The following is a 285,723-nucleotide window of genomic DNA, read 5'->3' as shown; positions in this document are numbered from 1 at the left end:
ATTAAATTAAATCACACAAGTCAGCAGTCCAAATACAATTATTTTAAGTGTCTTTTGTCTAACAGTATCACTTACAGGCCTGTATCGGTCACTTTAATACGTACACTTGTTCAAATGCTCATTAATGCAAATATCTAATCAGCCAATCACATGGCAGCAACTCAGTGCATTCAGGCACCTGCTGAGGTTCAAAGTGAGCATCAGAATGGGGAAGAAAGGTGTTTGAAATGACTTTGAATGTGGCATGGTGGTTTCAGAAACTGCTAATCTGCTGGGATTTTCCCACACAGTCATCTCTACGGTCTACAGAGTGGACCAAAAAAAAAAATAGCCCATGAGCGGCAGTTCTCTGGGGGAAAGCGCTGTTGACTGCTTTGAGCTGATGGGAAGGCAACAGTAACTCAAAAAAAAAAAACACTTGTTTGGCGAGGGAATGCACAACAGGTCGTATCCTGGATCCAAAGCATGGATCCATCCTCCCTTAGAGCAACAGTTCCGGCTGCTGGTGGTGCTATAATAACCTGGGGAATTACTTTTGGCACAAGTTGGACCCCTTAGTACAAATGCGTATTTTTTAAACACCGCAGTGGGCCTGAGTATTGCTGCTGACCATGTTCATCCCTTTATGACTATAGTGGAATCATTTTCTGATGGCTGCTTCCAGCAAGTTAACGCACCATGTCCCAAAGCTGACGATCACTGCACTCAGATGGTCTCCACAGTCACAAGATCCCAATCCAACAGAGCACTTTTGGGATGTGGTGTAACAGGAGATTCTCACTGTGAAATACTGTCAGTTTTGCAGCATTTGTCTGAATCTGAGCAGAGAGTATAGCCCAGTACACTAGAGAATTCATCCTGCTGCTTCTATCAGCAGTCACATCACTAATAAACACTAGTGACCCGGTTCCACTGGCAGCCACACATGCCTGTACCACAACACTGCCTCCACCATGTTTGACAGATGATGCACTATGCTTCAGATCTCAAACTGTTTCTCATCATTCTGGTACAAGTTCAACTTAGTTTCATCACTGGTTGCAGACTGAATATTTCCATAACTGCAGGCTCTTCTAAATGTTTTCTGGCTAAGTCTAATTTGACCTTGAGTGTACCCAGTGGTTTGCAGCTTGTTGGAAACCCTCTGTATTTACTCATGAAGGCGTCCCTTGATTGGAGACTTCAACAGTTCCTGCTTCCTCAAGAGTGTTCTTGACTTGGTTGGATGTTGTGAAACTGCTTTTCTTAACCTTGGAAATAACTGTCAGTGTGCACTTTGTCTTCTGTGGTCTTTCACCTGTTTAGGTGCTGCTGAGTAGACCGGTGCATTCATGTTTTCTAAGAACATTTCAGATGTTTCACTCCCAAAGTTTCTCCTCGCTCTCCGGTTCTTCGACCTAATGATGGTCTTCCTCACCTGCACGACATGTCTTTGGACCAAATCTACTTCTGACAATGTCTTCTTCATTTGTCATGAAATAATAAGGGAACAGGTCCATATGTTAAACTGTATGGGCAAAAAAAATGACAAATACAAACATGAATCAAAAAAGTTTTTAGTATTCCTTAAATTCACTGAGATTTACACTGATATGGAATACACTGAAACTCCATAACTGTGCATATGCAGTGTTTTTGTAATATTTGGCAAAGACTGACAATCAAAATATTGTAAATTACTTCAAAAGGAAAACTTAGAGTCTATCGGCGCTCTGAAACATTCTTGGAACGAGCTTTTTATTTTTCAGAACAGATCTGGACATCGGTTGTTTTTCAACAGCCTTCAATAAAAATATTCTGCATCAATATTGAACACCAACACATCAAAGCAGCAACCTACATGTCCATCACGCAGTAGAACTTAAAAGGCAATAAATTAGTGACTCAAGTCTTAAATATAGCTGTAAACGCTGCTCCAAGAACACAGAAAGATGACAGTTTGTGGGACATTACAACATTAGCCCGCACGGCTTTTTCCTGTCTTTGTCTCTTTGATCGTCGTCCTGCAGAAGTCCTCCTTCCTGAAACTGTGTCAATATTCAATATTATCCTGCTAGAAATGACTGAAGGAAACTCTGACAGTCATATTTCTTTCTGTGAAGCATTTAGAATTAGAAAACATTAGATTACATGTAGAAAAGTAACTTTCCCTAAAAATGTTCTTTTAGGCAGCTCAGGCCATGCAATTTAAGTACAGATATGTGGGCATGTTGTTAATCACCTCCTTAAAACCAGCTTATTTTTCTGACATTTGACAGAATCGCAGCTTATGGTGCAAAACAAAATCTTGGTAGCATTTAGTGTTCTCAGCTGCTGCGTTACCACACAGCAACCAGGCTTCACACCGGGGTTTACAGGCTCTGGGAAAGATTTACAGAGATTACAAATAAAAAAAGTCAGACTCAACACAAAGATGATTATTGTTTTGTCTTTGGGAATGACGCTTTTGGGGCCACAAGTTGTTTTATGTTGCAGTGGGTGCACTACCTTAAGTGGCCACTAGGACAAATTCAAAGAAAGGCGGAACAGCAGCAGCGTATGCGGCTCTCGTGGCTGTGGCGTGGCTGTACTGTTACGGCCTCTATAAAGATAAATGCCATGTGTTGTACCGGCTTTTCAAGTGCTTCACGCAGTGGACAGAAAACACGAAAAGACTAACCAAAATCCTGCCGGGACACTCATCCTGAAGCAAGGGTTTAGTTTGGACTTCACACAGGATTCAAACCCTACTGTCCTGGATGAAAAGCCCTCTGTACAACCCCGTAAGCCACCACATCTGAATTCCTACTCAGGCTTTTGACTTTATTGCCCTGAAAGGACTGATCTGTTAGCTTTTCTAAAGCCCAGAGGAGGTGCTGGAGTCTAGATCCCTCCTTTAAGTAAGAGCAGGAACACAAGTGTTTGGGGGTTTTGGACACACTTCATCCTAGCTGGCTTCTCCTTCTGCGAGGCCTCGATTAAACACGAGGAGGCCTCACAGACGGGTTTCCAGAACAATGTTAAATACAGTTGGAGGTAAACAAAAATCTGCATCTGAAAACAAACCATGCGCCCTCCTAAAACACTGCACTCGGTAAAACACACAGCACCAATCAAGTTTCCTGTTCCAGTCCATCTTCAGTGAGGATCCCTCTTCTTCACCACCGCGGGCCGTCGTCCAACCGCAGCGCAGCTTCTGATTGATTAACACTGCAGCCTTAGGGAGGTTTAGCGCCCTGTTGGCTGCTGGAAAGTGACAAATTGATATGGAGATAAAACACGAGCATAACTGGGTGAGAAGTAAGAGTGGAGGTGTTCAAATCCCTCACCACCCAGAAGTAGAGGACCCTCTTCCATAAAGTCTTGCAGTCCTCAGTTAATTATGGCACAAAAGGAAAAAAAAAAAAAAAATTATCCCACAAAGTCTAAAGAGTTTTGTTTGATTTTTCTTCCTGTGATTTGATACCACATTCAAGGATGAGTTACAGCTATCCAGCATGTCCAGGTGTGACTCCAGCTGTGGGAAGGCAACCACTTCCCTTCCTGCTGCTCAGCATCAGTTGTTGTGACAACAGGAGTAGAAATAAGAGTCCTTCTTCTGGCCCAAGTCGACACCCGTTTCCTCTGCTAAGAGACAGGAAGTGGACTTTAGATTAGTGTGAGATGAGTTTCATGAGACAGCCACATTGCAAAGCTAACCAATTAACAGCTCTAGCTTTAAATTTGATGCAAAAAGACTAATACTGGTCTTTTTATCCAAGCTTCTGCAAGAAAGATAATAGATATATTTCTCTGTGTCTGATCTATTATAGGTCAGACATTGTTAACATTTAACATTTACCATTTTAATATGGTGTTCCTCAGGGATTGCATCTGGGCCCGGTGATATTTTCTAAATGTGTATAAGCGGCCACTCCATCTCACTTATGTCAGCATTAATTTCCACTTTCATACTTTTGATAAACAGCTCTTAAAAAGGCCAAAATGTGATCAAAATCAATAAAACCTAAATTTTTGTCTTTTTTTTTTTTTAAATCATACAATAATAAACAGGTTCAATCAACTGGAATGCCACATTGTTATTGTATTCACATAAACAAAGGTTAAGTTAAAAACAAAATGCTTTTAATAAGTTTGAACTGAGGAAGAACAGCAAAAAAAAAAAGCAAACCAACTTTACACAATAATCAACTGATCACTTCTGTCTTCCACCATCCCTATCTGAGGCCCAGATCAATGAGTACTTAAAATTATACATTTACCAAACAACAGACCTTTGGAACAAAAATATAAACCAGTTTCTTTCAAGCATGGTTTTTTTTTTTTTTTTAGTGCTCTGACATGGGGAGGACCTCAACACTGAGCTCACATTTTACACAGGAACACCTTTTTAATAGTTCTATTAATGTTTATCATATATACACTGTTTCCTTTATCTATAACAGATATTCTAAAAGGGTTTTCTTTCATTTTGTGCAAAAGAAGCCTCAACATATTGGAATATATGGCTTCTGATGAAGGTTAAGCATACAAAGAGAAGCCATACAAACAAGAAGGAGGTGTATGTGAATGAAACGCTCACCTGTCATATACTGGAAAGCAGCACTGTTGTAATCCTCAGCAACTTTCTGGAACAACTCATCTGGAAAGCAGAGGAAGAATGAGGCCTGTCAGTTTCCATTACTTCATATTTGTTGTGACCTAACAAAAACAGGCCCAGTCACATTCCTAAAACCTGGTTTACAGCACGCAACAAGCTGGTATCAGAGTAAGCGGGCTGATAAGAGATGCTCCAAACCAGCATCCTCTGAGAGGAGACACCGCTCTTATTCTCGTTAGACTTTAGTCATCAAGTTTCACGAGTAAATGTCAGTTTCAGCAATGCCATGGCACTGTAATACTGGTCAAAGTGCAACAATTAATTATCAGTGGAAATAAATCAATCTGCTTTTTCTTTAGGAAAGCCAGAAAACTTTCTCTGTTTTAGCTTCTTAGATTAAATATTTTCTGTTGTCAGAAAGCAAACTAAATATGTCTCGGCTCTGACTAATTAGAAAACTTCATGATGCACTGCTGAGGTCTTCAGCAATCACCCTCTTGCATTCTTCCTTCTGCTTCCTGTTTTTGTGAAGACATCAGTATCTTGCGTGTCTCAGTTTGACTCTTGTCTCACACTTTCATGCACAGAAAAGCTGCCAAGGAGCAACAATTTTTGTACTATTGAAATGTTTGCAATCAAAAAAAAAAAACCAAACAAACTGCACTTTCATTTGCATATACAACACTGCTGAGTACAGATTTAAACCAAAGCTGAGTGGGCATCTACAGCAGCTTCTATATCGGACACCTGGCTCTTATCCAGCTGTTAAAGTAATGACTTTTCATCATACAGACTGCAGACTGCATCCAGAGCTGGGAAACCATTGAAGAGTGTAAGAAAGGTGTTTATTTGTTCACTGTCAGGCTGAATGAGGGACAGATTTTAGGGACACATTAAAGACTTATAATCATTTTCTTTCTTCATTTAGAAATTCTTTGTTTTGCTTCTAATGTTTCATGGACAGATCTGTGAGTCCCCTCACTTATTGATTTATTAAAGTATTTTTATTTTCTCTGGGACTGATTACAGCTGAGTGATCAATTCAAAACAGTCCGCTGTAGATCTGAACCCTTTTCTAGGAGGATCTAATGACACAGACTGGTTCACACATGAGTCAAACAAGTAAAAAAGGCTCCAAACTCTGCATGCTGATGCACTTATTTCAGATTCTTTAAGGAATGAATCTTCCAATTACAGCGATCATCATCCTATCTGAACTGATGTTTAAAGAGGCCTTTTTCTTTTATCTGCCATGTTGTGTTCTGACCGTCCTTTAAACGTCCTGCACGTCTACGTGCTTAAAGAAAACATACCCACATTTTTTTAATGCTACAGCTCACTTCCTCACTAAACGAACCATGAATGAACGAGGCCGCGATCAGAGCCAACGGCCCGTGTTAATGAACTCACCTACGTTACTTCCTGTTTTACTGGAGGTCTCAAAGTGCTGCGCACCGATCTCTGTGAATATTAACCAGAACAGTCAGTTTAGACATCAGTCAGGCTGAGGCAAAAACTTGTGCAAGTGGAGAGAAAACGTGTTTGTGTTGCAACTAAGGCTGATCACACAAGAAGCAGGCAGAGGTTAGAGATTTCTTAACAACATCCTCGGTACTCAAATCTTTCCCCCAGTTTCAAACATGACTGTGCACGCGGAAAATCCCGTTTCTAAGGTTAAATTATTAATTCTGTCGACACGTCTGACTGGTCTCTTAAAGCTGCCTCACATGCAAACGCACAAGACAAAAAAAAGAACATTTAAAGGAACCCTGAACACACATCAGGTCTCAATGGGGGGAAAAAAATCCTGGTGGATATCTACGCTGATATGGACGGGGTGATGTGTGAGGAATGAAAGGATGCTGCATCGGTTGATGGAAATGAAACTTATCAACCTACAGAGGCTGAATTCAAAGACACCCTGAAAAATCAGTGAAAAAAATAATGCAGCAGGCTAGTTTGTTTTGCTGAAATGTAATTACAGCCATTAAAATTGGTACTCAGTAGTTTGTATGGCCCCCACGTGTTTGTATGCATGCCTGACAACGTCGGGGCTCCTAATGAGATGATGGATGGTGTCCTGGAGGATCTCCTCCTAGATCTGGACCAGGGCATCACTGAGCTCCTGGACAGTCTGAGGTATAACATAATATCCAGCAGAGGTGTTCTGCTGGATTTAGCTCAGATGAGTGTGGGGGCCAGTCAAAAATATCAATCCCTTTATCCTCCAGGCACTGCCTGCACACTGTCACCACATGAGGAACCCAGGACCCACTGTAAGGTCTGACAGTCGATCCAAGGATTTCATCCTGATACCTGATGGCAGCTAGGGTGCAGTTGCCTAGCCTGTAGAGGTCTGTGTGTCCCTCCATGACTCTTTCACGTCTGTCACATGTGCTCAGGGTGAACCTGCTCTTGTCTGTAAAAAACAGAAGCCAGTGGTGGACCTGCCAGTTCTGGTTTTCTATGGCAAATGCCAATCAGGCCCCACGGTGCTGGGCAGTGAGCACAACACCCACTACAGGAAGTCTGGCCCTCAGGCCACCCTCATGAAGTCTGTGTCTGATTGTTTGGTCAGAGACTTTCACACCAGTGGCTGCTGGAGGTCATTTTGTAGCTCTGGCCGTGCTCATCCTGTTCCTCCTTGCACAGAGGAGCAGATACAGGTCCTGCTGATGGGTTCAGGACCTTCTACAGTCCTGTCCAGCTCTCCTAGAGTAACTGCCAGTGTGAATCTCTGTGCTGGGAGACACAGTGGCAGTGGTGCAGTGGGTAGGCGCTCGTCTTGCAGCCGGAAGGTTGCAGGTTCGAGCCCCTGTCCCTGCACTGTGTCCTTGGGCAAAACACTTAAACCACATTGCCTAACGGTCTGGATCATTTCACAATGACAATGAGTTGAATCTAACATCTAACAAAACCTTCTGGCACGTATTCGATGTGCCATCCTGGAGGAGTTGGACTACCTGTGCAGCCTCTGTAGGGTTCAGGTATCACCTCATGATACCAGCAGTGACACTGACCAAATGCACAACTAGTGAAAAAATAATCAGAAAAGATGAGGAGGGAAAAAAAAAATATGAGTGGCCTTCACCTGTGAAACCATTCCTGTTCTGGGGGGTTGCTGCCCCTCTAGCAGCTGAAACTGATTAACTGTTAATTCAAGTTCAACTGACTTGATGCTGTACTCTGATTAAAAAGTCTTCCTTGCATTGAGCAGTGTATATACGGTTAACCATACTGCTGCCAAGAAGAACTGTTAATTCACTTCTTGCTCAACTATAAAGAAAATATTTTATCATGTAATCGTTTCTGCATGTCAACACTCCCACAGGCCGACTGCACTCACCCTCAGCAAAGTCCTGAGCGTCGTGGTAGTCGATTTTGCGCAGACTCCGGTCTTCTTGGATCAGGTCGTTCTTGGTGCCACACAGGTAGATCTTACAGTGCTGCAATACACAACACACACCAGAATAAGACACAATGACCCTGATAGACATGAGACAAAGTACAGGAATCCTGCTCACTGACAGCTGACCATGTATGCACTCCTCAACTGTACAGCCACGGATCGTCAACATTTATCTAGACAACAAAAACAGCTCATATGCTGCACGTCAAACAACCACAGTTATCTTCCACAAGGTTGAGGACTGAACCTTCATAACTTCTGGTGTAGACCGAAGCCTGCTAGCATCAAATATCAGCTCCATCAAACTGGCTCTTATGTGATTAGATATTGCCTACTTTAAATCTAACGCACTTTCAGCTGCTGCCTTATTTCCTGGTCGCCACAGTGGGTGGATCTGCATGCTTGACCTGACAGAGATTTTAAATGCCTGAGCCTCTTCCTGAAGCAACCCCTCACATTTATCCGGACTCGGGGTCGGCACTAGGAATGAGCAAGCTTGTTTCCAGTGTCTTTGCTGCACTGATTTCATTATCAACATCATGTGTGATCATGTGGGTCAAAATGGTGATCTTGAACGAAATGTCAGCACAGAGTGACACTGTGATTATATCAGCAAACCTAACAGGCAGCTAAAGCCACCGAAGATTGAGGTAAAGATAATTTGAGGATTGTGCTGTGAACTGCATGTGCTTCAGTGCCATTAACCTTCAGACTGGTAAACTTCAAACAAAAGGTTTTTCATGTAACTGCTGGGTTTGTGTGAAGGACTGAAATTCAGGTCAAAATGAGACAGCTCCACATTTTTTTAATTCAGTGCATCGTTATCATAAATGACTGTGATTACTGACGCAGAGGAAACTGGAACGACTGACTCAGTAGATGAAAAGTGAAAAGTTTCTGAAGATAAGAGCTTATGTCACTGGTAATTACGCTGAACAGTTCAATCGCCTAGCATAGCGATAGCATCATAATATAGTTTTATTGTATAAACGTTATATAAACACATTTTGCTCAGTTTATGTTCAGTTTAAAAACTGCATTAAGATGGCATCATTTAACTGTCTTTAACTGTGACTGACCTTTAAGAAACCATCTTACCTCCTCGCAGTTTTGCAGCTCTTTGACCCAGAAACGAGCTCGCTGGAAGCTGCTGCTGTCAGTCAGATCTGAGAGCAAAACAGAAACACCGTGTTTAGTCGACAGGAGCAGTCTCTGTGTGACTCTGTGTACACAGACTTCAGTATTTGGCATCTTCCTCTAGATACACACATACAAGCACAATTCTCCACACAGGGCAGGCAAGTCCAATCCGCAACCAACCTGCCAGCTATTATTATATAGGCCATGAAATATGCTGACAGAATAAACCTGCAAGCAAACAAACCAGAACATTAAGCTTGGAGGTGAAACACAATCTAATGAAAGGCGGTGGAAGTTAAGGAAGAAAGATGTCAAACTAAACATCACAGCAGTGTGACTAATCCGCTGGGAAATGCCGCCGACTATTTTTACAAAGTTCCTCAATGTGGAGCAAAGAAACTGATCTGAAGGCAGTTCAGGGCTGGACAGTGGCTCTTTAGCTAGAGGTCAGCACCACACCAACTAGTTTGCTTCTCAACATAAATGCCTTCACACTCCAGCCGGGACTACTTCATGCTGGCTTTTGGAAATTTTGTAATAATGGCATTAATACACTGAAAGACTTATTTACTGATAATACGTTACTGTCGTCCGAATAAATGAGTGAGAAATGTGGTATCCCTACAGAGGATTTTTTTTCACTATTTATAAGACATCATGCATGCACAGCACAAGTTAATTGGTAACCCTGAAATATCTCCTCTCGAGAAACAGCTAAAGATAACTGTTCGATCATCCTCTGCAGGCTGTGCCACCTGTGGTTGTATGGAGATATGCTCAATCAGAGCAACACAGTTCAAGAGTTTACACAGAATGCATCTCTCTCCAAACTGCAGACAGTTTCAGCCCCAGTCTTTCACCAACATGCCTGAAATCCAAGAGAAAAACTGGCACCCTGACTCACTGTCTTTGGTCATGTCATAAGCTGCACAGATACTGGTCTGAAGCATCATCAGAAATGGAAAACATGTTAGATTTGAATATGCAGATCTTACTTTAGGTCTCCCAGCTGCATCCCAATTAGAAATAGGAGACTGTACTGTATTCTTGATTATGCTGCGAGGAAGACGAACCAGGTGCTAAAGGCTGGCACAGAGTGCTGTTTGATCCGGTGCCATAAGAACATCTTACATGCATTTCACATTCAAAGTCAGACCAATTTTATAAAATTTGGGAACTTTATTTGAACTACCTGAAGCCTGATACTTCGGAAGGTCCTGATGGACAGCTGATATCGTTTTATTGTTTTAATTTGTGGTGCTGTATGTGAGAAACCAGACCGACGAGTTCTGTTTGTGGTTTGTTTAAAAGTGTCTGTAGAGTTCTGAATGGATCCATTCATATACGTATTTTCTGCCAAATCACAAGACCGATTTTTTCAGAATAGCTGAGGTCAAACCTTTCAGCTCCGGCAGCTACAGATGTTATTCCTGCAGTAAAACTATTCCCAATTGGGAAAAACTAATTTAGACTGGAGAAGATTTAAAGTTGTCTCAATAACTTCCACATCTGCATCTGTGGAAGATTACAATACAGATTAATGTTACTCCAACTCCCAACTTTACCTGGATTGATACTTTATTAGGTTGGTTTTCATTATCAGTCAAAGCATCTTCATCATTCTTGTTTTGTTCAACCAAAAGTCCAAATCCTGAAGGTATTTGGTTTAAAATGATAGAAAGCAGAAAATCCTCACATTATTCCTTTTTTTCCCCCACTCAGTGTTGCAGCTCTACACCTGACATAACAGCAGAGGTCTGAGTCTGCCGAACATCATCACCAGGTCGATTCAGTCGTTTCTACTGGCTGTTTTAGAGCGCAGTGAAGGGCGGGAGGTCTCACTTCTGAAATGGAAACCGCTGCCTTGAGTGAGCTGTGGTAGCGCTGAGCAGAACTGGTACTAAAGCTGGTGGGGTGGCTTTAGTTCCACTTGGCTATTAAGAGAATTTTACATGAACTGTAACCTGACTGTGACTGAAAGTGTCTCCCCCAACAAGCCAACACCATCCACTGATCCACTGTATAAACTCACGTGTCGTGAGTCTCAGCGACACGGTGCCAATTTGCACGCTGACCCCTGATACTGATGCTCAGAGTTGCTTAACAACAGGTTCAGCACGCGGTGAAGCTGTTCATTTAGAAACGCCTCCAGGCGCTGTTTCCCATTCATTGTAAAAGTGCAGATTTACCATAGCAGACGATGGCAGCTCGGGCTCCTCTGTAGTAGATTCTGCTCATGGCTTCATAACGCTCGGATCCAGCTGTATCCTGAGTGGGAGACAGAAGAGAAGAGATGAACTAAACGGAGCCATATGATATGATAAGAGCACTTTCATTAATTATTTGCATCCTCCCACACACACACTATCATTCCTGCAGAGCTTCTACATTCATACAGTGAAACAATTTGTTGAGCATCTGGATTTTTTTCACAGAGTTCTTCTCACCAGCACTAATTAATGCCACCTTTTAATCAACTAATTTAAAAATACAGTTAAATACATTAATAATGAGTACATGTTGGTGAAAGGAAAATTCAGAACTATCAACCTTCAGTTAGGTGGTATTATTTTATTAAAGGTATAACTGTACTGTTAATTTGGTGATTTCCTGATCAGTTTGGCTGACGCTGCACAAAAACTACATGAAAAATGTTGGAGCTTTTAATTTGAAAAAGATACAGAAGCTTTTATTGTGTTGGAGAAGTTTTGGGTTGGATGCAGGACAGCTTATGGGCATTAGCAAACTCTGTTTTAATGGGCTGCTCCATTTATTCCAATAAGTTTGATTGGCTTTGCTCTTACTCATGGCTATTTTCTGCTCTTTAAACAGAGGGGATTTAAAAAAAAAAAAAGCCGGTTCTGTTTTACAGGCCAAAAGAAAAACGTCCAGTAAATTTTAATTTTTGTGAACCTTTCATCAGCTCATTAAACTGCTAGAAAAGGATTAAATGGGAAGTAACTGACTATCACCACACATTTCAGGTAGCCTCTAACTCACCCATATTCCGAGGGTAATCACTTTCTCTCCCACCTGGATTGGTTTGGCAACAAAAGCGGCACCGATAGTCTGTTAGAAAGAGAAAAGCAGTGGTGTTAGACGCCACACATATACGGCATAACTGCTTTCACCCACGTTAGACTGAGAGCCGTGAGATGACATATACATTTCTTTTCTTTTTTAAAGCTTTTCTCAATTTCTCAAGTGCAGGCAACATCTGACATGAAAATCAATCTCATTACGTCACACTGAAGGATGTCTCGATTCCCAAAATGCATCTGGAGAACAGAGGAGAGGAAGAGAGGAGGCTTGCTGGAGGAGTTTTAATCGAGGATGCACAGGTTTTTGTTTTTTTAGGTGTTTTTACTCACTGAGGCTGGCACCCTCAGTGAATATATATTTAGGGAAATTAAACAGTATTTACAGATTTTCTAGAAAAATGCTTAAACATGCACTTTAAAGTGGTTTTTGTAACAGTCAGGTCTGCAGTGCCTCATTTTCTTCTTTATCTTTTAATCGGTTGTTGTTTCCGTTTGTAGATTTTAACCATGTTGTTAGTGTTTGTGTTTTTGGAGACCTGGGAGGCTAACAGGTTTACCTCAACCAGAAAGCACTTTGGGTTCATTCCTACTGTTTTAAATGAGCTATAAAAATCAAAGAGACTTGACTTGTATCAAACAGGTGTGGCACGCAGCTGGAATAAACACAACAGTGGGGAAAAGACTCAGCTGTTTAAGATGATTAACCACATGATCAAACTTTCTGCCCTTCATAGAAATGTTGCATTGAGCATTTTAAAGTGGCTCAAAATATAAAACAGATTATAAAATACAGTTGGGCTTTAACAAAACCACTTATGATGCAGCTTTAAAATAAGACTCAAAGGTGAGGTGCTTTATAAATAAAGTTTATTATTATGTTATTATTAACATGAAAGATAGTACTAGCTTGCAGAAAAACACTGCTGCATCCCTGCTTTCTGTCAGAGCTTTTATCCATTAACATGATCACAGACTTGAGCCTCTGTTATCACAGCCTCCCTGGGGCTAAACTTAAAACTAAAGCCCTTCATGGGCCGGCATGGAAAATTGAAGCAGAGCAGCTGACACTCACATTCTGGTACGGGCCAACCAAGAAGCGATGGTGAACATATCTCTCCACGAGACTCGTCTTCCCCACGCTCTCCTTTCCCAGCATCACCACTTTGACATCCACACGCATCGCACTCATAGCGGCGGCGGCGTCTGAAGCCAGAGGAGAGACCACGACACAGCAAGCGAGGGAGGAGGGGAAGATGATTTACAGGGCAGCTGATGGAAAAGACAAAATACATGAGTTGGAAACTGAACTATATAAATCATGCACTGGAAACAATGAGAAACACATACTTCAGTAACCCTACAGTTATTTCACAGACAGTCACACCATCACTTTGTTAAGATTTGTTTCTCAGTTTTTCAAAGATGAAAGTGAAACAAAACTGTAGCATCAAGGCCCGTCCTTCAAAATCCTCCATAAACCAGGACTATGATAATAAAAAAAAAAGGTACAATCATGGCCTTAAGTTCTAGTTTAACCGATCAGCACAAAACATTTCACAAATTATGTCTTTTAAAAATATTTCGTTAAAAAAAAAAAAGACTACTGTATTCGTCATCAGAGTAATGGATTAGTGAATTAATTATTTCCACTATGTATACCCACTGTATTACTTAAAGATACTGCATTTAAAACACAATAAAAGTCTTACTGGGCGTGTTTTTATTCCGAAGATTAGAGTTTGCGTAAATTTATATTTTTTAGTCTCTCTCTCTCTAAATTCTACTTCATCTTAATTTAAAAAATAAAAAATAAAAAGTGAGGTTTTACTAACTTAGACGAAGCTAGAAATGGCCCAGTTAGCTCACTGAGTCAAAACACAGCCCAGCATTATCTTTACTCCTCGGAGCTTCAGAGCCGTGCTAGCCTCCGTACGAAAACACCGAGAACTCACCTGGTAGCTAGCTTGACTCAACAAATCTCCGTCAGCATCAGATCTTCTCCGAGCAGGAGCCCAAACCGGGGCTGAAACCCGTCTATCAAAGCCGTTTTAAAGTGGAAACAGTAGCCGTCGGCTCGCTCTTCATCTCTGCACCAGCCTCGCAGAGCCGGGTGGTGTTTGTAGTGGGGGTGCTGGCGCTTAGCTCGGTCAACGTTAGTGCTGTTACTGTTGCGCAATGAGTGAAATCACAAAAACCCTTCAGTTAGCTGCACGTGTTACCGGAACACACGGGGACCGACTGGCATGATTCCTGGTTAACAGGAGTTCAATCCTGTGAGCGCAGGTCCGCGTTAGTGTCGCTGCGAGGAACGCGGAGCTCCGTAACGTCTGGAAACAAACCTCCAGCTGAGCTTTGTTTGTTTGGGTGGGAACCAAAGAGCCCCGAGAGGCGGTTTCCAGGAGGAGGAAGTGACCGAGTTTCATGACACAATCAACGGATGCTGTAAGCGACTAACCGCACTGTGCAACCACAGATTTTTTTTTTTTAATTTAGTTAGTTTTAAAAAAAAAAGACTTAGACTTAGAAGTAAATTAAAATTTCTGAAAATGTACATTAAAATGTACATTATAATAATTTTTTAAAAATAAATTTTAAAATTAGCTATCCATCCATCCAACCCAATTTAGGAGACAGCTGTCACAGGGTAAAAAATATTAAATTAAACTGATAAATATAATTATCACAAGCACTGATTACTGAATAGGCCCACCAGGCTTTCATATATTGATTGTTTAACCTAATTTAGAAACCACAAATAAAATTGAAAAAAAAACTGTACTGTGTCATTTTGCATCTCTGTATTTGTTTTATGTGTGTTGTGTTTAATTAGTTTGTGTTTGTGGTTATATTATATAACTTTGTTGGTGTGTGTGTGTGTGTGTGTGGGGGGGGGGGGGGGGGGGGGGGGTCATCATCCCAACACTGCGATTGAATACCTAGACCCAAGAACAACTGGTATGAAGACTACTGAGTGTCAGGACCACTATCTTGGCTGAAACAACAAAGATCCATGAGTGCATCAGTAAGATGGCCACAAATGATCAGGTGCTTGGTGAATAACTCAGCAGAGTTCCAATGAAGAAGAGGAGGAAGAACAGGAAACATCATGGAAGGACAGGCACCTGCATGGCATGTACCACCAGCAGATAGAAGAAGTGGCTGATAGCACAGAGGCACTAATCATGGGAGCACAGGAACAAGCTCTGAGCACAAGATAGAGGTTGGGGTCTACCACACAAGGCAAGACCCGAGGTGCAGGCTGTGCAGAGATGCCTCTGAGACAATCCGGCACATAACAGCAGGGTGCAAGATGCTAGCAAGCAGAGCATATATGGCACGCCATAACCAAGTGGCCAGCATAGTATACAGGAACATCTGTGCCAAGTATGACCTGGAAGTCCTGAGGTCAAAATGGGATACGCCCTGAAGGGTGGTTGAGAATGACCAAGCTAAGATCCTGTGGGACTTCCAGATACAGATGGACAAATGGGTGATGTCCAGTAACCAACTGGACATAGTAGTGGTGGACAAGCAGAGCAAGAACGCCGTAGTGATAGATGTAGCAATACCAAGCAACAGCAACATCAAGAAGAAGGAACATGAGAAGTTTGATAAATACCAAGGGCTGAGAGAAGAGCTAGAGAGGATGTGGAAGGTGAAGGTAACAGTGGTCCCAGTGGTAATCACAACACTCAGGGCAGTGACCCCCAAAACTGAGAGAGTGGCTCCTGCAGATTCCAGGAACCACATCCAAGATCTCTGTCCAGAAGAGCCAAGAGGACTGGGAACAGCTAAGAGGACCTGAGCTTGAATGACAAAGAAAGATGGAATTTATTGGACTGGATGATTGAAGACTGAATAAACACGACATATTGACAGTTTAACAATTTATTCATGTAACAATCAGGGAAAAGAAGAACCATCTACAGCATGCCATCTCCACCTCATGTTGGTCAGCAGCTCGGTCACACGCTGCTGTGGGATTGCATCCTGTTCTTCAACCAGAAATAATCTAATAGTCCAATAAACAACACCAAACAAGAGTCACTGAATAAGCTGTTTGGCACTGGCTGAGTGTGGGTGCAACCCACATACTCAACTCTGCTGCTCAATCCACAAATGCTTTCCTTTGGTTCTTTGTTTCTCTTTAATAAAAAACATAGATAGATAGATAGATAGATAGATAGATAGATAGATAGATAGATAGATAGATAGATAGATAGATAGATAGATAGATAGATAGATAGATAGATAGATAGATAGATAGAGAGTTTTACATTTTTTAATTGAAGAAAAAAAGAACCAAATTATTTCCTGTTGTGGATATAATGTGGAATTGATTAACATATGAATTATGTTAATCAATTCCACAACAGAATAATTTAAGTTGTCCATTTAAAAGACTATGAGGAATGTCAAATTGTACAGTTTCATTTAAGTTCATAGCTATTTTTTTTCTGTATTTATAAGTTGTTTTTTTTTTGTTTTTTTCCTAAGAACAGGACAGATGTTCTAAAGTTCCACCTTAAATCTGAATCTTATGAAACAGTTGGGAAGAATTGGTACAGGTTGGATGATAAAAAACTGAACATATACACTTGGCACATGACCAGGAAATCCCTAATTTAATTTAATTTAATTTAATATTTGTTTCTTTATGCCTCATTAGGGGACCGAAATATGGCAAACAAAACATTCAACATACAGCCACAAATATTCAAATTGCCCACAAAGGAATTAAAATGCATTTGCATAATTTTGCATCTTTTTATGTGCTGTTTTGTTTTATTTGTTTGTGGTTGTATTACATAAGTGTTTTTTGTTTTTGTTTTTATCTTTTTGTGGTGGTTTCATTGTTGTTTTTGGCGCTTTTTGGACATTTTGAGCCTCCAGGGAAAAAGTACGGTCTCTATGGAGGCAGTTAGAAGACGGTGATTGGTCCACACCGCAAAGCGTGAGGGTGGGGGAGAACGGTGATTGGTTCAGGAGTCATGAGCGCTGGCTCTGTCCAAGTAGACTGAGGTCTGACACCGCCAATCCCACCAGCACAAACGGTTCAGGGAAAGAGACGACAACATGGCCGAAGCAGAGAGCAGCGAGTTAACTTCTGGTGGAATTTTTCGGGAGATCTTTACTTCCCCGCTGAATCTGACCCTCCTCAGCCTCTGCTTGTTCCTTTTGTACAAAATCTTCCGTGGGGACAAACCGTCGGAGCTCAGCGAGGCGGAGAAACCGCTGCCCAAACTGAAGAAGAGAGATTTTACGCTGGCGGAGCTGAAGCCCTATGACGGAGTGCAGAACCCCCGGATCCTCATGGCCATCAACGGAAAAGTGTTCGACGTGACCAGAGGGAAGAAGTTTTACGGACCAGGTATGGCTCGCACGGGTTATGATCTCGTACTACGAGCAAAACTAACGGCAGACAGCGCGAAGCGGTCGTTAATGTCGTTAACGTCACCAAATCTAAACAACTGTTGCTGCCTGACACAACTTTTAGCAGACTTGTGTCCCTGGGAGCTGGCGCCACACCCCCTTTAGCTGTTTAACCGAGATCCCGTTTCATAACACAGGCTGCGGTGGCCTTGGGCCCAGAGATCGTCTATGAAGAAGATGAGTTCTCCTTAGGAAAAAAAAAAGTCTGGAACCGCGCAATGTTTCGAACCAGGAGAGTGATCCAGCTGTCTCTACCTGATGCTTCCTTTGTCCAGAGGACAAAGCTGTTATGGGTTGAAAGCTGGAGTAGTAATCATTCAAGGTTTTATATGAGCCCTAGGAGCATATACATATACAAGTAATATATTAAAAGCACAACAGTATACTAATGGATGGAGGTATATTCTGGGGTCAAAATGTTGGGGCGTTCAGAGCCTGGCACAAAGAAGAGGGTCTCTGATTGGTCTGAATATGCTATTGATATGTAGGTAATATCTTTAAAGATGTTTTTTTTTTTTTTTTTTAAAGCTTTAAATTAATGCTACTTTAGTGACTGTTTTCTTTTTAAATGTACTTTTTGTGGTTACCCTATGCAGAATTTATCTAATGCTGCTTTCCCATTAGTACCTGACTCGGCTTGTTTTTAGGGTTTTCCATTAGGTGCTAGTACCCATTCAGCTGCGGTTCTAGGCACACCCAACCAAGCTGTAAATGTGAAGTCAACAGAATGCATGCCACTGATTGGCCAGTCAGTGATGTCACTAGACAAGTCATGAGAGTGACTCTTTCACAAGAAACAAACCCACTGTTTTTGGCAAAGAGGGACATGGCTCCACACAAACCAACACTGACATATTTGCGTTCAGCGGCTGATGGCAGAATCCAGAGGAAGCTAGATGGCGCGACCATTTGTGTGTCGTTATGCAGTTGATATTACTGGACTTTCTGGCCACCTTGCTGAGGTGGTACTCAATTGTAATGGAAAACAAACTAAACCCAGTTGAGTTGAGTCAGAGTACGCTCAAGCTGAGTAGGTACTAGTGGAAAAGAGCAGGGTTCTAACTAGCGGTTGATTGCCTGGCGCTGCCCCTGGCAGAGGTACTGTCATGCCGGGCTGAGAATTTCAGCTGTTAGCTACTGGAACGTATCGCTGTCGTCACAGTTTGGCACGGCCATTAGCACTACCAAGACGTACACGTCCCCCAAATGTGTGCTGCTGTTTAATATTCAATATTTCTTTTTAAGTACCTCATGTCTTCAAGAGCCTTTGCCTTCTGCCAGGCCGACATTGTAATTAGGAATGTACTCTTGTATAAATAAGCGTTACCTCGACTCACTGCACCATCTTATGGTACAAAATAGTATTACACCAAAGTACAGCCTGGCTCTAGTTCAGTTTCAGTTGATATCTCATCAATATGACACATGCTTTGGACACAGTGGAGCAGTTGTTTCTGATGATAACATTACAGAAAATGTTCCAGTCACCACAGGAACAATGTGTAACTGTACTTTGGACAGGGAGGATGTAATGGAACAGCACTGATATGCTTTAGCTTTACATCCCAAATAAAAGCATGTAACGTCATTTCAAAAGCAGATTTTAATTAAAGTTTGGGGCAGTCAAAAAAAACAAAATAAAAAATGAACCAGAGGCAAGTAAATAAATTAAAAGCTGATCATCTGAGTATTTAATCAGTGTTGATCAGTGATTTTTCTCTGACTTTTCACATGTCTGGAAACAGATGCCGAGTGAGAGCTCTCTGTTTTTCGCTGATCTCAGACTGTAACCTCTGTTGCCTGTAACCTCTGGACAACATGATCCTTATCTGTCATGCAAACTTTCTTACTGCACTGCACACTCTGTCCCACAGCCTGCATTCCTCACTTTGTCATTTCAGGAGTTTGGCTCAGTAATTTTAATATTTGGCCTCAAGCTGAAAAAAGTCTTTTGGCAGCTCTCGGGGCTCTTTCAGGCTTTACAGATCAGAGTTTAGGAGCAGCTATTGGTTGTTGTTCGATGGACATAAAGCAAAAGGCTGGTTAGCTCTCTCTATATATATATTGATAGTTTTGTTTATATTTTTTAATAGATCCAAACTGAGGCAGTTCACTCACTTCACAAATATACAAAAAGCCCCATTAATTTCCTTAACACAGCCGAACACTTCCAGTTTTAAATATAAGCGAAAAACTGCATTTATAACACAGAATAAAGCAGTTTTATAATAATAAGTTTTATAATATTGAGGTCTGTGTCACTTAATGCACATCAGAAGTGTCCAGAGCATCAGCTGTTTTCTTAAGAGAAGAGAAAGTTGTGAACGGAGCTGTGATGTTGGTCTTGGGTCGGTATACGGGATAAGACAGCATTAGGTTTTTCCCCAGTCAGGGTCAGCTCAGTGCTTGTGCAGTTGGAGCAGGGTGTAGCATTAGGAGGGCTCCTCTTTATTTTCTAATGGCTCGCCCATTAAAGGTTCCCAGGCTGGGAAGTATGGTGACCCCTCACTATAAAAAAAACACCGCCATGGACACGAACTATAACTTTAATAATGTTTAGATAACCGCTGGTTGATCAGATCTGTGTTGGTTTGTGCTTTTATTAAAAATATAACCTTATTTTAAATGACTTTATTTTATATCTGGTTCATCCTCAGGGTAAAAGCTCACAGTATTTGTGTGTGCATAATCACCTCATTGTGCGTTTCGTCACCTTGCAGAGGGAGCGTACGGAGTATTTGCAGGCAGGGATGCATCCAGAGGTCTGGCAACCTTCTGCCTGGATAAGGAGGCCCTGAAAGATGAACACGACGACCTGTCGGACCTGAACTCCATGCAGCAGGAGAGCCTTTCTGAGTGGGAGTCTCAGTTCACCAGTGAGTGGAAGATGCAGCACACTGTCAGGTTTTTAGGGCCAAAATGATCACAGATATGAAAAAAAGACAAAACATTTTACGTCTGTATGGCTCTTACTTTAAGCAATATTTAAAGTTCTTGTATATTTTATAAATTACTGTAGCTGTATGTCCAGCGGTTTGATTGGCCCGTTTTTGTTTTTTGCATTTTTGGCCACAGCGGCTTTTTGTGACAGTGGAGAGAGACAGGAAATGGGTGAAAGATACAGGGGAGGGGCGCGAGCCCGCGCCGCCCACACTGCAATGCAGCGTGTGTATGTGGTCGCCCGCTTCACCACTAAGCCACCCAGGCCCGTTTTTTTTGTCCAGTGGTGGCGTTCCCACCAGTCGTGTGTTCCTATGAAGCAAACTGGCTGAAGCAAGCGTTCACTCAGATATATATTTTTTCCTTGCTGTCAGTAGCCTGTTCTTAAATTAAAATAAGAACTACAGAAACATCTGTTATCTGGCTATTTCCATGAATTTATCAAGATGGACAGATCAATCTATAATCTGTCCTGTACATAACAGGAAGCTGGTGTGGTGTTTGGTCGTAGACTAAGATTTTGAATGTTGCAGGGTCAGTGTGTGCATGATTACAGCTGGATCAGAGGAGACAGCCCAGATATGGACTCAATGCCTTCAATGAATGCCACTGACTGCATGACCTAAAACAAACTTGCATTGATAATTGTGTTTGATTTGATCAAAAAATGAGCAAAAGACTGAATTGAGACAGCTCTGTCTGATGGCCACTTTACACCGAAGGATCGAGGCGGCCTTGGTGGAAGGTCACATGAATAAATTCCAGGAATGTGAGAGAGCTGCGGGTCACAGCATGAAGACCTCGGCTGCTTTCCCTTCGTTTCTTTTTAAATGTGTTTTTTGTTCTCCGTTTCAGTGAAGTACGACTACGTCGGCAAGCTTCTGAAGCCGGGAGAGGAGCCGACAGAGTACACCGACGATGAGGAAGGAAAAGACAAAAAGGCGGACTAAAACGTGAAACAGCGTGACCACAAGGGGCTAAAGATGCCTTAATGTATATTGGTAATTTAACAACCCTCCACCTCTTGTTCGTCTCCTACTACGTTTGGACCAATCTCAGCTGGTATACACTGACTGAATTCAGTTCATCTTTATTAATCTCATCTGAAGGCATTAATGGTTAGAAATGCAGTGTTCTAATGTAGAGTTGTCTAATTGTTGTTAGTGTAATTTCTCAGACACTGATCCCAGCGTTTGCTCGAGCTCCTGGCGGTTATGTGCGCCGAAGAAGGTGATCGCCCCATCTGACTGGTTCTCAGATTACCTGCAGTTTTACAGAAGGATCTCAGGAAGCAATTTTTAGTTAAAAAATTCAGAAAAATATACTCGAGGTCTGAAGCCGGATGGCCGATCGCAGAGAATTCTGGTATTTCTGAGTCTTATTCTCATCGTGGTGTGATTTATTTTTTTTGTGTGTGCGCGTTTTCTAAATAAGATTCCATTGTACAGCACACTTGCACAGATTTGATCTCTTTTTTTAAACAGCTGTCTGTTTTAGGCTAACAAGCAGTCAGTTTTTTACTGATGCATAACAAATATGTTGTTTTTTTGAGCTATCAAATCACATCTGAAATTTACTTTGGTTTTAATGTCAGTGCGCATCATTCCCCATCTTCAGCCTCTTTGTCTCTTTGTGTTCATGCCCCCCCACCACCACCATCATTCCTGCTACTTGGGGAAAGCTACTCGTTTTAGCTTAAAGGAGTCGTATTATGTTCATTTCCAGCTTCATATTTTCGTTCTTGGTTTCTACTAAAGTGCTTTTGCACCGTTCTTAATTCAAAGTGAGCCCTGTTTGAAACAAGCTGTTTTGGCTCCTCCCCCCTTTTTTCCTGATTGGCTGCCCCTCAAACAGCAGGTAGGCATGGTTTTTGTGCTTACTTTCAGAGACGACCATATTGGGGACTTCCCCTCTCTATGACATCACATGGAGCCAAAATGAAACTGAGCAGTCTAAAGTCCCAGCTTTTGGCTCACATGTTTTAATATGAACGTCCGTCATCGTAAGCATACATTAATCACAGAAATTGAAAAGAATAGTAGGGCCTCCTGCAGACAGGGCCTAAAAGGAGGCAGTCTACACACTGATGGTGTCACTGTTCTGTGTCCACTACATTGTTCAGTTATGTTCAAGCAAAAACTTGTCTGTTGTCACTTTAAGCATCAGTTTAAGCACCCTTTTCTTCACAAACTCCGTTTTAATTTTCACCTCAGGCCTTTTGTACCGATGATCTCTGCAGACAGCTGTGCCTGTGCTCAAACAGAGGATGATGATGATACTCCTGCTTAGTCCTAACATGAAAACAAAAAAGTGAGTTCCCCTCAACTGACCACCTCACCTATGTCCTTCAGCGACGTGTAGCTGGGAAAATATTCATAATATGAAGGTAAAAATTTTGTATGGCATCATTAAATAAACTGAAGCTGTACAAAAAAAAAAAAAAATAGCTAATGCTTTCCAGATTTGATGGCTCTTATGTGTGTGGCTCCATGGTCTAGTGGTTTACACAGTTAACTAACAAGTGAAAGACCCCCGGTTTGTATTTGGGGTTGCGTCAGGAAGGGCATCTGCTGTTTAATACTCCGAGTGACAATCCAGGTTACCGCATCCACTGATGTGAGAGGCCGTCGTCCTCTCTCTGCGGTCTCCCGCAATCATCCTAAAAATCAGCTGAGAGAATAACAGTTAAACATGGATTCAGTCTGTAAAAAAAAGCATTCGCTGCTTTTCATTCTTTTGGGTTTTCGGCCTGTAAAACAAGTAAATGTGTAAAAACCTTGTATTGATGAACGATGTCACCATGGTGCTGCTTTAAATGAACAAACACTAGAAGTTATTTACCCCCCTCGATTTATTTAAGCACTAAATCCAGGACGGCAGAGAGACCAAAACACGCCTCAGATCACCAGCGTTCAGCCTCTGTTTCACTGGGTTTTGGTATCAGCAGCAGACTGACGGTTAAATTCTGGTTATGCCTAAGAAACATTTCAAGCCTGCAGATGTGAGTTCATTTGTAACTCATGAGTTGTTTTTCTGACTAGAAACATATGCTGTCTTCTCTATAACGTCCATGTAAACCAAAACCAGCGGATTCAATATGATGACATTTTTGGTATGCATGTATATAATACTCATCGCACAGTCATACTGCTATAATCCTTAAATGATGTTTTGATTGAATAAAAAAACTATAATATGAAGACTTGACAATCTTTTATTGTTTTATATCTGTATCTACATTATTATTGGCTGTGTTGTGGATCAGAACATTACAGGAATAATCGGCTCTGTTAATGCGAGTGATGAGAAGCAGAAATGACTTTATACTGTAATCTCTTCATTGGATTACTTTAAATAAGCATTTTTAGCACCTTCTATGAATTATTATCAGTGGAAAAAATATGGTGCATTTGCATTTTGTTGGGTTTTAAAAGCAAAACAAAAACGTGTCTGCGGGAGCATGAATCTCTCCTTTTACTATACTAAAATATTTAAAGCAGGTGGAGATTTCAGGGGGATCCAGATGACACTCGAAACTCGCATGTCTGGTTTTTGTGGCTGATATGATCACACAGCATGCACGCAGGCTGTGCTGTTACCTCAGAAGCTGCCCGTCCTCCAGAGTTTTTTCTTTATTTACAGCCTGCCTCTTGTTTTCAGTCAGCCATGACTGCAGAGCATGCCCACAGAGATATGACCGGGCCCCTTGGGCCCCACCACCAGTGCCAGTGAGATCATGGAGAGAGTCAGTGGAGGGATTCAGCTTAGCTTTACATTTACTTAAGTATTTTGCTGCAGTAGTTTTAATGTGCCTGTATTTTAGATAGGTGTTATTATAAGTACACAGTGGCCACTTTATTAGGTGCACTTGCTAGTAACATACTGGGGTTGGGGTAACTTTTGATTACCGGGTTGGTTAATTGTTCATGGCATAGATTCAACAAGGTGCTGGAACCATTCCTCCCAGACAGTTTTGTCAGCTGTGCATCCATGATGAGAATCTCCTGTTCCAGCACATCCCAAAGGTGCTCTGTTGGATTCAGGTCTGGTGACTGTGGAGACCCAAAGATGTGAGCTTTGAGACATGGTGTGTGTTATCCTGCTGGAAGCAGCTATCAGAAGATGGGTACACTGTGGAACTGTAACCCTACCATTTGAATGTCACAGCAGAAATCGAGCCTCATCAGACCAGGCAATGTTTTTCCAATCCTCTGTTGTCCATTTTTGGGGATCCTGTGTGAAGTGTAGCCTCTATTTCCTGGGACACATATAGTTTTTTCTTTTTCGGACCATTCTCTGTGATAGTTGTGTGGGAAAATCTCAGGAGATCAATGTTTTCTGCATCGGTTTTCTAAACTGTATTAACTTCTGACAAATATTCAGATTTTAGAAATGCCTCTGGCTGACATGTACAGGGTTTACACAAAATGCAGTTACACCTGTTTGAATGTGCAGAAAGCTCAGAACCATAGCACAGATATACATCTGAGCTATTAAAATTGTATGGAATTTGTGAAAAGGTGACAAACACTCAAAGAGTGAACTCATGTCTAAAAACAGGAAGAGGACAGAAGAGTAAAGCATGCCTATGAGGATTGATAATATTAAATGAGAAAACATGAGAATATCTGCCTTATATTCCGTATGATTTCATTCACTTCACATTTATAGTTCAACAAAGAATGTGATTTTCTACACGTGTGAAATCCTTAAAATGTTGAGGTTCAGTTGTACCAAGTATTAAATGCATAGTTTAGTTGGAATATTACTTTCTAACCTTCTTCAGTCTATTGTATTTGGTTAGTATTATTGTTTTTGACCATAAAAAGAGTGTGTCAGAAGTGGGATTCGAACCCACGCCTCCATTCGGAGACCAGAAGTCCCGTTGCTACGGAAGGAGCTTATCCTTGAGTCTGGCGCCTTAGACCACTCGGCCATCCTGACACGGTGCTCACAATCATCGTCAGCATAGTTTTTAACCTCACGTTTCGTATCACATTAACGTGATTCTGCGGTCATGTGTATCGTTGTATTTATTTATTTGTTTTAGCAACGTTCAGCTAACAGTTATGTGTATTTTCATCTGTACTTCAGCTTAAAGGGCGAGTTTATCTTCTACGTTCACGTTTAACGTTCATGTTTTGTCTGCGCATGCTCATGTTGGTAGTCATAGTCATGGTGTATTCAGGGACTGGGACAGAGTGGGGAAAATCTCATGAATTTTATATTAAGTGGTTATCCGTTTATTTTGCGCAACTGTGCTTGCATTCAGCGGCATTCAGCCAACAGACATAATAGTGGAGTATGGAAACTGAAAAATATCATTGCGTTTAGAACTTGTTAGAGCTAGCTATTTGCTGGTGGAACTACTTGACTATTGGCGCTGAACGCGGCACAACTTCCGCTCTGCCTACGTGCGGCGGCCATATTACACTTCCGCACTTCAAGGGTATCTGAAGACGCAAGGCAAGGCAACATGTACCGGTTTGCTAAAGCTGCAGTGAACATCAGCGGTAAGAAAGCAGTTATTTTTATATAAACTCGTCTTAAATGATTTTATTCATGGTCTAGTAAGCTGTTTAACACCTGTCGGCCGGGAGTTTGGAGTTTGGAGTTTGTCGGGTCGGTGACCGCGGTCAGCGTGCCCACAGGCTAACCCTAGCACCCCTAAAAGAGGCGCACATTATCTTAAAGCGCAATTAAATATCCAAAATTATTTCTAGTAAGTGAGAGTAGTTATTGCGTTTTGAAGCAGCCGTTTTAATGCGTTCGTTTTTCAATCGGCATGTCCTTGTCCGACCTTCTGACCTGCATAACTCGAAGACGCGACAGGCTAATACCCATAATGCTCCTTTCTATATCGAGTATTTGTGTACTCGATAAAGGTAAGTTTTTCGAAGTACCCTGTTGTACCCATGTGATAGGACTGTGAGATACTGCAAAGGCCACTGCAGAGTCTATTTGTCCTTGCAAGTGAGGCGAGCAGAAAGCAAAACTGTGGGAGTGTTGAGTTTAACAATCCACGAGAAAAATAATACAGCGAGTAAAACCCATAAATATTTGAGACGAGCAGTATTTACATACAGATTTCAGCATGCCTCAGTTTCTATTTTAAATACCAGCTTTAACGGTGTGAGTAGCCTTGGTCTTTCCGTCCACAGTTTTGAGTCCTGTGTTTATTAGAGCTGCAGCTATTTTTTTTCTAATGTGATATCTTCACTATTTTCTCAGTTAATTGTTTCCTCTCTAAGATACCTGGGGGAAAATGCCTGGTATTTGCCACAGACCAGTGTCGCAACAAAACACATACATATTAAGTTATTTATTTTTAATTTTTTTTTTTATAAAAGAGTGTAAGAAAGGGTCATTGTCACGAGATATTGGACAAGAAGAGGCTATGTTGTATAAATGCTTTAGATCAATCGATCAAGATTCTTTATTTGTGTCCCTTGGGAGAAAAAGGTACCACTGCACAGTAAAACAGAGCAACAACACCACTAAAATCCAATAAAACAACACAAAGTTTACATGGACAATAAAACCATAAATATAATAAAACAATATACAATTTATAATTAAAAAAAACTATGCAACTAGCCATTAGGGGTGTGCAATATTGACAAAAAATAATATCTCTATTTTCTGTAATTTTCTCGATAATGATAATAAACGATATTTTGCATTTAAAAATGTGTTCATACAAGAAGTGCAAGCTGGTAAAATATAAGACTTAAATCAGTGTTTTTGAGACATTAACTTATTTTTTTATTTTGTTTAACCTTTATTTAACCAGGAAAAACACATTAAGATTAAAATCTAATTTTCAAGAGTGTCCTGGCCATGACAAATGTACCGGTAACTAGAAAAACTTCAGCAAGTTTTTCAAAAGCAATCACTCAGTATGGAAGACTTGACAGAATGGGGGAAAAATAAAAATAAAAAAAGAGGCTGTCCAGGGGGATCCCACCTACATAATAGCAAAATAAATCACAGAAACTACACACCTTCATCTGATCAGAAACCCGCTTTTTTTGCGAGGCCGCTTCAGCATATTATCCGAGGCTCCAAACAGGTGAGCTCCGAGAACGTCGCTGGGTTATGACGCAGTGATTCTAACATACCTGCTTTAACTTAAAGAAGATTAACATCAATCCTTTCATTATTTTCCTCTTTATTCCGCTAGTCGTGGTTTGTCTTGGACAGCGGATTCCCGAAACTTTTCATAGTCTTCATACTCGCTGATGATGGAACAGGTTAGTTGTCGAGCTGTCTGCTTTCTTACCAAGTCTGCAAATTGCAAACCACCTCCTCGACTAGGAATTAAGGCGGTAGACTGGTAGACTTCCTCCCCTGGTGCAGTGTGTTCACTCATTTCCAGCTTTAGGTGTGTTGTTCAGGCAGCTATGCTAGTACACAGTACAGGCACTCTCAATGTGGACGCGCAGCAGCCTATACTAAAGCATAAAGTATTGAACGCATATCGCACACCCCTACTAGCCATATGTACTTTTCATATTTGCTCATTATAAACATTATTTTATTCTACATCATGTGCAGCATGTTGTTTGTGCTAAATTTGTGCACCCATTCATTTAAACATTATTATGGCAACTTGAAAAATGTTTTTTGCCATACGTAACTCAGTATTATTGGTTAATATGTCACATTTTTGAGTTACTCAGAAGTAAGTTGAAATTCTGAGAAATCAAAATTTATAGATGCCTAGATTGAAGTTTTTATAGATAATAACCCAAAATTTTGAGATAATAACTTGAAATTTTGACTCACCTCTGCTTAGCATTCTTTTTCCAATGGTGGAAACAAGCTTCCATACATGATTAAAATAAGAAAAGATAAAACTTTGTTTACCCAAAGTATTGGGAAATCTGTTACAACAGCCAAAATATGAGTAGAAAAAATGGGAAAATTACAAGAAAAGGAGCATAATTAGATGGAAAATGGGAGAAAACAAAAATTAAAGGGCTCTGTAAATACGTTTCTAAATAAATGCAGGTATTGTGGTATTATATTTAGCATCTCATGAGAAAAACATTTCTCATTAGGATTTCTGCTTATACAGTTCTTTTATTATTTTTTATTTTTATCTCTTCATTCATTAATACATGGTCTGTTTCTTCTTGTCGTCTAGGCCAGGCCGTGCGGCAGGTGAGGCATGGATCCAGCGTCCGCCAGGACTTCCACTCCAAGTACGGCACTGGTCTGTTGCTCAGTGGAGCAGTCTTCTGCACGGCCATATGGGGATATGTAAGTTCAACCACATCACACACACACACACACACACACACACACACACACACACGCCCCCCGCCCCCCGCCCCCCGTCTCTTTGTGTATTCTTGCCTGTGCAGTGACAATAGAAGGAATCTTAATCATATTCAGTTATAAGTGTGACCTGAACAGTCTGCTAGCTCTCTATGTGGTCAGTGTGGCTGTTTCAATCAAGGGGGGGGGGGACTCTGTTGTGGTTAAAAAAAAAACCATAATCAGTTATTTTGGTCAATACTGAGCTCACTGTTGTTTATGCTATAGTTTCTTTGGATTTAGTAGAATAAATAAATAAAGCGGTAAATGAGAGCTCGATTAAACCTGGCACGTCTTGGTGGGGACTGAATTTAGACTCCATACCAAGGATGGTATTATTATTATTATTATTATTATTATTATTATTATTATTATTATTATTATTATTATTTCTAAACAGAATGCAGCAAAATAATCATTTTATCTTGATTTTCATGTTTTTAATAATTAGCAAAACCAAAAATATAATTGAAATGATAAAATTTGAAGTCCAGTTCTGCACTGACGTCAGTACCTCACTCAAAAAAGCTTTTAACTGGCTCCACATTTTAAAAGGTCTGTTCTGTCTTTTGCAGCAGGCATTAATAATAATAATAATAATAATAAAAAAGTTTTCCTTTGCTCTAAAATAAGAGTTTTGTGTCTCGGTGCAGGTGGTGACTTCGACTGGTATGACCTGGAATCTGTCACCTGTCGGGAAGGTCAAGCCCAAAGAGTGGAGGGAAGAGTGAAGACCCGCCACGGCGGCAGAGCGGCCTCCGCCCGAGAAACCTTCTGTTTGTACAGATGAATAAAATAATATCTGCTTGTTCAGACAGCGAATGCTCTTGTTTATTCCAACATGTTTCTTTGTCCAAATAAATTGTGTGATCTTGCTGACCCCGTCTGTGTGGATAAACGCATTCATTGGCCAGATATCAGAAGTGGCACAAAACATGTAAACAGTAGATGATTATTGCCTGCCTTGTATTTTTATTATGCACTATAACTTAGGCTGAAGAAATGTAAAAGGAGCAGTAAGTGTAAAATTACAGGGTCTGTATGACCATGATGAACAGTAATCCATGGGAATTGTACAGGAAGCAGCTTTAGCTAACTCAAGTTTTCATTTCCAGAAAGAGTCTGAGTCAGTTACCATGGTAACAGACTGATCCTAACCTGCTCACTGAGTGTCTCTGTGACTCCTCCCCTCCTGCTGCACCTGAACCACCTGTCTCACACTGCGATTCATTTCCTCATTCATAAAGTGCCTGTCAGAGCGTCAGAGGAGCGAATTCATCTGCACGGAAATCCCAGTTCAGTGTTAAGTTTTTGTACGTAACATGAAGCTTTTACAGTCGTTCACTTACCAGCAGGCTGCAAGGACGGAGACAGTGATGCCATGCATTTATAATCGGCTCAGAATCAAATCTACAGTCTCCATCTTTCTGTGCAGTAATGCAGCTGTCAGACTGTCCTCTGACACATTTACTGTTGCATCACTGTCATATCACACTGACCTGTATGAAGCTTTAGACGCAGAACACTGATCAGTGATCAATCATTGGTCGTGTGGTAAAAGGTCACTGTTGGAAAAATGTCTGGATCCTGGAGATGAGGCTGAAATTTGTTTAAGACTTGAAAACTGAATTATATATGTTTAAAGTGACTTAAATAATGTCAACATTTTGAATGTTATTTTTTTCCACTGAAAATCACCTTATCCAGTGTCAGTGGGCCGACACAGAACCGGATCCACGTGAAGGGGTCAGCAAACCGTGTCTGAGTCCACCTGCACAGCAGGAGGATCCAAACAGATCGGGATCGTGGTTTCAGACCGGATAATGTCCAGATCCAGTTCAGGCTCCAGTCATTTTCCAGCTCATCCAGTCCAGATCCATTCAAAAGGGCTTCTTTTTTTTTTTTTTTTTTTGCGCTCTTTATTTAGTGGCTCATCTTCCCAAATCAGCGCTTAAATATTTAAAATCTATAAAGCTGAGACATTTCTTATAATTGGTTTACTTTTATTTATAAAATTTTACTTCCATTACAGATTTGGAAAGTTGCCCTGCATGTTTTCAGTTAAATGAACTCTAGTAACAGTAACTCAGTGAAACATCTCTGCTGTGGCTGTCAGAGATCTGTCAGTGAAGCTGATCTTAGATCAGATAAGAAATGGTTAAACTGGGAAACAATCCGGTTATTCTCTAAATCTCATTACTCATTTTTAGCCAGTAATGTCAGAAATACTGAACTTCTCCATAAAAAGTGAGATTGCTACATTCCATGCAATAGATCAAATTTTTACTGAACAGTTTTTTGAACAATGGAATGGTCATGAACTGTAGCAAAAGCAGTTTTTCTTTAATAAAAACTGACAGGAGGGCAGATCATTATTCCATCCACTTTGTGCAGTGTACCAGTACTATTGATGCTGGCACCACCATGCTTGACAGCTGGTACAGTGTTCTTAGGTTTGAAAGCCTCACCTTTACTCCTCCAAACACATATCCTGTCATTGTGGCCAAATAGCTCCGTCTTTGTCTCATCCATGTGGGCAGCTGCAAATTTCAGTCGATCTTGAAGGGGTCAGTTTTGGAGCAGGAGCTTCTTTCTTGGTCAGCACCCTCTCAGTCCACGGTGATGTAAAACTGGCTTCACTGTGGACAGCGATGCTGGTGTTCCTGCAGTTTAGTTCATGGCAAGCTTGAGCCTTGGTGGTTCCTGAGTTATTCCTGAACAATCTAACCATTTTCCTCTCATCTGAGGGTGACAGTCTGGGTCTCATTCCAGACCCTGACAAATAACTTGTACTTATGTAAAATTGTTTAAACTGATGATCTTGGAATCTGCAGTTGTTTAGAAATGGTTCAGAAAGACCTTGGCAACTTGTGTAAATCTACACTTCTTAGATCTTCACTGAGTTCCTTGGACTTTCCCACTGTGAGTATTGGTCAAGCCAATGAGTGCTGTCAAACAAATCCTTTTTATGCTGGCAAAGAGAAACTACCAGTTATAGTGAACCATGAACACTAATTAGAATTTAACAGGCCTTGGCCTTGTCAAGTTAAAACATTATAGAACCTTCTTCTTTTTATTGTTTTTATTTAACAATTTATATTTCAGTTTAACATTTCATTTCAGCTAACTATATAACAGCATATAATGTCTTCATCCAAGGATTTGTGTACGTTACATAAAAGGTTAATTAATGTATTTAAAAAGAGACATTACCTGAGATTCCTTCAGATAAAGCTTTTTCTTAAATTTACTGACATGCTTTTTTTATATCATGAGACTCAAAGTAATAACAATAATAATACTCACAATTTTGACATTATGTATATTACATTTTCCTAAATATTATTATTATCCTAATTTTATTTGTTCTTTATGTGTTTAGTTTTGCATAGGCTTTATCCTCGTTTTCAATGAATTCAGCTGATGGAGTTATCAGCATACATCAGAAGAAAGGCAGCAAACCAATCCAATCAGCTTGGACGCTCTTCTGGCGCATTGTCCAATCAGCAGTTGGGAATGTGGCCTTTGCCCCGCCCCGCCGTGCTCTTCCTCCGCTGCGCTAAGGTCATCGCTGTCATTCTGTAGCTAACCAGCAAACAGCCGAAGGAGGCGGAGGAGACCCAGCAAAGGAAGGTGCACCAAAGAACCAGCTACACTCAGCAACATGTCTCTGTCTAACAAGCTCACCCTGGATAAGGTGGACGTCAATGGGAAGCGGGTCATTATGAGGTGAGCGTTAGTTATCGCTTAGCTGTTAGCATCTGCTGGTATCATCGTGGCTAATCGGAAATGAAATTATTGGATTTTTTTCCTCAAAATGTCGCGTACGTCCTTCCTGTGGCGACAAACAGTTTGGTGCTCACACGGTGATGTGAGGGCACTAAAGTGATGGCTGATGGTCTGAGTCGGTTTAGACTAACGGACAGACGACAGGAAGTGAACTGGTCGGTTGTCACGTATTCCGTTCATGTTACGTGCCTGTGGGGAGATGCTGCATGGATGCAACCGCCCGCATCTGACTCAGTCCCTGCGACCACCCTGCCCTTTATATCCTGACTAAGTTTTAGATTCTTACGACGCTCTGCGCGTTATTATGTATGAATTTGTCAGTTAAAAATCTGAAACGTGTTGGTGACTCTTAGTGAAGTCTTCAGATTTCAGCTTGGGCCCAACTGAGAGTTTCAACGTGGCGATGCAGACCTCACCAGGAGACATCTTCATATGGAGATGAAAGCTAGCACATAAACACTTCAATTGCTTGAAAAACGAACTATACAAGAATGTAACTTGATTAAAAAGCTGGCTGTCTCAGCCGCACTAATCACGTTTCTATTTGGGCGAGCCTCTTTAACAGGAACAAACCTAAAGTCAATGGCAATGAGGTCTAGTTGGTTTTTAATCCCTTCCTGTCTTCAAGTGAAATTCGTGGCAGAAAAGATGCTCCGCTTCCCAGCTGGACACATCTTTTATCATTTAATAAGAATTATTTGCCATTCATTCACTTGATATTTCTGCAGCCCACTCAAGTGAGCTTGCAGGCACTCTTGAAACTGACACCGTGTGTGGAAATGTCAGAGGGCCATGCTGGTTTGCTCAGTTTGATGATGCAACACCAGGTGGCTTAGGTCAAGGTTCACCCATACTGCTCTGTGCTAAAAGGTCAGAATTCACCTCATGTCGAGCTACTCTAAATGTGAGGAAATGGCGTGCTGCTTTAAGACAGTCCGACACCTCAAATCACACCCAGGGCCTGTCCTGGCATGACACGTGTTGGTGGGTTTTTCCAGCTTCAGATGGAGGCTATGAGTCTGTTGTCTTACCAAAGAACGCTGGTCCTGAATCGAAAAGAGGGAGGGCTGCAAGTTGCTGTAGAGACCTGAAGTGCCTGACAGAAATGTGCTCAGCAGAGACCTGCAGCCTGCTTCCTCTATCATGTAGCCTCCTGCAGCAACATGAAACATGCCAGTGTTAAGGTTGCAGTGGCTAGATAAAGTGTGTGTTTTTGGTTTTGTGTAGTAGTAGTTGTATTTCTTCACTCTTATAAATGTCCAGGAAACTGATTAAACTATACAGTTAATCTCAGTAGGTAGCAGCAAGAAAATTACAAGAGCCATGAAAGGAGGAAGATTGTGTTTTCCATGCGTTTGTCGTTTGTGGTCTGAGTTTGCAGTTGCCTAACCAGGGTGTCTTTGACCATATTTGCAATTTACAAGCTGCAATTTCCTCTGCTTGTAATCTGAGGTTTCACCAACTAAGGCAAAAACCAGTAGTGATGTTTTATATATGTAGTTTTATAGTTATAATTCTTAATGAAAATTACTGCTATGCTGCAGCTAAGCTGTCTGTAAACGTCACACATCAAGTTTGAACTCCCGACAAGCTTATTTCTGCCTGTTGAGCACCTTGTGAACCATGTGAACATCTGCACTTGAGCAACAGGTGGAAAACTACTGCAGCTGTTGGATGAGTGGTGCCCGTGCGCAAGATCTCCTGTTGAGCCCCTGAATTGCTGACTGATGGCTTTCAGGCTAAGACAGTGGATTGCTGTGACAATGACGGCAGGTGCTGAGTGTGTGCAGGCTGATCGCGCGTCTCAGTGCATTGGGTCCTCAGATGGAGGGGAAGGGGAGGTGGCTGTATAACTGGCTGTAGTACGAGGCTCACAGCATGGTCTCATGAGGTGCCAGCGTACTTCTGTGCACTGGCAGCTGGCTCAAAATGGGCTTTTGGAGGAGGTCTGCATGCAGTTAAAGCAGTGAGTCTGTTACCTTACTAAACAGAAGTCTATGCATTTTTTTTTCCCTGTTCTGGGAATTTGATAAATGTCAATATTATGCATGAGCAAATAAATGCAGGTTTTCCAGCACAAGCCCCCCTGGTTCCCCCCTGGTGCCCTTCCTGCCATAGACTGTATTTGAAAGACAGACATCAACTCCTGGCTCAAAAAGCAAAGGCACTGTGAAAGTGCCTTAAACTGGCATTTTGGTAAAAAGAAGCCTGGTTGTATAGAAATTTGTGGTTAAAGACTTTTTTTAAATGCTTTCCTGATGGTCTCATTGGCAAGTTTAAAGTCTTTATTTATTTATTTAAAATTATTGTCCCCACTAGTCAAAGAAAATAAATCAGAGGATGATTTAGGCATGTGGTCACCTTATCAATGACCTCACACCAATGTGAGCGTCCACTTACCACTAGGTGATGTCACAGTCGCTTAATCCATCTTTTATATACAGTTTTTGCTTGTAACCTAAAGGCTGTGTGGTTGCAACATATTTGACACCTGGATGTCAAAGAGCCACCTGTACACTGGCTGCTACTGAAATTTACTTGGATCCTAATTTATTCTCTTATGTGAAAAGTATAACAAACTTCAGCTGAGCATTGAGTGTGTAATCTGTTTGCAATCTTTCCTCTTTCAGAGTCGACTTCAATGTTCCAATGAAGGACAAGACGATCACAAACAACCAGAGGTAACGCCCGTCTTATTCTGAATCTTTTCGTCTGTTATCACAGAGTTAAATGGATAGGATGTCTAGAACAGGGGTGTCAGATTTAGATTCACTAAGAGCCTCACTGGGGAATGAAAATCAGGCATTGTTGTTCTCTCCATGTTTTAATTCTATAGAGAATCTGTACATGGATTCTTTTCTCGTTTTCTAAACCCTACTGTGCACTCTTGTGTTGCCTTTCAGGATCAAGGCTGCCATCCCCAGCATCCAGCACTGCCTGGACCACGGAGCCAAGTCTGTGGTGCTGATGAGTCATCTGGGCCGCCCTGATGGAAACGTCATGCCTGAGAAATACTCCCTGGAGCCCGTCGTTGCAGAGCTCAAGACCCTGCTGGGGAGGTGAGATGATGGGCCGAATAAGTGGCATTTATTCCAAACCTCTTAACAAGGAAAGAGGTGACGTGTTTAAATCTGACATCTGAAATATTCAGACATCAGTAAGGAAGACAATAACACCATTTTTGATTACTGTTGGCAAAGCAGAACTTGGTCTAATAATCATTCACAATCACACTTACCGACTCTGCAGGGACGTCACCTTCCTGAAGGACTGTGTGGGCCCCGAGGTGGAAGCTGCCTGTGCTGACCCTGCCCCCGGATCCGTCATCCTGCTGGAGAACCTCCGCTTCCACGTCGCAGAGGAGGGCAAAGGCAAGGACCCCTCTGGGAACAAGGTGAGTCTCCAACAGTTTGCTTGTTGATGGTGGTTGGCTGAAACTTTCGGTCAGCATTGGCAGCATTAGGTTTGGTTTTGGCTTCTGCCCTACCAAAAAAAATAATGTAGTCATCAAGTTTGTAGCTGGCACAGTAAAGTTTCAGGAGAATCCCACCTGATGGGTTTTCAGGACACGTTATGAAGTGAATTTTTCACTGAAGTTGAAGTGATTTAACTTGGGCGACGGCGTTTGACTCTGCTTGTTGTCTTGCGACTTGCTGTGTTCCCTTTTGAAGTAGGATGTCAGAAATCCCAAGTTTCAGGTTGGAATTTTCAGCCGGACCTCTCCCTGAAGTTGAACTTCCCACTCAAAGTCGGAGAAGCCGCACCAACCCCGACTTCACAATCAGAGATGTCAGCAGTTCACGTACACCTTCGCAAAACTGTAGAACTTGTAATGTGTACTGCCACTGTTTGTGTGTATTTGTGATTCGCTGTGATGGTGCTGCCTTGCTAAGGAGCAAAACATCGCTTATTTTTCCAACTCCGGTGTGTCGTCACTCCCGTCTCTAACGCCTGACGTCCTCGGTAAAAGGAGCCCAGCCTTTCAGTGCTTGAACAGTCAGTACTTTGTGTTTGAGCTTTTAGAAGAGCAAAAAGGAGAGGGAAGAGAAGAGGGAAGAGCAAAAGGACACTGCTGCAAAGATGCATCAGTGCAAAATGGGAATGTGGCACAATCATTTTATCATCATTGGAAGCCAGAATTGTAAAAAAAAATAATAATTTGACCCAACCCTGTGTTTTTGTTATTTTTAACAGTCTGTAAATGTGCAGAGGACAAAGAGACAATCTAAAGCAGAAATATGGCCTTTTTGTTTGGTCGGTCCAGCAGAATTTCCTTTGCTCAGTCACATGGAGGAAAAGTCGCTCCAGCTGCGGTGTCCCTGCTGTAGCTGCTGAAATTGCTGCATCACTATCTGGCCTCACAGTTCTGTCTTGTAGCACACTGTTAACCTCATTATGATGTTTGTAGGATAAACATACTCGGTGTTCCAAAATGTGACTAAACGTGTAGCACCTGTTGCATTCAGGGTTTTTAGAAAAGCTACACCTGTCAGTAATGGCAGGAATGAATGAGCTTTCATTTTAAGATATTTGTGTTTTGAGATGTATATGATTGTGTTATTAGTTTGCTGTAACAAAGGAATTTCCAAACTCTTGGATAAAGTCTTTATCTTCCAAGAAAAACTGTCAAAAGAGGAGCAGAGAGCATGTCTGAATTGTCTGAAAACACCATCCATAGAGCTGGAATTGTGGGTAGGTCAGGTTAGTGTCCTTTTGAGGTGATTTCTTAACTTTAGTTACATCAGAAACATGCTTGTTTCTGTTTTAGCCACTCTGCACCTCCGTTTGTCGGCTTGTTGTCAGAACTTTTACTCGCTGCAGGCAGATCATTGCTGGACTTCCAGCCTGGCTGCACATCATAATCTCCTCCTTTATGCTGAGACACAGATGGTCTAATGGACTCTGGACTGTCCTCAGACACTGTTTGACATGAGTGTCGGGCCGACCTGTGGCAGACGGCACTCTTGACCTGCTGACATTTATCTTGAAGGTCGGTGGGCTTTTCCTGTCCTGTGAGGCCTCCTTGGTATGCTGGTTGGTTACTGCTGTACTGTATCACTCCAGGCTCTTTTTACTTAGTTCATTATACAAACATTTCTCAGTGTCAGAGCTGAAATGATCTCACTTGCTCACTTAAATGTGCACTCCACTGATTTTTACCCAAGGATCATCAGGGTTATTTCAGTTTGGAGTCGCCCTGAGAGCTGAAACAGCTCGTCGTTCAGCTCAAACAGCCCAGAGCTGATCTGAAACTGATCATCTGGCAAAAACTGCAAATGGTTTGTCTGAAGTTTCTGCTTTTGGAGGAAAAACAAATGCAGATGTAAAAGTTTTAAGCCTGAAATGTGGTCTGTGGATTGAAGAGAGAAGTGAGCTGGACTCTGGCGTTCGGTCGACCCTGAAGAACTCTGACCTTTATTCTGCCCCACAGTCTCACAGTTGTGACCTTTCATTGTTAAGGTTCAGCAGAAACTTGACCCACAATGTACTGACTGAATAAAATGAGCTCATATTGACAACATCCAGATCATACTTGGGTTCTTTTGTTTTTTTTGGCAGAATTAGAAAACAGAATTAAGCTTGGCAGTAGAACTGGTTTAGAGCCAAAACACGGGGGGGGTTCTGGATAGTAGAAATGGGAATTCTGTCATTGGACATTTCCATGCAACAAAATTCTGTTTGACAGCTCTCCCTTTATTCACAGCAGCATGTGAATGAGAACAGGTATCGAATTGCGCAAGTAATAAATAAGAACAGGAAGCAAAAACAGAAATCAAAAAAATGGCAACAATTATTAATGACACCCGTACAGCAGCTGCCCACAGCATTTAAATGAGTGCCTGAATTTAGACCAACCTTATTAAAATGAAACGAATGAAGTCTTTGTAATAACTGAGCTCTTTGCATTTAAAAAAAAAAAAAGCTGTTGATCTTGTCTCCAGACAAAGGCCACCCAGGAGCAGACCGACTCCTTCAGAGCATCTCTGTCCAAACTGGGAGACGTTTACATCAACGATGCTTTTGGCACGGCTCACAGAGCCCACAGGTGAGGAGGCGGCAGGTTGGCTGGATACAGCAATGATTACTGGGTGACATCAGCTCTCAAAGCAGATGGTAGTTTGTAACGTCATGCTTCTCACTCTTAGCTCCATGGTGGGAGTGAATCTGCCTCAGAAGGCGGCTGGATTCCTCATGAAGAAGGAGCTTGACTACTTCGCCATGGCTCTGGAAAAACCTCAGAGGCCCTTCCTGGCGATCCTCGGAGGGTGAGAACGTCTTATCTCAACAAATGAAGTTTGAAGTTTGTTGGCTGGTGATCGATATAAAAACCATGCATACTCTTTAGTTCTGATTTTTAAGTGTCTATTTTCAGCATTATTTTTATTCTCCTTTTGGTTTAGGAAGCATCACAGGGCAGCCTCTCTTTAAAGTGTCCATCTAAGAATAGTCAAAGCTCATTATGTGGTCTGTGGTGCTTTGTTCAAGGCTCAGTGAGCAGGCAGAGATAAGCTCAAAATGTACCTTTGGCACGTTCCTGAAGTTGTCTGATTATTTATTCTCTCAATGTGCACAGAAGTAAAAGTGCAGCTGGTGTTTATGAATCAAGAACTGCTAAAGTAACCAGTTTTCTGACATGGCAGCTAATGAAAGTAGTGAAATTACCAATAATTATTTTTATTTATTTTTTAAATTGTCTCAAAAATTTGGAGAGGGACCTGGTTACAGGCAAGAGGGCGCTGCCATACCTCACCTCCATTCCAGACCTCCGTAGCAGAAGTTGGTCTTTGAGTTTATCACGGGAAATTTCCGGAGTACGTCCTATCAGAGAGGACGTGCAGCCATAGACAGATATACGTAGACGCCGCATTGAGCGCGTCGGCTTGTTACTGTGATACATCAGCGCGTCCGCCATATTGGATGTGGCAGATCAGCGCTGTGAATTAATACAAGTGAACGGACTGAACTTCAGAAAGCGCCTTTCTACAAAGTTTTTTAAGTGAATGCGTCTCATTCACACGTTCAAATATGCACTAACATATACTGGGAGGCACCAAAAATAACGTAACTTTCTCTGATAATTAAAAATGTTAAATAATGCACGTATGTTAGTGTGCAGCATCAAACCAGCGTCTGTATTTCTAATGTTTTTATCAGTGTTTCCAGCTGCTGATGTTTGTAACATTGTTACTGTGATGATAAATGTCTACAATAACCAGATCGTGACATGTAGCTATAACATCTGCAGGTTTCTGAATTAAAAAAAACATTTTTATATTCAGATTTTTATCACTTAAAATATTTTTAATGACAAACTTTAAGGCAAAAAAATGAAACACGTTTACAAATAAGAAACTGAAACAGACACTGATTTACTTCATTTTCTTTTAACAGTAAAACTGTATACTAAAGTTATAGATCCATGCTTAGTGCATACAATAAAACTTTGTTGTTTTACCTTTTAAAAAAAATCAAAGAGCTACATCCAACTTTTATAAAGTGCTTTCTAAATTAAATGTATTATTACTGCTCAAAAACTAGAGGGATAAGAAGCACAAAGGCAAAAAAAGACTCACGGTTTCTGGTTCTGGTTTCTGAAATTAAAATTTGCCCCAGGTCAAAGTGACTCAGGAGCATCGTTGCTGTTACTGAAAAACCAACAAAATGGGACCTCAAACTGTAAATGAACTCTTAATGTAGAACTGTATCCACCGGCTACACCATGTGGAATAAACACACGACGAAGACCCACTTCTGCTATGAAGGTCATGTGACTTCCGCTGTGGAGTTGAGGTATGGCGGTGCCCTCTCGCCTGCAGCCAGGTGCTCTTGAAAATTTGCACAAGGTCACACCAGCTGACATTTTATTGGATCTTCACTGTCTATTACACTTGGTATAAATACAGGAAAGTCCAACTATTTCATGATGCTACTGTAGCAGCTTTTTAAAAAAAATTTTTTTATTGGGGGTGCATAACTACTTCTATACAATGAGAATAAAAGAGCTGCTTTTCAGGAATAATGAATTGACCAACAGCCTCTGAATGCACCATGAGATGGCAGCAGCCTGTAGGTTTATCTCTGTGCTGCTGCTGGTTTTCTAATCCTCTTGTTTAGTCTGCTTTAGGCCGGATGTGGCCTTGTTTCAGAGTCCATTTTATCCTGAGTGCATTGTGCAACAGTTACTTGCCGCTGCAGCCAGTAACCTCAAAGTTAATAAATGGAGGACACTGACTGCTGGCATGTATTGATTAGCCACTGAGGCAGATGTGGTTAATCCGCTTCACCGCCATCTAATGAACCCAAGCAAACTTGTTTTCCATCAATAACTGATCAGAAACGGTTCAACCTGAAAATCAGTATTTATACAATTTTTAACTTTGACCGTGGCGTTTAAAAAATTAAATTAGCCAGGTACACATCGGTCTGAGCTCATTATTGAAGGGCTGCCACTGACCCATGAACCACAGTCTGCAGTCTCCTGTTGTATGTTTTTAATACTGCAAGGTGGGGGTTTAAAACTCAAGTTGTCACAGTATCATCAGTCCAGACTAGAGGTTAACAGTACAGAGGTGCTAGTCAGGTGACAAAGTGTATTTGTATTGGTGATGTATCAAGACATCACCATATTTATTTTTTTACTATTTACATTTATTCTGGGGAGGTATGGTGGTTAGCACTGTTGCTTCACAGCAAGAAGGTCCCGGGTTCAAATCCATCATCTGTCTGGGACCCCTCTCCGCGCCTCTGCGGGGCGGGTTCTCTCCGGGTACTTCCAACTTCCTCCCCGCAGCCCAGAGACATGCAGTTAGTGGGGTTAGGTTGATTGGTGATTCTAAATGAGATGGATAAATTTAATCTTATTGCATTTTAATCAGTAAGCTATTTGATCATATAATAACCAGAAATGATATTCTAATAAAATAAGGTAATTTTTCAAATATTGGAGCAGTCGTTAATTATAAAAACAAAAGGGTTTATGAAGCCGTTTCTTGCCTTTAGTTTTTCTGTGGTAGACGCAGTACGGTACTAAGAGCCTGTCAGCCATGGTTTAACAAAAATGGAGGAGTAATGTGCTGCTACAAGGCTTCAGACTAGTAAAGATCAGCTTAGTGTGACGCAAACAAGAGGAACATGCAAAGACTACAGCAGCCATCAAAGTCCTGCATGAAGCATAAATGAACCAGAGAGCCAGTCACAAGTATACAGTTAGGAGCAGGTTGGGGGTTGAATTCCCAGTGAATACTGGGAATTCTTCAGTGCCTAATCTTCCTATAATCAAAGACTTATCTGAACCATCTCAGTGGTCCACGGGCCTGTGCATTAGCATGCATTGAACTGGCCAGATGTGTTGCACCGCAGTAAAATACTCAGCAGTCTGCTACACTTGAGGAGTAAATCTAAAGCATCACTGAAGGCCCAAATATCTCATTTTGGTTAATTGATGAAATCCAGCTTTGACATCTTGATAACCAAAAATAAAGTTTGGTGCTGCGTGTACAGATGAGTGAAACTGTTTGTCGCTCTGCACGTGCTCATCGGTCCTGACGTGTTCTGCCTCTGTGTTTCAGAGCGAAGGTGAAAGATAAGATCCAGCTGATCAACAACATGTTGGATAAGGTCGACGAGATGATCATCGGCGGCGGCATGGCTTTCACCTTCCTCAAAGTCCTCAACAACATGGAGGTGAGGAAGAGCGTGTGTCACCAAAGCAGTCAGAAAATTACTGCAGAAAATAACCTAGATGGCTGCGCCTGATCGAGGTCAGCTGCTCTGTGGCTCACTGGGTTTAGCTGTGCAGGTTTTGCTGTTTACTTGTTAACAATTGCAGAACAGTGACACCAGCTTCATTTTTCCCTCTTTTTGAGTCTCGAAAGTAGCTCTGTTTTTGTTCATGTTTGAACCTTGGTGTTCAGATCCAGATGCTTCGTGAGGTCCCCTCTCTGTGGAGCTCAGTCAAACTTTCAGTGATGAAATGGTTTTTGCTGAAAATCACGTCCATGACCTAAATTTGACTTCTGGACAAAAGGGTTTTATTCAGGTTCGTCCTCCTGGTTTTATTTGCCCAGTTTATGAAATGACCATCCACCACAAACCAGCGCTATCTGGGCCCCTGACATTCCTGCAAAAAGAGATTCCTAATCTCGAGTGTTCACTTACTGGTTAAATAAAGGTTAGTAAATGTGAAATGAGACAGCATTGAAAAATCTGTTGCGCTTCTTTACTGCTCCTATTCAAACTATGGGGCAAGTGAGTGTGAGCAGAGGTGTAAGGAGACAGATGGTGAAAGGGACCGAAGCTCTACAAACAGCCGGGCAGCTCGCTGTGACTTCACTTGGTGGTTTGACCACAATGCAAACAGCAGCTTAAGCTGCAGCTGTAAAATTGTTACCTCAGTCATACGCGGTCAGGGTTTAGATTCAGGATCTTAGAAATCACAGAGCAAGAAGGAAGTTTATTTTGCAACGTTTTTCGTCATTCCCGTTGGCACCGTTCAGCAAACGGCTCCATTGTTTTTGTGGCGGAATCAGAAATTTCCTGTAGAGAAGGAAAACAAAGTTATCAGCATGGCTCAATAAAGTCTTTGGTAACAGAAGTGAGCTGACTGGTCTCCTCATTCTTTTGTCAGTGGTCACATTTAGATTGTTAGTTCATGGATTAGATTTAAGTCATTCATGAATGTTTGAACACCAGCGTTCATTAACCCACATCTCTCACATTTCTGTCTACTGAAAGATGGTTTGTTGCTCTCATTTACTTGTTTGTATATAAGCAGAACATAAATTTTGATGTCTTTTCCACCTGGTTTTGTATAAGATATCAAATCTTTCCTCCTCCTCAGATCGGTACCTCCCTGTACGATGAGGAGGGCGCTGGCATCGTCAAAGACCTGATGGCCAAAGCTGAGAAGAACAAGGTCAAGATCACGCTGCCCGTCGACTTCGTCACTGCTGACAAGTTTGATGAAAAGGCCGCGACCGGCACTGCAACCGTTGCTGCTGGCATCCCTGCTGGCTGGATGGTGAGAGGAAGACTTATTTAATCTGGCTTAATAAATCCCAGAAAGTGTTTTTTTTCCCCTCCGCCCCTTCTTTTCAGCAGGATCCTGTTTCCCTTTCCTGTCCTCATACCTTTTCATATCCTCTCTTCTCTGCAGGGTCTGGACTGTGGGCCGGAGAGCTCCAAAGCCTACGCGGAGGCGGTCGGCAGGGCCAAGCAGATCGTGTGGAATGGTCCGGTCGGCGTGTTTGAGTGGGACAACTTTGCCAAAGGGACGAAGAACCTGATGGACAAAGTGGTCGAGGTGACCAAATCTGGCTGCATCACAATCATCGGTAAGAAAGGGGAGCCGAACGGGGAGCTTTTATTTGCCTGTTAGGAGCACGCTGGTTCTGGCTTCTGTGGTTATATGAAGTCTGAGAGAAACACCCTTTGGGATTCAGTGACCTGTAAACACTTTCCTGATGAGTTTAGGGTCTTAATCACTAGTTTCATGGCTGGATACTAAAGTGTTCATTTTATAACTGCTGACCCAGTTGCAGTCAAAGCATAAAGCCTCAGGGTGCATCCCAAAGGTTTTCACCACCAGCTACACTGAAACTGAAGAACCTGATGGACAGATTTAGGTTCTCCTCGCTGCACTCGTTTCTCTTCTCTCTCTGTTATATAACGAGGTGTGATCTTACTGTTTGCATTGCAAACAAATCAGATATAGGAGCACATGTGCAGTTGGTCCAAATCTGAGTTATTTAGAAGCAAATGGTAGAAAGTCTCGTACACAAAGAGGTGGTGCAGGAGTGCCGGAGCAGCAGGATGGCTGTTCTGTGCTCCCTGCTAAGGCTCAGCGTAGACTCAGATCAGGGAGATTAAACGATGGGACTGTTTAATGTCAAAACCATAAATTAAAGTGCATAGACTCTGTGGCTCGTGCACAGATCAAGCAAAATGCTCATTTAATGGTGTTTGTAGCCTTAAATCATGCATGTATGGTGTGTTTGTCCAGGTGGGGGTGACACGGCTACATGCTGCGCCAAGTGGAACACAGAAGACAAAGTCAGCCATGTCAGCACAGGAGGCGGAGCCAGCCTGGAGCTGCTGGAGGGTGGGTGGCACCGTGTTCACTCGCAGAGTAGAAACCACTGTCTTTATCACTGACTTATGACTGAGCATTTCTCTCTTTGTGTCCTCAGGTAAAGTCCTGCCAGGTGTGGACGCCCTGAGCAACGCTTAAACCTTGGTCAGCTGGAGGCGTGTGTGTGTGTGTGTTTGTGTGTATGAGAGGTGGTTAGCTGCACAGCCAGACTCCTGTTTACTCCCAGAACATCCCCGAAATGAGAGAGACAAACCCCATCTTTACCTCGCAGCCTTTTCCTGTACGTTTTTTGTTTTTTGAAGATGTGACTCAGAGGAAAATGTCACCTCACACCTGCTGTCATTAATAAGTAGAGAGCCCTGCCTTACTTCATGCTTCTTACAGTCGCTCTGCTGGGAGTAGGAGCCTTTACTTAACCGTTAGAACAAAAGAGCAGACTCGTTAAGGTGGAAGTCTCTTTCTGCTCAAACGCACCAAACGGCCTCTGCAGTGAATTGGGTTCGAACAGCAGGAGGCGCCCTGCTTCACCTCTGAAACTTCACCTCTGAAACTTCAGCGCTGGCTCTTGTGTAAATCTGTTTTGCTGCGTCACTTTTGCCTCCCTGAGAACGTCACTGCACCGTCGAGTGTGTGTACATGCAGTGTATATATTAATATATAGAGAGAAACGGTAACTTGGTGTGTGTGTGTGTGTGTGTCTGTCTAGATGCTGTTATTGTCTGTTGGCACTAACGTCCTCTGTGGTGGTTGTTGGTTTGGAGCGGTCTCAGCTGATCTGTTCAGGCTAATAAAACCGTCTGTGTAAAAACTCTTGTGACCTCATGTCTCCTCATTCAAAGGTTACTGTGACAGAAACGCCGGCGCTCACGGGTCAGAGGGGAGCCGACAGATTATTCTGGGAGAAAAAGGCTTTTATGTCGTTTTCTTCAGTGAGGAATTAATTTCCTTTTATTTAAAATTATTTAAATAAAAAAGGTTGATACTAAAAACGTAGACCAACTTCCTCCAGCGGTGGAGAAGTGATTTGCTTATAAGTGGCTCAGAGATCAAATTTAAAATTTTGGGTCTGTGGCCGGGAAACGAAGAACCTGTGATCAGTCCTTAAAAAGCTGGTGGACAAGCAGAAACCCACAAACACTGATCTGCACCAGGTTTGGCTCTGAGGCTGACGTCCAGCATGTCTCAGAGAAGCTGTGAAGAAGGATCAACACTGTAAATACTATTTCCATTAAATTTGGTTTATTAGCTGAAGGTTTTTGGAACGTCTGCTTATGATTGTTTACTACATTATAGAAACAAAAAAAAAACCTGAAGCAGCAAACTAAGAAACAAATTATGCACCAAACTGTCAACTATCAGATCTACAAAAAACAAACTGCACATGCAAAAATCAAATGTAGATAATAAATCCTATTAATATGACTTAAATGTCATTACAGATCTGGTTTGGTGCTGTGATACAGAGTCATGTAGTGCACTCCTTTTATTAGATTTACTTCCCTTTACTAACAGCTGTTTTTCCAGATGTGGTGCAGCTTTGTGGACCCTCACGTGGGGGTCCTGCTGCTGTTCTCACCTCTTTTTCTAATACCTTGAAGGAGCTGGTTCAAGCCATTCAAATCCTTAATGGAATATCATATTCATGTTTTCAACATGTTGGCGTGATGAAATGAAAAGTGACTTATCAAAAAATATTTTATGGCTTTTGTGAAAAGTGGTTCCAATTAATTAAATGCTGCTTCAGGAGAGCGGTCAGACAGCCAGAAGCTTGTTGATGGCTACCAAAAGCATCAGGTCAAAGTGCAACGTGCTAAGGAACCTTTAACTGAACATCAGTGGTGGTGTGTGTCTGTGTGTGTGTGTGTGTGTGTGTAAAGTATCTATTTGAGACCGTATGTGTACTTTTGACCTGAGTTGACCAGAAAAAATCCAAATTCAAATTTGTGCACCCAGTTCTTGTTTTTTTTCAAAGTCATTACAGATGTGTGCTCTACAATCATTCCACCTCAGGGAAGAACAGTTCAGAGAAATCATTAAAAGCCCCAAAGCAAATATTCAAAAATACCAAGAATTTATTGTTTACTCTACATGAAAATGGATTCATTTCACCACCAGGTGGCAGACTTGGTTTTCACAGATCACACAATCAATATGCAGGAGCATTTATACACATGTGTCCATATTATTTGCACATCAGTCAGACAGCAGGAGTGAAAAAGAAGAGCAGTATTCAGTTTGTTTTACACCACAGAAACGGCAGAGCTGTGCAGGCTGCTCACGTCTTCCCACCGGTGCCTCGTTCAAGCGCACTCCCCGTTTTCATAATCCGGCTCATCTGGAGAACAGGTGGGCAAATACTTAATGCTGAAAACACATCTGAAGTCATGAGCAACTTAAGAGCATTCACCAACAGTTTGTTCTATAAATAAAGTTGTGCTTTTTTGCCATTAGGGAAAATGAAAAACATTTGTGCTTTTAAAACCAGCTCTGCCAAGGCACAGGTGGGAAAGGTGTTTTGGTTTTCAGTGACACCTTTAAGGGAACTGCAGTGCACACAAGCTCGCACTGGCCACGTCGGGGAAGAGACATGCATTAAACTGTCCACATGATTACAGCACAGTGGGCAAGGTTTAAGCCACCCCCTTTTAAAGTTTGCTTCCAAGTGTACAGACTTTCTTATTTCTGACAGTGGTCCCAAACACACTGCCAGTGCAGTAAAAGCACACCTGGATAAATGGAACACCATCAGTCATGGATCGGCCTCCTCAACATTATTATTGAAGCGGGGTGGAATCATCCTCACAGAGAGCAGGACAAAAGGCAGAAATATCCAAAATGTCTGGAATGTCCTTCAAGAAGCCTGCAGAACTGTTCCTGAAGGCTGCTTAAAGAAAGCTGCCTCAGACTGTGCTGAAGAACAAAGATGGTCACAACAAATACCAACTTTAAGCTCTTAAACTTTTGGTTGCAGCCGTACGAGCTCACGTTGTGTCAGACTGTTTGAAGAGGACCCTGCTGCTGCTCTCTCAGGGTGTTATGTTGTGCTAGGTCATTTTAATAGACAGCACTGTGCAAAAGTCTCAAGTCGCCCCTCATTTCTTTCTATTTTGCTTCCTAGGAGCCAGGCTCTCTCTATTTTTTTTTTAAAAAAAAGATGTCTTGAACAATTGTTTCTGCAGCTTTCTGAAGTTTTTCTTTGGACATTGGCTGCTTTTTCACTCATTTTCACTCCGGTCCTTCTACCTGACTGTTTTCAGAGGAATGTTTTTCTTCTTTAAGTCACCTAACATTGACCTATGAGTCCTTCAATCATTAAAAAAAGGCACCTAACTCAAGGGAAGAGACAGTGTTGTGTCTGCACAAAACAGACAACAATTTTAAATTGTATCTTTACATACTTTACTGCCAGCCTGTCGACATAAAATAGCATAAAATCCAACAAAGACCTGAAAGGACCCGAGAGACGGTTTCATCAGAAATGGCGTCAGTGGAAGGGGCGGCTGTCATTTTTAAGGGAGGGAAACAGGGAGAAAAGGCTGAGGTCAGCCTCATCACACAGGAACTGGACTGAAAATCAGAGTCAGCAGGTCTGATGGATCCAGATTTTGGTTCAAATCATCACCGATATGTATGATGGAGGTCAGCAGAGAGATACAACAGTGAGTGTTTGCAGCCACCTGTAAAGCAGTGGAGGCTCTGTCACGGTTTGGGGCTGCATTCAGGTAAAATTAATTAACAGCTTCCTGTTCAGCTTGAAGTTTGCAGGAAGCTGTCTGAAAGCCTGTGCACGTGATTTATGGCACACACAGAGGAGCCTTTACCCAGCTGAACCTTCGAGGGTAAAAATAACGACAGTCCCTGCAGTTGTTTGGCAAAGGTTAGACACCACAAAGCCTGCTATCATGGTAAGGTGATGAAGGTTACACCAAACTCACGATTACTATTATTATGACACGTGAAGCCACCAGTGGGCTCCTGTTGGTCACCGTGTTTCATTTTCTTTCACATTTAGACCGTTTGAAACTTTTGCAAAATGAAGCAGTGCCTTTCCTGCATCCTTGGGAATCAAAATAAAGACATTAGTTTTTGAGTGAAGTCCACTTTGATCATTTTTTGTTTTCAGTAGCTGCCGTCTCTTCAGTTCTAACAACATCTAATATAAACTTTTTTTGTGGTAAAGAAACAAAGTTGTCGGGCTGAGGTTGTCTATATTTTGTTGATAAAGTGTATGTGGAGAGAGCAGTGTGAAAATCAAACAGTGTGGTTGTGTGCTGCTTTTGTGGAGCTGTGTGTTGTGTTGCTTCTGTATAGATATCTCGTGCTGGTCCTGCCAGAGTCCTTCAGAGTGACTTCTGCATACATATAATAGTGAGATTTATTCAGCTCTTTCATTGCATTACATTATGTGTTTCAATAAAAATTTATTAAGCATAATTTTAAGAGAATCTGCATGATTATAAGTATTATTATAAGGCCTAATATGTCATGAACGTCTCACTTTAACATGTGCATGTTTGTGATGTCTCTTCGGTCTTCTGAGGTCTTACCTTCAGCGTGGTTCAGGAAGTCGGAGTTTTCATAGTCGTCGTCTGTTTGGTGAAACAACGTTTTGAATGAGTACTCAACATCCGAGCCCTCACATCTCACACTGAGCCACAACATTTATGACTGGACGTACCGTTATCTAACTCCATCGATGGGAAAACATTTCCATACACTCCTGGAGTCTCCTCTGCAAAAAAGGAGAAGATGCACTTAATAAATGTTAAGAATAAAAATCTGTGATTAAACTGAGAGCACTCACCCAGCCCGCCGTCGAAAGCCTTCTCATTTACATACACCGACTCTCCGAGCGGTTTCCTATTAAAAGATAACAACAAATGGAGCTGAAACGTGAAGCCAGCTTAAAGACTGCATTTGCTCTGATGGCCACCAGAGGCTGGCTCCTAAAGCAAGTCAGTCCCCACAGACCCTCATGTTAAGATGCCCAAATTTACAGCATTACAAAGCATGTTTACAGCCTGGTAAACAACTCCACACATTTATCACACAACAATAAGTAACTGGTAAGGCTTAAAGCCTGGATTAGGGCTGTGGCAGCTTTGATTGAGAGGTGTTACGACACAGGCAGCTGTAGCAGCCAGTTGTCAGCTCTGCTGGGTGGAGTCACTGAGGACGTTTGTTGACTTTCAGAGCATTTTTAATGCAGCTGTCTGACAAATAATATGGCAGGATGTGTGGTGCAGGCCCTCTAATTAGCAGATACGTGTGTCTGTGTAAAATCTCTAAACTGTGTCCACAGTCTGGACACTTCTCAACAAAAGTTGCACAAACTGAAGCTGTGTGTGACTGTCATGTTTTTTTTTGTCTTCCAGCTGCATCACAGCCTAAGATCAGCGTGGATGGGCTCTGTGTGTTTGTGAGTGCAGACTCAAACGCTAAAACGAGCTCGATGTTTCCAGTTTTTTTTTCCTTTTGTGTATTTGAATGAAAAGAGTTTAAACACTTACACATAGTTATCTTCCAGACTTCCGCAGACTGGAGCAACAGCAGCACCACATTAAAGGTGAGACAACAACACAAACATGTAATAAAAACACCAAGAGTGCAAATATGAAAACCATTCAGCGGTTTGTGTTTGACGTACCACAGTCGATGTTTACGTAGTCTGACTGATCATCTGCAGGCGTGACAGCACAGCGATTAAACGATCGATCACCTCAAACAACCGAGTTATGCCGAGCTGGTGATCTTTAAACATCAGGAACTTACCTTCCTGAAGATCAGATTCCTCTGGAGATCCACTGAAAACAAACAAACATTTGGAGTGTGAAGCCTTTGAGTCGATTTGGGACAAAACCAGAGAAGCAGGCCTCACGCTGAATTTTACTGTCACGTTTTCTGAGAGTCTTACAGCTTAACACATTTTATTTCATTTCTGTTGAACTTGCAGATTAACAGAAATGTAAAAATTGTTTTTGGCTTCATTGTTGGAGCTATGAAAGCTCATTTCCACCACTGAAAAAAAGCATTCTTTGCCATCAATAAAATGATTGAGATTTTAAGATTTTTATCACAAAATTTCAACTTAATCAACTCAAACTTCTGACCAAAGTATGAGAGATTAACTGAATATTTCCACTTAGCGCTACCTGATCATTTTTTCCAGTGGCAGAAAAATGCGTCCATGTGGAATAATTTCTCAACGACTGCTGACTTGTAACGTGACAGTAAAGTTGCTGTGTGTGGAAACTGAGGGGTGTACCACAAAGACAGATTAATGAGTTCGACTGATATAAGGTGCTTCAACTCTGAGTTTTCAGTGTGATGACGGTGGCTGTGTAGGCTCTCAGCCATCAGGTCATGGTAGTCTCTGGAGCTTGAAACAAAGGACAACAGGACAAGACTCAGCTGTACATCTGCACCTAAAGGTCAAAGGTCACTCTTTGAGGATGCCAGCGTTCACCTTTTCGACCGGGAAGACAGATGGTTTGAAAGAGGAGTAAAAGAAGCATCTATGTCCACTGTGAACGACCGTCACTGAACAGAGGAGGTGGATTACGTCACCAACTTTCCCCCCATCTATAATGCAGTCCTGAGCTCCACCCCCAGGCGCCTCAAACCCCACTCACACCTTTCATCAGGTGACCTCAATAGGTCACCTGATAGAGTGGGGCGAAGTCTCGCAGTGGTTTCACCCAGAGCCACTCATTGTAATGACCCACACCTCCTTTCACACCTTGGCTCATGTGATTATGCACATGAACAATAGTGGGCCAACATCCACCTCCAGGTGACACCCCCACTGGGGTTTAAATACCCGGGACTCTCCACCTTTTGGTTTGAGAACTGAAGAAGCCTTTCCGATGAGACATGAAACGTCTTCAAGTCGCCCTTTTTTTCCCCGAAGTCTGAGACGAGTGTCATGAAGGTGGCTGTGTTTTTTCCCTCTTAGAGCTGAACGCCTAACATGGTCCTCAGCCTCCATCTCCATATTTCCAGCTACATTTACCTGCATTCAGCTTATGATGCCAGGCATGAATATTTTTATGCTTCCTCCTAATCTGTGGCCAAGTCTGTGGAATTGCAGCTAACACAACACAAACTGGAAAATTGATCAGTCTCAGGTTATTGATCACTGCAGTAAAGCTTACTTCACTTTGTTGCTACCTGATGTGTCACTGTGGTAAAGATGAAATGATTCAAACTGACCAAAAACTATTAGGCTGTGGGACAAAGTCAGGACTGAGCACACTCACTGACCTTTAATATTTAAATGGAAACAAACTAACAAATAATAAATAAGCATTTTATCCCCCACAACCCACAGATCCCCTCCGGGTCGTACAGATTAGCTTCGTGCTCATGTGGCACACAGATTACAATCAATCAATGAGTCAATCAGTCAAATACAAACACTCCTCATCTCATCTTATGTGTATAAAGCACACCTGACCAGAGAACCTCTAACCTCTCCACCACCACGGGCAAGACCAGAGCTGTCAAAGCATTTAAAACCTGCACAAGGCTGGAACGGGCCATCAGCAAGCATCAGCAAAGCTTGGTTAGAAGGTGACGACTGTTGATGTGATTATTCAGAAATTATTCTGATTATTCAGTCTGGAGCTCCATGTAAGATCTCGCCTCATCAGGCAAGAGCAGCCAAGAAACCTTACAAACTTACAAATTGAGCAGAGGCTCAAATAACTATTCCCCCACCGTAGGCCTCGCTCAGTTGATCCATTTTGTGGAGAATTAGAGGGAAATGATGCATCGAATGATGCTCACATAGACTGGAAGTAAAACAAGTCTATGGGAGGCTGTCAAACATGTAAAGGATAGACTGCACAGACGTGCAGGGTGGGGGTGTGGTGAAAGTCAGATATGGTGACAGCCCCGAGCTGCAGTCAGGTTTAGTTATGAGTGCTGATTGTGCAGTTAAATAAACTTTACTATCAAAAAGGAGACATTTTTGTGCAGTTTTTGACCAGTAAATCTTTGCATAGCCTTATAGAGAAGGTGACACAGACTGAAAAATAAATTAGCCCATCAACATTAAAAATTTTGATCTTTTTTTTATGTGACTGCTCTGCAGTGGCATCTCTGAATTGTGCTTAATCAAATTAAAAGCAGTTTCATTTGAAACTGTGCATCAGACGGTAAAGCCAGCAGTGTTAGCGATCAAACAGGTCTGATAAATTCTTCATTTTCCTTCATAACTTTTCTTTATTTTGGAATCAGTGGAAGGACTCAGAATGAGAAATTTATGTCTGTACATCCATGTTCACCCCTGTTATTAAGGTTCAGCAACACTGTACGCACAGGTTAAAATTCAGTGCATGTGCTTCAGCTTTTTACATTTGGAGCATGCAAAGAGTCACGGACGGCACTGATAAATCAAAGTCTTAAATAACTAACCATGGAGCTGCAGATTCCCAACATGGATCGTGCAGTCTTAGGATCCAGCTTATCAGCTCGAGCAGGATTCCAGGGAAAACGGTTCTCAGATTCGTCAAAGTGCTTCACAGTAACAGCCCCGTTTACGCCGAATCTTTGCACTTGACCTCAAACTGATATCGCTCTTGTGTTGTGTGCTCTGATAAGAAGCGCCTCATCTGAGCAAATATGCATAAGCGCTGAGTGAAACTCATAAACTGCTCCTGTGGTTAAACACCGTGCTGTCTGAGAAGCGGGAGCACAACAGGCTTTACGTACGTTGCTGCTGCTGCTGCCGATGGTGGTGGCGATGGTGACATCTGATTGGTTCTGGTGACTGAAAAATAAAACAGGGGGAATAAAAAAAGTTACACTTTGTTTGACAGACAGCATTCGAGGTCATCGCTTTGCGTTAGCTTACCTGTTTTTGAGCGCATCACTGCAAACTGACTCCCCCCCCGCTGGCTGTGGAGATACAATTTTAACTTCTATTAGGTATTAAATATTCACGCTAGGCTGGCAGTGTGCCGAGGTGAGACTGACAGGATGCTTCAAGCCTTTAGAGAAGGAACATTAATGTTGATGATCTATTGTTACAGATTTCTGACACTTTGAATCTGTTAATGAAACTAAAGTTGCAGTGAAGTGATGGACGCTTGATGTAATAAGTTTTTTCTTTTTTATAATGTCACAGATCTCATACCACAAAACTTAGAAACAAAATATTACTGCTTGTATTTGTTCTTAGCAGATATTTTGACTGCTTTACAGTGGTATGAAAAAGTTTGGGCACCCCTGATAATTTTCATGATTTTCCTTTTGCATATCACTGTATTATCATGAATTATTTTACTCACAAGGTTGGTTGGTTGTATATTTGACTCTCCTCTTGGATGATCTCTGCACACACACACACACACACACACACACACACACACACACACACACACACACACACACACACAAAGCAACAGCTTAACAGAGTTCAACATTTATAGCAGTTATAGCTGAGTCTAACAGGGCCACAGTGCAGCACAGTTTTTAAATGATAATTTCATTAATTAAGTGAAAAAAGTTAACTGTATTCTGTTTTTAGTTGGATTCTCTTTGTCCAGTAAAACATGCAAGTGCTCCAAAGCATGTAAGTGTGACAAAAAAGGAAAAAAGAACGAAATCAGGACGAGCAGAACAAAGTATGAGCCGCAGAAAAGCAAAATGTAACATCTCCATATAAATAAAGCGCTCTATAAGATGTTAATGAGAGAGGACATCTCAGACACACACAACTCTGGCTGTGTGCACAGAAGCCCCACCCACCTGCTGCTCAAACCTTCTGTTTGGGAGCAGCAGCCAATCAGAAGAAAGGGTGAGGAGTTAAGAAGGCTCATTTCAGACAGAGCATGAAGTGAGGCGCTGCACCAAAGGCCCAGTTTAGGATTAACTAAGGATTATTCTGAAATGTGACTCATGCAAATGCAAAGTGCACAGCTAGGAATGAGCATAATACCACTCCCCCGACTGCGCCTGACTGTAAACTTTGCACCACCTGGTGTTTGTCTCAGCAAATGAACAGGTAATCTTCACAAAAATGATAAATGGACACATTTCCTTCAGGGAACTGTAAACTTATGTCTGCACATACAGCTTTATAACAACCTCTGAGTCTGCCACTGCTGCTCCTCCTGACCATCAGCAGCTGAAGTGATATTTAACCATTGTTGTTTCTATTTTGAACTCAAATATTCATGTTTGAGGTTCTGTTTAATTTTTAATGTCAGTGTTTAAAGTTTAGATTTTTGTGTTTTTCACAGTCCTGTTTTGTTTCCTTTATTATTCTAGCACACTGGAAGTTTCAGGGTCTCGTGCATTTTTGACTTTTTGGTTCCCAGTAATAAGTCCAGGTTTGGGGATTTCTTGTGCTCTGGTTCCTTTCTCTCATTAATTTTAGTGTTTCTCTTTGTGCTTCCTCCTCTTTCATTTCTGTGCATCCCTCTCCCTCCCTTTGCTTTTGTCATCTTCATTCATGTGTTTCAGTCTCTTTGGGTTATTTCCTGTGTTTACTTTGAAGGATGTTCTTTGGTGTCCTGTGTTAGTTTTGCTTCCTGTTTGTTGTCCTCCAGCTCCCTGATTGTTTTTACCTGTGTCATACGTGTTCCTGTTTCTCGTTAGCTATCAGAGCTCTTCGTATATGCTCACCAGTCACTTTATTATGTGCGCCTGTTCAACTGCTCCTTAACGCAAATATCTAATCATCCAATCACATGGCAACAACTCGCTGCATTTAGGCATGTAGACATGGTCAAGATGACCTGTTGAAGTTCAAATTGCACGTCATCAGAATGAATGAATGAGGAAGAAAGGTGATTTAACTGACTTTGATTATGCCATGATTGCTAATCTGATCTGCTGGGATTTCCCCCACACAACCATCTCCAGGGTTTACAGAGAATGGTCAGAAAAATAGAAAACATGAGCTTAAAGCAGTCTGCACAATGGTCAGACTGCTTTAAGCTGCTAGGAGGGCAACAGTAACACAAATAGCCACTAACTACAACCAGGGTAACCCACACCGGATGCTAAAATTGGACAGTATAAGATAGGAAAAAATGTTGCCTGATCTCATGAGTCTCAATTTCAGCTGCAACATTCGGATGGTAGGCTCAGAATTTGGTGTAAACAACATGGATCCATCCTGCCTTGTATTAACAATCAGATCATCTCAAACTGGTTTCTTGAGCGTAATGATGAATTCTCTGCACTCAGACGGCCTCTGCAGTCACCAGATCTCAGTCCAACAGAGCACCTTCGGGATGTGGCGGGATGAGAGATTCTCATCATGGATGTGCAGCCCACAAGTGTGCAGCAGCCGTGTGAAGCTGTCACGTTAATGTGGAATCTGAGAGGAATGTTTCCAGCATGTTGTTGAGTCTGTGCACGAACAATTCAGGCAGTTCTGAAGGCAAAAGAGGGTCCGACTCAGTGCAATCAAGGTTGGATCACATTACGAGATTCTGAACTGTTGTTTTCATTTGAGTCTGAATCACTGTGAGTTCACCTCACTGACAGAGACATCACCCACCACCTACCGCACCACGCTGTTTCTTTGGTTTAGTAGAATTTCTTTGAAAAGACAAAAGTGTGTAAAATGTAGCCACATCTTCCTCAAACTGCAGTTATTTTCATCTACTCATCTATGAAGTTCAATGTTAGTGCTTCTTGACACTGAAAGGGGCCCGTTTTAGGTTATTATAAGATACTTTCAAGAGTAAGATCAAACCGCGTTATATGTGGCCCTCGATTTAAAGTTAGTTTCACACCTGTGTACTAGACTAAAGGCTAAGTTGACAAAAAGAGATCTCATCTCTGAGAAAGTAGCACCTCTGTGGACTACTAAATAACCTTTCTTGCTACTTGAAGTATTTTGGGAGGGGCTGATTTTTATTGTTGCTTTCTGCTCCTGCTCTGACGGCTCGTGGGGGTGCTCCGAGGACAAAGGTGTTAATGGAAGGCAGGCCCATTTCAAATGACTTTTATTACAGTGAAGTATCTGTAATGCCTAAATCTGATGAATTCAAAGCTATTCCCCCCCGTTCCCCAAATCCCTGCCTCTGGACTGCGTGGATGTGTAAAATAAGCGAGGCTAAACTTTTCCCCCTAAAGTCTTGACCTTTGCTCTTCCCTCACTTTTGTACCTGCAGCCTCATTTTTAAATTGGCGTAATGAAGTGAGGGCAGCAGGGTGGTGCGTGCAGTTTGCATGTTCTCCTGTGCCTGCATGGGTTCTCGCCAACAACCCAAAGACATGCATGGTAGATGTATTTGTGATTGTGACTGTAGGTGTAAAGCATGAACGTGAAGCGTCGTTTGTATCTGACTAAAGAGATCATGATGAGATAAAGCCTGCATGCGGTTCTTCTGCAGGGGGGGGGGGTGAAGATGCTCACGTTGACCTCGCGTCCAGCGTGACCCACATAGAGCATGTGGTGTTGCTGATGTTTTGGCTCATTTGCTCTGCAGCCATGCAGCAGACCTCCCTACAGAAGACGTACTTCTACTGTACTTGGCCCAAGCGTGGAAAGCCAGCAGAGAGAGTTTAGATTGAAACGCCCCAAAATGCTTCATGTGGTTGAAACGAACAAAACAAAGCCCACGTGTGATTCCAGTTCAGATGTGCTTATATATCAGTTTTGACACCTGAGATCGGTCACACTGGTCCAACCTCTCTGAGAAATGTACTTACTGGATTTCCTTTTGCATCGCAGACACAGCAGCGTCAGCAGACTCAGTAAAGCCACTGATGCAACAGTCAGGACTGCAGGCAGCAGACCAGAATTTCCTGTCATACCTGAGAGACACACAAAGGACAGAGAGGGAAGACCTTAGAGTGGCTCAAACGGCTCCTGCAAGTTATTTCGTTATGTTAGTGCCGACATTGCTGGTCAACAGGCATTCACACCTACGTGGCTCAAGCAGCTGCTGCTGCTGCTTTCCTGCTAACACAGGATGTGGTCAGCCCAAAACAAAAGTGAAACGCTGCTTTGCGTGTAGGACTAACACCTAGTTTAAGAAGAATCACCTACCCCAGAGCAAGAAAACTGTTTTACAAGGACAAATTATTTTAGAGTGCGATCTCAGGAAGTTAATTTACATCCATCTGAATCTATGATAGACTGATCAGGTCTGTTCTGGAGAGCATGCATCTCTGGAACTTTCTCAGACAGTACATTTCTGTCTGTCTATTTATTTTATTTTCCAAGAATGAACAAAGGAAATAACCTCCAGGGTTGAGGTGGTGGCTCAACAAATATGCAGACTGAACCTGGTTTTAAAAAGCTGATCAAAAAATATCATCTAAATTTATCTAAGAGGCGTGCGAGGGGTCAAAGATGCTGCGTAACACCACGTGCTGGATTTAAAAGCTAAAACTACAAGTATTACTCAGAATGATGTCATTACGATTTCATTAAAAAAAAAAGGGAAGATTCATTTAACTTCTTCTTCTCTGTAACTGAACTGCTGTAGTGTGCAAATTTCGCCGTCATGGGATCATTAAAGTTTTATCTTATTTCACCTTTAAAGCCATCACTACATGTGATTAGCACTGGTTTGAAAGAAAAGTAAATTATTGAGTATTTTTAGCTGAAAAAGTGTTACACCTCTTATTTATTTACTGGTTAAAAATGAGGCAGATAAATATCAGTCCTGAACAATACAATTTTACGCAATAAATCGCAAAAAAAGAAATGCCAGATGTAGCAAATATGACACAAATTAAAACTCCTATATGCAAATTAGTATTTGATTAACTTTTAAAAACTTGTCTGACGGTTCAATAAAAACTCTTTTTTCAAAAAAACTTGAATTTTTTGGCATTATTTCATGGTTCAGGCTTTAAAGGGTTAATAAGACACGGCGGTATCATGTACAAGTACCTGCTTGGATTTATTTGATATTTTTGTTGTGTGTTTATAGTACAGTATATTCGCTCATCTGCCTTCACACACATATGAACTTGAGTGACATCCCATTCTTAATCCATAGGGTTTAACATGATGTGGGCCCACCCTTCACAGCTACACCAAACTGGCTCATCCATGTCTTTATGCAGCTGCTTTGTGCACTGATGCACTGTCATGTTGGAACAGTTGGGCCATCCAAAAAACTGTTCCCACAAAGTTGGGAGCATCAAATTGTCTAAAATGTTGCATTAAGAGTTCCTTTCACTGGAACTAAGGGGCCGAGCCCAACTCCTGAAAAATACTCCCACACCATAACCCCCACAGAGAACACGTCTCCACTGCTTTAGAGTCCAGTGGCAGCGTGCTGTACATCACTGCACCTGACGCTTTGTGATGTAAGGCTGCTCGGCCATGGAAACCTATTCCATGAAGCTCCTCTACACACTGTTTGTAGCGACTTCGATACCGAATTATAGCCGCTGCTGGCTGAGTAGGTTTTTGCACTGTGACGCGTCTTCAATAGACCACGGCAAGTTCCATTAACGTTTTGTGTATTTATTTTAAAACGTAAACAAATACATCGGCTAAGATATAACGTTCAAAGTGACTGTGGCTAGGACTGACGGTCAACAGAAAGTTTGCCAAAACCCTCACCCAACTTCCTGTCGGCTACGCCCGGATCAGGTAAATAACATAAGGCCACACCCCTAGGCAACTACCTGAGGTGTAGAAAAATCTGAACACCTGTGCCACCAAAACATAAACATTCACTTTGGCTCCTACACTGTTCTTGAGCTGATCTGTTGGCCACATGAAGTTGGGAGGTCTGTGACTCTGCAGAAAGTCGGCGACCTCTGTGCACTATGACCCTAAGCATTCGCCGACCCCACTCTGTGATTTTACATGGCCTACCACTTCATGGCTGAGTTGCTGTTGTTCCCAATCGCTTCCACTTTGTTATAATCCCACTAACTGCTGACTGTGGAATATTTAGTAATGAGGAAATTCCACCACTGGACTTGTTGCACGGGTATCATCCTATCACGGCACCACGCTGGAATTCACTGAGCTCCTGAGAGCGACCCATTCTTTCACTAATGTTTGTAGAAGCAGTCTGCATGCCTAGGTGCTTGGTTTATACACCTGTGCCCACAGACGTTGCTGATCTGCTGGGATTTCCCCCACACAACCATCTCTACAGTTTACAGAGAATGGGCTGAAAAGAGACAATATCCAGTGAGGAGCAGTTCACTGGGAGAAAATGCCAAAGGTCATGTGAATGGCCAGACTGCTTCAAACTGAGAGGTTACAACCAAAGTATGCAAATGAGCATCTCGAACGTTGAAGCAGATCGGCCTCGGCAGCAGAAGACTGCACCGGATGCCACTCCTAACAGCTAAGAACAGGAAACTGAGGCTACAATTCACAGAAAATTGGACCGCCAGAATCGGACAACAAAAGACATTAAAACTTTGCCTGGTCTGATGAGTCTGGATTTCTGCCGCCACACTCAGATGGTAGGGTGTAAACAACATGAAAGCATGGATCCATCCGGCCTGCGTCAATGTTTCAGGCTGGTGGTGTAATGGTGTGGGGGTATTTTCTTGGCACACTTTGGGCCCCTCAGTACCAACTGAGCATCATTTAAACTCTACAGTCTCCCTGAATATTGTTGCTGACCGTGCCCATCCCTTTATGACCACAGTGTTCCCATCTTCTGATGGCTGCTTCCTGCAGGACAGCACACCATGACACAAAACTCAGATCAGCTCAAACTGCTTTCTTTAACACGGCAGTGAGTTCTCTGCACTCAAATGGCCTCCACAGTCACCAGATCTTAACCCACTCCAGCACCTCTGGGATGTGGTGGAACGGCAGATTCTCATCATGGATGTGCAGCTGAAACATCTGCAGTAACTCTGTGATGTCAGTACAAAGCAAAAATCTCTGAGGAACGTTTCCAGCGCCTTCTTGAACCTGTGCCATCAAGAATTAAAGCAGCTCTAATGGCAACAAGGCGCCAACCTGGCAGGTGTACCTAATAAAGTGGTGGGGTAAGTGTATATTGACATTATGACCGGTTTTCATGAAAGTCAATAGGAAATGACCCCTGGCAGAATATCTGCTGTGCTCTAATAATTAGAGGCTGAAGCAGTTTTAAATAAACAGATAAATGAATTAAATTATAAACAAATTGTCACTTTTCCTTTTTTGGAAGTCACAAAACTGTCTCTGTTGCAGTTTTACAGCAAATGTGTGTAAATGAAGTGATGTGTTTAAGTTTAGGATGAATAAACTGTGAGCACAAGTTATAATTATAGTCAGTCATAAATGGGCAAAATGTATGCATTAAAAAAATGCTAAAATTTAGTGCAGCTTCTGAGATTAATATATGGAGATGTGCAAATTTTTGACAACCTTAAATATAATAAGCGTCTCAGTGTTGAGTTACATCATAAACAAGCTGTTCAGTCTGCATCATAGTTTAATATTTCCATCCATTGTAACATGTTTTGGTTTTATGTGTCAGGTCGTGGTCTCATTGGAAAGTCAGTCTTTCCAGTGGGCGGCAGTTTTTCCATCACAGCCATATATTCACTCTGTGAGAGCTGCTGCATCTTTGTGACTCTTTGTAAAGCTTTCGCGTCCTTCTGCAGAGAAACACATACGTGTTCAGTACTTGGATGATGCCAAAGGTCGTTCTGTCTGCAAGGTTTTTCACTTTGGGCCACGCACAGCCAAGGGAAAAAGTCTGTGTCATCTGATCTGGCAGACATCAGTGCACTCTCTTCTCTCATTTGATAAACAACTTCTTTCATGCTCGAGTAAATCAAAACACAACAACAAAAACAAAAAAAACCCACAAATTAAATATTATAGCGGGGGTGATTGTCCTTTTGGCGTGCCAAAAATTCCCCAATGAAGGAAAATCCGGATCTATCGGCATGACCAACGCAGTGAACCGATGCTACAGGGCGATGGTCCCGCAGAGGTTTATAAACTAATAAACTAATAAAATATACAATTTCAAGGCAGACTGAATGTTTTTCACAGATGCCAACATGATCGCAGTTTGCAACATAGTGACCGTCTCTTTGTGACTCCACCGTCTCTCAAAAATCAACAGAAATTTCATCAAAACTTTAAAACTGTTAAAATTGGATCTAAATATTGTTTTTATGACTTCTGCCTTCAGTAGTTTTATCCAGGTGATGCTTACGTCGTGCTTATATCACTGAATATTTATGTATGTACATATTTGCCACCACCACTACAATAACCAATACAGCATCTCTTATTTTCATTGTGTATATATTTAGGTTTATGATTATTTTTTACTCATATTAATCTTTAATTCTCTCTATCGCCTCATTTTCATTTATCTACAAATATTAAACACGTGACAAATCCTGAATTCTAATCTAATTATTATTTTATAATATTTAACAACTTCTGGGAGTGTAATCTAAATCTGAAGCATCTTTTTCTTCATTTCGACCTTTTTCCTACGTGTGTTTCCATCTTTACGTGTTAGCCACTGAACTTTAAATTCCTCCTTCATTTTACGCCTGTTTTTATTTAATGTGCATTTTGTAAAATTTTACACAGTAAAATTTTGCCTTTACTTACTTTCCTCAGCTGCCAGCAGGTACTCAGATATGAAATATTTACTTTTTGGAACTAAATACATTTGATACTTTAATGCAAGCAATTTAAAATATTTCCACTTCCTGTGTCCTTAAATTGGCTCACAATTAAATTTAACAGTTTAACTGAATAACTTTGATTCGTAAAAGTAGAAACACCATAAAATACTGATACTGCACGGGTTCATTGAATTATGACTGCTTAATTATACTTGAAACAGCAGTAAAAGTACTCACCCTGTCAGCATGTAATAATGCATTAATAATGCATTCATTATTGCGTGTGGTCATTTTTAATATTTCAGTTGGTTGGGGTGCAGAAAATTTTCATTCATATCTATTCTTGGTGCTTTAATGCAACAATTCATTTTTATGGTTTCATTTAAAATCTTAAAGTTTCACATAAATGTAGAGGGTGGAGCTTCTTTCAGCTGCTCCCTGATTCACACAGGTTAGCTCTGTGTGTTTGATTAGGCTGATTTTTATTTATTTTTTATGCCGCCCTTGTGGATGCAGCTCCAGGGGACCTGTGTCTCCTGGAATCAAACCGAGGAGCTTTCATTTGTTGAAGCGTTACACCACTGAGCCACTAGATAAATGCGAAACCAGTGAAATCAGGATTGGATTTTTTTTTTTTTTTTTTTTTTGTTCCAGCATCTCATCAGATCAAATAAAATCCTTTACATTAAAGACATTCGTAAACAGTCTTATAAGCCAACATGGTGCCTTAATTCTCAAAAATATGGTGTTTTATCTGCTGTGTTACCTTCTGCCGTCCGTCTGCCTTCATTCTTCTGCAGTTTCTGGCAGCAGCAGCGAAGTGATGACAGGCTGCGCTTCCTCTTTCAACCCCCCCCCCCCCCCCCCCCCACACACACACACACACACACACACACGCACATCCGTCAAGCGCTCAACTGTAAACTCTGTGTGGTTTGAAGTGGACACATGCAAGAAAACACTCTCCTCAGCATTATATTTGCAATTCTCTCTGATATTTTTAAAGTGAGCTATTCTACTGATCTTACACTGAATGTAATCTCAGGGTGGTGCTGCGGCACTCACAGTGAGAAAGATATGGTTTAAATCTTCATGTCAGCTGGGACCTTGTTCGAGTGACATTTGCATTTTCTCTCTATGGGTTTCCTCCGGCTTCCTCCCACAGTCCAAAGACACGCTCTGTATGAACCAGGGTTATAATAGTTTTGGATTTTACATTATAGTTTAGTTTTAGTTAGTTTTTACTTTTTTCCCTTTAATTCAGTTAGTTTTAATTCATTTTCAGAGCGGTTTTTCTCGTTTTTTTTTTTTTATTAAAGTTTGTTTTCCTTTATACACACAAAGTGTCATGGCGTGTGTGTGTGGCAGGCAGAATTGGACCCCAGGATGCAGACTCAAACAAACAGGATTTATTGGAAAAATACAAAACAAACCTATACTGGGAAGGAACTAAACAAAAACCTGAGGAGGAGCAGGGAGACACACAGCGAGGGAACACTGAAGACGACGCGACAGAGAACAAAACAAAACTGAGGGCTTAAGTACACACTGGGTAATCAGGGCAAGAGGAAACAGCAGGGAACAACAGGTGAAGCAAATGAAACTAACAACATGGGAAGCAAAACTAAACACAAAGCACAGGGAACATACGACTGTCAAAATAATACAGGAAGTGACTAACCAAGGCGCACGCAGACTACATACGGGGGACTGGCACACAGACACGGGGCAGAGACACAGACTAGTCACAACACTAGGAATAAACTCAACATGAAAACACAGGAGGTCAGGGACAAGACATCATGACAAGACCATGGAGCAGGGGAGACAGGGACGAGGGGAACAAACGTATCAAAACAACTGAAAAACAACAAAACTCAGGGAAGACAGAACTAAACACAAAATGCTGGGCAGACGGCCCAGGACCATGACAGCACCCCCCCCTCAAAGGCCGGCACCCGACGGCCAAAACAGGAAACAAAACCAGACCAGGGAGGGAGGCGGGGGACCAGGACGGAGGGACCGGAACAAAAACAAAACCAGGCAGGGAGCAACAAAGGCAGGGAGCAAAACATCAAAATCACAAGGTTAGAACAAAAACAGCAGGGGCACAAGGCCGGGACAAAGTCCAAAAACAGGGACAAAACACAGGGATGAGAAAAAAAAACAACTGGATGAAACAAAAAGCGACGGCACAAGGCCGGAGAGCTCCAATGTCCAAAACAGGGGGTCAAAACAAGAAACAGTTCAGGAGCAATGACAAAAACAGAAACAAAAAGAGCAACGGCCAGGGGGAACAAACAGTCCATAGTTCAGGGGGCCGTCCAGGCCAAGGGGCCAAAAAGCAGAGTCCAAACCTCTCAGGCGGGCGACCGCGGCTCCAGCGGCGGCGACGAGGAATCGTGGCAGGGGGCCGACCGCGGCACCAGCGGCGGCGGCGAGGAGTCGAGGCAGGGGGCCGACCGCGGCACCAGCGGCGGCGGCGAGGAGTCGAGGCAGGGGGCCGACCGCGGCACCAGCGGCGGCGGCGAGGAGTCGAGGCAGGGGGCCGCCCGCGGCACCAGCGGCGGCGGCGAGGAGTCGAGGCAGGGGGCCGACCGCGGCACCAGCGGCGGCGGCGAGGAGTCGAGGCAGGGGGCCGACCGCGGCACCAGCGGCGGCGGCGAGGAGTCGAGGCAGGGGGCCGACCGCGGCTCCAGCGGCGGCGGCGAGGAGTCGAGGCAGGGGGCCGACCGCGGCTCCAGCGGCGGCGGCGAGGAGACGAGACTGGGGGCCGACCGCGGCTCCAGCGGCGGCGGCGAGGAGACGAGACTGGGGGCCGACCGCGGCTCCAGCGGCGGCGAGACGAGACTGAGGGCCGACCGCGCTCCAGGCGGCGGCGGCGGCGAGACGAGACTGAGGGCCGACCGCGCTCCAGGCGGCGGCGGCGGCGAGACGAGACTGAGGGCCGACCGCGCTCCAGGCGGCGGCGGCGGCGAGACGAGCCTGAGGGCCGACCGCGCTCCAGGCGGCGGCGGCGGCGAGACGAGACTGAGGGCCGACCGCGCTCCAGGCGGCGGCGGCGGCGAGACGAGGCAGGAGGCTCGAACTGAGCCCAACGCTCCAACTGAGCGTAACCCTTGGGCTTCAAACACGGCTCCGCCTGAGCCGGACCCTTGGGCTGAACGGGGCCTACAAGGTGAGGCTCCGTATGTGCAGGCTGGGTCTGCGGTGTAGGGCACACAGCTACTTCACTGAGCAGCTGGGGCTGCTTGGGGGATGGACCAGGTGCATGTGATGGGGGGTGCGTGGAAGCTGACGCTATGGAGGGTGAGGGAGCTGACGCTATGGAGGGCGAGGGAGCTGACGCTATGGAGGGCGAGGGAGCTGACGCTATGGAGGGCGAGGGAGCTGACGCTATGGACTCTGACTGCAGGGAGGCTGAGGGAACTAGGGGGAACGAGGGACCAGGAATGGAAGCACAGGAGGGAATTAAGGAGACTAAGGGGACCTGAGAGACTAAGGGAGCTGGGGGAACTAAGGCTGACACTGGGGGAGCTGACACGGAGGGCGCTAAGCGCGTGGAAGCTGAGGACGGGGAAGCTGACACTGGGGAAGCTGACTGCGGAAGAGGTAAGGGGACTGAAGCTAACTGCGGGGAAACCGGAGTCGGGGGAGCAGGAGCAGAGGAGGCTGGGACTGAGGCTGCAGGGGGAACCACAACTAAAGGAGCTGAGGGACCAGAGGAGGGAACAAAGGGAACCTGAGGGACCGGGGAGACTAAGGGGACCAAAACTGAAGGGACTGAAGCTAAGGGAACTAGCACTAGGGGCCGCGTGGAAGCAGGCCGGGAGACGACTGGCTGCGTGGAAGCAGGCCGGGAGACGACTGGCTGCGTGGAAGCAGGCCGGGAGACGACTGGCTGCGTGGAAGCAGGCCGGGCGCTAGGGAGAGCCGGCTGCGTGGAAGCAGGCCGGGCGCTAGGGAGAGCCGGCTGCGTGGAAGCAGGCCGGGCGCTAGGGAGAGCCGGCTGCGTGGAAGCAGGCCGGGCGCTAGGGAGAGCCGGCTGCGTGGAAGCAGGCCGGGCGCTAGGGAGAGCTGAAGGGACTACGGGGACCTGAGGGACTGGGGGACCAGAAGTGGAAGTAGAGTAAGGGACTACGGGGACCTGAGGGACTACGGGGACCTGGGGGACTACGGGGACCTGGGGGACTACGGGGACCGGTGTCAAAACAAAGTTATTACTGTTCATGTCAACACAGCCTTCATCCATAGAAGGCTGCCGAGAACTCACAGTGGCCGATGCAGGAGACGAGTCAGAATCTGGTAGCTTCGCTTTACTCCTGTGGCGCCGAGAATTCCGCTTACGTGCCGGCGTAGCGGGTCGTGAAGGAGGTGTGCTGGGGCATGACGAGGCCGGTGGAGGCGAATCTGATGCCAGGGAGAACCCGCCCAGCTTAATCCCTAAAGGCTGGGGTAGAGGTGGGGCAGTGGTATCGAGCGGTTGCTGCAGTGCGGCTGAAGAACAGGGCTGTGGCGGCGGAGGTGGAGAGAGCGGCAAGCTCTGACGCGGAGACCCTTTAACCCAGCTGGAGTCTCCCCAAGCGCGGTGAGAGCGGCGGAGCTGTCCCTCATACTCGGGAGCCAGCCACGGCTTCCTCCTCACCACTTCCTGCAGGTGAGCTTGCACAGCTAGCTGCCGTTCACACAGGTCTGAGTCCGCGGGGTCTTTGAAATGGTCGCGTCGTTCTGTCATGGCGTGTGTGTGTGGCAGGCAGAATTGGACCCCAGGATGCAGACTCAAACAAACAGGATTTATTGGAAAAATACAAAACAAACCTATACTGGGAAGGAACTAAACAAAAACCTGAGGAGGAGCAGGGAGACACACAGCGAGGGAACACTGAAGACGACGCGACAGAGAACAAAACAAAACTGAGGGCTTAAGTACACACTGGGTAATCAGGGCAAGAGGAAACAGCAGGGAACAACAGGTGAAGCAAATGAAACTAACAACATGGGAAGCAAAACTAAACACAAAGCACAGGGAACATATGACTGTCAAAATAATACAGGAAGTGACTAACCAAGGCGCACGCAGACTACATACGGGGGACTGGCACACAGACACGGGGCAGAGACACAGACTAGTCACAACACTAGGAATAAACTCAACATGAAAACACAGGAGGTCAGGGACAAGACATCATGACAAGACCATGGAGCAGGGGAGACAGGGACGAGGGGAACAAACGTATCAAAACAACTGAAAAACAACAAAACTCAGGGAAGACAGAACTAAACACAAAATGCTGGGCAGACGGCCCAGGACCATGACACAAAGAAGAAAACACTAGGTACGAAAGAAGCAAATGTAAAATAATACTACCCTTCAGTCATACCCCATAAAAGAAATAAATAAAAACCAAAATAGTAAACAAACAAACAAATAAATAATAGTAAATAAATAAATTCTGAAAAATAATCCCTACAAAGTAACCCCATTGAATCCCACCCAGGTCACTGCCATAGGTTTACACATTTCAACCTTACCTCTAACATAAGCGGGGCTTTTATTAAAAAAATGAATTCATCTGAAATATCACTATACAATTTGAAAAGCTTCAAGAAAGGGGCCCCATATGTTTTTGAATTTCCCAATAGAGTGCTGAAGAAAGCATCTTATTTTTTCCAGTTTTAAACATCACATGAGGTCATATAACTACTGCTTATGTGTTGGAGGGGCAGCGCCCTTCCATCTGATTAGGATTGTACGTCTGGCTAGCAAAGTACAAAATGACAGCGCCTGTCTTTTAGAGGCTGTAAGGGCAACTCCTCGTCACTAAAACCAAAAAGAGCCAGGAGAGGGCTAGGTGTTATTGAAATTCTGGGGAACCTGGACAGGGTGTGAAAAACATCTGTCCAGAACCGATGCAGATTGGGACAAGACCAGTACATATGAACCAATGTGGCCTCAGCAGTTTTGCATTTGTCACAGTATGGGGTGATTTCCTGATAGATATGAGATAGTTTGCTTTTAGAAAAATGGGCTCTGTGTACCACTTTAAATTGAATAAGACAGTGACGGGCACACAAAGAAGATGTATTAACAAGTTTAAGTATGGAGGCCCATGTCTCATCTAGAATGGTCATGTTCAAGTCTTCTTCCCATAAAGTTTTATGTTTGGATGAGGAGGTGTCTGTCATGTTTAGCATTTTATTGTACAACGACGAAATCAGGTCTTTACAGGTCGGGTTCAATGATAAGATGGTTTCTAAAAATGTAAACTCTGGTAAAGAAACTGAGCCTGAAAGAAAAGATTGAATAAAACTTCTGGCTTGTAAATATCTAAAAAAGTGGGATTGTGGTAGACTATATTTATTGCTGAGTTGTTCAAATGATGCTAGTTTCTTCCCTATGAAAAGGTCCTTAAAATGGGTGAGTCCCCTCCTGTTCCATTCTAAAAAATACCCCGTCCTGAACAGATGGTTTAAAGAAATGGTTAGGCACATGGTTATTAGTTTTTATATTTGGTTTCATGTCTAGTTTTAGTTAGTTTCAGTATTAGTTTTTAGTATTTTCATACCTAATCAGGTGCAAGATTCAAGGTGCAAAAGTGACTATTGTGTAATGAAAACTTGACAAAAGATACCGTTTAAAGAAATATATTCAACAACCAACTGTTCACAAGACATGCTAAATGTGTGTAATATTAAGGACACACATGGACATCAACAGGGAGAAACAAAGAAAAACATGAACTCCCAAACTCAATAAATTCTACAATAAACTCCACAATAAAGTTCAGCGTCAGTGCAGCAGATTAACAACAGCTACATGTGGTGTTTGACAAAAACAAACTCTTTGAAGGAGTCAAAGCTCAAATCCAGCTGCATCCTGATGTTCTCTCCACCTGATGCTGCTTCTGTTTTGGAGCTAGCTTGGTTAGATGCTCGCTAATTAGACTTGGAGTGTCTTTGCTGCCTCTGTACACAACCTACGGAAGTTGCCGACCTCATGTCTGCATTTCTGCTTGTGTAGCTGGATTATGTGTGTTAATTACCTTGTGGTCGTGTGCAGGTGTTTTATATACGGTGCAGGCTGGGACTTCTTTTTTGGTCCTCGCTCTTTGTGCTCAGTTTCATGCAACTAGCAACTAGCGCATATTAAAAACTTTTGCGAGATCTTGAATGCTTTTCCGTGTTAATTTTGATAAGGCAGCGTCCCTGAGGACGTTGAAAGGATCGGCGAGAGGTTGCCAGCAGAAGTCGCCTTTAATTTATAATTCAGCGGTTACTGTTGGCCGTAACCACTCCAAAACTGTACAGGCATAAACAGAGGTGGGCTGAAATTCAGCCCGGGAGCTTGATTTGGAGAGGCCTTTTATCCGATCGTACAACGGGCAAAAAATATTCTGACCTGTTCGGGAAACCTCCCGAAGGCCAAAACTGTACAGGCATGAATGAATGAAAGAGAGCGAGACAGTCAGCCGGGTTCATTCGTTCATGCCTGTACAGTTTTGGCGTTGTTACGGCCAACAATAACAAAACTGAATTATAAATAAAGGCGACTTTTGCTGGCAGTCTCTCGCCAAACCTTTCATCCTCACTGACACTGCCATATCAAGATTAACCGAAACGTATGTATTAATATTGAAAAGTTTTGCGAGATCTCGCAAAACTGCCTTTTTTTTTTTTTTTCCTCCCATGTTTTTTCCCATGTACCTTGGATTCCGTATAGAATGAAGGGCGCCCAGGGCGCCAAGCAGGGTAGGACCGCCACTGAGTACGGAAGTTAAAATATGCAGATGAATTCTTAAAATAATTTCTTATCCAAATACTTGATTAATTGATGGAGTAATCTGTAGAATACTCAGTTACTAAAATAATTGATAGTTTCAGCCTTACTTGTATTCAGAAACCCATAGTCAGACATTAGTTTTCAGCTATGAAAGGCCTTCAAAAATAAAAATAAAACAGTAACCAGCAAGATGATGTCACTTCCTGTTGTTGCATTAAAAACGTGATAGTTTATGCTCACAACATGTTGGCTGAAATTTGAATGTAGGAACTGATTTAGCAGCTGATCGTTAAAAAAACTGGATTATGTTTTTGTTTATGTGATTTCTGCAAAGACATTAGTGGAAGGAAACGGCACTCTGGGACACATTAAATGCATGATTTATTGCTATAAAACATTTAAAGCAAATTCCTTGTTTTGTACAGCTTGTTTATTTAAGAAAAAAAAATCCAGAAAATTAGTGAATGAAGGGATACTTTATATTACATGTTTGTATTATAGTTTCTTAACGCTTGTTTTTGAGTGATGATTTTGTACACTTTTATCAAAAACAAAAATCCAGACATGAATGTATGGGGAAAATTGTTTTGTTAATTTTCTATTGTTTCAGAACAATAACTTTTATTCTGATAATGTATTTTCTATTTACCTATAACCTTAACCCAATTCTATCCTGGGTTTTAACTAATTAATGATCCAAAGGGAAAAATCACAAACCAGTTCAACTTCATGAAAGTTCTTCATAATTATTAAAAATTATTAGTATCAGTATCGGCGATACTGGTCTTGTATTTACTTGGCATCGGATCGATACCAAATCTTGCTGTATTGCACACCACTACATTGAGCAGCACATACATGAGGAGTGATTGACAGTGCTAAGACCCTCCTCCTGACTCTGACTGGTTGTTTTTGACCAATCAGTTGTTTTTGACCTCCGCCCTGAAGGAGCTCGATTTTTTTTTGTTTGTTTGTTTGTTTGTTTCACAGATTATCTGTCTCATACTTTTGTAACATGGTGACATTTTTAACAAATATGTGAAAAACAGATTTTTATAAAAGTCACATACTGCAGCTTAAATCTTTACAAGAGAAACTTGTGGCTTTAGTTCTTCCTCTCGATGAGTGTTTGCCTTTTTTTTCTTTTACACATTTAGCTATGTTGTTTTGAAATAGCCATTTTTAGAAAGAATGTTGTTGGTTTAAAAACAACATAACTTTATGTATTGTTTATGAAAGGCACAGAAAAGTAAAGACTATTGTGATGAACTATGAATAATTGTTTTACATTCTGCGATAAATGATGGAAGTCACTCAAAGATGGTTAAATTTATTTGAGCTCTGAGTGTTTAATATTGTTAGGGATTTTTTTTTACTCAGTGAATAAAGGACAAATGTTTAAAGGTAAACTCCAGTAAATTAATTAATAAACTGTGGATCAACCAAATAATAAACAATTAAATAATACATTAGACAGAGAGCAACAGATCAGAAAGTTCTAGACTAACTTCTCTGTTTCAGTGCATCTTATCTTGAGGACCGGCCACCCAACGTACAATTAGAACATCACCAACGTCACCATGTTCTGTCATTAATCTGGACAAGATTTCACTGTATTGATTAAATTAGAACATCAGGAAGAAGATGTGCCTATGACTGAGAGGAATCTGGGTCATGAAAAACCAGCCTGAGCAAGATTGTATGATGAAGGTCAACTCTTAGCGCCCAGAGATTGTTTATGCTTAGATAACAAGCTGTATAAAAATGTTATGGTTAGACAGGAACACGGTCTCCCCACATGGCCATGTGTGTATTTTTTCTGATTCTTTAATACATTAAATGCCTTACTTTTTTAATTAAAGTGTTTCAGGTGTCTTCCTTCATTAAAAACCTGGTTACCTGAGAATATCTAGGTGTTTTTATGGGAATGTGGATCTTTCAGATCAAATTGAGAAGTGATTTTGATTATGTGGTATTGATTATACGGTGGCGGGGTGGTTAGCACTGCTGCCTCACAGTTAGTATACCATCTAGAAGGCCTGGGTTTGATTCCACCTTGGCCCAGGCCTCTCTCTCACTGTGTGGAGTTTGCGTGTTCTCCGTGTGTCTGTGTGCGTTTCCTTTGGGTATGCTGGTTTCCTCCCACAGTCCAAAGACATGCACTTAATGGAGTTACGTTAATTGGCTACTCTAAATTGCCCATAGGTGTGAATGAGAGCATGAATGTGAGTGTGGATGTTGTCTGTCTCTCTGTGTTGGCCCTGCGACAGGCTGGTGACCTGTACAGGGTGTCCCCTGCCTCTCGCCCTATGACAGCTGGGATAGGCTCCAGCCCCCCCGCGACCCTGAACAGGATAAGCGGAAGTGAATGAATGAATGGATGGATGGATTTTGATTATGTTTCATATTTCATTGTGTCACGTAGAGTGGATCACTGGTCTTGGTCTTGTCTCGGTCTCTGGTTAGGTGGTCTTGACTACAACACTGTGGCACACAGCTTATTCTGCTATAGACTCTTGTTGGTGTTTATTTTATTAGATGACAGAAGTCTGAAGAAACAAGACCTATTGGCAATTTACACATTTAGCTGCCAAATAGCATATTTTTTTTGACGGGTGGCAACCCTAGTCTATACTATAAGGACCTAATCAAGATTAGAGCATAAAGACGTTCTATTTGCAAAACAGAAAAGTCACATAATGTTAGCTAGCTAACAAATTGACTAATGCTATCCTAGCATGTTATTTAATGGCTAGAAAAGACAAAACATGTACCTCCATACTCAGACAGGTACTGTTCAATGTAGCCTTTGTCCAGTTTTGAAGTTGTCAGTGAAAACTTGTCTGCAAGTCATGTGTAAATTGCCAATATGAGTGTACAGACATGGATGTAAACTGCAACTTGCCTGTGGTAAAATGTGTACTAAGTACAGATTATGACAAAATTTAAAGAATTTTTTAAAACAAATGCTGGACAGGTTGTAATTATATAGATTTTTTTTTTATTATTTTTTAATTATGTATAAATTCTTTATTTCAAAGTGAAAAGAACTGCTTGTTGTTCTCGGAACCTGACTTCCTCAGTTTTTCAAGCCAATTCAAATTAAATCCTATAGGATTTAATTAGAATTGGCTACAGTATCAGTCAAAAGTTTGGGCACATTTACCCATTCATATGAATGGATGAGTGTCTCCAAACTTTTGACTGCTATTTTACCCCAACAATCAAATGATCCCCTATGAGCAAGCACAAGGCAATGGTGGGAAGGAAAAACTCCCTTAAACAGGAAGAAACCTCCAGCAGAACCAGGCTCAGGGAGGGGCAGCCATCTGCTGCGACCGGTTGGGGTTGAAAAAGAGCACACACATCTACTTGTGTAGTACAAGCAACATAAGGCTCTTTGGACTGTAGGTGGAAAACAGCATTCCATTATTTAAAAGGGAACTGGACCATGCTCAAAGTGTCAGTAGGGTTGGAGGAGATTGCAGGTCCAGTCCCATGAATAATAGCTGATACATGGATTGTAGCTCTACGACGCTGAGATGGCCCTGAAAGCTGAATAGATTAGAAGGCCCCCCACAGCAACACCCAAACCTACTTTAAGTAGGCATTTGGCACTTGGAAAACAAGAACCACTGTTAGGAGGTGTTTCTTCAACAGGATTCATCATCATTTCTTCAGAGTCAGCCAATATCTTTTCCTCCTGGAGCAAACTTGGCTGCTCCTTAAGATCTTGGGTTATCTGGCTCTTAATTTCTCTGTCTCCTTTCAGATCATCTATCGGGTCCTGCTTGTCTGTAATTATCCTGTTCAGTCTTTTTATTTGATCTTCACTCTTCGTGAATAGATATTCAGCCTCTCCTATTTCATATTTAAGATCTTGTACAGCTCCCGTAAGCTCTAAAGACCTTTTCTTTAGTTTGTCTCTCTGGCTCTGCACCTGGATCAGCTCAAGAGCAACGCAGCTGTTTTGATGAAGGAGAAATTTTTCTCTTTGCTGAAGATTATGCAGTTTTGCCTTAAGTGTTTTAATCTCTGTCTCCATTTCTGCGGTCATAAATCGCACTTGGTTTTCTTTGTCATATACAGCGTCATCCACCCACCAATCAAGCTCATTTATTTTTTGTTTCAATTTTCTGGTCTCTTCATGTTTTTTCTCAATAAAGCTTTGGATACGGGCGAGTTCAGCAGTGAGACTCTCCTTTTTTTGAGTTAAGATTTTCTCATTTTCCCCAAGAGTACAAATCTCTGCCAATATATTTTCATTCTCTGCTTTGTTTTGTATTAACTGAGATTCAAGCCCAGTCAACTTATCCTTGACGCTCTTATTCCACTTCTTCAGATCCGCCTCACTTTCCTTTAGTTTCTGAAATATCTCAGCTGGAATTTCATAGCGTTTGTTTCTCTGCTCCGCAGGTGCAATGTTTAACTGGCTGCCAGCAGCAGTCGCAGGCTCCGTTATTTCTCTTGTCATTTCCTTCTGTGACATTTAGTTTGTTGGCTGAAAGAATTTGCAAAACCTTTGGTCTATATACACCCTCTGGCGCCTCAACTCCCTGCTACCCCCTGCTATCCAGCACGTTGATGGGCGATGACGTCATTCTACTTCAAAACAACTCTGATTAGCACTTTTTATTGTGGAGCAGTTATTGCTACGATCAAAGGCAACATTCTAGAATGTCCATTTTAGCTCCGAGCATTCTACACATGTGTGGCCGGGTGAGGCTTTAGTTTGGTGGTCCTTCCCTTCCGGTGGCTCGCATTCCATTTCCGCCTGTTGCGTCACACCTGTGGCTGATTATGGTACAGTGTCGCGGCAGCATAAGAGGGCTTGGATTCAGTCTTGCAGCAGTCCTCTTTTTCCTCTGCCATTTTGGGTGTTCAGCAGCACCTGTAGCTGCGCTGGAGTTTAAGCGATTCACTGCGTGATCACGGTAAGTCACCGCTGCTGGCGGGATGGGCCGTGTTGTGGCCCTAGTCGGGATTACCGAGCTATATCTGCCGCGGGTTCCTTATTCTTATAATTATTATAAATATTCACGGAGGCGAGGAATACAGTACCAGTCCGTCTTTTTAATCAACCGTTCCAAACCCACGTAACCATAACAACAGGAACACTGCGTGCTCGCTGGAATATATCACATCCCTCTTTTTTCAAAACTGAGACGTAGTCTACAAATACAGTCATCTGAATAAATAGTATCAATTACAGGGCGTTAATTCAAAATCACTCTCATTTCTATGTGTGTAAACACTGAATCATTTTCTTTGTACACAAACAACTTTCTAAGAATAAATACCAAGCTTTTTTTTTTTTTTCTTTTCTTTTTTTCTATTAGGCAAACAATCACAGTAAAACTTGAACATTTCAGCATTTCAACATTTCAACTTAAACGTTTCTTTCATGCCTTTTTTTTTTTTTTTTTTTTTTTTTTTTTTTTTTTTTTTTTTAAAAAACAACAAACATATTGAACATTGTAACGTTCACAGGATCAGTCCCTGTACTTGGCAGGTTGCTTGACGGCCCTACCAGATCTGGTGTAGTATGTAGGATCATTGTTCTTGCTCACAGGAGGTGGATTGTGTGGCGTGTCAGTTGGTGGTGTGTCTGACTTGGGAGTATCAGAAGGTGTTGCCTCTAAATTGATCTGTTCATCAAGGTGAGTGTCTTTGAACAGACTCGGGTGTATCTTCCTCAGATGTCGTCTGTTCCTCCTGAGTGTCCTACCTGCCGGCGTCTGCACGGTGTAGGAGCGTGGTTCATCTCTTTGTTGGATGACAACCGCAGGCTCCCAACCTCGACGTGTCTGCATGTGTACAGTGTCTCCTGAGGTCAGCACAGGAAGTGGCTTTGCATGTTGGTCATAGTGCTGCTTTTGGCGACACTGCAGATCCCGTACTTTGTCGTACACATGCTGTGGTGTAGACTGTTTCAGCACGTCACTGGAGCAAAGAAGTGTGCTTCGCAGGACCCTTCCCATCAACATTTGTGCAGGTGACATGTTCAATCCTGTCACCGGCGTGTTTCTTAAAGACAACAAAACTAGGTGTGGGTCATTGCCGGTCTGTATTGCCTTTTTCAGGGCGTGTTTTACAGTCTTTATTGACCTTTCAGCCATTCCATTTGAAGAGGGAAAACCTGGGCTGGAGTGTATGAGCTTGATCTCCCATGAAGCTGCAAATGATTTCATTTCATAGCTGGCAAACGGGACATGATCGCTCACTAGCTCTCTGGGAATCCCATGCCTTGCAAAAACAGACTTCATTTTCTGAATCACTGTGTAAGCAGTTGTATCAGGCAAATTGAGCACTTCTGGATATTTGGTCAGATAATCAACTAGCAGGAGATATGATTGACCATTTAGCTGAAAAATGTCTGCTCCGACTTTCATCCACGGTAGTTCTGGAATCTCATGAGGGATGAGTGGTTCTCGCTGATGTTTGGGTTGTAACTGCTGACACTGTGCACACTTCTCAATCATTGTCTCTATATCTCGTGCCATACCAGGCCAATAAAGGACTTTTCTTGCTCTGGCTTTTGTGCGCTGCACCCCTTGGTGTGCAAGATGTAGCTTTTCTAAAATCACTTTCCTGAAGCTCTGGGGTATGACAATTTTCTCTCCCATCATGACAATGTCATTCTGGATGCTGATGATGTTTTGCATTGGCCAGTAGCAGTGTAGTGACCGGTCAAGACTACGCTTCTTCATAGGCCAGCCTTTCATATGTCTTTCACACACAGCCTGTAACTCGCTATCTGTGGCAGTTGCTTCTTTCAATCCCCTCAGTGTTTCTTCACTCAGAGCATCTGTAGGCTGTATGGCATACACAACTCTCTCATCACAGGGGTTCTCATCAACATGTTCATTATCTCTTCCCACTGTGGCACGTGACAGAGTGTCGGCAATGTGCATGTCTTTGCCTGGCGTGTATGTAACATGTAGGTCATATCTTTGCAACTGTAGCAGCATTCCTTGCAATCTTGCTGGGGCTTTGTTCAGCGGCTTGCGCATGATGACTTCAAGTGGCTTGTGATCAGATTGCACACGCACTGGCCTACCGTATACATATTGGTGGAATCTCTTGGCGGCAAACACAATGGAGAGCAACTCTTTTTCTATTTGTGCGCACCGCTTCTCAGTATCTGTGAGCGCACGAGAAGCATAGCATACCGGATGCCCTTCCTGTAGCAGACAGGCTCCCAGTCCATCTTTTGAGGAATCTGCTTGTAGTGTGAGTGGCTTCCTATGATCGTAGTACCTAAGCACTGGGGCTTGTGTGAGCTTGTCCTTTAGTGTCTTTAACGCTGCACTGTGGTGGGGACACCACTGCCATACTGTGTCTTTCTTCAGTAGCTGTCTGAGAGGAGCCGTGAGTGAAGCTTCATTTGGGATGTATTGTGCCAGGAATTTTGTCATTCCTAACAGACGTTGTAGGCTTTGTTTGTCCTGTGGGGTTGGCATGTCAACAATTGCTTTGATTTTGGCATCATCTGCTCTCTGACCAGCCGCTGTGATGATATGTCCCATGTATTTTACTGTGTCCACTTTGAACTGGATTTTGTCTTTGTTGAACTTCACATTTGCTGTTTTTGCTCTTTCCATTACCTTTTGCAGGATTTTGTCATGCTCACTCTCTGACGAGGCTGCAATGATCATGTCATCAGCTATGATGTGTACACCTGGGATGTCACCAAAAGTCTCACAGTTCTTTTGTTGAAATACTTCGCTGGCAGACTTGATCCCAAATGGGAGTCTGAGGAAGCGAAAACGACCCCATGGTGTGTTAAAGGTGCAGAGTTTTGATGATGGCTCATCCAGCTTGATTTGCCAGTATCCGTCCTTTTCATCCAGAATGGAGAAGATGGATTTTCCAGCTAATTTGCTGCGTATGTCTTCAGGAGTAGGAATGGAGTAGTGTTGGGGTTTAACTGCTTGATTCAGATCGCAAGGGTCCAAACACACCCTGAGCGAACCATTTTTCTTCTTTGTGGCAACAAGACTGTTAACCCATTCTGTTGGCTCATTAACAGGTGTTATCACTTTCCTTTCTTGTAGTTCTTTCAGAGTCTTTTTTAATGCGTCTGTAATGGAGAGCGGCACATTTCTGCATGCATGGATCACCGGTGTGACTTCTGAGTCAATGTATATATGGTGGACTCCAGGAAACTCACCCAGACCTGTGAAGACCTCTGCGTATCTCTGCAGTAGCGCCTCTTTGGTGGCTGGAGGTGGTGCTGATTGTGGAGATTTGGCTGTGAGCGCTTCAACCCTTTTTAACAGCTGCAGCTCCTCACGTGCGTCTCTGCCAAGAATCGGTTTGTCTGCATGACTTGTTACATGGAAGTCAAGCAGGGCCTTGTGTTTGGTTGTCCTGCATTCTAGGGACACAACACCATCTACAGGCAGGCGGGCACCACCAAAAGCAATTAACATCGTCTTTGTGAGTCGTAACTGACATGGACCGGGTAACTGCTGATACAAATGCATGGGAAGCACATTTGCGTCCGCTCCTGTATCAAGCTTGAAGTTTATCCTTGTGCCTCTGATTGTGGCAGTTTCATACCATACAGTGCTTTTCATCTGTTTAGTCATTTTCTTCCCATCATAACGTACCATGCCTATGTATAAAGAGTCCACTTCACTTTCTATGTTATTCACAGTCTTTGTTTTACTGCTGCTTTTATCAGTGCCAGCCCTACATACCTTGGAAAAGTGGTTACTCTTTCCGCATTTGTGGCACACTGCACCATATGCTGGGCATTGTCGGGGGTCATGCTTTTTCCCACACTTGTGACAGACATTTGCTGCTTGCTTCTTACAGTTTGTTTTGCCTTTATTCCATCCTGTTCGTCTTTGTACACTATCTTTGCTCACTGCATCCACAGATGTGTCATGAACAGCAGGTGATGACTGCATTGCCTGAATTTGTGTTTTGGCCAGCTCTGAAGATCTACAGATCTCTATGGCTTTGCGAAGAGTTAAATCAGTGTCTCTTAGCAGTCTCTCTTTCAAACGAGCGTCACTTATGCTGAATACTAACTTGTCTCTAATCATGTCATCTTCTGTTCCTGCAAATTCACAGTCTTTGCTTTTCTGGCGTAGCTCTGTGATAAATCTGTCCACTGATATACCTGCTGACATCGTGTGTGACCAAAACTGGTGACGTTCAAAAACAACGTTCTTTTGCGGGCTGCAGTAATCTTTGAAAGCTTTTATAATGTCCTCCATCGTTACTGCTCCATTTTCTCCGGTCGGGGTAATAGTGAGCGTGTTATACACTTCTAACGCTTCTTCGCCGACAGTATGAAGTAGGATGGCTTTTTTAACCTCCTCCTCCTTGTTTAACGCACCTGAAGCGACCATGTACAACCGAAACCGTTGTTCCCATCTGCGCCAGTTCTCAGCCAAACTGCCTGTAAGTGTCAACGGCGATGGTGGTATGAACTGTTCCATTTTGGACCGTTGAACAGCCTAACGATAATACTGTCTTCGCGTTTGATAAATTTTACCAAATTTCACAGTACCGTCCTCATCTTACTCCGTAACTCCGTCTTCTGACACCATGTTGTGGCCCTAGTCGGGATTACCGAGCTATATTTGCCGCGGGTTCCTTATTCTTATAATTATTATAAGTATTCACGGAGGCGAGGAATACAGTACCAGTCCGTCTTTTTAATTAACCGTTCCAAACCCACGTAACCATAACAACAGGAACACTGCGTGCTCGCTGGAATATATCACAGGCCGCTATAAGTCTAGAAGTTGCTTATTCATGTTTGTTTTTAGCACGTTAGGCTAACTGTGGCACGTCGGCGCCGATAGCGACCAATTTGAGAGCGTGCCCGTGGCTATTCCATCGCGGTGAGTAAGTTTCATGGTGTTGTGCCTTCTCTCTCCCTAACCGCCATAGATTATACAAAATCTAGTTTGTATTTTTTTTAGGTTTTGTGTCCCTGGGTCAATTGGTGGCTACCACTATTGTGGGATTTCTTCCCTACCAGTCTACTGTTTTGCCTACGGGGCTTGCGAGGAGTGTTCGCCAAATAAGGATTGTTTTGCTTTACAAGAGTAACGTGCATGAGTAGCACTGTTAAGCTGTTGTCGAGAGCGGCATGCGGCTACGGGTTCGAGCTGGCTACTTCAGGGACCAGAGGTTTAACCCAGAAGTGTGAAGTTGCAGCAGTGTCGCACTCCTCGGACAGTTTTATTTGGGCGCTTAAAGCTCTGAGACACCTTTTTATAGCGTGAGCTCTGTGTGTTTTCTTTTTAATTTGAACTCAGCTGATCTTGTGTGTTTTTAATTGTGTTCTTATCTTTTGTTTTAGTGTGGGCGAGCCAGTGGTCGAGGGGTCCGTGCCCTGGTGGTGGGAAGTCTTGCGTGTCACATTTGCAGTGTTGTGCACTGGGTGACGTTGTGGCGCTGTGCGCCCTTGTGTGTAGTGTGTGTGTGTGCGTGTGTTTCGGTCCGGATCCAGTCCAGCCAAGCCACTGGTGAGTCCATTCGTTTATATCTCGCATTATAATTGTTGTTTTTTTATAAATTCTTTATTTGGCCTAGTAGAGTTGTTGTGGCCGAGTCTGAGAGGGTTTTAAAGTGTTTCGTGCAGCTGAGTATTCTTGTTTTATTAAGTGTATGTTGGTTTTATTGCGCATTGTGTTTTTCTTGCTTTAAATAAAGTATTTTATTGGATTAAGAGATCCCTCTTTCTTGGCCTGGTGCATTTCGAACTTGTGAACCTTTTAATATTTATAGTAATTTATTTATTCCGGAGAGATCTTTTCCTCCGGTGGCGTTGTCGGAAATTTTAGAGCTCTTGCAACCGTAAGATATTGCCGCCGTGTTTTTTTTTTTTTTAAGAATTAAATTGTGGCGCGTTGTTTATAGGCAAAACAGCAGTACCTGGTTGTAGGGATAGTGTGAATTGGTATTTGTCTGGTTATGATGGAGGATGAAGTGCAGCAGCTTAAGGAATTGGTGGAGCAGTTGCAGGCTGAGAATGAGCAGCTTCTTCAGGAGAGGAGCACCGGGTCTGATGGGGTTAGAGCTGGCCCCTCTGACCCGCCTGGTCCTGTTTCATTTGGTGCCCCCCACCCTATTACAGAGCGGTTGGTGGTAGTGCCTCGGGACCGTAAATGTCCCATGTTTAATGGCAAGGCTGGGCTAGGCATAGTAGAGTGGATTGAAGAAGTGCGGGCCTGCATGCGTGCTCGGCACCTGTCGGCTGCTGATCAGGCCTTTTATATTTTTGACCACCTAGAAGGAGTAGCAAGGGAGGAGATAAAGTTTCGCTCTCCCAGCGAACGGGAGGATCCTGCTCACATACTAGCTATTTTAAGTGAGCTGTATGGTGATGCGCAGTCTTATGTCACTCTGCAGCAGGCTTTCTTTTCCTGGAGCCAGAGAGAGGGTGAGACTGTTTAAGAATTTTCATTATCTTTGATGGCACAGGTGTGGCTTGAGGCATACCATTGGGCGCTATGCGCCCAATGGTATGCCTCAAGCAGACTGGCTGCTTCGGGACCAATTTGTGGCGCATGTGAGCGATAGTGCCCTTGCAGGGAATTAAAACAGTATATTCGCCGCATGCCTAGGGCCACTCTGTCAGAGGTGCGTGGAGAGGCCGTTAGGTGGGAGAGGGAAGGGTACCCCGGTGGCGTCCGGGAGCGTAGTTATTCCCTCCCCTCCACGTACGGGCTGCAGTGTTGCATACAGGGCAGTTCAGGCCCTGTACCTCCTCTTTCCTCGAGGTCTGAGATAGGCGAGCTACGTGAGTTGTTGCAGCAAGAGCAACTGAATGAGCTCACACAAGCTGTGGCCTCCTTGCAGCCTCCAAAACCAGTCGACCGATCGAGACACAAGGCCTCTGCCATTTGTAGGTGGTGCCAACGGCCAGGACATTTTGCAAGGGAATGTCATAACAAGCGAGTGCCACATCGGGCTCGGGTCACTGCCATGATGAACCAGCCCCAGGACCCGATATATTCTGACGCTTTGGTTAGGCTGACGGAAAACTGAAGCCCACCGAGCTGCGGAGCCACGGTTCTGGTGGGCAGTTGGATGGCTCGGTTGAGGAACGCTTGGGTAAATTAATGTCATCATGCCAAACGATGGACGTAGCCCTGGGGGGAGTGGTGGTTCCGTGCTTGGTAGACACCGGTTCCATGGTGTCTACAGTAAGAGTTTCTTTAGGGGAACACTTTGCCCCGTGGGGACCCAAGCGGTTAGTCTTGCCATTGGCTGCAGCTTCGGACTGCTAATGGCTTGTCTATCCCTTATGTTGGCTATCTGGAGCTGAATGTGTCGTTGTGCGGTAAAGAGATGCCAGACTGTGGGATCCTGATTGTGAGAGATCCTCCGGGAGCATCTTGGGCATGAATGTCATTTGTCGTTGCTATCAGGAATTATTTGGGGAGCATGGCTCTGCATTGCTTGATTCCTGTGTTGTGTCGCAGGCTCCAGAGCCCGTGGTGAAGGCATTACAGCAGTGCCATCAGACCACTGAGCAGGCACCGAAGGATCCGGTTGGGACTGTTAAGGTTCGGGGCCCTCGAGTGGTGCGTGTGCTGGGTGGGACTATGAAGTTGGTCCCAATTACTTGTTCAGAGCAATTATCTGGTCAAACAGTGCTCTTTGAGCCCCCGGAGTCTGGTTTACCCACTGGTCTGTTGGCTTCACCATGTTTGGTCCAGGTTACCAAGGGCACTGCCTATCTTCCGGTGACCAATGTAGGGACCGTAGAGGCTCTCCTGCATCCACGCACTAGTCTGGGGACATTAAGTGGGGTAGTGGTGGTTAGCCTTCCGGCAGGGGTCAGTGAGATGGGTGTTTCCCCTGCAGCTGCCCCTCAAACTACTGCCACTTCTGTCCAGGGCAAGCTTGAGGCCTTTCGGTATTGACCGAATCAGAACAACAGGATGTAAAATCCTGCCTGCATAAATACATCTCCGTTTTCTCATACCGGGGATGGTGATTTGGGTTGCACTTCTCTCGTATCACACGAGATACCATTGCTGAACGATGTTCCGGTTCGGCAGCGTTACCGGCGCATCCCTCCTTCAGACTATGAGGTAGTCTGGAACCACATCAATCAGTTGCTGGAAGCGCAGGTGATACGGGAAAGCAGTAGTCCCTACGCTTCCCCGATTGTCTTGGTCTGAAAGAAGGATGGCAGCCTGCGACTATGCGTCGATTACCGGCTCTTGAATAGCAAGACTAGGAAAGATGCGTTTCCCCTACCACGGATTGAAGAAAGTCTGGATTCATTGGCCGGAGCTCGGTGGTTTTCCACCATTGATTTGGCCGGTGGGTATAATAAAGTTCCAGTTGCAGAATGGGACAAGCCAAAGACTGCTTTTTGCACGCCGTTTGGCTTGTTTGAGTGAAACCGAATGCCCTTCGGCCAGCGGCTGATGCAGCAGATGTTTGGGGACCAACAGTGTCAGTCCCTGCTTCTCTATCTCGATATTATCATCTTTTCATCCTCTGTGTCACAACATCTACAGCGGTTAGAGGTAGTCCTTGATCGCTTACGACAGGAAGGATTGAAAGTTAAGTTAGAGAAGTGTGCCTTTTTCCAACAAGCAGTTAAATACCTCGAACACGTGATCTTCCGTAGTGGCGTTGCTACTGATCCTGCTAAAATCGAGGCTGTGGCCACTTGGCCACGGCCAACGAATGTCTCAACATTACGCTCATTTCTGGGGTTCGCCAGCTATTATCGGCGCTTTGTGGAAGGGTTTGCCACGTTGGCTGCCCCCTTACATAAAGTGGTAGCAACCCTGCATGGTACTAAGACCAGGAGGGGCTCAGGACAGGCCCTGGGTGAGGTCTGGACTCCGCAGTGCGACGCAAGCTTTGAGGCACTGAAAGCCCAATTGGTATCGGCCCCTGTGTTGGCGTATGCTGATTTTATGTGTCCCTTTATTCTAGAGGTTGATGCGAGTTACAGCGGCCTTGGCGCTGTTCTCTCCCAGGAGACCGAGAGTGGGGTCAGACCTGGCCTATGCCAGCTGAGGACTGCGGCCTACCGAGTGTAATATGACCAACTACAGCTCGATGAAGCTCGAGTTCTTGGCGCTGAAATGGGCCATGACTGAGAAGTTCAGGGAATATTTGTTAGGATATAAATGCGTAGTGTTTATGGACAACAATCCCTTGAGCTATCTCCAGTCAGCTAAGCTGGGTGCCACTGAACAGCGGTGGGCAGCACAGCTGGCGGCATTTGATTTTGAGATCAGGTATCTGTCAGGTATCACTAATAAAATTAGATGAACACAACTGATATAAATGAAATGTGCTTTGTGTTCTAATACTAGAAATATGGTCATTAATTCACAGTATTAATGTGAACCTGAATCCTGATGAAAAAAATAACACAAATACAAATCTAGATGGTTCAGACAAATGTTGGTGGATGGCGCAGTGTTGCCAGATTGGGCAGCTTGTGAACACATTGGGCTGGAAAATTATATAGATATATCTATATAATTATAAAATCATATAGATCTTTTTTTTATTTTTATTTTACAATTAAAAACTTCCTAAGAACCTACCATATATGGTGAAAAGCAGCCAAAATTTTAACAACTTACCCAAAGCTGTGTATATTTAAATATATATCACACCTGGTGCTATTAACATGAGTTTCAATGGAGGCTTTGTTGTGTTGGGCTGGCTACTGTCACTCAGATCTGACAACCCTGGGGATGGGTGGCGGTGATAACCTATTCCGCTTCAGTACGAATTACGGCAGATGGAAAGGAAAAGGTCAAAGCCATCAGGCGCACAGTTTAGGAAAAGAGAACAGAAGAAGAAAAAGAAGCAAAAGATAAAGGTAAGCAGAAGCTGTATAATATTTCAGTTTCTTCCTTTTTTTTTTTTTTTTTTTCTTTTTTTTTCCAAATAAATATTTAAAAGAAATTCTGAGTGTGCCTGTGATTGGGGGGGGGGGGGGGGGGGGGGGGGGGGGGGGGGGGGCTTCTGTTAAAAACTGTTTGTCAGACCATGGCAGAATTCGCCACACAGCAGGCAGAGGGCGCTCATTACCCCCCAAGTGGAGTAGTGTGGCAGGCGCTGCTGAGGCGATCGCTATTGGGGGGACGCTGGGGATGCTCGCCCAGGGCGCCAAACAGGCTAGGACCACCACTGGTTGTGAGTCCTTATATTGATGCTTTGATTATTATTCCTGATTGTTATTCTCTGACAAAGTAGCCAGAAAAGCACAAGGACGCAACAGTTTATTCACAACGTTCTGGGCTACATGGACCCGACAAGTAGTCACGTTTCTCCAGAGGCGCAGGCTAGGTTACCTCATAGGATCAGAGCGGTTTCTGTAGCCGTTGTGCGCTTCTCAGGTGGACTTTGATGTTGCTGGTTTTTCCTGATTGAGAAGTGTTCCACACATTTTTCATCATCCACAACAAGACTTTTGATTCTATCTGTGCTCTTGTACTCAAAGAGCCTCCATACAGGACTCTGCCGCTTTCTCGGCAGACCGCAGCCATTACTTTGCGGACCAGCGCGCGCACACACTCACACAGTTACTCGATGGCACTCCCAGCTTAAACTCGGAGAGCGGAAAAAATGACTTCATATCAATCCACAAGGCTTAAAAAAAAAACTAAACTAAAAAAAAACAAGTAAATGAAAGTCACTTTATGGATCATTTCAGTTAGTTTTGTAAACTCACAATTCAGTTTTAATTATTGTTTTTTTTTTTTCCTTTTTAATTATAGTTTTTATTTATTTTAGTTAACGACCATGTTTTTTTTCAATATCAGTTTTTGTTAATTCGTTCATTTTCGTTAACTATAATAACCCTGGTATGAACTCATGAATCTGATAATAAATGGCTGCCTGTCTCCGTGTGTCGGTCCTGTACTACACCGACAACCTGTGCAAGGTGTACCCCTCCTCTTACCCAGTGACAGCTGATGCAGGCGCCACACAATCCTGAAAGGAGAAAGAAGCTCAGTGATGATGGCTACCTGCTGTGTGCCTGGACCATACAGTGGTTTTTATTTTATTATTGATTTATTATTTTTGTTATTCATTTATTCATTCTGCATATTTGTCACACTTACATGTTTCAGATTGAACACATTATAATATTAGACAAAGATAACCTGAGTAAATAAAAAAAAAAAAAAAAAAATGCAGTTTTTAAAAGATGATTTAATTTAAAGGGAACAAAGTTATCCAAACCTACCTGCCCCTTAAACCTAATAACTGGTTGTGCCGCTCTTGACAGCAAGAACTGCAGTCAAACATCTGCAATAACTGTCAGTGAGTCTTTCACATCACTGTGGAGGAGTTTTGGCCCACTTGTCTTTGCAGAATTATTTTAATTCAGCCACATTGGAGGGTTTTCCAGCATGAATGGCCTTTTTAAGGTCATGCCAAAGCATCTCAATCAGATTTAAGTCCAGACTTTGACTAGGCCCCTCCAAAATCTTCAGTTTTTATTGCTGAGCTATTCAGAGGTGGACTCGCTGCTTTGCTTGAGCTTCAGGGCAGGAACTGATAGCCGGACGTTCTCCTTCAGGATTTTCTGGTAGAGAGCAGAGCTCACGGTTCCATCAATTACAGCAAGTCATCCTGAAGCAGCAAAGCAGCCCCAGACATCACACTACCACCACCATGTTTGACTGTTGGTGTGATGATCTGTTTATGAAATGCTGTTTTAGTTTATGCAGATGTGACGGGACTCAAACCTCAAACTCAAAACGTTTTTTAGACAAAAGTTAATTCCACAGAATATTTCCCCCAAAAGTCTTGGAGATCATCCAGATGTTTTTTTGTTTCCTGCCTGTCAGCTCTGGCATATTACACGTGAACAATAGAAATAAATAAATAAAATACTAAGAAAACCCTAACAAGAGGAGCCTGTGGAGAATTTATAGAGATCAACTTTTTTTTTTTTTTTAAAGATCTTTTTTGCCCTTTAGCCTTTATTGGATTCAGATACACTATATTACCAAAGTATTTGCTCGTCTGCTTTCACACACATATGAACTTGATTAACATCCCATTATTAATCCATAGGGTTTAATATGATGTGGGCCCACCCTTTGGCCTGAACAAGAGCTGAAGCTGTTATATCTGCAGTCAAGTTTTTCCACACCAAACTGGCTCATCCATGTTGTTATGGACCTGCTTTGTGCACTGGTGTGCAGTCATGTTGGAACAGGAAGGGGCCATCCCCAAACTGTTCCCACAGAGTTGGAGCATCAAATTGTCCAAAATATCTTGGTATGCTGACACATTAAGAGCTCCTTTCACTGGAACTAAGGGGCCGAGCCCAACTCCTGAAAACACCCCCACACCATAACCCCCCTTCCACCAAACTTTACACTTGGTACAATGCAGTCAGAGAAATACCATTCACCTGGCAACTTCCAAATCCAGACTCTTCCGTTGGATTGTCAGATGGAGAAGTGTGATTCATTACTCCAGAGAACAGTGCTGCTTACAGTGCTGTCCTGAGCTCCCTTCCCAGACGTCTCAACCCCCATTCACACCTTTGTTCCAGTGACCTCAATAGGCCACAAGAAACAATGGAGCGGAGTCCTAAGTTGGTTTCAACTGAAACCACTGATTAAATATGACCCACGCCCCCTTCACACCTGGGCACATGTGTTCAAGCACATGATCAATAGAGGGTCATAACCACCTCCAGGGGACTACGCCCACAGGGGTTTAAATACCTGGGTCTCTCCACCATTTGGTTGAGAACTGAAGAAGCCTTTCGGATGAGAGGTGAAACGTCTTCAAGAAACAAAAAGAAGTCCAGTCGCCTTTTTCAAGCTCCAGAGACTACTATGACCTGGATAACTGAGAATCTACAGACATACTCCAGAGAACACGTCTCCACTGCTCTAGAGTCCAGTGGCGGCGTGCTTTACACCACTGCATCCGACACGATGTACTGCTTGGTGATGTAAGGATTGTATGCAGCTGCTTGGCCATGGAAACCCATTCCATGAAGCTCTCTACGCACTGTTCTTGAGCTGATCTGTTGGTCACATGAAATTTGGAGGTCTGACTCTGCAGAAAGTCTGCGACCTCTGCGCTTTGTGGTCATAGTAATCAGGCTCTCTGAAGCTAGTTGAAAGTCCCAGTGAAATTCCTGCACTAATGTCACTTCTCTCTCTGCCCGCTGAAGAACTGACCTGCAAACCTGAGCTCATCAGCTGCTGCTCCTCACCTACTCAGACTAAATTCTGGACAGTCACCTCCTCTACCCCATTCTCCATTTAAATATTAACTCACAAACTTCTCAATATTTTTATTTGAATTATTTTAAATATGCCTGAGTTTGGGATTTATTGTTTTTGCAAAGTGTTTAAAATTTTGAGTTCAGTTTTTTTTTTTTTTTCCTTCATTCTTGAGTTTCAGTTCCTCTGTCTGAGTCACCCGGTTGGTTTCTAAGCTTTGTGAGCCTGAAAACCTGCAGACACTTTAGGGCCTTCTTCTTCTGCGCCCTCCAACAAGCCAGTAAGAATTTCCCCCTCCTTCTATGAAGAAAACAGCTAACCAACAGGCGCTGAGCTAAACCTCGCCCACAGTCCTGCCCCTTTGCTTTGGGTTTATTATTTATTGTCCTTTTGGAAATTCCATTTGTTGTCTTGTGGTGATTGTTGGACGCCACAGTTTTTAAAGACATTAACAACAAGAAATTAGTGCAGTAATGTCAGAAAAAAAAAAAAAATCAAACACAACTATGTGCAAGTGACATCCACATCATATCTACAGGATATAAAAGACCTCTGGGCACGAGATGTTTGCAAAGGTGCTTCTCTGTCCCTCCACCCTGATGGTGTATTCATCATAAAGAGGGTGTGATGCCTCACTGAGGATGCCTCAGTGAACATGGTGAGTAACATGGCCCACAGGGGCAATATGCTGAACTGTAGCAAGTCCCTGTTTGTTGGAGTGTAGAAGGTTGTTTTCACATTTATTAGCTACACTGGATGAATGATGGATGCATTTCAATTCTTACCAACATTTCAGACAACAATAACTGTTATTCTTCTGGAACATTTTCCTTTTAAAACATAACCTTTCCTACATTTACACCCACTGTCCCCACTAAGCTGCTGTTTTAGGACACCTAAAATGGGGTCCTTTGAAGTGCTGCTGGCTCAGTTTTAGAGTGAAAACTGGAGGATTGTGTTTTAATCTAAAGAGGCAGAAAAAAAATGATGCAAAAAACCCACTTTCCCTTCCTCATTAGTCACAAATATCACAGTTATCCAGCCATTACTCCCAGGCTCAAATACCTTTTGTGGTTTCATCTTTCTTGCGCAGGTACTCATTTAATTTGCCGAGGATAATGATCCCATTAGCACTGTGATAGTTCCCAGTCTGGAAGACTTGCATCCAAGAAAAGATTAGTATCCAAAGGGTGAGAGATGCTTTCCAGCAGGGAGAGCAGATTCTAAGGCTAATAGATGAGAAAATCCTCATCCGGGCAGATATGATGCAGAAGAAAAATGCATCACAGAAAAATTATATCATATCCCTTAAACAAAAAAAAAAAAACAAGCTCACAAATTACACAAACAAGATGTTCACCTGAGCTGAATGTGTTTTATTTAAATGGTGGTCCAGTGATGTCAAGTTTGGAGCTTTTTTTTACAGGTTGTTGACAGTAATTTATGAAACACTTTTTTTTATTCTTTTTTTAAACATGTAACATTTAAGGTTAATATGACAGTTACTTTATTGTCTCCCTCTTGGATCAGGAAACTGGTGCATTCAGAACCAGAAAATTAGATTAAAAACACAAGAAGACCTTCATTAAGTAAATTTAATAAATGACTGAATGTATTTAGTTACATTACATTAAAACTTCCTGACTGCTCTGAGCTGTTTGTTTATCAGTTAAAGTGACAGAGGGACAAATGAATGTTTACAGTGGTTATGCCTACACAAGGGGACCCTGTAGCGCCATCCAGAGTTCATTAGCACAAACCTCATGAGCCTTAAATCCTGCTGGCCTGCAGAACTGTGGACTCTTCAGCTGTGTCTCATGGAGTGCTGCTCCTCTGGCAGACCTGTTCTGGCCCACAGGTCACATGTTCAGCAAACCCATAAGCTTTTTTTTTTTTTTAGTTTTCAAAATAAGTAATCTGCTCCTTTCACGTTTTTTTTTATTTTTTTATTTGGGAGATAAACGCATAAAAGAAGAATAACTTTATTGACCCCAGAGGGAAATTTCTATGTCCGACATTTGCTATTTCTATGAGAACTGAAATGCCTGATGGCTGTGGATACGAATAATTTTCTGTAGTCTTCCAGTACTGATGGTTTATTTTGGTCCATAAAGATGTTATAATGCAGGTGATCAGAGCTGTTTCATCCAGTCAGATGGGAGGAAAGAGAAACATGATTGAAGTCTCCTGAAATTATGATTATGCGTGTTAAATATTAAATGATTAAATTAAATTGTGTGTGTTAAATATTAGGTGGGATGTGTTTTAGAAAAAAATTAAAGTATTATAGGTTTTCCCACTGAAGAAATAGGTTTGACGTATAGTTCCACTTCTTTTTTAATAAATAAATAAATATTAAAATCCCAGGGTTTAAAAACAATATTTAAAGAACAATTAAATCACTTTTTCTCTGAAGAAAAATATTTGACATATAGTTCCACTTCTTTTTTTAAATAAATAAATAAAATATATATATATTTTTTTAAATTATAAGGGTTCAAAAGCAGTGTTTAAAGAAAGCCTCTAAATAGCTTTTCTCTGATAAAAAACAAGTTTTGCATTGGAAAACTTCATTTACGAATATAAAACTCGAGTGAAAAACGCTCTCGGACTTCACGCTCTCGCTGTCAGTGCTGGACGTGATGACGACACGGATTCAGACACGTCAGAGTACGCATGCTCCATAAACCCTTTCGATGTGAGTGGGTCGCTAACTTTGGGATTAAACGTTCATCTGTTTCTGCTGGCGCCGTTTATGTCTCTAGCTGGTGGCGGAGCCCGGTTGCTTTCGCTTTCGCCCCGCTGAAAGGCGGACTGAGCTCTGCCAGCTGCTCGAGCCACACCCTCCGCTCCTGCCCACTGGTGGTTGTTATTGTTGTTGTGTGTAGCAGCAGTCGCGAGCCGTGCTTCGTGCCGTCCCCCGCCTGGCTGAGGGCTGGCCCGCCGCGCGCATGCAGCAGAATGGCTCGAGCGGCTCGGACGGCTCTGACGGCTGCAGCGGCAGGGAGCGCCAGTCTCTGGCCTTCAGCCCGCTGCCCGCCGCTACGCGGGTGAGACGCTTCATTCAGGAGAGACGGACGCTGCCTCTACCCAGAGTGATGGTGGTATTCTCGGCCGCTGGGGACACCGAGAAACCGGGCGATGCCATGTCCAGCTCGGACTCTGCGGAGGACGAGTTCCGAAAGCCGGCCTCCCCCACGCCGAACCTGGCTCTGAGCAAGCCGCTCCGCTCCTCGCTTAACACCCAGGAACAGGAGGTAGGCCGCTGTCACATGGAAAAATAAATCCGTGGCGCAAGCTACCAAAGAACACAGCTTCCCACATAAAGAAATTATCCACATTTATATAAAGTCATAAACTGCAGAAATTGCAGGTACACTCTGATAAAGTCCTATTAATTGTAACCACGTTATTATTACCAAATAATACCACCGTGCCTGAGGTGTATGCATATTTATGCAGAGGTCAGAGGTTGGTTCAGCTGCTGAGTCCTGTAAGGATTGGTTGGTAGTTGTGTCACATGACTAATGGAGCAAACAAAGCCACAGCAGGTTAATCATCTTAATCCCAGGCTGCTCAGACCTCTTCACAAAGTGCAACTTTTCTCATGTGCAATAAAAAAATAAAACAATGTTCATATCTCTGTTGGATTTTTCTTCTTCTCACCCTATCTCTCACATCCTCTTCTGTCACACCAACCCTCTGCATGTCCTCCTCCATTACATCAGTAAATCCTCTCTGTGGGCTTCCTCCTTTCTCACCTGGCAGCTAGATAACCTGCATCCTATGTCTAATATATATGTACTATTTCCTCCTCTGCACATGCCCAAAACATCTCAACCTTTCCTCTCTAAGATAATAACCTGAGATAAAATGCAGTTTTTAAATGATGATTACATTTAAGGGAAAAAAGCTACTGAAACCTACCTGGCCACATGTTAAACAATAACTGCCCTTCTTGTTAAGTTAACTGTGACACAATCAACTTTTGGAAAGCCGGACTCAGTTTCTCTAGCCACACCCAGGCCTGATTACTGCCAGACCTGCTGAATCAGTAAATTAATTATATAGAACCTATCTGGCAAAGTGAAACAGCCTCAAAGATCTGAAAAAGCAACACATAATTCCACAATCTAAAGAAACTCAAGAACAGCTGAGAAACAAAATCACTGATATCTATCAGTCTGGAAAGGGTTACAAAGTCATTTCTAAGGACTCCAGTGAACCACAATGAGAGTCATTATCCACACATGGAGAAAACGTGGAGCAGCGGTGAACCTTCCCAGGAGCGGCCGGCCTACTTACTCCAAGAGCGCATCAGTGACTCATCCAGGAGGTCACAGAAGAACCCAGAACAACATCTAAAGAACTGCAGGCTTTATGTGTCTCAGTTAAGGTCAGAGTTCATGATTCAACAACCACAAAGAGACTGGGCAAAAATGGCATCCATGGGAGAATTCTAAGGAGAAAAACACTGCTGACCAAAAAGAACACAAACGCTTGTCTCACATTCACCAAAAAAGATCTTGATGATCTCCAAGACTTTTGGGAAATATTCTGTGGGCTGATGAGACAGAAGCTGAACTTTTTGGAAGGTTTGAGTCCCGTCACATCTGCATAAACTAACACAACATTTCATAAAAAAGATCATTACACCAACAGTCAAACATGGTGGTGGTAATGTGATGGTCTGCGGCTGCTTTGCGGCTTCAGGACGACTTGCTGTAATTGATGGAAACAGGAATTCTGCTTTCTACCAGAAAATCCTAAAGGAGAACGTCCGGCCATCAGTTCATGCCCTGAAGCTCAAGCACACTTGGATTACGCAGCAGGACAATGATCCAAAACACACTAATAAGTCCACCTCTGAATGGCTCAGCAAAACAAATTGAAGGTTTTGAAGTGGCCTAATGAAAGTCTGGACTTAAATCTGATTGAAAACCATCCAATGTGGCTGAAGTAAAATAATTCCACAAAGACGAGTGGGCCAAAATTCCTCCACAGTGACAGGAAAGACTCACTGACAGTTATCACAAATGCTTGACTGCAGTTCTTGTTGCCAAGGGCGGCGCAACCAGTTATTAGGTTTAAGGGGCAGGTAGGTTTGGATAACTTTGTTCCCTTTAAATGAAATCATCATTGAAAAACTGAGTTTTTTTTTTATTTACACAGGTTATCTTTGTCTAATATTATAATGTGTTTGATGTGAAACATGTAAGTGTGACAAATATGCAAAAAATAAAATATTAGGAGGGGGCAAATACTGTCTCACAGCACTGTTCATCTTAAAAAGAAACATAAGTGATGAAAAAGGCCATGGGATTTAAAAATTACTTTGTAGATTTGAACCTGAACTCGTCTTTTATTCCCGTCACCAGGTGGAAAGAACTTAATTTGGAAAGTAAAGCTGTTGATGGAGATTGAAGTTTGCAGATTAAATCATCAGAAGATGAAAATGAGTCAATGGAAGCACAAAGGAAATGCTTCAGTTTTGTTTGAGTGGCAGTCGGTCTCTTTTGTGCAATATCACCTTGTTAACAGTTAAAAACAAATTCTTAAACACTTAAAAGAGCCTCTTAAAATACACACTTTTGTCTTATCTTCTGAAATGGCTTTGTTCTGTTGTGCTTTCAAGTGATAATTTTTCACAGAAAATATCCAAAAACCGATGTATCATTAGTTTTTTTATGGTCTGTAAAAGGGGCATTTTGTTTTTAACCTCTTTCATTTCTTCTTTCAAGTTTCCAGAGGTCATCTCTCTGAACGTTGGGGGCACGTACTTCACCACTCGCCTGTCGACGCTGCGGCGATACGAGGACACCATGCTGGCCGCCATGTTCAGCGGCCGCCATTACATCCCACGCGATGCTGAGGGTCGCTACTTCATCGATCGGGATGGAGCCTATTTTGGGTGAGATTCAAGCAAAGACATTATTGTCATTATCAGTGTTGCTGCCTGTGGTGATATATCGCCTCATGAGTTTGAGGGAGAGGAGGGTTATATGTGGGAGTTTTTAAAGGCAGCTTAGTGTAGGCCAAACTTTTAATTTCTGAAAGGTTCACGCTCTGCGATTTGAAGGAGATTTTCAAGCTGCTGCAGACAGCTCATTATATTCTGACAGGGCTTCGTGAATCAGGTATTCTACCAAATAAATTGGTCTCTTCTGCTCACACTCGAAACTGATTTACATATCTATTTTCTGTGCTGCTGCTTTTTCTTATTTGTTGCTTATTCTCAGGGATCTACTGTCCATATTAAAATTGGAACCTCGGTCACAACAATAACTCTGTGGCCTTTAGTTAGATTGCTGTCATTCTGCGTTATGGAGGGCAGACAAATTGTGAACAAAGTCAGCAGAAAAGGGCTGAAAATGTCAGGGATGGGTGGTGCAGAGGGGACCCAGATGCATTAAACAGAAAGAAAGCCTTTTTTATCCAAAGAAACACAAACTAGACTCTAGAGTGAGTGAGAAGGGCAAGACTTTGACCAAACAGAAAGCTCTACAGGAACCATAAACAGATTATCCAGCAGAGACAGGTGGAGGCAAGGACAGGAAGACACTGAAGATTAGAACACCCACAATAAGGCAATAAGACAGGAACCAAAACTCAATGTCACCAAAAACCCAGGACAATGCCAGAAAAGTCAGAGAAATGTGAAGAGTTGTAGGGTTTTGGCTTTAACCTTGTCAAAGTTTCTCAGAGTTTGTCAGTCATTCTCCAGATAAAACAAAACCTAACTGAGAGGATAGCAACCTCTGGTTATTAAGGAAAAATGAGTATCCCCCAACTGTTGGCGAGTTGCCAAGCACCAAAAACTTCTTTGTAATTGATTGTAATTTGTGTGAAAGATCCTGAGTTCCCTGCAGAAACTCATCAACTTCTGACGAGCGGTAGTGAAACCTGAAAGTGTGAGTTGTTGGATCCAAAGTCGTCTTTGCAACCGGTTTCACCAAGCTCCAGCAACCATTTGCCAACCAGCTGAGGAATATATATTTTTCCGTAGTGATCGGAAGTTGCCAGGGGGTCTCTAGGCCTGTGTGACTGGAGCTTTAGCAATTGATTTCACAGACAGCCAGCAACCTCTAGCAACCACTCACCAACTGGTTGGGAAATGTACATTTTTCCTTTGCAACCAGTAGTTGCCAGGAGGTCCCTGACTGGTCTGTTTGTCTGTGTGGCTTAATCAGACCACCTGATTGGATTAAAAAAAAAAAAATGTATGTTGGTGCCATTTGGTTGGCTAGCTGCTAGCATGTTTGGGCCAGTGGTGGGTGTTAAAGAAGTGCTTGAGTTAACAAAGAGGCTTTTCTTCGAGTTGTTGAAAACACAGCAGGAAGGTGACGCTGGTTGTGCAGGACTCGGCACCACAAACGTGTCGTCTGCATTTGTGATAAGTGCGTGCAGACTGTGGGAATGAAATCATTCCTAGATTCAGTGCATGTAGGCCGTTTTTGTAAAAAAGCTCAGTGACACGGTACCAACTAATAAGATGCTGTCCTAGTTTAAAGTGGAGCTGATGTCTCTCCTCCGACACACAGCGAGTCGGAAAGAGGCAGCACCGCGACCAAGACAGAGAACCCAGGTGAAGTAAAGAAGGCACTTTCTCTAGAATTGACAAAAACCCACTCGTTATTGGGATCATAAACAAACACTTTGCTGGCAAAAAGCCAAAAATAGTCCCTAATCAAACCACCTGATCAGCAAGTTTAATTGTGTCCCAAAAAAAGGACTTTCTTCAGCTGCTCCCATTGTTATGTATTTGCAGGTTATGTCTTTGCAGATTCTTGAAGGAAACTGAGTAAACAGGAAATGCACCTTTAATTCTGTAGGTGGGAAGTCCAAAAAAAAAATCAACAAACAAAATCAGACAAGGAAGACACCGTGAAGGGAAACAGACACTGTGACAAAGAACAAAGGATAACTGAAACTGTTTATACTAACCGACACACTCAGGCTAAGCAGGGAAATGGGGAATAGCTGGGTACACAGGTGAGGCTAATCAGGGATAAAGAGAAAAAGGAAGTTAAATTAAATACAAGAGACAAGTGGCCACCAAAATAAAACGGAAAGTCACTGACTAACAGTCAAGACCCTAACACACTCAAACTTGACATAAAAGAAGATGAGGCAACTTTACCAAATAAACCCCACCCAGAATTCAAATGGAGATAAACTGAAACTGAGATCCATCCATCCATCCATCCATCTTCTTCCACTTATCCAGGGCCGGGTCTGGGGGGCAGCATCCTCTCCTGTTCCTTTCTCCTGTCACTCATGAATAAGACCCTGAGATACTTGAACTCCTCCACCTGAGGCAGCAACTGGTCCGTGAGCCCGAGTGGGCACTCCACCCTTTTTCCGGCTGAGGACCATGGCCTCAGAGTTAGAGGTGCTAATTCTTGAAAACTAAAGGCTAACTCACTAAAGATGTATGAAAATCAAATATAACAACAAAGAATCTGAGAACCAAAATAAAACCTCAAATAATGAACAAGAATTTGAAGTCCATAAACCTAAACACTGAGTTAAAGACCAGGACCGTGACACAGACCTCTGTCCAAAGCTAGATCTGTTTCACAGCTTTAGTAACTTATTGTTTTGTAGATTTAGACTAGTAGTCAAAGCAGGGATGCCTAAAGTCAACAGGCTTCACTCTGAATGAAGGCATACCAGCACCATCATCCCCAGGGCCATCCATGGCTACAATGGAAAAGCAAATGGCTTTAAATATGAATATGAGAGCAAGCAGAGTAGATGACTTATGTAAGAAGTGGGCTGACTTGAGGTCAGTGCTGAAATGTGTGAGGGGGTGTAATTAAAGATTTAAAAACATGGCTCGAGCAGCCTGAGAGGCAGAACATAGTCACCGTATAAAATACTAAAATGAAAACTTCAGAGGGTGCTGGCTCACTGCAGGCTGCACTCGCTCAGAAGGAGCCTTTCCATTTGGGATGGTTTTAGCCAATCCGGTGCTCTGGTTCCTATTGTCTCGTTGGAAAATAAATCTTCTTCGAGGCTGGTGTTATCTTGTGCACTGCAGCAGCTTTTCGTCCAGTATTTTTCTGCATTCATTTTATCCTCTTATGTTCACAAGTGGTCCAGATTCTGCTGCAGAGAAACTGAAGCAAAACCAACTTTTCTGAGTCAGGGGTTCTCAGTATATCTACATGAGATGTGCAGGATGAGTAAAGGAAAGACATACAACTATATGAAGAAGACATGCATGTGTAGCTAGTGTGTACAAGCAGACATTGTTAATATCTCACCTCTTGGCATGTGATAACTGGGATAGGCTCCAGTACTTTAAATTGGATTAAAAATTCATATCATGATTTCAGTATTGCTGCATGTTTATTTCTTGACTTGGTGCAGCAGTGACACTTCTGGCTGAAAGTGAAAGTAGTGATGCAGTCATATAATCATTTTCCTCTACTGTGGCGATGTTTGTGGTTTTAAAAAAGGGAACTTTGAGTAGTGTGGAAGAAGTTTTCTTTCAGAAGAAAAGATGCCGTCTTCACCATCTTCAGGTGCTAATGAGAGATGTGTTATGGTCCCTCTGATTTGGGTCAGGCATTGGTGACTAAACAGCATCAGTGGTTTTTAGTAGGTTTATAGCTGGGACTGACCCACAAACCATCTCACTCTGGCCCTGATTACGCTAAAGAATCTCAAGGTTAAAGACTGCAGTGACTCGTTAATCCTGTAGAACTCAATTCCAATATGTTTGATCAGGGTTGGCTCATTTAAATATATATTTTGAGTGTAGCCATGTTTTGCTTCAGCTGTCCAGTGTGTGACCCTTTGCTTACTGTATTTAGGTCAGTATGTTCCTCTGGGGGAAAAAAAAAAATGTTGCCATCTACATCCAGGGTTACACAGATTCAGAATCTGTTGGAAAAAACAAACAAGATTTTTGGTACTGGAAGATTTCTGGTTTCCTTTGCAGTGCACTTGTAATCAGAGGACTGTTTGCTAGTCATGTTTGAGCAGGCCTTGGTTACCCAAAGGTAAACAGCCTGTGTTTGCATTCGTTATGTTTCAGTCTCACAACCCTCAGCCATCAGCTGACACCATTTAGATGAGCTCTTTTAAATGTGTCTGCATTTGTAAGCAGTGATGAGTGCACAGAGCAGGACATCACAGGTCAGATATTTTAAAAGCACACTCGAAACCTGACGGTACTGTCTGTCATTCCCAGAGGTCATTAGACAAAGGCCAGTTACCCCTTAGTACTGTGAGAGAATTTAAGGCACTTTGGACACAGCAAAAAGCACCTGAGTGTTTGTCAGAGTTTGGAGAAGATGTAGATAAAGTTCTCTGAGTTGTTTGTCTTTTAAAAATGTTTTTTATTTTGGCATAAACTCAAATTTATTTATAAAGCGCATTAAAAAAAAACAACTCAAACTGGCCAAAGTGTTGTAGAAATGTGGGACAGGTTTTAAAAAAAAAAAAAAAAAAGGGAATTAGATAAAACTAGGTCCCAAAATACGTGTTAGTAGGAGCTAAACATTTACAGTCATGGTTGGAAAAAGGCAGAGGAGGCAAGGAGCTCGTATCTGTCAAATAACAATCTGCTTCTGACTCTGGTGGTCTTGACTGAAAATGCTGTGAAACAGTTGAAAGGTTGTGTTCAAACAAAACTGAAGATGAAATAATATCAGTACCATCAGGATGTGCCAAACTCATGGGCTTTATAAATTTCTGTCACAGCTGTTTATCTGAGCAGGATGCTCATTTGTTGCTTGAAGCATTATAAACAATATTGTTGGCTTCGTGCACAGGATTTCAGACATAGCAAGCTATTGGAAAATGATAACTGGAACATTTTCTCCATGATACTTGACATTTTGCGCATCAATTAACAGATTTTTGCCAGCAGACATATATATGTGTAATCAGTAATATCTGCTGAGCCTGTGCAAACTTTTCAGCTGACAGGAGTGGCACCCAGTGTGGTCTTGGGCAGTGTGGGTGCTATAGCTCATCTTATTAAAAGTAGCCATTCTCCTGTGACCTCTGTCATCAACAAGGCATTTTCACCCAGAGAACTGCTGCTCACTTAATATTTTCTCTGAAAAACATCATAATCACAGTCAGCTGTTAACCAGCTAAAGCCCCTTTTATTGTGCTTTAGTAACATCAGTTGTTACATCAGCTTAAGTCGTGTTGAAGTGCAGGAGGTGATCAATAATCAGGATCTGTTTCAGTCACGTTTCTTCCTGTAAAAGCAGACAGAAAGATCCTTCTTAGATAAATGTTGTTATACAGTTTTTATTGATGTGTTCTTGACACACTTTTTCCTTCCAAAGGGACATCCTGAACTTCCTCCGAGAAGGCGAGCTTCCCCACCGTGACCGAGTGAGAGCGGTGCACAGAGAGGCTCAGTACTACGCCATCAGCCCGCTGCTGGACAGCTTGGAGGACATCCAGCCGCTCACAGGGGAGAAAGTTCGACAGGCTTTCCTGGATCTGCTGCCCTATTACAAAGGTAGCCGGGGAAGTCCGTCCTTCACACGTGCAACCTCTGGGAAGGAGACGTGATGTGAACTTACTGGGATTTTTACAGACTATAATGCTGCTGTGGCATCTACATATTTAAGTAATGTGTACATGCAGTGATATGTAGTGCCACCCGATTATTGGGTCTGTGTGACTTCTGAAGCAAATGATTACATTTTTAGAGCCCTAAAACGTAAAGTCTGGAGGAATTTTTTATCTTCACACTCAAGTTCCACCTGGAAGTTTGTCACACCGTGCTCTTTGGATTCACTTGGCATTTAAATCCTCAGTTATATTACAAATATGCTGATGGGGTTATAGCAAGAAATAAATAAGTCAAATTTAAAGGCTAGTATGAGATTTGCGTTTGCTGAGAAGGCTGCAAATACTTGAGTAGATTCTGCTCGTGGTAATGAGGTTTATGTAGAAGACAGAAATGAATGTTGATGTTAAAATAAATGCAGAAGATGTGAGGAAAGAGAAATTGAAGCGGAGCGGCTGTACTCGCATTTACAAAGCAAATGAAACGTCGAGAATAAAACGTGTAAGAGTGAAAATCCATGAAGTCTTGACCCCAAGATCATATTACTTAAATATACTGTGTTCCTGTTCAATATAGAAACCAATTAAAGTTACCATGTAGCATGTGCTGCATGGTAACTCGCGGGCATTAATATGCTATAAATGTCCTGTCCTACAAAAGCCCGCTGTTAAAAACACATGAAATATTTACACAGTTACAGAGTAGAGTAAAACTTTAATGTCCCCTCGAGGCGTTTGCTTTGAAGTCAGCAGTCTAACCCAGTACATACATACGTACATACAGCACAACGTACAAAACCTGTTACTGGGTCTAAATTTAACACAAAATTTAAAAACCATCTGAAGCTGTTGGTGCTAATTTTAGGAAAACCAAACCTTTGGAATCGTCTGGAACTCAACATGTAAACGATGCTGAAGGTTTTTAAGGGCTGCTAATCTTAAATCACACCTTCACAATTTTCTCCAGTTTGTTCAGGTTTTAACATGTTGAGCTTTGAAGGCTACAAATTACTTCACATGCGTGCGTTCATTCAGGAGTTGATGGCGTCATCTGGTTGTTGTTTAGTTTGCTAAGCATTAAAAAAAAAAGCAGTTTTCTGCTTTTAGTTGTGTACAGAGGAAGCGATGTTGGGCTTCACAGCTTCCTTGCCAATAAGAAGAGTTTAAGGGATGAGAAAATGTGCGTGTACTCTCCTTAGTCGACTTAAAGAAGTCACTAATGCTGCTGCTTATAAGTGACGACTACAACCAAGTGACGTGCCGACAGTTTTCTCCCACAAGGAGTTTAAATGCTCTCACATAGCGAGTTAAAATCCCTTTAAGAAACATGAAAGATGGCAAAAACGAGAGGCTCTCCTGCTGCGGAGCAGACCATCTGCGATGGCGTTTGCTGCCTCTGAAAGTGAACCAACAGTCATGACCCTGATCAGCAGTCTCAGACAGTTATAGAAACATCAGCCAACAGATGAGCGTGAGCTGGTAATTATGAACACATGTGAACACTACATTGACTTATTTATAAAAGCAGAGAATAATACAATGGTGGGGTATGTTTTGAGGTTACTGTTAGTGGGCTACATTTTGTTATAAAATGATAGTTTGATCCACTCGCCGACGTGTGACAGGTGCTGACAGACAGCGGTGCTCTTTACGGCAAACACTCTCGGCTGGTGTACAGCAGTAGCTGTGGCACTCTCACCTCCTCATCTCTGTTATCAGCTTCATATTTATGTACCTTTGGAGTAATGTCTGGTATTTTTTCTTCCCCGCTTTGACAAAGATATGGGGAAGACAGGACTATATGTACACACAGAGGGCCGATCGGACAACGGGACACACAAGGAAACAATGAGGTAATCGGGGAAGAGGGAGACAGGAAGTAAAATGAACACCAGGCATAAAAGAAAACTAAACTACAAAGTAAAACGGGAAATAACCAAAAAGAAAGTGACACAGACATGAATACTAAGACCTAAAACCGGAACAGGCGCGAATTACTACAATAGTTTATACTTCTACTACTACTACTGATAATAATCAAGTCAATAACCAGATTTCAAAACTAAAACTCATCACCAAGATAACAAATCAGAATTGAAACTGACAATATTAATAAAACCCCAAAACTCAAAATCAAAACAAAGCAAAACAATATGTTTGAACATAAAATTTGAAACAGTGTGTGGGGGGTGTTTATGAAGCAGAGGTGGAGAAAGCTTCATCATGACTATAAATAAATCTTTCTGTTCTAATTCCAGAGAATCTGGAGCGCATCGTGGAGATCGCCAAACTGAGGGCCATGCAGAAAAAGGCGCGGTTTGCAAAGCTGAAGATCTGCGTCTACAAGGAGGAGATGCCCATCACGCCGTATGAGCGCCCTCTTTTTAACTCGCTGCGCTTCGAGCGCTCGGACAGCGAGGCCAAGCTCTTTGAGCATCACTGCGAGGTGGACGTTTCCTTCGGGCCGTGGGAGGCGGTGGCGGATGTTTATGACCTGCTGCACTGCATCGTCAGCGACCTGGCCGAACGCGGCATCTCCGCCGAGCAGCAGTGCATCGGTGTCTGTGATAAACACCTCATCAACCATTACTACTGCAAGAGGCCCATCTACGAATTCAAGATCACATGGTGGTGAAGTTTGATGCCTGATAGGACCAAAGAGCGAAGCGATGGATCTTTCACTTTTGCTATAAGTCAGCCGATATTGGTTTTTATATTGACGTTGCCAGTATTTAGTGCTGATGTCTTAAAATGTGACCCTTTAAGTCATGCTGTAAGTATTCATTTTCCCCCAAATATTTTATATTTTCCTTCTTGTTAAAGGTAAAAATCTTCCTATATAGCTTCTTAACAGTACTGTAGAGAGTGGCATAACACCCCCTAACTCTGCTGGCCTCTGGTTTAACCTCTCTCCTTGATGCAGTGATGTGCAGATGTACTACAATACATCACCACAGGTGCACGTGTGGCACTCTTGTTAGTCGTTTACAACAGGTGACACTTTCAGTTAGGTCTGTCAAACTGTGTGTGTCCTGGGTCTCTCCCAGGGTCTCCACCCTGTAGGACATCTCAGGTGGCTCCTTGTAGAGGAGTAATGACTCCACAGCTGAGCTGAGACAGGACACCCTTTGGATGAAGCTCATCTCCACCCCTTCTATCCAAGATCATATTCTTTCAGTCACACAGAGCTCGTGACCATATGTAAGGGTAGGAACGTGGATAGTAAATCGCTTTCAAGCTCAGCTCTCTCTTCACCATAACAAACCAGTACAGCATCTTAATCACTGCTGACACTGCAGCAATTTGCCTGAGGTGAGACCAGTCCCTGGCTGCCAAAACAGTTTCTTGAGACATGAATCGAGAGCAGTGTGACTGCATACCTGCACCCAGGCTGGAAATTCTCTCCACACTTTGCATAAAGGAATTCCCTGGATCTAGAAGATTTTTTTTTAATCAATAATAATTTATTGAGAACTTTAAGATGAGCACTCCCAGTTTCACTTTTTTTATTTTAATATGTGACGAAGTGTTTCTTTATACAAACTGAACAGTCTCATAACCTCCACTTATCCCGTCCAAGGTCTTAATTCGAGGCTGCAGCCTATCCCAGCTCACAGGGGGTGAGAAACGGGGTACACACTGGACAGGTTGGCAGTCTATCAGAGGGCTAACACAGAGATTCGTGCTCACACTCACTCCTACGGCAAATTTAGAATCACCAGCTAACCTAACGAGCATGTCTTTGGACTGTGGGAGGAAACTGGAACACCCACGGAGAACCCACACAAAAGGCTGACCATCGCAACACCGTCCTGCTCGTTGGTCATTTGTGGAGTTAATAAAGTTTAATCAAAAGGCAAAGCAGTAAATATTTCAGACACATTGTCCTCACTGTGTCTGGACTAGATACATTCAGCTACAGTACTGCTTATTGACTTTATACTCAGTTATTAACAAAAGGTGAAGGAAACGCTAAAAATACCTATGCATCATTTTCTAGCTCTCCACACATGGCATGAGGGAAAGGCAGCTGTGTAGCTGAAGCATACCCGCTCTGTCAAATGCACATGGATGGATGTAATAATGACACACCGACACTGGATGGAAAGATTCGCTTCGTTTTAAATTGACCTTTATAGGAGTACATTTAAGTCAAGCGGGTCCATGAAGGAACTGTGAATCCAGTGTCTATAATTATATATTAAAGACAGAAAAATGCAAACAATTGTGCTTCATGAATCAGGCAGTTTGAAAGCATGGCTGCCGCTGGTGTCGATGACCTCCGCTCACTTTGTTTTTAATCCACGTGGCCGTCCGCGTTGTCTGCTTGAAGTGAGACTTTTAAGTTTTAGAAAACATCTACCAGTGAATTCAGAAGTGATAGCAGATGTCTTTAAACCAACTCTGCAACATGTCTAACTAGATTAGAGCGTAGCTGTGATTTACACGTGACCCCTAAACACGTCACGCACTGGCAGTCATAAAGTTAAAAGAACAGCTGTAAAGATGCGCTCACCAAATGTGTGTGTGCCTGTTTCAAATGTGCAGAATCAACCGGAAAGAACCATCAGCCCAAACAACACGAGTGACTGAAGTCATTTTACACTGCAAACTAAAGATAAAGAACGCTCTAAAATAACACAGACACCTCGGAGAGGTCCAGTTCAGTGACTACAGTTACCCCCCACCCCCCCACCCCCCTACATACAGTTGTTATGAAGCAGGAAATTATCCAGAGGATAAAATCAGTTTTTCTACCAGCCTGTAAACATGCTTTTTGATCCTGAGCATTTGGGCGTTTTTAACATGGGAGTCTATGGGGAGTCACATTTTGGAGGCAGCCTCAAGAGGTCACTGAAGAAACTGCAGTTTTTGCCACTTGTGTGTCAGCCTAATTTCTCAGCTCTGGAGGTTGCCACTTGGTTTTGGCTCAAGTTAAACGCAGCACTGCACTTACTCAGGTCTACAGAAATTTACCCGCCAAGTTTTAAATACGACAGATAAAAATGTGACAGATACATACAGAGATTTCTTGAATCATGCACAAAGGGTTAAAGAAGGTAAGGAAGGGCTTAGTTTTATATGAATTCAGCCCTGTTTTAAACCTCGACCCAAAGTGTGTGATTCAAGTTTGAATGTTGGTGTGTTTCTATGATGGCTTTGTGTCCGAGCCACCAGCAGTGCTGAAGAGCTGAAGCTGTAAGGAGTGAGTCATGTGTGTGACATGACCGTCGGTCCACTTTAAAACTCCTAACGGTATCATTATTTATGTTAATTAATTCATACCTGATTTAATAGTCTGACTGTAGCTTTGCTTGGATCTGTGTCGGGGTTCATGACCCACCACATTTCCAGAGCCATCATTTGAACACATGCCCTTATAGTGGATATTGTATATTGTGAGTAAACTGAAGTCAGATGTGTATATTTTAGGACTAACTTGCTTCATAATTAACCTAGAGAGTCTATTTTCATTAAGCTGTGAGTTTTTAAAGACATAAGGAAGGTGGGGAGGTATCCATTTTGCCATTCACAGTGCGGGTTGAAGGAGTTTGTTTTATTTCACACTGATAAATGTTTGTAGTTATTGTGGCAGGTGTAAAGTTCAGAAAGAACCTCAGTTATTTTTCCACCTCTTTTAACGCTGCTGTACTTGATAAAGTCTGAGCACCTTAAAATTATAACAAAGATATCTCCAAGTTTCACCTCGAGTGTCACCTCACTTCAGTTATCTTTACTAAGAAATGCAAATGTGCTTATTTTATTGATTATGCAGGAGCGATGCTACATATTCCTGGAGCACTACTTGTATAGATTTTTTTTATGGCGCTGTTTGTTTATAGTGTTTTTATATTGTTACTTATCTGTTTCTGTTAGCTTCCAGGAAGCTCTGGTTCTGTATAGTCGACTTCAGTTTGTTTGTAGTTTAAAAACTAATGTGTCATTTTTATTATTTATGGTAAAATTAAAACTGTTAAGTGCATCTGCAGCTTTGTTCCTGTTTTATTTACTATTGTATGCAGATGATTGATAGGAATATAGTTAAATACGATAAATAAAAGGGTGAATAAAAGTGTAATAGTTGTTTATACAGTTGTGGTCAGTGTCCACTCATCATGGGCATGAATGTTGTGGTAATTTTGGACTTTTAAGGATTTCTTTGAACTGTTCTCTTCCAGGGTGAAATGTTACATCTTTAAAAACAAGAATTGGGTGCAGAAATTTGAATTTAGTTTGTATTTTCTCTGATCCATATAGGGTCAAAATATGCATTACACCCCCACTAATATTTGGTTAAATGCTCTTTAGTAAGTTGTACCTTGAGCAGATGCTTTTGGTAGCCATCAACAAGCTCCTGGTATAATTCTGGCTGGATGTTGGACTGCTCTTCTTCGCAGGATTGATCGAGTTCACTTAAACCGGTCGGTTTCCTGCACAGACTGGGCTTTTAAGTTATACTCCACAAATGTTCAGTAGCATTGAGGTCGGGGTTTTGGGAAGTCCATTTATAGAAGCTTAATGTTAGCCTCATTTATCCATTCCAAAACCAGCTTTGATGTTTGGGATCTTTGTCCTGCTGGAAAACCAAACTGTGTCCAAGTTTCAACCACCTAGCTGACATGTGTCAAACTCAAGGTCCGCGGGCCAATCATGATCACTGATGTGAAGTTAATAGGTCTTGGCCTTGTCAATTTAAGACACTGTAGAACCTTTAGCACTACTTATTAAAAGGTTTAACTGAATGTGTGTATATATTTGAGACTGTATGTAAACTTTTGAACCCGTGTGGATCAGAAAAAAAATCCCAAATAATTTCAAACTTCAAACCCAACTCTTGTTTTTTCTTTTAAGTCGTTACAGATGTGTGCTGTGCAATCATTCCACCCTGGAAAAAGTTCAAAGAAATCCTTAAAAGCCTAAAATTACCATGGCATTCATGCCCATGATGGGTGGATGTAAACCTTTGGCCACAACTGTAGCAAACTAACCAAATCTGTATTTCTGGAGCAGTACTTCTGCTTGACTCAGTTTACCTGACCGCTGTAGCTGTGCATCTGTGAGGCTGCTGCTGACACAACATAGTTGAAGCTCACATTGTGATCACTTTTGATAATGGGCCATGGATGCTGTGTCAGATTCACCGCCGTGGGTCATATGAAAAGGTCAGAGACATTCCTGTGGCATTCCAGACATGGACGCCAGGACAGTCCTGCCAGGAGAGGTGAGTTCTTGCCTGGATCTTTCCAGCAATGTGAGGAGAGACCTCAGCATCCAGCTTCAGCACCATGGAGAGCACCGAGGCACTCATCCTGAGTGTAAAAATAACACGTTAGCCAAATATTTTTTTTCCCATTTTAATTCTTACTGTATGCACATTTAATACATGGAAGAGGGGTAGCCCTAATTTTTTACCCCAAACTGAGCATTTATTTATAACATAGCCCAGCAACCAATAAATAGAAGATGCAGGCACACAAAAAGAAATATAGAAATTTGTCATAGAAATATTAAAGAGGCACAACATTAAGAGCTTATTTAGCAGACAGAATGTATTAAAACAAGAACAGCTGGAAGTGAGAGTGAGACTGAAACCTTTTTCTTTAGGCTGCTCCTTTGAGGGGTCACCACGGTGGATCACCTGTCTCCATCTCACCCTATCCTCCTGTGTCACATCAACCCTCTGTATGTCCTTCACTACATCCATGAATCATACAGAAACTTATTATAATTTTTTTTATTAAATATTAGCTAAAAAAAAATATACTGTGCAAACAGTTTTCTGTAGCATCAAAGGTAAGAACCTTGAAGCAGATAAGCTACAGCAGCAGAGGAACACACTGGACGCCTCTCCTGTCAGCTAAGAACAGGAAACTGAGGCTACAGTTCACATAAGCTCATCAAAATTAGACAACAGAAGATTGGAAAAATGTCGGTTGGTCTGATGAGTCTCAATTTCTGCTGCGACATTCAGACGGTGGCGTCAGAATAAACAAAATGAAAACATGGATCCATCCTGCCTCCTGTCAGCGGTTCAGGCTGCTGCTGGTGTAACGGTGTGGGGGATATTTTCTTGACACACTTTGGGTTCCTTGGTAACATCTGGGCATCTTTTAAACTCCATAGCCTACTTGAGAATTGCTGTTGATTATGTCCATCTCTTTATGACCACAGTGTGCTCATCTCCTGATGGCTGCTTGCAGCAGGATGGTGCACCATTTCAAAAAGCTCACATCAACTCAAACTGGTTTCTTGTACATTACAGTGAGTTCACTGCACTCAGATGTCCTCCACAGTAACCAGATCACACTTCAATAAGGCACCTTTGGGATGTGGTGGAGCGGAAGATTCAGGTCATGGATGTGCAGCTGAAACATCTGCAGCAGCTGTGTGATGCTGTCGTGTCAATATGAGCCAAAATTTTTGGGGAAGGTTTCCAGCACCTTGGTGAATCTGTGCCATGAAGAACTCAGGCAGCTCTGAAGGCAAAAGTGTGTCTATGATTTAGTTTATGTCATATAATGATTTTCATTGACCAAAATACTGCACCTCCTGTAATGATGCTTCTTGTATTTTTGCAGTGGTTAGCTGCGCTCAGTTTGTTGATTAATTAACGGGTTAATAAACTGCAGACATTTAAAGAGAACTCACTCATCCATCTCATGATAATTCCAGCAGTCTATATTGCTGTAATAATATCGTGTTTATTTCTCGTGATATTTCCATGCACAATGTATCTGCACTATGTTGTATCACCTCCCATTTCTAATTCTCCTCCTCCCTCTCTCTCTCTGTCTCTCTCTGTCTCTCTCTCTCCTCTCTCTCTCTCTCTCCCTCTCTGTCTCTCTCTCTCTCCCTTCTCTGTCGCTCTCTCTCTCTCTCTCTCTCTCTCTCTCTCTCTCTCCTCTCTCTCTCTCTCTCTTTCCCTCTCTCTCTCTCTCTCTCTCTCTCTCTCTCTCTCTCTCTCTCTCTCTCTCTCTCTCCTCAATCTTCCTCTTCCTCCCTCCCTTCCTCTCTCTCCTTCACTGCCCACCTATGGCTCTCTCCCAGCTGAGGGGTGGAGGCTGACGGCCGATGCTTTTTCAGTGGAGAGGATGGAGGAAAGGGGGAATTAGTGGCTCCTCTTCAGTCGCTCTTCGCACAGCGTCTTGATAATCAGAGAGCGCATCCTCAGCAGAGATTTTTCATGGGAACAAAACGGCTTAAAATGACCCGGGGAGTGATCACTGATCTGCTGCACAAGGTAAGCGCGTCTTCTCGCGCGGCTGCTCGCGGCGATGCTGATGATCGGCTTGTTAAATGTAATCATGTGTTATATGGGGGACAGTGGGGGTGGATAGTTACATAACAGTGCATATCAGAGACTAATTAAGACAATAATAATCAGCATAGGAGAAAAAGGCGCATCTAGATGTGAACGTGAGCGCTGATTGTGGAAGATCCCGGCAGCTGCTTTTCTCCACTGACAGGATGAGGGAGGAAACAGGCGCTCGGATGGAAGAAACTGGAAGGTGCTGAAGAAAATGTTCCAGGCTGGAAGCGCCTGCAGGCCCGCGGCCTCACGTCACCACAGGACACAGATAAGGCTAATAAACGAGCCACACCGCAGCGCATGAAGGCAGCAAATGAAGCAACAACAGGAGGCTATCGTTATTATTATAATCGCTATCATCTACACCCCCGTGACAACGGGGAAATCTCCAGCCGGGTTCGCTCTCGCTTCCTGATGCACCTGATCCCAGGAAAAAAATCATTTAGCCGAGTCCCAATAAAATCCTGCTGTTAACCTCACTTTACCTTTACCTGGATTACAGGTAACCCTAAACCTCCTCCTTTAACCAGCGTACTCAGTTTTTTTTAAAGCTTTTAAATAAATGTAGAAGCAGTTATTATTTCCACTAAATAGAAATCATACTCACATATAAAACTGAAATGGCTTTAAATAAAGAAATAACTCGTCACTCTTGAATAACTACAGGTCGTGACACAACCCCTTTAAATTAATTAATTAATTGAACTTAATTGTATAAAGCAGGTACAAAGCTCAGAAATGCTTCACTTTCTTCCAAACTCAAGCACGCTCTGCATTTAGAAATGCTCTGTAAGTGCTAAACTGGGCAAACTGGGGTGTGCTGAAGGTTTTTGCAGAAAGACACTGAAATGCGAAAGAAACGCAGTGAAAGGCCTGTTCTGCCTGGGTATAATTAACTCAAATGGATTGCTGTAATTAATTATTTATAAGTCATTTAATCGGGTGGTCTGAGAGACATTAATAATTCTGCACGAGCAGCAGACAAATATGCAGCCACACAACCACAACAGACAAAAATCATTAGAAGACCTCAGATAATAGAGCTTCTCAGAGCAGTTTGCTGTTTCGTTTTTGGATCGAACCCTAAAACAGAAGAAGAAGAGATGTGAAACGCCCACCGTGGTCCTTTAGGGTTATAAATCTGACCGCTGTATTCTCAAGAAAGTAATGAAAGCAGTAATTCTAATAAAATCAACCTCCAGCCACTTATTTTTAAAGCCTGAAAATCTACAATTTAATAAGATGTATTTTAATAAAACATGCTTTCTCCAGTCAAACTTATTCAGGTGTAAAACTGACTCACTGTTTCCAGCTGCAGTGATTTCATCTTCCATATGAAACGATAGTTTCATCCAATAAAAAGTTAATACTTTGGATCCCAGCCTCCTCCTTCAATAAATAAATACATAAATACATTTCTTGTGTGTTTTGTTGCTCATTTAAATCTGATATCTGAAGCCGGTCCTCGCTCTGCAGCCCTTCTCTGACTGGTAACACGATTCAGCAGAGGTCTATCTGTGCTTGTTTTCCAGCTGAGTAACAGTCATGAAATAATAGCAGCGGATGTGATATTAACTGAATAATCTTCTGTTGATAATCACTTTGTGTTTATCTGCACAAAATTTAGCATGGCGGCTGCAGCTCACCCTGAGTTTTACAGCTTCAGGCTTGTTTTCCTTCCGCTGCCTCCCTGAAGGCTGTCTGAATGTGCTGCCACCCTAGTTAGACATGTCAAAACACCAGAAATCAGGTCGTTGGTACGAATATCAATTAGCAAATTGACTTTGCATCAGTTCTTGTGACGTACAACAACAGCATTAAATCTGCAGGACTAATAATAAGCAGCCCCCCCTTCTGTTCCCAAAGCAGCTCTGACCTGTCCTGTGATGGCTCTTGCGGGTCCTGAATTTTATTCCATTAGTTTGGTTTTCTGGGCTTGAATTTTAATCTGTGCCGATTCATGCGTGCTGCTTTTATTTCCATGTGCACAAAATCAATATTTTCTACTTTTAAAGGGTGAAAAAGTCCACATTTGAAAACTGATGCAAATCAGTTTGCCACTTGAATCCCTCACAGGACATATTTCTACACTTTAACTGCATTACTAATTATCATAAGAAAGTATTTGTCCAGATTAAGAACAATATCACAGTTTTGGTTAAAATAAAACAGTTGCCAAGTTTTTTTCTTGGTTGCCGGGGTGCTGCATCACTTCTGAAGAGCCGGGACACAATGCATGCTTCAGGCATGGATTATACTTCTTCTCACGCCCATGACTGAAAGAAATAGTTTGCTTTTTCGTGACTGTTTTATGTCCTGCACTGTCCTGCACGCCGTGCTGGAGGAGGCCGCTGCTGTTGGCGAGTGCAGGTCTGCAGCAGTGTGTAGGTGGGAGTTATGTGTTATGTGGGAGTTTTGTGTCAAAGGAACATCAACCCAAAGGCCAGGATCCAAGGTTTTCCAGCAGAATGTTGCACTGTAACAACCCTCTGTATAATATTAGAGGGAGAACCCAAAAGATCAGATGTTCCCCTGTGAGCAGCATTTGGACAGCAGGGAGGAAGAACTCCCTTTTAACAGGAAGAGGCCTCCATCACAGCCAGACTCAGAGAGGAGCAGCCATTTGCCTCGACTGGTTGAGAGATGAGGAGAAGGAGATATTATTAGGCCTTTACAAAGTAATCTTATATCATCTATTACTTACCAAGTTATTTTTCATCATGGTTTCACATCGTTGCTGTTATGCTGCCATCAGATACTGAAAGCATTTTGCTGCTGGCATAAAGTTTATCAGTGTTTTTTGCATTTTTGTTTGAGAAAGACTGAAAATATTGACAATACTAACAGCTGTTTACAGTAATACTCTTTCTCCTGGATCTTACACCTCTCATTTAACTTTTTTTCTTTTTTTTTCACGGTAGCGCGACCTGCCTCTAGTAAGTCGATTAGCAGCTGTATCATGATTACTGTTTTTTAAATTGTTGCACTTTACAAAAGTCATTATTTAGAGATGTTAGATTAAGACTAATGTACTACAGGTTTAAGCATTACTCGTTTCACATCTCAAGCTGTGCAGGCTGAATTAAGCCCCCAGTGGCCACACCATATTACTACAGTTCCCAAGTTCCCCATGTGATGCACGCTGACCCCAAAAGTCTGCTTTCTGGGCACAATGCATGTTCCAGACATGGAATATACATCCTATACTTTAGTTATAAAGTCATACTGATAGCATGTCCCTAACTGCAGTGCCTCTACAAAATAATGATAAAAAAATGAATAATCCTGGATGTACCCTGCCTTTTGCCCAGTGACAGCTGGGATAGGTTCCAGCACCCCCTCGACTCTGAAATGAATAAAATGGCTGGAGACTAAAAAAAACTTGGAAGATCTAAAAAGAAGTGATTGTTTTATCAGGAAGCCAGTTTTGCATGCTTTATGAGAACAAACATGTACGAACATGAGCAAGTTTGTTCAAACATGGCAGGTTTTTTTGTTTTTGCCATCTTTAAGGGATGCATCTATCGTCTGTAACCTTAAACACACAGCTGAGGGCCAGAAAAAAATGACAGTTTCAGTTAATACTCTGAAAAGATGCTAAAACTGAACATCAGACACACACAGACACTGAGGCGACACTTCTGGGTGGCTGCATATCACTGATGATCAAAATGTGCACATGAATATTTGCACAGACGACTTTCAAAGCCAGAGGAAGCTTCTGACATTTACACATTTTTTTAAAGTGTTTTAAGTCTTGCTTGCTTTAAGATGAGTAAAGGCTTTGTGGATTTCATAACCCATTAATAAAAATCCTTAAAGACTGACTGCAGAGACCCTGAGTTTAACCCTCTGGGTAATCCCCTCACAGAAGTCAATTTATCAATAATGAACAAACCCCATTAGCTTTTACAAATGACTTTCTAATGATTGCTGCAGACTTGAAGAATTACCTTAAATTGATAAATCTGACCCCTTTTATTGATACCTTCCTGACCAGGCCCACACATTTGCCTGTTGCAGGGTCAGATCACTTAAAATACACGAGGCTGGATCCAGAGCATATCTGTGCTACGATGTGAAAATTATTTGCATGTGACGTCCACAGTGCCCATCCTCAGCTGTTTGTGTGTCTAAAAATAGCTCGCGTCCCCGCGCGGCTTCCGCCGGATTTTAGCCACATCTGGATGTTGCTACCTGGTCAACAATCTCCCCCACAAAGCAAAGACACAGAAAAGGATCTGCAGAACCTGAAGCACCAAGGACACGATCGTCTGCTGATGTGTTCACACGTGTCATTGGTCGATGCTCGTTCCACGCAACACATCTGCATGCACCCCATCCTGCTGCAGGCGAAGAAATGATGTTCAGCATCATTGCACTTGTGTAACCATCTGTGAAAGAGACCATCTTGTGTGTAATAACCTCGAGTGTTTCAGTTTAGCGCCTTTTGGAGCTTCATGAGCAGGCTCTGTGGGGATGAGGGCTACTGTTCTCCTGTAAAAGTGGTCTTTATCTACCTGTAGGCCTCATGAGGCCATACTGGCTTTGTAGATGGGCTTGTGTTTGATGTAGCTTGTAAACTTGGTGGGTAGTAACCCACCATTATCAGTAAACTGACAATGGTGAAGAGAAGACATAAAAAATCTGAAGGACTGGCCAAAACTAACCTCCAACTGTCCAGACAGATGGCAACAACACAGAAGAGTGAAACGGAAGGTGGTAGTGAGACTTGCAATGATGTATGTTAGGAGACGGTGGCACTGACACAAACACAAACAGAGCTGGAAGTGGCAGAGATGAAGATGTTAAGGTTTTCATTCCATTGGACGGACGGCTCAGGTTGAGCAGTTTGGGGGCAAAATTAGAGAGGCGAGGCTGAGATGGTTTAGACGTGTGCAGAGGAGGGACGGTGGATATACTGGACAAAGGAAGCTGATGATAGAGTTGAAAGACAGGCGGAAAAGAGGAAGACCTCAGAGGAGGTTTATGGATGTAGTGAAGGAGGGTTGATGTGACAGAGGAGGACGCTGGGGTAGGGTGAGATGTGGTGACCCCCTAAAAGGAGCAGCCCAAAGAAGATTTATTGTCAGAGAAGAGCCGATGGTTTCTAAATTCCTTTTTGGAAAATGAAATCCATCTTCTGTTCTCCACGCCGTCTGCTTACCTGCATGCTTCCAAAGCCTGCTCAAATGCCATTGGCCAATAGTATCTGGACTACGACTGGGAACAGGAAAGTTTTGGTACTAAAGTCTTGTCCCATCCTCACAGTTTCTGCATGTTCATTATTATTCATTTGTTAACAGAGATTGCTTTGTGTGTGACAGCTTTTTCTCACAGCCTGACAAATGTAGGTTAGCAAATGGTCAGTTTTTATACAGAAAATAACCACAAAGCCTTTCTAGAATTAATGAACTTCACCAGATGAAAAGTCCTTTGTTAGAGTTTGCTGCACCGCTGCTCACGTTTTAATGTGTTAACATTCAAATATCTGTAGTAACTTTGGAGAAATTTAACTCTGGAAGGTCTGATATCTTGATACCTATTATAGCGTCACATGCCACATAAGCTGCATCTGTCTGGAAGCAGAGCAGGTACTATAAAGCAGATGTTGCTGAAAACCTTCCTCCTGAAAGCTGCGAGAGATAAAAATGATTAAAAAAAACCAAACTGCCAGTTATGAAACAAAACAAACAAGATGAAAATGCCCCATTGATCCCAGGGGCGTGCGTGTGGTGATAATTACCTATGAAATACCTGTTTAGCATACATATGGTTGCTGTAATTTGTTATAAATATTGACTCAGTGATACTGATGCACATGTACATCCTGTGAGACTTAGCAGCACTAGCGTTTTAAACTTTTATTTCATTATGTGGGGTTTTATTGTTTTGAGGCAAACCTCCCCTTAATAAGCTCATGCTGTCAGGTATTTATTCACAGATATTCAGCATTAGAATAAAAAACAGATGTTACATGAATGGGAGCTCCGTGCACAAAGCAGATCCAGCACATTGTTCTTCCTTCGGGCCCCGCTGAAACGAGATGAAACAGACAAATGTTATCCAACGCTGTGGCCTCATCCAGTACATTCCTGCTATATTGTGAGCACTTGGTAGACTGAGCTGTGCGTTGCCATGGAAACCAGCGCTGCTCAAGCTCATAATATTCCCCCGTGAATGGAGAGCAGAACGGCTTCAGCGCAGCCATTTGTTCCAGTGGTAGAAACGCTGATGGTGGTGGCTTAGGCTCGTATGTGCAGAGTAAAGGAAATCAATGCTGATCTCAGGACAGTCCAAGGCGCAGGGACAGGCGCGGGCGGAGGTGGCGGGGTGGGAGGGGGGGAGCAATCTCCTAATGTGACAGATGCATCAGAGGGATCACACCACAGTCCTGCTGTGTTTAGTTTTCAGCACCACTCACAGAATAAAAACGGACAGGACGGAGCAGCAGGGACCTCCGAGGGGGGTGTCAGGTTGAAAAAGTTTCAGAGGCTGCGGGGGGGTGGGGGGTTAAAGCCTTCTTTAATTTTGACTCAGGGTTTTTCTCTGCCTTATTGTTTTTACATATTGTCTGGCTATTCAGTGGTGGGCTGGTGAGCTGTTCAGGGTTTATCCAGCTGGGATAAGCTCGAGCTCTGCCATGACCTGGAGCTGGATGGATGGATGGATGGATGGATGGATGGATGGATGGATGGATCCCCGTTTCCCCCCGAATTATTACATTTTTGTATCACAGTATTAACTATAAAACTCCAGAACAGCACAGCAGAAAAGTGTGAAATAATTAATTGAGTGGGTCTTAAATTATAGACCAGATGAGCACTGTTCTGTAACACTGACAGAATCTAAAGTATAACTTTTAAATGAAGTGTGATCCACATATCTACAAATGTGCTGTTTGTTTTAACCCAGCAGTGGACTGCGACCCATTAGATCTCTTATAAACCTCTAATTGGCAGGAAATTGGTCACTAAGTTAAATTTGTACAACTGTGGTGTGGAACCAGTTCTCAACTGGACCTGGTTCCAAATTGTCCTCCAAGCTTAATTAATTTTTTTCAATGCCGGCATGTTTTTCTGACAGTTGTGCATATCATAAAGATTATGTCAAACTGGCACCAGCTTTTGGACACCTGAGTCACATGAAGGCCTTTTCCTCTGTTTTTAGTCAGAGATAATACAGCATGTGTAGGCTCCAGGAAATAGATCAGGGATCATTAAGGGATTCGATAAAGAGTGTGATCTATGAGCAGAATCAACAATAGCTCTAACATCTTAAAAATGTCTGCCAGCCAGAATGACACAGGTTATAAAAGCATCGCTCCTTTTTCTCCAGATACTCAGCTGCCTGAACATGTACAGAGTGATAATTCTGTCAGTTCTCTCTGTGATGACCCTACGCACAATATTGTTGGGAAACATTGTTTTAACTACACATAACAAACAACTTAGCAATGAACCCATTTTAATTGTATCTTTAGACACTTTGTTGCTAGCAGCCTGCCACAAAAACACATCATTTATTCACATCTTTTTTAGTTTAATGGACAGAAAATGCCAAAGACGACACAGATTGACAGACATGAAATACTATCTTTTTGCTCCAACAACGTGACTCCCAAAGAGCTGTTAGCTGGCATATCTCGGCCTGGTGTGCAGAGTGTCCTTTTCTGAAGGAACTGAAGGACGAAAGCAGAAGTGACAGGCATAAAAAGACTGTTTAGAGCAGAGGTTAAACGGCATCAGCCTGATCATGCATCACTTGAAAGCTGGAAACATCATGATTCAAAGGGTGCTAACTGTTTTATAACAGCGATACAGCAGCTGCAGGAGTTCCTCATTTTCTAATAAGCATCTTAGCTTTTCTGATGTCTAAAAATACAATGAATTCCTGCCACATGCACATGGTTTTCCAGGACTTTAGTCTTGTATTAGTTAAAAAGAGACTGGTTGGGCACTGGTTTAGCTCACTGAGTTGAGTATATGAAGGCTAAAAATCCCACATGCATATGTAAAGGGGTTCCAGAGTGAACACAGCCCAATGTTAAAAGTGTAGTTGAGTATTTTGCTCATACAGAAGAGGTTTTCCTGTCCAAGCCTCCTTGCAGTAGAACACAGACAGAATACTGTACAAAATGTTTTTGGTAAATCATAAGTTAAACCTCCACCTCAGCTAAAAACATCTGTTAGATTACTCCTAAAATGGACTGTCAGGATATGAAGTGAGTTTGGGTGATGTTTCTATTTATCTTCGGTGCCTCTCAATCTCACCTCACAGTGTGGCTTCCTCGTGGGTGCTAGGGAGCTCCTCGGCACCCACGAAGCATTACAACCTCAATTCGGTGTTACACACTCGCTCTACTCTGGATGAGTTACTGTGACAAAGCGTAGTTTGCTGTTGGCAGCGTAGGCGGTGACACGTTTTCCCTTAGCTGCACCCATAGCCGCACAGATTCATGCTGAGACTGTTTATTAGCGATGGTGAATCTGCACACTGGGCTTTGAACAATGGCAGAGTAGGAGGTCTATTGTTTATGATATTATATGCATGCGTGCCTTGTTTGCGTAGCTGCCACTCAAACTATCCACACTAAGTGGTTTCATTTGTAAATGCATCTTCGAGCACTCCTTCCAGGCAGTCTCCTTTCACAACAGGAGCTTTGACCAGGAGTATGTAAAGAGCCTGCAACCTTCAGTGTGATGTACCAGGACCAGGCTGTAGTGAGGAGGCTGCTTTTGTACTACTATGACTAAAATCGATGTAGTGCTTGTTGTGCTTCGTTTCTGCTGCATCTAATTTTGTAGAGTTGCAGTTGAGAATTTTTAGAACAGCCTCAGTGTTTACTGACTCATCTTGGATGGCTGTTATTACTAAACCTCTCTGGCCTCGTGGTGGAAACATGTTCCCCCTAGTGTCTGTTATGCATACAGCCCAGTGTCGTTCATTATGCCCTCACAGCTGTGGAGCTGTTGCAGGATTAATTGGCTTAAAGGGGACCTATTTTCTGCCATATATATATACTATTACAATGGTGGCTGTTCATATTAAATTTAGCCAAAGCTTAAAATAATGAGGTCAGCGTATGCAAAAGTTGTTAACGGCTGTTGGTTCTGTTGTTTCTGGTACTTTTTAGTGCTTAGCTGTCTATCCAGGGATTTTCTGTATTCCAGTATTTGTAGTTTAGATTCTTATGTCTTCAGGATTTTGTGTTTTATGTTGAGCTGCTGTCTGGGTTTAATTATCCTGGTGATGTGTTTCATTTCTGTGATGACCACTTAAGCTACAATCAAACTATGGGAAAGTTTTTGAAAATGATTGCGACTGAATCCGATGATCTTGGTTGCTTCGAAGATGGGGATCAGGTATGCGACCGCTGGCAGTCGGCTGCTGTCTTCAAAGCGACTTTGATGCATGAGGACGGAGATAAAACAGCAATAAGATGGAGTCAGTCTGCAACTGATTGGGGTCATGTTGGCAATTACAAGCAATGTGTGTGTGATGATAAGGTGACTGTAATAAATCTGTGAAATTTGCAAATCTGTTTTCCATCTATATACAAAGAAATTCACATTCACAGAAATTCCTCCACAAATAGTGATGTAGTTGCTGCAGGACAGTGATTTAACTGCAAAATGGCATGAGCCCTCAGAAACTGTGCTTTTACATACGAATATAAGCAGAATACAAACAGCTGAATTGAGTCCCCTGTTGCCAAGAGACGTGTTGCAGATGAGATGCACTCATTGGTCCAGGCTGACTGAGACTGATTGCAAAATGTTGGCAATCTGTCTGCATTTATAAATTAGATGGCAGTTATTTACAAAATTAAGAGTGACTGTGGTCAGTAGAAGTCAAACCATAACTGGAGATCGGCTGCCTCCCACCAGCTGACGTGTGCGATTGCCTTACGATTGAACGTGGTGGCGCAGAGGCTGAAGGTGACCAGAACGTCATCACGGCTACTTGCAATTGGTTACCAAATGTGACAGATTGATAGGTTTCATAGTCTCAAGGAGGTCGCTGTTTATTTCCCTTGTGGACTTTATGGATCTCGACATCAACCTAATAAAAGGTTCATTTTTTGTTACTTCTGCCTGCATTTTGGATCCCGTAACAGACACATGAGACAAGTAATTCCTTAAAGCTCAGACTTCAGACTGCTTTCTTCTCCTGGCTCTTGATGATGATCCCTAATATAGTCATGGGTCAAATGCATGAATGATCATAAACGGGCTCTATTTGCAACATCTGATCAGAAGAAAGTTGGCTTAAAAGGGAGAAGAGCTAAAGCAGCTTCTTTCAGACAGAGGAAGAACTGCACCAAAGGCCAGTAAAATAAAAGATTATTTTAAATCACGAATCATATAAAGCTACTGTAGAGTCCAAGAAACAAAGCACACAGTTTGCTACCCCCTTTCGGCAGGTGCTGTCATAAATCTAAGTTTAGTGTGTGGTGTCAGGCTGCACTTCTAAGGATTTAATCAGGACATCATAGCAGCTTCAGAACACGAGCTGGTTAATATGTTGTTTAGAGGCTCCAAATAAAATCTGCCAAGTAGTCTGGAAAATGAAACAGAAAAATATGAAAATGTCCATTTACATGAATTTCTGTTGCTTTTTGTCAGGCGTCTGTGATTTGTCTGTATTTTCTTGTTCAGTTCTTTGTGGGCAGAGGTCAACAGAAACACAATCAGATATACTAATTTCCACTCATAAATAGCTTAATTGTTATTGCACACAGCATTGTAGAATTAAATTTAAATTGCTAATCTAAGCAATGCAGTAAAAACTATGAATCAGGTTCAGCACTGATACGCAGTGGTGAAAGCCATAAATAATAATATAATATTGCCTCGGCGTTATTGTTTCCCTTAATGATTCTGAGCCAAGTGACTTTTTTTCCAAAGCTAGTTTGGTTTCTGAATCTTATTATTATTGGGTGGCATTTTCATTAAAAGCCCTCCTCTTAACTTGTGTGGATAATTCATGTCCAAATGGAAAAACAATTCATCCTCTGTGCCAGCAAAGCTTTCTTCTTCTCACCATAACGCTTCAGTTGTTTGTGCTTTCAAACTAATTCAGGCGTCTCCCATTAAAGCAGACGGTCGCTGCTACACGTCAAGGACAGTTTGTTATGGTGATGATATTTGGGCGAGTCGTGGCAGCTCCAGTTTATTGGGAAACTGAAGGGGGAAGGGGTAAACGACTGGCGATGGTTGATTAGTGAAAACTGTTAAACCCAGCATGAAAAAACTGACTTGTGCAAACTTGTATTATCCAGTTTTCACTCTAATTAGATCAGTTCAATATGTTCTCTCAGTGGTGGAAACAAGCTGTAATACAGCCTTGTGGTAATGGAGAAAATAGAGACTTGTGGTGAACAAATGTACTTTCTCACATGTTAGTGCTAATGAGAAAGAGTCTGTTCCAAACAAGCAAAACAACCCAAACAAAATAATCCTTTTCTAAACATAACCAGGAGTTTTGGCACCTGAACCAAAGAAGAAGAAGAAGAAGAAACATCCTTTATTGTCCTACAGAGGGGAAACACTATCAAAATCACACACTTCCATACTTACTCTTTTCTATTTTGAGTGCATAAATATCAAAACTATGGCTCCATGCAGTGCTCTATAGGCACTGAAAAAATAGACATACTTTTTACTTAAAAAATTTCCTGTCAAATGCTTCTCATCTTCACCCCTTTAGCTAGCAGGAGGAGGATATATTGTCAGGGCCAATGGCAGAGCCAACACCAGCTAGCTAGCTAGCTAACAGCAACGTCACCAGTGCTGCAGCTTCATTTGGTGTTGACAGTAAATTGTGAGACTGTGGAAAATCTTATGTTACATATTGTAAAAACATAGTGTACATTATGTAGTATATGGAAGGGGACTATCCAAAGAAATTAAAAATGAACCCTGTAAAAATAAACCACAAATACACTCAGTACAAAAAAAAATCTAAAATATAAGACTAAAGCAACCTAAAGATCTAACCTGTCTTTAGGCTATACTGTCCAGTATAAAGACAGTATAAACAGTATACAGCTACTGTAGGGGATGGAAATCAGCTAAGGCAGTGTATGAAACAGTTCATCCACACGGAGAAGTAAACCTCAGAGCAGCAGCAGCACACAAAGAAAAACTACTGGAGATCACAATAGAAAGTTGTGATTCTTTTCCCTGCTCTGAGCCACTCCAACTGATCTTAGGGTTTCCCTAAGATTCCTGCTGAATCCCACTTTAACCCTGATTATACTCATTTCTGTGTTTTGGTGTGGAGGCAGTCACAATGTAGGCTACAGAAAATTCTCTTTCACTGTTTGTGTCCTACATAACAGATTCAAGCTGTGTACATTCATTAGAATTAGAATTTAGATTGGAATTGTATTTGTATTTGTATTCCCATATATTAATATAATTTAATTATTACATAAATATAGCATGAAGTTCAGCTAGCTTTGCCCAAAACAGAAAGAAACGTCCTCCAAAGAGCTACTTTTACTTTCTTACTTTCAGTACATTTCACAGCCTGTACTTTTTCACTTTTACTTGAGTAAAGAAGATTTAGTACTTTTACTTGTATTTTTAACACGAGTATCTGTACTTCTACTTAAGTACAGAATATCTGTATTTTGCCACCTCTGGTTCCAAAGATGATGCTGCACCAAAAACACCCCAGTGTTTGCTTTGGTTGCTAGCAGGTTGCCTGTAGTTTTTCATATTTGTCTGCAAAAATAGCTAACTACAGTAGTCAAACTTAAAAAAGTGGGATGCAAACTGGAAATGGAGAAGGTTCACCTTCAAAGTAAAAATAGTGCCCCAGTGCTGCAGCTAACATGTTTCAAAAGGCAGATCTTTTACTTTGAAGGCAAATCTTCTCCATTTCCTTTTAACAGTTTCACTATAGCTGAGAGAGTAGCTGGGTAGTTTTTGTAGACAAGTCCTTCACTTCCATTCAGACTAGGACTGCAGCAGTGTGCTGGTAGCCAAAGGAGGTTTCTGCCAACTGGTTGGGAAATACAAATTTTCCCTCACAACTGGTGGTTGCCAGATGGTTGCAGACAAGTCTCTAGACCTTTGTGACTGGGACCTTATTCACTTGACCCTGCATTGTCACCATGATTGTCACACATCCAAAATGGCAGACAAGTTAATGTCACATAGTTAGTGATCATTGCAAAACCTCAATAGAAATCTATGGGTGACCCCAGTAAACAATTTCCTGATGAGTTTATAGACTCGGTCAGTCATTTCATGTTAAATAAAACATTAAGTTCATTTTGTAAATTCAGAAAGGAGAGTTATCCAGGATAAAAAGGCTAATGACTTGTGATTCACAATTTGTTAGCCTTACGTCGCCTGTCAGATGCAGTTTCAAAACACCAAGATGGAAAGGCTTCCCTAACCAATGGGCAGAGGTGGGAAGTAACGAAGTACAAATACTTCGTTACTGTACTTAAGTAGATTTTTCAGGTATCTGTACTTTACTTAAGTATTTATTTTTCTGACTACTTTTTACTTTTACTCCCTACATTTTTACACAAGTATCTGTACTTTCTACTTCTTACATTTTCAAACAGACTCGTTACTTTTTAACACGTCAGGGAGAAGTTTGCATTTCCGGTCAGTGCGCCTCAAACATCAAACGATCTGAGCCTAAACGGAGGAATAATAACACATAAGAGACAATCGTACTGGCGTATCCTCCATCACCGGCTTATCTCGTACAAAGGGATTAAATACGCAAACCCATATAATTAATGTATCATTTATAGCGCTATAATCGGGCCGGACCGAGTCCGTAAGTTGCGCTGCGGCACACAAACAGCTTAGCTAGCGCTACTGAAGAGGAGCGAGCATGAAGGGAGTAACGTGTGGCAGGTAAATGCAACGTTTCTAAATGCTCAACAAATATCAGCAGACACACAAAGTGTGTGCAGTTTGTCACACAGTCTGTCTGCTAGCTAAAAGAAGAGCTGCTGTATTTCAGGGAGAGCAAAGAGAGAGAAGTTCACTCAGAGATGGAGAAAGAGGACAGGAGAGGAAGAAGAGAGGTTAGAATTAAAGGTAAGGAGTGAAAACAAACTGAAGTATGCTGACTTTGTGTAATTCAAAGATTCTATGAAAATACTGCAGTTTAGTGTGTAATAAATAGGTTAGCTTGTTGTACTTACTACAGTAAAGCTCTGTGTTGGTGCACAGAGGCTGCGTTGATGGTCAGAGTTACAGGTTACATCATTGCAGCAGAGATGAGTCTGAATCAAAGCTGCTGATGCTGAGATTCATTCACTGAATCCAACATTTCTACAGCCTGTATGCTGTCAGTGTAGGGGATGGAGATCAGCTCAGATAGCTGTGAAATACTGGGTTACATCTTTGTGAGTTCACTTCATCCACACAGAGCAGTAAACCTCAGAGCAGCAGCAGCAGGTCAGCTGATCACAGCCTGCACACCAACATCATTTACTGCAGCTCACAATAGAAAGTTGTGATTCTTCTCCCCATGCAGAGCCACTACAGCTGATCTTAGGGTTCCTCCACCTTCTGAATCCCACTGTAACCCCTGAGTATCCTCATGTTTGTGTTTAGGTGGAGGCACAGTCACCCTCTACTATGGAGGACACAGAGAACAGAGCTGGGTTTAAATTCCCTTTCACAGTTTGTGTCCTACATAACAGATTCAAGCTGAGTGCATTCATTAGGATTAAAATTTAGATTGGAATAACGTTTGTATTCTCATGTATTATTTTATATTATTACAATAATATATAATGAGGTTCGGTTAGTTTTACACAAAAATAGCAGGTAGAAACATCCTCCAAAGAACTACTTTTACTTTCTTACTTTGAGTACATTTCAGAGCCTGTACTTTTTACTTTTACTTAAGTAAAGAAGTTGAACCAGTACTTCGACTTTTACTAAAGTATTTTTTAACACAAGTACTTGTACTTCTACTTAAGTACAGAATGTCAGTACTTTTGCCACCTCTGCCAATGGGTGACGTCTATGTATGTCCACCTTTTATACCATCTATGGATATATGCCACCACTACCTTGCTAGACTCTTGTGGACCTTTGTAAGTTTTTATACTTCCTTATCTGTCAAATATTCTGCGCTAGAGTGCCACACTGTGTGTAAAATAAAATAATACCAAAATGTGGTACCCACATTGTTAAAATATGAAGAAACAGGGTCCTGACCAAGCATCAGGATGTGTCACCATGATCTTATCTTTCCCTGAAGCAAAGCTCAGAGTACCTGCACTTGCTAATATATAATCATTACCATGTTTTTCCTCTTGCAGGCTTGAATCCACCGAGAAACCCCATGGAGCAGGATGTGGAGAGCCCAATAATCAGAAAGCCCAAGTTGCCAAAGCAGGCTCGAGAGGACCTGCCTAAACAGCTGGCAGAAGTCGACCGAGCGAAAAAGATCCAGCGGTATGTCCAGAAGGATGGAAAGTGCAACGTCCATCACGGAAACGTTCGAGAGACGTACCGCTATCTGACAGACATTTTTACCACACTGGTAGATCTCAAATGGAGGTTTAATCTCTTCATCTTTGTGTTGGTATACACGGTGACATGGCTCTTCTTTGGCTTCATGTGGTGGCTTATTGCCTACCTCCGGGGTGATCTGGACCATATAGCAGACAACCAGTGGACTCCGTGTGTCAATAACCTGAACGGGTTTGTATCAGCGTTTCTGTTCTCCATTGAAACAGAGACCACCATTGGTTATGGATATAGAGTTATCACGGACAAATGCCCCGAGGGAATAGTTCTGCTTTTAGTTCAGTCAGTGCTGGGATCTATCGTGAATGCCTTCATGGTGGGTTGCATGTTTGTTAAGATCTCGCAGCCCAAGAAACGAGCTGAGACACTAGTGTTTTCCACCAATGCGGTCATCTCCATGAGAGATGGACGGCTGTGCCTGATGTTCAGAGTTGGAGACCTCCGAAACTCGCACATCGTTGAGGCTTCAATCAGGGCCAAGCTTATCAAGTCTAAGCAGACCAAGGAGGGGGAGTTCATCCCTTTGAACCAGACAGATATAAACGTGGGTTACAACACAGGAGACGACAGGCTCTTTCTGGTATCGCCGCTCATCATCTGCCACGAGATCAACCAGAACAGCCCCTTCTGGGAGATCTCACAGGCCCACCTGGCCAAGGAAGAGCTGGAAATTGTTGTGATCCTGGAGGGGATGGTGGAGGCCACAGGTGAGTCATCAGCTACATAAACTCAGAGGTTTAAAGTATACAGTATTTGTTTGTTAGTGGATACATACACTATAATTTAGGAAATACAGGTTATTGCATAGACCTGCTTTGCCATCATAGTGCACGTCCACATGTGGTGTAGCGTTCCATCCATTTCATAATTTTAACAAAGAAAACTATTACATAGATGCAGTGTTTTCAAACATTTCACTCCCTTTATTTTTCCATGTTTGAGAACCAGTTCTCATTTACAAACATGACCCATCAGCTGTGCACTGATATTTGATCAATCAGCCAACCATATCATGTACAAACACTATAATATATTATAAATTTTAATTTCATAGTTTTTAATAGTAAAATGATGTACAGCTGCATTGGAACCTTGCCATCAGTGTATTTCAGAAAACTGCCATTAATGGCCAATCTTGTGAGAACACCAGCCTCTCATATTTCAGAAGATTGCCATAAAGCCATCATAAGGTGACTCTTTAAGTTTACTTGGACTTATTGTATTGTAGTTGGATATATAATAAAAACTAGAATGCAGTGGGCTTCAGTACAAAGGCTCACCTGTCATCAGAGCTTGCTGACCTACAATGAACTATGTCTTACCTTCAGACACTAGACATGAGTCATATAGTGCTTTGCAGTCTGTAGTTTTACTGTTTTGAAGTTGTAGTACAGCACCTGAGTCAATGTACCATTGTTTGGTTCGAATTTTGAAACTGAAATGCTACTGCTACCTTATTAATGGATCGCTGTGACATTAATGACTCCCACCAGATGAATCCCACTGACTCTTCTTCCAGCACCACCGTGTGGTTTCTATTTTAATGTCTCAACACTTTTTGAAAGGGTTTGCCATTAAAAGTTGGTGCACACATTTGTGTCTCCCACAGCGTCAATCTGGGAACCCATCAGTAAGCCTGATGACAGCTTTGGATAATTTTAGGATGCCAGAAGATATCTGGGACAAGATTTCCTGTTCCATATGACAGTTGTTGTTTACCATACAGATAACTTTTAATACACCCAGTGAAATTCTAAGCTGCAGCCAGACAATAGCCAATGGTTTCAACATTGCGTTTCGGCCATTTATCCATCTTTTGCTCTCCACGTAGTTGGTTAACCTTTGTGCAAATGTGATTGGTCAAAAGAGCCCAGACTGCAAGCAGATTGCAAATGGAAACTAGGAAACAGAAATGTTGTCACAAGCCTACAGATTCTACCTACTCATATAGTCTATACAGATTACCCCAGTGGGCTGTATGACTGGTGATCTCGATCAACATGTCAAAGTTTATAATGAAATAATAATAATAATATATAATGTTCAACTTTAATCTTTTTTCTCATATTATTACCCACTTCTACTCCTGTGTTACCTACAATTGCCTTAATACACCATTATACTGTGTTCTAATTAAGAAATGATGAACTATAATATCATAGCAGGGCCATAAAATTCACTGTGGTATACTTTAAAAGATCTCCCAATAATGGAAGTTCCCTTTCAGTCATGTCTCAAACGTCATTACACGATAAATGTAACTCTTTTTATTATACTATAATTTCAGTTCAGACCCATCGTCTTCTAATAGCGTCGTCTACCATAAAGAATGACCTCAGGGTGAAGAAACATTGTATATAATGTAAAGTGTTAAAATGAGATTTGATAAGATGAGAGGATCTGCAGAGCACAGCTGCACGGCCCAGAGCAGGATGACCAAAACATCTGGATGGGCAGCAGGACACGTGAGGGCGATACCAACGATTTGGTCACCGGTCCAAAAATTACCTGAAAAAAATTTCCATCGCCGTGTTAGACATGATGATGCTGAGATGCCTGAATTGTGCTATAAGCTGGTGTTCGATCATTTGTCTCACTCTCAGACTCGATGAAACAAAATGAACCAATTACATAATGGCTGCGTGACGTGCTCTGAAGCAGCTGCTGGAGGCTCACAGAGGACTCTGTTTCCTGCAGACAGCTGAGCCAAAGAGCCCACTGATGAATACGAAAACACAAGTAAATGCTGCTGGAAAGTGATTAAGACCCACTCCTGGTTACAGTTAACTAACTATGGAGGACGTGTGTTAAAATCACCTGCAGTAACGACAGTGTAAAGATTAGAGTCATACTCCTGTACATCCAGGGGAACATTTAGAGACAAGCCTCATTTAAATCCAACTCTACTTCCTAGCACCATCATTAGCACATCACTACCACAGCTAAAAGAAGAGAAAATAGATGCCACCAGTGCCCATTTTACAGGAATGTTTCCACCAAGCAATGATTGTTCTGCTCAAGAAAGCAGAGAACTGGGATATGCTGCCATTTCAAGCACTGATTCTTTAAAGAGAGGCGCAAGGATAAGGTGAAAGGGATGCGAGGTTTGAAAATAACATGAAGTTAGTTAATGTAGCTGTGATACAGAGAAAGTTACAGCACTTTAAATTCACTTGATCACAGCAATTTAAAGGGAAGCAGATGGATTTTTTGTGGAAGATGAAAGGTGTGAGTAACATCTGGCAGATGGGGATGGTGATGCAGGGTGATGACAGGAGCCTCGGGGAGGCTTCAGGATGGATCTACTATTACTTCTGAGCTGAGAAGACCCCCACAGGCCCTTAGGAGTGATGACAGAGGGCAGAGGGAGGGAAGGGAAAAAAAATCACACCTCTTCCCTGAGTAATTTACACTTCCTGAGGATATCATTATTCCTGGTGTTCATCGCAAATAACCTGTCATAAATCTGCTGAGTGTTAAAAGCAAAAAAATGCTCCTCATAGCTGCTGATGTCACCTGAGTGTTATAATTTTTTTTTAATTCCCTTCAGTATTAACATGATCCAGTTATTTGTGGTAGTTGCTATTTCACCACATTAAATGGTGGCAATGTGCAAAATTGTAAAAAAAAAAAAAAAAAAAACGACTATATATATATATATATATATATATATATATATATATATATATATATATATATATATATATGTGTGATTTTTAAAAATGAGAATCAGGTTGTAGCAACACAGTGTCACAGGCACGTGAAAAAGAAGGTTTTCTCTGGATTCATAGGAATTAAGAGGGTAAGTAGCAGCCAGGTCCTGCTAATCAAATACACTTGATTAGCCGAACATCAGTTAAGAATGAGCACCTTTATAAAACCAGAGTTTCTGGCAGCTTGCTGGTCTGAAGCATTCAGAGGTGTTAACACAATGTCACAATCTTCCCAGGAGTGGACATTCCAGCAAACTGACCTGAAGGTCAGACTGTGCAATGCTCAGAGGAACTGCACAAAACCCAAGAGCTCCATCTCAGACCCTACAGGCCTCAGTTAGCATGTTAGATGTTATTTGGAAGGGTTGCCAGAAGAAAGACACGTCTCTCTCTAAGGTTTGCAAAGGTGTATCTGAGCAAACCATAAACACCTCATGCCAACTGTGAAGCACGGTGGTGGAGGGGTGATGGATTGGACTTGCTTTGCAGCCACAGGTCCTGAGCAGCATTGAGTCAACCATGAACTCCTCTGTGTACCAAAGTGTTCTAGAGTCAAATGTGAGGCCATCTGTCTGACAGCTAAAGCTTGGCTGAAAAGGGGTCATGCAGCAGGACAATGATCCCAAACACAGCATCTCCAACAGAATGGGTGAATTCGCTGCGATGCTCCTGTCAAAGTCCAGACCTCAGCCTGATTGAGCTGTGCATAAACAAATGCCTGCAGGTCTCAATGAACTGAAGCAACATTGTAAAGAAGAGTGGACCAAAATTCCTCCACAACAATGTGAGAAACTGATAAAGTCACAGAGAAAATGAGTACCGTATTTTTCGGACTATACGTCGCTCCGGAGTATAGGTCGCACCAGCCAAAAAATGCATAATAAAGAAGAAAAAAACATATATAGGTCGCACTGGACTATAAGTCGCACTTTTTTTTGGGGGGGGGGTGATAGAATTCGAGACCCAGAGCAGAAATTCCATCTTGAACGGCAATTTAAAATAATAATGGATTAAAGAACAGGACGAACACGGTACGCCTACGTTATGCTAACGTAACACGTTCAGCTACATGACGCACAACGAACACGTGTTCGGTATGTTAACGTAACATTAAGTTATTCAGATAACCATAGCATAAAGAACATACTAACAAGTTAACCAAACCATCAATCCATTGAATTCTTCATCCTCGGTGTCACTTCTAAACAACTCCGTACACTCCGTAGATGAAGCGCCGCTTCCTCTTCTGTGTCGCGTTAGTCAGACTCGTCGTCAGCTGCAGTTCCAATTATTCCAGCCTTTCTGAATCCCAACAGGATGGTTTGTCACTGAAGCCCATGTTTTCTTGATCCATCCAATGACTTCCAGGAAAGTTGGGTGGCGCATTCTCCCAGTTGCCGTTAAGCTGTGCTCTCCATCCATCATCCACTGGTTACGCAAGACTGCCTTAAAGCTGCAGTTCACGGAGATGTCAAGTGGCTGGAGTATTTTGGTTCATGTGTTATAAATGTCACATATACGTCGCTCCGGAGTATAGGTCGCACCCCCAGCCAAACTATGAAAAAAAGTGTGACTTATACTCCGGAAAATACGGTACTTCAACTTTTTGCTGCTACAGGTGGTTCTACAAGCTGTTGAAACATGAGGTACACTTAATGTTTCACAGAACTACAGAGAATACTATAAAACACTTCTACAAAAACTGAGGATACCGTTAGTATCGGTAGGCCATAAAGTCAACCTCAGCCACAATACCTGTATATCAGCTGATCTCAGTGCCAGTAGGCGGTACAGCCAATATCCTTCTGCACCCCCTACCAGCAATTCTCTAATGAGGTGGGCTATTTAGGCTGCTTTAGCCTGGATAGAGTTGCTGCTGCCTCTGCAAGCTATTTTACAACCCACCTCCATCCTAGCTCCTGCATTTCATGCTGTTCTTTCTGTTTCTGCTGCTGCTTTGTGGAGCCATATAGCCAAATGTAAATTACTAGAGACAGTCCTAGTTTAAATAAATAGAGAATAATGGTTTGTTGGTCAGTTGAGCACTAGGACTAGACTCTAGATGCCATAGTTTCTGATCCTTCCATTTGCTTTTGTTACTTCAGGTATGACTTGCCAGGCAAGGAGCTCCTACGTCAGCAGTGAGATTAAGTGGGGCTACCGCTTCACACCCGTCCTGACGCTGGAGGACGGCTTCTATGAGGTGGACTACAACAGCTTCCACGATATCTACGAAACTGACACACCCACTTGCAGTGCCAAAGAACTCGCTGATATGGCCAACCGTGCCCGCCTACCCCTAACTTGGTCGCTGGCTAGTAAGCTGAGCCAGCAGGGGCTGCCAGAGTCTGAGCAGGAGGGTCAGGAGACCAAAACCACCCTGGACGACCAGGGGAAGACCGAGAAGACCGAGAGGAACGGGGACATTGCCAACTTAGAGAGTGAGTCCAAAGTGTAGCGAGTGTAACAGGAGGCGTGAGGTTGAAATGAGATTAATGGACCTGTACTGTAGGTCTCCCGCTGAGGTAGACCACCTTAAGGCGGATCATTGAGCACAGTAGACCAAGTATCCCTGCACCACGAACCGCTTTTTCTCAGTGATTCACATTTACCCCAAAAACAAGAAAACACGTAGACATGTGGCCCACCGCTGAACTGAAAACCCTCTGCGGCAAGTGCATGTTTCAAATATAATGTGATGTCCTCCTGACAAGATTCCTATTATTTTTTCTATTAAGATATTCCTAGGGGCATTTGCTAAGTATTTTTGTATATACTACGAAATGTTTTGAATTCTCTGTTTTGTTGCAGTGTGAATATTTGACACGTTTGATACTACTTCCTTTAGGTTAGTTCTGTATACATTCTCTGCCTTACTGTATGTATAAAGCTTTCATTATTTGTTTTTTCAGGAATATATAAGCATGTATAAACATTATCTGCAGTTCATTTATCTTGTATTCTGTATATACTGTATAATTATATTATTATTATTATTATAAGGAAAACATACAGTTCAATGGATGCAAACTCTAGTTTAAACCAATGACAAATTCTTCCCCAGATGATGAGTGTTTGTTGAAAGTAGTACTACACGAAGCCATGACTTGCTGTTTACAGCTGACTGACTTCAGACAATGGCCCTTTAAAAACTGCATTTTGTCACTTTTGCACACTGGAGTCTAGGCTAGTGGTTGTTTGACTCTCCAGAAATCCTTCACCTGTCACCTAAAAGTATTATTAAATAAACAGTAAGTTGCTTATTATGCACTTGATGAGATGTGGTTTTTGTAAAAAAAAAAAAAAAACAGAGTTAGGATGTTTTTATTTGAGAGAAAATCACGCAGTCGCTTTCTGTTCCTGCTCCACTGAATGGCTGAAGGAAGTCTTGCACTTTTGCATGTCACTATATTTATCTGTCTGCTTTTCTGACTAATTAGTTTAAAAATTCATAAAATTTATGAATAACTTGTAAAATATGATGCTTTCTTTTCAATTTAAAACCAAACAGCCATTTTATAGACAACCATATAAAAGAAAAGTATGAAAGAAAAGTCATATTAATTAAACCTGACGCCAAAGTACCTAAAACCTGCATTCCTTCTAGTGGCCAACAGGGGGCAACACCTCTATAAAAGTCTGTGAGAAAAATACTCTGATTTTAAATGCAGATCGTTAAGCAATCATTATGACCTGTGCAGGTAATCATTTTCATCTTTTCTTCATTTCCAAGTTCATTTCTAAATACAGTAAAACAAAAACATGAATTCATCTCTAGAACAATAAGACTGCGTTTAAACTATATTAGGTTTGCCTGTTCAACTGCTCCTTGATGCAACTATCTAATCAACCAGTCACATGGCAGCAAATCTGTGCAGAACCAAAGCCGGACAACAGGAGACTGGTAGGGTGGGCATGAAAGCATGGATCCACCCTGCCTCGTGTCAACGATTCAGGCTGATGGTGGTGGTGTAACAATTAATGATTAAACTCCACAGCCTACCTGAGTGTTGTTGTTGACCATCTCCATCCCTTTATGACCACAGTGTGCCCATTTCCTGATGACAGCTTCCAGTAGCTAATAAAATGACCAGTGAATGTGAATGTGTACATGCATAGACTCCCAACAAACCAGCCTCCTGTTAGCACAGACACACGATCAGTAATCAGCCAATCAAACACACCCTGATGATGGGTTCAACACTCATTTTGCTTTTATTCAAACTACAAGTCAACTTCATCCAGGGCCAACAAGTCAGTCCTCAGACTGCAGTCACACCAACAAGGTGGAGAAGTTTCAGTCTGAGTTCGTTTATCCACATTTATAGACAAGGTCTCTGGATCAGCACCCTTCCAAACTCAGGAACTGTATGGGATCTGCAGAGGGCGCATTATTGTAACATGTGTCACTTTCATCTCAGAAATGTGTAACCAGACAAATGCATGTTAACAGTAGAGCAAAATTTGTTGTTTTTAGTACTTTTAGGCATTCAAAACAGCAAAAGTAGAGGCTGGAATTTTTTTCAGATGTAAGAAAGTTAGTGAGCAACACACTGACAGGTGGAACTCGCTGCCCAGGTGGTTCCTTTAGCATCAGTTCTTCACAGCAGGTGGGAGCAGTGGGCGTCCAGCCTTTATTTCATTATTTCACATCTTTTCATCTGTCATCAGTTGGAGCCAGGAGGCAGCACAAAGACCAAAGAGCTGAACATGACAGGAAAACAGCTTCTCTGTAAGAAGAGGAAACAAAATAAAGGACTGACATCCAGCCCAGAAAACAGAGTGAGGAAAAAGAAACAAATGAATGACTTCAGAATAAACTAAGTGCAGCTGGCTACAAACAAATCCTCCAAGCTTTGAAGAAGAACCACAAAACAAGTGTGAAAGCATAACAATCAACAGTTTGCAGAAAAGGTGGGAAGTTAGAATCAAAAAAGCTTGTGTCAGGCATCCAAAAATGGCCTTCAAGCAAAGTTATCATACAGATGAGATCATAAATACAACCTTTGCCAAAGTCAGAGAAAGACAAAAGTGTGAAGAAAGCCACAAAGTGCCCTTGACTCAGTTCAGCAGCAAACACCATCATCCTGGGCAGACACGGCTAATTCATCTCTGCTGACAGTGGAACAGACGATGGCTGGGGGAGCAGCAGGTGTTGTTTAGAAGTGTAGAGATAATTTTGGCAGGACCTTCATCCTGCAACAAGACAGTGACCCCCCGCCCCCTCCCTCCGAGCCACACCGAGGTGCAACCAAAGCTTTTATTGGTGTTGTAAAGCGGCCACTTCAGGCTCCAGATTTAAAGCCTGCTGAGAATTGTACCTGCAGCAAAGGAGCCTGAAGGCAAACATCGCTGGAAGGCCTTCCAAAGAAGGTGCACCCAGTGATTAAACTTTTATTTCCTTTGGCATGTTAGCTTACATATGTGAGAAGAAAAGCTCCTCGTAGAATTAAGGCCAAAGTCAGCTTTGACCCCAAAGTAGCAACAAAATATCAAACGTTCCTGTGCTGAGCCAAAGAGTCGTTTGTTCAGTTTCTCATCATGTACTCATATTATTTGTACGATGTATATGTCGGTAATAACTAACTATTTTACTGGCTTTTAAAAAATGTAAAATATGGTTTTACATTTTTATTTCAAAGCACAGAGCCACATGAACAGATTGCAGCAGCTGTAGTCTGGATCTAGTTTATTCATGTACTCCGATGGCATTGTCTGGAAAGACTAAATGAGAAAAACAGAAGCATTTGCAGAGACCTGACTTGTGTATATGTGTGATTTTTTGTGTAGGGTTTGTAGTTCCCTTTGCATTATTGTGATTATTTCTATTGAAAAAAGATAAAAACAATGAATTATCGACAGTAACTGTTATTACCTGAGTACCAAATTTCATTGTGATAGATGAAAAATTCACTGAGATATGAATTTACAAATTTGGCCAATGATGAGAGAAAATGAAAACATATGCTCTCAGGCCCCTAAGAAATATTTACAAAGAGTTTCACTTTTGGTTCAAAACTTTTTGCATTATATTGCTGATAGACACAGACAGGTGAAAAAATCCCCCCCCGCCACCCACCCACACACACACACACACACACACACACACACACCTGTTGGTGGGTGAGGCAATAACCCATTTAGTGTATATAAAATATGTTCCCTTATTCTAGCGGAAACACATTTTCTGATCTGTTTATCAGATGATGGACAGCCTGAGGCGTTTCCACATTACAAAGAAACCAAATTAATCCCACACACCGACTCTGCTAACTCATCACCTGCACTGTGACTCATAACGAAAGGATAAAAATCACCTGCTCATTCACAGAAAATATTTTATTATGGTTTGTTTATTTATTATGTATGTATTTCTTACTTATGTGTAAATTCTCTGGCATTCTCTGATTCATCTATGGGGGGGGGGGGGGGGGGGGGGGGGGGTAGTTTTTCCAAGGGGCCACATGAGAAACTGGGGCTGCTGTGGAGCGCCACACCAGAAAGCTTCTAAAGAGATAAAATCAATACTGAGCAGAACTCAGTAGGACTGAGCTGAACTATTGATCTGTACTGACATAACAGGATGTTTTCTGTTAATGTATTACTAACAGTAAAAAAAAAACCCACCTAATTTTAAACTTAACGCTTAACTAAATTTGATGTAGTGTTAGGGAAAGCCCGGGCCTGTTATAGCCCTCAGGCCACATGTTGGACAACCCAGGAATAAGCAACAAGAAGAACTAAAACTGATTTATTTTTCCTTCTCTTTATTTCTCTCTCAAAAACCACTCATTATTATATAATTTTTCAAAAAAAAATCAGCATCATCCATCACACCAATCTTCAACCAGTATTAACTGTTAATTCAGTTAAAATTGTAGTTAAATATCAGATAAAATTAGCTTCATAACTTATTCCAGATTTATTCATTTTTTCCTCATATCAGTTTGACAGATTTCAGTATTTTTTTTTTTATTGTACACACTCACAATATTTCAATTACATCTTAAGGCATAAATCAGAGAAAAAAACTGAAATCACAAACATATTAAATCTCCATTAACAGCCATGCGCTGTAGCGTGGAGTGAATGGTGGAACTGCAGAGGACTACTTTCAGCTGTGGCTTCATACACATTTGGTGCTCTGTTATTTCTTTTTTTGATAACATGATAGCCAACATTAGCGTTCTGTGGCACAGAAACATAAAAATATACAACAAAAACCTTTTTAAGATCAAGTGGTTCCTACTCAGGATTAAACAAACCACACATGGCAAATGGAGCTGCTCTCTACAGCCGGGTGACTTTACAGTACTCACACATTTTTACAGGCTTTTGCTGGTCACTGAAATAAAACCAGTGTTATTGATATTTGACAATAATGAAAAGACCCTCAGTCAATAAATAAACACAGAAAAAGAACCAGGAGTAGTTTAAAGTGGCAGACACCGGACTGTGTTAACAATATACAGTACACAAAAGGCAAAAATCAATATTTAAAACACATTATTCTTAGTATTTTTGTCACATAACGTGTATCTTTGCAGTGATTTGTTATAGAGGTTGATATGTGGTGCAAAAAACCAGTTGAAATGCTGTAAATCTAAAAAAAAAAAAAAAAAGAAATACAGTACAATTTTGAAACATTAATTACAACAAAAATATCAAACTGGCCTCAGACTAAAACATTGATCTTTAGGCCTTCAGACGTTCACACTTCCTCTTCCTGTTCTGTGCCAGAATCTGTGAAGCAACACCAACAAAAATTCAACAGACAGAAAACAAACCTTCTCAAAAATCTTTTATTTTTTCTGGTAAATTTTGTGTTTTTTCTTGCAAACGTCAGTTTTTTTCTGATCTTTTCAGACTTGCCTATTTCTTTCCTCATAAATTCCCCAGTTATCTTCTCATAAATTTATTTGTTTTTTTTTGTCATGAATTTGCTATTTCTTTGTAAATTGACCATTTATTTCTAAAAAAAAAAAAAAAAATGCAAATTTTCTTTCTTTCTGGTAAATTTGGTGTTATTTTGTTGTACATTTGCCAGTTTTTTCCCCATTTTTTCCCTCATAGATTTGCCAAATTTTTCTCAGAAATTTTGAACTTTCTTCTGAAAAATTCTTATTTTTTTCTCTAAATTGTAAATTGTGCAGCATAACCACAGAAACCTTCTGTAGCTAAAATCTAAAACAGAGGTGCCAAAAGTTCACACATTCCTTAAATGGCCACTTGAGGGTGGCACGTAAATAGAGACTGTCCTCATAAACCTTCATGTAAAATGCCCAGAAAAAACACACGATAGCTCAGGTCTCTCTTAGTAACAACTGTATGTGGAGTGGGTTTTTTTCAAAACTGTAACCCAAAAGGCAATAATCATCATCATCATCATCATCATCATCATCATCAAATAAAAACAGCATCTCCCTGCAGCTCGCCCTTCTCTCTTTTTCTCTTGAAATGACTTCACAGTGAAATTTTAAATGTTGTATAACTGGACCTTAAAGGTGTAGGAGCTACTACGACTCTCCCATTTATTTCTAAATAAAGTACCCTTGCAGCATGTGAAGTGCTTTTTCTCCCTCTATCGTAACTACCCTGCGAACACCTGGGGTGTCAGCGGTGGTGGCAGGTTGTCGTTGTCCATGTTGTTGGCATCGATGGCAGAAACCGTGCAGGTCAGCGGATATTTCTCCAGGATGTCGTTCACCTCCCGCTGAACACTGTTGGTCCAGGAGAGCATGTCAGCCTGGAGGGTCTGAGCGGCCTCCATCACCTTCTCCTGCCGGCTGCTGAGAATTGAAAGCTGCTCCAGATTGTGGTTGAGCTGGGCCAGGACAGGGTTGGTGGCAGCCGTGCCAAGTCCTGGACCGGTGTGGGGCCACTCGCCCTCTGCGCTGCTGAATCTTGGCGAAGCTTGGCCTGACATGTAACGCTCAAACTCCTCCGGGGAAAGATTGAGAGACTGAGCGTCCAACTTCTCGATGAAGGCAGCTGCACAGCACTAAAAAAAAAAAAAAAAAAAGTAAACCACCAACTGAAAATCATGGATGATATTCTGACAGCACATCAAACTGAGTCACTCAGATGGCCTTATGTTAAAAGGGTTAGTCCGGCATTTTGGGAAACAGAGTGCTATGAATCGACAATTATGCTTCTCTACAGATTCTGCAGGCCTATGTACAGAATTCATGTGGACCTCATTTAAATCCTGTTAGGATGCAGATTTAAAATGGACAAGAAAATGATAAAATTAAAGAAGCCGACTCATAAATACACTCACTGGGCACTATATTAAGTACACCTGTTCAACTGCTTGTTAATGCAAATACTTAGTCAGCCAATCACATGGCAAGAACTCGATGCAGTTAGGCATGTAGACATGTTCAAGACGACCTGCTGTGGGATATTTCAGCACAGCTATCTCAGCGGTTCTCTGGGGGAAAATGATGCTAGAGGTCAGAGGAGAGTGGCCTGCTCAAAGTGGCTGCTTTGAGCTGATAGGAAGGCAACAGTAACTCAAAAACCACTCGTTACAACTGAGATGTGCAGAAGAGCATCTCTGAGCACATCAACCCTTGCAGCAGATGGGCTACAGCAGCAGAAGACCACACTGGGTTCCACTCCTATCAGCTAAGAACAGGAAACTGAGGCTGCAGTTCACACGGGTTCACCATCGGAGAACAGAAGATTAGAATTAAAGCAGCCCTGAAGGCAAAAAGAGGGTCCAACCCGGTACTAGAAAGGTGCACCTTACAAAGTGGTCAGTGAGTGTATATCCAGTTTAGCTTAGCTTAGCGACAAAGAGCTAGCCCGGTTCTATATGAAGGACATGTAATTCCACCTACCAGCACATCTAAAACTGACAAATTAGCAGGTTATATTTTGTTTCTTTAATACTTCTGCAAAAACCAAAGAGGTTCATGTTCTCAGGTTAAAGCAATTCTAAACTTAAAATGTATTAAACACACCCACATATATATGGATATTATTCATTAGGAGTTTAACCACTCAAAGCTTACTGTGAATTTATTATTCTAAAATTATTAATTATGCCATTTTTTTTTCTTTATCTTAACATCTGGATTCATTGGTTTGAATTGAACTGTCAGACACCCTGATCCAAACCACAGATAATGACTCTGCCACCTGAAACAAACACATTTTTCACGTCAAATAACACAAACTGTTTATGATGGATCAACTGCAGCAAAACTGAAAAACAGCAAAACTCTTTATCCATTTTTGTTAGTTTGGGTTTCATTTGTTCAAGCATAATTCACAGAATCCTGTCAAACTCAGACGCGTTGCTTTTTTTTTTTTTTTTGCGCCCGGACTCATCGTGCTCATGTGGGACAGGAGGAACGCTGTTGCAGGTGAGAGAGAAAACCCTCAATATACCAGAGGTCACCGGCCCAAACAGGCGTCGAAGTGGGAGAAGAGAGAAAAACAGACCAAGTTGGTGAAGTAGTATCCATCCTCTCCGGTCATCAGCCTGCTGGGGTTACAGAACCGGGTGATGTACTGGATGTTGGACTGAAGTCGCGGAGGATTAGCCTTCAACACGATGTAAATGAGCGCGGGGAGGAAGTCGTCCGCGGATGCCGGCTCGTTCTTGGTGATCCTGATAGCACTGAAGATGTGTTTACTGCAGCGTGTGATGCAGGCTAGTTTGTCCCGAGGAACCCTCTTTGAGTCCATCTCAATGATATCTGGAACAGACCGAGATTCACACATGAAGCTGACAGTATCAGGCACGCACCTCTGAACATGTTCTCCCCTCTAAGGCTGAAGCAAAAAGCTAATCGGGTGGTAAGTTTATTAAGCAACACTGGTTTGTTCTCCTCAGGAGGTAAAAGATATTAGCATGATTAACAAATGACTTATTTCCATCCTGGCACTTAAAGAATATTATAAATTCACAGCAGAGCATCTGTCTTCGCCATCTGCGGCACCAGAAGCTGCGCGACGCTGCCAGATCTCATCCATTAGCAAGTTTAGCTCATTTCTGCACATGAAGGATGGATGGAGCGGCTGTAAAAAGCTTCTGTGTGAAAGTTATACAGTTCAGATTAAAGACTACAAAGACAAGTGCAGCGTTTTTAAAGGACAGACAAGGACTGTTTGTTTCTCAGAGAAGAAAATGTAACAGAGTAGATATACACTGTTTATCCACAGCATTAAGAACACATGTCTGATACTGCCTATGCCCCCTCTGGGCCACAAAAACCACCAGGACGTGTCCCGGTGCAGTTATGTTGGGCCCCGTGTATGGGTTTGGATCCCATAGATTGGCAGTGACTGATAGGCTTAGGGTATGCACAATCACACATTAGATTCAGGCCTGTGCATCTTTAAACCTCCTCCACTGGATGCCACCATGATGGCTCTTTGAGATCATATTTAAAGGGTGGAGCTGGAGTGCTATGTTACACAGAACACAGGCCATGACCCTAATTTTAGGCCTCTAAGTGGATACAGAAAAATTCACCCTCCTTCGAGATGTTATGAAGAGGGAAATTATCCATAGAGGCCAAAGCCGTCTTTTGTAGTAGGCTGTAAATATGCTTTTTAATGTTGTAAATTGGTCATTTTAACACAGGAGTCTATGAGGACAGACTCGCTTTTAGAGCCAGCCTCAAGTGGCCTTCAGAAGAACTGCAGCTTTTGGTTTTTGGCTTAATTTTTCACCCAAAATCAGTTTCAGTAACCACGAGTCAGACCAGTGACGGGTGATGGGTCTACAGGAGAGCTATCCCATGTGGCTCATTCAGGCTGAGCCCAGCCGGGCCTGACGGGTTAAGGCTCCTCCACCAAGCGCCCCTCTCCCGGGCCTGGCTGCTATAACTGGTTTGTTTTGTGGTCAGTAGGGTTGTCCGATGAGTTAAAATATTTGCTCTCTTTTAGCTCTGATTTTGTTCTCAGTGAAGTTTCTGACAAGACTGCAAAGCAATCAGAAATCAAACGCTGCTTTAATCAAATACGTTTGAGCACTCGCTGACCTGTTATTGCTTTGACCACATTCTCAGAGACTTCAGGGATTTCTTCATCCATGGACACACAGAGCATCTGGATAGTCACCCAGTGCAAAGCCCTGCAACACAGAGAATCAGTGCAGTAAAATGGTGCAATGGCATGTATTTATACGCCATATTCATTGATGTAAGCCTGAGATCTTCATTTTTGCATATGATGTAACCACACACATTTGTTACAGTCACTTCACTGCTGGGTGACAAACACATCAGACACGTGCAGTCAGCAGCTGCCACTGCGCTTTCACATGTAGGAAAAACAGCTAAAAATGGCTATTGTGTAATCAACTGCACAGACTCAGACAGCATTCAGACAGAAGTTTTCACAGGCGGATGAAGATTAAAGGCGAGCGCTGTGCAGTGAGGCTTTCTGAGGGACCTCTATTCACCGAGCACACACACAGGTTACAGAGAAGAAAAAAAAAAAACACTTGCACAAAATGTAATGCTAAAGCCAGCAAACTCCACAGAAATGACTCCCAATATAAAATATTATTATTATAAAAACATCAGGCTGTGCTTTGAGCCAAGGGAGGCTCACCTTATCCTGTTCTGTGTGGCCAAGTCTTTCTTCTCATCATCAGTGGTTTCTGGACAGAAGACGCTCTTATACAGACGAGTCATGATGTACTTTTCCACTTGGTCCATCACCTGCTCCACGGACTCGGAGGAGCCTGGCGAACAAAAGCACATCACAATATATCAAATACTGCCTGTGCTGCCATCTAGTGGCTCATCAGACTGTTTAACGTCAGCTTTACTGAGAACATCTTAATGATCGCTGTAAATGCTGGAGGTAAGTCGCTGTGACTTCTCTGAACTGACCTTTAAAGTGAGTCAGCAAGCGGTCAGCCATATTCTGGTAGAAATCCTGAACGCACTCCGACTGCTCATCAGCACTCAGGTCCTGCTGGAACAAGACGTTAGAAGGTCACGCGCTGCTTCGCTGCTCACGTAAACATTCAAATGTACAGTAAGTGGCTGTTATTATTAAGCCGTCAGAGTGCATCACACCTTCTTGCTTGACATGTTCACAAGGAAGGCTCTGCACTGCTTGTGGATCTCCCGGCCGGGCTTCTGGAGGTTTTTCAGGAAGTCCACAAAGTCTTTGGACACTTGGTCCGTATCGAAGCTGGCATGGCGGCTGATGGACGGACTGGTCTTGCCCTCTTGGGTTTCTGGTGATGAAGAACCACATTTCAAAAAAGAAATTCCTCCACTCCCCAGTGTGCGTCTACATTTAGGTCAAACTGTTTTATTTGCTTTCATTACAGGACACAGAATTTCCCTGCACAGCTGTCAGACCACAAAATAATTATAGCGGGAGATTTCCTCCCCTGTGCAACGTCAAACACAGCCACAGGTATCTCAGGACACTGTGTTGTAATGTTCACTCATCATACACTTCATTAGGTACACCTTGCTACCACCAGGCTGGACCATAAAGGTCATAAAAGGACATGGTCAGCAACAATACTCGGGTAGGCTGTGGCCTTTAAAAGATGCTCAGTTGGTGCTAAGGTGCCCAAAGAAAATATCCTCCACGCCGTTACACCACCAGCACCAGCCTGAACTGGCAGGATGGATCCACGCATTTATGTTGTTTCTTCCAACATGGCCCTACCACCTGAATGTCTCAGCAGAAACTGAGACTCATCAGACCAGGCAATGTTTTCCCAGTTTTCTGTTGTGCTTCCTGTTCTTAGCTGACAGAAGTGGCACCTGGTGTGGTCTTGTGCTGCTGTAGCCCACCTGCTTCAAGGTTTAAAGTGCTGTGTGCTCAGAGATGCTCTTCTGCGTACCTATTTTAGTGACTGTTGCCTTCCTACCATCTCGAAGCAGTCTGGCCATTCTCCTCTGACCTCTGGCATCATTTTCCCTCACAGACCTGCGGCTCACTGGATATTTCCTCTTTTTCAGACCGCTCTCTGTAAACCTCGGAGATGGTTGTGTGGGATATTCCCAGCAAATCGGCACTTTCTGAAGTCCTCAGACCAACGACCATGTTCAATCTCTTCAATCACCTTTCTTCATTGCGATGCTCGGTTTGAATTTCAGCAGGTCTTCTTGATCATGTCTACATGCCTAAATGCAATGAGTTGCTACCATGTGATTGGCTGATTTGATATTTGCGTCAGATGTACGTAACAAAGTGACCAGGACGTGTACCTCCAGGACATCACTGGGTGAGCTGCATGTGAAGATAGCTGGTTGGTCCAGCCCTTGCCGAACTGTCAATTAGACCTTATAAAAGCCAACAATTACCACTGAGCAAGTCTTCCACTGGGCTGCACTCGTCTAAAATAAGCTTTTGCAGATAGTAAGGAAATTTAAAAGCTCTATTGTTGGTCTTAACTTTATAATTTGTGCTTCTTTATCAAGCCATTAGAAAAATGTTTCATGGGATCAGCAGCTGGGCTTACTGATAGGGGAAGCATACAAATGTTGTTCCTAGGACAGAAACCACTTTGTAAAATCAGCATGTGCTTCCGTCAACAGTCTTAATTTCTCTTGGGACCTCCACATGAATGTTTATGACTTGTCATCAGTAGCCATCTTCATTTGCAGAGCAGTCGTCACCACAACCCTCCACCTTACAGAAATAAGGTGGCATGGAAATAAAGTTAGAACCTGCTGCAGCTGTTTATTATTGGCATTTGTCTGACTAAAAACCAGGAGGTGGTTAGACACCAACACCAATCACACTTAATCTGAACCCCTGACTATTTCAGGCTAAAGGAGCAAAGCATGCAGCACCAAACCAGTCACAAAGTGCACAAAGACCGATGCTGATAAATGTGATACCTTTTTTGGAAGCAGTTCGCGATGAAGGGCTGAAGAACTTCTTAACAGTTGTCACTTTCCGAGTCTTTTCATTGGTTTTCTTCTCCTCAAACTTGGAGAAGGGGCCCAGAGAGGCATGCCCGGGCTGCTGTGGGGCTGTGGACTGGGTCTGCACGCCGTGACTACTGGCATACGCTGCCTCCTCCTCTCGTTGCAGCCTGGAACCAAGGAAAGTCGATCAGAGGGAAATTAGAGTGAACAAGGACCTGCACTTATTAAACTGTCTGTGTCATTTCAAATTAATACACAGGGCGATTTATAAAGATCTTCTTGTATTAATGGCCATCTTTAGCACAGTGCCCTGAGTTTTCATTTTTAGCCCAAAGCTGTCGCTCACACTTTGATTTGTTTTCCTACGGAGTCATTTGGGGACTGGCTCGTAAAGGTCTTACTTTTCTGCCAGTGCCCAGTCGTCCTGGATCTGCTTCTGCCGTACCCGCTGGTACTCCTCCCTCCAGCACTTGGAGCACAGGCCCTGCCAGGCTGCGTTGCCATAGTAACCGCATCCCTTTTTGCACAGCAGGTCTGATTGGTCCACGTGTATCCCCCGTCGCTCCGTGCGCTGACTCATGATGCTGGACAACACGGGATGAAAAATTCATGGTCTGATTTATTAGTGTGTTTGTATGCGCTGCTGGTCTCCCTGCTGCTGCCTGATTATTAAACAGTTTACACGCACAGTTAAGGCAGAAATAACATGCCAGTCCAGCAGCGCTACACTAATAAAAGGAACACTCTAATGACCAGGTTCTTCTATAACACTCAGACAGACTAAAATAAAAACAGGATTAATAGAGGCTGAGATATATCTTGTTACATTTGTGCCCCTAATTCAATTTTACTTTGTCTTTTCCTCCTCCTGTCCTCTCCTAAACCCCAGCAGCCATGATTTCTCTCTTCCATTTTTCTCATGTCTTAGTCCAGCATACAAAAAAAACATGAGTAAGATCAAAGGATAGCACCCTCTGGTGATTTTTATTTATATTTTTACCCACTATTTGGATATGTATTGGAGCATAAACTGTGGCTGTAGACTCCAGATCTGAAAAGTGAATCCTATTCACTGCATTCTTTCTAATGGTCAGCAGGGGGCGACTAATGTGGGTGTACAAAGAAGTAGGGTATGTAGAAGTTTGTGGGAAAACAACCTCTCAGCTCCCGGCATCTGTGACCTCAGTAAAGACTTTCCTCACAAGCTTGTGGAGTCCCTTGTTAGGTTAGACTCTTACTGAATGCAACATGATGTCCATTTTTTTTAATTATGGCCCCATTAGAGTCAAAAAGGAGGTTAAAGTAGGTCAAATGACTAAAGATAGCGGCCCTGAAAATGTGCAGCTCAAATTGGGACGTCACTAACTTTACTAACCATCTTAATTACTACAAAAATGTGTTTTTTGGCTCCATGCAGATGTTTTTTTGGATCAAAAACGGCTCAAAAATGACTCTTTTGGTATTCTCTTTATTTCAGGCTCTTTGTGTCATGGTTTGTAGGTTTGTTGTGGAGTTCTGGGGTGTTTTATGTATTTTAGTTAAACTCTGAGTTCGGGCTTTTTTCTTGGTTTCTTTATATTTCTGTATTTGGAGGACCTGTGTGTGGGTCTGTTTTGGGTTCTGTTCTGTTTTTTGCTTTAGCTTTTGTCCCTGTTTTCTTCTGAAAGTTAGTTAGGATTACTTCATCACAACAACTGTTGTCTTTAGGCACTTTATAGGATTGTCTATTGCACTTGATGTATGGTTAAAACCCGTCTATTGCATATTTACTAGAGTAACAGCCTTCATGAGGGCAGACCAGAACAATTTCCATGTTGGATGAGGGACAATAGCAGACTTGGCTTTACACTTTACCTGATAGATGATAATAGTTAACTAAAACTAAACTAGTACTATGATAAAACAATCTAGAATTAAAACTAGACTTTAAAAAGCTGCAGTGTTTAGCACTGTCATTTTGTAGTTCTGCAGTGCTCATCCTGCTCCTCCTTGCACAAAGGAGCAGATCACGGTCCTGCTGATGGGTTAAGGACCTTCTACATCCCTGTCCAGCTCTCCTAGAGTAACTGCCTGTCTCCTGGAATCTCCTCCATGCTCTGTGACTGTGCTGGGAGACACAGCAAACCTTGTGGCAATGGCACGTATTGATGTGCCATCCTGGAGGAGTCGGACTACCTGTGCAGCCTCTGTAGGGTCCAGGTATGACCTCATGCTACCAGCAGTCACTGACCCTAGCCAAATGCAGAAGTAGACAAAAAAAAAACAGTCAGAAAGTTGAGGATGGAAAAATGTGAGTGTCCTCCACCTGTAAAAGCATTCCTGTTTGGGAGTTGTCTTATTGTTGCCCCTCTAGAAAATGGATGAATGAAACAAATGCACAGAGAATTTCATTGGTTTTAGTTTTTGTCAATTTAGTCAAATTTGTTAACACAGCCAGGCTGAGAAGTCTGGGTTTATTTAAACTGGGATATCTACATGACTGTGAATCCAGAGTTTATATAGTAAAACCTGTTCTAACTTCTTATTTCTAACTCCTGATAAACAGCCAGCGTATCAAAATAAAAAATGTTGTGATGGGCTGATAGAGAGGAGCAGATCAGCCCTAAACCGAAAGTCATTCAGCACAAGTTATAACCTGCAGTTTGTGACGTAAGTAGAACAGGTTAGAGCCGAGACTGTTTCACATATTTATTAAGTCTCAAACTCTGAAAGCCTGCTGCTGAGCTCAGTAAATGCAACACAGTCACCTCCTCCCCTGCATGAAGATTTGTGCGTCATATTCAGCTGTGTGGAATGTGGATTAGTTTTGTGTATCCAAGAGCAAGACTCAGGAGATGGATATCAAACACAAAGTGACCATTTAATGCAGAAAGAGACCAGAGAGAAAGTCTAAAATCCAGGGATACACAAGGAGCAAAGCCAGGGAATCCAAATATCAGAAATCACCATGAGTACAACCTTAGGGACACATACAGTGTATCACAAAAGTGAGTACACCCCTCACACAACTGCAGGTATTTAAGTATATCTTGTCGTGGGACAACACTGACAAAATGACACTTTGACACAGTGAACAGTAGTCTGTGTGCAGCTTATATAACAGCCTTCATGTAGAGCAACAGTTCGTCTTTTAAGATCCTCACAGAGTCCTTTGCCATGTTGGAACTTTCAGTGACCAGTATGAGAGAGTGTGAGAGCTGAAGTGTGAAGTAAAACTCAAAAAGATACAGAAAACCAAACAACTACCAAAATAAAACAGGAAATAAGGCACAACTACACGGGGAAACAAGAGTAACTTGACAGAAGGGAAGACAGAGGAAGGCAGGGGAACGCTGAAAGACCAAAGACCAACACAGAGACGACACACAAGGAGGCACAGAACAGAAACACAAACAGGAACTAATGAAATACAAATCTCAGAGTCATCGATAACTAAAACTAATACAACTCAGCAGACAGAGGAATCCAGTAAAGCTTTAATAAGAGTCAAACTGCATCAAAAAGTAAACAAGTCTTCTAAATGTCTAAACAACTTTACAACCAGCAACCCAAGTACTAGCAAGAGCATGGACATACAGAGAAGCCAATGCAAAGGACAGACTGAAATGCAAGACTCAAATGACAGGCTACAGATATTCAAAGGCCACTGGGGAGGCATAACAAATGAAACACGAAGAATAAAAACAATACTGACAACCTAAATTTCAAAAAGGAAACGAGGAACAAAGACTCAAACAAGAACCACTCTGAGAACCAGAAGGAACCAGGAGCCCTGACGCTGCAGTTATAACAGGGCTGCAGACGACGCTCCGCAGGGAAGCGGGAAAAGGTCCATCATCAAAGGCTGTTTTTCAAGTCTGACATGTAGGAATCTGTTGTACTGGAATATTAATTTAGTATTTTTTTAAACTGACAGCATTTTGTGCTGTTTTTTGTTTTTTTTTTTTACCAAAAACATCACCCCAGTTCTTGTCTTCTTTGACAGTGAAATTCAGAATTTAAAATGCTCTTCATTTATTTATGTTTTTGGCTATAGTTTACCTCTAATGTGTGTAGGAAATATTAATTTTAATTAAATAATTTAAGTTTGACAGGAACACCAGTGTTTGAAAACATACGACTGGGAATATTGCACATATTAAGTCTCTTTTTTTTTCTGTTTAAGTTCTCACTGTGTTCAGTTGAAGTAATTATCCTGTAGCAGGTACAAACACTACAGGGTCCACAGGAATTACAATAATTTCTTAATCTCTCCTCTTATATGCTGCCAATATTCCCTGGAATACTGAGCAATCCCAGATCACCTGATCCTCCAACACATGGGTGATGCAGAATCTCTATAAGATGTTGAGACTAATAGTGGGCTCCTTAAAAATCTCATTACTACTAATACCCTTGTGACTATTCATGCACATTTAATCCAAGCTCACACTTTTCTTTTATACTGAGGCTGTTTCCTGCCAATGTCATGTGTAACAAAGTCAAGCCCCAAGTCACCAAAACAACCAATAGCTGCAGGTTTAAATTACAAAAACAAGCAGCCAGATAATCAGTTTATCACGCTGCAATTACCCCGTTATCAAAGGCATTCATCTTAAAGATGTAGTTACTTATTACTTTGCAGATTTTAAAATATAATATGCTTCATTATTATAGATAAAGACACCCAGCAGTGTTTAAGCAATTAAAATAATGTCCAGCTGCAACATTAAAGCGATACACGCGTAAATGATGAGTACTTTTATGAGTACTTTTACTCGTTACTCGAGTATATTCTGATGCTGAAACTGTTAAGCAGAGCATGACTTTTACCAGACTTCTCATTTAAACCGAAACAGCGTTTAAACTCGTCTGCAGTGGCACTGTGTGAGGGCGCAGGCTGCAGTGCTTTCCGCACCATTTTTATCTTCTGTATTTATTCTCATCAAACCGTTTGATTCCCCACCCCCACCCCCCAGCCGCCCTGCCTTGGCCCTGGAAACTGCCCTGCTTGTTGCAACAACAGGAGAGCCATGAAAGCTGCGGGAGGCCCCACCGCACAGTTACAGAGGGTTTGTTAAAGCGTAATAAAAGCGCATCTCCAGCTCCAGGTCAGATTCAGACCTCCGGAGCTCACAGCTGTGTGAAGAATGACCTTCCTGCGTCTTTCTATCGCCCTGATCTCCCACGAGTGGCTGAGGTCTGATGGCTGTAAACACACACATTCACGGTTCTCCTTCGGGCTTCCCTTTAATTTCCCTGCAGTCTGGAGGTCATCGAGCAGCCTGATCAGCTTGAGTTTTCGCAGGGAAATAAGGCAGCTACGTAAAATTATCACTTCTTTTTCCCCTTTGTTAACACGCCCTGCACCCACTGCCCCGAAGCTACTCACCTGTTCGTGTTTTCACCAAGCGCACCTCCGCCGCCTCCTCCGCGTTTCTGCCCGGTTCTCTGACCCGACACTGAGGGATGGGACAACTACGTCATCACGCCGACGACACGGAAGTCCGGTGACTACGCGATCACTCTGAGCGGAAGCGGAATTATTAGTTTCAAACGTGCAGGATTGTCCTTCCGAGGATGTGGTTCGAGTACATCTGGGGTTCATATCAGGGATTCATTTTAAAGGATAGGTTAACGGTGTCATAACACCAGGTGACGGTCATGTGACTGAGGGAGGGCGCCGATCCGGCAGGAATCTGCGGCACGAAGTATCTGTGTGTGAGGTCGAGAGTGTGTTTATAGTTTTTATGGTGTCAAACTCATTTTAGCTTCCGTCATAATTTCAAACTAATCGGATCCTTCTAGAGCAGCAAAGCCACTGCAGGAAAACTTATATTAACAAAAAAATGACCCTCCAAATGTACTCTGTACTACTAACGGCATAAATAACCTGTTTACCTGGGCCACGCCCCCCAAAGCAAACCAACAAACAAATAAAAAAAACCTGAAACTATAAACCAAAATGAAAGACTCTTCTTTCCCTACTCCATTTAAAATCTGCCAGACAGCAATTACCATGATAATAATAATATATTTGATAATATTAGTATTCACTATTAACAGTGTATCAGAAAGTGCACATGGACTCATTCTACCTGTACCTCACCTGAGCTCCTAAAGACCTCCTAAAGGCTTTCTGCAAAAAGCACATGCTACTTTTTAAAATTTATAGACATCACTGAATAAGCTCAGTATCTTTTTGTCTTTTATTTAAGCCTCAGTTTATTGAAGGGCAGCACAGTGAACCTTGTTTGTTGACATTGAGGTTAATGATCAGTGTTTGTGTCTAAATGCTGCTCTCATTAGAGTCTCGGAAAGGACAATACGTTTTTATCATTTCGAGCACCTGGCAAACAAAACAGTCAGGTGGAAGGAATTTGTAAATATTTGTCTTGAAAAGACAGCGAACCAATCTGAGGCTGAGACAAGACAATCACACTGTCTGATAATGAGAGTCACTCCAAGCATGGTGACTGTAAACAGTGAGAAGAGCACAGCATGATCTGATCTATTAATGAGCAATGGTGGTAATAAAGGACAGCAGGATGAAGTCATAAAAAACTAAATTATTTGTTTAAAAATATTTAAAACCACTTTAATAATTGATTACATACAATTCTGTGCAAAAGTCTTGAGTACTCCCTCATTTCTTTATACGTTACTGGGAAAATGAGAAATAGATGCAGCGATTTATTGAAACATGTGCAAACATACATGGAAATACAGAATATGAGACAAAAGCAGAGTTTGTACGATTCTAACAAGTCTGAAAGTCAATATTTGGTGTGATCACCTTCATTCTTCATCAGTCTGAACTCTGAGCAGTCTTCAGGAACAGTTCTCCAGGCTTCCTGAAGGACATCCAAAGCTCTTCTTTGGACGTTTCTGCCTTTGGTTCTGTTCTCTGTCAGGATGATCCCACACTGCTTCAGTAATGTTGAGCTCTGAGGAGGCCGATCCATTACTGATGGTGTTCCACTGTGTGTGTGTGTTTCTATCCATGTATGCTTTTACTGCATTGGCAGTGTGTTTAGGATCACTGTCATACTGGAAAAGGAAGCTGCTGCCAATCAGATGCTTTCCAGATGGTACTGAATTATTGCATGGTGGATCAAAATCTGACGGTACTTTCAGCATCATAATTCCATCAATTCTGATAAAATCTCCAACACCACTGACTGAAATGCAAAAGCAAATTTTAAATTTGCATTCATCAATCAATCAGACCTGCTGCCACTGATTTTCAGTCCAGTTCTTGTATGATGTGGCAGACCTCAGCCTTTTCTCCTTGTTTCCCTTCATTAAGAACGGCTTCCTGACAGCCGCCCTTCCACTGAGACCATTTCTGATGGTCTTCAGTGAACAGCAGATGGTCCAAATGTATTTTTTCTTTTTTCTTAAGAACATGATCAGATCCTCTTCATCATCTTTGAGAATCACTTTGCTGGTGCAAAAGTCATATTTTATGCCTGTCAAACTGTGAAATTTTTGGTATTTTTTGTAGATTCGACTAAAGAAAAGGGAACAAAGTGTGTGTTTCTTTGAAAGGCCCCTCATTGCAAAGTATATGAAGATGCCATTTAAAATGGATTCTTTGATAAAAGCAGCCAATGACCAAAGAAAAACTTTGAAAGACATTCAGAAAGCCTGGAGAACTATGATTCAAGACCAGTTTAAAAATAACAAGAAACTCTGGCTCATTGGAAGGAAAAGATAAAGAAACGCTTCAGAGAGAAACGGCCCAAGCAGAGATTTATATATTAAAAACAAACCAACCAATGGGAAAGTCTGCAGGCACGCACAGGCAGCCACTTATGGCAAATGGAATTTATGCCTCAGTTCTTCAAAAGACACGATCAGAGTTTTGATTATATAAATCTTAGATACAGACCTCAGGATTTTAAATGTTTAAATGCATCTGTTCTCTTCTCACCTCCTTTTTGCACCAACAATAAAAGCCTTGAAAGAATATTCACTGGACAGATTAACCAGTAGCAGTAAAACAAGACTGAACAGATGTGACCAGCAAGGTGAACCAAACTTAAAACCTTGAAGGACAAAGGGAAGTGAAACCAGCCTGCTGTTAAGCTTCTCTTTAAGGGAACAAAAATAGCCTTTTTTGTGGAAATGTAATAGTTTAATGCCAAAATGAGCACCAAACCAGCTGCCTCAGCTGTGCCACTCCTACTTCTGCTTATGTAGAGACAGGAAATTAATGAGCAGCAAAGAGAGATGCTATTTGACTCAAATTTCAGTTTTGCACCAACATGAAAATAAGCTTTTCATGCAGCTATGATATGTAAATAAAACCTTGTTTTATTTGAGCATTAGTATTTTTGCTCATTCGTGTTTTCAGTGGGCTGGTCATGCTGATTACATCATCCTGACTGGGTCAAATAAACACACAGAGGCACCGATAACACTGAGCACACACAGACAGACTCAGCCATGATCCTGACGAGCCGCAGTTTGTGTCTTCCTTCTCGAGCCACCGTCCACGAGCTCTTCTCTGTGGCTCGAGATGCCAGCATCATCCCTGATATCTCCTTGGATCCTGTCCTCACCACGTTCCTGTCGCTGGACTCCCCAGCAGCGCTGCAACATCACTACAACTTCTTACAGCGGAGCATGAGCGGGGAGCAACAGACCTTGTTCAACCTGAACCTGACAGCGGAGCTGGGAGGCAGCAGGGTCACCTACGGAGGAGTAGGGGTTGTCGCTCTGGCTCTGTCCATGCTTTTTGACCAGGTTGCCCAACAGGTACAACTGTTCCCTCTTTCAGTTTACATCCTGTTTTATTTTGAAGGTTAGATCTTCATGTGGTTTTCTGTTTTAACTTCCTTTCTTCCATATATATATATATATATATATATATATATATATATATATTTATGTACATCAGAGACACGAAGAGAGGGGTGTTTAATAAAATGGTGGTGCATTTGTCACCTAGCAGCAGGAAGGTTCTGTTGTTGTGGTTGTGGGAGACTTAGAGTGGGTTAACAACCTGAACCAGTTCTTTAACAGGTTTGACCAGCCACCCACCCCTCCCCCAGCCCAGTCCCCCCTGCTGTCAGCCCCACCATCTTTAATGACTGCCAACCTTTCTTCTTCTTGGGACCTCACACCTCTCAGCTCTCAGCCATCACCCACCCCCTTCACTTCTGAGGACTCCATCTCACAACCCCCATCCCCCACCTCCATCTTGTCCCTCTCAACTCATCATGTGAGGAAGGAGCTACGTAAGATCAAGGTGCGAAAGGCTGCTGGTCCAGACGGCATCAGCTCCAGGCTTCTGAGGTGCTGCGCAGATCAGCTGTGTGGCATCATGGGATACATGTTCAACCTGAGCTTGAAGCTGGGGAAAGTACCACAACTGTGGAAGACCTCCTGTGTGGTACCGGTACCAAAGACCAAACATCCAAAGGATCTTAGCAGCTACAGGCCGGTAGCCCTGACATCGCATCTAATGAAGACCCTCGAGAGGCTGGTCCTCAACCATCTACGCCTCATGGTGTCGTCTTCGTTGGACCCGCTGCAGTTCGCCTACCGGCCTGGCATCGGGGTGGATGGCGCCATCATCTACCTCCTGCACCGAGCTCTGACCCACCTGGAGAAGCCTGGAAGCACTGTGAGGATCATGTTCTTTGATTTCTCCAGTGCTTTTAACACCATCCAGCCAGGACTTCTGAGAGACAAGCTGGAACTGTCAGGAGTGGACCACCACATCTCCGAGTGGATACTGGACTACCTCACTGACCGCCCACAGTACGTGAGGACACAGGGCTGTGTCTCTGACAGGCTGGTCTGCAGTACGGGGGCCCCACAGGGAACTGTGCTGGCACCGTTCCTCTTCACCCTCTACACTGCAGACTTCTCCATCAACTCCCCACGCTGCCATCTGCAGAAGTTCTCTGACGACTCTGCCATAGTTGGCCTCATCACAGGTGAGGATGACTCAGAGTACAGACAGTGGACTCAGGACTTTGTGGACTGGTGCCAGCGGAACCACCTCCTGATCAACGCCGCTAAAACCAAGGAGCTGGTGGTGGATTTCCGCAGGCGCAGACCCACCACACGGACACCGGTGAACATCCAGGGAGTGGACATTGAGATAGTGGACTCTTATAAGTACCTGGGTGTTCACCTAAACAATAAACTGGACTGGACTCATAACACTGATGCGCTCTACAGGAAGGGTCAGAGCAGACTCTACCTGCTGAGAAGGCTGAGGTCTTTTGGAGTGCAGGGGACACTCCTGAAGACCTTCTATGACTCTGTGGTGGCATCAGCCATCTTCTATGCAGCAGTATGTTGGAGCAGCAGCTTGTCTACAGCTGAGAGGAAGAGGATAGACAAGCTCATCAGGAAAGCCAGCTCTGTCCTAGGATGTCCTCTCGACTCAGTGCAGGTGGTGGGAGACAGAAGGACTCTGACCAAAATAACATCACTGATGGACAAGGTCTCCCATCCCATGCATGAAACTGTTGCTGAGCTGGAGAGCTCCTTCAGTGACAGACTGCTGCATCCTAAATGCACAAAGGAGCGTTACCGCAGATCCTTCCTCCCAGCAGCTGTAAGACTTTATAACCATCACTGCTCCCAACAAAAACCACAATAGCCTACACAATGTAGGATAATATATAATATACTGTAAATAGTCCGGCCTGTTAAGGTTCAACACACAGGCACATCATGTACATTGTATATAGTGTTATTATTATTAGTAGTATTAAGGTTAATATTGTTTGTTGATTTTATATATATTCTTTTCTTAATAGTGTGAATTATTATATCTTTATTTATATTTATAATAACTGCGGCTGCTGTTACACCCAAATTTCCCCTCTGTGGGACAATAAAGGCTGTTTCTTCTTCTTCTTCTTTTTAAACCTGGGATTTTCAAATTAATGCACATTTAGAGGACTTATCTTCCTTTGAAGGGTAGTTTTATCTGCTGCTCCAGATGTCTCAGTTCCTAACAGGCATCTGGAGGACACAGGAGAGAGGAATAACATATACAACCAGTGCTTTTTTAATCCAGATGTTAAGGTGATCAACAAAGGAAGCACTGATGCTCCTTTCCTAAGCATTTGGAGAATTCAAACAGCTCCTATTACGGCTGCCAAGCAGATACTTCCAGGTCACTTCATTCATTTGGAAACCTTCCTAAGCAAAATGGACTATTGGAATGTACACAAGGAATCACAAATTAGTGAACTGGAAAAAGCCTCGTGTCTTTCCCCCCTCAGCAGTCAGTTTGTCCCCTTTTTTTCTCTTTCAGGCTCTCTCTCTTTGAAGTTTCATATTTCCACATTTTAAGTTGTCTTTTTAATGTTTGAAGTACTCTTTGGACTCCTCATTTTCTGTCTGTATTTGGGTCAATGTGACAGTTTTTGTGCATTCCAAACAGGTCCGAGCACAAGGATCCACAGAGGTTCGCGCCTCGGCTCAAAGATCTTGGCCTAAGAGGATATTTGGCATCAGCACCTCATCGAGAATCGGCTGGATTGTCCACAGCTACCTCGGCCTCATCCCCGGCATCGCCAACAACCAAAATCGGATGGCTGAGACCACAGAGCTCTACGATAACTGGCTGAAACTCGAGCTTCTCGACCATTATGAGAGGATGACCACGAGGAAGAGAATGAGTTCAGTGTCCATGCAGCAGTGGCTGACAGGAGCTGCATTTCACATGCACGTGAGAATCCACCAGGTCAGGACAGGTCAATTAAAATAAATCCAGCTCAGGTTATAATTATATGTTTACTCAGTTGCACATGGTGCCTGAAAATTGCTTCTGTCTTCTGGGTTTGCCTCTACATTGTAAGATCCGCTGCATATGTGGATTAGCATTCCCCTGTTGCAGGTTCCCTCTCTGAAACAGACCGCTCAGTCGTCCAGTACTAGTAAACAATCAGAGGTACTGAGTTGATTTTAAAGCCCTTTCTTCTTTCAACAGGCCCGTCTACACTCTGTGCCGTTGGGATCAGTTAATTCGCTGCGATTGTCTTATAAGACGGGGTTAGGTCCCCTAATTCGGGGCTATACAGCCTATCTACGCAAAAACATCCAGGAGACTCCAGCTCCTGGTCCACAGAAACCAAGAACCAGTGCAGCCAGCAGACCGACACACACTAACTCATCCCTTCTAGCCAATAGGACGTGCTCCAGCAGTGTCCTTTTTAACGTTAGCCGGGATGGTCCAAGTAATGAATCTGCCACACCCAGTTCACCTGCAGGGATTACCAGAGGCTGTAACACTGATGGACCAGGTGGAGACTTTGGATCTAATGTCCTAAGTGGAAGCAGCAATACCACCATGAGTAAGACACTCAATGCTTCGTCCAGATATAACAGGGAGGAGGAAGGCAGCATACTCGGACTGTTAGTCATCGAGCCTTCGAGAAACGTGAGTCACAGCGTGCAGCATCACCCCTGTGAGTCTGCAGCCATACAAGATGCTCTGTTGACTCGGATTATCAACGCCCAGGACCTGGAGAGGAACAGAAACTTTTTCCTGTACCCTGACAAAGTCTTTCAATGCCTCCTCAAGCAGAGGGACGACTTTGAACTGAGGACAAATTAGACACAGAAACATAAACTAACATAACATTGTTACAGTCAATCTGTCATAATTTACTTGTCTATTATTTAGGACACAAATGAAAGTGCTCAAGCTTTTCATTGAACCATCATCATTTATAGCAAGTAATGTCATTGTCAGACATTTTTTGATGTATCTGTCCCAAATTACAGCTCGTGATTCACGTTTAAAGTAAGAAAGACCAGTGAAAATTTCAGGCTTTTATGTTTAATATTTTTGAGATATTCATGTTCAAACATGGTCTCATATTTCAATTTGTGGGGTTAAAAAAAAAGGCCTGAAAATCAGTGAACAAGCCTTAAAAAGAAAGAAAAGTATGTATATGAAGCAAATATTTCACATCAATCAGTCAGCCAATCAATCAGAAACTTTGGATCGTCAAATTTTTAGACAAATCAGAGCAGGTCGAGCAGAAAATGTAGCAAAAACGTGATGATTTGAGATGGAAGGACCCAAATGTTAAATTATTCCTTTACGTCTTACTCACTGTTCTGCTTGTCTGGAACAAATTAAACAGTCCTGTACTGAATTCTTCTCTCATGCAGGTTGTTCTAACTTTTTTAGAGAAGTGTTGATTCATTTCCAGGTGTCATGGTCTCTGGTTTTGGTCACAGGGTTTTTGCATTTATGAAATTTTTTGAGTTTCTTTTGGGATTTAATTGTTCCACTGTTTCGTATTTTTAAAGGATTTCACTCAATATTCTAATAGTGAGTTTGATTCCTTGTGATTTTCTTGAGTCTTAGACGAGTTTCTGTGTTTTAGTTCATGATTTCATTATTATCCTAATATGCTGTTTAATTGTTCTGCTTCCTGTCTAGTCTTCATTGGAAGCCCAGCTATAATTTACTGCTCTAGTTGCAGTTTTGAGTTCTTGACCTTTATTTGGCTTCAGTTTCTATTCTGAGTTCATGTCTTTAGTCCCCTCAGAGTTTCCTTATCTGTTCTTTCTGCTGCCTCATCCTTCTGCTTTATGTCTCTGTCCTCGTGTTAGTGTGACTCATCTTACATACAGAGACAAGCTGTGAAATAACAGTTTAGCGAACTGAAACAAAAATAAAAACTGGACTTTTAATAAAGTTAAATAAATATACGGAGGAAATGTCTCTTGATCTTTGAAAGTTGGTTAAAAAGCACAAGGAGGCTGAGGCTGTGAGTACAATTCTGTGACTGTGGGTTGCTTCTAAAAATGCAACCCATACGGTAATAGTAAATAAGACTAATCTAAAGAAAACTTAACATTATATACAGTAAAATTAAATTGAAACTTAACAGTTCTATAAAATAAAAACTGAACTTAAATGAGCAGTTTCCCACTGGAGACTACCTGAAATGAAACTTAACTACAAACAAAACTTAATAATAATGAATATGAATAAATGCTAATAAAACTGAAAAAATATATACGGTGGCATTTCATTATCATTTACTTAATTAGGTTTTTAAATTTCTTTTTACCTTACTGTATTTACACAAAGATAACACCACGTGACTCTGTGGCGGGGTACACACAAAAGCCTCCTCTGACTGCCAGTGTACAGGCTGCAATTCGGCTTGGAGCGCAGCAGGAGGCGCTATTTGTCAATAAATAGTGGTGAATGGCGCTAAATGACTAAAATAATTATTTATACCTGCTTTAGACAAAAACACTGACATTTTATTTTATTTTTTGCTGGTAAAATATAGATTATTCGTCATAACTGTAAGAAAACGACACTTTTGTCCTTCAGAGAAGCTGATGTTGCTTATAAAACGCTGGCATTCCCGCTAATGCTCTCTTTTAGCTTCATGCCTGAAATAAAAATGGCGCATGCCATAAAGCTTGGTGATTTCCCTAACATGTATTTTACTACATTCGAAACTTTTTTAAAAATGTGAAAAATAACAATTTTTATTTTCGTAAGCTCGTTAATTAAAAACATGAAAAAAACTGAAAGAATAAAAATAATTTTTCACACTAAATTTACGCCATTCATTCGTGGGCCCCGCCCTTTTCACGCATGCGTGTGTTAGCCGCGCCTTAATTTCCAAACACTAGCATGAGGAGAAGCAACGGGGGCTACTGTTAAGCATCCGTGCAGCAGTTATATTAAGGTACGTGCTTGATTTCCTGATGTTTACTTGTTAGATCGTAGTATTTTTTTTTCCCCTCTAAAAACCACCACCCAGCTGCACAGCTGGCTTAGGCTGCGGCTCTGTGGCGTCGCGCTGAAACAAAGTGTGAGGAAAAGTGTCGAAAGGTTGTTGGTCGGCCGTGAAAGCCTGCCACGTTACTGGGAAAGATGTGAGATAAGGCTAAGGTTGCCTACATTTACCGCACTGTGTTATATTTCAGCCTCCAGCCCATTATCCCGGCTCTGTAAGCCACCACGTAGGTTAGCTCATAGGCTACAGGCTGCTAACATTGTTATGGGACAAGTTCCTGAGAGATTATGCTCTAGTAACCTCTCCTCCATGACTCAGCCTGTTCACAGGGTTACCTGTATGGCACCAGACATCACCTGGTGATTGTCAGGTGTGTTACATGCCAGTTCTGTGCATAATGGCCCTGCTATGTGCGCAGACTAGCCCACCCCACCCAGCGTGTCGTTGGATGTAAACCTACTCTGGCACATTAGCAGAGCATCCTGGAAAAATCCAGTGATTGATGCTCAGTATATTTACGTGTTGTGAAAGATTTGACCTGATGAGCAGTGGGACGCTTGGGTGTGGCAGGGCTAGTTCTGTTAAGATAAGACCGGCTGGTGTGCGTGTGGTATTTAAAACTTTGACCAAACAAAAGAACAAACCCAACCAGGAGCTTGTACCTGACCTAACCGAAGAGACGAATCAGTGTTGTCTAGACATAACTTAGCAAAGAACCAGTTATAAATTGTATTTTTAGGCACTGTTACTGGCAGCCTGTCACAAAAACACACTTTGTTCTCATTTCTTTAGGGGTTTCGTTCATCTCACATAATTAGAATTTTTAGAATATTTTCTAGTCAGCCACCTCATAAATGCCTAAAATTTTTATGATCCAAAGTTTGGGCATATCTAATGATTGATATGTGTGTGTTCAAATATGGAACTTTACAGGATGGCTTTAATTTTTTCCTTTTTTAATTAGCCATTGCTCAGATTTTATTTATTTATTTTTTCTGTCATGGTTCACTAGTGTTGTAAGAGAGCCAATTGAAAATTTCAGGCTTTGATCTTTAATAGTTTTTGAGATATTCATGCTCAAACATAATTTCAGATTTCAAAGTGTGGACACACATGCACACACAAAGCTAAAATTGCACAGCAATCATTATATATGTCCAAAATGTGGAGGTTGTTGAGCAGAAGGCCCATGATGATAGAATGACCCTAGTTGAATCTATGAAAAATACCGAAGATGAGTTTGACTGGTATGAAATGGCATTTCTGCACAAATAAAGTGATTCTCAAAGAGAAAACTTGGCAACTTGGCTACCTGAAAACTTGGCATGTTTCAGCATGGTGCGCCGTGTGTCCTTTAAAAACATTTGAGGAAACCGGATGAGTGAAGGACAAAAGAAGAAATGGCAGGCCTAAAAACTTATCTACAGGAGATGAAGAATATCTGAAAGTCACGTGCTTAAGAAATAGGAAAAAAAATGTATCTGGCCCTCAAATTGATCCATGTACTGTTCACTGAAGCCTCATCAGAAACGGTCTCCGTGGAAGAGTGGCTGTCAAGAAGCCGTTCCTACAGAAGGCAATCGGGGAGAAAAGGCTGAGATATGCCAAATTATACAAGAACTGGACTGAAAATCAGTGGCAACAGGTCTGATTAATCCACATTTGAAATTTTTGGTTCAGTTTGTTTTAAATATGTACGGAGGAGTGAGAGTCTACAGCCATCTGTAAAACACGGCGGAGGCTCTGTCGTGGTTCGTGGCTGCATTTCAGCCAGTGGTGTTTAGAGGGCTTGTCAAAATTGATGGAATTATGAATCCAGAAAAGTACCTTCAGATTTTGATCCACCATGCAACACCATCTGGAAAGCATCTGATATGCAGTAGCATGACAGTGATTCCAAACGCACTGCCAGTGCAGTGAAAGTATACCCGGATAGAGAAACACACTGTGGAACATGGCTCAGCCTCCCCAGGAGCCCGGACCTCAGCACTATTGTGGGATCATCTTAACAGAGAACAGAAGCAAAGGCAGAAACATCCAATGACATTGCAGATTATGGTATAATAGATCCTGCTGTTTTCACATCATGTGTAAACAGTGTGAAAATCAACTTGCAGAGAGGTGAAACCCATCATCATCATCATCATCATTACACTGAGCTAGATTTTGCTTCTATGGTCGGTCACTGACGTATGACCGAAGCTTCTGCTGGTTGATTTGCATTCAGTGAAATAAAACTACGTCATCAGCACGAACTAATTTGCATCTGTTTCCCATGTGTTGTAAAATATCCTTTGCTGATCGATTTGTTTTTTTTTTTTTTTACAGAGCTGAACAAAATGTCAGATTCTGACTCGGATATTGACTGTGGTGGTGGCTGGGACAAATCCCAGTCGGTGAGTTACAAATCATTCAATCAAAATAAGATTATTTTGTTATTTTTCTTTCTGTTATGTCACAGATTAACTTTTTTTTTCTTTTCCCTTTTGTCTCCCAGAAAATGTACGATCCAGTCATCGCCTTTCGTCCGTTAGGTAAGAAGCAGTTGTAAAAAAGTTATTCAGAGCTATTATTAGTACACTTGGATAACAACTATCTTTTTCTGTCTTATTAAGTCAGTAATTTAACATGTCTAATGTTGTGCAACCTTTTCAAATAACATCTTGTACAATAACTCAAGCACATCGACTAATATAACTTAACAAATAAAGTGCATGTTCTTACGTGCAGGGTAAAATTTTTTAGACTGGCTTGCATATATGGCACTGATCTTAAATCTTTTTGGGTGTTAAAGAGCTGCTGTGAGGGTTTACCAAATAGGGAGAGTTAGTTTTGTGACTGAAAGGTGCGAACACAGGTATTTTTGTGTTGGCCCTTAATGCATATGCATTTGTGTGACTTCCCCTTTGGGTCGTTCCATAGTAGTTCATCAGAGGCATCTCACCTGACCGTCTCAGATATGCCTACAAAATAAAATCCAGGGGAAAGATACTTCTCAATAGGAACTGTGCAAAATTTCAGAGGTCTTATATGAAATATTTGAATGTCTGATGTCTCACAGCAGATTTGGAGGCCTATAGAAAACTATTTTCATGTAGGGGAAATTATATATATATTATGTACAGCTTCTCATTTTCTGTGGCAAATTTGTGATGGACAGGTGGGAATTTAATTCTGCAACCTGAGATGAAATCCCCTCCCCCTTTAGGGGACAAAATAACATAACTTGGCAAATGTGACTTGGTTTGCAGCACGCTGAATATAAACACTGCAAAATGCATCAGATCTAACCTGATCTGTTTCAACCAGCATAGTTTGTTTATCAAGCATAAGAAAGGAGATACTGTCAGGACAAGCATGTAACCGATATGGGTGGATGGCTCAAACTGAGGTTGCGGTGCCAAAACATGCTAGAGTTAGGTCCATTGTTCCTCTGTACACCACCACTGCAGATTTTACACTGATCAAGAATAACATTTTGACTACTGCCAGTTGAAGGCGATAACACTGAGTATCTCGTCTGAGTATGTCGTCATCACGGCACCTGTTAGTGGGTGGGATATATCAGGGAGCCAATGATCGTTTTCTCCTCAGAGTCGATGTGCTAGAAGCAAGAACAATGGGTAAGCTTAAGGATTTGAGTGAGTTTGACAAGGGCTGAATTGTAATGGTTAGACTGGGTCAGTGTCTCCATAAGTGCTGCTCTTGTGGGGTATTCCTGGTCCGCCGTGACCAGTTAAGGGGTCTAAGGAAGGAACAGTGGTAAACCAGTGACCGGGTCATGGATGGCCAAGGCTCACTGATGCACTTGGGGAGTGAAGGCTGGCACGTATGGTTCGATCCAACAGACGAGCTACTGTAGCTCAACTTACCAAAAAAGTTAATGATTGTTGTGATAGAAAGATGTTAGAACACGCAGTGCATCACAGTTTGTTGTGCTGTGTGTGAGACTTTTGAGTTACTGAAAGGTAGACCCAAAAAAAGTAACAGCTGAAGGTGGCTGCAGCACAGGCCTGACAGAAACACATGAACTGCATAAAGCTGGTTAGCTCCAGTACTGATGCCTGTAACAGTGAGGATCTTAGAGGAAGCTGTCCGTCTTTCTGTTTGTCTCTCAACACTTTTTTTTTTTTTGCACGTTTTTGTTTTCAGAGGAGATTTTTAACCGGTGGTGTGATATTCCCGCTGACATAAAAAGAGAAGCAGCGCAGAGGATGAAAATTTGTTCCTTCTGGCTTCCCATTCTGCTGGATCCTGAAGAGTCCATTACTGTTTGCTGGGCTATTGAGATAGGTCTAATCAGTGCAAGGTAAGCACAGGTCTGATTGCACTTTGTATCATCAATGTTGAGACTGTTAAAGAGTTTGTAATTGTCTCTTTTTTAGTGGCAGTGAAGATCTAAGTCTCAAGCACCTGCGAAGAATAGAAATAGTAGAAGTGATCTTCAGGGCCTTGGAGAAAGGATTTGTAAGTTCAGCTTCTCACAGTTCCTCTGTGTTGCACTCATTTCTGTCAGTGCTCATGCTTGTAGTAGAGCTTCGCCAGTACATTACAGCTACTATCACACACTAGTCTCATCGCAGACGTGCCTCGGTGTTCTTGTATTATCAGATTACAAAGTGCTACAAGGAGCCTACACCAAGTATAATTTTGCAGGAAAAACCACAGTCAGACACACTAAGATGAGCTTGCAGGCCGTGCCATTAATACTTCACTGTGTTAGATCTGCTGTTTGTGTCTCAGCTGTTTGCCTCTTCTCTCTTCCAGTTAAAAAGGAACGAATCAAAACATATTATGCTACTTAGCAATGGCCTTAACTTGGTAAGTTTGGGGAAAGGGTTTGAGAGTATTACCCAATAGTTTGATTTTTAAAAATAAGTCAATAAAAAGTGACCATGTTTTCTTTTGGTTTATGACCTCAGAATGTCAGAAGTCTGATTTATTCATGCAGCAAAAATTTGTTATACAGGTGCAGAAATTTTAGTGTTTTCTGTTGTTTTGTCCAGAATGAGGAAAAACATGATGCAGCTATGCAAATCCCTGCATGTGTTGTCAGTGCTGGTGTGTGATGGTGTGTTGACTTTGTTTAACCAGCGCACTGCCGAGGCGTTGGACGATGCGTTTCACTGGTTGGTGCGAGAAGGAGAACCTGATATACAGAAGCGAGTGCTCGACCTTGGTGCTGGACACACCTGCTTCATAGCCCTCCATCATATCTTCACAGAGTGTAAGGCTCACTGTCTGCTTTTGTGTACTCAGTTGGAGTTATGCCTGTGGATGCGTTTATGGGTTGGGCATTCTGTGATTATTCAGTCGTTTTCTTTTTCTAAACAAACTGGTTTGTTGATCGTTTCCTTTGATGTCAGTGGTGTTTTTTTGTTTTTTTTAAAGGTGATTTAACACTTAGGCTTGTCTTTTTATTCAGATGCCAGGCTTATTCAGGAAATGGGTAGCAACACAGAGAGGAGGATGAAGGAGCTGATGGCTCGGCCGTCGGACAGTCATGTCGAGGTAGGAGCTGCTACGCTGTCTCTCTGATACCGCTGCAGTGTTCAGTGGCAGAGCGAGCAAGTTCGAAATGCCCAGGGTGTTGTTTCCGTAGATAAAAGAAGTGTTGGCAGTGCGTGAACATGGACTCGCCTGCTGGTTTTAAACAAACAAAGGAAGGGAGAACCAGAGACAACAGGCAAAATGAGCTGTAACCCAGATTAAAACCTGCTGATGATCAGGCAATAAATTCTCAGGTCATGGGGTTACTTTCATACACTCTGCCTGCCTCTCTTCTTTTGGGCCTGTTTAGTTGTTTAGTTGCTGCTACTGAGCAGATTTCTGACTGAAGTCATTAAAATTCTAGTTGTGAGTTGATGATTAAAAATTGTGTGGGGGTGGTAAAAGTTTAACAGCCTCGGTGAAGCTGCTTATGTTAAATTACAGCACAAGCATTTCTAAATAACTAAGGTTAATGATGTAACCCTTTTTGTTTGAACTCAGTTAATTAGGGTACACATTTAAACACAACTGACGTAGACTAGAGTGCTGCAGAGCAAATATAACATCAAAACAAAAACTTAAAAAAAAAAACATTTTTTTTGAATAGTAATAAAATGAATAATGCCATAAAAAAATCAACAGGGGTAAATGACTGGATTAAAACTAACTGAAACTGGGTTAACAAAACATTTAAAAACCACCATCCACATACTCGTCACCTCTGACTGGGGTTTGGGTTTTTGTCGAGCCAGCTAATGGAAACAAAGCCCGGCTTTGGGACTTCTTAGGTGGCGCGCCTGTCTCCTGCAGGTATGCCTTGAAATGACCTCACTCAGCCTCAAATCCTGCTTCGTAGTAGAGCCAGCAGGCAGTCTGCGTAAGGGCTGCAACTAATGACTATTTTGATAGTCGATTAGTCATCGACTATTGAAACGATTAGTCGACTAATCAGATTATGAATCATATAATTATGAAATGGCACTTATTTAGCTATCAGCTTTTACAATGGCATAAACAATGACTGTTCACTATTAAAGATGATTGTAACGTACCTTATTAACTGCAGCCATTTCAGCTTCTCTTTCTCATCAGTAAAATCACAGCTGAGTGTGTTTATTTGGAGTCGGATCGGTTAAAACAACCAGGGACACAGCATTGCGGCATATTGATCACTTGACAGTTTAGACCCGAAATGGAGTTCTACGTCATCACTTAACCGGATTGCACAGGTGTGAAGCTCGCCAGAGATAGACGGACAGGAAGATGTCTCACTCCGTTAAAAAAAAAATCATTAGTAATAAAAAACGACTATTATCGACAATTAAATTCGTCATCAACTATTTTTATTGTCGACAATGTCGACTAATCGTTGCAGCCCTAGTCTGCGTGCTGTAACATGTTTGAAATGGCCTCAGTAACGCATGCAGTTATTTTAACACCTTTTAAAATATTTAAAGTGCTCCCTCACATTTTGTTTTTGTTGTAACCATCTCTCCAGGATGTCTCCACTTTTTCTATATTTTTTATATATATATATATATATATATATATATATATATATATATATATATATATATATATATATATATATATATATATATAAAATAAAAGTTTTTTACAAAGGGCAGGGGGGTATGTGATGGATGATAGGTGATCATTACAGATTTAATGCTTTCTTTTTTTTTTTTTTTTTTTTTCCCCCATGTTTGAATGCTTGAGAAATGACAGTCCTTAACTCTCCTGCCAGGAGAAATAAATATAATTAAGTATGATTTGTTTTATTCTTCACCCAGAAAAGTGAAGAAATGAAGAAGAAAGGAAATGAGCATTTTGAGAAGCAGCAATATGAAGAAGCTGTGAAGTATTATTCTAAAGCCATCAAACATTAGTAAGTAATACTTTCTGATATTAAATTTGAATGCAGATGTGCTCTGTCTTCATCCTGTGGCAGCTAGGATAGACTCCAGCACCATCAGGGTGGATGAGGCCTCGGCCACGCAGACTTTTTTACATAGTGATGGTAAGCAACCTCCAGCAACTGCTGTCCAACCGGTTGGGGAATGCACATTTTTCCCTAGCAACTGGTGGTTGCTGGGGTGTCACTGACCAGTCTCTAAGCTTGTGTGACTGAGGCATGACAAAATGTTCTGAATATCCTGTATAGGGTTGCAGATTTTGAGTAAAAAGCTTATTCAGTACATGTCGTAATACAGCATAAGTATTTTGCTTATCACTGATTTATTTAATACGTGGAAGGGTGCAGGATATTAGAAATAGATACTCGATGTCAAAAAACACAAGATTTTAATGTCTGTTCACTGAAAGGTCAACAGGTCTGCCTTTGTAACTGAAATGAATTTTTCTCTTTCCAGCCCTGACAATCACAAACTTTATGGAAACCGGGCTCTGAGCTATATCAGGTGTAAGGAGTATCTGTAAGTACCAGTGCTTAACAAATGACCACCACCCAGTTTAAGGTTTAAAGGTTACATTACATGTCAGGTGACCACAGGTTGGGAACCTGTTGCTCTGAGCTGTGTGCAGCTCTTTGGTCTGTTTTCAGTGTTTCCCTGTGACTGACAAAACCAAGATGAAGGTGAAAGTGCACTTTTTTTTTTTCTTAAACATTCATCATTGCTCTACTGTAAGTGATTGATTATATTCTGCAAACGTGTAGCCAATACAACAAAAGGATTAATAATGAACTGATCTGAACCTCAGTAGTGGCTTGCATGGATCTAATACATAAATGGTCTAGTTTTGAGTAGGGCTGTGCTATGCCATCTGCCATAATACTCATATACATTTTAGGTGATATAAAAGTGTCATATCGGGGTATTAATAATATAGCAGTGCCATGCAGACAAGCCCAAACATGTCTGACAGCCAGTGCTGTGTCAGCCTCCTTTGACAGTTTAGTGAAAAGGAGCTACTTCAACAACCTCCACCAAAACACAACACTCTGCAAACCATGCAAGAAAACTGTTCCTGCTAAAGGTGCCAACAACAAACTTGTTTCACCAGTTGAGGTGAAAAAACACGCTGTGGAGAGCAACCAGACTGATGGCAGGTGAGGAGGAGATGCCAGCAGCTGGCGATATGAGACCCAAAGCTGAGCATCTCTCCACATGACAGGAAGAGCAAATGGTGAATTGAAGTTACTGATACGTCTGTGTAGATTCTCAGTCATCCAGGTCATAGTAGTCTCTGGAGCTTGAAAAAGGCGACTGGACTTCTTTTAGTTTCTTGAAGACGTTTCACCTCTCATCCGAAAGGCTTCTTCAGTTCTCAACCAAATGGTGGAGAGACCCAGGTATTTAAACCCCTGTGGGCGTAGTCCCCTGGAGGTGGTTATGACCCTCTATTGATCATGTGCGTGAACACATGTGCCCAGGTGTGAAGGGGGCGTGGGTCATATTTAATCAGTGGTTTCAGTTGAAACCAATTTAGGACTCCGCTCCATTGTTTCCTGTGGCCTATTGAGGTCACTGGAACAAAGGTGTGAATGGGGGTTGAGACGTCTGGGAAGGGAGCTCTGGACAGCACTGTAAGCGGGGGAAAGTTGGTGACGTAATCCACCTCCTCTGTTCAATGATGGTTGTTCACAGTGGACATAGATGGCTTCTTTCACTCCTCTTTCAAACCATCTGTTTTCCCTGTCCAAAATGTGAACATTGGCATCCTCAAAAGAGTGCCCTTTTTCCTTCAGATGCCATCATTGAACAGAGGAGGTGGATTATGTCACCAACTTTCCCCCGCTTACAGTGCTGTCCTGAGCTCCCTTCCCAGACGTCTCAACCCCCATTCACACCACTGATTAAATATGACCCACGCCCCCTTCACACCTGGGCACATGTGTTCACGCACATGATCAATAGAGGGTCATAACCACCTCCAGGGGACTACGCCCACAGGGGTTTAAATACCTGGGTCTCTCCACCATTTGGTTGAGAACTGAAGAAGCCTTTCGGATGAGAGGTGAAACGTCTTCAAGAAACAAAAAGAAGTCCAGTCGCCTTTTTCAAGCTCCAGAAGTTACTGATACCATTACATGGTAGCTGTTGAAGGGCAAAAACTGACTCCAGGTCTGGTTTCCTTTAGTTTGCTGTGATGGTGTGTTTATTAAAGGATACTGGTATATGGTGGGTTTACAGACACAGAGGGTGGGTCTGAGTAGGTAAACAGGGAAGATTGGGGTAAGAGAAATTGGTGGAAGGGGTGCTGATTACATAAAAAGAACAAAGGTAAGACATCAAAGGGTCATGGGGGTACCAGTCTACAACAACAGCAGTAAAAACAAGCAGTAAAGAGAGTGACTGGTCACGGGAACGGGAGGTCACAAGCTGCCCTGGCCTGCAGGGACGATTTACATTAACACCTTTGTACACAACTAACACGGTGCAGCCTTGTCTGTCTTAGCAACATTTTAATAGTAAAGCAGGACTTTAAGCAGCCACAAACGTTCAGGTGGAGAATATTTATTGATTTCAGTTTTGCTATGTGACACGACTGCAGGCTTCTGAAGTTACAGGGACTTCAGCTGCTGTTAAAGTATTAAGCAGTTATTTTACGCTTTAACCGAAAAAGTGCAGGGAAAACCACCTGTGCTACTTCTGTGTTGCATTTGACTCATGCTGCATCTCTGGATATATTGCTGTGTCACTGCTATTGCACTATAGAGCTACTGCGGGCACCGTGTTTCAGTAGGTTTACACTTTGAATTAGGTCGTGTGGCGTATATAAGTAATGATCATTTATCTCTATGTATCTTAATGTAGTAACCTGATTACCCTTTTTTTACCAAGTTTCTCAATGTAGGAAATCACTTCTGTCTTTGACCAATATTTAGGAGACTCCTAAATACAATATAAGAGAACAGGAAGGATCTTTTATTTCATGATTATTCGTTTTTTTTTTTTAATCAAAGCACCAACATTTCTACTATGTAATGTTTTCAGAATAGGTGGTCTCTTTATTTAATCTCAGCAAACACAGGACAAACAAATACTAAAACCCTTGCCAGCTACATAGAATACGCATGGAAGACATCACCACCACAAGCAGAAACTCAGCAGTCAGATAATAAAGTTGTTTTATATACAGCAAATGCTGCACAAATCCTAAGGAAATTTGTGTTTGGCTGATTATTTTCTTGTGTAACAATGCTTCTTGGCAATAAATCTTGTACCACTGGAAAGCCTGTTTATTTCCCTTTAGCCCGGTAAGCCCAAACCTGTCACCGGCAGCAGGTTTTTGCAGCCTGTTTTTAAACTACCGTAACGCTGAACCGTTTGCGCAATCGAAAAAATGCCAACGGTATCTGAAAGCAGCGACTGCGCTTTTCAGTGGTATTAAGATCATTACGGTAATGCCAGGCACGGCAGCCGCGGGACGGAAGCGATGATCAGTGAGTGTCGAAACTTAATGAAACTGGCATTTTATCGGACATTTGGGTGTTTTTCTACCGTGTTTTGATTATTGTTTGGATTTAGTTGTCATTTGCTTGTTATTTGCCGTGGTTTACCTCCTTTAATGTGTTTTCACCGTTTATTCACCGTGTTTTTGTGCCGTTCAAGTATCTTTATGACTGCATTGCTGTACCCACACTATAATGAGTCGAGTCCTTTCTGGCCACTTCAAAGCTCTTTACGGAACCGTGATGTTATTATGTAATTTCTGATGTCCTCTTGGCCAGATGTCTTGCAAAAATTTTAAATGTAAATTACACCAGATTTTTTTTTTTTTTTTTACTATGAATAGAAAAAGATAAAGAAGTAACTTTACCAAGTACTGATTACAGGTTCTAGCTTGGGACAGGAATGATTTTTATGGCTTAATGATTTCATATCATTCACGAGAGGTATGTTTGATAGACATAGGCCAAAAGTCATTTATAACAGTTTAAATATGAGCAGTCTTTTTTTGGGGGGGGGATTACAGAAAACTACTTTTTGGCACAAAAAACAACATTAAAAACAAACTTCTGTTATACATAGCATATAATAAAGCAAAATGACTACTAGATGTTGAAAGGAGCAAGCCTGAAAAAAGGGACACGAGGGCATACTCACAGCTGGTTTTACGGTACAGTTAAAATAATTCCAGGTTTGGAAGGAATGTGACACTGATGCGTCCATGAAAAACTTACCAGATCATCTGCCAATGCCAAACAGCTTAATCTGCTATTAACTCATGTTGTGAGGTTCTGGTACCCTAAGTGCTGACAGCTCGGCTCAATGCTGGCGGTGGCTGGATAGTATGGCCTGCCTGCAGTCCTGACCTCAACCCCGCTGAACACTTGTGGGATCAGCCTGGACGTGCTGTTCTTGCCAGACTGACCAACATAACCACACTGGCTGATTTGTGACAAATGCTGGTTGAAGAATTGGATGACTTCCCACAGCAGTGTGTGACCGAGCGGGTGACCAGCATGAGGAGGTGGTGCCATGCTGTTGTGGCTGTGTATGCTCCTTCCTCATGCTTCTGAGGCCCCATTTATTCATTTAAGATTGTGTCTTGTTGTCTCAGTCTTCAACCATCCAATCCAATAAACACCAAACAAGAGTCAATAGCAGAATAAGCTGTTTGGCAAATCTTCTCTGCCAATGCCTTTTTTTTTTTTTCATGGGTGCAACCCAAATACTCAACTCTCCTGCTTAACCCACAAATGCATTTTCCTTACAGCTGTGGCTCCATTTAAGTGGAAATAAACAGGCTGTTGGTGTAAGATTTATTGCCAAGAAACATTGTGACAGTTTTTTTTATATATTTTAATTTAAGTTTATTTGAAGTGCCAGAAACCCCTGGTCCCTCCCGTAAACAGCACATCATAAACGTTTCCACTTGGCATCTGTGAGTGTCATAAAACTGCGATGTCCCGCCCACAGTTAGGTGTGTTTTTCTGCTCTAGGCTGATTGTTTTTGTGGTGGATGTGACTCTGAGACATATCAGTGTGAGCAGAATAACTTGGTGGATCCTTCAATCCAAACATGTTTCTTGTATGTTTCAGAAAAGCAGCTGGTGATGGAAAACGTGCCACTCTGATTAAACCTCTGTGGATAAAGGTACTCGCCTCTTCTGTTTGACTCAGATCACCACAAACACAAACAATCAGCAGTATTAGTGTGGGTCATAATAAAATGCATTTCTGCTGCACCCATATTGCTTTAATTTCTGCTGAGTTCAGAGTCATCAGGGTAGACTTTGTGTCACAGAATTAATCTTTTTCTAGATTTTGTTGCCATCGTTAACAGGTTTTGATTATTTTTTTAAAGTACGTCAGGGCTACGGGAAGGCCATTCCAGCAGCTTAATATCAGCCTGCTTTATCCATTTCAAAACCAGTTATGTATTTGGTATCATTGTCCTGTTGGACCACCCAATTATGTTCAAGTGTCAACCATCTAGCTGTTGATTCGAGGTGATGTTGAAGAATTTGCAGGTAGTCCTTGTTCTTTATTATTCCATCCACTTTGTGCAATGTACCAGTACCACTGGCAGCAAAACAGCCCACAGTAACAGCATTCATTATTTATTATTCATTAGTACATTATTGTTGTACAGTATCTCAGGTCCCTACAACATCTGCAGTACCATCCATCCATCCATTCTCTTCCGCACTCCTGTTAAGGGTCGCGGGGGGGGGCTGGAGCCTATCCCAGCTGTCATAGGGCGAGAGGCAGGGTACACCCTGAACAGGTCGCCAGCCTGTTGCAGGGCCAACACGGAGTGACAGACAACCTTTCACACTCACATTCACGCGCTCAGTCACACCTATGGGCAATTTAGAGTAGCCAATTAACCTAACCCCAGTAAGTGCATGTCTTTGGAATGTGGGAGGAAACCGGAGTACCCGGAGGAAACCCACGCAAGCACGGGGAGAACATGCAAACTCCACACAGAGAGAGGGAGAGGCCTGGGCCAAGGTGGAATCGAACCCAGGCCTTCCAGATGGTATTCTAACTGTGAGGCAGCAGTGCTAACCACTGCACCACCGTGCCCTCTGCAGTACCATTTAAAACAAAAACTCCAGAATGTGGCATCAGGTTGGTGCAGCTATTGTGTTGACATCCTTACAAAATCCTAAATCTTTTTAAGATGTAGCTTCAGTGTGCAGTACTTGATCTAAATAGCAAATGGAAAGAAACTGAGAAAGTGTTGCTTGCGTAGCTTTTTCATGCTGTGCAGTATGTGAACTGTGTGGGCCGTTCCCGCTGTGGAGCACTTTACGTTTGTCACTGAAGCACACAGCAGCTGAGAGTGAGGTGTTCATCCTTCTTGGTTTCTGTGCAGGGTCACTATCGCTACTGCGAGGCCTTGTTCTCCTTGGGACAGCACAAAATGGCTATCAAAGCAAACCAGTTAGCCCAGTTGCTCTGTAAAGATGACCACGAGGGAGTCAAAGAGCTGGAAACACAGTTATACAAATTCACAGTTCCACAACCAGTACCACAACGTGGTCCGCCTCGAGGATACGTGTCAGGTGAAGTTAAAAATATTATCTTCTTCATTGGCTAATGTTAAATGATTATTGGATGTTTGCTTCTTTTTATCTTCCAATCAAGATCCCATTATTGCTTGTAGTAGAAAAGTCATCTTTCATAATTTGCTGTCCCTCCAAACTCAAACTGGTATTTATGGGCTCTGATTTCAGCTGGACCACTAAAGCAAGGCCAAAGGTGGGTGTGTGTGTGTGTGTGTGTGAGCTGCCTTCTTTTTTTGTTGTGCACTCTGTAATAACTGCTGGTAAAACTCTCGTTTCATCCTCTTTTATTTTCTCTGAACTCCACAGTTTTAGAATCGGTGTCGTGGCTTCACAACCGCCGCATTCAAAACCTGTTAGTAAGACTCATCCAGCTGCAAGCGCCGCTCCAAAGGTTCGAAACGCTTTTACAAACCACCTTCAACAATATTTCATCTTATTTGTAGTTGTGTCAGTAAAACAGGAATAATGCATGTCTTTGGGTTGAAAACAAGATTTTTAAGCTGTTTTGTCCAGAAATGAATGAAGGAAAAGACAAATTGGCAGGAGAGAAAATTAGTAGCAATCATATTTGTAATTTAGTTTTTTCTTTTTTCATTTTTTTTAGATTTTGTTTTACACATTTAGATTTAAGCAAAGCTTGTTTGTGATCACTGTGTTCTTCTGATCTTGTGCCATAGATGGTGTTAATAGTGTTTTTTTTAAAGAACATCTCAGATGATAAAAGTATTTGTCAGCTGCAGCTTTAGTTTCATCAGTCCACATTTTAAAAATGTCTTTTTTGTTTGTTTTTTTAAAGCTTCACAGTTGATATTTAATTTGTGTTGGCAGGTCTCTGTTAAAATGGACAAGCAGGCAGGTGAGTGTGTTTAAATTCTTCTTCTCTTTTTTTAAAATCCATCTTCATAGTCTAGTTTTCGTGGTTGTGCTTTCCAGTATGCGTACCTACCCCCATCTGAGAGTTTGTGAGGGTCCACTTGTGTTGGTGTGTGTTGGGTCCATATTTCGTCATCAGATGTTAAACACGAGGCTCGAGTTTGTTGTCCAACACTACACTACAAGCCTCTGTCCTCTAAAGTGGACAAGAAACAAGTGAAAGAGCAGTTTGTGTCTGTGACAGTTGAGTTCGGTAGTAAACGAAGCTGAAAGGATCCCAAATCCCTGGAAAAGAGGCCTCCACCTGCCTAAGCCTGAAACAGGAGGTGGCAGGGGGCTTTTACTGTTTGAATTTTAACTAATTCCATAATATTACAGTGTGTTCACCATACTGGTGAAGTTGTTACCTGGCATGATTGCATATAAAGTCTATGCAGTGATGCAAATTGAGGCTAATTTGCAGTAGAAGTGAATAGAGGCAAATCTGTGTTTCTGCAAGTTCAATCGACTCCTTCTCGATGCAGTTTGAAGGAAGCTGGAAATGCATGTTTCAGCTTAGCTTTGAGAGGGCTTGGAGAAAATAGAAGAAAATCGCAGGTCCTGTTGTTGTTTGCGCCTCTTGTCCTGGTGGTTGTCAGGAGAAAGTATTTGTGTGGCTCCAACACAAACTGTGTTCATGTGAATAACACAAGGTGAAACTTTGCTTCATGTTTTGGTGTGAACGCGGTCTTACATGGAGAAGAACTGCGTACGTAAAGTGTCCCTATTGTGCTAATTTTTAGCTCCATGTTTTTATTCGTTAACACTACACAGGCTTCGACCTTTGTAACAGTGTCTGTATATGACAAGAAATGAGGAAAAGTAGAAAAAGTCCGCACTAAAGTCTGATGTTCTCTTTCCAGGAAAAAATGAAAAGACTGCTCAGAAAAACAGCAGCACTAAAGAACCTAAAGCATCAAAAAGGTTGGTGGAAGTCCTGTTGTTAATAACCAATGTGAAGCATGTCACAGCTCATGCACAGAAAGTAACGTTAGCAGGGAGAAATGTTTCCACTGAGTTTAGAACTGACTGAACATTTTGTGTTTCTGAAGCGAGCCGCCTTCAAAGAGCGAGCCCAGCGCCACAGCAAAGAAGAAATCAAAGATCAAAAATGGTCATCCTGAAAAAGAGGTGAGCACTTTCTCACATTCATAACCGCTTCAAAGTCATCAGCAGGGCTGTTACATAAAGAGGCTGTCCTCTGCTCAGAACCAGGTGGTGGTTGATAGTAAAATCTCCACGTCGAAAGAGTTGAGATCCATCGTGGAGGATGCTCACACTGCCCTGACCGACCTCCGCAGCCGCAACGCAGAGCAGGCCTTCAGCAAGGCGCTGGCCTTATTGGAAGCTGTAACGCCCCGGGTAAGCCTGCTTCCTGCTGAGGCTAAATTCAGATTATGAATTCCACACGCACAGAACGACATGTCATCAGATTTAGTTTGTCTGCAGGCGTAAACTGGGACCTTTGACTGCAGATTTGTGGTGTTGTGAACTCATATTTGTATTTTCCGCATCTCCCTCTGGATTTTTTTTTGATAAATTATGTAGAGACATCCTTTTTAGACCCATTTTAACTTCATTTATTAACCTCAATTTACATTTTAATAATGGCCGCTCATATTTTCATTTTTCTGACGTCGATATCTGACAGTAATCCAGTTATGTTTCATTTCAGTGTTATGTCATCCTCTGTAGGAAGTATCATTGTTGCAATGATTGTTGCATTTTGCACGCATGCACGCAAACTGATGTCAGATATCGATGTCAGAAAAATGAAAATGTGAGCAGCCTTTATTAAAATGTAGATTGAGGTTAATAAATGAAGTTAAAATGGGTCTAAAAAGGATGTCTCTACATAATTTACCAAAAAAAATCAATTTCTCAGATCTTTTTCCAGAGAGTTGTTCACTGTGGTTAAATGCTGATTTAGCATGTTGAAGCTTTTCTTGCGAGTCACTTCCTTCCTCTTCTACCATGCTTCCTGTCACTTTCCATTATCACTTATTTAAACAACTCAGTGAAAAACCTCTGAGGTTATTCAACTCCTACTATTAGGAAAAAGCAGGTTTCTGTTCCCCTCAGCTGTACAAACAATGATTTTTGAAGAACTAAATAAAAGTTTTTCTTTTTTTCTTTTTTTTTTTTTTTTAGTTTTACAGTTGCAACAGAGTGATTCATTTCCTTTGTTGTTCTCAGGAACTTGGACTTTCAACCACAGACGAGCTCTTGCTGCTGTTTGGCCGTGCGTTAGCCCTGACAGAGATCGGCCAGCCGGAGGTAATTTTTAAGCAGCAAATCCTTGAGTCGTGAAAGGCCTCCACCTTTATCTGAGCCAAGTTTGCAGCACAGGCACCGTTCTGCACCAGTGACCGCAGCTCAGAGGTTTATAATGCAGAGGTCAGATCACGGTCAAGGGAGCCACTCAGAATTTGGTTGAAGGAGCGCACGCATAGCTTTCAGAAAAGTCAGGAAACATTTGGCTTAGGTAAAAAAAAAAAACCTTACAGGTCAGACACAATTTTAATGACAAGGTCACATTCAGAACTACAAAGGACTCCAGTATAATGGACATGTATAAAACCAACAGAAAGAGACGGTGAAATGAGCGGTTGGTGCTGGTGGAAGTGCGGGGAACAGCTGGCAGACCACTGCGTGGTCATTTTGTCCTATGGGGGGGTGTAACAAGGGCAGAGATGGATTTTTTTTTCTGCAGTTTAATTGTTGTAACATTGTGAGCAGTTTGTCTGTCAGTGATAAATATTTGTTCATGAGTTTGCTTGCAGCCAGTAAGAAAGCAATAACCCATAAATGGCTGAAAATTGAATCCCCAGCTGAGACTGAATGGATTGTTGTAGTGAATGGATGCGCTGTGGAAGCCAATGAAAGATCCCTAGTGATTTTTTTTTTTTCCCCTTTTCTTGATACCTACACTGATACTGTAAGTACATGCATGACCCAATTGGTCCTGTGTTTAAGTTTGTTCCACCTGTGAAAAATGCACTTAAATAAAAAGTATTTAAAAAGTACAGAGGTCACTACCTCACTTCTGACGTCTGGATTCAAAACAGGAATGCTCAGGATGAGGTTTCAAAAACAGGATATCCATCTTTTATATACAGTCTATGAGATCGCCTTCACGCTGGTTTATGTTTTAGCCCACAGGAGGCATTTGTCCAGGCAGCTCAGCATTTACAGGGTTTTAGCAGCCATCTGTTGTATTCTGTGTATTGGCTCAGCTGTGAAGCATCCATTCCTGAAGAGGGGCGTGAGAGGAGGCTTTGGTTCGAAACCTCAGCATTTTAGGAAACTATATTTTGAGTCGTTTGCAATGATTAAGTCTTCTTTATAAACTAAAGTTGCTGAAACTGGACCGTGGTGGAGTGATGCTTTTATTTGGGACTATTTTCAGCACTATAGTAGATTGACAGCTTAAATCCAATATGTGAGGAATTGTTTTTCTTTTGGTGCATTTATTTAATGTTTTTTTGTGTTTTTAAATATACAGGAACTGACAGAAGCAGAAAAACTGCTGCAGAAGATCAAATCATATGAGGAGAGAACGTTTCAGTGTCTAGTTTATTACGCCATCGGCAAGTTGTATCTCAGGGAAAACAGGTACACAAGCATCATCTTAACGGTTTTGTCCCCGACTCACGTCTGCTGTTTCAAACTGTACAAAGTGTGGATTCTTCTGTTTTTGGCAGGTTTGCAGTAGCTTTGGAGCAGTTTTCAGATTCCCTGCAGATGTTCAAGAATCAGATAACACCTGGTAAACTCACCTGGCCTTTAACAAAAGAGATTGTCAAAGAAACACAGCCAGACTATTTGAAGGTGAGACGCAGGCATTTTATAGTTTAGTAAATGTGTGATGTCAGCCAAACTTTGGTCTCATGCTCAGTTTTTGTCTTTTTTAGGGAATTCTGGAGGATGCTATAGAGTTGTGCAAGTTTCCTCCGACTCCTGATGCCATTTGTCGCCTTGACAAATGTCTTTGCCCAGTGAAAGCTGAAATCTACTTTACTGATCCAGATTTTAAGGTAAATTGCACCCAGTTAGAGGGTTTTTCATGATTTTAAAAGGGGGAAAAATGAGACTGTAATGAATTTGAAACCTTTTTGCTTTGTTGTGTAGGGCTTCATTCGGCTATGCTGCTGCCAGCACTGTACGGTTGAATACCACATCACCTGCTGGAAGAGCCTGAAGACGTCAGCCTTTGCAGAAAAGAATGAAAAGGTGGATTTAGACCTATGAGGCCATCATTTCCAGACAGATTTACCGCTGTCAGCAGACTGACTCGTTTTTGTTTTACAGGATTTGCTCCAAGAAGCATGTTTGACTCCAAACTGCGTTGGTCAGATCTGTAGTATAAAAATCTTTGGTCCGACGGGCCTGGTGAAGTGCAAGGTGAGCTGTTGAGAAAATAAAGGTCTGTAGATCAGTCAGAAGGTTGGCGTTGACCTGACTTCTTATCATTTCAGTTTGAAGCTGCAATCCCCAAACTTCAGACTGTGAAGAAGCCTAAGGTGAATCAGAAATGTACAAGGTGAGGCTGCAGTTCATGCTGCACGTTTGTGTTACTGGGAAAAGATGAACAATCTTCTTAATAGGTTTGGGAATTCAGAAACTTTGTAGCTAAGAATTATGTGCTGGAGTTTTTTTGAGTAGCTTAGTCAAATCTGATTGTTCAGCTCCCTCACTTATACTTCACGCTTTCAGCAGCTCGCAGCAGCTTTTTGCTGTAGCAGGGAGCCAATTTACTGAAAATAACACTTTTAAATTTCTAAGGCGACAATGGGCCGGTCTCACGCCTGCAAATGGCTGGCTAATGTGCAAGCTAAAGATTTCCCAGTAAAAGCTTTTGTACACCCAAATCACTGACTGTCAAAGGGGGCGGTCCCTGATATTTTCTGGCATTGCGGTGCTCACAGTGCTCCTCGGATTCAAACAGCGCTGCCACAGCCGAGGATGGAGAAAGAGAGGGGTCCCATTCGGAAGACACCAGGACATTAACAACATCTCAGGACTTGATTCTAATGTAGCATTATACACCCACTATAATATTACAAGTGCAACTCCTGCTACCTCTCTGTAGATATGCTGTCGGTGAAAGGACAGAGCGACACAAGACCAGCACTTTATTTCCCACTTTGAGAATGACGAGTCACACAGGAGAACATCGAGTCCCCTCCAGTGTGGCTGTTGAGACAGTCTTGACTTTGGTGTCTGGATCTTACATAGTGTTTTTTTTTTTTTTACTGCAACCCTCATTTACCCAGTCACACTGTGTTTTTTTTTTTCTTTCTTTTTTTAATTCTTCTTCTTCTGTGCCTAAGTGCTTTGTCAGACATTCAAACACACAGTCACACTCCAGTGAGTGCAACTCAGAGTTGAGTCTCTTTCCCAGGAATACTTCCAACATGCAGACTGGAGAAGTTGGGAATCAGACCATCGACTCAGCAGACGACCGGGTCTGCCTCCTGAGCCGCAGCCGGCCACTTTGTGACGGGCTATGCTTTATGATTCACATTCGGAGAAAATAGTTTTTTTTTAAATCTCTGCTCTTTCTTGCATCTTTTCAGTGTGAAGAAGTTAAAATCAAAGGAAGAGCAGAAGCTCAAGAGGAAGCAGCATAAACAGTCTTTTCAGGATAAGGAGGATAAGGAGAATCTGCAGCGGCAAGAAGACTCGGCAGCCCAGAGTCAACAGAAAGGTACCTCCTGTAGCACCGTTAACTATTATGGGCTGCATTAAAGGCCCAATATAAGACAAATGATGATGTTTGAACTGTGAATCATGTGAAGTTACTCTAGTAGAGTCCCAGTGTAAAAATATGAAATTGAAAATGCTAAAAAATACTAGAATTGCATTTTGACTTTGTCCAACCCAAATACATGTTGATGCATCACCGTTTGTCTGTTTCCATCGTGTCAGTCTGGTTAGTGTACAGAGATCGAGTCCTTCTGCAGATCAGCCAGAACGTGGAGCTTCTGAGGGAGGAGAAAGGACTCCATATTTCTGTCGTCTTCGGCAGCCTGAAACCCTGGTTGGAGCTGGACTCTGCGAGGGGGAACCAGATAGCTGGAAGGATGTTGAACTGGCAGCAGGAGCAGCTGGAGACTTTAGGACAAGTTGTTGAGCTACTACTGGAGAGGAAGAACCGGGTTTGGGCTCGTGTCTTAATCCAAGAGCTCAGTAGCTGCGTAGCTATAAATCCCAAACTCAGCAATTGGGCGTGCCGTCTCAATGATGGAGGTTAGTGTTTATCAAGTTACCTCTGTTGTATTTGTCAGAAGAGTTTGTGTTGCATTACGAATGACTTTCTTTGGTATTCATACTGTTAAATGGAGCACCGTTTCCTCCATAGGCCTGAATGCTGCTCAGAGCTTCATTGAACGTTACGCAGGACGCTTGGAGCAGCTGGACTTGTCTCTTCTGCTAAAATTTGGACCTTTGCAGGACATGATTATAGAGAAGCTGGGCACGAGCCCGGAGTTATTTTCAAGCATTGGCTTGACTGTGACTGAATACCTTAAACAGGCTCCACCACATGACATGAGACTCTTTATCTGGACTTTGGAAGAGCATAGGGATGAGTATGTCTCCTGCCACACTATTCTGGATGAATATTTTGATATGTTGGGTACGTATTTTGAGCTCAACTAACATTTGATTGGGAGGGGCTTGATTTTTGCTTCATGATTTCACTTTGTGCTTTGTTTTTCAGATGGACATTGTTCTGTCTTAAAAAAGTCAGATGACAGTAAAAATGTAAGTGTTAGGGTTTAGTTATAGTCCCATAAACTTAAAGGATTAGTTTGACATTTTCAGAAAAACATTAGTGGTGGGCAGTGCACAGCGAGGCTCTTTGCCAGCTCCAGATTTGTAATCTTGGGCTGTGTTAAAGCAGCTTTGCACAACACAGAGTTCAAAATGATCCTAATCTATCTTGCACTGCTCCTTGGTGCGGTCTATTAGTTCATCCTCTGTGTGAAACAGTACATTTTAGCTCCTCCCCTTCGAGTCAAGTTTATTCTGATTGGCTGCCCCTCCCAAACAGAAGGTTTAGACGGCAGATGGGTGGGATTTCTGTGCTGACAGCCACAGTTGTGTGTGTTGGATCTTTACTTATTGCAAGACAATACATATAAGATGATTTGGAGCAGCCACAGGGATTAGTTGTACATACAAAATGAACTGGAACTTATGGAACAATTTCCTCAGATTTACCCATTTGTACATGTATTTATATAGTGCTTTTATTCTAAGCCTTTAAATGCTGTCTAACTATCACTGACACTCCACTGGATGCCTCAGGGGCAGTTTGGGGTTCAGTGTCTCGACCAGGGGAGTCAAGGATTGAACCACCAGCTTTCCAGTTTATAGACAACCCGCTCTACCTCCTGAGCTACACCCACGACTGCATTAGTTATGAGCAGTCATTGGATATATATAAATAAATAAATAAGTAAAAGATAGAAAATAAGGAAAAGCCTACTAGGCCCACTTAAAATTTTGCAGCTTTCAGCAAACTAGCGTCAACCAGGCATCAATAGTTCTGTGTGGCTAACTAGCATAGACAGCATGAGTACATGCCTGAGTTGCTATATTTCACCACAATACTTGGCCAGCATACCTGCAGTTAGCTGCAGTCGTGAAGCAATCCTCTGCCATGGCTGTCACATAGACCTGTTTGTGTTTACATTCATGCGCTGAGCTGCTTCTCTTCACTTTTCTAAGTTGTCTCCCACAAAGTTTTGACATCTGTGAGTGAACTTGTAAGAACTCAATAGCTGTAGCTCCAGGTCCGAGGTTACTCTGACATGGGTAAATGAGTCCTTGAACCAAACCCATCTGTAAATAAGGACATGATTTTCATCTCAGCTAACCACCAGTAAGGTTTGATGACTGCATACTGCATGGTTGTGATGTTTTTGTGTGGATAAAGTCTGTCAAACAGACATACACTACATGTATGTATGTCTGGGCCTCTCACCTTTAATCTTTGAATTCAGGTGTTTTCAGGCTATTTGCGGCAGGTGTATAAAATCCAGCACCCAGCCCTGGAGTCTTTCTAAACATCTGTGAAAGAATGGGAGGTTCTCAAGAGCTCAGTGAATTTGAGTGTGGTGCTTGGTGCTTTCTTTCCTCCTAGATATCCTGCAGTCAGCTGTAAAGGGCGTTATTCCAAAGTGTTAGTGTTTATAAAGTCTGCTGTGGTTCACAAGCCCCCCTTACCTTGACTGGTGGTATAATTTTATTCTGGTCTCAGGTAAATACTAAATTTAAAAAGGTAAATAAAGCACTTTATTGAAAGTCTCTGCAGAAACCTGCAACTTGGCTTTGCCCAAAGATGCCTCACTAAGTTTTTCCCCAAATGTCAAACGATTCCTGTTAAAGTCACTTTTTTTTTTTTTTTAAACTGGTTTTTCTTAATATTAAATGAAGCGTGAAGTAGGCGACACTAAACCTGAGTTTGTTGGTCTGATGCTCATTAAACGTATTCTCCTTTCAGAATTCTCCTATCAAGGCTAAGAGTCGAGGTCGGAAAAAGAAACAGAGAGAGCCGAAGGTCAGAGGCTGGACCGTTAGCTGCTGCATGTGAGGAGAATTAATTTGTGTGGCGTCACTCTGAAATGTTTCCTCTCCGTTTTCATCTCAGGGTGTTATTGTTTTGTCTGGGATGAGAGCTGTAACTCCGAGAGATGAGTGGGACCAAGAGTTTTTTGAAGAAGATTCTTTGTAAGTTCCTTTGCCTTCACGGACACACAGGCTGAGTTTTAGCTGTGCTCGTAAGCGCTGGTAACGCGGACCTTTCCCTCTGCAGATCATTCCTTGATGCTCTCGATCCGTTCAGCGTTCCGAGCCACCTTCGAGAGCAAGTAGCTGAATTTGAGGAGCAGTATGACAACACCAGACACAGAACTCACTATAAAAAGATTTTGGACAACAACCCTGACTCAACAAAAGAGAGTTTGTATGAGTAAGTGCAAACACTTTAAAAAAAGAGGCTGCGCTTGTTTTTGTTATGTGAGCTGTTTTTAATCAAATATAGAGTTCAACATAATCAGTGGAGAGTTTAAAAAAAAAAAAAAAATTTGCACCAGTGACCAAAGACGTAAATTGGCTTAAGCAAACATATGCTATTGATTTTTTTTATTTATTTATTTTTTTGCAGTATTTTCACGGTAAAGAGCATACTGAAATAAGGCCGTTTGTGCGGGAGTTTCATTAACATCTACGACTAAATTAGAGGCTGTAAAATGGCCTGGAGGAGTAGGTGTGCGATTGTGTTTGTTTGAGGAGTCCTCCAGATTCCCAGCTGCATGTTGCTTGATGTGGATGATGCTCTGTGACGCTGTGGTTGACAAGTGGGTTACACTAGGGAAGGGAATGACAGCAGACTTCATCAGGAATGGGAGAAGCACAAAAAACAAAAAAATACAGACAGGTGGGGCAGTGGATACTTTTAACTTTTTGACACTGCCCCCATCTGACAGCAGACAGTCTGTAACCAGCTAAACCGTAATTTTCCCATTAGGCTGGTGCCACCAGTAACGAATTCTGAATATATAAAAATTACTTGTTTTTGTCCTGAAAAGTCTGTAATGTCAGCTGATTGACAGCTGATCTGAATGATTTATCTTAATACCTGATCACCTCCCCTGTTTCTCCATTTGATGTGAATATTTGGCTCGTCTCTCTCCCCACGTCGCAGCTACTTTGCTCAGATCTTGGAAGAGCATGGCCCCCTGGCAGCTGAAGACCCTCTGCTGGTGGGTGAGCTGGAAAATTTCCCTCCTGAGGCTAAGCTAAAGATCGGAGAGGCTGGCGGCTTCGAGCCCTTCCTCCTGGACTCCCTTCGCTTCATAAAAATCGGGAGGTGTATTGGCCTGGCCAAGCATGCCGTTTCCCTGCAGCAGGCTGAAAATGGATCCAGCCTGGACGATCTGGACGTAATAGCTGATCCTGACATCTCTGGCGTTGAAACTGGTTTCACAAGCTATCTGAATGATTTTTCATCTGCACACACTGAAATCTATCCAATGCTACCAAATCCTTATGTATTTGGCTACCAGCAAGTGTTCCTACCGAGAATCAATCCTTACTTTGTTGGGATTAACGGTGTCGATCAGGAGCCAGTCGCTCAGTTTTTGCCCAATGACTATGAAGACCTGTATCTTGATCCCTCTGAGACTGATGCTGGAGTTTGGGAAACAACCAGTGAGGCCCTTTTGAAGATCCATGCAGCAGTGCAGGTCAACGCCAACACCACATTTTAAATAACATGTGCATAAAAGCCTGTTTGATGTGCTGTGTTTTTGGTCTTAGACATCCCAAGAGGCCATGAGGAGTGTAGCTGTGAATACCGAGCTTCATGAGGGTTTTGAGAAATGCCAGGTGAGTCACATCATCATACACACAGTGAGTTCTCTTATTTCTGGCTTCTAATCAAAAATAAACCAATCAGCTTTGAGATGAGTGAAGCAGACGTGCAGAAATGCTAACTCATCTCTGGGTATCAGGACTTGTTTCTGCAGTGTTTTATTACAATGAAGCTGATGTTCTTGCTGCTACAGACCGCAGAGCTCTTTATAACAGAGACACAGCGCCCACCTGCTATTCAAACCTTGTTTACAGACTTTTTCCCACACAAGGAAAATCTCCAGCAATTTGATTTATAGCAAGTTTTTGTGGATTTTAATGAACTGAAGCTTAAATTAGTCTTAATATTGTCACTGTTATAGTGTTAGAGTGCTGCAGAAAAGGAGCCTTTTGGAAGTTGAGCCTGGTTCCTTGGACAGTTACTGTTTTGTTTGGTATCTACACACTAACATGTGTTTCGTGACCTTTTTGAGCGTAAATGTGAGTTGTTGAATGTTGGGCTGTGAACTAACTGCACCACATGTTGACCTCAAGTGTCTCGGATGACTTCTGTGCTTTCGTTTAACCAGCACCTTCTCAACCATCAATATTCAAAAACTGGGGGATTTCCTGACATGTTTTACGTGGTAGAATAAAATGTGAAAATGTCAAAAACCTTGTGTTTACCGCAGACTTTTCTTTGGGCATCAAACCAAAAACTCATCAACTTTGAGATGATGAAACTGGAAAGGCAACGATGCTAACTGGTTTCCTGATTTTATACCTAATTGTGCTGCAATTTTATGAGTGAAGATGATTATTTTGGTACTTTATTTATTAGTACTTAAAAAAGACAGTATATTCAATTTTCCCTGTAGTGTTAACGTGTATTAGGATATGCACTCACTTCACTGAGTACGCCTTGCTCTTACCAGGCTGGACCCCTGACCACGTCTACATGCCTAGACGCACTGAGTTACTGCCATGTGATTGGCTGATTAAATATTTAAATATTAAATATTCTGTAAGCGACTTCTGTCTCTTGTTCTCTCTGATTCAAATTCCCGTGGTAAGAAAAACACCAGCTTCAGTCTAGCGTTGACTATAAACTGCTGTTTGTATTTATAAAGTGTAAAATCTGCAGATTGGACTTTGCCTCAGTGTTTACAGCACGTTGTCATTTCCCAAGTTTTTTAATTTTTTCCAGGGTGACATCAACAAACAGGAAAAGAGCAACGAGACGCTGAAGAGGAAGATCGAGAAAATGAAAAGTAACAAAATCAACTTCAGTGAAAGAGAAAATGTCGTTTTACTCCAGGAAGACATACAGAGGATCACAGCCAATATACAAGTACATTCAGTTATGATTACAGTAAATTTGACATTTATAAATGAGCTGAAATGTAAAATGTTCGAATTTTTAATATATTTTTTTCCTCTTGTCAAGGTCACCAATAAGGAGCTGACGCTGTTCCAGCAGAAGTTAGAGGAGGAGGTGAAGAAGGACCAGAAGGAGAAGAAAGCCAACCAGGAAGCACTGAAGTCTCTAAAGCAGGAGATAGAAGAGCTGATGGAGCAACAAGGGAGGTAAGACTGAGCTGATGAGGGTGGATCACCTGCATCTGAAAAATCTGATCCTAAATCAGTCTGTTATTAAAAACTTCATCATTTATTGTTAATCTCTAATTGTTCATCCACATTTTGTGATCATTTTTTATTTGCAGTCTCGCCCAAAGCATCCAGGAGAAGAAAACCAGCTTTGAAGCCAAGTTGAATGATTTCTTAGAGTTGAGGTAAGATGAGATAAAATAATCCTTTATTTGTCCCACGTTGTGGGAAATTTATGAAGCCGAGAGTTGAAAGTGAAACTCAAACTGAAAGCTTTTTATTCTTTTTTTTTTTTAAATCTATTTATTAGATTCTCTTCCTCATTTCTTTTTGTTCCTTCAGCAATCAGTCAGCAGCTGAGAAGATGAGTCTGGAGGATGAGATCAAACGCTGCAAAGCCTTAATCACTTCGGCCACCAGGAGGTCTCACACAGCTCTGGTACTGCCTACACTTTGACCCTAATCAGCTACATTAATGTAACAAATTTCTTCTTCTCTCACTAGACAGCCGTATTCTTTGTTTACATGCACGTTTTTCCTGGTTTGGTAACAGGATGAGGAAATGTTTATGGCAGTAACATGCTTTTATATCATGTTATTTATTGCTGCTTAGTGTGAACAGTAGGAATAGGCAGCTTAAAATAATGTGGACTGATCCTTTAAGTTGTGTTTACTCCTTGTGTTGCTCCCACAGCTGTCTCTATTGGAGAGCAGTCACGATCAGAGCTTGCACGACCTCTACAAAGAGCTGGCAGACTCCAAAGCTTTGCTCACCAAACTGGATGAAGCGCTGCACAGGTAAGAGAGGAAAGAGCAGACATCATTTTCACAAACTAAACTAACGCTCACTGAGAGTCTCTGCTCTTTTTTTAAAGCACCAAAAGTAGCTCCCATCCCCAGTCTGAGGGAGGCTGGTCAGTAAAAACCTGCTCACTCAAGTCATGCGTGTAATTTAGTAACTGAAGTAACAAAATAACTTTTTAATTTTGTTGTATAAAGATTCAGTGGTTCACAGAGCTAAATTAAGTCTGCGGCACTCGTGAACTGATTAAACGCATCTCTTTAGGTCCCAGTTTGCATGACTGTGTACAAAAAGTGTGCAGCAACATCGGCGGTATTAACAACCCCAATCCCAAAAAGAGCTGTGATGTGTGTGAAATGTAAATAAAAACAGAAAGCAGCGATTTGCACATCTCATAAACTCATATTTTATTCCCAGTTGAACAGAAAATATCAGATGTTTAAACTGAGAAAATGTAAGTTTTAAGAAAAAAAAAAATGAAATGAGGCAACTTTGAATTTGATGGCAGCAGCCGGGCAGATATACTTTCTACACTGTCCTTCATGGAGCAGTGGAGAGCAGGTGGCTTTGTTTGAGTGAGCTGGACCTTCTTAAGGTGCTGATCCTTTGGCAGTGTTGACGTCACAATGGACCGGACACAGCTCAGATGTTTTCAGGTTTAAGTGTGATGTCTGACCTCTCTGCAGATTCCCAAATCAAGATCTGGAAGCAACGAGAAACGGCTGCAGAGACAACATCAAAGAAGTGGAGAAGAAAATCTCTGCTGCTAAGGTACGAGAACCCTACAGATCACATGAACGGGATTCAGACGTGCGTTTGTGGTGCAGATGGAAGATCGGGCAGCATGGCTCCACAAAAATAAAAAGTTAATCATTACACGCTTAGAGTTGTGTCTTTTTGCACATAACTGCTACAGCACAGCCTGATGAAGTAGAAGCATTATTTTCTGGTCAACACCAAACACCCTCAGTCTGCATTAAAAAAAAATTACAGCCTGTGCTGATTGTACTTTACTGTGACAGTAATCGACCTTCTGTGTCATTTATGAGAGGCTGTCCTCAGATGATTTAGAAAGCTTTTCAGACCCTGTTGTGACGTTTGTCTTCATGTGGTCCACAGCGACTGTACCAGGAACAGATGGACGAGGCGAGGAATGGCAGACGAGTCGCTGAGTCGCATCCGGTCAGCAGCCATCCTGAACCTGCACAAAATGTTAGTTGACTCAGAGCGGTCGGTTCATTATTCGTGTTCCTGTAAATGGTTCTGGTAATTCGTGTACTGCTGTAAGCGGATCAAGAAAAGCTGTCCGGATGATCAGCACTGCCCCCCCCCCCCCCCCCCCCCCCCCCCTATATAAAAATGTCACAGTCACTGTTAAGCTTTAGTTAGTTAGTTCAGTGCTTCAGATACACATTCAGATAACATTTAGTAGTAAATAGGATAAAAGACCCAAAGTCCTTATCAGGACCTCTCCGGGAATATGAACTTTTCCCCTTCTTTGTGTGACTGTTGCAGCTCTCCGCAGCAGCCAAAGAGTTCACTCCTCAGTCTTCAGCTCAGGCCTCACGCGGTACTCCTTCACCCGTCCACCAGTCCACTCCCCCCGCAGCAGAGGCGCTGGCCCCGCCCGCTCAGCACAGACCTCCAACCAGGACAGTGGAGTCTCCGCAGCACAACACCGTGTTCAGCAAAGCCATGGAGACCCTGTCCAGCATGTTCCCTGACTGTACAAGGTAACACTGGAGCAGCTGTTGACCCAGCAGCAGAGCAGAATCACATTTGGACAAAGATGTTTGAATGTAAACAAACTGAGAAGCTCAGAATGATGAAATGTGTGAACCCTGTCTGTGTGCTCAGGTCAGAGTTGATGAGGTTTGTACAGGAGCTGCGTTCATACAGCGGTGGAAGCTTCAGCAGCATGACGATGCAGGATGTGGTCGGAGGAGTGACCCAGCTGATCCTGGACCATCAGGTAGACATCTTTTTATTTTTAGTTTTTACACCTCTAAGGTTTTTTTTTTTTTTTTTTTTTTTTTTTAAAAGGGGTTTGTCAGAGAGGTTCCTGGTGAAACAGACATGGTGGAGGGGATAACCCTAATGCTGGGTTCAGACTACACCACATCTGCCCTGTTTATGGGCTGATCTGGGTGTTTTTTTCAGGAGCAAGAAATGAGTGTTTTCTTCACTAGAGTAAAACTGGCGGTATATCCTGGACCACCCTGATAGAAGGACGAGCATCTCAGAACTGTTGGTCTCTTCTGACCAATGTGAGCAAGCAAAAGAAGGATGGCAGGTGGTGTAGCTTCTGGTAAATGTAGGAACACAAGAGAAGAAAAAAAGGGCTTAGGAATTGTTTTACTCCAGTTATTTTGGTTTTTCGGTTATTTTCCAAGTCGAACCTCAGATTCACGAGGAACAATGCGGTTTTCGTCCTGGACGTGGAACGCTGGACCAGCTCTTTATTATCTCGAGGATATTCGAGTGTGTGTGTGGGAGTTTGCCCATCCAGTCTACATGTGTTTTGTGGACTCGGAGAAGGAATTTGACTGCGTCCTTTGGGGGTATCCTGTGGGAGGTCCTGCGGGAGTACGGGGTGTCTGGCTCATTGTTGCAGGCCATTCAGTGCCTGTACAACTGCAGCGAGAGCTCGGTCCGTATTGGAGTGCCCACTCCGGCTCAGGTGGAGGAGTTCAAGTATCTCGGGGTCTTGTTCACGAGTGATGGAGAAGTGAGCGGGAGATTGACAGACGGATCTTGGCTCCCTCTGCAGTGATGCAGGTGCTGCACTGGTCTGTCGTGGTAAAGAGGGAGCTGAGCGTGAAAGTGAAGCTGTTGATCATGTCCCCACCCTCACCTATGGTCACGAGCTTTGGGTAGTGACCGAACGGGGTGGCTGGCCTCTCTCTTAGAGAGAGGGTGAGGAGTGCAGCCATTCAGGAGGGGCTCAGAGTAGAGCCACTGCTCCTCCAGATTGATGTTCTGAGCATGTCCTGCTGGGAGGAGGCCAGACCCAAGACACGCTGGAGAGATTATGTCTGTTAGCTGGTCTGGGAACACTTTGGTGGTCCACCAGAAGAGCTGGAGAAGGTGGCTGTGGGCGGAGGGAGGGAGGTCTGGGCTTCTCTGCTTAGACTATTTAAGAAATAACTGGACTTGTGGCTCAAATGAGTGTAATAGCTGAGCTATAAACAGACTCAGAGAAACCCTTAGCATTAAGGGTCCAGAACACCTGATTGATTAATTTTTGACTTGTCTACAGCGATAAAGGCAGACTCAGCCTTCACTAAAATAGATTCACTGGAAAGATTTTGATGCTGTAATAACTGAAAATAACAGGCACTTTATGTTGTACAAATTATTTTCCCCATAGAAGCTGTTATGCTATTGCTCTATTTAAGTGTTTCTTGACTATTTAACCTCTTTCTTCCTTTCAGGAGAGGCTTAATTCTGCCAGGTCCAACATCATGGGTCGTGGGAGTCCAGCTCGGCCCGCTTCCCCTATTTTGGTAAACCCGGCATCGGTGTGGCAGCCAGTCGGACAACAGAGAGTCAGGAGTTCCAACGCTGTGAGTCCAGAATGATCCTTTGGCACTGAAGTTAATCCAAGTTTGGCCTGAAGCTGCAGATTTTTATTGAATTCATCATTTGACTGTCAGTGTTGTTGTCCTGCTGTCGACTTACAGAGCAGCTATGTGCCTGAATCGGGGTTGTAACTCATTCTTAGCGACTGGTAAATCTTCAAATTATCGATGAACTATTTAGTGTATTTAAAAGGAAAAAAAATCAACAATTAGCGCAATTATAAAGAATTAGATTTCTTTGCGCAAACATCAGTCAAAAGGAGCACGTTTATTGGGGACTAGTTTCCGCTGCGGATGAATACTTTTGCCTGCTGGCAGCTTGGTATGCGTAGCGTTTATATGTTGGGTGAGTACCATTCAGCGGAGCCTGATTGTGTGTTGATTGCAGCTGAACGTGGAGGATCCCTGCATCATCTGTCACGAGGACATGAGCCCGGACGAAACCTGCGTGCTGGAGTGCAGACACAGCTTCCATAACGAGGTGAGCAGCAATACCAGAGATTCCCGTGATGCACAACAGAAAATACGACTTTCTTAAAAAATTTTTATTAATGTTCAGCACAAATTAACTGTTGGGTCTATGGTGACACCACTGAGTATACTGTAACTAATCTTTGAAATTGTAAAATAATTAAATTCACTAGATTAGCACATTAAAGAGATTGATAATGAGGAGGATGTCATTTGTAAGAGGGTAAGAGATCACACACGACTAAAACTGTATGTCCAGATCAGGGTTATAATAGTTTTGGATTTTACATTATAGTTTAGTTTTAGTTAGTTTTTACTTTTTTTCTCTAATTCAGTTAGTTTTAATTAGTTTTCAGAGCGGTTTTTCTCGTTTTTATTAGCTTTTATTTTTGGTTTCATGCGTAGTTTCAGTTAGTTTCAGTTTTAGTTTTAGTATTTTCATACCTAATCAGGTGCAAGATTCAAGGCGCAAAAGTGACTATTGTGTAATGAAAACTTGACAAAAAGATACCATTTAAAGAAATATATTCAACAACCAACTGTTCACAAGACATGCTAAATGTGTGTAATATTAAGGACACACATGAACATCAGCAGGGAGAAACAAAGAAAAACATGAACTCCCAAACTCAATAAATTCTACAATAAACTCCACAATAAAGTTCAGCATCAGTGCAGTAGATTAATAATAGCTGCATGTGGTGTTTGACAAAAACAAACTCTTTGAAGGAGTCTCTGGAGCTTGAAAAAGGCGACTGGACTTCTTTTAGTTTCTTGAAGACGTTTCACCTCTCATCCGAAAGGCTTCTTCAGTTCTCAACCAAATGGTGGAGAGACCCACGCCCCTTTCACACCTGGGCACATGTGTTCACGCACATGATCAATAGAGGGTCATAACCACCTCCAGGGGACTACGCCCACAGGGGTTTAAATACCTGGGTCTCTCCACCATTTGGTTGAGAACTGAAGAAGCCTTTCGGATGAGAGGTGAAACGTCTTCAAGAAACAAAAAGAAGTCCAGTCGCCTTTTTCAAGCTCCAGAGATTAATATGACCTGGTTGAATGTTTATCTACACAGACTCTTTGAAGGAGTCAAAGCTCAAATCCAGCTGCATCCTGATGTTCTCACCACCTGAAGCTGCTTCTGTTTTGGAGCTAGCTTGGTTAGATGCTGCTAATTAAACCTGCAGGGTCTTTGCAGCCTCTGTACACAACCTACAGAAGTTGCCGACCTCATGTCCGCATTTATGCTTGTGTAGCTGGATTGTGTGTGTTAATTACCTTGTGGTCGTGTGCAGGTGTTTGTACTCAAAGAACCTCCATACGGGACTCTGCCGCTTTCTCTGCAGACCGCAGCCATTACTTTGCGGACCAGCGCGGTGAGCGCACGCACATGCGCACTCACTCACACAGTTGTCCTGTGGCGCTCCCAGCTTAAACTCAGAGAGCGGAATCAATCCACAATCAATCCACAAGGCTTAAAAAAAAAAAACAAGTAAATGAAAGTCAGCTTATCGATAATTTCAGTTAGTTTTAGTTAGTTTTGTAAACTCACAATTCAGTTTTAATTAGTTATCGTTTTTTTCCTTTTAATTATAGTTTTTATTTATTTCAGTTAACGACAATGTTTTTTCAATTTCAGCTTTCGTTATTTCGTTCGTTTTCGTTAACTGTAATAACCCTGGTCCAGATGCACCATCAAAAGTGCCTTCATCTGACCTTCGACCCTCAGTCCCACCTGTTGGTTGTAATGTTGTGGCTGCACAGTCTAATTAGATCTAAGCTAGTTTTTTTTTTTTTTTTTAAAGAAAAAAAGCAGTGCATACAGGCTCAGGAAACAGAAGAAAATCAGACTGGATTTTTAGTAGTTTGTTGATCGTGTTTGCAGCGTCCAGGAGAAAAACGTGTATTAAAACAGGATAAAGAACAGCATCAGATTCGGTGTCCGCTTTAGCTCTTTAGTTTACCTCGCTGTGTTTGTCTTCAGTGCATCAGGTCGTGGCTGAAGGAGCAGAGCACCTGTCCCACCTGCAGGAATCACGCCCTGCTGCCTGAAGATTTCCCCATGCTGACCGGCAGGAGACGCCCAGCTCCGTGATGTCTTAAACCCCCGCCTCCTCTCACATGTATGCTTTTATCTTTTTGCTTTTCTTATTGCACCTAAATCTAGACAAGCTTCTACCTTTTTTAAATGTAATGATGTTCAGTTGTGTAGGGACGCATCGCTGTATACGCTAAAGAAATAAAACTGTCTTGTGTTAGTGCTCAGTGCTGTTTTGTGGTGCCCAAGTTTGCCATAAAATACCGGGTTATTTTAGATTTGTTGAGACTCCTGCAGCTGGTGGAGAAACAGATGCAGAAATCCCAGTAAATCCACAATGTGTCGCTTTCGGTTCTGATTAAACACGTTTTCGTCTGTGAGCTTCAGAGCAGCTCGTAGGGTGATTCTTTTCTTTTTAAATGTTTGTGTTTTTAATCTTCGTGCTAACCAAATGCTTGCTGCATCTCTCTGCGGCTCCTGGAAATAAAGCAAGCGGGAAGTGTTGGTTTGGACTATGAGAGATGTTCTGTCACCACAGCTGTAGACCGCTGGCTGTACCGGGAAAAAAATATTAAAGCCATAAAAACACTTGACTGATCGTAGTCTCATTTAATCTATCTACACATTCAGTAACATGACTTTTGTTCACTCGTCCGCTGCAACTCGGATCATTTCCAGTACTTTCCCCACAAAGGTGCAGCTGATCAGATGTCAGCCGGTCTTTAACCCCCCAGGTTTAATGGAAAAAAACATGAAACTTCTTCAAAAGTGAGATTTATTAAACTGAAATACAACCAAAAAAACAATTTGGTCACATAAACATGATGATCTTATTAGGAGAGTCTCTCAGTTGGAATCATTTCTTTTCCAGCTTCAGTTGTATGTTGAAGAAACTCAGGAGTCCACAGAGAGACGGGACGTGGGGGGGGGGGGGTCTGCAGGCCTCCGGTGAGCTTATCTCAGCAATGATGCTGATGAGTTCAGAGCCTGCACAGCTTCAGAGGGAAGATCTCTGTGATCAGGTGATCGTCCTGGAGCACGATGACCACGTTGACTTCAAACTCTGAAGGACAGAAATGCAGTCATAATCACGCTGCCCAGAGCAGGGTCCTGGCAGCAGTCAGGACTGATATTTGTTAACAGCAGCATCCTCATATTACCATCTTACTATGCAACATATGATGACAGAGGTCTGTGTATGAACATTAAGCACAGACAGCAGCAGTATTATGTACTGCTAAAGGCGAACTTACTTCAATCAAATCATTTTGGAATTTAACTGAAAGGTTAAGAAGACAAAACTATAATAACTGTCTGAGAAAGCAGCTGAATGATGGAGAGCCACCAAAACTGCAGCCTGGCCAGAGAGCATCCATTATGGAGGAGACAGGAAGGTCAGGTGAACTTTCAAAATAAGAGTGGCAGGCTTGTCAAACAGTAAATCTACTTGAAGGCTCGTTTTAGTATATAGTAACGTGTCTGTGTGAGAATCGCAGCGATGGTTTTACTGACCGACTTTGAAGTTTGTCGTCTCCAGCGTGGGGCAGGTGAACAGTCTGGGGAAGATCATGTAGATGGGGATCGAGAGGCCGTGGCAGACGTCGCCTTCAGCTATCTGGATGTTCTGGATTTCCGTGGCATCTCTGGCGTAACCTTCGGCGCAGCCTGAACACAGCAGACACTTATAAAACCTGCTGCTCAGCCACCTCAAAGTTAACCTGGTCGTCTCTCAGCGTGAACTCACCGCAGGTCTCCACCCGTACGAGCTGCAGTTCAATGCTCTTAATGGGGACGTCCGAGTTCTCCACGACCACCTCTCCAGTCAGCGGCTGGCTGATCACGCAGTTGGTGGCGTCTAAATGGCCTCGGATGAGAAACTTGGGGAGTGAACTTCTCTAAAGACAGAAGGCAAGTTCATCGTTTCAGAACAGATTTAAATTTAATTAAATGATACAAAAAAATGAGACGTTTTCTGACCTCGCGGCTGTTCTGCAGGGTGTCTGGAGTGATGGTGAAGTTCACCGGAGTGGGGACGACTTTAGATTTCTGAGGCTGGAAGTCGAACAGAAAAATCATGTGATCTAGTTCAAACCTGCTAAAAATTATATCTGCGTTTGCAAAGATGAGAATTTGAGTTTGCACCTCCAGAAAAATCAGTCCGAGACTTTTTATCCCCGACAGTGCAGTCGTGTTGCTGTGACCGTCCACAAATGAAATATTCAACAAAATCATGCATGAAGTGAGGAAATGGGGAAATACTTTATTTAAATGTGGATGCTTTCTCTCCAAAAAACAAAGAGCACAGGTGAGAAAAGGTTAAACTATTCTTTTAAATAAGTCTAACAGCAGTCAAAGAGGACAAGTGAGCAGCACAAAAATGAGAGCAACTAATTCTTGGTCTAGATTTTTTGTGTGGCACCGCAGTTGCTCGAGTGATTTCTCCTGATTTAAGAACCAAAATGTCCTCATACAATTTCTTTTAAAACTTTGATACAGTCCTAAAGTCCTGTTTGCGGTGATCCCCAAAGCATGGGCTGCTGCCCCCTGGTGCCCTGACAAAGTGCTGCAGGTGAGCCACAGGAGGTTTATTATAATTGAAAAAAGTTTGAAATTATCATCAAATATTTGATTAAGCATTCAAAGGTAATCAGGATAAAACAAAAGCATTTTTCATCATTTATCTGACACATTTGATATTTTATAACCAGCCACACAGCAGATCAGAAGAACCAGGTGTGTTTCACTCACCTGGCAGTGCACGATGAACTCACAGCTCCTGCTCAGGTCTTTGGCCAGCAGGGAGCGCTTCATGTCACAGCGGAGGGAGTACTGAGGAGTAAACAAAGGTTTACAGCCAGGCTGCCACAACTGTGTACTATGAATCTTTATTTATTTAAAAAAACATGCTGCATTAGGAGTATAAGGGACCAATTAAACATTGTCTGAGAAAATGTTTATGGTTAGAAGATTTCAGAGAGGCACTTGGAGCAAAGGTTTACACACACAATATTAACTGATCACTTTGACTTTATCGTGAAGGCGGGGCTGGGCAGTATGGACCAAAAAATAAACAATCCAAGAGTCCAAAACATGTTTCAATTCATACCTCCACTTCAGGGACAGAATTTTGAGTCATGCTTTTCCCTCAGAAGAAATTAATTAAAAATGTACAGCTCCACGTGTGCATCTCAGTACATGAAGATGGAAGTGTGTTATGAGATTCAGAATGTTGGGCAGTTCCTGAATTGTTACAGCCCCTAAACTACTGTGGACACACATTTAACTGCAGGGTATATTTATAACATTTTCAGCTCCTTCTGAAAAGGGTTTGCATCCCTCTCCGTGCTGCAAACTCTGGCACATGATTTAATGAATCAACATTAAACTTCACAATATTGCCAAAAATATTCACTCACTCATCCAAATCATTGAATTCAGGTGTTCCAATCACTTCCATGGCCACAGGTGTATAAATCAAGCACCTAGGCATGCAGACTGCTCCTAAAAAAACATTTGTGAAAGAACAGGTCGCTCTCAGGAGCTCACTGAACTCCAGTGTGGTACCGTGATAGGATGCTACCTGAGCAACACTGTGCAAAGGTGGGAGGTGGTTCCATAGGAGAGGAGCCCAACAGTGGAGGGCTCTGCCCCACTTTATTCTTTCAGAAAGTCTAGGAATCCCCTCACATAGGCTCTGATCCTCCCCTGGACCCCCTCAGGACTGTGTGCTTTTACCTCGTTTCTGTTTTAGTGACAGAACAATCAAATTTAATGTGGCCAAAGCCAAAGAAATGCTTTTTGATTTCCAGAGGAAGGCCCTCATCCCTGTTTCTGCACCATCTCTGATGAAAGTGAGTCAGTGGCTGAAGTGCAGCAATGTAAATAGTTGGGCATTGTTCTTGATTAGCTTCTATTCAAAGTTTTGGAAGGTTGGAAGGTCAGCTTGAAGACAAAATTAACCAGCACTAAAGTGTAAAGAGGAATCTTCTTGTTTCTGTGGTCCAGACCAAACAAACTGCACCGCTGCTCTGAAAGCAACTGCAGTTTCATACCCTCGCAGACATTTTGAAATAAATTTTGCTCTTCTCGCTCACCTGGATGTTGACAAAGACACCGTGGTAGGTCTCGTAGAGCACTTTGTTGCCTTTGGTGTGCAGAGGGAACTCAAAGGGGATCTCAGTCTTTCCTCCTGGGATTTTTCCAGCCTTGGCCACTTCAATGTTACTGCTGATCAGTGGGATGGGCTGCAAAATGTTTCAATCCGATTATTATTACGAATGATTGACTAACTTTGCATCGTGCAGGCATTTTAAACCAGGATGTCCATGATTATAAAAATCAAGGAAAATGAAGTGAAACTCGTATCCTGTAGGCAAAATATTGCACTGAAACAACAACAATCAACCCCCGTCTGAATTATTAAAAAAAAAAAAAGGATTCTGCCCTTAAACAGTGTGACAACAGGCTATATAGGTGGTTCGTATCATTTATCACCGCATCTGTAAAGAGAAGACCTGTTAGGAGTCTGCTAATCATGTTTCTAATTCATTCATTGTTTAGTAAATACAATATTTCAAAATAAAAGACCTGGCTGATGCCTGTAATTTTTTAGTTTGACATCTCAGTGATTTTTCAGTTCAGTTTTTGCTTTGCTCAGCTCAGTCAAACTTGTGGCTGTTTAATTTATGGTGAATATTACCAAGCATGCTCATTTACATTTTGTTGCTTGCTTTTATTCTTCTTTAATACTTCTATTTTGTATTTATGCTGGTGAACCTCCTTTATTCAATGATCAGTGGGGTTTGATGGTAAATGGTAAGGGAAATGGCCCTTTTTCTAGTCTTACTGACCACTCTAAAAAAAAAAAAAAAATCTTAGTTCACCTTGACAGAGTTGTAGAAAGCCTCAAAGACGCCGACGCTCTTGGAGCTCAGCTGCAGATTGACCACTCCCTCCATGCTCAGAGAGATGCCGTGGTGCTGCAGCGCCTCCTTGCAAACCAGCACGATGACACCAGCCACCGTTTCCTGCACACAAAGCAACACAGAGGGGCTCCAGTCCATTAGCTCTTTTATACGCAGGCCCCCATTTTCAGAGGGTCAGAAACAATTGGCCGAACCATTTTCATTTTAAATCTAAGGATTGTTTTTTAATAATGACTGCACCAAATACTCTGCCAGGCCTTTACTGCAGCCACCCTCAGCTGCTGCCTGTTTGTGGGTCTCTCTGCATTCAGTTTTATATTTCATACCTGAAAAGCTCTGCTGGGTTGAGATCAGGCTGCTGAAGACTATCCCATTTCTTTGCCTTGAGAAACTCTTGGGTTGCTTTTGCAGGCTGCGGCCCTGTACACTTCACAATTCATCTCCCTGTTTCTATCAGCAGTCACATCTTCAGTGAACCCTGGTGACCCCGTGTTATGCCAAAAAGTGATTGTCTGCCATAAAGTGATTTCTGTTGTTTCAATGCGCTTTTTATGTGTAATGTCTTTGCTTATATTGGTAAACAAAACAGTGCAGTAAACAGGATTTACAAATAACTTCTATATAAAATGAAGGAATAACCTGCCTGTAAGTATCTTTGTGACTCTGTGTTATTGTTCTTACATTATAATCAATCCAGTCCAAATATCTTTATAGAACTGTGATGATTTGTTGTGATTTCTGCTGCCCTCTTGGCAGATTTCTCTTTAAAAAGACATTTTTAATGTCAGTGACAGTTTTTACCCTGATAAATAAAGAATATATCAAAGTCACTTTACCAAAAAGTGACTGCAGTTTCTACCTTGTGACAGAAATGTTGTTTCTTGCTCAAAGTGACTTAATATAATTCATGAGAGATATTTTGACACGTTTCACAGATTATAAATCAATCAGTCATTTACAACAGTTTAAATACAGGCAATCGTTTTCTGGCAAACACCGGAAACCACTTTTTGGCAGACGATCACTTTTTGGCACAACACCGGATTCACTCGCAGCCATACAAGCCCGAATCATAACACTATCTCCACCACGTCTGAAACTGCTTTCAGGTAACTGTCCAGTTACCTTGAGCCTTTGAAAGCACTCGTGTGGTTATGTTAGTTTCAGTTACATCTTCTATCATAAACTGGCACATTCTATGTAAACATCTCATCAGCCTTTGAGTGTTTCTGTCCTGAAGGCAGCGACAGATTTGGGCGCAACCCCGACAGTCAGCTGCCGGTCATGTGAGGCCGACGGCTGATAGCTGAATAACTAGCTAGCGTGGCTACAGTACGCTGGTTTAGTGGCAGTTTAATTATAAATTAATACATAAATAAAAAAAAGACTATTATTAGCGTTAGCCGAAGCGGCTGCAGAAGCTGCTGCTGCTAGCTAGCTGTGGCAACTCACCCCTTCTCGATAAACTTTGTTTGCTCTTTTCAGCCTTATATCCAAAGTGACGCTCATTTCTGATCATTACACGGCAGGCAGGCAGACAGTTTAAAAAATCTCCTCCGGCTCCGGTTTCCTCATTAATGCGAACAAACACACTAACAGCGTTAGTTTTCACATCTGTCAGCCGAGCGGCTAACAACAACACCGTATCCGGTCAGGGCTTTCACAATAAAGGGGCAACGCTGAACCCGGTCTCCGTTTCCGGTCTAGATTATTCAAAGTAAAAGCCAACATAAAACAAAAAGAAATATTTTACAAAATGTATTTAAGGAAGAAGAAGAAGAAAAATACATAAAACAACCAACTTTAAAACAACATTAAACCCTTCAGGAGTGCTCTCCACAAAACAGAAGTACTGTATCATCTCAGCCCTGCTGAAGAGGAAAAGAAGGGTTTGGTCTTGTGTGCCCAGGTCTTTATTTTTTTTTTAGCCTTTTTAGACAACCCAGTACAATGGAGATGAAAATTATTTGGAAGATTTATTGCAAATCAAACAGTCCCAACGGCTGGGGCTGGAGCCTATCCCAGTTGTCATAGGGTGAGAGGCAGGGTACATCCCATCAGTCTACTATAGGGCTGACAAGCCGAAACATTCTAATGAAAAATGTCTTTTCAACCTTCTGGTGACCCCATAATTTTACTCTACAGATTTCATGTTTTCCCTAAATCATAGGAAAATGTGTCTTTTTTTCAAATGAGGTTCTCCACAAAGCTAACACATGTATACGTTTTGATGTGGAGGCTTTTGAGTGAGAGGAGTGCCATCTGAGTGCCCAGTAGAGCCCCATCATATTTTCACTGAGGACTTTTTCTGTGTGACCAAAGTTTTACACCAGGAACATAAAAATCTCAGCCTATCCCAGATCCTCCCGTGTCACACCAAACCTCAGCACATCCTCCTTCACTACATATTAAAGTAAATAATCCACTAGATGGCTGCATTAGGCTACAAATACAAAACAAATATATAAAAAACAAAAATTTTAATTACATTTTTGGTTGGTCAAAATGGGGCATTTGAGAATGTCCCTTGTTTTGTTGATTTGATATAACTGGGATGGGTATTATTGTTTTTGCAATATGCTGTGCAAACCACACAATTAATGTCTATTATTGAAAATCTCATGTACATCTGTTAAAATTTTTATTTTTATTTTTGTATTGGCAACTAGAGAAGGAGCAGAGAAGGCTGATTACACAAGCGTGAGCAGGAAAACAGAGAAAATCAAGGAGGCCTGACTGTCGCCATATTGACATCCGGAGTTGAACTGTGGTGCCCATAAGCCTAGCCTAGAACTAGAGCTCACCCAGTAGGAGCATGAAAAAAGATGAGTTTTTTTGTTTGTTTGTTTGTTTGAGAAAATACAAATGAATAAATCTTTAATTTTGAGATTAAAGCACCCTTAACAAACCTCTTTAACTACAACACTCTAGTTAAATGTCACAAAGTTCCTTTTTGCTTGCTGAAGTTGGAAATGGACACTTCTTACATCACGATCTTCTGGAGGAAACATCACTCAAAACTTCACAGCAAATAAAATCCGGTAACAGGGGCTGTTTCCTTTTTGGTGTGTGGATCCTTCTGTTTTCAGCTCTGCTGGATGCTTTTAATCCAGCTCACATCACTGTGATGTGTGAATGTGTGTTTGTGTGTTTTATTCTAATTTAAATCAGCAGTTCACTGCACAGGAGGAAGTCACGACCTGAAATTATATTGTAAATACAGGCTTCAACATTCATTCACGTGAGTTAATTCTGTAATACCTGTTATCTGAAATCATGACCACAGCCTTAACTCTGCCTTTAAAGCCAGAAAAAGGTTTCTGCTGACGTGTTACCTCTTTGCTCGTTGCTTCAGACAGAAAGATTGTTTGGACCAGATACAGACGCCGTCAGCCATCTCAACTTCACTGGCTGCTCCACAGTGTTGCCACAACAAAAGGCTGACAGCTAAACACAACCTGGACATTGGAGGTGCACACTGAAAAGTCAAAAGGCTCCAAACATTCATCTTTCAGTGCACTCTGTCAAATTTACAGTGATGGATGTCAGTGTCACTGTGGAAATTTACTTGCAAGCATTTGCAAAATGTACCTAACATATGAACAGTAAAAGTTCTGGAGTATTTTCATTTCCCACCAAATTAAATGCAGCAATTTGTTTTTTAACAGACTAAAAAGAAACACGTTAACAAAACACAACTGATTAATTTTATTAGTTTTTACATTATTTACCCCTATGTATCACAAAGCCCAGTTTAATATGATAACACCGTGATATTTGTGTCTAAAACACAACAACCAAAGGTTACATTTGTTTTCCAAGAATAACATCATTAAACATTAACCATATAAATCCAGTAACAAACAGAAATTGTGTAATATGCATTAGCATATTATAAATGATTCATACATATTTTGGAAATATCCTCCTGCATTGTTCAAACTACAATCAGCCAAATGCAAAGGAACTGCTTCATATCTGAGGAGGAAATTGTTGCGCTCACTAAAGATCACAAAAATGTTTGATGTATTTTTTCCTGTTGGTCAGTTATATTGAAGGCCTGCATGAAATTATGGAAAAGCTGCTTATCAAATTCAGATTCAAAAATAGGTCAATTTTTTTTAAAATCCTGCAGCTTGGTTTTATTAGCTCTGCTTTTATAGAAATATTTAGAGGCAATTAAAAAAAAATTGTTTCCAAACACTTCTTGCGGCTTACTCGCACCACCTTTATAGCCCACCAGGGGGCACTGGCCCGCACTTTCGAAATCTTGCCCATGTACAATGAAATGGGGTGGACTGGTCTAATCCAGCCATGGTATCTGATTTGGGGGGGGGGGGGCTCAAGCCTGTTAGAAGGGGTTACATTCATAGAACCGGAGTTACATTCAGTAACTGCTGTTCCTCTAACAGAATGTTTTGTGGAACCATTTCTCAATGGCACAACCAAGCAAACATCCAAATGTCTCATGAACTTTACCGACAATTAAACAAGATTTTTAAAAAAGTCTGCTATGTGTAACAACAGTTTTAAAAAAAATAGAACTTAAAAATTAAACCGTTGTTTTTCAATTGAAGGTTACATTTAAAAAAAAAAAAAAAAAAGGTTTATTTGGTTTTCTTCTACATGGCATCATGCCTGCATAAGAGAGCATGACCAAAGAAGTTGGCATACAGGAAATGAATTAATGAGGTAACTAGTTTGGATCCAATGCTGTTCAGATGAAATACACAGATATTGGGAGCTCAGGCAAAAGTAGTGCTGAAAGTAAAAACTCCTGCTGTGATCTTCAGGGAGCTCCGCTGTTTCAATCTATCAGAAGTGAAAATCTGTGATATCTTCACATCTGTTTTTTTTGGCTCAACTAAACTAAGCAGCGGTTTGTTCTGGCTTCATATTCACATACAGTTCTGAGAGAAGTATCACTTTTACAGTCTAACTCTTAAGAAATCATACAGTGCTATCAACCCTTCATTCTGGTACATTTAATTAATTAAACTTGAATATTGACATTAAAAAAAACACAATGATTAGACGAATAAACCGAATGTACAGTGAACATATTATGTTTGGTTTCTAGTGTTCTTAAAAATGTACTTTACAGTTGTACTGTAAAAAAAAAGAATCACGTTTTACATGATTCAGTACAAACATATTACTTGTTTAAATCAGGGGTCATAACTGTCAGGGATACTAACACAGCATCAGACCAATCAGCAGTAATGATAAGACATCCTCTACTCCTCCCTGAAGTCCCGCTCCAGTTTCAGCTTCTCCGTGTTGTTGCTGAGAAAGGCTGGATCACTGCTCTTTTGCACATTGTCAAAAAAGTTGAAGTCTGCCACGTAGCGGCCACTGGGGGTGCTGAACAGCACTGGCTTGAACTCGTAACCCCACAGGATCTCCTCAGGGATGTAGGAGGTGCGTCTCTGACACGTGGCTGCTGTGGACTCCATGGTGGCATTCAGAGTGATGAGCAGCTCAAACGTACGGGTTTCAAGGTTTTCTGCCGTCAGTCCAGCCAGCGGGCTGTGCTCGTCCAGGATGTGATAGAAGGTGAGCGGGAGGATGAGGAAGGGGCACTCGCCGCCGGAGTCCATGCTGAAATCAACAGAGCTCTGGTGGACTTGTGTCTTCTCACCTTCCTCGGTCGCGTAGGGTTGAAGGAGCTTTCCTGTTATCTGGCACTGGATCAGGAGGCTCTTCCTCATGTTGGCCACTCTCACCATCAGACACAGCTTGCCTTGGTGCTTGCAGATCACCGCAACCTGGCTGAATTTGATGGTTTCTGCTCGTTTCTTGGGTCGAGCCAGTTTGGCCAGGAAGGTACCAGTGATGAAGATCTCAGCCAATCCAGTGATGACGAGCTGAGCCACCAGAGTGAAGATGGCCAGAGGACACTCTTCGGAGATGTAACGGAAACCATAACCGATGGTGGTCTGTGACTCCAGAGAGAAGAGGAAGGCACCAGTGAGCGTCTCCACGTTCATCACGCATGGTGTGTGGGTGGAATTCATTTCAGCCTCATAGTCTCCGTTGCCCATTCCAATGAAATAAAAGATGACCCCAAAGATGAACCAGGTCACGACAAAGGTGGAGGCAAATAAGGTGAGTTTGTAGCGCCATTTCATGTCCACCACAGTCGTCCAGATGTCATGCAGGTACAACTTGACCATGCCCTCCACGTTGTCGATCCTTACCATGTTGTGGCCATGTTTGGACACGATCCTTCGCTGGACCTCTGTCTTTCTGTTAGCCATGCTGCTCTGGGTAAATTCAAACTGGTGGCCACTTCTGAGGGTTTAGTTTGGCATTTCCAAAAGAAGGGCTGGACGAAGAGATAAAAGATATGATTAATATCTCCCCTTGAGCTATGGCATCAGTCAACGCAGTGGACACAGCAACTAATTCAAGGGATTTGACTTATTTATACTATTTTCTGCAATGTGGAACAAAACAGAAGGTTTGTGAATGTTGATGACCTTCTGGCAACTACCATTCACAAGGGAAAAATGTGTATTCCTCAATAGGTTGGTGAGTTGTTGCTGGCAGTCACCACAAAATTGATCGCTAAAGCCTTGAAAGTCAGTGACCTTCCTGCATTCCCTGACAGGTTGGCAAGTGGTTGCTGGTGTGAAATTGGTATGCGGTGCTTCACCGAACGCTTCCTTGTGATTACTTTGTGAGCAGAATGCTGCAATTACCCCTAATTTGTATGGAAGACACCGACTTGTCTGCAAACACGTGCTAAGTACTTCCTGAGCAGCAGTAAAACTGAAAAGTATGACGCAGACCAGAAATGGAGAACATTCAACTTCAAAATAAAAGTTGCACCTTTTGAAAAGTTTTGGGTGTAGCAATATGCACAACTTTTACTTGGAAGGCTCTGTTTCAGGTTTGTGTTGCATTTTTCAAGTTTTACTGCAGCTCGGAGAGTAAAGAGCAAGCGTTCGCAAAAATGTCCGTGTCTTCCATGCAAATTACGGGTAACCACAACAATCTGCTTGCAACCAGAACAATCACAAGGAGGATTTCGGTAGAGCACCGTCTCTGCAGCTGATCTCACCTGCCAACCTGTTGGCCCCACCAACTAGTCCGGGAATCCACATTTTTTCCTTGTGACTGGATAGTGCTGGGGACCACCAACTGGTTTCTAAACCTGTACGACTGATTGTATATAGCAAACAACCAAACTTTATAGAACACTGTAATAATACACTTTATACCAAGAACTACTCAATTAAATAAAGAAAAGCTGAAAGTCCATAACTACTGTAAGATAAGAAGGTCAATTACAAGAAATTCAAGAACTTTCAGAAAAGCCCAAAAATCTCTTGGAAGAGTTTCCATTGCTGCCTCAAAAATGATGACAACTGTTGTCATCTGATGCAAAGAACCAATAATGAGTTAAGAGCTGCTTAGGCCAAGAAACATTAGGAACAGATATTAGACCGGAGGAAATCTGGACTAAAGGTGACCAGATGGTAGATACATGTATGATTCCTACTATGAACCTTAGAGAAGGAATTGTTACTGTGTATGTTGGCCGGTTATTGGACCAAGGAGATTCGACTGGACCAAAACCCAGCACTGGGATAATTTTTCAGTTCAGTTCAGTTTTATTTCGATTTAGAGAGAGGCATAACAATCTGATGAGCCCTTACATGCTTGTTGATAGGGAGTGCAAACTTGTTATCTAAGCAAAGATAGTAAAGATTTGAGACATTTTGTTTATATTTGAATGTCCTGCATCATTCCAGCTATGTTATCTCTGACAGTATATAAACCATGGGCACAGCTTCCAGGTGTGAGAAGCGACCTGCATAAGTGCTTCTGTTGAAGTCTGTGAGTCTTTCAGTTCATTTATGGCATCACCAGACACTTTCAGTGAAAACAACATGTGTTCATGCTGTAAATTGTGATCAGCAGTTTTTGCTGGTACTGGTTATTTCCATTTATCATTACGCAATATTTAATATCATATGTAATATTTAAAAGGTCATCTAATATAAAACTCAGAGAGATAAAATGCCTCTATGTGTACTCTTGTTATAACTGGGGCATTGATTCAATAACATGCTATCTAGTTATGGTATAATAAAGCTAACTGAATGTATTCACTAAAGTACTGTACTTGCTTAAGTAAGTACATTTGAGATACTTGAGTATTTTAATTTCATCCTGCTTAATACCTTAACATCGCTGCATTTATAACCTATGTTTGGAGATATAACAAAATATCATAAATATAAAAGTTTGTCATACAATAAACTACCACTAAAGTTAGTCATTACTTACTAAGCAACTGTTTCCCCTCTTCTATGCTTGGCTAAGCTACCTCGTTTGCATTCAGAAAAGAAGCTGGTATCAATCCTAATTCTAGGCAAGAAAATAAACAAATCAGGCACAGCTTTATACTCATTTCACTAATCTTCAAAAATATTTTGTAGGCAGAGAAGTGTGTTAAGTTAGATCATTTATCACAGCTTCATGTTTTTAATTCTGAAAAAATGTAAAGATCACAGAAAAAGGTGACGCCAGTACAGCGTTCATGATGACATTGCCTAGTTTAAGTCAAATTTTAAGCCTCTACAACAGGAATATAATTTTACATTGTGGGCCCAGAAGTTTAACTACATTATTAACTTATCAGCAGGAAAAGGTGTAAAACTGTTGAAAATACAGTTAAAAGTCCAAAATGTATGCCCTCTTTCACATTTTTAAATGCCACTGAGAGAACCAGACTGGAATTTGTGCTGTGCCAGTTCTAGCCCCCAGGCCTTATGTTTGACACCCTTGCCCTATAAGTTATTTTTTTACTATAAGGATAGATTGGATAAAAATGGCTGCCTGAAGTGTAAAAATCAAGTAGCAATAGTAGAGCAACCTAATCAAGTCAAAATGAAGTAGATCTATCAATGGATGTTGTATTAAGACTCAAAGGTAAACTGGTTGGGAAGAATTCAAGTACTTTGAAGCTGAAGCTGATCTGAGTAGAGGTCAGCGCCAGTGAGAAAATTAATCAATAAGGAAGAATTAGCCAGCCTCACAATAAGTGCCAAAATCTATATTTCACTACCTGTGAAATATAGGAAAGTATAACAAAATGCTCCAGCACCTCAAACCTGTACAGTGTTACATGTACACAGTTAGTGCTATAAGACTAAAACATATAAAAGCTTGGTATGTTTCTCCAAAGTTAGGCAGAATCTTCATCTGTAGCAGGAGCTTCAGTGCAATAATGTGGCAAAATTACACATTTAATGAGAAAAATATGTATTTCTTAAGAATTACACACCGTAATATGCTGCTATTTCAGGGTACTGCTATTCTAGGTTGAAAGTTAACCTTGTAGTAAACCATTGCAGGAGCCTGAGAACACCTGCCATAACTTTACATAATCATTAATTCCTTGATAAGTCTGTATTTTACTCACGTCCTTTCGTGTTGCCTTGTTGAATAGTCCCAGATATTTACCTTCACTTGTCTCTCAAACAGTCTGTAAGCTGAAACTGCTCGAATACTCCACGTTCAGTTAGTGTCTTCTTTCTCCTATTGTGCCCAGTTGTGAGATCTGAACTTTGGCACAATGGTATTCAGGGTAGAACAGAAATGAGAAACAATGCTGGGCTGTAAACTATGATCTACCTGTGGGCTGGCTTTTCCTCCCCCCTCGCCTGCCTCCTCTGGCTGTCTGCAGGTAGGAACAACAGTCTTAACACTTAAGTTTGTTTTGCTGCTTTTATGATTGTTGTTGTTTTACACACATGCCCAGATTTACTGCTTCCAGAAGTTCTCTGAAGGGTATTTTCAGATACAGTCACTGTAACTGACAGACTGTAACTGACAGACTGTAACTGACACCAATGAGGGCTAAGAAAATATATATATACACAAATTTGCTTGGGTGAATATGGAAGTATGGGGGAAAATGGGGAAACAAAGCTTTAAAGCTGGTGAAAACAAAAGTGCCGACAGGGAAAAAGTGTTACTGATGTACTGAATGTAAAGTTTTTATTAAAGGGAGTCTTAAAGCGTTTGATGAGCACAGAAATGAAAACAATTTTTAAATGATTCAAATCACATGTAAACTACAAAAACGTATATGAATAAAGGAGGTGAAAGGACATGAAATTTGACACTAAATCAGCTTGTGTTAAAACAGTGCAGCAGGCCTGATGCCAAATATTGCACTGTTATTATAGTGAGAACTATTGTATGTTTTGTGTCACTGTGCACTAACTGGCTAATGCAACCTGCAAAAAAAAATGTACCCATCGAAGAAGCAACAGTGTCTTAGTAGTCGCTCCAGCAGTTGAGGCTGAGAACTCTCCGCGCAAACGGCTTAGTTAATAATGCAGTTGGGCAATCTTGCAATGGTCACAGAGTCCCCCCCCCGTGTACAGCCCACCCACACCAGCCTTTTGATTAGACAGTTCAAGGGCTAACAAAAAATTTGTGCCCAGGGGTCTGTAGTTTGATGATCCAGGCATGGCGACAATGTAGGATCAAGTGAATAAGGCCCCAGTGTTGGGTGAAAAATGTGATGAGATAAATCCTCCCTGTTTAGGTTGATAAGCCATCGTCCCAGATTTTTTTAGTTCTAACTAGAATCCACACTTTGAGGAAAAGATCTGCAAAAAACAGAGCAGAATCGTTACCAGTTATTTTATTGAACTAAGAGTTCAACAGAGCACAAAAAGACTAAGAGGAAAAGCGAAGCTGCCCCGGGGGTTTCAGCCTTAAGCAGGTCAGCAGGTGACAGTAGCAGGCGGAGACGAAGAGCCCTCGAGGCCTCTGAGGGCCTCTATTTATCTCAAAGTGTGGTCTAATCACTCCCTTTTTTATCATGTCATATCTCCTGATCTTTATTGTAGTTGTGTTTTAATGTAACTTTTAGCACCATTTGGTTCAAATTTTGGCCCAATTGTTTCCTATGAATAATTACATATCTGGAATATGTTTATTTGCTTCAATTTAAAATCTTACCCTTTTTAAATATTGCTTTATGGAATTTGATGCTACAGTGGCCTGACCTTTGTTGACAGTTTTGCTTGACCTCTTATTTTTATCCAGCCTTTCTTGGCATCATGTCCCTCACGTGCCTACAGTACACGTGATGCTTATTCAGCATTTCTTTGACACTTCTGCACCCCCCATCTGTAAAAAGGATTACCTCGTGGAATATCCCTAACTTTTCCTAACCTGGGTAGTCCTTGAAAAGTGTCAGTTCTTTTTGATTTATGACCTGCTCAGGCTGCCCACTAATCTGCCTGGCAAACAACCCCAGAGTGAGACACAACATAACATAACTTCTTTTGATAAAAGCAATCAAGTGGTGACATAAATGTATCTGGAGCATAAATCAATTAAACAATACTTTTAAATGAACGAAAGAAAAAATAGTATAAATGAAGTCAGTCATAAACCACACCATTTAAATCAAGAGTTTTCTAGTCAGTATAATCAAAATAAGTCAAACAGTATAATCAAAACCAAATTAAATCAATAGTCAATCAGGTCAATAATCAGTAGTCATACAAATCAGTAATGTCTTAATTCAATAATCAGTCATTTCAATAATTCAGTGTATGCTTATGATCATTATTAGCAAAAACATCTTGATTCAGAGTAAAGCAGCATAAAAACCATCAAAATTACTATATAAAAACATACAAAAAATGAGTATTAAAAAAATTCACACCAGTCACACAGGCCTAGAGACCAGTCTGCAACCATCTGGCAGCCACCAGTCTGGTGATGAGCGAAAAATGAGTATTTCCCGACCTCCTTGTGGAATGCAGGACAATTCCGATCAGCCGTAACGGACACGTGGTTTAGAAAATCTAAATTCTAGCAGACAGTTCAGGTGAGATTTGTCGGGAAGATCAGCTCTGCCAATTTTATGGAAGCTTGTTTCTGCCACTGAACAAAACTTTTTGCCATCCATAACTTGAAATTTTGGGTTATTATCTCAAAATTTTGACTTCATAACTCAAAATTTCAAGTTAGGTATCTCAAAATTTTAACTTACAAACTTAAATATCTGAGAAAATAACTTGAAATTCAAATAATAACCCAAAAGTTCAGCTTGTGGATGGTGGACACAAGTTCTCATACAATCTTGATGAAGACTGCAAAAAAAAACAAAACAATGACCTGCGAAAAATTTCAAAGGTAAAAGAAAATCAAATATTACAGTAGCATCAATTAGACTAACAAAATGGAATTTTATTTATTGCAGTGCACTCTGGTGGGCAGTAGGGGCAGGTTTTTTAATGCTTCCAAATAAATGGGACATCGACTTCACGTCATAGACTGTATATAAAAGATGGATGCTTTGTTAAAGTATTTGTATCATAATTCACATAACAATTATCATGTTGTAATCAATAAGGACTTGAAACCAATGATAAACTCATCAGACGTTTGTGTTTGCTGAGGTCACAGTGCAACTTCTATACAACTTGATGTCTGCTAGTAACCAGAGGAGCCCCCCCCCCCTTTCCCCCCCTGCTGGCTATTAGAAAGAATGGTGGTTTGAAAGACTTCCACATCCATCTTTTATATACAGTCTATATGCACCATATAGTGTGTTTTGTTTTGATAGTTCAAAATGTTTCGAAGACACTCTTCACTTCCTGTTTGGCAGCATGTCCACTACATTTGATTAACTGCGATGGATGAATGAATGAATTGTGCCAGTTTTAGAGAAGTTTGATTAATTTTGAATATGTAAATATATATATATGAAATAAAAACAAAATATATTACAAACAGTTGAAAACAGAAGAAAGCCAAAGTTAAAAAAAAAAAAAAAGAGTTGCCATAAATAACTCTGTCTGGCTGTTTGGCTTGTGAGAGCTTTTTAGACTCGTTTAAGAAGGAGAAGGTACCAAAGAAGGCAGAAACACTGTTGATGTTTAATGACGGACTACATCCTCAGTCTGGTTAACCCAGCTACAGAAACCAGACTTCTGCTGCTTAGGCGGTTTTTCTCAAAGTAAAGCACTCATGGGCCACAGGCTGCATCAAAAGAAAAGAAAATAACCGGTCAAAGTTCAAGCACTAAAATAATTTTAAGTGAAGTGTGAGTTATAAAAGGAGCTCGGAGAAGGACAGAGGAAATCCTGGAAGGCTGTTTAGTGTCAGTTAAAGAGCGGAAAAAGGTGAAATTGTCTTTATTGATATGTTATCAGTGGTAGGAGTTTAAAGGTACCCTCAGAGGTCATTTGAAATGTTAAAAATCTGTTAAGGTTTCAGTAAAGTTTATGAAAGTAGTTCCTGAATGGAGCTGAAGTGTCAGTTTAAGTTTGGGTTTTAACAACTGCAGCAGGTTCTCAGTTTTCCTTTAAGTTTAAGGTCTCCAAGACCTTGAATCAGTATCTTTGACCTTGTTATTAACCTGATTGTTAGTGCGCACATTCCTGAAGGCAGGTGTGTGGGTGAGATCACCCATTAATTTCCTGGTTCTCTGTTGTTCCAGAGAAATTCTGAGAAACAGAGTGTGTTCAAACGTAGATGAGATTCACACACAGAAGGAAAAATGTGCTGATTTTAACTCTTCATCTGCATAACAAATAAAAGCTGGAGCTACTACACCAGGATCAGAGTGTTTGTGGATGAAGCTGCTTTCCACTTTCTATCCATGAAGTTAAAGAACAGAAGCATCACCGAAACAATCAGAAATAACAGTAAAACTGATCTTTGATGTGTGCGTGTGAGCAACTTTTTACTGTTTTCACCACTTTATATAAAACCAGTTCGTCTGGTTTTTCTCTGTAATATTATAGGGTCTTTACCCACAATACAAAGCACCTTGAGGCGACTGTTTGTTGTGATTTGGTGCTATATAAATAAATTGAATTGAATTGAATTGGATGGGCCCCTCTAAAGAAGAAAGCTCAAAGTGCTAACTGATAAATCTGCTTTAGGGCTTTATTTTGAATTAAATATTGCATCATTTGAGTGCTGAGTGTTGGGGAGTGATTTAAATGAAACTACATGAAGCATTTAGAAGGTAAACTGACAACTAACAATTCACAAACATATAAAACATGGTGAAGGACTCCAGCCGTACACTGATTTTTGTCAACGCCCAGAATCCAAGAGGTTGGCTGGTTGCTCGTTTAACCATACTAGCATGCTGACTCTATTTTGAATTCTCATCATGTTTTCTTTTTGTAAAATTTAAAATCTTTCAGATGCAGTGGAGAAAAACACGCAGTATTTCAAAATGCTGCTACAAAGGTACATAATTTGTTCCCATTTCTTTAGTCAAATCCATGAAAAACGCTAAAGTTTGACAGGCATAAAATAGTATTTTTGTACCAAGATGATTCCTGAAGAGCTGTCAGCTGAAAGCCTGGCATAACTCAGCATGGTGTGCAGCGTGTTCGAGGAAACTGAACAAGTGGAGGATAAAAGAAGAAGTGGCAGGTCGAAAGAACTATCTGCAGCAGAGTATAAGAAATATGAAAAAATCCAGCAAAGACCTGATGTAGGACCTGAGAGGTGCATCTGCCTCTTCAGACGATCCAGCTGTTCACCGAAGCCTCCTAAGAAATGATCTCAGCAGAAGGGCGGCTGTCAGGAAGTTTAAGGAAGGGAGAAAAGGCTGAGGTATACCACATTACACAAGAACTGGGCTGAAATTCGGTGGCAGCAGGTCTGATGGAGCGAAGGATCTCAATTTGAAGTTTTTGGTTCACCTTGTTGTCAGCATGTACAGGAGAGGTCAGGAGAGATGTACAGCAGTGAGCATCCACAGCCATCTGTAAAGCATGGTAGAGGCTCTGTCATGGTTCAGGGCTGCATTTCAGCCAATGATGGTGGAGATGAAAACTGATGCAATTATGAATGCAGAGAAGTACCGTCAGATTTTGATCCAGCATGCAACACCACCTGGAAAACGTCTGATTTGCAACAGATTAGTTTTTCAGTATGACAGTGATCCCAAACACACTGCTGGTGCAGTGGAACACTATCAGGCATGGATCTGCCTCCCCAGAGCTCGAGCCTCAACATTACTGAAGCAGTGTGGGATCATCCTGACAGAGAACAGAACAAAAGGCCGAAACATCCAAAAAAGCCTGGAGAACTGTTCCTGCAGACTGCTTAAAGAAACGACAGGAAGCTGCCTCAGAGCCTTCAGGCTGTGCTGAAGAATAAAGGAGGTCACACCAAAGATTGACTTCAAGCTTGTTAGACTTGTACAAACTCTGTTTTTACCTCATATTCTGTATTCACATGTTTCTTTGCACCTGTTTCCAAATTTCCTGGCAAAATTTAAATAAAGGGTAACTCAAGACTTTTGCACAGCACTGTAAGTTTGATAAAGACACAAAATTGGAAACTTCTCAGAGTGTAACTGGCCGGATTTGTTTGTTTCACACTTGTTTTCTGAACTTTTACAACCCACCAACAACAAGGACACAGAATGTAAATGATTGGTTTTTATTTACAGAGAAACAAAAACATCTTTCAGTTTGAGTGTCTCTGAGTTTGTGAGCAGCGGCGTGCGTTACCTTTACAAACTAAAACAAAATAAACACAAGTTCAGCTGCAACCAGTCGACTGCAGCCTCTGCTCCAACGAGGGCTTCGCCGCGCCCTCCCTCCCTTAGTTCACACAGTCTCTCCTACACGGCATTCATCGTTTTTACACACGAGAAGTGACAGGAAATTTTACATCCTCAGCACAGCCTGCCAATCAGAGAACGTGCAGGAATACCGCTACTGGAAAGTCAGCACCCGAACTCAGAAGAAGGTGCAGTTTAAACAGCGGCTACAGCATCTGTGCCCCCTCAGGTTGTTCGAAGGAATGTTTTTCTGGTGCTTTTACTTGAAGCACGAGCTTCAAATGTGAAGCTTATTGTCAGAATCGGTTGGTCTCCTGGGATGTAAACTATCGAGGGAATTGGCAGTTCTCAAACTTTTTCTAGCACACCCTGTTCACAAGCCAATAAAAGGGTCGCACCTTACAATTTTTACTTATTGATAACATAAAGAAAGATCAAAATTTTAGTGAATTAAATGTAATACCACCACCATCAGCAAACTCTTCTTTGTTTCTCTTCATTCAGTTTTTCTCTGGTTATTCGTGGCCCACAGTTTGAGAACCAATGATCTAAATCAGCAGGCATCCAAAGCTATTTTCACACATGCACTTCTGACAGGTTTTTTTTTTTTGGGAGAATCAGGTCAGGTTATTTTTCACACTTGGGGAAAGAGTCCACTTCAAACACATCTGCCCTGCTGGAAACATTCTGTGTGGTTTTGGTGAGGAAACAGCCCGTATACAGCAAGACACGCGGCACTGCCGGAGGTAAAAGCAACACATCTACATGAACAGAGTTTATACTAAAGAGCTGGCAGGTTAAAGACCAGCTGATACATTCTCACATACACCTCTGTTGTTAAGGGTTAGTTAAGGGTTGCAGAGCACGTGTGAAAACGCTTATCTGTGGAGACCATGCCCATCCGCATCTTATTTCATCGAAATCCAGTGTAAAACACGTCAAACAAATGAAGGAAATATCTGCAGCGTCTATGCAAAGCTGTGCAGCAATAACACTGGGAAGGTGGAGTCCTGGATGAAACGTTAAGGTTCACTGTGGTGGAGGGTTGGCCGTGGTGGCCTTCAGGATGCCTCGCAGCACTTTGTAGTTGTTCAGTGGCTGGTTCTCTTTGGGGGGGGTAACAGGGACCGCGCTCTGTGGCGTAGGAATAAGGAAACCGCAGCACCCAAAAGCCATCAGGTGGCAACGTTATATCCGACTGCTCTGGGTGGAAGATTGGGCATGGAGGAGGGCCTGGCTGTACCTGAAATGACAGCAGGGAAAAAAAACGTGATTCAGTGTTGAATGTGAAAATTTTGTCACACACCTGAAAAGATTAATTTATTAAAGCAGATAAGAGATTAGTGTCTATGTTTTAAGATCATCACTCCAGCACGTTAAATAGAAAATGGGGGTGTGCGAAGTAAGGTTACAGGTGGGAAATTTTGCAGCTTAAATGGTCGACAGAGGCGTGGAGCGAGTAAAGCTGTTTCTGGGGTGTCTGGGTGAGCTGTGATATTGATAAGTCTGTTAACTCACACGATGAGCATTTCACTCACTTTTCTGCCTGGCTTCAAACAGGCTAAACTTTATTAATTGTTTATTTAGTATTTAGTTTTACTTTATTTAGTGTTTTCCTCTCACACTGCTGATTTATCTGCACCAGCTGCGTTACTTGCATTCTGTATTATGTGTGTAACCCCTTCATATTTTTCTAATATTTATAAAATCAGCTGCTCATCTGCCGGTACAACAATCAACGTGAGTGGTCAGATGCTGCGAACGCTGTGAACCGTGAACACCCTCGTTTTTGGATCCGGGAAACCCCGGGTTAACTTAGTGAAGTGATAACCAGCTTCGTGTGACCACTTATCCTGATCACCGATGATAGGGTAAGTGAATCCAGATAACGGAAAGATTCCCTGGGTATGTTGGAGGTGTTTGGAGGCGTGTCAGAGTCTCCGCCTTCTGTTATTTACCTGTGGGTTGAGGGTAACCTCCAGTGGGGCATCAGGCACTACAACAAAAAGGCGAGCCAGCTGGGAGAAGTGGGGCTTCAGGCCGCGGCCCTGGGAGGGAGAGGGGATGTACAGCGGCATGTCGGTGTTTAGCACTCTGGTGGCGGGATCTTTAGCGCCCCCCGGCCCCAACACCTTCACTATTTTATCAGGTCCACAGCTTATGAAGCGTCTCCCCCTGCCGTCTTCGTACTCGAACCCCACAAAGATGCGAGCCATGTCTTCCCTCCTGCGACTCCTACCGAGCCCTCCGGTGCTGCCTCGCTTCCCAATGAGGCTCTTGTTGGGGGCTGGCCACGAGGAGGTGCCTCCGTCCAAAGGCTCTGTTAGTCCTGCATCCTCCTCTGAGCGGGAGCGAATCACCAAGTCCCATGGCAAGAGGAATGAGGAGCCGGGGAGGAAGCCTGGCTGCTCCAGGCCCGTGTGGCAGTTATATGACTTTGCTGGGCCAAGTTTCACCAGTGACCAGCTGGAGAACTTAGGGAGGAGACCTTTAGGGCAGCCAGAGTGCATCATTCCAGGAAGGTACTCCACAGTGGAGGGCTGCCGGTCAACAAGACTCGGCCTCTTTTGCTGGACTTGGGTTTCGGGTCCATCTCCATCCCCGTAGGGCCCCAGGCTGTCTGTGGACTGGCCTAGACTGAGAGCCAGGCTGAGGCTGGTGTCTCCAGGTGTATGGCTCTGGGCAGTACTGGGCTCCTTCAGCCTCTCTGAATCACCTGACCCTGAAGCCTCACAGGGGTTTCTCTGAGCTTGGTTGGCCGGAGCTGGGTCAGGAGTGCTGGGCTGGAACACCGGAAAGTCAATCCTCTCCAGCTTCCCACAGCATTTCTCCTCCAGCATCTACTCAGGAAAAAGACAGTTAACATGAAATACTTTTGGATATGTAAATGTTTTAGATATACAATTTAAATAATGTTTAATAATAGACAGAAAGGAATCTGTTACAAACTGAGAACCATAAACAACCACAGCGGTCAGGATGTGTTTGACCGGCGCTGTCACAGCTGCTCATATGAAAACTGACAGACAGCAGAGAGGCTGTGCTCCTCTGTGGTCCTCAGCAGGATGATGTGGAGCTGACCTGGTAGAAGTCATAATTTGCTGTCTGGATGTCAAACGGATCCTCGCGAGGAGCCTGTTTCCGGCCACAGTTACAGGAGCTGGTGGAGCGCCCCCTGCTGTTGTGGTTCATGATGGGCGGGTTGTGATCCATATCAGGCTTCTCTCCTATGGAAATGTCAGATTTCAAACATTTGTGTTATTGGTTTTATTTTAAGTAGTATTAGAGTTGCAACAATTATTTGAAATGCTCTATTAAAGGAGACCTACTGTCATTTATAAACTGTTAAGATGGTGGATGCTCATGTATGTACAACTAATGCCTGTGAGACAAAACTCAGATTTCATACTGCTTTAAACACTCTGTTTCAGCCAGTCCGTTTTACTCTTGAATCTGTGTGATGTCACTGAGAGTGGAAATCCCTAATATGGTCATCTCAGGCACAGAAGATCAACACACCTGCTCTAAAAAAGGGAGAGGGCAGCGGGGCTAAAACAACTTGTTTCATACAGAATATGATAAATAAAGATTATTTCAAACTGTGTAAAACTACTCCAAGAATACGTTTATGGAGCTGTAAAGTAAGAGGTCCTATTTAATAATTTTAGAAAAACTCCCAGACAGTTTCAGCTTCTCACATGACAGATTTTCAGTCACATATCAGACAGACCAGCAAATTTTTAATGACAAAAAAAAAAGATTAAGAAAATGTGTCTAATCGTTCCACACTGGAAAAAGAACAGTTCAAAGAAATCATTAAGAGCCCCAAATTACCCAAACGATGAGTGGATGTAAACTTCTGTCTCCCATTAAAACCAGAAAAACTGAAGGATCCAGTGTGCAGGGGAAGATGGTGTACTCACCTGGCTGAGGCAGCAGGTGGAACTTGTGAACACAGTGCTGGTCAGTCAGACTTCGCTCCTCACATAGCTGGTGGCCGTTGCTCCAGAAGTTGTAACAGTCCTCATGAAGCTGCAGAGCGTAACGTTGGAAAGCCACACCTCGAGCGTGCTGACTGTACACCCGCAGAGCCTGAGCCAGCTGGTTTTTGTGCACCGTGGTGGTGTAGTTATGAGGCAGGTTGGACTGGTAGGCGCTGTGAGCCAGTGGCAGAGCTTTTTGGCACCTGTTCTCAGAGAACTTTGTGTCAGCGTCAAGAAAACCCTCCAGAACCTTCACCTGGCTTTGCACTTTTGCAGCTAGCTCAGCCATTTCTTCATCTGTGTTTTTGATGAGAACTTGGTGGAGTCTCGTGGCGACCTGGACCCATTTGGTGTAGTTTGGCAACTCAAAGTGCGAAGGCTGTGGGTTGCGTCCCACGCTGTCATCAAAACCTTTCTTAGTGAGCACCAGCTCGACGTGCTGCCAGAGGAACTCCTTCAGGCTGCAGTCCACCAGCTGACTGCCCATCGATATGCTGCCCGAGTCACCGCTGCTGCTGAGCTGCCGAGCTGAATGTCGCATTTGCTGATAGCGCCTCGGTCCTGACACCGACACAGAGGAGTCCTGTTCAGACAACATGCAGTTGGAGCGCAGCTGACCGAGCAGTGCACCTAAGGGGTCATCATCTGCTGCTGGGATCACGTACACAAACGCCTGGTTGGCGGGCACAGTGAACAAGCAGTTGCTACTCTGGTTGGTTAGAACTCGACTTTTACGGAAGATGCGATAAATCTGGTCCTCCAAGGCGTGCTGCAGCCTCCGCCTGGGAGAATGTTTCTTGGGTTTGTCAGGGTTTCCTCCAGACTCTAAGCCGTTTGCAGGGACCTACAGAATAACAAACAGAAGAGGTGTCATTTATATTCATATGGCTGCCCTGCGTTGTTATAGCTCCCCAGCCTGACGGGGTGACCATTTCTTAAGGAACAGTTTGACAGTTTCTGAAATATTACTTTCATCTTCTTCCCAAGAAAGTGAAGTCTTACAGTTTGAAACAAAAGTCACACTTTCAAGACTGTTGCACTCAGAGTCCAGAAGGTTTTTCATCGTGACTTACAGTGCTGTGAAAACTCAGATAACCTCAGTAAATACAAAATATAGTTTTTAAATGATGATTTCAATTATTAAAGTAAAAAAAAGGCTATCCAAGCCTACCTGCTCTGTGTGAAAAAGTATCAGATTTGCTGAATCAAGTTAAATAGAACCTGTCTGACAAAGTGAAGCAGGCTGAAAGATCTGAAAGAGCAACACATAATTCCACGATCAGCTGTGAAACAAAATCACTGACATCTATCAGCCTGGACAGGGTTACAAAGCCATTTCAAGGCTTTGGGACTCCAGTGAACCACAGTGAGAGCCGTTATCCACACATGGAGAAAACTTGGAGCGGTGGTGAACCTTCCCAGGAGCAGCCGGCCTCCCAAAATTACTCCAAGAGCGCATCGATGACTCATCCAGGAGGTCACAGAAGAACCCAGAACAACATCTAAAGAACTGCAGGCCTCACGTGTCTCAGTTAAGGTCAGAGTTGATGATTCATCAATCACAAAGAGACTGGACAAAAATGGCACCCATGGGAGAGTTCCAAGGAGAAAACCAAAAAAGAACACAAAGGCTCAGCTCACATTTGCCAGAAACCATCTCAATGCTCTCCAACACTTTGGGAAAATATTCTGTGCGCTGATGAGGCAAAAGTTGAACTTTTTGGAAGGTTTGGGTCCCGTCACATCTGCATAAACTAACACAGCATTTCATAAAAAGATCATCATACCACAGCAACAGTCAAACATGGTGGTGGTAGTGTGAGGTAGTTCTGAGGCTGCTTTGCTGCTTTAGGACGACTTGCTGTAATTGATGGAACCATGAATTCTGCTTTTTACCAGAAAATCCTGAAGGAGAACGTCCGGCCATCAGTTTGTGCCCTGAAGCTCAAGTGCAGCAGAAGGTCCACCTCTGAATGCTCACAAAACAAACTGAAGGTTTTGAAGTGCCCAAAGTCTGGACTTAAATCAGACTGAGATACTTTGGCATGACCTTAAACAGGCTGTTCATGATCAAAATGTGGCTGAATTAAAATAATTCTGCAAAGACGAGTGGGTCAAAATTCCTCCACAGCAACAGGAAAGACTCACTGCCCGTTATCACAAATGCTGGCACAATATCGCAGTTCTTGCTGTCAAGGGCGGCACAGCCAGTTATTAGGTTTACACAGGGCAGGTAGGTTTGGATAACTTTGTTCCCTTTAAATGAAATCATCATTGAAAAACTGCATTTTTTAAAAATTTACTCGGGTTTTCTTTGTCTAATGTTATAACGTGTTTGACGATATGAAACATGTAAGTGTGACAAATCTGCAAAAAACAAAAAAAAAAATCAGGAAGGGGCAAATACTTTCTCACATTAAATCTATGTGGATATTACAATTAAAACGGCAACCCAAAAACTGCATTTATGAATAAATAAGCACTTGTTCCAAAGCGGACCTTCAGAGTGCCGTTCATCTGGAAGACGAAGAGCAGCCGTGGAGGGCAGGGCCGGCAGTTCAGCTTCCACTCCTTGGACACCGGGCAGTCTTTGATGGCAGCTCGGATCAGAGGCAGGACCTTCTGCCGCAGGGCGTCCAGAGCCCTGAAGAGCCGGTCGTATGTCACGTCAAAGGTCTGGTTGGGGTGGACGAGCAGCAGGACGTGACACACGGAGAACATGTAGAGCAGGTGGAGGCAGTGCTGCCTCTCTAGGCTCTTCCAGAAGTCGTGGGCGTCCGAGTGTCCGGTCCCGGCACCCAGAGACAGGCAGGCCCGCAGCAGCTGTCGGCCGTCGCAGACGGAGGAGAGCAGGAGGTACAGCACCCGGTTCTCCTGGTTGTAGAAAGCCTGGATGTGGCTGCTCGGGGTGCCGCCGTCCTCCGGCCCGCCGAACATCGAGAACAGGTGCTTGTCCGCCAGCGTGTTGATCAGAGACTCCTTCAGCGAGCCGAGCTGCATGCTGCTTTTACCGAAAATACCGACCACACACAGCCCGTCGTCCCGGTAAGCAGCGTCCTCCAGGAGCTCCGCTTGCAGCAGATCCCCCACACTGACAGGAAGAGCCATGTTTGCTTCCTTCATGTCGAAAAACCAGGGGAATGAAAACAACCACGTACTTGTTCCCCTATCATTTCCGGTTCCGTGTACTAAAATGTCCGAGCAGGGGAAGCATTAGCTTTAACGTTCCTCTTTCCACAGTCTAAACCACTGTTGGTGACAGTTATTTATTTATTTCTATTTTTTAAAACAAGTTTCAGTTTTATTCACTTTAATTTTTTTCAGCTCTCTTTGGCTTCAGATTTTTTTTCCTGAGTGTTTTTGCTCGTTTCAGGGTTTTTTTGTTTGTTTGTTTGTTTTTATTTGACAAAATATCCCCCCCCCCCCCCCTTTTTTTTTTTTAATAATTCCCTTTTGTTGGCAGTGGTGACGGTGATGAGGTCGGAGTCTGAAGAAGTTCAGATCTTCACTGGGAGTGATCGGGATGGACAAGAATGAGTCCATCAGAGGGACAGCTCAGGTTGAGCGGTTTAGAGACAGAGTTAGAGAGGCGAGGCTGAGATGGTTTGGACATGTGCAGAGACGAGATGGAGGACGCACCGGACAAGTTGTTGAAGATGGAGCTGCCAGGCAGAAGGAGAAGAGGAAGACCTCAGAGAAGACTCGTGCATGTAATGAAGGAGGACATGCAGAGAGTTGGTGTGACAGAGGAGGATGGTGGGATAGGGTGAGATGGAGGAAGTTGATCGGCTGTGGACACCCCTGAAGGGAGCAGCTGAAAGAAGAAGTTCAGTTTCATTTAGTTTTTCTTTATCATGGTGTGGGTGGTTTTTGTTGGATCAAATTATTTAAGTCACTAAATAAAAATAGAAACTCCAGTCATATTAACATGTACGCCAAATCCCCCTAATGTTGTTTTTGACCAAATTAACCATGAAGACTAAATCAAAATATATTTCATGTACATTTTTATTTAATTTTAGTTTTATAAGAACATTTTGCCCCCCCCCCCCCATGTCTAGTTTATTTTTTTAAATTAATTATTATTTTATTTTGGTTTAGTCTTTAATTTAGTTTAGTTAACAATAATAACCTTACATATTAATTTAGGTGTAAAAAAAAGCAAAACCATACAGTCAAAATATAACCTGGGGGAGGGATGTGATACTCACATTTAAAGGTATAAATTTACAAGAAAAAATAGAGTTATAATATAATATAATATATGTATGACTGCACTTTGCTTTCTCCTTTTTTTCTGAGATCCTCTTTAATGTTCTGTGTTTTTCTCCTGGCACTGATCAACTACATACAGACAGCAGTAACAGCATCTGGATATACTCTCCACTACTACATTACTCTATCGGGTACACTTTGCTACTGCTGGGTTGGACCCGCCTTTGCCTTCAGAACTGTCTAAACTCTTTGTGGCACAGATTCAACGAGGTGTTGGGCCCCCCCTCCTCAGAGATTTTGGTTCATGCTGACATGATAGCATCACGCAGCTGCTGCAGATTTGTTGGCTGCACATCCATGATGAGAATCTTCTGTTGCACCACATCCAAAAGGTGCTCTGCTGGATTGAAATCTGGTAACTGTGAAGGCTGTTTGAATGCAGTGAACTCATTTTCATGTTCAGTAAACCAGTTTGAGATGATCTGACCTTTATGACATGGTGTGTTATCCTGCTGGAAGCAGCCATCAGAAGATGAGTACATTATGGTCATAAAGGAGTGGACATGGTCAGCAACAATACTCAGTTAGGCTGTAGAGTTTAAATGATGCTCAACTGGTACTATGAGGCACAAAGTGTGCAAGAAACTATCCCCCACACCACTGCATGGTACATGACATAGGTTTATATAAAATACTAAAGCGGGACAAACGTTAAATTAAACATGGGACATGTTATACAGTATATGCAAAAGATAAACTGTTAGCAGTGTGTAGTAAACAGAAAGAACCAAAGAAACATCCATCACAGCCGTGAGACATGTCATCTGTTTTGTTTCTTTTTTAAAATGCATTCTTCTGTCATTGCAGTGATGCAGAGAGACTGTCAGGGGTGACAACGCCCTGCCTCCCACCTTTAACTGTTCCCGGCCACTCACAGAGGAAGCTGAATCTTTTAGTCATGTGGAGGATCTGCTGCCAATAATTTTTTCAACCTCACTAATACATAGAAATGCATCCCCGAGTCCTGCATTCTGGGTCCTAACCCTGCCTACCACGCTGCCCACCCCGACAGATGTGTGTGTGTTTGTGATATTTGGTGGTGGTGATGGGATGTTATAGCTGGGACCTGTGATCATGTATACAGCTTCTGACTAATGTAATATTCCTTCTGTAAGCTGCTGTTCTCTCCATGGAAATGTGTTCTGTAAGTAGGTTAATTCAAAAAGATGTCTTAGAGGGAAAGAAAGACTTCCAAATGAAGTCAGTAGAGTAGTATCAGTTATTTAAGACTTGTGAATAAAAGCCTTTGAGACAGTTTGTTAAAATCCAGAAAAAAGCTAAGTCATAACTCCAGTCTAAGATATTGATGTTGACTAATGTGCCTGTTCTTAATGCTCCTGTTATTGTCTTGATTGAGTAGATATACAGTACATTGTTTCCCCTCTCCTCCTCAGAATGTTACCTGTTCATCTTCTCCTTTAAATTTTCCCCCTCAATTTCATGAACTGCAGTTTCACAGTAATTGTACATTATACATTTACATTAATAGTACTGTAAATGAAAATATACCAGTAATGCTGTCAGTTAACATATATTAATAGTACTGTTCCTAAAAATACAGCAAGGGTACTGGAACTAACACAAAGTAATAGAAAAATAAATAAAAACTAGAGTAACGCTACTGTAAATTAACAGCAAAGGTACTGCAAATGAAAAATCAAAAGTACTGTAAATTAAAACACAGTAACTGTACTGTAAATTAGCATATATAATAGTACAGTAAATTAAAATACAGAAACAGTAAATTAAAGTACATAAAAAATGCTGTAGATTAACACAGTAATAATATTATATAGGTTAAATACAGTATTAATCCTGTAATCAATTTCAAAGTAACTTACTGGGATCAGCTGCTAGTTAAAATTACTTTAAGTACTGTAAAAATGTACAACAACCACTTTCTTACTGTGTAGTCATGGAAATAAACAAACCCCTCCTGACATGTTGCTTAAAGTAAATGTTATGGCCTCGCTATAACTGTCAGCTTTAACTTTTAACTACTTCAAATTTATGCGCAGTAATTTTGACGTATTTTAAGACTTTTAAAGCAGGGTGGTGTCTAAAAGTAGAAAGAGCAGAATTTACATGTGATGTCAGCCTGGTCAGGTGAAGTAAATGTATTTTTGACATACTCTGACTGTGGTTGTGTTAGTAGTACTTGTACTTCAGCTAAATATCTGAGTTCTTCCTCCTCTCGTGTTTACTTTAAATCATCTGGCCACCTTCATCGTGATGGCATGTCTTCAAAAAAGGTCTCAGGTCGACAGGAAGCAACGTTGCGTGCGCGTTCGCGACCTCTCTTAAGTGTCGTCTCTCTGACGTCACCGCCCTGCGATCATCCGAAATCCCTGATAACAGGGCGCGCGCTCCCGCTCGGCTCTGAATGGGGATCAGTCCAGCTGGTGACAGCTCGTCCTGTAGTATAACCGTAGACGCCACGGTCCGCTCATCCAGTCGGGTCCGCTGCTTTCAGACGCGCCGGTAGTCCACGGCCCTGCTCCTCCGGTAGTACACATTTATTCAGGTAGTATGGTAGTTCACTGACAGTCCAACTAGTTCGGTTAGTGTACTGACTCTTCTCTTCTTAGCCCGGCAAGTTAGTGTACTGACGGGCGGAGCTGTCTCTGTCTGTCCAGGAATGAGAAATGATGGCCGGCTCTGCAGCAGAGGAGGAAAACCTTCCGACGGTTCCTGGAGCTCTTTATTCGGGAGATGAGGATGCCTCTGCAGGAGGGCGACCCGCTGCCGATGCGCCCTTTGTCGGACCTGGTGTCTGAGGACGAAGTGGAGGGGGAATGCCTCGACCTGTGTCTCCAGCATCTCTACAAATAGTTAAGTGTCCACTTTCTGTTCTTGGCATGCTGTCATTTCCGTGTCTGTGTGTCAGATAGTGGCAGTGGCCGTGCTTCGAAAGGTGGGTTTATTGTGGAGAGCTGCCCCAGGTGAGCGGGGCTGCGACCCCGGCTGGGTCCAGAGCCAGAGCGGGATGAACCGGGTAGCCCGCAGGCTGCTGCCTGCTTCTGGGCATGCCTAGGCGTGCCAACATCAAGTTTGGACAAGTGCTTTAACAGATGCGGAATTAAAGCTAAAGCAGAAGTTAAAAGTCGCCTCGCCCCGGACTGTGTTGTATTATAATGCATGTTTTCTTTGCGCACTGCGCCTGCTTTGTGCCACAAATTTGCGCCAGCGATGTCGGAGCTGTAGGTCCACAAAAGGTGAACCCCTGGTTTTGCGTAACAGCACGACGTCATTGTGGTGTAGGAGGAGGAGGAAGCCATTGCCATCACTGCTGAGCGCATCTTCACGGGGCTAAAAATAACCCCACCGGTTACGTTATTAGCCCGAAACGTTACGCTCTGAAATCCAAGTCACAGACTGAGTGATTGGCCGCAGACTGAGATTAACACATTTATATCACTGGCATTAAATAGATGAGTGCTGCTTCCACCCAAATCTCATAATGAAGGAAAAGAAGTGCAGATATACTTAAAGTGGATGCTCTTCTCTAACATGCGGGCATTTAAATTAAACAGTTGCTGAATTAAATTTGTAATAATCCAGCTTTTGAGGCATGAACAAACTTGGCATGAACAGTAAAGCTGCCAGAGAAATTTGCGGCAGCCCTGAGCTCTGCTGCCTGGCCTGGTTTTTGAATCCAAAATAGGTGCAGAAACTGTGCTGGGAAGAAAAGGGTGGAAGGACTCATCTAGGGCACCGAGTGGCAAGGGGACTGCTGCTTGCATGTCTGAAAATGACTGTACGACCAGTTTGCAAGCAGGCCCAGCTGTGGTTGGAGATGAGCTCACACACAGCCCGGAGTGCTTTCAGGTGCTTCCTGCAGAGCGTATCTAACCTGTTGCAGCAGCAGCAGCCACATCCAGATCAGTGCCATCATACACTTTCATACTGTCTCTATCTCAATGTCCAGGTTTGTTCGGCTGATCGATACAAGGTCACTGACTGTTCGGCACTTAATATCTAGCACAGCTTGCTGCCCCCTCCCTCTTCACACACAGGGTGGACAGAGAGTGGGAGCATCTGAATAAATCTGCAGGTTTTTGTATTGAACTCGTGCTTTTTAACATCAGCCGCATCAGTTGGCGTGCCTGTGGGTTTTAAATATTCAAAGACCAGGAGCTAAAAAGCTATTAGCAGATACATATCCATTGAGCTTAAAGGGGCAGGTCCTTGTTTTAGCTTTCTTTCAAAAGGTTCAAGGCTGAAATGCACTGCAGAGAGGGAAGCAGGTACTACAACTCCTAAAGTTATTGAGCTGTTTATGTCTTGTTTATTTGATGCAGACTAGAGGTGTCTGCAATATCTATAGACAGTATGAAAGATGGAAGTACCTTAAAGTATTAGGCCTTTTAATACCAGCAGGGGGCGACTCCTGTGGTTGCCAAAAAAAGATTGGCTGTGTAGAAGTCTGCAGAAAAAAGGCCCTGGACGCTCTGATCTCTGACCTCAGTAAACACTTTCCTGATGACTTCATGGGCTCAGTCGCTAGTTTCAGGTCACAGTGAATAAAATATGGAACCTATTTGATAAAATGTGGTTATTAGAGTTAGAAAACGTGGGATTATCCAGGATATGCTCAGCCAATGAGGCTGCAGTGTCATCGTCATCCCCCCCCCCCCCCCACCCCGTTGGGTGGTTGGTGGTGGTTCAAATACCAGGATGGCGACAGTGAAATCGTTCAGCTTGAGGCTTCATAACAGGACTTATTTACCCGTCTACGTTCATCTTTTGTCCGGTCTCTGCAACGTTGCATTGCACTTCCATCTAGCTGTGATACCCTCGGGTTAAGTGTGCTAGTCTGTAAGGAAATCTGTAATGTCTGAAGATCATTTGGGTAATGAGCTGTTTATAATCAAGTGATCGGGATTGTATTAAAGAGATTTATTTCCCCAACATACTGTTTCAACGCTTCAGTGGTCGCATTTGACTTTTCAGAGGGTCAACAACCAATCAAACCACATGGCAGCCTTACAGAGCTTTGATTAGCTTTTAGTAGGACTGTGCAATTAATCGAATTTTAATCTCAGCTGCAATTTTGCCTTCTATGGATTAATTAATAAAACAAAATGGCTGAGGTAAAATGATCTTCGGGCTGCGTTGTTCTGCATTAATTTTCTCGTTCCAGTACATCCTGTTCCTGTTGTTTTTGCCTCTCATTAGAGTGAATTCATGCTGTGGTGAGTTTTTGCTCTGTTCACATTTATTTAGATTTTTTTTTTTTTCCAGTTGAATTATAAAAACATTTTGAGGAAATCTATTCAATTTGAAAAGTCAAAAAGCTGAACTGTTCTCAACGTTTAAGCCCAAGCAGCGCGAGCAAAATGAAGCAGCGCAGTCTGAAAACGAAAGCGTTGAAGCCTGAAACATGTACATGTGAATCTGGTCTAATGTGTACACAAGCAACATTTAAACAAAAACAACAACTTTATCTGGTGGTTTTAAGACAAATATCCATTGTGAGAAATCTTAGGCTCAACAGGTAAACAGGTAAAATTGCTACATAGCAGGATTATTATATAAGATTATGCTTTTCATAACTAAAACTAAACTGCAAAATAAAAGTAGGTGTGAAAAAAAACAAAACATTTTAGCCAACTGCTACAAATCATGTTTGCTCACCTGTAATATAAAAATGTAGGCTAATGATTTTCGTTTGAGATACTGTTAATACTTGAACTTAGTGTTTTACTACAATCCTTGAAAGCTTCAAGTCCTCTGAAGCAGGTGTAAAGGTGGAACAAGGCAGAAGCTGCGGGATGTGGGTGTTTTATACATACTGTAGTAATGTTTTAGCGCGGCTCCGTGTCTGCGTGATTCATCGCGCTCATCTGATTTGACTGAAACGCTGAAAAGTTGTGGCGGTCGTTTGAAAAACAAGAGTCCATCCAATCTGGATGTGTGAAACATCCATTAGCCAAATTCACCAAAATAACTGCAGCTCAATGCACAGGCTTGCTTTGTAAAATATCCCACTGTCTCAGTTTTCTGGCAGAGGCAGTTTGTTGTACATTTGGCTTGTTAGAGGCGATGAATCACTTGCTGGCCACTCTCCATGTAACACTATATTTTCAAGTGAGACAGATTTAAGGAGCTACTGTATGAAGGTCAAAAAGGGGGCATTTATTTTTGCCATCTTATCTACACAAAACAAAACTTTGGAGATGCTAAATTATTAATCAATAAAAAACACGAGGACTCATCTTCTGGGAAACATGAATATCCCAAACCGCTCTCCGGGAGAAGCAAGAGCGCCAGTCAGCCAGTGGAGCAAAACTATGTGTTTAGAAATAATGACTCTGGTCAGTTGGGAGCAGAAGAGGAAGTAATTTATTACAGAGCCATAAATTTTACTGTTAGATGTGAGGAGCAGTATGGTTGATGGATGGGTCCAACAAAAGAGACGGCCTTTTCATTTTCACATCCACAGTCAACTTGGTTTCGTTTGAATCAAATCCACGGTTTTTCCTCAAATCTAATTAACTTATTATTATAACCAATTAGGCTTAGCAGAGTAGCCATTTCAACCCAAACCACGGTGTTTCACTCTCTGTGAAGAAGCTATAGTCTGTATTTTTAAATAACAGTGCATTAAATGGGCTGCACGTAGTGATTATCCAGCACTGAATCATCAGCTGAAGCTGCTTCTCCCCTCAGCTTTAAGTAAGCTTCATGTCGTCGTTTCGCTGCAGCTTTTTGCTCTTTTGGATCGTTGTGTTGTTTCGGGCTGCTGCGGGCAGCTGTTTTCAGAGGAAAAACCTCTTAAACTATTTCTGCCGTTTGGCTGTGTTTACAAGTAAAATAATCAGTCAGGGAGAAAGTTAGAAACAACATAATCTGTCTCACTTTTTTCCTCACATGCAGTAGAGAGTGGGTGGTCACTCACTGAAGTTGTGTTTTGAGGGGAGAGTGTGGCCTCTGATTAAACCAACAAAAACATGCTGTATATCTGAGATGGTAGAAAGTACACAAGCATCCACATCAAAACAGACTGGGCTGAGAACAAGCCAATGACAATGCCAGTCAATGACTTGGACACTGCAGGGCTCCAGTTTGACACCATTATTGCACCAGGAAAATGATGAAGAGCGGGTGTGACTGAAATGTCTGCAGACAGTATAAAAGATGGACATAGCTACTGTGACATCACCCACTGAAGTCCCATTTTGAAACCTCGAGATGAGAATTTCTGCTGTCGCCATCTTGGTTGCAAAAACCCCCCCAGATTTGACGAGGAGGTGCAGGACTGACTGTGAAACCGCACTCTCATTGGACAACGAGCTGTGCTTGACAACTTGATAGCCAATCAGTGTGTGGTTTCATACCACAGCTATATCACAGCTATGGTGGCTTTGAGACAGAAAGCACGTTTAAGGCGCTTCATCTGATACGACCTGGAAGCCGCGTCCATGCTTTATGCTGTAAACATTTCGTGGTGCAGGTAAAACTGGAGCCCTGCACTGTGAGAGCCATTGATTTATTTATTTGAATAGAAAAGACAGAGCTGTGCATTTTCACCATTGTTGTCTTTGTATTTTGAATATGTACCAAGCTTTGACCATCTTGGGACCATAACTTACACAATGAACATCACTTTGTATTAAATAACACTTAAAAATAGTGACTGAGCCCAAAAACTCATCAGGAAGGTGTAGACTTCCATACAAGTGTCTGCAGCTTGAGGACTTTCCACCTGCTCGCCATTAAGGAAGAACCCAGAATATGTCCATCGTTTATATCCAGTGAATAATACAAGGAAAAAAAAGTCTCTAAAGGGTTTTGCACTACCAGATCAAAGCAGATGGAAAGCATTAGGAGATGGTTGAGACCAAAAATACAGCAAAAAGAGAGTGAATGTTGGAATTACATTTGTAAGGTGATCATAAAAACTCAGCAATTAAAATTTAAAGGCCAATGACGTGTCAGCATTGTTACCCCAACTTCTTTATTTGACCTAAAATCATGAAGTTTACTTAAATCTGCAAGAAGCGCCAAAGTGCTAAAATTTCTCTGGTTGGATTTAAGTGCCGTCTGGTTTAAAGTGTTTTAACATGTAAAATGAGCTCCTGCAGTATTAGGCTGGAGGCAGTCCTGCAGGTACAGGAGTGACAGGCAACACATATATCATGTATCACCTCTAATTCAGACCTGATACACGATCTAATGTATCACTTAAGCTTCCATTAACATTGGCTGCAGCCTCTGAAAGCTGTGCTCTTTGTGCATTAGGGCTGGGAGTGAAAATGCAGATATGACAAAGTCTTAGCTCTGTGCGTGCGTGTGTGTGTGTGTGCGTGTGTGTGTGTGTGTGTGTGTGTGTGTTTTTTTATAAAAACATCATTAGCAGCACTTATAATAGCAACCCAGGTATCCCCTTGCAGAGTAACAATGGTCAGTCTGAGTACAGCAGCAGCAGGTTAACCGTGTTTCAATCAAGGGTCTTTGTATGTGGAGTTTGATAACAGCGCTTCAGACAACACGACCAGTCAGCGCGCCAGTTTCACTCTCACTGTATTATTTAGCTCCTTAGATTTGCCTGTTTGAGTTGGCATGTCCTTAATGTCTGGTCGTCTGAGGACAGTGTGTTCAGATCAGTGGGAAGGACATTTTTAATAGCACAATGCAAATGCCAAGTTTTACAGAAATAAATAAATATAAAAATATAAAACCCCTTTCCAATTTAACACAAGGTTTTGGTTTGTACTTTCATAGGAAAGCAGTAAAGGAATTAAATGAGTGGAAAGAGACACAGGGACGGAAGGCTGAAAACAACTTCCTGCTCTGGCTGTTTGGAGTAATGGGAAGAACTGGAAAAACAACAGTGTTCCTCTTTCCAGGGCGGGGGGGTTAATCCCCAGTGGAAACCAAATAAAGAGCCTAAATTAGCGGTTTCGGTTGTGTTAATCTATGTAGTGGTTATCTTTCCTCTTAAATGAGCTGAATGGGTTGTATTGTGTTGTAGATGTTATAGATAGAATCTGTGATAATCAGCAGCAAATATACAAAACTCCAGCCAGTGAATATAAAGATACATATTTTTAAAAAATCAGGTGTCGATCAGGTGTTTCTCCCACTCAGGAACGACACATTGTGGTTTAAGTTGGGTTTGTGCCGGTGGATAATTTCCTCCTGGGGTCAAAGTGATCGGCAATTAGCTCATTTCCCTGTTAGCTCATAAAATTAACCTCATCATTGTAACAAAATTGATAATAAATGGAATCTGCCTCACTGTAGTTTCATGTAGGCATCTCCACAGATGACTAATGCTGATAGATCTCTAAAGTGAAGAAAGTAAAGAGCAAGGCAAATGTTATAACTTGATGCCATTTCAGATGTTCTGCTGATATAAATCCACTTACCACAGCAGGCTAAATTGTGCAGACAGCTCTTAGAAATGGGCTGACATTTAGATAGTGCTTTTCTAGTCTTCTTGCCCACTTAAAGCAGTTTAGCCTACATCTAGCCATACATTCATGTCGTGCATTATTCTATACATTTTAAGCACTTTGTCTCACATCGACAGCTAATTTAGAATCAGCAGTTACTGTAACCTAACATGCCCATCTTTGGACTGTGGGAGAGAAAACCCACACAGGCACGGGGAGAACACAAAACCTCCTCGAACAGGAACCATCTTGCTGTGAGGTGACAGTGCTAGCTGTGTGTCTGCTGGTGAGAGAGCACTGCTGTCTTTTTTTTGTGTGTTTGGGCCACACATCAAGAAGGGTGTTAAGCGCTATCTTTGGCTGAGAGACCGGTCATGCATTCATCTGGAAACCGCTGGTCGCGGGGGGGAAAAATACGTATTCCCCGAGCAGTTGGCGAGTGGTTGCTGGAGGTAGCTGGAAGTCGCTAATGAGGACACTGCCTCAAAAACCTCCCTTGTCATTGCTTTTGACCGACTTCTCTGCAAACACTTGCAAAGCGGAAATGGAGAACATTTGCCTGCAAAGTACAAGTTCTGCCTTGTTTCTGCAGCCAACATGTTTGAAAAGGTGTTACTTTTATTTTGAAGGCGAACAGTCTCTGTTTCTGATTGTGTTGCACTTTTCAGAGTTTCAGTACTGCTTGAGCAATAGCTGACGGGTGTGTGGACAAATCGGCGACTGTGGTTTTGCCACCAATTTCACCTCTAGCAACCACTTGCCAACCTGTCAGGGAATGCATGTTTTTCTTTTGTGACCAGTGGTTACCAGACGGTTGACGACCAGCCTCTTACACCTCTGTGACTGGGGCCTTAGTAGGCACATGTTACCTCCCCTGCCCAGCTGGTGGCGATGGTATTGGTCATCGGAGGACAATGACTCTAAACCTTTTTTAAATATCTTTTCTTTGGGCTTTTTAATCTTTATTTTGATAGGACAGTGGAGAGAAGACAGGAAATAGCCTTGGGGCAGATTTGAATTTCTTAAAGGGCATGTGCTCCCCTTATTTTTCTCTCTCCTTTCACTGCTGGGAACTGTTTCTATTCCTCACTGGCTGGATAACTGTAATATACGGTAACAGGAGGCTCTGCTGTGGCTGCTGGCACTGACTGATCACGTAGCTGAAAGTGTAACGTAACGAAGATGTTTACAACGTATATCTGCTGAAGGTGGTTTTTAGTTGATACCTGATCAGTCTCAGCAGACAGGCTGAAAGATGCTAAAAAAGCTCTGCAGAGTTATTAATGAAAGAGTTAAGAATGTGAATCTGTCAAGCAATCGAAACAGTAATGAGGTTAAATACTCAGCCGGAGACGATACAAAATAAAACAGTGGGTATTAGCTGAATCCAGATGTATACCTGCAGACACGTGGGCCTCGGGCAGTAATGGATGAGAAGCTTTGTCGCCGTTGTTGAAGCAGACTAATGGTATGAGTGTGTTTATATTTCTGGTGGCCAGCATCCTACATGGATGTCTCTACTGTAGCTCTGCTGTGAGTGTAATGATAGTCGGAGGCAGCAGCTCTGGTGATTCATCCCAACGTGTCATTAGTTTGTCTCTGGGTTGAACAGCTAATAATAGACTTGTGCAAAAAGAGAGAGATCCCCTCTGTGTGTGTGTGTGTGTGTGTGTGTGTGTGTGTGTGTGTGTGTGTGTGTGTGTGCGCACGTGCGTGTGCGCATGTGTGTTAATAGGGGGTGAGTGAAGCACTTGGTGTGCTAGAACGTGACTAGAAGTGTGGACAGAGTTTATCTGTGTGGTGTGTGTGTGTGTGTGTGTGTGTGTGTGTGTGTGTGTTGTGTGGTGTGTGTGTGTGTGTGGTGTGTGTGTGTGTGTGTGTGTGTGTTTAATCCATTTTCCTCCAGGCAGCTGGGAGTCACATCTGAAAAGAAGAGGATGCGGTTCAGTCCCTGTAAACACAGTTTGATTTGGAGTGTGTGTGGATGGTTTTATGCTGGTGCGTGCACCTCCGTCAGCCACAACATTAAACCACAGACAGGTGAAGGGAATGATTTCATCTCATTACAATGCCTCATTCTTCTGAGACATTCATGCACGTGTTACTTTGACATGCACCACCCACCGACCCACCCACCAATGCAACAATTCAGGCCCGGAGTTCGACTCTATCTCAGGTCACTCTGTTCCTGCTAACCAGCGTAGTGCTAATCTTGTAAGCAAACCTGTGTGTTTATGGGGCCTTTTACTAGTTCAGGTTTTTTGTGGCTAAATTATAAAACTGTTGAAATATCTACAGACACTTTCAGGGGGAAAGAAGTAAGAAGACATCTGAAAACACAAATACACTCTGTAATCTTTGTAAAGGTGCTTTTTAACTACATCTGTCAAAAAAATTTGCCCAGTGTATTTACTTTGTAAATTTTGGTCCCTGCTAGTGTCCAGAACGATTAAACATGGCGTTTTAGAGGAAGCCTTCCTCGTAACTGGCAAGAACAGCTCAAGGCCTCAAAAACAGGACTTCACGATGACTTTGTGACGGCCATGTCCACTTTTACCACCATTTTGGGAAAGACAGCAAGTACCTGCTTTAAATAACAACTACAAGTACTAACAAGGATAAACGTTAACAGATAAAAAAAAAAAAAACAGAATCAATTCGGCAGCATCAGATATGACAATAAGTTCAACGCTCAGGCTAATACAGGCCATGTTCAACATCTTAGGTAAACATAAAAGTAACATTTGCAAATTGGTCCTAAACAAAAAATGCATCACTTTTATTCTTCTCAAAGTATATTTAGCTTTGCACGTCCCTCCATGAATCACCACCTCATCACAGTGGAGGGGTTAAGTGCCTGAGTTATAAAACTGCCTGGGATAAAGGGCCAGACTTGAACACGCCTGAAAAAACTCCTTATTTAGTATTCAGTAGCTTTATTTAAGTAGGATTACAAATACTGCAAGCAAAATAATCAGTTGCTGTATAGCACCTGCACGGGGCCTCCTGCTAATCTGCAAAACCTAAATGTTGCCTCTTGAAAGGCTGCTGATGTTTGCTGCGTTTCTGGACAACAGTATAAAATAATGTGCCGATGTTCCTTCAATAAATATCCACTATTATTACATGTAAATTATTAAACGGAAAAGGAAAACCTTTCTCTCTACCTGCCAGTCTTTCCAGGCTTAAAAGAATTATACCAAAAACATGAGTATCAAGGATCTGCAGCGTATCATTTAGCTTGGTCTGGGTGGAGCTGCTGACAGAGCCTGAAGCTGGTGATAATTATTCAACCAAACATATTGAAGTAAGCCAGCAGTGTTTTCCCACACATATAATTACTTCGGCAGCCCACCCAAGCATTTTAAACACACCCCTCCGAGTATATTTTAGGATATTATTCATCTTTTCACATCACTCTGTGTTCTTGGCTTGGCTCTGGTGTTAGCATGCTGTCTGTGCAGATGCTTGCAAAGAGCTGGTGTTATATGTTGTGCAATGCGGTTGTTTCTGTCTTGCATGCACTTTGCACGTTACCATTTCGCTCTTTGTCCTTTCGTGCAATAAAATAAAAGTAATATTCCTATCTCAACTCCTCGGAGGTTGTAGAGCCCGCCACCATTTTGCTCTTCCTTGCACATGAACTGACATCAGTTGAATTGTTGCCCCGTTCTATATGAAGAACCTTTTGTAATGCAAGTAATGTCATAATTGTACTGTAATGTAATGACTGACGTTAGTATAGTAACTCATTACACTGCCCAAATCACGATGCAATTGGTTTATTTTTGGAAAATCCCCTCACTTTTATTTGAAAGTTTAGTGAGCACGAACCAGTTAGGTCCAGTTAAATGCTAAATGGACTGGTTTGTGTATTCAGTGCTTTTATTTTTTTATGATAACTGAGAACTCAAAGCTCTTTACTGCACACCACATCCACACAGATTTCACACGCTGCTTTTTGTGCCTTTTAATCACTTCTATCACACACACACACACGCACGCGCGTACACACACTCACAGACACACACACACACACAACACACACACACACAACCACACACACACACACACACACACACACACACACACACAATGGATGCATCGGGGCAATTTGAGATTCAGTATCTTTACCAAAGACACTTCCAACATGTGGATTAGAGGAGCTGGAAATCAAACCACCGACCGTTAGCGGTACCCTCCTGAGCCAGAGTCACCCCGTTCTTCCATCTCAGTCAGTGATAGTCCTTGTTCTGCTGAGATCACTTAGGAACTCAGTACAGGTCTGCAGTCCACGATGGGGAAGTGGCAGCACAATCAACGTGATGAGGAACTTACTGGAGAGACGTGATTATCGCTCAGATGTCACAAGGTCTGTAGGAGGTATTCATTTATTTAGGCAAGCGTGGAGTTGGATGGTGTTCCTTCTTTACAGGTACTGACAAAATGAATGGATCAGTCCTGAGAGGCTAATGATGTAGCTCATTTCTCCCTGTGTGTGTGCATATGGACCAAACAGCTGACCAGTGGAAACTACAGCCTGAAATAAATACTCGTTTTCGTCAGCAGATCACCAACTGAAGACCAAAAGGCAGTCTGTCTGCACAGTGCTGCTGACGAGCTGTCCACCTGCTCATATCTTGCTAGCTTGGTCCTACATATAGCAGGGTTTTTATAGAGAATTCAGTGACTTGTTTTCATCTGGGCGTGCACACATTTGATCCAAAAGTTTCCCAAAGAGTGGTGGATTGAGTCCTTGCTAGATTATGACGCCTTAAATATTAAACTTATCTCCCATGAACTGTCCTCTGTCTAATAATAATAACCCTCTAAGAAAAAAGATAAACTAAAATAAACATGACTCTGGCCTCAGAGGCTGATCGGGAACACTTTAGCTTACCCAGAACAAAGAAAGTGGGCAGCAGTCATCGCTGTCTGTCTGTGCTGACTGCTGATGAGTTGATGATGACTTGAAGAGCAGGAAGAGGGGGGAGTTAAATAACCCTCCACACGCGCGCACACACGCAGCTGATAGATAGTAATTGAGGGGAAAGCCTTTCTAGACTTCATTAAACAGAACGTCTCCCACAGCTGTAAAGAACCGGGGGGCAGGATCCGGCTTCCTCCTGCACACACGCACTGTTAGAGGAGTGGGTGGTGACAGTTTTATTAAAGGATAAACCACAGCGTGAACGACTGTCTGACAGAGCCACTGTGCAGTGTACTGTATGACTTCATGACCGCTGTCTGATAGCACCCCAATCACCTGTTCTCTTCTTTCCTAACCTTTATTTAGCACTAACCTTTACAGTTTAGGATCCTGCGCCCCACTTATTAGTAACATGATAATATGTTTGGTCTAAATGCAGCAGCCTTGGCTTCGGGCAACTAGATTGGGAATTTCCAAACATTTTTTTTTTTTTTTTTTATCAGTGTATTAAGATAATATTATCTAATTAACTTGCAGTGAGAATAAATTATCTGCAGTTCTGGATGGCTTACAAGTCCAGTTTTGTTTGTTTTACTCAAATAGCTCTTTGAGATGTTTTTTGTTTTTATGATGTCCAATAAAAAGGAAAGACATTAAGCATCCATCCATTTTCTGTTTCTTATGTGGTGGCAACAGGCCAGCTGAAGTTCCCACAACACTTATTTCAGAATAATAGGTGTTTCAGGACTGTGAGTGGATTTGAAGTATTAGCAGAGGAGAAACTGGGGACAGCTGTAATTTTCCAGCACAAGTCAAATGTTTAGTGACGTAAATGTTTGCTTAGTTATGGTTAGTTACGTTTCCACCTGAGTGTGCGCATGCAAACAGGAAAATAAGCTGGGCTTCGTCTAGTCTCTATACAAATCCTGTGAAGTTTAGTGTTGACCACACTCAGAGTCCTCAGGGCCAGAATGACCTCATACTCATTTTATTTTTTTTGTTTGGTTTTGTTTTTCTTGTGCCTCAGCAATTTCTTCATACTTGACAGCTGTGGTTCTCATGGAATGAGCAAAGTGTATTTCGGTGTTGTGCGTGACCATATCAACTCCTTCAAAGAGGTCTAGGTGAGCTCCACCTCTTTCCTATGGGCTCTCCCAAAGTACAAGGGCTCCAACCGCCTTTATTCTTTGTGGGGCAAGTCTTCCTTCACGGTGGCTAATTAGAAGTTCAACATGTCCTGGTCTCTTCAGATCTTCCAGGCTGGTCTCTGGAAAGAATTTCTTGAGTTGCTCAGGTTTAATTACTTTTTGCACATTGGCAATTTCATTTAGGCCAAAGCAGACAGGTCCATGTGCACTCATTGTGACTTTGGGAATCATGACTCTTACTCTGAGGAGGTATCTTTTAGTATTGACCTTCATGGCCATTCCTACGATCCTTTCACTACGCAGATCTAGTCTTCTGGCAGCACTGTGTACAATGCAGTTGGTGTCTGATGCCAAGTCAATGACGGTTCCAATTTTCTGTCCTGCATTAGCTGTTGCTTCAAGGAGCATTAGAATTACTGGTAACTCACATGTGTTTGGCACCATTACTCCAAATGGATTTCGTCCAGTGCAGTGTATCAATGAAGTGATATTGGTGGAAGCTTTTCTGAATCTTTCTACAATCTCTGGGGTGAGCTCGGAAATTAGTTTGTCTTGCTCTTCCGTGAATGTTTGCTTTCTGCTGCTTGGTTTGCCTCCCTTCTCAGAGCCTATAACCTTCGATAACTAAAATAAAAAATATAGAAGAACTTAAGTGTTTGTTTGTTTGGTAACATTTTACCCTTTGATGGATGTGTGTGTGCAGGACTGAGAGTCAACTGCTTTAGAAGTTCAGTGTTTTTATTGTAGTACCTGCTCTGCCTCTGACACGTACCTCCATACAGTAATAATTAAAAAGATTACAACTAACACTGAAAATAATAAAAACTAAACATTTTCAAACAATAGAAACTAACCTGAAATGACCAAACAGGCTCTGGAAACGATCTGAAACTAAACTGACTAAAAAAAAAAAAAACTACAATAACTCCATCAGGAAATGAGTAATTTTTAACCTAACAGGCTGAGCGGGGGGACTGCGGTCTCTGAGTATCCTGTCCCAAATGTCTGTGACCGTTCAACTTACAGGAAGGCTTGTGCTCATTTGAGGTGTAGGAAATCCATTCCAGCTTTAGATCTTGTAATGAACAGCACGACTTTCTATCAGGTGTCCATCGGGTTTATACCAGTTCTGTCTGATCACTTTTTTTTTTTCTTTTAGCCAGCAATGAGGAATATTCTACACAGATACCAATCATTTTTAACAACACCCTCTTTTGTTAGGTACAACACCATGACATCTTTAGGGATAAGTAGAAGTCAAACAGTTTTAAACTACTATGGTTAAAACATTATCTGGACCCTGGTTTATTTGGTGGCAAAGCAGGAAGCTGTTTGAAAGGTTCCTCTTCCTGCTGCTGTTGATTTGTTCCTTCAGTCCCACTGCTAACAAACCTCTGCCTGTTCTCAGCTTGTAGCTGCAGTTTGTAGCGGAAGTTAGTTTACACCTATGCTGCTGCCAGCTTCGCTGTCAATCACACCGGAACAGTTTCACACCCACACTGAGGCTCTCAGGCCAAAGGACGTCTGTCTCTTCAAAGACCAGTTTCCTTCCTTTCAGTGATTAAAACTAAATTATTAAATTGTAGACATTAATTTAACAGCAATACATTTTAAGATCACCTCAACACATGGCAACAAATGATGAACTTTAGAGACTGACAGCCTGACGCCCTGCTATAGCCTTCTGCGATCACCCTCCTTGTCTCTGACGTTCACCTGCTTCTGGCTGAGCAAACCTCAAACATTATGAGTCGGGTCTGCAGGTCAAGGACGAGCACAGCTTTGTTTGGAACAAGCAAATCCCTCGAGGGCTTTTTCTTAATGAGTACTAATGAAGTACAACCCCAATGCCAAAAAAGTTAGAAAGCAGTGTGAAATTTAAATTAAAACAGAATGTAATGATTTGTCTCATAAACCCATATTTTATTCACAATAGAACACAGAAAACATATCAAGTGTTAAAGTGAGAAAATTTTTAAGAAAGATATGAGCACATTTTTAAATTTGTCTCAAAAAAAGTCTGGGCAGGGCCATGCGTACCATTGTGTGGCATCCCCTCATCTTTTAACGACAGTCTGTAAACATCTGGGAACAGAGGAGACCGGCTGCTGGACCTGTGGGACAGGAATGTTGTCCCGTTCCTGTCTGATGCAGGACTCTAGCTGCTCAAAAGCCCTGGGACGATGCTCCGAATGTTCTCAGTTAGGGAAAGGCAGCCAGATTCATCTACTACGAAGCCATGCTGTTGTAGTAGATGCAGTGTGGGGTTTTAGCATCGTCTTGCTGAAATATGCAAGGCCTTCACTGAAAAGGACATCGTCTGGATGGAAGCGCACGTTTCTCTAAAACCTGTACGTACCTTTCGGCACCGATGGTGCCTTTTCCGGATGTGCAAACAGCCAATTCCATAGACACCGATGCACCAGCTGCTCCAGCTGTTTTTGAGAGCTCTTGCTGCAAATTCATAACAAGCCAATACATTTCATACGTTTTCTATGTTCTATTGTGAATAAAATACGGGTTTATAAGATTTGCATGTTGCTGAATTTTGTTTTTATTTACATTTCACACAGCACCCCAACTTTTTTTTTGGGCTGTTGGATGCTGCACAGGAGAGAGAAAATACTGCCAATACAGGAGTGTGTAGCAGCAGTGATGTCCAGCTGCCCACACACAGTCTTCCCACCCCTACACTTCAGGGGCTGTGTTCACACATAGCTGGTGCATCTAAAAAAAAAAAAAAAAAAAAAAAAAAAAAGTGACCTTTCATGTGTAGTAACACAGAGTAATCGGCACTGAGCGATAACATTTAAATTAAGGAGCAGTAAAAACATTTTGAGCCGTAAAACGGCTTAACACTGACGCATGAAAAAATTCTGCAGAAAGCTGATGCTGAGTGAAGATCAGGATCTTATCGAAGGGTACAAGATTTATTTCCCAGTGGGAGATCTGATGGTGTAATATTATATGCTATCGAGTGATTTCAAACCCATCTGGAGCAGTCGGACATGTTGTTTTTTTGTTTAGTTTTTTAGCCCTAAACATCGTGTGTGTGTGTGTGTGTGTGTGTGTGTGTGTGTGTGTGTGTGTGTGTGTGTGTGTGTGTGTGTGTGTGTGTGTGTGTTACTGACACTTGCTTGTCCTCTGCTTTTTTTTAAGGTCAGGATACATCTTTGTGCTTGTGTGCAAACACACCGTTTTTCATGTGAGTGTTTGTGGCGTTTAATGAAAGAATAGACACGCTGTGGTTTTATGAGCATGCTGGGGACTGTGTTGCCTCACATGAACAGTCTCTCTCTCTATTTGGCGCTGCCTACCTCCGTGTTTTTATCACGGGAATATAAATCGTCTCTCTCGTGCACAATTTGAAATTTTTATTATTAGTGATTTTGTTGAGACAATAAATTAATTTCTTAACGAGAGACCCAATATGAATAGATTCCAGATATGCTTCACTCGAATAACATGTGACTTCAGTTAACGTGGAGTAATTTTAATAAGGAAAAAGTAAACCTAATCCACTGAGAACATATGTGATGTCATGAAATCGGACTCCAGAACCAGTCAAGAACCTTCTGTGGAGCAGAAGAGCAAAACCTTCCTTGATCTTGATTTTCAGAGTGAATATAGACCGTGAAAGTGGGGCCTCATGATCCTTCTGACTTTTGGTTTCTAAGCAGGAGGTGTCAGAAAAGATGCCACCAGCCTACCTGGCTTGTGGTGTCCAAGCGTTCTGGCGACGCTGCTTTCTGATCCTTCGCTGTCGGCTCTTCCTGTCATTGTGAAGCAGAATGCACCAAGCTTTAGACTGTTTACCCGCTGATGGAGGAAGTGAGCCGGGTGTAGATCTGAGATGGGTTAGTTTTACTCTGCTGATGATGTGCTGTTGCAACAGTAATCCCGCTCAGCGTGAGAGGAACCGCAGGTTCTAACATTTGGTGTATGCACTTTGCTGAGAAGCCAATGGTGCGACGCCATCATTTGCTTCCAGGTCAGAATCCTGCCTAGATGCAGACATACCACGGCACTGTGGAACTTCAGTTTCCAGGCTTATGTTTGTGGAGAACCTGGTGCTAAATAACTTGAGCATTTCAGCTGTTGCCATCTTGGCATTTTGAAATTAGATGTGATGTTGTGGTGTGGCTCTGACTGTGAAACTACACGCTCACTGACTACTGACTATAGTTGGTTGTATAGACCTGCAGTAGTCTTCTGTAGGACCAGAAGGCTTTTTTGCAGCCACAGCTTTCACCCCCTGGTGGCCTTTAACTGTAGGTTTAAGACACTTACACATTAGCTTAACTTTTCACATCGCTTATACTGTCTGGCACTGACACACATATCAGCAAATTAGTGCAAAGTAATGGACTAATAAAACACTCAAGTCAAATTCACCAAAATAAAAGCACAAACTTCTTGGATGGTTTGTACCTCACAGAAAGGCGTAATGCTGGTCAGATAATCCATTCAAAGTTCTCCAATAGCAGAAACACACAGTCCGATTAAAGGAGGCAAAGTAGTGGATGAGGCCTCACAGTGTCGAGACACCTGCTGCCACGCTCCTAACTCAGTCATCCAGGTGATTGAGTTATTAAAAAAATAAATCACCCCTCTGGGGAAACTATCCATAGAGACCAGAACTGTATTTTGTACCATTTTAATGCTATAAAGTTGACAATTAGCCAGCCTCAAGTGGCCGTTAGTGGAACTGCATTTTTTTGGCACTTCCACGTTAGCTTCATTAAGCCCGTTGCTTGAGAACTGTCTGATTTTGGGTCAGTGCCTTTGTACTGAGCTTCTACAATCACAAGGAAGTACAGCTGAACATTTCTAACAAAAATAATGACAATATTTTTTGTTACACTGCCATGAGAAAGTATTTGCCCCCTTCCTGATATGTCTGTGTGTGTCGAGAACATCGAGAACAGGTGGGTCAAATACGCCTGCCTATCTGCCTGATGTACAGCACACGCAAGAGTGAAAGTGCGCCTGCAGTTTTATGCTGGTGACACAGAGAACCTGTGCAGAATGACTGTTGCAGTGCACAGAGGGGCTGATAGTAGAAACATGAGAGAAATGGAGACTAGAGACATGCAGCAAAGATTCCTGACATTGTGGGAGGACTTTTGCTTTTAATAGTGGAACAACCCAAGGTTTTCTTTAAATAAAAGAAGCCCATTCACCTTCAGCGAGCAGAATGAAGCTGTATTCATGGCACAGGCTGTTGAGCACAGCTGATAATATGTTTCTCTTTCTGCTTTAATTAGAACATCACAAAGGCCAGAGAGCCACAGAAGATGCGTCAATAGCAAAGGTACTGCAAAGTCACAGAGGGACGTATTGTGCGTATTACCATAGCAATGATCCAGAAAATAAGGCTACAGTCCAGTAGATTTTACTGTCAGTGAGCAAATGTTCGTCGGTTTTGTCACTTTGCAGCAGACAAATCAGAACATCCACCAAAGTCCCACTTGCACTGTCTCAGAATGAAGTGACCTCCTTTTTTGAGCTGAACTAGTTTCAAAGACGGCGGATGGCTTCCTCATCGCACATCACACAGTATAAAACAGGCGCGTCCGCCGCTCCTGTAAAAGCTGCCGCTCCCAGTCGGAAGGCGTTATCGTGAGCTTTAAATGAAGATCAGCCTCCGCCTGAGCACAGAAAGCGTGTTTGCCTGGAATGTTTGAAAGTCCTACTTTTTCATGCTACCATCTGTCTCTCTGCTGGCTTCTCACTGTTTAATCAGAGCAATATGATGCCGAGAGATTTGATCCCCCTGGAGATGTACATCCACCGAGGCTTCTGGGAAGTAACTGTATGACTTTCTAGAGCAGCTCTAAAAACTGAAGATGTGTTTTTCGGGTGGGTGGGTGGGTGTGGGGTGGGTAGCCTCTGAGAGCTTCCCTCTGTCCTTTTTAAAGGGGTTTTCTGTTAGTTTGAGGCATCCTGGCTTAGAAAAACTGTGGCCTGGTAATTCATACTGAATAAAGTCAGTGCTGAAAGCTTTTCGAGAGTTACTAGTGCTGTTCTTCAGCATGTTGAGAGGGTGTTTTACATGCATCCCCATCCTCATCCTCAGTCTCTCATTCCTCCCACTCTTTTCCCTCCGAGCCCCTCCCTTCCTCCCTGGTCGGGTCTATCCCAGCCTTTGAAATTGGTTTCAGAAGTAATCCTTTAATCAGAGAGTCTCGCTGGGATTACCACAGAGGGCAGCCTCAGTTACTGCCCTCAACCACTACCGGCAATTGTTGAGCCGGCAGAGTTTGAGTTACACAGCATCACCCATCCACTACAGCCATGAAACAGCAGGGATGGTTTCATACAACTTTTTCACATCCAATTCTGTTAAGACAACTTGCACATACACATCCAATAGCATCTCTTCCTCACTCTTAAGCTGTTAGTAACACATTTGTCTGGACACATCTGAGCTCCAGATGTCAGCTGTGAAACTAATAATGGCAGCATTTTCCAGGCATCATCTGTGTGTTTCGTGGCGTGTCACTCAAGTGTAGCCGAGCATTTATGTGAAGATGTAGGCCAACGGGATGATGCTTTTGTCCAGTATTACATTAATTTTGATAACGAGTATTGGAGTTTTTACTGATGCAGCCCATCGGGTTTTGTGCGATACTTATCTTTTAAGGATTAATGCCGATATTTTGGGTTTTCTGGGCAAGTGGATATTGGTGCCAGTATTCCCAGTCACATGGATGAACTGAATCAACTTTGTGGGATTTCCTTACCTGGATCATTGGACGTGCATCAGGACATTTAGTCATTCATGCTTCTCGTAATTTTGTTAATGGTGGTTAGAAATCAGTCCATCAGAGGGACAGCTCAGGTTGAGCGGTTTGGAGATAAAGTTAGAGAGGCGAGGCTGAGGTGGTGTGGACATGTGCAGAGGAGGGATGGTGGATATACTGGACAAAGGATGATGGAAATGTAGCTGTGAGGCCAGAGGAAAAGAGGAAGACCACAGGGGAGGTTCATGGATGTAATAAAGGACATGCAGAGGGTTGTACAACAGGATCATGCTGGGAATAGGGTGAGATGGAGGCAGATGATCCACTGTGGTGCCTCCTAAAGGGAGCAGCCAGAAGGAGGAGGAGGAGGTTTGGAAATGACTTTTAGATGCATTACAGCCAGACTCGGGCAGCAGATTACATCCAGCCGGGTGTCTGTAAAGATGAAGGGAAAATATGTTTTAGATAAAAAGTATTTGCATAAACTATTTGATTTTTAACTATTTGAATATCTGGAAATCATGCACATCTCTTCTGCAGAGAGACTCCAAATTGAAATGTCAGTGAAATGACTCTTTGTTTTGATGCTTAAGCCCTCTTTATTTCACCTGTTATTAAGAATAACAGGTGATTCTGATGATGATGGTAAGCTTGTCTAGGCCCACATCGGTTGTAGTAGTCACGCCTATCTGAAAGAAGTGAATAGAGTTTCAGTTTACGAATAGTCACAGTCGGTATGGAGTCATGTGACATGCTGGGGACAGACTGGGGAGGGAAACCAGCACAGGCCACACAGGCACGGCTGTGAGTGTCCGGTTGACCGAAGCTGTGGGCGGAAAGCCGAGCACGCAGAGGCAAAACATGCAAATATGGAAAGCACATGCAAACTCCACACAGACCCGGTGGTTTTTTCTTTTAAAAGTTACTCTGCTTAAAGGGGCGCTTTAGCACATGTGGGCTTTTAGTGCATCATCTCAGAGATTTGCGTATATCACCAAACTTCTATTGTTCTTTTAAAAGTTTTAATTTCAGCTAAAAAAAAACAAAAAACTGTCCTTCTGCTCGTCCCCTCCTCTGCTGAGCTGTAACGTTTAGCCTTCGAGGGCTAATAGGAAGTGGAGTTTGTTAAAGGCAGATCTAAATGTAAAATTTGAATAAACAGCATTGGATTGTTTTCACCATCCTTATCTGAGCACATCAGTGGGAGTTTGACATTTGGAGCAAAGGACAAGAACTTACTGAGGCCTTCATTTCCATCTAGCATTTCCCTTCCTCTGTGGATGTAGTTTGACTGCTTATACCGAAGATTTGCAGTCATCCTGTGACCTAATTATTCAACTTCTCATTACTCCTGTGAACACAGACCCTCCAAAACAACCTTTGAATTTAGTAACTCTAACCTCAAAACAAAAAACCTCCATCAGCATTTCCTGGAGCTGCTTTTGAGACAAGGAGATGAATTTTGAACCATTTTTCCTGGACTTTCATCTTTTCCAACCATTCGCTTGTCAGTTTGCTTCATTGTCTGGTTGCATCTTTCAGACTTGGAACATGACATGTCTAGATGATGCTAATGTTTTAATTGTGACCAGAATTTCATGTGACGTGCTGCCTGCTGTAGTGACCTTTCCGTCTGATGGGTGGAGCTTTCTCTTCAGATTGTGGTCACAGCATATGGACAGATCTGATTGCAGCAGCGTCCTGACCTCCCCTCAGCATCCTGAAAGCTGATGTGTTTAAACCGACCTTTGACCAATAACAGGCAATGAAGTGTAATCACTGTTTATATGTATAATGTCATGAGAGTGCATTCATACAGTAAAGCTTAATAAAATATGTTTGCTTCTGGTGACGCAGGTCTTTCAGGGGTGGCTTTTTTTTGTGTGTGGCTGCCGCAAAATGTAAAATCTGTGATTTTAAGCGATTGTGAAGGTTATTTAGTTTCGACAATAAAAAATGATGACCGTCTGAAACTCACCTGGCAGGGTCATCTGAAGCTATTAAAATAACAGTACTCTTTCCTTATGAGGCTGAAAGGACATGTTTTTATGTTCCTGCATGCACTGACGAACATGCCGGTTACAATCAGCAGTGTAGTTAAAATGTTGGTGAAAGATACGAAAGGAACAGTAACACAAACAAAGCTCTGCGCTGTCAGTTATTGCTCACAGACCGATCATGTACATCGCCTCCCATACGTCAGGATCCTCCATCGTTTCTCAGCCTCAAAACATGTCTTCAGTATTTTTTTGTGATGAAGAAGACCATGCTGCATGCTTGAGGTTAAATATCACACGGCTAATGTACAAGTAATTTGTCTTTTCATTTTATGACCACCAAGAAAAAAAACAGCATCAAAAAGGCGTTTCACGTGGAACCAACCAGGCCTGCTGGGATGGATTAAACGGATGTAAGAATGTGCTGGATGTGGCTGTAACAGCTCATCTGATTAGTCTCTCTAGTAACTCTGCTTTCAATGGTATTTCTATGGCATATAACACATTAAAGCTAACATGGTATCTAGTTGAGTGCAGTATCAGTCAAAAACCCCTCTGGTCATAAAGAATGTCCAACTATAGTTCTTACCATAATAAAGCCAATCACAGACAGTGACCGCGTTCTCAGTGGTTTATATTAATCATAATTTTAGCATTTCTTATTGCTGGTTCTTTCTTAGCCATTTGCTTTCGAATTGATAAGGTGAATAAAGCCTCTGAGGGTCATACTGATCTACTGAGGCCTGTAATTATGTGTTCTAGGACTTGTGTTTCCAGGGGATTTGTGCCACCTACAGATTCTGCTGCCAGGAGGTTGAGGGGAGCGCTGGCGGCTGGCAGCATTTTTTCTAATGGGTTACATCGTGTTTTATATTAATCTGTGTTTACATGCTAGCAGTGATTTCCTTGTGTGTCCCAGATGTAAAACAAAGTGCTGCAGAGTTGGTGGTGGTCACAGTGCACCTTTAAAATGGCTTTATTGTGTTTATAATCATCGCGCAGCGTCAGGCGCAAACAAGGCGGCTATTATTTGTTTGTGAGTCATTTTATTAATTTTTAAGGGCTGCTGGAAAGACAAATACATTTGATTCCTTTTTTTTTATTACCACATTCATCAGGAAATTGATGTTTTCTGATATTTTTGCACTTCAAGCAGCATCAAATTAATCATCTCGTGCTCCTTATTGTGTGGAAAACACGTTGAAATGCTTTTTTGTTTGAGAGATGCAACATAAATTCCTTTCTTGAAAAGAATTAAGTGAGACATTTATTTCCTAATGTGTTTGGTATTTCAAAAAAATCTTGAAGTCATTTTGATTCAAGTTCCTGAACATGTTTTATTGACATTTACACGAGGAGGAATAGAAGTTGAAGTCCTGCATTTCATGTTGCTTTGATTGCTTAAAATAGTCATCTTGGATGTGAAGCTGCACAAATGACTGCAGATATTGTAGTTGCTGTTCATAAATGATAAGCTCCAGGCTTCCAGTTTTACAGTGTGGCGGGTTCGCGGTTTGCGATGCTGGACTGTAAAGAATGGGGAATCTTTCCAGCAGCGGCTCACATCGATGTCTCTAAAACAGGCGCCTTAATTAATTTCAGCTCTGGAGAGGCCCCATTTTTGGAAGTGCAATGACCTTCAAAAGTGTGCAGTGTCCTCCTTTTTCCTTTTGCAGCATTATGGACACTTTTGCAGAAGCTCTTCCAGCCGGCTGCTGCTGCTTGAAAGTCTTTGTTCACACAAGGTGCCCATAATTCAAATGATGAGTCATATTTCTGTGGCAGACGAGCTGAATGCAAAGCAGTTCATCTCACGCTATAGTCCAGAATCCCTGCCTGCCTGACCTTGAAAAATGTGCCAGAAAGCCGCTGAATGAATGCCCCCGAAGCAGCCGTGCACAAACAGAGGTTGTTTTATCTGAATCTGAATGAACACCTGCAGAAACAAACAACGCGAGTGCAGTTATTGTTCCTGGAAGTGAATACATTTTAGGCTTTTTGAGTGTGTGTGTGTGTGTGTCTGTGTGTGCTAATGCACGCTTGTAGAACAAGGGCTGAAATCATAAATTTAATATGTTAGTGCAAATAAAAAGTGATGGGCAGTAACAGAAAAAAGTCACGGTGTTTTTAAATGTCACTGAGCTGAGTCCCAGCTAACAATGGGTTCACAGAAATGCTGTAAAACGGTGAAAATGCCCCTCATAAAAAAGCTCTTATTTTGTCAGTCCAAAGTCCAAAAATGTGCAACTTATACAGAGATAAAAAACATGCAAACATTTGTGTTTTAGAAGGTTTTTTTTTTTTTTTTTTTTGTAGAAAGCAGTTTAATTTCGTTTTTTTGCCCAAGGCACACCAAAAGCGGAAACCACAAATGTAATCATATCTGTGCAGGATAGCCTCTACACGCCACCGGACTGTATCTGTGACAGCTCGTTTCCCTCAACCAGACCTAGTGTGTCTTTTTTGTTTGTTTGTTTTTAAACTTGCCTCCGTTGCATCATCGGGTGGTCTCGCTGCCTCTGGTTCAGATCAGTCTGTTTGGTTTATTGCACCGTAGCATTAGCCTGCCCCCCCGACAGATGACACACAGACTGGAGGCTGTTGATGTCTGTTTTCTTGGTTAGATTGGCCTTTGTGCAATCAAACTGGGGTTTCCCTCGAAATAAGTTTTGTTTGTAGATTAAATCATATCGTAAGTGAACAATTCATTCATAACCGAATGAATTGCTATAAAGTCCTCATTCTCACAGCAGGCCGGGTCTGGCAGGTGTTGTTCTCCCCCCGTGACTCCTGGGAAAGGCTCCAGCTCATGTTGGATGATTGTTGTAAATTCCCTCGGCACACGTTTATTTGTTGCACAACATTTGGGAACCGCTGGATTAGAGGATGGGTCCATATTTGGCTTCAGTTACTAAGAAATTATCATTAGTCGTTTTCAGCTCACAGTGCAGAAAATTGATTTTGATTTTGATTCAAGTGTGTCACAAGACCTGAGCGACTTTGAAATTGTCTTCAGCTTGAAATTTTGGCCTCATTGTGCCACACAAATGCCAGGGGAGGTCACCAAATACACGAGGATTGACTCTCCCTGTGGACCGGGAACATCCGCGGCTAATTTCATGGAAAGGGCTCAGTGAGATGTATCAAAGTTTCAGCCTCCGAGTAAAGGTCGCTGCTCTTTTTGTGGCCTTTGATGCAATTTAAGTGGTCACACTTGGAAAAGGGTATGTGGTGATGAGACAACAGCGTTTAACGCATGAAATCACTAAAATGTGACTGAAACATAAAGGGCCAAAATTTGTTCCATGAACCACATTTGTTCACTGAACTTATAACTCTGAATATACAAAGAAATTTCAGTTTATTTCTGGCTTGTTTCACAGCTGTTTTCTGAGCCACGAGCACCACATCAGTATGCAGGGAAAGGCTCCAAATCGCCAGCATGTCATCCTCTAAGCAATTTAAGAATGTGTTAAAAAACAGATGGACGAGATATGATCGAGTCAACACACTCAGGCTTGAAGGGACATCTCACTTTGTACTACACGCTTCCCTTTGGACACCCTTGAAGTCTGTTTTTTGAACTACACTGGTCAAAAGGTTACAGGAACATAGCTTCAAGTCAATTAAACTTCTGGGATATTGACCTGGTCAGGTAAGTATCAGAGGGGGTTGTTAATCAGCTGCTTTGGTGTTCATAAAATTAACAGGTGTACTAGAGGGGCAGAAATGAGACAGCCCCCAAAACAGGAATGGTTTTACAGGTGAAGGACACTCACATTATTCCCTCCTCATCTTTTCTGACTGTTTTTTCACTAGTTTGTATTTGGTCAGTGTCACTGCTGGTAGCATGAGGTGATACCTGAACCCTACAGGGGTTGCACAGGTAGTCCAACTCCTCCAGGTTTGCCAGAAGCTTTGCTGTGTCTCCCAGCACAGTCTCAAGATCATGGAGGAGATTCCAGGAGACAGGCAGTTACTCTAGGAGAGCCGGACAGGGATGTAGAAGGTCTTTAACCCATCAGCAGGACCTGTATCTGCTCCTTTGTGCAAGGAGGAACAGGATGAGCACGGCCAGAGCTACAAAATGACCTCCAGCAGCCACTGGTGTTAATGTCTCTGACCAAACAATCAGACACAGACTTCATGAGGGTGGCCTGAGGGCCCAATGTCCTCTAGTGGGCCCTGTGCTCACTGCCCAGCACCGTGGAGCCTGATTGTCTCCTTGGACCCACTGTCAGACCCTACACTGGTGCAGTGGGTTCCAGGTTCCTCCTGGTGCACGACAATGCCCGGCCTCATATGGCGACAGTGTGCAGGCAGTTCCTGGAGGATAAAGGGATTGATATCTGTGACTGGCACCCACACTCATCTGACCTAAATCCAGCAGAACACCTCTGGGACATTGTTTCCATCCATCTGATGCCACCAGGTTGCAAATCACTGTCCAGGAGCTCAGTGATGCCCTGGTCCAGATCTGGGAGGAGATCCTCCAGGACACCATCCATCATCTCATTAGGAGCCCCAATGTTGTCAGGCATGCATACAAACACGTGGGGGCCATACAAACTACTGAGTACCAATTTTAATTGCTGTAATTAAATTTCAGCACAACAAACTAGCCTGCTGCATTATTTTTTTCACTTTGATTTTCAGGGTGTCTTTGAATTCAGCCTCTGTAGGTTGATCATTTTCATTTCCATCAAACGATGCAGCATCCTTTCATTCCTCACACATCACCCCGTCCATATCAGCGTAGATATCCACCAGGATTTTTTTTCCCCCACTGAGACCTGATGTGTATCCAAAGTGTTCCTTTAATTTTTTGAGCAGTGTGTATCAAAGTAAATGCCTTCAGTCAAACTGAAAAAAATCTATTCTGGAGCTGACATGTTGTATTGTCAACAAATCTTTTTAAAAAAAACACACTAAAAGCAACAATGAATGTGTCTTATGACAACTTAGAAGACAAGACAAGAGCAGCAAACCTGCAGCTGAAAATAATCCACAACAAAAGCACTTCATGTTCCTGATTAAAATACACACAGTGCTGCTCTTTTAGAAACACGTTCATGTTCATTTTTTTTTTTTTTACATGGTCAAAAAATATTTTAGAGCTTTTTTTGTTGTGTTTAGTTTTGTTTAAAGGAGCTATAAGGAAGCATTATATTTGCTACCCCGTCCTCTTCAGTCTCGTGTTTCCAGGTCACTGTTGGTTCTTTGTGTCATTTTGCTGCCTCGACAGTGAGTCTGTTGTCCTGCATTTGGAGTCCAGCTGCAGTCTTGGGCTGCAGCTGGTGACAGTATCTTTTGTTCTGTTTTGCAGCCTTGCTGAGTTTGGTAGAGCAGCACATGAACCACGTCCTCACAGCAGGTTCTGGTTGGAGTGGACCTTCAGATTATAGTGAATTTTCTTTGAGAGCAGTGGTTGAACTATTAAAATACTTACATGTTGTACCTTTAAATGTGACCTATTGTGCTTTTCCTTATGTTATGTCAGGGATGCATGCAAGCATGCGGCTCCCACGCTGTATGAAGATCCCCCACTGTAGCACTGTTAGAGTGGGGGATCTTCATAATAAACATGACTAAGGCTTCAAATAATTAGGGCCAAATATGTACAAGTAATCCTTATGAGCCAAAACTTCAGGCTGCTCTAAACTTTTGGATTTCAATCAAATCAGAGCTGTGGCTGTGACCACAGAAGCTGTTCAAACCTTCTGTTTGTGAGGGGCGGCCAGTCAGAAGAAAGTTGTCTAAAAGGGGGAGGAGCATAGAGGATGAACTGAGGGGCTTTTTTTTTTTCAAACTGTGACTCATGCACACTCTATTAGAGTCAAAGAGTAAAAACATACAGCTGGAAATAAGCGTAATAGGTCCCCTTTAAAGAATCTGTCATTCATATACCTAACAGAATTATGTCAAGAGTCACTTGAAGTGATGAGCTCACACACGCTGTTCTTCTTGGCTCTATTGACTGTTTTAACACCTTACAGCTCGTAGAAACAGGCGGAGATGTCTGTGCTGCATTTTTCCCATAGAAAATGTTCTTGCAGTGGGAACACCTCATGCTCAGCATCAGTGTAAAGCCAAACTACACTAGGAAATATCTTCTTTGACAAAAGTCGAAGAGTGCATGTGTAAAACCTTGAGCTGTCAGGCATATTTCCCCGAAACATCCAGCAGCAGAACTTTAAAAAGCTTCTTGAGAAAGATATGAGCACAAGCTGAAGATTAAATGAGTTTATTTTTGTGTGATCACATTTTTATTGCCTATTGTACCTAAGGAGCAAAGTGCACAGTTTGGGTCAGCTTTAAGTTTCTTACTACAAAGTCTGGAGTCATATATGTGATTAAATGCAAACTGAATGCCAGTTTCAAATTAATTTAGAGACGACGCTGTTCTCCAGCACCATGAAGCGTGTGGTGGCTAAAGCTTTTATCCCCCCATCTGACTGACCTTTTCTCCACTGCAACAGTTTGTTTTTTGTCCAGGATCCTCATTAGCAGCCACTTGATGTCAGCTGTTTTTCCTGTTGAGGGTCATTATGGGTATTGCAGTATTTAAATACACATTGCTGATATTTAAATAATGCTCTAATCGTGCCAAACCGATGTACAAAATAGAACCTCAGCTAAAATGATAAAAGCCAGCAGTCCCTTTGGGTTATTAATGTTTTTCCATGTTAAGTAACACTGAGGATGTTCATTACGGCATTTGAGATGGAAACACACACCCCACACAGCCCACACACACACACACACAGCCTGCAACTTTCAGCCCCATCGCTTCTCATCATACTTAGTGAGCTTTGGAGGGGTCGGTAGGTGTGTCTTTGGAGAACCAGACCAGCTGTTTGCTTCCAGCCTTTATGCTAAATGAAGCTAACGTCCTGGCAGTAATTAGGGCAGAGACAACACAAAGTGGTATTGATCTTCTGAAGAAAGAAGGGTATTTTCTCAGAAACTACAGCACCTAAATTAAATAAACTGTACGTATGACTCTATTTTGTGATGGGTGATCATTTGAATACAGAGCAGATACTGAAATGTCAGATTTGACAGCCCTAATATGCTTGATCACTCCCTTATCTCAGATGCCACTATTGTTTATGAGAAACTGGATCAATTAAAGGTCAGTGGAAGTCGGGACGTGATGTGGCTCCCCTGTAGGACCTCACCAATCCACCAACGATCCAGCTGGTGGATTACATAATGCTGCCTTAAGGCTTTGTGCAGCGCAGCGTTGGGCTTGCTCAAAAACCTCACAGGGAATTACATGTAAGTTCCCCAGTCTTTCTGCGGAGGCTGAGCAGAGGCTCGAGGCTTATCTGAAAACTGACTACACTCAGCTACTACAGACACACAACCACTTCAACGACGTGACACATGCAGAGCTGTGCGGCTCATTTTCCTCAGAGTGTGTCACCTTTAAGTCTCCGCTTTCTGCCATGTCTTGTTGAAGTAGTAGAGCCGCTGCCTACACAGCAGTCCCAGCTGTACCGTAGGCGGTTATACGAATTCTGCAGCTCCGAAGGGTTTTCTAATTTTATGACAGATTAGACACGCCTCTCTGCAGCCAACATTGTGCACTTCATTGTAAGTGGAACATGCCACTGTGAATGCGTACAGCAGCGCTGTGTGACGTCTGCAGTCACAGTTGGTCCATCATTTCCACTCTGTTTGAGGCGCGCCGTGTTACATCAGCAGAGCTCTGAAAACACCCGGAGGTGCACTCAGGTTATGAGGTAGAACTGCTGAAAGGGCCAAACACGGTACGCTTTCTACTTGACGGCTGTTTGTTGGGAGCATTTGGCTCAGAGTCATTATAGCTGAGGCTCAGTCACTCTGTTAGTAGATATGGTGCTAATAGACAGCAAGTTTCATTTTATTATTGATTACAAATGCTGCTGCTTCTAACCCATCTTGTCTCTTTAGGTGTAGTGGCACTCTTCTCCCTAAGTATTGCAGTAAATTGGTACTGCCATGCTGCCCTGGAGACAGCATTTGTGACTGGAGGCCATAAGGTGGTTTCCAGGAGGTGGAGAGGGGTATTGATGTCCCGCCTCCTGGCCAGGATATATATATATATATATATATATGCATACCTGTTTACACAAAGGAAGTTTCATATATGCATCATTAATGGATCTGGTTTTTGTCACTGCAGTGCCAAATGTTCCTTCATTCACAGCTGAGTCCCAAACAAATGCATGATTTAATCTCTTTGTTAAAGTCTGCTAAAAGCTAAAGTGCCGAGCCATTTTAGGAAATCAAACAGCAGTTTGTCAAAACGAAGCTAAAATATGTTTGACCTGTTTTTAAAGATTTATGGGGCCAGATGGATTTTTAATAGGATTTGTTGATAATACGGAAATGCAGCAGCTTTAGCCTTCAAAAGGAAACAAAAACGATAATTGCTGTAAAGTGTTTATTACCAAATGATTATACAGTGCTTGACGTTTACATGCATGTAGGTTTATCATGGTATGGCAGCAATATAGGTAAATTAGAAGAACAATAGGGATGAATTTATTATTTTTTAATGTATTTCTTGCTTTAATAATGATTATTAAGACTGTGACATGGCATTATATCATAGGTCTTTATTTGAATGCATGAAAAATTTCAAATGGAAAAAAAATATATTTAAAAAAAACAGGTTTTACTCTCGGTTGAGTGGAAAAAGATGTAACAAAAGCAAATTTTTTTTGATATTCAAGCATTCAGAAGCAGCATCAGTGGATTCCTGCTACTCGCCATCAAATGCCAGAAGGCCCAGTAACTGACTAAAGCACCACATGGTGTGTGTGGACTGAGGAGACAAATTAATTCATCAAAGTCATTTGAAAGCCATCTTAAGGGAGAAGCAGCGCTAAAATGCCACGATTTAAGGCTTCCTGGCACACTTTGTGTTATGCAATCCTATCAGGTCCTCTTGAGAATACTGTGTTCACATAACAGTAGTTGTTAGGAACAGGCTAATTCAACATTTCCTTTGGAAATGTAAGGTTGGAAATAGCCTGAGGATTTTCTCTCTGTTGCTAGAAAAGGCTCTGCCGTCTTCCAGGTTTAATATGAGGGATGCCTGCTACCAGGGACCGGCGGCCAAACCAGAACATATCGATGGAGCCCAGTGAGTTCCCGTGGATTTCCACTCTCACCTCCACTTGGCACAGAAAAGGTTCAATATTTAGAATAATGAAGTGGGAGCTTGTTCTGTGGGCTTGGCAGCAGGACGACTGACACGCCGACTGTCAGTCACTCGCTTCTGTGTTACTATGGAAACAACCTTGTTGCTCTGCTGTGGGGCTAAGAAAAAGCTTGTAGAAAGCATTGGTAGAAAAGGAAAAAAAAATAACATGGCTGCACGCATGAGTCATCTGCTAACACATACACCCAGAGCTCTCCAGTTTTATCTCTGCGAGCAGCCTGTCAGAGCTCCCCGCACGACTGTAGCTAAACACAGCCGCAGCACAGACCACACGAGAGAACAAAAGCAACCACAGACTGAGTTAAGGATCACGGGGGAAGGCAGTAATCACCTCTGACTCAAGCATACTGCCATACCAGCTGCAAATCTTTACCAAGCAGGCAGCGCTGTCATTTCTAACCAAGGTCCAGCAGCAGCGCAGAGGGAAAGCATTACAGTGGAACTAATCGGCAACAACCAAAGTCATTTTGAAGCAGATAAACAAGTATATTTTCCTTTATTGTGAGGATTGGTTTTTTTTGTCTCTTTGTTTTGCATAATCGTGATGAGAATATTTTTGGATTCAGCCAATAACATTTAAAACAATATTTTGAACTCACTGAAATGAGAATGATGGTGAATCTGAATGAGGACCTGATATTGTAGACTTCTCAGTGACAGAGCAGCCAAAGTGAGCCCCAGAGTACAGGCCTCGCTTTGTCACCTATTTTGCTCTAAAAGGGGCTGTCGCCTGTAAAATGAAAATCATGTTGTATTAAATAAGACTTTAAGCTAATGATTGAGCCCATAAATTCATTGGGAAAGTCTTTATTGAGGTCATAAAACAAGTCAGAAGTAGCACTAGAGGAGTCGCCCCCTACTGGACATTAGAAAGATTTAAGGTTTAAGGTAGTTATTACACTGGTTCTTTTTGAAGACCCATAGGCTATAGCCATCTTTTATATACAGTCTAACTATTTACAAACATGTGGGTGGAAAGATAGATATATATATATTTGTGAAATATAATCCAGTACACCACCACACCTATTTACAGCTTCAGTAATTAGCTTACAGTTAAATTAATTGCTCTGTCTAAATACCAGTTATGTGCTTGAGCAATTCCTAGCTTTTGGCTTTTGTTTTTTTTATTTTTTAGGGCTGAGTTTACAGGAGAACGTGATATATTCTTAGCGTATATGTTGACACTGAGCTTCTGGTCTGATATGTGGGCATCTAAGGTTCTCTGCAAAGTTTCAAGATACCAAAGTTACACTTGTTTTTGTTTGGATCATCCAGTGTTTTTTGCCAGGAATCCAGCAGCTGTGCATTTTTACTGGGAGACAAATCCAAACAGTGTAGTTTCAGGTTATGTCATTGTTTCGGTGACCTTTTTATTTACAGGTGACACATTTACAGTCAGTTACAGCGACGTTTGATTAGAAACAGTGATATTATGCAGATGTACCCTCCATGCAGCACACCTTAGACCATGAATAAACCAGTTGTTCATTCTCGCCGTCAGACATCAGACGCTAAGACACTGGAACCAGATCACCGATGGCCCCAATCACACACCCCCCCGGGTGTAAGGGAAAAATGTGTATTCAGCAACCAGTTGGTGAATGATTGCTGGAGGTTGCTGGCTGTCGCTAGGTGAAATCGATCGCAAACAGGGTGCTGCAACAACAACCTCCTTGTGATTGCGTTTGTTGCTAGCAGATTGCTGCGGTTGCCTGGTCTTTGCGTGGAAGACTTATCTACAAACAGTTGGTGCAGCAATTTGCTATCAACCAAAAAATCACAAGGAAGTTGTATGGTGCAGACCGTATACCTCTTTTGACCTAGTAGCTGGTGTGTGCAGTTTGTGTATATTATTCTTTAGCTCCAGGAAATGTGTTTCTTTATTTGAGATGACACAACAACAATGAAATCAAATGCACTGAATCAGTAAAATGAGAAAACAAAAAAAAATCAGCCTCAGAAGATAACGTTAGCACCTCTAACGTGTTCAGAAGGCTTTTTCAGTGCGTTTGTTTGTTTCACTCTGTTTGCTGGGCAGTCTCAGTCTTTTTAACCAGTGGACAAATATGCTGCTTCCAGCTATTATTTTCTTTCAGCCTCTCCCTCCCAAACCTGCAGCTTTATTTATTTGGGCAGATAAAATGTGTCCAGGATGTCCTTGCTCCTCTCTAAAGAAGCCAGAAGAACAGAACAGACGGTGACACACAGGTTTTAACCAGAAAATAAGTCCATGTATTTACTGAAGATCACACACAAACTAAACCTATAAGAAAACGGCACTTCTTCCACAAGAAGCCAGTTTGTCCTTCACAGATTCCTGAGGTCAGCAGTGAGGAGGCGAGCTCAAAAACGTGAACACCCGACAAGACACTCTAATCCAAAGCAGCAGCCTTTTACTCAGTATTACTGTGCTCAAATCATATTGGATTATTTAGTCTGTGTATTTGTGCGTGCATGTGCCTTCGCTTTTCAAAGATTCACTCTGAAAAATGGCATCAGAATAACGAGAAAGAAGAATATGTAAACTAGGGCAGAGCAGCAGCTAAAGATTGATTTTTAAAAAACATTTCTGAGGCCAGCTGAAGCGGCGCTGCTCGAGTAATGTGTGGTCAGTCGTGCCGTTGCAGTGTGACGGTGTGAACTGAGATTAAGATCTGCTTTAATCCTCCTCCGCTCCACATGACCTCACTGTGATGCATGAGCCACAGGGAACTGTCATTGGTGCGTCATATCTTCTCCTGTGTGACCTGCAGCCAATCAGAGCTCCTCAGCTCAGTATCCACCCCCACCCGGCAGCCGGGAGGAGAGAGGGGAGTAGAGGGGAGAGAGAGGGAGGGGAAAATATGGGTTTCTATGAATGGAAACATGGAGGAGAGGATGCTGGTGATGAAAAAGCCCAAATAGGGATAGTCTCATGCTGTCTCTTTAATTATGCATCTGGTAAATTTCAAGTAAGTGATGGAAAGCAGAAGATTTACTGAAGTAAATGTACATCTATTTAATGTTCTTTAATATCTCTGCTTCACAACGAGGTTCTGACTCCTTGAATAATACCCAACCATCCGTCAATTATCTATTATTATCCTGCAGAGAGCTGCCTACCCCAGCTGACATTGAGCAAGAGGCGGCGTACGTCCCAGACAGACAACCGTGCACATCCACACCTGCGGCTGATTTGGATTCACCAATTAACCTAACATGCGTGTCCTTGGACACCCAGAGAAAACCCACACAGTGTGCAGTCCCTCTGAATATTAATTACCTCAAAGAGCGTGGAACAATATACTGCAAACAGGAAAAAAATAACCTCTTTTTTTTTTTTTGGTTTATGTTCACTATATCTCTTTGATTAAGATTTCAAACTAATAACTTTATAGAGATAATTTTTAGTGTAATCCAATAATGGAGTATGTTTACAAGGCTGCACGCTGCTTGTAAAGTAAAGAGCAAAACACAGGAGCTGTTATAACACAAGTCTGGGCACAGTTTGTGGAAATACTGGATCACAATGTTGGTTTTGCCCTGGAAGGAGAAAAATACATTTTCGTTATCACTAAATGCTTGTGTGATCATGAAAATACCTCGGAAAATGATTCACTGCCAGAGAACAGCCTCCACCCTCCTCAGCAGGTTTGCACTGAGGTTCTCACACACACACATTGTTGGATGTCTAAAGGGAGCTGAGTGTGTAAAAGGAAGGGGAAAAGGTGCTTCTTTTTTTTGTCGGGTGGAGAGCAGCCAAGACGATGCAACAAAGGGGTCAATAGAGTCTAAGAATAGTAGCTTAAAAAAGTAATTTATTCACAGCAAAAGGATAAAATGTATAAATGAACTAAATTCAGCATCCCCGGGTGAGCCAAATAAGACTAATACAACTCTACAAGGTAAAAAGTGTAAGACTGATTTAGTGGTTGATCAGATGAGGTCTCAGGTAGGGTGTAAAACTAAATGAAATAAAGCATGCAATAAAATCATATGAAACAGCAAAACCTACACACACACACACACACACACACACACACACCAAGTATCAAAACAATAAAAATACTTCCACTGTCCCAGCCTGCTAAAACTCAATGAAAAAATGACTTTGCATGCTTTGCAACCACATCGAGATTTGGTTGCAAAGCATGTTGTTTCGACCTGAAAGATGGCTTTTGGCCCTTCAGGTTTCAAAGTTAATGAGATGTCTGCTGGACTTGTTTTGCTGAATGGGGTATGATCATATTTTCATGGCTGTATCAGAGCTTTGTGGTCCAAAATAAGATGCGCATCTTAGGCTAAATTGGGACAGAAGCCGATGTCGGTGACTACTTCTGGGCTAAATAAAGGCCGTGACAGGCAGATTTAACCCAGAAAATGTTCAGTGCTTGGTGGGACACTTACTCTGAGTAAAACAACCCACTACTACTCTAGAAAGTTAGATGTGTTGGTGATATTTTGGGAGCACATTAGAAACATTTCTAACTCAAAGACCTCCTTTTCAAGGATATTTTTTGACCTGATGTTGGCAGTGCACTAAGATAACAAAATTAATATTATGGCTTTGCAGTCAGTTGGCGTTGTGTCCTGTCATCTGCGCTTTAAGGACGAGAACTAGATATTTCACCAATACAGCGGCCACATTCTCAAGGAGAAGTTTACCCGGGAGGTTACAGTGGTTTCTGCTTATGGGAGCACGGTGCTACTACTCCATTCCTCATGCTTCTAGACCTTGACCCAGTTTGAGAGCACAATCAAGAACCTAATGTAAGACAAGTTTCTACAGGAGGACATGAAATATAAGACCTGACGCATGTATTTCTCACGCAGATAGCAAAATGTGATGCTGAATGTAAACCAAAGAGATACTTTTAAGCAGAACACAGAGTTTCGAGCCATTTTGCCTTTTTTTTCTCTCCTCCTCACTGTTGTGAGTCGTGGACAGAAGCACTAAGGTTTTGGGTCATCTGTCCATCCCTGCATGAACACGATATCTCCAGAATAGCTTGAGAAAATTTTGTCAAACTTAACACAAACATTCAACTGGATTTGAGGATGAACTGATTTGAATTACAGTGCTGTCAAAGGTTAAAGGTTGGTTAGCCTTCTGATGGTCTTAGGGCCTGTCCGGGGTCTACCCCGCTTTCGCCCGATGTCCGCTTGAATATGCTTCAGCCTACCTGTGACCCTGAGTTGGCTAACACGCGGCTCAGAGAATTAAGGAAACCCTCGATCATCACAATATAACACAGTTAAACTTCAGGGATATCAGTCTGTTTAGTAAACTGTTGTAAATCCATTTCAGCTGCTTTGGTGCAAATTAAATCAACAACAGGTCCATTGAAGAGGCACCAACAAGACAGCCCCCAAAACAGGAATGGTTTATCAGGTGGTGGCCAATGACCTTTGCTCTCTTTGCTTTGTGCAGGTGCCCTCGTCACTGCTAGTAGCATGAGACGATATCTGCAGCACATTCAGGTTGCACAGGTAGTCCAGCTCCTCTGGGATGGCACACCCATTGCAAGGGGGTTTGCTGTGTGTCTCTCTCAGCACAGTCTCAAGAGTGTGGAGGAGATACCAGTAGACATGAGGAGAGCTGGACAACTAGAAGGAATTCAACCCAGCAGCAGGACCGGTATCTGCTCCTTTGTGCAAGGAGGTGCAGGAGGAGCACTGACAGAGCCCTGACTTCATGAGGGTGGCACGAGCTCCTGACATCCTTTAGTGGGACCTGTGCTCACAGTCCAGCACCGCACAGCTTGACTGGCATTCGCTATAGGACGCCAAAACTGGCAGGTGCACCACTGTCGCCCTGTTCTCTGCACAGAGGACAGCAGGTTCACACTGGGCACATGTCATAATGTAAAAAGACTTTTATTCTTCTTTTGGTATATATAGTATGAATTAAGTCTCTATTGTTGAGAAGTTCATGATGTTCAGGAGAGTTGAAGTCTGTCGTGAATGTACACAAATACGTCACACACTGTCTGGATATATTCAGCTCAGTGGCAGGATTGAAAATGAGTAATTGCCTTTTCAATATATTTAACTATTTCTGTAAGATGATCATCAGTGAGGTTATTTGTAGTTTTTGTGGTTGCCATGGCATGGTGTTTTCTCCAGCACTGCAGAGTATAGCGAGAGCAACAGGAAGAAAGGAGAGGCAGGATTACAACAGCAAATATAAAAAGTAAATTATAGATTCTTGTTGACAACAAGAAAAGCAAACTAAGACTTTATGTGAAGGAACCTAGTACCACTCAAAAGTTTGAGTTCACGTTTTCTGGAAGCACACCTGTTTTCATCTAATCTGAAACTAAACTGCTCAGACGTGTTAAACGACAAATAATAATCAAGGGAATCGTTCAACGTAAACAAGTAGCTGGAAAAATTGCTTCATTCGCTCTCGTGGCCGCTTGAGGTGATTCAGTCTCCAAAGACTCCAATGTTAAAATGCCTGATTTTACAGCATTAAAAAGCATGTTTGCAGCTTGGTACAAAAACATTGATGGATTTTAACGGCATCCTCTGCATCGCGTGTGGACGCCTCTTAACTCAACTTTATAGTCTGTTAGTAGGTTTCACAGTTTTTATAACCTTGTAACACCAGCAGGAGTTTCTGATTGGCTGCAGCTCACCTGGTTTACCCAATCAGAAGAAAGATGTCTTAAAGGTAGGGGGCAATCAAAAGGGGGAGGAGCTTTTTTTTTTTAAACTATGAATCATGCAAAGCTACTCTAGTAGAGTCCATTAATGAAAATACTTGAACATGTTAGGACCACTTACCCACTTATCTACCGTGACCTCCTCTGGTTGTAAATTTGCATATGGATGGATGGATGTTTTTCTGCGGAGCAGTTAAATGACTCATGCTGCTGTTCTTCATGGGAAGTCAGTCTTGTGATAAGAACATGCTTCGTTAGAGTAGTCCAATGGTATTTGTTAATAAAAACACATCTTTTTAGTCATATACGAAAATTAACTCTCTTAAGTGTCTCTGCTAGCAAGAGTGTAGCTGAATTTATTAAAGATGTTGAGGTTGGCTGCGGCTGACTTGAGTTTTCATTGATTAAACCCATTCTATTTGACATATGAGCCACAGAGGGCCCTTTCACACTGAGTGTATTTAATTTTAGAATATGTCCCTGTGTTGTACTCAGCCAACCCCAGCTCATTTATTAGGGGGAAATTAAAGCAGTGCAGTGACTACTGTATTGTAAGTGTCCAGCAGAGATTACCTTGGCGTATTCAGCAGCCCTGCTGCTACATTTTAAATTAATATGAACCAGTATGCAGTATATCTGTTTTAAATTAAAATATAATTGATATTTGGTACTCCAAGGGAACAGAGTTCTAAATGGCACAGTGTACAAGAATGTGGATTAACTCGTTCATTAACTCATTATGTGCGTAAGCATGATATAGTCAAAGCAAAGAGACTAAAATCTCAATGCCCGAGTGATGCTGAAATGTACTGATTTGAATGAAATACCTCACCATAAGAGGAACTGTCCTGAAGTCATTGACTTCACCTTCAAATTGGTCACAGTTGCCCATAGTTTGCATGGAAGACACTAACTTACTGCTTTTTGAAACGTGTTTAGTTGCAGCCATAAGGCACAACATTCACACTGAAGGCAAATAGTCTCCATTTCCAGTTTGCGTTGCAGTTTTTCAAGTTTCACTATAGTCCAGTGTTTAGGTGGTATTTGCAGAAGTCGACCATCCATGCAAACTGCAGGCCATTGCAGCAACCAAACAACACAGTATACCTCGTTTGCCTCTTTTCCACTAGTACCTACTCGGCTCTATTCGGTTTTTAGGGTTTTTCATTAGGCGGTAGTACCTGGTACCAGGTACTTTTTTAGTACCTACTCAGCTGGGGTTCCAAGCGAGCTGAGTCGAGCCAAAAATGTGATGTGAACAGACTATGTGCCACTGGCCAGGGAGTGACGTCACTAGATGGCGCATAAGAGCAACTCCTTCACCAGAATCAAACTCACTGTTTTTGAAACCCAGCAATGAGGGAAATGGCTGCACACAAACCGACACTGACGTTTTTAGAACAGTTTGTTTGTGTCACATGTCGCACTGGTATAACGACCCCACCCACATTGAGGTGGTACTCAATTGTAATGGAAAACGACCAAAACTGAGTAGTGTTGAGTTGAGCTGAGCTGAGTAGGTGCTAGTGAAAAAGAGGCTTTTGCAACTGTTTTCCTCCAGCAACCACTCGCCAGCTGATCGGGGAATACGCACGTGCTCCTAGAGACTGGAGGTTACCAACTGGTCTCTAAGTCTCTGTGACTGACGCCTAAATGGAAACCTTCCTGGCAGAAAGCACTGAAGGCAAACTTCTCAAACTACAGCTTTACATAGCTGGTAGTCGGGGTGTACACTGATGAAAATAAATGGATGGATGTTATATGCTAAACATATGCTACCACAATGCTAAATAATAATATGTCCCTATGCTTATATTAACAGCTGCCATAGGGTAAAAGGCGGCGTGCACCCTGGACAGGTCGCCAGTCTGTCGCAGGGCTAACACACAGAGACAGGCATTCGCACTCACATTCACACAGAATATAACACGACAAATATTTTGGACATATATATATACTTTACTTTGTAAGTTTGTTTCACCACAGTAACCTCTGAACACTCACTGCCTCCCATCTGTTGTCCCACTTAATGAATCACCCCCAGATGAGAGCACAGCCTCAGGTGCCGTCTCCTGGTTTAAACCTTTGTTCGATCATGCCCTGCTTTCTTTAAAACCGACATAATTGCTTCATGAGCAAATCGTGTAACCAAAATGAGGGCTCCACATCACTCCTGCCAGAAGTTTTGGATTGCCTGAATACATCAAGGATTTCGGGTGTGGCTGGCAGATTACCAGATCAGATTATCATATCAGTCCAGGTCAGGAGAGCCATTTTTCACCGTGCTTTGCTTCTCACTCCTTAATTAAAAAGCCATTGAGCTAACATCACTTCAGTTCAGGTTGATTTTCGAGTTAATTTGAGTGCTATGGAGAACATACAGACATTAGGTTACTATGGTTACCTGCATCTGGATCTGGCCTAGTTATCATGGTGACTCATGTACAGCAAGCCTTCAGTCCTTCAAACGACCCCCCTCTTCTTCCTCCTACTCCTCCCCCTCCTCCCCAACTCTTGTTAACCTTAAAAAAAGGCACATCTCCTCCAGCGTGCCTGATGTGGCCAGATGTTGTGATATTCTGCTGCACTAAGCAGAACTCTGTATTATAATAACATTTTAACATCCTTCAAGGCAAAATACAGGCACCGGCTTTCTGCAGATGACGTGTGAAATCAGAATACAGTCAAAAGCTTTATAATGTACAGTGATATGCTGTTAAAGGGGTTATCTACAGTATGTATGTAATGTACCTGTTCCCAAATGTAATTATGCTGCAGCCGCACACACACACACATTAAGATAAAGTGATTTCTCCTTTTGTAATTTGCTTTTTGTTGTTGATTCTCAGCTTTTCCCTAAAAAACAAAAAACTAAAACCCCAAAAAGCTTTAACTGTGATTATTAAAAAATAGGAAGGGTTTTAATCATAAATGTTAATTTTAAAAAGAATTAAAAAATGGACAATTTTATTTTTTCTTGAAACTCACCTTTTACAGCCCATCTGCAGTGTCCACTAGGGGGCGGTACCTCACACTTTGGGAATCTCTGATGTAATGAATTCTGTTCAGGTTTCTTGTGTGATGTCATGAGCTTGTTGTATTCCCCGACTGCTTGGAAAGTGTTTACTGACAGCTGCTGGGTGAAACTGTTCACCCCTTGTTATTTCTTTGGTCGCTAGCTGATTGCTGTGGTCACCTGTAGTTTGTATGGAAGACGCCGCCGTCACTGCAAATACTCACAAACCACAGGTCTGGCAACTTTCACAGCAACCCCTCAGTAACAACTTGCCAACCAGTGGGGGAATAAACATCTTTCCTTTTCCCTTGGGACTGCTGGTTTCCAAATTCTCAGTGAATGAGGTCTCAGCTAGCAGTGACAGCACATATGTCAATCAAAGAAGCAATGTCCCTAACATTAAGCCTTACCAGCATGCAAACGTATTTATTTCTGCTGTAAAGTAGTGGGTATTTTAAGTCTGTGGGGATTAACTCGCTATTGGAGCCAGCCTCGAGTGGCCACAAGAGGAACTGCAATTTTTTTTGGCACACTGTTATCTTTTAGCCCCGGATTGGGGGTGCCCCCTTGGTGCCTTTTGTGTGAATGCAATGACTTATTTTAATAATGACTTTTTAAATAATATTACTGCTTAAAAAATATAAAAATATGCATTTTATGTGGCATTTTATAGGTAAAAAAGAAACATGCCATCTATGTGCTGTAATTTCTTATTACTTATAAGCAGATATGAAGTATGTGTGGCAATACCCATACCTGTGATGAGCTATAACCGGCCAATAATACCTGCCAAAACTTGTTTGTGTTAAGGCTTCAAGAAAATCGAAAGCAACAGTATGCAGTTTGTTCCAACATGTCGATATTCTTGAATATATTTCCCAGTGAATCTAGATGATGCTGTCGCTCGTTGATGCTACTGTTAGATGATTTTTCTTCCTGACCCATTCTTAACTGTGCCGTCTCTCCTCACCACAGTAACTGCCCGTGCTCCCTGGCTGCCGCCTTGGCCCGAGCCACAGCAGACAGCCTCCTGCAGACTGACCTCTCCATTCACCACCTCAATAAGGCTGTAGAAGATGGAGCTGACCCATTACCACGTGAGTCCCCAGGGAGCCCACGAGACCGCTCTCAAATTAGGTCTCTCTCTCACTTCATCCCACACACATAGACAGGCATATAACCACTAGGGCTTTGTCCCAGTTCTCCCCCCACAAAGCTGCACAGAGAGGTGTTTGACCACTAGAGGGCACAAAGTAGACTCCGAAGCGCACTCAGCTGTCAGTCAGGATATGCTAAATCCAACAGGGACCAGCATATTTACATTACAATGGTTTTCAGGTTACATCTAAGTATATACTGGAGAAAACACAGCATACAGTGTTATACAACAGTCGATACCTGATGAATTAGGCTATCAGTATATTTTGTAGAGAATGAGAAAATAGTCCCATAGAAATGCTCTTCTGCCAGCTGTTTTAGAAGATAACTGTGCTGAAATGATGTATTTATGACCTGTTTTTAAAGCTCACGACTCCATTAGGAACCAGAGAAAAGGAAGCAATTCAGTAATGTGTTGCTCTGTGTGCTCTTTTCATAGATTGGTGAAAAATCAATGAGGGAAAACACAATTTAATTACATCTTTTCTTAGTCTAAGAACGCTGTCTAAAAAGCACAGATACCTTTAGTTTCACGGGGAGTCCTTCACCCACAAACAGCCGAGCTATTTTAGCGGCTAAAATATCCCAGTGGGGTCATTTATTTAGTTTAGCTAATCAGTTTGTGTTTAGCATACCTATACTATTTATTTTTAGCTGCACTCATCGGCCATTTTATTAGGTACCCCTGTTCAACTGCCCGTTAATGCATATCTGATCAGCCAATCACATGGCACCATCTCAGAGCATTTAGGTATGTAGACGTGGTTCAGACGAGCTGCTGTTCAAACTGAGCATCAGAATGAAGAAAGGTGCAGAAAATGCATCGCAGATGGACTCTTGAAGCAGATGGACTACATCAGCAAAAAGAAAAAAACCAGTTGTCACTCCTGCCAGCTAAGAACAGGAAACTGAGGTTCACATGGGCTCACTTTAGGCTTAACCAAAAGCTTAAATATGGACACTGAATTTATGCTGAGCCACCTTTGTTTCCATTACATTCCACCAGTTTCTTTTAGTTATCCTGCTTTAACCAGGCCCAAAACACATGTTGAATCAGGAATCATGAGAAGCTTTGTGTATGTTCTGATCCTGCTGGGGTTGAAGCTCAGAGTGTTGTGCACACCACCACCTCTCTGCTTGTGCTTTCTCAAAATTCCTGTGTTGCGTAACAGCCGATCACGTCCTGTTTGATGCCGCTTCATTGCACTCTACTGTTCTTTTTTTTTTTTTTTTCTCCAGCTATTTGCAAAGTGTTATGAGTAGACCTTAATGTTAGATGCGGCGCTGTAACAGCTCCATTTGGAGCAAGGCCGGGGGAGGTGGGGGTGGGGTAGGGGGGCACTCGGCTCACAAAGTGCAGTTTATTACTGGGACACTGGGTTTGATGTGCGCATACTTTTAAAAAGCAGCATGAGTGGGGGTGAAAGGAGGAAATGGGATGCAGCACAGGCTGTCCCTCTGTCTCGCTGATGCCGTATTTGTCAAGCGGAGCGACAGCGGGAAGAGAAAGCAAACGCAGGATAGACCGTTACACCTGCAGCCAGCATTAGTAGGTCACACTCACACACTCACACAGACTTGGTTATTACAGCGAGCGCTTACGGGCTCGCCTCTGTTCCTCTAACTTATGTACCTCAGTGAAATCTGCCACTGACTTCGCCTTCCTGACAAAGTGAAACAGGCCCCTCGAGGTGTAATTTCCACAGGGGACAAGGCTGATCTTTATTTATTTATTTTTGATGCAGCAGAAAAATTCAACAGAACCTTTAACTCGCCCTATAAAATGAGAGTGGAGGAACTACCCAGGGATAATGAAGTGATCAACCCCTCCACCCCCTAAATATTGACCTAAAAAGGCAAATATAACACCAGTTAGATTTTGGACAACCTGCAGTTTATTTCTACTGCCAGATAATGATTCTGAATGATCATCTGCTGATGTTGAAATGATCTGATGTCTGTGATGTTTCTCATCAGTTTTCGGAGGTTTGAAGCTTGACTTATCTTTTTTTTTCTCGTCTCCATCTGGCCAGCAAGAGCCCAAAAGCAAACCTGTTTGAGGAAAATATAATTGAATGGTAACTGACACAGATGGCACCTGAAATTTACACACCTGCAGCCTCTAGTCCATTGATCAGAAAATGATAACTGGTGGTTCAGGGTAACTCAAATACTTCTGTACTTACACTAAAAGAACTTAAACTGTAACAGTGATACATACATAGTGTGTACTGTAACAACACAAGCTGTTGTTCCTGCAGACTCAGCTGTCATCCTTCAGACAGCTTTCAGAGGCACCTACAGATGTTTGATGTTCAAAAGATACATTTCTGATGGAGCATACTTCTAAAAGTGCAAGCTGTGTAAAACCTGAACTGGAAACAGTGAAGCCAAAAATAAGCCCCAGTAGAATAGCCTGGCTCACTGTGTGTGTGTGTGTGTGTGTGTGTGTGTGTGTGTGTGTGTGTGTGTGTGTGTGTGTGTGTGTGTGTGTGTGTGTGTGTGTGTGTGTGTGTGTGTGTTAGAGATGGAGTCTGTGAAGCTGGCCCGGCTGGTGTTTAATAGACTCTTTGAGACGTGCTGCCTCTGGCTGAAGGAGCTCCCCTTCCACCGCCGTCCACAGCCATATTACGAAACGTCCATCCACGCCATCAAGAACATGAGGCGCAAGATGGAGGACAAGCATGTCATCATCCCCGACTTCAACACGCTCTTCAATATTCAGGTAGGCGCTGCTTCCTCCTGTTTACAAAAAACATCTGCTTTTTCTTTTTACCAGTGAAGTCAAACCTTTGTAGATGCAAACTGGATCATTTCCACCAAGAATTTAGAAACATACTTACTGTACGCAAAATACTGTTACATGTTTCCTTTCATATTAGCACACCTTTCTGTAGCGTTAGACTTCAGGGGCCTATTCCAGGAAGCAGGTTTAGCTCCAGCTCTGGTTTGTTGACCCTAAAATGAGGAAACTCTGGTTTTCAGTTCCAGAAAGAGCTAACTCCAACTCTGAGTCAGTTACCATGGTAACAGACTCTGTGACCCTAACCTGGCAGGTTTTATCCAACAAACTCTGAGTGTCTCTCTGACTCCGCCCCTCCTGCTGCACCTGAACCACCTGTCTGACCCTCCCATTCATTTCCTCCTTCATAAAGTGGCTGTCAGAGCGTCAGAGGAGCGAATTCATCTGCAGACGTTTATGTTGCTACAAACACTGAAATCCCAGTTAGACGTTAGTTTGTTATTTTTGTAACATGAAGCTTTTACAGTCGTCGTAAGGACGGAGACAGCGATGATGTCACAGCTGCAGCTGTCAGACTGTCAGTCAGTTCCTCTGAAACATTTACTGTAGTTACTGCAGCATCACTGTGACATCACACTGATCTGGATGAAGCTGCTGACACAGAACACACTGTGGATGGAAAAATGTCCCGATCAGAAGATGATGTGAATGTTTGAGTGAAGATGAGGCTGAATTGATTTGAAGACATGAAAACTGAACTAAATGGATTTAAAGGGACTCAAATGGTGTCATTTTGAAAGTTACGGTGAAATTGAAAGTATAAATTTCCACATATTTTTCACTGAAAATCACCAAAATCGGCGATCATCTATAACGGATCCGCAAACCCTGTCCGAGTCCACCTGCGCAGCAGGAGGATCCAAATGGATCAGGATCAGGGATTCAGACGCGATAAGGCCCAGATCCAGTTCATTTTGCAGCTCATCCAGTCTGGATCTGTTCATAATGGATTCATTTTCCTGATACGATCTGCATTCTTTAATTAAAATGTCTCATCCTCCCAAAACGTACCAAATATTTAAAACCTATAAAGCTGAGGCATTTATCACAACATGTTTGCCTTTACTGGTAAAACTTCACATTCATCACAGACTTGGAAATCTGCTCTGAATGTTTTCAGCTAAATGTGAAACTATGAACTCTGACCTTTAACAGTACCTCGGTGAAACATCTCTGCTGTGGCTGTCAGAGCTGTCATCTATCAGCTGATCTTAGATCAGATTAAAATCTTTAAACTGCAAACATTAAAGCAGTTTTTCTGTAAATCTCATTTCTCATTTTTATCCAGTAATGGCAGAAATAATGAAATCTCAATTAATAAAGTGAGGTTGCTATTCCAGCAATAGATTCCATTTTTACTGTACAATTATTTAAACAAATAACCATAAACTGAACTGTCATAAACTGAACTGTCATAAACTGCAGCAAAAACAGTTTTAATTAAATGAACTGACCTGAGGTCAGCTCCCCCGGGGTCTGCTGCTGCCTCAGTCTCTAACAGGTCGGTCAGTAAACTCTGAGCTGTTTCTCCACAGTTTTATCTTCACTTTCTGTCTCCTGCAGTTTGTCCGTCAGGCTCAATAATTAGATTTTATAAATCAAATGTGAAATTTGGATTCAGCTTCATCTGATGGAGGTTCAAGTTGTGTAAATGGTGACAGCAGACATTATAAAGAAATGATATCTTGGGTCAGGCTGATTAAAGTGACTCGTCACGCTCCACACTGACACGTGCGATCCTCCATCATCAGATTAAAATGGAGGCTCCGCCCTTTATTTACCCGTTGCCATGGTGAATCCTGGTATCGGCACTCCATTGATGATGGCTTTCTTTCCTTACTCACGCAAAATCTGAGCGATCATACTCAGAGCTGATTGAACTAACTCTGATCAGCTGTTCTGGAACAGGAAACTCAGAGTTGCTGATCTCAGAGTCTGTTTTTAAACTCAGAGTTTGTTGAAGCTGCTTCCTGGAATAGGCCCAGAAGGTTCAGATGTAAAGGATTTCAGTGGCAGGTGGGTGGGGCTTCTGTCCTTACATCCAGAGCTCTGGGCCTGAGGTCACCATATTAGAGATGTCTGCTCTCACTGTCAGCAAAAAAGGCCTTTTTTTTTTCTTGGCATGGACATATTTAACCTAAAAAACAAACAACAAAACAAAAGGGACACATTAGAGCATACAAGCCTCCATCAGGGAACAATTTTATGGAAACAATGGCTCTTTTTATAGTGGTTTTCTTTCAATAGGAGTCCTCAAACTTGGACAAGGTGTAGGAGTCTAAAAGGGTGTCAGCGTACACAGATATCAGAAAATGTTTCCACCTACTCTAATACTGAAAGTGAACATTTAAAGCAGCACATTATTAGAAAGCTTTGAATATCCACCGTATATATACAAATAGAAAATAAGGGAAAAATAAAAGGAAGTCCTGTCTGGGAAATATTAACATGATACTGCAGCTCATACTCAAGTGTTTGTATCACTTTGGGCATCCGAAACATCCTGTTCATTTATTTTGCTCCAAATTGGACCATAAAATGTTGTTTCAACATGTCAGGAACACTGAGTGTTTCTTTTTACTCTGTTTATACCCCACTCTGCATTTAATCATTAGTTATCATTAATCTCTGGCTCTCTTCCACAGCATGTCTTTTTTCTCTCCCCTCAGCCCCCTCACAGCAGATGACTGCCCCTCCCTTAAAGGGAGATTTTCCTTCCCACTGTCACCAAATGGTTGCTCATAGAGATTTGACTGTTGGGTCTCTGTAATTATTGTAGAGTCTTTACCTTACAGTAAAAAGCACCTTGAGATGACTGTTGTGATTTGACGCTATATAAATAAAATTGAATTGAACTGATTAAAAATCAGGGCTCTCTGAGGTTGCAGTCAGAGCAGTCGCTCCCTGCCGGCCACAAGAAAGAATGCCGATATAAGTCAATTTTACCCAAAGGAAACACATCGTACTGTAATACACAAAAGCTCTGTTTGTCCCTGAACTCCTCCTACATGATCGCAACCAAATTTAGCACAGAGGTACATCTTAGGCTCCTGAAGGTTGTTATCTATATCTGCTCTTATGACATCATCACATTGCACAGCAACCAACGAAAATTAATGCACACATTTCAAATTGGTATGCAGACTTTTAATGGCTAACAAAGCACATACCTGCACAACATTGCTTGCAAGCATGCAGAAAATCTATATGGCTTTTATGCATGCTCACTGGCAAATTAGGAGTATCAGGCGACCTATTAGCTGTATAGATTAGATTAGATTAGATTAAACTTTATTAATCTCTTTAGAAAGATTCCATCAAGGAATAAGCTTAACAGGAAAGAATATGACATAATGTCCATCTGACTTTGTCAACTATCCAGTAATCAGTTCTGCTTGTTTACCAGAAAATCTGTTAAGCTGTCCTGAGTGCCTTTAATCCGCATACCTGCCTGCAGGTCTGGTCGCTGTTTCCTCTGATAGTAAGATTATTGTATACATCTGAAACCAGTGATGAGGTGGTTATTGCCATTTCCTTCCCTACAGTCACTGTTGTACTTCAATGTATTTTCATTATGTGTAAATTTTGTTTTGAGCTCCTCTGTGTTTTGTTTTTTTTTTGTCTCTCAGGATCAGGAAGAACAGGCTTTCTTCGCTGTGTTTGACGGTCATGGCGGCGTGGATGCTGCCATCTATGCAGCCAATCACCTTCACGTCAACTTAGTACGGCAGGAATCCTTCAGCCAGGACCCCAGCGAGGCGCTCTGCAGAGCCTTCAAGCTCACCGATGAACGCTTTGTGAAGAAGGCCTCGCGAGAGGTAACCGCACAATCCAACCATTTATTAATATTTACAGCACAGTAGTCCTGAGCAGGGTAGAGCTATGAAATACTAATCTATTGTGTTAACCAAAACTTTATTAAGTATAATAGCACAATTTATTTATTGTATTTATGCTATAATTGCACAGGGACATCTTTTTTAATAGCTCAATGTTCTCAGCATAGTTACAAATTTGTGACAGTTTTTCTGCCTGTTTCTCAGTGTTCATGGTGCTGCAGCTGCAGTTATGTTTTTATATGAATACTATGACATGTGCTTTTGGCAGAACCTACGTTGCGGCACAACAGGCGTGGTGACGTTCCTGCGGGGCCGGACGTTGTATGTGGCCTGGCTGGGAGACTCCCAGGTCATTCTGGTCAGGAAAGGGCAGGTGGTGGAGCTGATGAAGCCACATAAACCAGACAGAGAGGTGAGCCATGCAAAGCTATCAGTTCCACTCTCCGTATACTTCCCTGACATGATGAATCATTTATGAATTGCTTCTTTATTTCATATATAGACTCACTGGGCACTTTGTCAGGTACACTGGCTCGAGAATACAAATATCTAATCAGCCAATCACATGGCAGCAACTCAGTGCATTTAGGCAAGTAGACACGGTCAAGATGACCTGCTGAAGTTCAAACTGAGCATCAGAATGGGACAGAAAAGTGATTTAAGAGACTTTGAACATGGCATTGCTATTGGTGCCTGATGGGCTGGTGTGAGTGTTTCAGAAACTGCTGATCTGCAGGGATTTTCCTACACAGCCATCTGCACGGTTTACAGAGAAAGGTCCAAAAAGAGAAAATATCCAGTGAGCGCAAGTTCACTGGGTGAAAAAGCCTTGTTGATGCCAGAGGAGAATGGCCAGACTCCTTTGAGCTGCTAGGAAGGCAACAGTAACTCAAATAACCACTCGTTACAAGCTAGTATACAGAAGAGCATCGTGCTGAACCTTGTAGCAGATGAGCTGCAGCAGCAGAAGACCACACCAGCTGACAGTCCTGTCAGCTGAGAACAGGAAACTGAGGCTAAAATTCACACGAGTCACCAAAATTAGGCAGCAGAAGATTGGAAAGATGTTACCTGATCTGATGAGTCTCAATTTCTGCTGCAACATTCAGACGGTCGGGTTAGAATTTGACATGAACAACATCCAGCACGGATCCTGCCGTGTGTCACCGTTCAGGTAATGGTGGTGTTGTGGTGGTGTGATGGTGCAGGGATATTTTCTTGGTACACTTTAGGCTCCTTGACACCAACTGAGCATCACTGAAACACCACAGCTTACCTGAGTGTTGGTACTGACCACAGTTTACCCATCTTCTGATGGCTGCTTCCAGCAGGATAACACACTGTCACAAAGCTTAAATCATCTTAACTACACGATGCAACGCATATCAATATATCAATATATCAATGGAGGAGTAAAGGACGAACTGAGGGGCTGCACCATGTCCAGTATAAGATGAATAAGAATCATTTTTCATCTTTTAATAAAAAGTTGTTTTATACGTTGGTGCTTTTTGGAATCAGGTGGATTTCAGATGAGCTGCACCTGCACTTGCGTTATGTAAAGATGCAGTTACTGTATCTTGTTGTTTTAATCTGCCCAAATACTGAAGTGTAAAAATGTCGAGTTGCCATTTTACAGCGTTATGTGGCAAAATATTTATTTTCTCTGAGCAGTTGGCAGGCAGCAAAAACTTTTGTAGATCAATAATTGCAGCCAGAAAAATCTTCTGGCACATAATAAACTCAGATAAAACAACACATTGTTAATTTACACTTCTTTTTTTTTTTTTTTTTTAAATGAGAACAAATGAGATATAATGTGTTATTTAGTGAGATTTTAGGGTGATTTCTGCCAAAGTTTCATATTTGACAAACAAATGTGAGATCAGTATTATATTGTCTGCCTGCTGAGCTGGACCTGAAAGGTACATATCATGGTCAAAAAAAACTGAACTGCCTTAAAAATCTGGATATAGGAAAACTTCACAAGCTTTGCACAGCCTGTTCATTATTGCAATTTGCTGTAAATTTTGCGCTCCGTTACTGCTCACCAACACAGGATACCATCCTTCATCCTTGCTTTGTCCCAGCCTGCTTCCTGGACCATTAAGCTAAAAGCAGCACCAGTATTTCAGGTTTGAAGTGCACAGCAGAGGAGGGTAAAGCATTGTACTGAGTTATTTGCTGCAGAATGGCTGCATGAGATGATGACAGTCGGTTTTTGTGTCTGCAGGATGAGAAGCAGAGGATCGAGGCTCTCGGAGGTTGTGTGATCTGGTTTGGGACATGGAGGGTCAACGGCAGTCTGTCTGTATCCAGAGCAATAGGTGGGCTTTCCACGCGCATTCCCTGTACTGCAAAAGTCTCAAGAGATTATAAATACTAGTGCATACTCCTGCCCATTCTGAGCCATGTTTTTGTAGCTCCAGTTTACAGATGACCCCTAAACATCTCACACATCTTTATCGTTTTGAACGTCCTTGTTTTATCTCTCCTTTGTCTGAACACATCCTCACAGATTAAACTGTTACCTGTGTTGACAGGTGACTCGGAGCACAAACCCTACATCTGTGGTGACGCAGACCATGGTATCTTCCCATTGGATGGCTCAGAAGACTACCTGATTCTGGCCTGTGATGGCTTCTGGGACACGGTGAATCCAGAAGAGGCGGTGCGCGTGGTCAGTGATCATCTCCAGGAGAACACTGGGGACACCACCATGGTGGCGCACAAACTGGTGGCTTCAGCCCGGGATGCAGGCTCTAGTGATAATATCACTGTCATAGTGGTCTTCTTGCGGGACCCGCGCTCGCCACCGCCCACCAGCACCGAGGAGGAGGAGGAGGGTGTGGTGGAGGGAGAGGCGGTGGACGAGGAGGAGGTAGCAGAGGTGGAGGAGGAAGAGCAAGAAGAGGAGGAGGAGGAAGATGAAGCAGTCAGGGTAGAGCGTGATGGAGGTGAGGGCGGCAGCACTGCGGACATTGGGGGTAAGAGCCGTGGAGGCTGGCCCCTGCAGCAGTGCTCAGCTCCCGCTGACCTTGGCTACGAAGACCGAACGGACTCGTTCACGGACAGAACCAGCCTCAGCCTGCTGGGACCGGCGCTGGAAGGCCACATCTCTTTGACCCGGGGCTCTTTTGATTTTAGCCCCGACCTCTTCACGGCCTCTCACATCTTCCGAGAACGCGCACTGAGGCGCAGGTCCTGTGTCCCTTTTCAGGAGGCCAGCATCTCTAGCTTCACGGACCCACTGTGGCCCCACACAGCAATGCTGTTAGGCCAGGCAGTGAGGCGAAGCCGCAAGCTCGGTTACGGTAGTCGCCGGTGGGAGCGGAGGTGGCCAAGCAGATCCAGGGAGCTGCTAGGCCTGTTACCATCTGGGCCCTTGCTGCCCCACATGCAGCGCCACTCCAACCGGAGATCTGGAGTGGCAGTGCCTCAGCTGCCCCATGATGCCACCATTTGAAGAGGTGACCCAGATCAAACCATCTCCCTCATTTCTTCAGTCCTCCTTCCTGCCCCGCAGTCAACCCGTCCACCTTTGCCTTCAACAACACGTCTTTCTTTGATAGTTGGTAGTTGTAGCTCCTGCAGTTGTTATGTGATTATTGAATCTGTCGGAGGAGTGGTGCTCTGTCCTAAGCCGAAATGTCTCCAATTGTAACACAAGCCCCGCTCCTCAATGCTGTAGGTAAAGCTCATAGCTGCATTCTTTCCATTGTGACCAATGATCAGTCAATATGAAAGCCGGAGCTGGAAGTGCAGGTTAATAAGATGTGTTCAGACTGAAGGACACAGCTTACTGTAGGTGCCTCATATAAAGTCTAAATCTGAGTACTTCATTAATGAGGATGAAAGTGAGAGGTTAAAGGAAAATAAGAGAAAGAACCGGAGTCCAGGAACATTTTAAAAGGGAGTTTGTTGTTAGCCAGCTGGAGTTTGGCTCCATACTGGACTACGAAAGCTCTTCAGTGCTAACGAGAAAAATATTCAGTCTGAACACATTTAAGATTAAGTTATGTGCTTGGTCGCTCATCAGAGACTATTTTGAAAAGAAAGAAGATGCAACACAGGACAAAATTTGGAACAATAAGAAAGGGAGAAAAAAAAAAACCTCACCTCTTGTTTTGTTTGGAGAAATAAAAATATACTGCTTGGTCAAAAGTCTGTGAACATTCAGCTGTAGGTGCTTGTTGCCCTGCAGGGATTTGATCCCTTTCAGCTGATTTAAAAAAAAAAAAAAAGTTTCAAATGACCTTAAACATATTTTTAACCATCTTTACTGTGATTTATTGTTACTTTCTTGTTATAATATGTATAAGCCACCACCCAACTACTTTAGCTGGTTTAGTCCATAAACATTAAGTGGACAGATGAAAAGAAGACAGTCAAAATTATCTCTGTAGCTGTAAATTAACTTCATGCTTTTAAGTGATATCATCCACACACACTTTTTTCTGCTTCTCTCAGTATACCCAGGTATAAATGCACGGTGAGACGTCGCATATCTTTTTCTCTTGAGAAAGCTGAGAATGTCGAGCGACCCAGCATTAATTTAAGCTCTAATAGCACAGCCTGCCTCTCCGTCTCCTCAGCAGTCCCTCGGTGGCAGATGAATAACATTCGTAGAGGAGGCCGGAACAATTGTTGCTCCTGGTTTCTCGGACTGGCTGTTCTGCCCCCTCCGATGCAGTCAATGACCCAGCCATTATCCAGCCACATTTGTCTACAGATAAAAGCACTTAGCACTGGATTATAAAAGATTAGCAGTCACTTACCTGAATAAATTCTTCATGTAGTTTAGTAGTCCAGATGGTCACATACTCTTGGGATAATGGGCTTTTGGGAGAGGATGGCATTTAAAAAGAACGACTTTATTGTAGTTTTGTTGAGACACGTAGTTTTTGTTTTTGCATGTATTCCAGCTGTTTTTACCTTTTACAGAAACCCCAATGAACAAAAGTGTTTTTCCACAGGCTTCAAAAGTCCACATCTATGTCATGTCTGGCCATGACACATACCTTCCATAATACTGAGGCCTGTGTCCTTTATACACCCAGTCGCTCATTATTCAGATTCATGCTTGATATTAGCATAGAAAATATAGAAATAGAAAATATGATACCACTCTCATGTCTGTCTGATAAATATGAAGCTCTAACCAGCAGCTGATTGGCTCACTGATATTTACCCATAAATAACACCAATATTTATCAGTGATATGTCTATCAGGATGGCAGCTCCATGCAATATTTTCCAGATGTTAAATTTATTAATTCAATGAAACAGGATATTTGCTAACATCTAAAAAAAAAAAGAAAATATGGGCTCTGATACCAGTTTTGTAAACTGTAATCTTTCTGTAAGTTCAAAATAACTAAAGCTAATTCATGTAAAGGTGGATTACAACAAATACTGAAGGTCAAACATTAGAAACGTTTTTAGCAGGTTGTACAAGAAGTTGCAGAGTAATGGTCATATCTTACAAACCAATCATATAATTGTGTATGACTCAAAATAGAAGTGCCACAAAAATACTGGGGTTTTCCGAACCTACCTGTTTGTTTTCCCAGTTTGACACCTCCCTGCTATTTCCAGCCATGAATTACAAAAATGTAAGTTATGCTTAATGAAACCCTGAAGAACAGCTCTTTGGGTGGTGCCAAATTTTGTCTCTGCAAGAAAAAAAATAATAAAAATGGGAAAGATTTTTGATGGGTAGGTGAAAGTTTAGTACCGGCAGTCACTTTATATTGGTGTAAGAGAAGGATACTAGCTGTGCCATATCAAATTCACGATACTGGTGACTGTAAATTGTGGCGAGATAATGCCTCACCTGTGAAATATTACTTGGTTAGTCACTTCTTTCATTAGAACAGCCAAAAGCAGCACAAAGGTCTGTTTTTCCCACAAATAAAAGGGGGAAATTAAAGGGGGAAATTAAAGCCAAATGTGCTTTTACATTTTTATTTGTGTAAAATTTAACAAGATTTAATGTGTGGATTTTGTTACCTTTGGTCACCTGTTACTATCCTATAAACATTACATAATACTGCATTGTTACATTTGTTCATAGTAATTTGATAAGTTTATATGATTATCATGGCAACAAAATAACCAGACTACATGGAGATTTTTCTGCAGTGTTGTAGCAGTGTTATAGGAAAATATAAATATGTGTTTTGCTAAAGTAACATTATATCAAATTTGAGGTTATGTTAACAAATGTAAACTTTTTAGAACCTAAATGTAACAGATATACAAGACGTATAGAAGATGTTACCATTTCACTGCCCCAAACAGTTTTTCTTTGTAGGGTACCTGTTTCCAGTCTTCAAGCTAAGCTAAGCGAACTGCCATCTGGCTTTGCAGTGGCTTCATATTTAATTTAGTCTACAGATGTGAGAGTGGTTTCAACTTCTTATGAAGAAAGTGACCCAACCAATGTCCCCAAAATTTCCTCAGACAGCATAGAGAGAATCTGCACATTTTATGCATCAGGAGCCTAAGACAGAGTTGTCAAAATGTAAATAAAGAGTCACTGCATAAAAGTATATCATCATCATAACTCAGTGCAGCTAATACTGTGCATTCACATCCTCCTGAGATGGTACCAGCCCATTTCCCCAGTCAGGCAAGCTGTTGTTCCGACTGCCGTGTGTTCATGTAGCCTACAGCATTTCATTTGGAAACAACATAAATGCTACAAAGAAGACGTGTTGTATTTTCTTACTTTAAAGCTATAAATTAATACTGGTTTACCTGACTTGTTATCCAGGTTGCTGCCAAAAAATTACTAGCAACTAACAGTTAAAAATTAACACCAATTTACAAATTAATTTACAGCTAAAATGTATATCAAAGATGTGAATTTGCACCATTAATCAAAGATTTCTTAATATAAACCAAACACTGTTTCATTTGCCTTGTAGCAACATTTTTGCAGACTTTTTTTTAGTTCTAATGTTAGTGGATGTTTTATGGTTAGAAGCTAATTTTTCCAATTCTTTCAATGCCGCATGAATAGACAAATAGCTGCCACTGTCAGAGAAATCCATTGTGGCTTACTCCCATGGCTTCAGAGAGCCTTTATAATTGGATCTGATCTAGATTCTGCCATGGAGAGGCCCTCTCTGCTGTCTAACAGGCTCACTTCAGGTATCTTATCAGGCCACAGAAATGTTCATTGTCAGTTTTTATACCATCTTGTCTACATCTTGTCTGAAAAGTCATTTTACCCTTTTTCTTATCTAACCCCAAGTATCTACTCAGAGATCCTCTTAAACAGTAATTCATAACCATAAATACCAAACAACTGTGTATCCATCAAACAATAATCCTCTGACTGACTTTATATATAATGCTATAAGGACAATTTTCATATTGGACTCATTAATCCCTTTATAATAAACGCTAATAACACTCAAACTCAGTCTAATCACACTTTGCATTAAACGTGTAACCTATTGTATCTCACTATACGCGATGGCTATAATCTAACAAGACTATAACATTTCCTTTGAAAAAAATATTTTAATTCAGTGTTTCTCAAACTGTGGGGTGCGCCCCACTGGTGAGGCACAGGGTCATGGCAAGTGGAGTGCGAACGACCAGGGAGAAAAGTCCATGAGAAAAACTGCTGACTTGACTGTGCCCACACGTACACGGGAATTTTGGCAAATGTAGCTTTTTCTCTGTATTTTTGGCTTTTTGTCCATAATGGCATTTTCGTCCACTGAATGTCGAGCTTTTGAAAACTCCAACTGTTTTGGCGTGGTCTTAACTGCACTGGATTAAAAAAAAAATCATACCCGGGTACGTGTGGACGTAACCTTAACCACTCTCAAAAAATGCCATTGGCTACATAGCATACAAGTAAAACTTTCTGAGTATTTGTCTTTAAATGGAGGACTAGAAGTGAGTCTTTACACTCAGCAAAGAGCTATAGGCAGTTATTTTGAAGTTACCTTGAAACATTAAGAATCACCTGTTAAATCTGATAAAACTTAGCCACCATCTTTGCCATTTCTCCCGTAAATTCAGGATTCATTGAGTGCCATCTCTCTCTTATTGTCAGTTTTAATACCAGTTAGTTAGCTAGCCAGCCAGGCAGATTTAAAAAAGGTGGTGCACCAATATATTCACCTGTTTGCAATTGCTTAGTGCTACAGCTTTATTTGTTATAAAAAAAATCCACCTTTTATAAGGGTGACCAAATGAAACAACAAAATAACCAAAAAACAAGAAAACTTATGAAAACATAATCATTTTATGAGGCTACACTATGCATGAACTCGTGTACAGACAGTATAAAAAATGGACGTAGCTGCCGTGACATCAGTTTCTGAAGTTCTGTTATGAAGCTGAGCGTTTCCATTTGGTGTTTTGAAACCAGATATGACGTCTTATCAGTCATAAGTCATTAGCCGGTGAGCATACGCTGGATAATCCTCCTTTCCTTTACAAACTGGATTTAATGATTTGATAGGACCTGAAACACGTGATTGAGGCCATAAACTCTTTACTGAGGTATGGTTTTCCAGACGTCTATAGGAGTAGAAGTCTTGGCCATTAAAAAGAATGAATGTTTAACTTCCACATTGGCTTCACTTTTCAGACCTGGAAGCTACGCCCATCTTTTACATCGTCAATGCTAACAAATAGAAGCCCACTTTGAGGATGGTGGCCACCTGCAACCTCCCCCCACCCCCACCCTGAGAATCTGTGCATTGGTCTTGAGGCCTACTCGCCATGGGGCTAAAAATCCAATTGCTACTCTATCTCGTGTACATATTCATTCTTCCTGTAACAGTATACCTCCACTTTTTCTAAATGTTAGTGATAACCAGGTTCTGTAAACCATTCCTCCGCTTTCCCGACCCGTTCGCTGGTTGACGAAACACCCGGCATCACTAACCCTTCCGGTGTTGCTCCTGTAACCATCCTATGGACTGAATAGTGGTGAGCATGAGCAGAATGTACCTCATGTACCAGAATGTTTGAGTGACTTGGTGAAGAGGGTTAACATGAGGTGTATTTGTTTGTTTTAGTTTTTTTTTTTTTTTTTTTGAGGGTGAGGTTAGTTTTTTGAGGAATGTACTGTCGAGACACTTAACTAAAGCCACTGGATCTCTTGGTGGGACTGTCACTGCAGTGTTTGTCTCCAGAAGCCTGAAGACGACAGGCAAAGGAAAACAAGTCATCTTAGGAAAAAAAATCACTTAGGAATGGATGTGTGTGTATATTATGAGTAATGTGAGTTAATTGAGTGCTGGAATAGTGTACATATAATAATTGTCTTGTAAATCAATGGTTTTAGTCCATAAGCTGGTGAGATATCTACTTGAAAAAGTCAGCCAGTGGGCTGTATGAATCCCGCTGAGGTGGCAGTGAGGATATGATGAGAGTTGTCCAGTTGTGGCCTCGCTGCTGTTTCATGCTCACCCTGCTCTCTCACCCAGATGAGAAAACATGCATTAAAATTATTGGCTTAAACTTTTGCAATAGCTTTGAGCTCTCTCTCTCTCTCTCTCTCGCTTTTTTTTTTTTTAAATTAGTACCAGCCTTAAAAGAAAAAAAAAAAAAAACCACCATGCCAATCATATCAGTAGGTTTTCATCATAAACACATCAAGCTGCTGCAACTATTTTAGTTCACAGCTTTCACAAAGCCACGAACTCTGGAGAAGCAGAGCCGCCATCAGGTGACGGCCTCGTTATTAATACGCGGGTTTCTCTGTGAAATGAGATGCTTGTATCAGTGTGAGATTCGCCTGCATTAGTTTCACATGTGCAACAGGTAATCTATGGGAAGGAAAACAGTCAACATCCCGAATATGTATGGCTAACTAATTATTATTAAAAAAAATAGTTATAGAAAATGATAACTCCACGTGCTCTTTGGCTTCTTTGCCCCTCCTTGGTCATAACCGCACCAATCTTTTATATGCAGATTCTGCGTATGAACTGCATGTCCAGTGAATCAGTTACAGTGCTTTAAGTGGAAGAAGGTGGAAGAAGGTGGGTGGGTGGAAGAAGGTGGGTCGGTGGGTGGTGGCGCTAGAGGGGAAGGCATACATCCACCAATGTTGGTAGGGGTCATCCTACCAACATTGGGGAAAAACAGCAGGAATACGATCAAATTCTTCTGTGTTAATTACAAGTGCATGGAGGTAACCATAGCTACACAAAAGCATACAAAAAGAACAACTGCGCCATTATTTACTGCATTATCATATGTGCATTAAAACAGAAGCATAATGTGTTTTTTTTTTTCCAGTTATTCTGAATTAATAACTCCTAAAAGAGACTCGAAAGCCTGATTTCATGAACATTAATTGCTGCAATGCTTAATTTAATACAGTTTTAATTTGGTTTAGGTTTGAATTATCGGGACATGCAGAGCCATGTCTGCCTCTTGTGTAACCAGGTAGCAGCCTGAATACACATTTCAGAGGCATCGTTTCATATCCTGAAGCCATATCTGAAGAAATACTAAACATCGAGCAGACAGTTTGTACCATCTACTCCAACATAAGACTGTATTACACTAACTCTGATTTATTATAACAGGCTCTCCTTTGATATTAAAGGAGGTTTTGATATTTGGTGGCGGTTCTGCTCTGCTATAGGAAACTGCTCCCTGCAGCTCGTTTTACTCGTGGCCACTTCAGCTTTGCAGTGCAGTCGTAGTTTTCTGTCTCCTGCTCTTCAGTTTTTTAAAACAGCGCAATCAGTGACCAGGACCCCATTGGCTGTATTCATGTGAAAACCCATCATACTGAAAACCCACAGAAGTTGCCACTGTATAAGCAATGAAAGCATTTACCATCATTCCCTGTGGTAAATCCTCCACCTTAGATTGAGACACCCTACATGTCCAGCACCGCTCACGCTCTGCTTGCTCTTAAAAAGTTCCTCCGAGTCAGATGTGTCCCTGCCCTCATGATGAAAGCAAGCAGAGGTTCGGCTCTGCTTTCCCATGATCACTGTCCAACTATAGGGCCCTCCGTGAATCTGCACTGTGTCTATGTACACAAAAGCTTTTTCTTTTACTCTGTAAGCAATAATGACATTGCATTAAAAGGCCCTCTGCGGGTTTGTCTTCTGCTGAAGGATGCACCAAAGTACAAGCCATACTGAAAGAGCATAAGGGGTGAGTTCCTGAAGTCAGTTTCCCATTCATTTTACTTATAAAGGAGTCCTACAATCTATCTAAATATATCTCAGATCAGCTTTCTCATCTGATAGAAGAATGAATGTGAAGCTTTCTTCTGTTAAGAGCTGGGATAAAGGAGGCGGGACATTTAACTGGTATCAGCCATCTTTGTACGTTAGTAAAGGACTTAGGACTTCTGAGACCTATGCACTGCTCAAATGTAGACCAGTGGATACGTGGGGAGTGGGGCTGAGGGTGAGACCCTCTCTCCTTCTTGTCCTCCAGGCTTGAAGACAAACCCTATGATTGGCTCTTCTTCAACATGCAGGTTAAGTAATGAAAAAATAATTACAAAAAAAAGTAAAACACACACTGAGTACCTGTATTATCTGTGTTCCTGTAGTATATAAATATGTGTATTGTAACTGGTGACTAATTATGTATATAAAGATTAGACCAAGTCTCTGGCTGATGCCTTTTCTTTAATTATGACTGTCTGACATTACATAAGAAAGTCAAACTCTGCAGGTTGATGTGTTCCCGTGGTATTTGATTCATTAAATCTAACAGCTGCGCAGCATTTGTATCAACAGGACTTTCTGCAGGCACATTTTCAGTAATAAATGTGAACAAAAGTAAAAATATCAACTACCTCCAAAATATTATTAACATTTTAATTCATTTTGCTCTTTTTCCCTTTTAATTGTTCACACATGTGGTTAATGAATGCGACTGTGTGATTGATGCATTTTATCCACTTTGGCATTTGTCCAGCTGTTTCTCACAAGGTTCATATCTGTGATTTGAAAACTAAACCTAAAGAAGATACTTTTGAATGAAAGTCTGCGCAGGAAAGTATTCATTATATGCTGCAGGAGCACAGCATTGTGAAGACTTGGCATTTCTCTTAGGAACATATCAGAGCTAATAACTGATCGACCGACTGATCTTATCTGATTATTATGTCGCGCTTGAAACGACCCAGCCCAAACGGGCTTACGAGACGCCAGTAACAAAAAACCAGAGCCGGAGTATCACCAGTACTAAAGAAAAAACTCCAACCTGGTGTCTTTTCCAAGCTTCCAAGAAATAAAGGGAGATCCCCAGTAAATCAAATTCATTATTTCATCATGTGTGCACCAAAACATTTCTGGGTTTAAACATTTTAACAAACATTAAATATAGATATTTTTACTTCATCATGAGAACAGTACAAAATAAAGCATAACTCATTTTCTGCTTATTATAATTCACACAACCTGTCATCCTCCTGGATGGTCCCTTCTAAAATATACTTTACTTCTTACTAAGAGGAATGATTCCTATTTGCAGCTATGCAGCTAAAGACCTTGGACCTTAATTTTGCAGTAACTACAGGACTGTAGTTTTGGGTACTTTGAATATACAGTCACTGTACACTTTGATACACCTATTTAACTGATCGTTAACGCAGGTGTTGAATCAGCCAATCACATGGCAGCAACTCAATGCAATTAGGCATGTAGACACATTGACGACAACCTGCTGAAATTCAAACTGAGCATCACAGCTCGTTGCCATCCCTTTATGACCACAGTGTACTCATCTTCTGATGGCTGCTTCCAGCCGGATAACACACCACGTCACAAAGTTCAGATAATCTCAAACTGGTTACAGAGGAAAGACGAGCCCTAATGGGATGTGGTGGAATGGGAGATTTCCATCATGGACAAATGTGCAGCAGCATGTCAGTATGGACCAAAATAAACCTGCATTTCTTTCCACAATGCATTTCTTTGTCATTCACTCTGTTTATACCCCACTCTGCATTTAATCATTAGTTATCATTAATCTTTGGCTCTCTTCCACAGAGTGCCTTTTGTCCTGTCTCTCTCCCCTCACAGCAGATGACTGCCCCTCCCTGAGCCTGGTTCTGCCGGAGGTTACTTCCTGTTAAAGGGGAGTTTTTCCTTCCTGCTGTCGCCAGGTGCTTGCTCATAGTGGGGGTGTCTGACTGTAATCATTGTATGGTCTTTACCTTACAATATAAAGCACCTTGAGTTGGTGCTATATAAAAACAATTGAATTTTTTAGAACCTTGACAGTGCTCATCCTGGATCAACCCAGCAGCAGATACTGGTCCTCAGGTCTTCATCTCCTCCACACTCCTGAGACTGTGCTGAGAGATGTGATGGCACATATGAATGTGCTATCCTGAAGGAGCTGGATCACCTCCATCCATTTCCTTCAGCTTAGCCTTTTCAAGGCCGGGGAGCGTAGGTATAGGTCAGCAGCCTGTTGCAGGGCTGACACAGACAACCATTCACACTCACATTCACTCCTATTGGTAATTAGAATCACCAGTTAACCTAACCCTGCATATCTTGGACTGTGGAAGGAAGCCAGAGCACCCAGAAAGGACCCACACAGACACGGGGAGAACATACAAACTCCACACAGAGCGGCCCGGGCCAGGGTGGATTCGAACCCAGGCCTATGAGGCAACAGCTAACCACCACGCTGCAGTGTTGGACCACCTGTGCAACCCAAATGCAGTAGGTTGCAGGTATCATGTCTTTGCTTAGTTTTTATTAACTTTGAAACCTACAGACTTTCTGCTTGAGCATTAGTTGATCATTATACTTGTATTTTACTGTATTTCAAAAGGGAAACATTGACGCCTCTAAGTTTCCTACATTAAAAAAACTGCATAAGCAGTGGTGAGGAGTATTGAAGTCCTTTACTGAAGTAGCAGTACCAACAACAAAAAAAACAAAGCACCACATTCCTATTAAAACCCTACTGAAGAACAGGTGACTTATCAGCTACATTTATTTAAATATCAACATTGAAAGCATTAATTTACTTAATGATTATTAATACTAATATTCAATTTGTAAGTGATGATAAGCAGACAAATCAGAGGGCAGTGTTTCTTTTGAAGGGGATCACAAGTTCACAAAGCTGGGAAGTTCAATTCAATGTTTTTACATAGTGCAAAATCACAACAATCAGTCGCCTCAAGGTGCTTTATTCTAAGGTAAATACAAAACTGGCTCCAGGATTTCTCAGTGTTACTGGAGGCCAACGTAATGCCATCCAGAGGAAGTATCTGGGTATACACCATGTTTCTAAGATTTGTACAAGAACTTCAGTTTTATCTGAATTTAGAAGCAGGAAATTAAGAGGTCATCCAG

At 42.2% G+C, this 285,723-nt stretch overlaps 13 protein-coding genes and 1 non-coding gene across 26 annotated transcripts; 8 read left to right on the top strand and 6 right to left on the bottom strand.

Annotated features, from left to right (window-relative positions):
• Positions 1-1,565: 1,565 nt before the first annotated feature.
• rab24 (RAB24, member RAS oncogene family) lies at positions 1,566-14,597 on the bottom strand. Of its 2 annotated transcripts, none has more exons than XM_030745657.1 (9): positions 14,122-14,597; positions 13,242-13,438; positions 12,129-12,197; positions 11,318-11,396; positions 9,087-9,154; positions 7,926-8,025; positions 5,990-6,040; positions 4,562-4,621; positions 1,566-3,606 (listed from the first exon to the last, which is right to left on the bottom strand). In XM_030745657.1, the coding sequence occupies exons 2-9, from the start codon at positions 13,356-13,358 to the stop codon at positions 3,536-3,538; spliced, it is 615 nt and encodes a 204-aa protein (XP_030601517.1). In that variant the 5' UTR covers positions 13,359-13,438; positions 14,122-14,597; the 3' UTR covers positions 1,566-3,535. The 2 variants fall into 2 exon arrangements, with proteins under 2 accessions (XP_030601517.1, XP_030601518.1); XM_030745658.1 differs by having other exon boundaries at positions 1,566-3,603.
• Positions 14,598-17,172: 2,575 nt separating this feature from the next.
• pgrmc1 (progesterone receptor membrane component 1) lies at positions 17,173-22,935 on the top strand. Of its 5 annotated transcripts, none has more exons than XR_004020956.1 (4): positions 17,173-17,540; positions 20,323-20,478; positions 21,398-21,543; positions 21,720-22,935. XR_004020956.1 is itself a non-coding variant. In XM_030745659.1 (3 exons), the coding sequence occupies exons 1-3, from the start codon at positions 17,246-17,248 to the stop codon at positions 21,490-21,492; spliced, it is 546 nt and encodes a 181-aa protein (XP_030601519.1). In that variant the 5' UTR covers positions 17,174-17,245; the 3' UTR covers positions 21,493-22,935. The 5 variants fall into 5 exon arrangements, 1 of the variants encoding a protein (XP_030601519.1); XR_004020957.1 differs by having other exon boundaries at positions 21,707-22,935; XR_004020955.1 differs by having other exon boundaries at positions 17,174-17,540; positions 21,398-21,604.
• Positions 22,936-25,375: 2,440 nt separating this feature from the next.
• trnal-caa (transfer RNA leucine (anticodon CAA)) lies at positions 25,376-25,486 on the bottom strand. The gene is made up of 2 exons: positions 25,449-25,486; positions 25,376-25,421 (listed from the first exon to the last, which is right to left on the bottom strand). It is a non-coding gene; the product is annotated as a tRNA-Leu (tRNA).
• A 433-nt stretch (positions 25,487-25,919) lies between these two features.
• On the top strand, positions 25,920-29,747 carry cox7b (cytochrome c oxidase subunit 7B). The gene is made up of 3 exons (XM_030746896.1): positions 25,920-26,055; positions 28,692-28,807; positions 29,518-29,747. Exons 1-3 carry the CDS (start codon positions 26,019-26,021, stop codon positions 29,593-29,595), a joined length of 231 nt encoding a protein of 76 aa, XP_030602756.1. The 5' UTR covers positions 25,920-26,018; the 3' UTR covers positions 29,596-29,747.
• A 2,648-nt stretch (positions 29,748-32,395) lies between these two features.
• On the top strand, positions 32,396-45,554 carry pgk1 (phosphoglycerate kinase 1). Its single transcript, XM_030746155.1, has 11 exons — positions 32,396-32,593; positions 35,284-35,334; positions 35,557-35,712; positions 35,903-36,047; positions 38,596-38,699; positions 38,800-38,919; positions 42,223-42,337; positions 43,494-43,673; positions 43,809-43,986; positions 44,655-44,753; positions 44,842-45,554. Exons 1-11 carry the CDS (start codon positions 32,529-32,531, stop codon positions 44,880-44,882), a joined length of 1,254 nt encoding a protein of 417 aa, XP_030602015.1. The 5' UTR covers positions 32,396-32,528; the 3' UTR covers positions 44,883-45,554.
• A 43,319-nt stretch (positions 45,555-88,873) lies between these two features.
• Positions 88,874-105,815, top strand: kctd7 (potassium channel tetramerization domain containing 7). Of its 2 annotated transcripts, none has more exons than XM_030745945.1 (4): positions 88,874-88,941; positions 94,025-94,194; positions 99,596-99,774; positions 102,086-105,815. In XM_030745945.1, the coding sequence occupies exons 1-4, from the start codon at positions 88,939-88,941 to the stop codon at positions 102,460-102,462; spliced, it is 729 nt and encodes a 242-aa protein (XP_030601805.1). In that variant the 5' UTR covers positions 88,874-88,938; the 3' UTR covers positions 102,463-105,815. The 2 variants fall into 2 exon arrangements, with proteins under 2 accessions (XP_030601805.1, XP_030601804.1); XM_030745944.1 differs by lacking the exon at positions 88,874-88,941 and adding an exon at positions 90,961-91,540.
• Positions 105,816-108,902: 3,087 nt separating this feature from the next.
• On the top strand, positions 108,903-131,595 carry kcnj6 (potassium inwardly rectifying channel subfamily J member 6). Its single transcript, XM_030746796.1, has 3 exons — positions 108,903-109,068; positions 124,451-125,368; positions 130,480-131,595. Exons 2-3 carry the CDS (start codon positions 124,474-124,476, stop codon positions 130,830-130,832), a joined length of 1,248 nt encoding a protein of 415 aa, XP_030602656.1. The 5' UTR covers positions 108,903-109,068; positions 124,451-124,473; the 3' UTR covers positions 130,833-131,595.
• Positions 131,596-135,124: 3,529 nt separating this feature from the next.
• On the bottom strand, positions 135,125-148,731 carry rabgef1 (RAB guanine nucleotide exchange factor (GEF) 1). Of its 3 annotated transcripts, none has more exons than XM_030746332.1 (10): positions 148,613-148,731; positions 143,643-143,825; positions 143,212-143,408; positions 141,421-141,584; positions 141,232-141,316; positions 140,948-141,080; positions 140,374-140,465; positions 138,827-139,083; positions 136,980-137,375; positions 135,125-136,117 (listed from the first exon to the last, which is right to left on the bottom strand). In XM_030746332.1, exons 2-10 carry the CDS (start codon positions 143,819-143,821, stop codon positions 136,070-136,072), a joined length of 1,551 nt encoding a protein of 516 aa, XP_030602192.1. In that variant the 5' UTR covers positions 143,822-143,825; positions 148,613-148,731; the 3' UTR covers positions 135,125-136,069. The 3 variants fall into 3 exon arrangements, with proteins under 3 accessions (XP_030602192.1, XP_030602193.1, XP_030602194.1); XM_030746333.1 differs by having other exon boundaries at positions 141,232-141,313; XM_030746334.1 differs by having other exon boundaries at positions 135,125-137,375.
• A 6-nt stretch (positions 148,732-148,737) lies between these two features.
• Positions 148,738-156,921, top strand: LOC115792004 (uncharacterized). Its single transcript, XM_030746331.1, has 4 exons — positions 148,738-148,811; positions 151,580-151,983; positions 154,637-154,939; positions 155,186-156,921. Exons 2-4 carry the CDS (start codon positions 151,672-151,674, stop codon positions 155,810-155,812), a joined length of 1,242 nt encoding a protein of 413 aa, XP_030602191.1. The 5' UTR covers positions 148,738-148,811; positions 151,580-151,671; the 3' UTR covers positions 155,813-156,921.
• A 915-nt stretch (positions 156,922-157,836) lies between these two features.
• ttc3 (tetratricopeptide repeat domain 3) lies at positions 157,837-192,318 on the top strand. 4 transcript variants are annotated; one of them, XM_030746414.1, is made up of 46 exons: positions 157,837-157,922; positions 160,302-160,369; positions 160,471-160,507; positions 162,126-162,282; positions 162,359-162,440; positions 162,741-162,794; positions 163,068-163,200; positions 163,399-163,484; positions 165,257-165,351; positions 165,836-165,898; positions 170,474-170,528; positions 171,756-171,945; positions 172,117-172,141; positions 172,255-172,339; positions 172,777-172,804; positions 173,724-173,784; positions 173,913-173,991; positions 174,076-174,222; positions 175,057-175,137; positions 176,366-176,475; positions 176,565-176,691; positions 176,775-176,897; positions 176,992-177,093; positions 177,172-177,264; positions 177,339-177,403; positions 178,440-178,570; positions 178,792-179,112; positions 179,225-179,500; positions 179,585-179,628; positions 181,373-181,429; positions 181,520-181,599; positions 181,685-181,840; positions 182,576-183,116; positions 183,190-183,258; positions 184,430-184,573; positions 184,670-184,809; positions 184,947-185,015; positions 185,173-185,269; positions 185,525-185,628; positions 186,319-186,403; positions 186,752-186,844; positions 187,148-187,365; positions 187,490-187,604; positions 189,067-189,198; positions 189,602-189,694; positions 191,672-192,318. In XM_030746414.1, the coding sequence occupies exons 2-46, from the start codon at positions 160,313-160,315 to the stop codon at positions 191,780-191,782; spliced, it is 5,211 nt and encodes a 1,736-aa protein (XP_030602274.1). In that variant the 5' UTR covers positions 157,837-157,922; positions 160,302-160,312; the 3' UTR covers positions 191,783-192,318. The 4 variants fall into 4 exon arrangements, with proteins under 4 accessions (XP_030602274.1, XP_030602273.1, XP_030602275.1 ...); XM_030746413.1 differs by having other exon boundaries at positions 174,070-174,222; XM_030746415.1 differs by lacking the exons at positions 157,837-157,922; positions 160,302-160,369; positions 160,471-160,507; ... (4 more) ...; positions 163,399-163,484; positions 165,257-165,351 and adding an exon at positions 165,414-165,483 and having other exon boundaries at positions 174,070-174,222.
• A 165-nt stretch (positions 192,319-192,483) lies between these two features.
• Positions 192,484-198,304, bottom strand: vps26c (VPS26 endosomal protein sorting factor C). Its single transcript, XM_030746503.1, has 8 exons — positions 198,103-198,304; positions 196,609-196,752; positions 195,820-195,969; positions 194,474-194,554; positions 193,703-193,777; positions 193,470-193,620; positions 193,238-193,390; positions 192,484-192,788 (listed from the first exon to the last, which is right to left on the bottom strand). Exons 1-8 carry the CDS (start codon positions 198,157-198,159, stop codon positions 192,706-192,708), a joined length of 894 nt encoding a protein of 297 aa, XP_030602363.1. The 5' UTR covers positions 198,160-198,304; the 3' UTR covers positions 192,484-192,705.
• Positions 198,305-200,343: 2,039 nt separating this feature from the next.
• kcnj15 (potassium inwardly rectifying channel subfamily J member 15) lies at positions 200,344-206,256 on the bottom strand. The gene is made up of 2 exons (XM_030746959.1): positions 206,128-206,256; positions 200,344-202,978 (listed from the first exon to the last, which is right to left on the bottom strand). The coding sequence occupies exon 2, from the start codon at positions 202,908-202,910 to the stop codon at positions 201,888-201,890; it is 1,023 nt and encodes a 340-aa protein (XP_030602819.1). The 5' UTR covers positions 202,911-202,978; positions 206,128-206,256; the 3' UTR covers positions 200,344-201,887.
• Positions 206,257-212,092: 5,836 nt separating this feature from the next.
• Positions 212,093-219,386, bottom strand: smg8 (SMG8 nonsense mediated mRNA decay factor). Its single transcript, XM_030745677.1, is given in 6 exon segments — positions 212,093-213,346; positions 213,348-213,473; positions 214,189-215,070; positions 215,312-215,457; positions 216,154-217,057; positions 218,713-219,386. Coding segments are annotated over 6 exon segments (2,769 nt in total). The 5' UTR covers positions 219,337-219,386; the 3' UTR covers positions 212,093-213,259.
• Positions 219,387-222,849: 3,463 nt separating this feature from the next.
• On the top strand, positions 222,850-283,008 carry ppm1e (protein phosphatase, Mg2+/Mn2+ dependent, 1E). 2 transcript variants are annotated; one of them, XM_030745678.1, is made up of 8 exons: positions 222,850-223,012; positions 223,125-223,319; positions 264,566-264,687; positions 267,274-267,473; positions 271,181-271,369; positions 271,659-271,802; positions 273,624-273,717; positions 273,934-283,008. In XM_030745678.1, the coding sequence occupies exons 2-8, from the start codon at positions 223,201-223,203 to the stop codon at positions 274,854-274,856; spliced, it is 1,791 nt and encodes a 596-aa protein (XP_030601538.1). In that variant the 5' UTR covers positions 222,850-223,012; positions 223,125-223,200; the 3' UTR covers positions 274,857-283,008. The 2 variants fall into 2 exon arrangements, with proteins under 2 accessions (XP_030601538.1, XP_030601539.1); XM_030745679.1 differs by having other exon boundaries at positions 222,862-222,993.
• The last annotated feature ends 2,715 nt before the right edge of the window (positions 283,009-285,723 follow it).

The sequence above is a fragment of the Archocentrus centrarchus genome, chromosome 14 (genome assembly GCF_007364275.1).
Source record: "Archocentrus centrarchus isolate MPI-CPG fArcCen1 chromosome 14, fArcCen1, whole genome shotgun sequence".
NCBI classification, from domain to species: domain Eukaryota; kingdom Metazoa; phylum Chordata; class Actinopteri; order Cichliformes; family Cichlidae; genus Archocentrus; species Archocentrus centrarchus.
Note: the sequence above shows the minus strand (reverse complement) of the source record. Positions and strands in the feature narration are given on the sequence as shown.

Bases quoted from the DNA above. Each gene is read 5' to 3' on its own strand.
- rab24 (XM_030745657.1), bottom strand. From the start codon at position 13,358: ATGAGTGCGATGCGTGTGGATGTCAAAGTGGTGATGCTGGGAAAGGAG. The intron at 11,397-12,128 runs GTGAGTTAGAGG...TCTCCCACTCAG, and splicing joins TGATTACCCTCGGAATATGG to GATACAGCTGGATCCGAGCG. The intron at 8,026-9,086 runs GTAAGATGGTTT...TGTGTATTGCAG, and splicing joins AGCTGCAAAACTGCGAGGAG to CACTGTAAGATCTACCTGTG.
- pgrmc1 (XM_030745659.1), top strand. From the start codon at position 17,246: ATGGCCGAAGCAGAGAGCAGCGAGTTAACTTCTGGTGGAATTTTTCGG. The intron at 17,541-20,322 runs GTATGGCTCGCA...GTCACCTTGCAG, and splicing joins GAAGAAGTTTTACGGACCAG to AGGGAGCGTACGGAGTATTT. The intron at 20,479-21,397 runs GTGAGTGGAAGA...TCTCCGTTTCAG, and splicing joins GTGGGAGTCTCAGTTCACCA to TGAAGTACGACTACGTCGGC.
- cox7b (XM_030746896.1), top strand. From the start codon at position 26,019: ATGTACCGGTTTGCTAAAGCTGCAGTGAACATCAGCG. The intron at 26,056-28,691 runs GTAAGAAAGCAG...CTTGTCGTCTAG, and splicing joins AGCTGCAGTGAACATCAGCG to GCCAGGCCGTGCGGCAGGTG. The intron at 28,808-29,517 runs GTAAGTTCAACC...GTCTCGGTGCAG, and splicing joins GCACGGCCATATGGGGATAT to GTGGTGACTTCGACTGGTAT.
- pgk1 (XM_030746155.1), top strand. From the start codon at position 32,529: ATGTCTCTGTCTAACAAGCTCACCCTGGATAAGGTGGACGTCAATGGG. The intron at 32,594-35,283 runs GTGAGCGTTAGT...TTCCTCTTTCAG, and splicing joins GGGAAGCGGGTCATTATGAG to AGTCGACTTCAATGTTCCAA. The intron at 35,713-35,902 runs GTGAGATGATGG...CCGACTCTGCAG, and splicing joins CTCAAGACCCTGCTGGGGAG to GGACGTCACCTTCCTGAAGG.
- kctd7 (XM_030745944.1), top strand. From the start codon at position 91,235: ATGCAGCAGAATGGCTCGAGCGGCTCGGACGGCTCTGACGGCTGCAGC. The intron at 94,195-99,595 runs GTGAGATTCAAG...TTCCTTCCAAAG, and splicing joins CGGGATGGAGCCTATTTTGG to GGACATCCTGAACTTCCTCC. The intron at 99,775-102,085 runs GTAGCCGGGGAA...TTCTAATTCCAG, and splicing joins TCTGCTGCCCTATTACAAAG to AGAATCTGGAGCGCATCGTG.
- kcnj6 (XM_030746796.1), top strand. From the start codon at position 124,474: ATGGAGCAGGATGTGGAGAGCCCAATAATCAGAAAGCCCAAGTTGCCA. The intron at 125,369-130,479 runs GTGAGTCATCAG...TTGTTACTTCAG, and splicing joins GGGGATGGTGGAGGCCACAG to GTATGACTTGCCAGGCAAGG.
- rabgef1 (XM_030746332.1), bottom strand. From the start codon at position 143,821: ATGAGTCAGCGCACGGAGCGACGGGGGATACACGTGGACCAATCAGAC. The intron at 139,084-140,373 runs GTCAGCGAGTGC...GGTCTGTTCCAG, and splicing joins TGTGGTCAAAGCAATAACAG to ATATCATTGAGATGGACTCA. The intron at 136,118-136,979 runs GTGTTCGCAGGG...GTTGCTTCACAG, and splicing joins CACCACCGCTGACACCCCAG to ATTCTGGCACAGAACAGGAA.
- LOC115792004 (XM_030746331.1), top strand. From the start codon at position 151,672: ATGATCCTGACGAGCCGCAGTTTGTGTCTTCCTTCTCGAGCCACCGTC. The intron at 151,984-154,636 runs GTACAACTGTTC...CATTCCAAACAG, and splicing joins TTGACCAGGTTGCCCAACAG to GTCCGAGCACAAGGATCCAC. The intron at 154,940-155,185 runs GTCAGGACAGGT...TTCTTTCAACAG, and splicing joins TGCACGTGAGAATCCACCAG to GCCCGTCTACACTCTGTGCC.
- ttc3 (XM_030746413.1), top strand. From the start codon at position 160,313: ATGTCAGATTCTGACTCGGATATTGACTGTGGTGGTGGCTGGGACAAA. The intron at 165,899-170,473 runs GTAAGTACCAGT...TGTATGTTTCAG, and splicing joins ATCAGGTGTAAGGAGTATCT to AAAAGCAGCTGGTGATGGAA. The intron at 175,138-176,365 runs GTAATTTTTAAG...TTAAATATACAG, and splicing joins CAGAGATCGGCCAGCCGGAG to GAACTGACAGAAGCAGAAAA.
- vps26c (XM_030746503.1), bottom strand. From the start codon at position 198,159: ATGAGCGTCACTTTGGATATAAGGCTGAAAAGAGCAAACAAAGTTTAT. The intron at 195,970-196,608 runs GTGAACTAAGAT...AACATTTTGCAG, and splicing joins CTTTCTACAACTCTGTCAAG to CCCATCCCACTGATCAGCAG. The intron at 192,789-193,237 runs GTCAGTAAAACC...TCTGTCCTTCAG, and splicing joins GACGACAAACTTCAAAGTCG to AGTTTGAAGTCAACGTGGTC.
- kcnj15 (XM_030746959.1), bottom strand. From the start codon at position 202,910: ATGGCTAACAGAAAGACAGAGGTCCAGCGAAGGATCGTGTCCAAACAT.
- ppm1e (XM_030745678.1), top strand. From the start codon at position 223,201: ATGAGGATGCCTCTGCAGGAGGGCGACCCGCTGCCGATGCGCCCTTTG. The intron at 264,688-267,273 runs GTGAGTCCCCAG...TGTGTGTGTTAG, and splicing joins TGGAGCTGACCCATTACCAC to AGATGGAGTCTGTGAAGCTG. The intron at 271,803-273,623 runs GTGAGCCATGCA...TTGTGTCTGCAG, and splicing joins CACATAAACCAGACAGAGAG to GATGAGAAGCAGAGGATCGA.